General features: G+C 41.0%; 3 protein-coding genes and 2 long non-coding RNA genes across 20 annotated transcripts; 3 read left to right on the plus strand and 2 right to left on the minus strand.

The window, feature by feature from the left end:
- Positions 1-21,832: 21,832 nt before the first annotated feature.
- Positions 21,833-64,723, plus strand: LOC111090864. Of its 2 annotated transcripts, none has more exons than XR_005373051.1 (3): positions 21,833-22,007; positions 63,247-63,410; positions 64,609-64,723. It is a non-coding gene; the product is annotated as an uncharacterized LOC111090864 (long non-coding RNA). The 2 variants fall into 2 exon arrangements; XR_005373050.1 differs by lacking the exon at positions 21,833-22,007 and adding an exon at positions 22,179-22,280.
- Positions 40,029-118,469, minus strand: BLVRA (biliverdin reductase A). Of its 7 annotated transcripts, none has more exons than XM_038562634.1 (9): positions 115,886-116,299; positions 93,095-93,224; positions 85,503-85,535; positions 63,269-63,390; positions 61,570-61,689; positions 59,988-60,085; positions 47,203-47,310; positions 44,905-45,076; positions 40,029-40,383 (listed from the first exon to the last, which is right to left on the minus strand). In XM_038562634.1, the coding sequence occupies exons 3-9, from the start codon at positions 85,512-85,514 to the stop codon at positions 40,125-40,127; spliced, it is 891 nt and encodes a 296-aa protein (XP_038418562.1). In that variant the 5' UTR covers positions 85,515-85,535; positions 93,095-93,224; positions 115,886-116,299; the 3' UTR covers positions 40,029-40,124. The 7 variants fall into 7 exon arrangements, with proteins under 7 accessions (XP_038418562.1, XP_038418558.1, XP_038418559.1 ...); XM_038562630.1 differs by lacking the exons at positions 93,095-93,224; positions 115,886-116,299 and adding exons at positions 82,384-82,435; positions 92,185-92,219; XM_038562631.1 differs by lacking the exons at positions 93,095-93,224; positions 115,886-116,299 and adding an exon at positions 118,443-118,469.
- COA1 (cytochrome c oxidase assembly factor 1 homolog) lies at positions 116,045-189,719 on the plus strand. 8 transcript variants are annotated; one of them, XM_038562638.1, is made up of 9 exons: positions 116,490-116,564; positions 122,617-122,670; positions 162,428-162,477; positions 162,587-162,741; positions 179,434-179,485; positions 181,569-181,668; positions 184,210-184,358; positions 188,359-188,435; positions 189,337-189,719. In XM_038562638.1, exons 6-9 carry the CDS (start codon positions 181,584-181,586, stop codon positions 189,434-189,436), a joined length of 411 nt encoding a protein of 136 aa, XP_038418566.1. In that variant the 5' UTR covers positions 116,490-116,564; positions 122,617-122,670; positions 162,428-162,477; positions 162,587-162,741; positions 179,434-179,485; positions 181,569-181,583; the 3' UTR covers positions 189,437-189,719. The 8 variants fall into 8 exon arrangements, 7 of the variants coding, with proteins under 7 accessions (XP_038418565.1, XP_038418564.1, XP_038418566.1 ...); XM_038562639.1 differs by lacking the exons at positions 162,428-162,477; positions 162,587-162,741 and adding exons at positions 148,784-148,892; positions 150,022-150,163 and having other exon boundaries at positions 116,491-116,564; XR_005373049.1 differs by lacking the exons at positions 162,428-162,477; positions 162,587-162,741 and adding an exon at positions 188,135-188,208 and having other exon boundaries at positions 116,480-116,564.
- Positions 189,720-201,553: 11,834 nt separating this feature from the next.
- STK17A (serine/threonine kinase 17a) lies at positions 201,554-238,902 on the minus strand. Its single transcript, XM_038562643.1, has 7 exons — positions 238,691-238,902; positions 228,378-228,590; positions 217,360-217,504; positions 206,893-207,019; positions 204,031-204,079; positions 203,763-203,942; positions 201,554-203,188 (listed from the first exon to the last, which is right to left on the minus strand). Exons 1-7 carry the CDS (start codon positions 238,900-238,902, stop codon positions 202,864-202,866), a joined length of 1,251 nt encoding a protein of 416 aa, XP_038418571.1. The 3' UTR covers positions 201,554-202,863.
- LOC119877228 lies at positions 209,135-216,660 on the plus strand. 2 transcript variants are annotated; one of them, XR_005373053.1, is made up of 3 exons: positions 209,135-210,028; positions 212,999-214,601; positions 215,517-216,660. It is a non-coding gene; the product is annotated as an uncharacterized LOC119877228 (long non-coding RNA). The 2 variants fall into 2 exon arrangements; XR_005373052.1 differs by lacking the exon at positions 209,135-210,028 and having other exon boundaries at positions 212,674-214,601.
- Positions 238,903-242,018: the final 3,116 nt, after the last annotated feature.

Below are 242,018 nucleotides of genomic sequence, written 5' to 3' on the forward strand. Positions count from 1 at the left end.
CAGCATCCCCGGCCTCCGTGCGTCGCTCTCCCGCCGATTCCCACCAACCGCGGGCGCCCCGGGGACGGCCTGGGGCGAGGGCGACAGGCCGTGACTAAAGGGCTCCTTGCACCGCGCCCCCGGTGTAGATGCCGGTGCTTCGAGCTCTGCGTCCTCCTCCCGGCCCGGCCTACACCCCGCCACAGGTGGCCCCACGGTGGCCGGGTCTGGGATGTCCTCGGGCTCTGCTGCAGCCCCTCCCCACCTCCACTACCTCCCACCCACCACCCACCGTATTGTTTTCACCGCGTGAGTCAGATCCCAAGTCCTCGGGGCAGTCATTCAACAAGCATTCGTGTGAACCTGTGAGATGGACAGACCCCGAGCTGGAGGGCCAGGTACGGAGGTGGGCAAGAAAACTTAATTCATGACGTTTAAAGGGATCGTCGCTTGCAGGGCGCTGAGCGGCGGGACCCAGGCTCAAGGGTGACCGAGGAGCAGAAAGGACGGGAGCCTCCCCGTGACTGGACGTAGAGGAGGGAGTCATGGAAACACACAGCACCTAAGACTAGTCCCTGACGCTTTCTGGTCTTCGTCACGTGTACTCATCTGATGACTTTAACATATGCAGCACTGGACTGTCCCTGTTAGAACCAAAACTTGCAAGACGAGCAGGAAAGATGACTGTGGGCTTTATCGTCACGGTAAGGGCACCCATCAGACAGGCCCACCAAGAGTCTTTGGACTCTCCTCACTATGACCTACTGTTTACAATTAGGGCATTTTACTGCTCTTTTAAGTGCAGAAGTCAGCTTGCAGAAAATGAAGCCGCAAGCCTGGTTATATAACGAAGATGCAAAAAATTGTTTTCTCCAATGACAATGTAAATGATCTCATCCTATAAAAATACCAACGACCTCTGATGGGGTCAGAACCTTAGTCAGTGTTCTAATTTATCAATCTCATCCCAAGAGTCGTCCCCCACGTCCCCCTGCTTCATTGGCTATATCCACACCAGTTGCCTTCATTGTGCTCAGCAGCTGGGTATCCAAGCAGTCCCTCATTAATAGACGCCTGATGTGTGTATACCATGTAATGGCTTGTATTGCTCTGTATGTGAATTACATTTTCGTTCCGTTTTGAACATTATGCTAATACCTCCCTCCTGGATCTCTAACTCCACTGAGAAGATTGTTTTGCTGAGTTTCACTTCCTGTAACTCATATCAATTTATTTCAAAATGCAAAGATTTTTACAAAGCCTGTGCTTTCAAAATACAAAATACAAACTTTGTGATGCTTTCTTCCCAATCTAATATCTCTCCTATTTGCCCTCTTCGTGGTCCCAGATGGTGGGTGGCCGCTTGGCATGAGTGGGTAATGGGGTGAGGGCTGGCCGGCCAGGCTATTTCCCTGAATACAAATCATATAAGAGCCCACAAAGGCTCTGAAGAAGTATCAAGATGAAGAAAACTCTACTACAACAACTCTCAGGTAGGATGTGATTTGGGGTTGGGAGAAATTCTCTGATCTGTTGCTTGGGACAGGACTAGACCTGCCACAGGCCTGCTTACCTGCTCCTGATGAGGGAAGACCCCAGGACCTGGGCTTTTGTGTGTCAAAGGAAGCAAATGCAGGAGCCACTGGGCTTGAGCTGTAGTCCCCTTGCAGAGTTCAACTCTCCTCACATGGAGTGTGCAAGAATGATGGGCATGTATTTCATTTATTCCATCAATTGTTCATCCACACCTTCTTTCAGCCAGGCCCTCTTGTGGGCATTGGGGATAATAGCAGTAAACAAAATAGACCTAGTAGCTGTCCTCTAGATTGAAGTGTGGAGGCGAGGGATAATGGATAATTAGAAAAGAATGAATCAATCAATCAATCAATCAATGTATGTCAGATTATAAGTGCCAGGAAGAAAAATTAACTATGTGAAACATTTAAGAGGTATGGCAGATATCACTGAAAATAGGAGTGTCAGGCCAGGCCTCTACAGCAAATTGCCAGGAGCAGAGACCTACAGAGAGGAAGAGAACTGAATATGACTATTAATCAAAGGAACTAAGGCTGGAACAGCTGGGGCCTGGGGAACTTTCTGACAGGATCAGTGGGGTGAGGCCCTACGCTCCTCTAAAGGTGGTAGGTGGGACTCGAATTCAAAGACAAAATGGGGCTCAGATTGGTGGTCAATTGTAAGAATTTGGGGTTTAGTTCCGAGAGAAATGTGATGTTTGAGGATTTTGAGTTGGAAAGTAACATGATCTGGCCTGTGCTTTAAAAGGATAACCCCCTTTCCGTGTAGAAAACAGACCACTCCAGGGTGGAGAAAGGCTAAGGGAAAGGCAAAGACTGGAAGAACAGTGAGGAAACTGACACAATAGTCCAGGCAAGAGATGGGATGACTTATAATGGGAGTGGAGGTGGAGAGAAGTGCTTGGATTCTGGCTGTAGCTTGACCCTGATGATGGGTATAGCTGTTCTAATTAAAAAAAAAAAAAAAGATGACAAAAACCCCATCACCTATTTCACCCATCCTCCTACCCACCTCTCCTCTGGTAATCAATTTGTTCTCTATAGTTGAGAGCCCGTTTCATGGTTTGTTTTCTTTTTTTTCCTTTGCTCATTTGTTTTGTTTCCTAAATTTCACTTATGAGTAAGATCATATGGTATTTGTCTTTCTATGACTTATTTTGCTCAGCATTATATTCTAAGCTTCATCTATGTTGTTGCAAATAGTAAGATTTCATTTTTTATGGCTGAGTAATATTCCATATATGTGTATGGAATATTCCATATAATATTCCATATATATACATATATATACATATATATATGTTAGAGAGGTTACAGGAAGAAAAGTGGTTAGGAGTATCAAATATGTATTATAAATGTGAGTTTTAAGTCCTGCTAAATCCCCTCCTGGAGTTATCTCTTTGCTAAATTTTGCAATCTTAGCGAAATGTCTGCATTATTATTCTGAATCAAAGTTTAAAGTTTGGGAAGGTTTTATCTGTCAAACCTTTGAAACAATTTAGCAAATAAAATCCACCTCAATAATCCATTAAAAGTTGTGCTAAGCATAACCTAAATTTAAGATTGACCATAGCCTTGCTTATTCCATCGTCCTCTAGAAATCTCCTTGACCACTTTTCAAAGCCCAGATCTACACAAAGGGTTGCTGGATAAGCTGTGCCAAGTGATCTTTGGCTGCTTGCCTTGATTTGATCGTTCCTGTTTATATCTGCTCTGTCCTGTCAGTTCCTTAAAGCTATTTTCCACCTTTCTGTCTCCCCAAAATAATTGAAAAGTTACCATGTTTCCTTTTTTGCTTAAGCAAACTCTCCTGATTAAGATCATATAAGTTCAGGATGCCTGGGTGGCTCAGCAGTTGGGCATCTGCCTTTGGCTCAGGGTGTGATCCTGAAGTCCCAGGATCGAGTCCCACATCAGGCTTCCTGCATGGGACCTGCTTCACCCTCTGCCTATGTCGTCTCTCTCTGTCTCTCTCTGTGTGTCTCTCATGAATAAATAAATAAAATCTTTTTTAAAAAAAGACCATATAGGGCAGCCCCGGTGGCGCAGCGGTTTAGCGCCGCCTACAGCCCAGGGAGTGATCCTGGAGACCCCGGAACCCCTCCCACGTCGGGCTCCCTGCATGGAGCCTGCTTATCCCTCTGCCTATGTCTCTCTCTCTCTCTGTCTCTATGAATAAATAAATAAAATCTTAAAAAAAAAAAAAAAGACCATGTAAATTCAGGACAGTGTCTATCTCTTATGGCATAGAGAAGAGACAAATGGTAGACAATAGCTCTGGGATGATTCAGACAGTCCTTAACCTTGTATATTTTGTTCTCATGTTATATAGTGCCCACTAGGAAGAGCTAATGCAAATACCTTCATGCTTGAGGCATGAGTCAGTGTCTAAGCAGAAAGCAGCTCAGTACAAAGCAATAGGGAGAGTGAGGGACTATGGCCAAATTAAAAAGTATGTGTCTAGCTAAAGGTTCATTCAAATATTTTTAGAATATTGAGCCAGCTAAATAGACCATATTTACAATTGCCATGATCTATGTTCAGTTTGTGAACTGTATGTTCAGTCTGTAATGTAAAGCTCACCTAAATGAAGTCTAACTATAAAGGAAAAGTTGGAATGTCTTCTTATCAAATTCCCACCATACATCCCAATTCTTGACTCCTTTAAGGCACAGTTCAAGTCTTACCTTTATCCAATTTGCTTTACACCTAACCTCTCTGGCACAGTTTGCGCTCAACCATTACTAATTAAACAATTGAAAGAATTCCAAGTTCTTATTCTTGGGTTACTAAAGCACTTAACCAAGTAAGTACAAAATAATATAGTCCCTAACCACAGATATTACTCTACTTCAATGTTTCTCAACCTTAAGTATTACATGAACCTTGTTTAAAAGAAAAAGTTCTCAGGATGCCTGGGTGGCTCAGCAGTTGAGCTTCTGCCTTCAGCTTAGGGTGTGATCCTGGGGTCAGGGGATCAAGTCCCACATCAGGCTCCTTGTGGGGAGCCTGCTTCTCCCTCTGCCTGTGTCTGTGCCTCTCTCTGTGTGTCTCTCGTGAATAAATAAAATATTTTAAAAAGAAAAAGGAAAAATTCTCAGCATCCAGAATCTCTGCAGGGGTTATGATACAGTCCAAGAGATAATCCCACCAAATCAGTTCTCCTCTGCTGCCATAAAAATAAATCTCACTTTTTAGAATAATGAAGATTATATTTTTTAGTCCCTTGCACTAGGTATTTGCAGGTAACCCACTGTACGATTTTTTTTCAGGTTGCTATAAAAAAATACCACAGACTAGGTGGCTTTAACAATAGAAATACATTTCCTCATAGTTTTAAGGACTAGAAATTCAAGATCAAGGTGTCAGCAGAGTTGGTTTTCTCTGAGGCTTCTCTCCTAAGTTTTCAGATAGCTACCTTCTTATTGCCTCTTCAAATGATCAACTTTTGTGCATGTGGTCCTGGTGTCCCTCTCTGTGTAAAAATTTCCTCTTAGGAGATCACTAGCCAGTTTGAATTCTAATGGCTCACACTAGTGGCCACATTTAAATTTAATCAAATCTTTAAATGCCCTATTTCCAAATACAATCACACTCTAAGGCATAGGTGGTAAGAACTTCAACATATGAATCAGGAGGATCCCAACTCAGCTCATTATATTCCACCCATTGGCCTCCCCAAATTCATATCCCTCTCACATGCAAAATGCATTCATTTCCATCCCAACACCCGCCCAAATCTTAACCCATTCCTGGATAAACACTAAGACCCAAATCTCATCTAAACAGCATCTAACTCAGGTGTAGGTAAGAGTGAAGGCGTGATTCATCATCAGGCAAAATTTCTCTCTAGCTGTGGGCTTGGGAAACCAGACACCTTATCTCTTTCCAAAATACAGTGGTGGGACAGGCTTAGGGAAGATATTCCCATTCTAAAAGGGAGAAATCGAGGAAATGGGTGATAGGTTCCAAGCAAGTTCAAATCCTACCAGGGAAAATTCTTTGCATTTTAAGGCCTGAGAGTAATTCTCAATAATCAGCCATCTCAGCAGTAGCTGGGGATAGAAATGGGGTTATACCAGCAAAAACATTGCCATATTGAATGAAAGGGACAGAAATGGGATAAAATAAAGGAAGGATATTGGACTTCTGGAATTCTTCAAGATGGAACAATAGAGCTATCTGGCTATGAGCATGTAACTATACATACAAGTTTGTCATTTATGACTTCTCCTTTCCACAGAACACTAGAACACAATTCAGCCAAGTTCTTTGCCACACTTTATGACAAGGATCACCTTTCCTCCAGTGTCTAATAACATGTTCTTCCTTTCACTAAAGGGATCTTAAATGTCCATATTTATACCAATAATCTTTTCAAGGCAATCTAGGGCTTATCTAATGTAAAAATCCTTCCAGCCTTTATCCATTATTCAGTTCCAAAGCCAGTTCCACATTTTTAGGTATGTATTACAATAGCAGCAGTATTTGCATAATACTAGGGCTGCTATAACAAAGTATCACAGACTATGTGGTTTAAAGAACAGAAATTTATTTTCTAACAATTCTGGAGACTAGAAGTCAGTCTAAGATCAACGCGCTGGCAGGGTTGGTTTTATCAAGGCCTCTTTCTTTGGCTTACATATGGTCACCATGTTGCTGCCTTTCCACATAGTTATCTCTCTGTGCGTATTTAGACCTGATGTCTCTATGTGTGTCCAAATTCTCTCTTCTTTGGAGACACCAGTCAGATTGGATTCTAATGGCCTCATTTTAATTTAGCCATGTCTTTAAGGGCTTTATTTCCAAATACAGTTTTACTCTGAGGTACTGAAAGTTAGGGCTTCAACATATGAATTTCCACATAGGTAAACACAAAGCCATAATACACACCAGTGGAATGTAAGCAGGTATCTTTTTTAAAACATAGTATCTTCCAGGAATCTTCCTTAAGAGGCAACTGGCAGCAGCTAATAAATGTATAAGGAATGATAGAATTAAAAATTTTGCTTTAGGGACACTTGGGTGGCTCAGCAGTTGAGCATCTGCCTTTGACTCAGCGTGATCCCAGCCTAGGATCGAGTCCCGCAAAGGCTTCCTGCATGGAGCCTGCTTGTTTCTGCCTATGTCTCTGCCTCTCTCTCTCTCTCTCTCTCTCATGAGTAAATAAATAAAATCTTTAGAAAAAATAAAAATAAACTTCCAACAGAGTACAAGGATTCCAGGCTCATTTCTTCCCATGGGTACACCTAGAAAACACCCACATCAGTGTAAATATCCCAGAAAATAACCTGAAGACTGGCATAACAGACTCTTCATAGCTAAATATAGAGAAGAGGCTACATTGAAGAGGGTAGGAAAGGTGGAGACATTGTCAGGAACTAGGATGACATATGAAACTGTCTGTGGGAGGGAGGGACCCCATAGATTCAAAGAAGGGAGAAGAGCAGATCCCCACACCAACACTTGAGACACAGGGGACACACAAATGAATCCCCATAACATTTGTCTATGAAAACCAGGGCCCTTAACTTCAAGAGTTGCTTACAATCAGTGAGGCCTAACACCTGAAACTTTAAAAATCAATGAACTCAGCTCTGGGAGAACTGAAGGGTGACAGGAAAGCATCTTTGTATAACAAACACCACTAAGATACAGCATAGAAGCAGCAGTTTGTTTTTTATTTATTTATTTATTTATTTATTTATTTATTTATTTATTTGTTTGTTTGTTTATTTATTTATTTATTTATGTCACAGGCAGAGAGAGAAGCAGGCTCCATGCACCGGGAGCCCGATGTGGGATTCGATCCCGGGTCTCCAGGATTGCACCCTGGGCCAAAGGCAGGCGCCAAACCGCTGCGCCACCCAGGGATCCCAGAAGCAGCAGTTTGAAAAATGCCTGGAGTATATGGGAAAGAGATTTATTTAGTAATCTCAGAACAATGCTGGAGGGCCAGAAAATGTTAGGAGACTTATCTAAGAATGGAAGAGCTGAAGAGCTGGTGGATGCCATTTCCTTCTTCTTGTCGACCCCATATCTCCAGCTAAATACATGGACAGCTGTGGGAACCAGTGACACTCAAAACATTCTCGACCTAGCTTGCTAAAAGAGTGCCCCACAACAGCGTTCCCTGTGGACCCACCCCTGATAGTTCTTCAAAGCAGCTAGAGATCCCCTCCCACAGCAGATTTGTGAAAACTGTGCTAACAACACACAGCAAACCCTGTATTCTCCAGCAGGCTTGCCCCATCCAACACACCCTCAGCAGGAGTCCACCCAATGTGGTGCCACAAGCATGACAATGTGCAAGAAGCCTGGACAAAGTCCAGCACAACTCCAAAATGACTCATGCCTGGGGGAAAGGGGATGATAACCATACACTTTGGAATTCACCGTGACTGTGGAATTCACAGTCTAGCAAATGCTAGCTTGTGTCTGACTCGACACAAGCTCAACAGCACAGGATTCAAACTCTGTCCATAATAGGCAAAGAGATCCATTGCAGATGATTGGACTGAAGGCAAACACAGCTCAGCCTCAACAGTAGGGTGCATGCAACACACATAGGAGACACGCCTGAAGCACCACGTTCTGATGAAGAGGGAACATTGCACTGCAGAGCACCACAGGACTTCCTCTTCACAAGGCCACTACTTTCAAGAGCAGGAGATGTAGCTGACTTTCCTAATACACAGAAATAGACACAGAGAGTTAGACAAGATGAAGAGACAGAGGGATATGTCTGAAATGAAAGACCAAAGCAAAATCACAGCAAGAAGCTAAATCAAATGGAGATAAATAATAAGCCTGATAGAGTCATAAGTATACTCACAGGACCTGAGAAAAAAGTGGAGGATCTCAGTGAGAGACTCGACAAAGAGATAGAAAACATAAAAAGAACCAATCAGAAATGAAGAACTCAGTAACTGAAATTAAAAATATATGAGATGGAACAAAGAATAAAGGAAGCAGAAAAAAATTAGCAAGCTGGAGGATAGAGTAATGGAAAGCAAACTAGGAGAAAAGAGAATAATTAAAAATTAAAATAAATTAATAGAACTCATGTAATAACATTTGCATTATAGGGCTCCCAGAAGGAAAAGAGAGAGAAAGGGGAGCAGATAATTTATTTAAAGATATAATAGCTGCAAACTTCCCAAATTTGGGGAAGGAAACAGAAATCCAGGTCTAAGACAAGAAGAGGCTCCAACACCAAGAAACATAGTAACTAAAATGGCAAAAAGTAGTGATAAAGAGAGAACTTTAAAAGCAACAAAAGAAAACAGTTACATACAAGGAAAACCCATAAATTATCAGCTGATTTTTCAGCAGAAACTTTGCAGGTGAAAAGAGTGGCATAATATATTCAATGTGCTGAAAGGAGAAACCAAGAATACTCTATCCAGCAAGGCTATCATTCAGAATAGAAGGAGACATAAAGAGTTTCCCAGATTAAAAAATAAATAAATAAAAAGCTAAAGGAGTTTATCACCATTAAGCCAGTCTGGAATAAATGTTAAAGGGGATTCTCTGAGTGGAAAGGAAAAACCATAAGCAAGAGTAAGGAAAGTAGAAAGCACAAAGGCAGTAAAATTAAGTATATCTAAGAAAGAAATTAAGGGATTCACAAAATAAAAGGATATAAAGTGTGACACCATATACCTAAAATGTGGGAAGGGGGAGGAGTAAAGAATGGGTTCAAATTTAGCGACTATCGGGATCCCTGGGTGGCGCAGCGGTTTGGTGCCTGCCTTTGGCCTAGGGCGCGATCCTGGAGACCTGGGATCGAATCCCACATCGGGCTCCCGGTGCATATAGCCTGCTTCTCCCTCTGCCTGTGTCTCTGCCTCTCTCTCTCTCTCTCTCTCTCTCTCTGTGACTATCATAAATCATAATGAAATCATAAATAAAAATTAAAAAAAATTAAAAAAAAATTTAGCGACTATCAACATGATATAGACTGCTATATGCAGAAGATGTTACATACAAACCTAATGGTAACTGCAAATCAAAAAGTGGTAACAGATATGCAAAAATTAAAGTGAAAGGAATCCAAATATATCACTAAAGAAAGCCAGCAAATCATGAGAGGTAAGAGCAAGAGAAGAAAGGAACAGAGAAGAACTACAAAAACAAATATATGGCAGTAAGTACATACATATCAATAATTATTTTGAATGTAATTGGACTAACCCAATCAAAGGAAATCAGGTGATGGAATGGATTAAAAAAACACACACACAAAAGAAAACAAAAACAAAAACAAAAACAAGGCAGCCTGGTTGGCTCAGCGGTTTAGCGCCGCCTTCAGCCCAGGGCGTGATCCTGGAGACCGGGGATTGAGTCCCATGTTGGGCTCCCTGCATGGAGCCTGCTTCTCCCTCTGCCTGTCTCTGCTTCTGTTTCTCGGTGTTTCTCATGAATAAAAAAACAAAACAAAACAAAACAAAACAAAAACAAAACAACAACAACAAAAAAACAGGACCCATCTATATGCTGACTACAAAAGACTCGTTTCAGATCTAGAGACACACACAGACCAAAACTGAAGGGAAGGAAAAGCATTTATCATGCAAATGTAAGTGATAGGAACCCAAAGTAACAATACTTACATTGCTCAAAGTAGACTTTAAAACAACGACTGCGGGATCCCTGGGTGGCGCAGCGGTTTGGCGCCTGCCTTTGGCCCAGGGCGCGGTCCTGGAGACCTGGGATCGAATCCCACGTCGGGCTCCCGGTGCATGGAGCCTGCTTCTCCCTCTGCCTGTGTCTCTGCCTCTCTCTCTCTCACTGTGTGCCTATCATAAATAAATAAAAGTTTAAAAAAATTAAAAAAAAAAAAAAAAAAAAAAAAAAAAATAAAACAACGACTGCAACAAGAGACAAAGGACACTATATAATCATAAAGGGAACAATCCAACAAGAAGATGTAATTGTAGCTATTTGTACACCCAACATGGGAGCATTCAAATACATAACGCAGCTATTAAAAGCATAAAGGAGGGAATCCCTGGGTGGCTCAGCAGTTTAGCGCCTGCCTTCCTCACAGGGCATGATCCTGGAGACCCGGGATCGAGTCCCACATCAGGCTCCCTGCATGGAGCCTGCTTCTCCCTCTGCCTGTGTCTCTGCCTCTCTCTCTCTCTCTGTCTCTCATGAATAAATAAAACCTTAAAATAAAATAAAATAAAATAAAAGCATAAAGGAAATAATTGATACTAATACAATAATAGTAGGGGGCTGTAACACCCCACTTACATCAACGGACAGAACATCCAAATAGAAAATCAATTAGAAAACAATGGCTTTGAATAATACATTGGATCAGATGTACCTAACGGATATATTCAGAATATTCCATGCTAAAAAAAGCAAAACACACATTCTTTTCAAGCATACATGGAACATTCCCATGTTAAGTCACAAAAGAAGTCTCAACAAATTCAAGAAGGTTGAAGTTATACTATATATCCTTTCTGACCACAACACTATACTAGAAATCAGCCACAAGAAAAAATCTGGAAAGACCAAAAATATATGGAGGCTAAATAACATGCTGCTAGAGAATGAGTAGGTCAGCCAAGAAATAGAAGAGGAAATAAAAAAATACGTGGAGACAAAATGAAAACACAATGGTCCAAAATCTTTGGGATGCAATAAAAGCTATTCTCAGATGGGAGTTTATAGCAAAACAGGCCTACATCAAAAAAGCAAGAAAAACTCTCAAACAACCTTACCTTTACACCTAAAAGAACTAGGAAAAGATGAGCAAGCAAAAACCAAAACCAGTAGCAAGAAGGAAATAATAAAGATTAGAACAGAAATAAACAAAATACGAACAAAATAAATGATAGAACAGATCAATGAACCGGGAGCTAAAATTGTAGTAGTGCTGACGTGAGTAGGGCTAAGAGTGAAAGGTCAAGAAAAAAAAAAACTCTTGAGCCATTTTCAGTGCAAAAAGGTGCTTTTTCTCAGTTTTCCTGTCCAGTTCCCCAGGACTACAGTAGTAGTACAAAGACAGGACCCATGGGCAAGAAGAGTTTGTAAGAAGTGATTGATTAAATACTTCCTAGTTAGTAGGGGCTAAGGAAAATTCGAGTCTCTAAGGAATTTGCAAGTAAAGCTTTCAGGACCATGAGGGAGGGGCTAACTGCTGCTAAGATAAGGTTATTTACTACCGCCTAGTAAGACATTAGTCTGGAGGCCCTTCAGATGTATATCAGAAGGCCATATACTCAGGAGGTAATTGCTAACATGTATCTTGGGAAGTATTTAGAGGCTATCAGGGAAAGTAACACTAATGAGAGCAAAGCAAGAGTGGTAAAGAAAGTCCTGGAGAGAACTGCAGGACTGTTACCATCTTTATGCCTCCAGAATTCTCCCTGGAGACCAGGAGCTGCAGCAAAGTCTGGCCTTTGTTTCCGTTTTTTCCCCCCTTCTGTCACTTTCACCTTGTAAGTAGGGGGAGCACCTGTAAAAAGTAATTTTCTGGACTCAGGGTCAAACAGGACCTTTTTGGGGCTGGAAATGACAAGAGGATCATTTGGGTCACTGTAGTCATGGAAATGCTACACACATTTGATTCTGCCAAGTTTGCAAAACAAGACTTGGGCCTTACCTTACAGGTTTTCATTCACTGTGAGGACATAGCGCCAAGCAATAGATATTCAAGTAAGGAGAAGGGCCCTGTACAGATTGCTGGTTGTAGAGGTCTTTGCCTCTTCTTTACCCTCTTTCTCCTCCCTAGGGGACTCAATACCGGTCAGTGGACAGATTTTGACAGATAAGAATAAAAATTCAGAGTTCCTTTAAGCAAATAAGAGAACCCACAATACTAGATTCCCTCTCTCCTTTCTACATAAAATATTTAAGAAAGGCTTAGATTTCAGTTAAGGTACAGTTTTTTTGTTTTAAATCTGTTTCTACTTCTTGATTTTTTTGTTCCTATTATCTTAATCTAATGTGTATTGTTACCGAAAAAATGTCAGTGATGTCACTGTGAGCCCTTTTCATAGGTGGCTACTTTCTTTTCCAGGTTGTCCCAAAAGACTTCTTCATAACTTGGGTCTGCCTCTACCAGAATGATAAGGCTGGGAAAAGCCCTTAGGTTCCAGAAGTGTAATGCTAGAGTCTTGGTACCTTGTTATGCATGGCATCAAATAATGCCCAGGAAGAGTCCGGCGCCTGCCTTTGGCCCAGGGCACGATCCTGGAGACCCGGGATCGAATCCAGCGTCGGGGTCCCGGTGCATGGAGCCTGCTTCTCCCTCTGCCTGTGTCTCTGCCTCTCTCTCTCTCTCTCTCTCTCTCTGTGTGTGACTATCATAAATAAATAAAAATTTAAAAAAAAAAGAGTCCGTGGGGTTTTGTATTCATCAAAGTGCTAGTGTACCTTCTCAAGGCTCCTAGGAGGTACTAACCCCAAAAGTTAAGGACATTTGTATTGGTCCGTTAATATTTTAGCAACATGATGCCAGGAATTGGACCCATAATATCAGGTCCAATTCAGGTCAGGGAAGATAGTGACAGTTGTGAGTGAAGTGGTGACACACACTGCAGGCCTCTGTTGTGGTTTTCATTTTGTGTTACCATTGGTTTCTGGGTACTTCACTCTTCTAGGTTAAGACATATAAACAAGGCATGGACCGCTAACTCGTTGGTTGCAAGCAGAGGTCTCCTACCCTGCTCACCTATAGGAATCTTTTCCTCATGCCTTTAGCCTAGAGCCTCTCTTAGGGAAATGACAATAACTTCACAGTCCAATCTGATCCAGTCCACCCTCCTCAGCTTTGAGTCATAGAGGACCCTTTCACATATTAATAGTCAAGTAAGACTTTCATAATTAGTGGTCTAAACATCTTGTTAGGGATCCCTGGGTGGCGCAGAGGTTTGGTGCCTGCCTTTGGCCCAGGGCGTGATCCTGGAGACCCAGGATCGAATCCCACATCGGGCTCCCGGTGCATGGAGCCTGCTTCTCTCTCTGTCTGTGTCTCTGCCTGCCTCTCTCTCTCTCTCTGTGACTATCATAAATAAATAAAAAATTTTTTAAAAATTAAAAAAAAATAAACATCTTGTTAGACCATATGGCCTGGATCATGCTTCTCTGGGGAGATCATTGGATTATTATGGCAGCTTTTGAGTTGGACACCAGAGGCAAAACATGACATAGGCAATATGGAAAGCACATAGTAGCAAGAGAAATTTCCAGCAAGTGGTGCTTCTTTCCCAGATGGTGTTACCCACCTAACTCAGATGGTTAATAGGCAAGTTGCAGGTAAATGATATTGCTCTTGGTTAATTGCAAGGGCAATCATGCAATCCTGCTGATTACACAAATTGTTTTGCATGCATCTTAACTTACAAATAACCAATGAACTCAGCCTTTGTTGTTCTTATGATTTTAAGACACCGTTTCACTGCAACCATCAGGAAACTAAAAAAAAAAAAATAGTTTTATTACTTAAAAGACATGGAAATTACGCAGAATACTTGATGTTACACAGCAAGATTACAGATGGAGAGAGAGAGAAAAAAAAACAGACAATGCACATGGTCTGCTAGTACTTCTTTTATTAGGGTAAATAATGGTGGTTTAGAGTTCCAGGGGACTACTCCTTACTGGTAAATTTAAAACATAAGAGCGGGGAAAAGCAGAGAGAAGAAAAAAGACAAGTGTCCCAAATGGCCAGTTATTGAAATCAACCAAGATTTATAAATTGATGGAGCTTCAATGAGGGGAACGTGACCTGTTTGGCTACCCTTGTGGCAGCAATGTGTTTGAGATAGCCATCTTTGAAATAGATGTTGCTTCTTCGAGGTGGAAGTCCTGGCAATCAAAGCTTAAGTCAGGTGCTTGCATTACCAAACAAAGAAAAAGGAAACCACAACTGTCCCAGCTTACCTACACTAACAAAAATGCAATCACTTCTGTGGAACATAGTTCTTCATCTGTAGAGGTTTTAAACTCTACTTTTGTGTAATGAAAATGTGCCTCCTTTTTACTTCCACATGACAGCATTTATTCATTTATTTTTAAATTTAAGTTCAATTAGCAAGCATTAGTTTCAGATGTAGTGTTCAATAATTTATCAGTTGTGTGTAACACCCTCTGCTCATCACATCATGTGCCCTCCTTAATGGCCATCACCCAGTTACATCCACCCACCCATGTCCCCTCCGGAAACCATCAGGTTGTTTCCTAGAACTGTCTTTCATTGCTCTTCTCCCTCTTTGATGACTTTCCTTTTAGTGTTCCCTCCCTTCCCCTATGATTCTCTGTGCTGTTTCTTATATTCGCATGTGAGTAAAACCATGTAATTCTTTCTCTGATTGACTTACTTTGCTTAGCATAATATCCTCCAGTTCCATGTCGATGTAAATAGTAAGTACTCATTCTTCCTGATAGCTGAGTACATTCCATTAGATGATAGATAGATAGATAGATAGATAGATAGATAGATAGATAGATAGATGATAGATATCCATGGACCTGTCAATGGATATCTCAGCTCTTTCCACACAGTCTGGCTATTGTAGACCATACTGCTATGAACAACGAGGTGAAGGTGCCCCTTCTGATCACTACTTTTTTATTGTTGGGGTAAATATCTACTTGTGCAATTGCTGGGTCCTAGGGTAGTTATATTTTTAACTTCTTGAGGAACCTCCATGCTGTTTTCAAGAGTAGCTGTACCAGTTTGCATTCCCACCAACAGTGTAACAGTGTTCCCCTTTCTCTGCATCCTTGCCAATATTTGTTTCCTCTCTTGTTCACTTTATCCATTCTGACTGCTATGAGGTGGTAACTTGTTGTGGTTTTGATGTGTTTTTCCCTGACGACAAGTGATGTGGAGCATTTCTTCTTTTGCCTCTTGGCCACTTGTATGTCTTCTTTGGAGAAATGTCTGTTCATGTCTTCTGCCCATTTCTTGACTTGATTATATGTTTGTGGGATATTGAGTTTCATAAGTTCTTTACAGATCTTGGATACCAGCTCTTTATCTAATATGCCATTTGTATAGATCTTCTCCCATTCCGTAGGTTGCCTTTTAGTTTTGTGCACTATTTCCTCTGCTGTGCAGAAGCTTTTTATCTTGGTGAAGTCCCAGCAGTTCATTTTGCTGGTATTTCTCTTCCCTTTGGAAATGTATCTAGCAAGAAGTTGCTGTGGCTGAGGTCGAAGAGGTTGTCGCCTGTGTTCTCTCTAGGATATTGAGGAGTTCCTGTCTCACATTTATGTCTTTCATCCATTTTGAGTTTATCTTTGTGTATGGTGTAAGAAAATGGTCCAATTTCATTCTTCTACATGTGACTGTCCAATTTTCCCAACATGATTTATTGAAGAGACTGTCTTTTTTCCATTGGATATTCTTGCCTGCCTTGTCAAAGATTAGTTGACCATAGACTTGAGGGTCCATGTCTGGGTTCTCTATTCTGTTCCATTGATCTGTGTGTCTGTTTTTGTGCTAGGACCACACTGTCTCGATGATCACAGCTTTGCAATATAGCTTGAAGTCTGGTATTATGATGTCCTCAGCTTTGGTTTTCATTTTCAACATTCCTCTGGCTATCTGGGGCATTTACTGGATCCATACAAATTTTAGGATTATTTGTTCCAGCTCTGTGAAAAAAGTCCATGCTATTTTGATAGGGGTTGCATTGAATGTGTGGATTGCTCTTGGTAGCATAGACCTTTTCATAATGTTTATCCTTCCCAACCAGAAGCATGGAATATTTTTCCATTTCTATGTATTTCCTCAATTTCTTTCATAAGTATTCTATAGTTTTTAGAGTATAGATCCTTTACCTCTTTGGTTAGGTTTATTCCTAGGTATCTTACGATTTTGGGTACAACTGTAATAGGGATCGATTCCTTAATTTCTCTTTCTTCTGTCTGTTAGTGTATAGAAATGCAACTGATTTCTGTGCATTGATTTTATATCCTACCACATTGCTGAATTGCTGTATGAGTTCTAGCAATTTTGGAGTGGAGTCTTTTGGGTTTTCCACATACAGTATCATGTTATCTGTGAAGAGTGAGAGTTTGACTTCTTCTTTGCCAACTGAATGCCTATTGTTTCTTTTTGTTGTCTGATTTTTTTTTTTTCTTGGCTAGAACTTCTAGTACTATGCTGAACAACAGCAGTGAGAGTGGGCATCTTGTCTTATTCCTGAACTTAAGGGAAAAGCTCTCAGTGTTTCTCCATTTCCCCACTCCAATGCTTGGGAATGCTATCAGCTCAGGCAACCCTGACGTTTCTGTGCCTCAGGAAATATTAAGAGCCCACTGCCCCACCTGCGATTCTGCCCTCTTCACCACTGAGCACCTTTCAGACAGGGAAGTCTCCCAGGAGCAGATTTCTAAAGATCCTAATTCTGAGCTCCAGGGCTAAATCACTTTCCCAGGGCCAGCTTACAAAGTCTCCCTCCTCCCTGTTTCTCTTCTCCGCATTCCTACCCTGCAAAAAGGGGTCACTTTTCTATTTGTAGAGCTCCAGCTGTTCTTTCCTTACATCTCAGGTTGAATTCATAGATGGTCAGGATGGTTTGATCATTATCTAGCTAAATAAGGGAACCAGATGAAATAGGACACCCTACATTTCTACCATCTTGCCTCCTACCTCTGCATCCCAATGGGAATGAAATAAATCTGGGACGATGTTTGTTTCCTTTTACTGCAGAAATGTGGCCAGTTCCCTCTTAAAACCTCTGCCCCAGCCTACACAAAAACATCCTATGCTAGCATATTAAAATACCCTATGCCTCCAATGTCCATATATTTCTTTTTTTTTTAATTTTTATTTATTTATGATAGTTACAGAGAGAGAGAGAGAGAGGCAGAGACACAGGCAGAGGGAGAAGCAGGCTCCATGCACCGGGAGCCCGATGTGGGATTCGATCCCGGGTCTCCAGGATCGCGCCTTGGGCCAAAGGCAGGCGCCAAACTGCTGCACCACCCAGGGATCCCAATGTCCATATATTTCTGAGACCAAATTGCAAGTGATCCTGTGGCCCAACCTATTGCACAGGCCTAAGGACTCAGCCAGAATCCCAGGTTTAAAGGACAGAATATTGCTCTGAGACACAGGATCTGAATGGCCTCAAAGATGAACCTAATTTGGAAAAAGAACCAATGGACGGACATGGATACAGAGGGCCAGAGTTCTTTAATAGAGACGAGAATCAGATAATTTGAAAATCAAGTGACTAGGACAACTTTCTAGTGAGCTAGCCATATAAGAAATAAACACCTAAGAGCTTGGCCAAAGGGAACCTCCATTGGCTACACCTGGGAGCCCTGTCAGCAAGAGGCCTGAATTCTTCCTGCAGAAAGAGAGAAAACTTCTGGCCTGGGATATTTCTCCTGCCCTTCCCATCAGTGAATACAGGTAGCACTGGCTCAAGAGTATCAGGGGTACTTGGGGAGGGGAGATGATCTCAAGTGTTTCTAATCTGGGCCTCAGTGCAGTATTCCATGAAGGCGCTCTTTTTGTGCTGGCCATGTCAGGAAGTGTTCTGGGCATGGGTGAACTATCATCTCCTCATAATGAAGGCACATCAATCAGATAGAGGAGGGAGATAAGCTGGCTACCTATCACCATTTGCTTACACCAGCCAATCAACAACTAAGTAGGTGTTGTATGTGTATCTCTTGTCTGTGTTCATTATATGTGTAGTGTGTGGTGTGGTGTATATGTATGTGTGTAGCCGGTGTTCTTTGAGTGTGATGTAAGTCTGACAGGTGTCTCTTCCTTGGGTGGTTTATGTGTGGTATGTGTGTGTTGAATATGTGGGTGTGAATGTGTGGTAGGGGTTTGGTGTGTTTCATGTTTTGTATGTGTGTGATGGAGATGTATTTTGTATGGTGTATGTTTGGTATTTGTGTGGGGGTATGTGTGGTGTCTATGTATGATATGTGAGCAGTGTGTTTGTGGTGTGTGTGTTGTATGTTATTTGTGTGCTATGTGCATGGTACCTATGTGGTATATTTTTTGTGTGGTATATGTGTTTCATATTTGTAGCATATGTACGGTGTGTGTGGTGTACTGTGCTACGTGTATGGTGAGTATGTTGTGTATGTTTTTCTACGGTATAAGTGCTGTGACTTTCTGGTATAAGTGGCGTGTGTTCTATGTGATCTGTGCATATGTAATATACGCATGTGATTTATTTTGCATATGTGGTGTGTATGTTGTGTAAAATATTTTTGTGCATGTTGGTTTTTGTGTGGTGTATGTGTTTGGCATATGTGGTGTATGCGATAAATATGTTGTATTACTGTGGTAAATGTGGGTTTATGTGAGTGTGTATGGGTAGTATAGGTGTGGTGTGTGGATGGTGTATGTAGGGTGTGCAGGTTTTCTATGTGTGGTGATTTTTGTTACAAGTGTGGTGGTGTGTGTGAGGTATTGGTGTTGGGTCTGCAGTGTATGTGTTGGGTGTGGGGTGTATGTGTAGTTTATGCTGTTTGCGTGTGAGGAAGTATCTCAGTGTCTCCTGTTTCTGTGGCGTATGTGTGCTGAGCATCTGCATGTGGCGGAGGCAGTGTGAGGGCGGCAGGTGTGTGTGGCTAGTCATCGTCCTTCTTACGACAGTTCCCCAGGCAGCAAGTGTTCAGGGACCCAAGGGCCTTCGTTCTGGGACATTACACATCATTTATGCTTGCTTAGCACAGAAACAAAGTGAGAACTCGTCCCAATCTTTGGGTGCTGGCTGGCAGTGTGGGTGGGAGCCCGTCACCCCTGAATATGAGCAAACACCCAGTTAGAAGCACTGAAGGATTCCGGAAACACCTACTAAGAGGATCAACGTTGTACATTTCAAAGGTGAACTAGAAAAATCCTGAGAAGAAGAGAACTAATTGTGTTGCCCCTTGCCCCAGGAATGAGGCCATCTCCCCCTCCCAAAACCTACAGTTTAGCCTACACAGAAACATTCTCTGCCGAGTGCCATCCAACACCTGAAGATTCCCAATGTCCAAATTGTTCTGAAAATTTTGTCTCCAAATTTTGAGGGGCCTTGCAGCACAATATATCGTACAGTCCTCAGAGCTCTGCCTGAGTCCCCACTTTAAAGCAGAGGTTACTGCTCTGAGACACTGGCTCGGGATGGCCCCTCAGGCTAATCTAGCTTCAGATAAAAGGGTAGGGGCATCGGGCTGGCGCAGAGGGCTACGCAGCCAGCTCTTGGTTGGAGTAGAGGTCATGATCCCATGGCCATAGGATGGATCGAGCCCCCCCCCCCCCCCCAAATCAGGCCTCATGTTCAGCAGGTATTCCCAGGGTGACCCAAGCAGGAGTCCCCAAGTACTGCTCTTTAGGCATCCCAGACATCGAGGCCCAGGATTTCCACCCCAGCCAAGCTCCTGTGAGGTTTCCACTGAACTCTCTGAGGATCTGGTCACAGATCTGGTAGGATTTGGCCCACATCTCAGGAGATTTGGCCCCATCCAAGGTGGGGCCTTAAATCTTGGGAGCTTTGTCTGCATTCCTCTAGAGGTTTGGTTGGAGGATTTCTGAGACCTGCCCCAAGAGGACATGAGATCAGACGGAAGGAGGTGGCACCACATTCTCTCCTGAGGGTCCCACCACCGACACAGGCAGCCTTAACAGGATGAAAGCCTGAGCGAGGTCCTGGGAGTCTACATGGGTGCATCCGTCCTGCTCCAGGCCACAGCACGTCAGTGATCTTCTCCTGCCCTCCAGAGTCGATCACCAGCAGTGTCATGTGAACGAATCCACAAGGCCCATTCTTCCTGAATACAGGGCTACCCCGTTACCCCTACTCCCCCCGGGAGTCTGACACAGGGCATTCCTTATGAGACACCTTGTGTCCTGCTGCAGGTTGAGTTCGGGAGCATTTCTGAAAGTGGACGTGCTGGATGGTGTGCCAAAGGTGGCATGTGCCACCCCTACCTAATGCGGAGCACAAATGAGGCTCCCCTAGGGAGTGCCAGCTAAATCCGAGGGCCCGGAAATGGTAGCCACTGACGACGGGTATTTTAGGCCATTGGCCTTGGTGACTGGGACTGAGTTCTCACCAGCCTGGGAGAAGATACCCCAAGAGTTGGGCAGAGGTAACAGGAGGCTTCGAGAAGATCTCACCAGATTTGGAACGAGATTGCTCGAGACTTGGAGGAAAGCTCATGAGATTTGGACAGAGACCAGGGGAGTCTTCAGGAAATCTCCGAGGGGGATCCCTGGGTGGCTCAGGGGTTCGGCACCTGCCTTTGGCCCAGGGCGTGGTCCTGTAGTCTCGGGATCGAGTCCCACCTCGGGCTCCCTGCATGGAGCCTGCCTCTCTCTCTCTCTCTGTGTCTATCATGAATAAATAAAATCTTAAAAAAAAAAAACAAAACTCAGAAGATTTGGACTGAGATCTTGAGAAGATCTCCGGGGATCTGGACTGAGATTGCGATCCTGGGTGGCCCGCCTCTTAGGTACTGGCAGGAAGGGATCCAGGGGGGCCTTCCTCCCCAGTTCACTGCAACCAATGGATCCCAACGAAAGAATGGCGTCTGCGGCATCAGCAGCAAGCCAGGGGTTGCCGGCTTCCCGCACGGGATGCTGGAGTGCTAGGGAGGTCCCAGCTCTGCTGAGGTCCCTGGATGCTTCTCCCCAGCTCTCCTGGGAGGCCAGTCTCCAGCGGGTGCGATGTGGCCTCACTTCTCAGGGGACTTGGGCCCAGTTCCCGCGAGGCGGCCCTGGGGTGGCCTGTGGCTGTCGGCTGGCTCTGGGGCACCAGGCCTCCCCCTGCCCCGCCCGCCCTCCGCAGCTCTCCCCTGATGCTTGCTGGGGAGCAGGGCCTCGGGGCGCTTCGGGCCTGCACTCAGCGCTCCCTGGTGACGCCCCCTTCCCGGGGGAGGGCAGGGGGGGCTGAGACTGCAGGGCGGCCTGGGCCATCAGCCCCTCCCCCCACGTCCCTCCCCCCCCCCCGCAGCCCTCCCCTGATGCTTCCCCGGGCGGGCGGGGGGGGGGGGGGGTTGAGACCGCAGGGCGTTCGGGGCGGACACCTTGTGTCTTTCCGGAGCTCACGTCGCGGAGCCCTTCCGAAAGCAGAAGTGCCCCCAGTCATGCGCCATCGCCAATCGCCGCACGTGCCAGCCCCACCTTCCAGAAGCTCTCAGGGGCTCGGGGCTGCGGGCCGGCGAGCCTGGAAGGAAAGCCTTGAGGGAGGTCTCACGAGACTAGGACTGAAATCTCCCGAGATTTGATCCAAGATCACGCAAGCGTCCCCTGAAACCACGCAAGATTTGGAGCGAGGCCTTGCGAGAGGCGGCGGGGCCGTGCTGGGATCCGTACCGCGGAGGTTCGCTGCAACATGGCGGGAGACCCGGCAGAGGCGGGAGGCGTGCTTGTCCGGTGGCCTCGCCCCGTGCACTGCTGGCAAATGTTACCCGCCAGGGAAAGCCCCCCGGGGCCTGCAGTGGTCCTGCGCCAGCTCGGTCTCGCGCCTGCTCCGCGTCCCTAGTTCCCTCGTGTCCCCTCAGGTAAGCGGGGTCGGAACTGGAGGCCTTGGCGGCGGCAGGCGCTCGGGTCGCGGCACGTCAGCGCGGCGTCTGGGTCTCTTCCAGGGCTCCCCCCGCCAGGTTTGCCGCGCGCGGGCTCGGTAGGATGCCCTCGCCCCCCCCCCCCCCCGCGGTGTCACGTGGCCCGGAGCGCCCGCGCCCGCCGTGCTTCCTGTCTGCGCTGCTGCCTGTCAGCCCGCTCCCGCCGGGGTCCCGAAGCCTCAGGCGCCTCCGGGTCACACCTCGTGTCTTCTGGTAGGTAATGTCTGGGAGCCTTCCTGAAGGTGGGCCTCTTAGGAAGTTGGGTCCGATCCTGGATCCTGGTACGTGCGGACGCCACCTGCTGAGGGACAACAGGGCGGGGGGGGGGGGGGGTGTGCTCAGCGGTTTAGCGCCGCCTTCTGCCAGGGCGTGACCCTGGAGTCCTGGGATGGAGTCCCGCGTTGGGCTCCCTGCGTGGAGCCTGCTTCTCCCTCTGCCTGTGTCTCTGCCTCTCTCTCTCTCTCTCTCTTTGTGTCTCTCAGGAATAAACAAAATCTTTAAATAAATAAAGGAGAACAAAGTAGGTCCAGCCAGGGCGAGCCAGTTCCTCCCGGGGACCCGGAGCTTTGTCCGGAGGTCTCACCAGGTTGGACCTCCCCTCCCCCCCAGATCTTGCTGGCAGGACCTGACGTCTTGGAGATTTGGATGAGATCTCACAAGATTAGGACTGAGATTGTGGAGGCCGAGAAAATTAAGGCCGTTCCACTTTAAGGTCAGTGTTAGCACAAGTACAGCCATCCCAGGCCTCTGTGAATAAGAGCTGGAATTTACATTACTTCAGTTACAGGGAAAAAAAACAGCTTACAGCTTAACACCCTAGAAAGCCCCCATATTAGAATAAGAACAGGGCTCAATGCCCTTGAAAGCCCCATATCAGAATGTAAACAGAACTTGAGAAATTTCTCCAGCCCTTCTGGAGGTCCCCTAGACCAGCCCATAAAACTAAGCTGAAACCCACCTGGGGGTCCAAGTCCCTGCTCCGCTGTGTGGCTGTGTCGAGTATACTTGGACCCAAGCTTGAGATTGTAAATAAACCCTCGTGTGTTTGCATCGGTGTGGGCTTTCTCAGATATGTAATCTTGGGGACAACAAGAACACGGGAGATTTGCCTCAAGATGACTTGATACTTGTCTATGCAGGAGGTGGCCCGTACCTACAAGTGGTGACTGCCACCAGCTGTCCTGAAATATCACAAGCTCCAGAAAGCCCCCAGGGAGCCTGCCAGTGAGGTATCTTCCAGTGAGCCAGCTCCCAGGCTCCTGGGTTTTCCCTGTCCCTAATGCACTCCCGTGTCTCTAGCCTTCCACGTAACCGTGGTCAGGGGACTGGAGGTCCATTCCTCTGCATTTCAGGGCTCCATTTCTATCCTAGCATCAGAATGGTGTCTGTGGGCTTGGGGAGATGCCCACAAGGTGTTCTCAGGGTTCCCCGATGGGCAATGGCCAAACGCTGCCTATCCTGCCGCCGGGGCAACCGGGCTCTGGACTTCCCGCCCCTGCTGAGTCCCTTTGAGATTTCATCCCAGGGCTTGGCCAGATTTAGTCATGGACCTGGCAGGATTTGGCCCGACTTCTCAGATTTGCCCCCTCCCCCACCCTCACCCCCCACTGTCCAAGGATGGACTTTGATCTTGTGAGATTTGTCTTGAGTTCCTGCAAGATTTGGTTGAAGGATTCCTGAGAGGTAGTCAGATAATTGGGAGATTTGCCCCAAGTTTACATGAGATCTAGCTAAGAAATTAGGTACCTTATCTTTTTCTTCTGAGGGGTTTGTGAGCAAACACAGATAACCTTAATGTGTTGCAAGCCTGGGGAAGCCCCAGGTATCCTGCCTGGGTTCTCAAGTAATCTGCTCTGGGGCCCAGGGCTTCGTCGTCCTCTTCCTTACCTCCAGTTTCTGTCATCGCTGGTTTATTGGGAATAAGAGCCCACAGGGCCCATTCTTCCTGAATTCAGGACTTCTTTGTTACCCCCCTTCACCCAGGACAGTGAAACACCTTGACTTCGGTGTGAGGCATTTTGTGGCTTCCTGTAGGTCATGTGGCTAGGAGCATTTCCGAAACCAGGTATGTTGGAAGTTGTGCCCAAGCCTGGCATGAGCATTCCTTAGGGGCACAAATTAGGTTCTGTTAGGGACTACCGGTTCCTTCCAAGGCCCCAGGACCTTTGGCCAGAGTTCTCATGAGTTTTTTTTGTTGTTGTGTGTGTGTGTGTGTTTTTTTTTTTCCTCATGAATTTTTACACTAGGTCTTGCCTGCTGGGCATGAGAACGTATAAGATTTGGATGACATTTCAGGAGATTTGACTGAGACCATGTGAGATCAGTTAAGGTGGGAGGTGGGCTTGTTCCTGCAGGTGAGACAGACTGTCCTGAAATATCAAATGCCTGGGAAAGCCCTCCAGGGAGTCAGCTCGAAGGTTCGTTTCCTGTTCCTGTACCTAATGCCCTTCTCTGTCTGTTGCCTCTCACGTAAAGTAAGTAAGTGTCCCAGAGACCCATTCCTCCCTATTTCAGTGCTCTGTTTTGACCCCAACATCAGAATGTGAGCTTTGTGGAATGCCAGTTGTTCCCAGGGTTCCCCAAACAGGAATATCCAAGCACCAGCTATTACCTAGCACAAACCTCAAGGCTAGGGAGCTACCACCCCTGCAGAGTTCCCATGAGATGTCTCCCCAGGTTTTGCTAATTTGACCATAGATCCTGGCAGATTAGGTCCAATCTCTCAGAAAATTTTGGCCAAGTTTCAGGCAGTGACCTTTGATTTCCTGAGATTTCTCAAGCGATTTTGTGACATTTGGTCCCAGTCAGAGAATTTGAGAGATTTCTATCAATATTACTTGACATCTGACTAAGGGAAGAGTAGGCTTATCTTTTTTTGAGTGGGAGTGGAGCTGCACACAACTGCCTTAACCGTTGAAAAACTGGGAAAGCCCTCAAGGGATCCTGCTGTGTGCTCTGATGTCCGGCTCCAGGGCACATTGCTGCTTTTCTCAATTTTTTGAAGCAGCATCAGAAGAATAGGTATTCTTTTTTATTTTATTTTATTTTTTTTTAATTTTTATTTATTTATGATAGTCACACAGAGAGAAAGAGAGAGAGGCAGAGACACAGGCAGAGGGAGAAGCAGGCTCCATGCACCAGGAGCCCGATGTGGGATTCGATCCCGGGTCTCCAGGATCGCGCCCTGGGCCAAAGGCAGGCGCCAAACCGCTGCGCCACCCAGGGATCCCCCAGGTATTCTTTTTTAAATGTTTGCTAAAGTTCCCCTAGTAAGCCACCAGCTCTGAACTCCTCTGTTTTTGTTGGAAGATTTTTTTGATGACTGCTTCAATTTCCTTGCTGGCATGGGTCTGTTCAGGCTTTTTATTTCTTTCTGTTTCAATTTTGGTAGTTTACCTGTTTGTAGGAATGCATCCATTTCTTCCAGATTGCCTAATTTGTTGGCATACAGTTGCTCATAATTTGTTCTTATAATTGTTTGTGTTTCCTTGGAGCTGGTTATGATCTCCCCTCTTTCATTCAAAATTTTATTAATTTGGTTCATTTCTGTTTACTTTTTGATAAGTTTGGCTAGGAGTGTCTCTTTTTAACTCTTTCAGAGAACTGGCTCCTGGCTTCATTCATCTGTTCTACTCCTCTTTTAGTTTCTATTTGTTTGAATTCTGCTGTGATCTTTATTAATTCTCAACTCTTTGGTTTAGGCTTTATTTGCTGTTCTTTGTCCTGCTCTATTAGGTGTAAGTTTAGCTTGTGTATATGAGACATTTCTTGTTTCTTGAGAAAGGCTTGTATTGCTATTAACTTCCCTCTTAAGACCGTGTTTGCTGTATCCCAAAGGTACTTAAATGTTGTTTTTTCATTTTCATTTATTTCCAGGAATTTTTAAAATTCTTCCTTAATTTCCTGATTGACCCATTCATTCTTTAGTAGGATACTCTTTAACCTCCAAGTGTTTGAGTTCCTTCCAAATTGAAAATTCCTTTCAAAGCATTGTGGTCTGAAGATATGCAGCAGATAATCCCAATCTCTTGGTATCAGTTGAGATCTGATTTGTGACCCAGTATGTGATCTATTCTGGAGAATGTTCCATGTGCATTCAAGAAGAATGTGTATTCTGTTGCTTTAGAATGGAATGCTCTGAATATATCTGTGAAGTCCATCTGGTCCAGTGTGTTATTCAAAGCCCTTGTTTTCTTGTTGATCTTCTGCTTAGATGACCTGTCCGTTGCTGTGAGTGGGGTGATAAAGTTCTCTACTATTATTGTATTATTAATAATGTGTTTCTTTAACTTGGTTATTTTATATAATTGACTGCTCCTAAATTAGAAGCATAAATATTTATAATTGTTAGATCTTATTGTTGGATAGACCCTTTAAGTATGATATAGTATCCCTCCTCATTTCCTATTACAGTTTTTGGTTTGATATATAATTTGTCTGATATGAGGATTGATACTTCAGCTTTTTTTTGATATCTATTAGCATGATAAATGTTTTTCCACCCCCTCAGTTTCAATCTGGAGGTGTCTTTGGTCTAAAATGAGTCTCTTGGTAGACAGCATATTGATGAGTCTTGCTTTTTTATCCAGTCTGTTACCTTGTGTCTTTTGATTGAAGCATTTAGCCCATTTACATTCAGAGTAACTATTGAAAGGTATGAATTTAGTGCTGTTGTATTACCTGTAAAGTCACTGGTTCTGTATATTTTCTTTGTTCCTTTCTGGTCTTGTTACTTTTGGGCTCTCTCTTCACTTAAAGGATCCCCTTAATATTTTCTTCCAGGACTGGTTTAATGATCACAATTTTTTTCAGTCTCTGGAAGCTCTTTATCTATTCTATTCTAAATGACAGCCTTGCCAGTTGAATTATTCTTGGCTGCATATTTTTCTTGTTTAGTACCCTGACTATATCATGCTAGTCCTTTCTGGCCTGCCAGGTCTCTGTGGATAGGTTGCTGCCACTCTTATGTTCCTGTCTCTGTAGGCTATGGACCTCTTGTCCTGAGCTGCTTTCAGGATTTCCTCTTTGTCTCTGAAATTTGCAAGCTTTGCTATTATGTGTCAGGGTGTTGACCTATTTTTATTGATTTTTTGGGGTGGGGGTTCTTTGTGCCTCCTTAACTCAAATGCCTATTTCCTTCCCCAGATTTGGGAAGTTCTCAGCTATAATTTGCTCAAATACGAGGTTAGAGGCAAGATGGTGGAAGAGTAGGGAATCCCCATTTTACCTGGTCCCCTTAATTTAGCTAGATAACTGTAAAACCATCCTGAACACATACGAATTCAACTTGAAATGTAAGGAAAGAATGGCTGGAACTGTACAAGTAGAAAAGGTACCACTTTTTTTTGCAAGGTAGGAGGGCAGAGAAGAGAAATGGAGGGGAATATATCAGAAGACAAACAGTGCGGGAAGGGAGACTTCGTAAGTCTGCTACCAGAAAGTGACATAGCCCTGGAGCTCAAAATTGGGACCTTTGGAAGTCTGTTCCTGTTTCAGACTTTCCTGCCTGAAAGGTGCTCAGTGGTGAAGTGGGGCAGAATTACATGTGGGACAATGGGGTCTCAAAATTCCCAGAGACACAGAAATAACAGGGATGCCTTAGCCAGCAGAGTTCCCAAGCACTGGAGCAGGGAAACAGGTATAGGTCAGCAAGCCTGGGAGGAGGCTCTCAGCTTATTCTGCCATAAATCATGAACTGAGGCTGGATTGGTTCATTTATATATATATAACATTATATACATATATGTATATGTATATAATGTTATATATATAAAACACTACAAGTTATATATATATAAGTTATATATGTGTATATATATAAAACTTTTGGCTTTCTTATAATTTTGGAATTTAGTATCTTCTAACACACAGACCAAAATACACTCAGGACCAAGTGGATCACCCTGTATGGTTCACTCTGTGAGATTATATTCTCTCTTCCCTCTCTATTCCCCTGCTTTTTTTCCTTCTCTTTTTAGTTCTGTTTTGCTTGTTTTTACTTGTTTTTGTTGTTGTTGTTGTTGTCTTTTTTCTTTTCTTTTCTGGTTCCTGATCTCTTCGGACATGCTAGTATGTATTTTGCTTGGGTCATGGTTAATATTTTTGATTCTGTTCACTCACATAGCCATTCTTCAAAATGACTAGGAGGAGTTCACAACAAAAGGAAGAACCAGACGGTACTCTGCCACAGATCTTATGGATACAGATTTAAGTAAAATGTCAGATACGGAATTCAGGAAAACAATTGTAAAGTTACGAGTTGAGCTTGAAAAAGCATAAAAGACTCTAGAGAATCTCTTAGTGCAGAAATGAGATCTAATCAGGCTGAAATTTAAAATATTCTATTGAGATGCAGCCTAAACTGCATCTTTCTCTGACAAGCCAAGGTAAATTAAGCAGAAGAGAGAATAACTGACATAGAAGACCAGTTGGTGGAAAGGAAGGAAGCTGAGAAGAGAGAAAAACATCCCATAAGGAGAGGCTCTGAGAGAACTGATAGTATGGAAAAAAAAAAAAATCAAATTATTGGAATTCCTGAGGGCACAAGACAGAGAGGGCCAGAGGGTATATTTGAGGAAATCATAGTTGAAAACTTCCAGAATATGGGAAAGGAAACATGCATTCATATCCAAGAGGTAGAGAGGACCCCTCCCCAAATCAATAAAAAATAGATCATTTCCCTGACATATAATAGTGAAGCTTGCAAATTTCAGAGATAAAGACAAAATCCTGAAAGCAGGTTAAGACAACAGATTCCTGACATACAGATGGAGAAATATTAGATTAACAGCAGACCTATCCACAGAGTCCTGGCAGGCCAGAAAGGGCTGGCATGATAGAATCAGGATACTAAATGAGAAAAGCATAGAGCCAAGAATACTTTACCCAGCAAGACTATCATTCAGAATGGAAAGAGTGAGTTTGCAGGACAGACAGAAACTGAAAGAATATGTGACCACCAAGCGAGCCCTACAAGATATATTAAGGGTGATCCTGCTAGTGAAGAGGGAGCCCAATGATACACAGTCTGCAGAAACAGGGACTTCACAGGTGATATGATGGCATAAATTCATATTTTTCAATTGTTAACTCTGAATGTAAATGGGGCAAATGCTCCAGTCAAAAGACACAGGGTATCAGATTGGTTAAAAAACTAAGACCTATCTGTATGCTGTCTACAAGAGACTCACTTTAGAAGTAAAGACACCTTCAGACTGAAAATGAGGGGGTGGAAAACAGCTTACCATGCAAATGGACCCCAAAAGAAAGCTGGGGTAGCAGTCCTTGTATCTGATAGATTAGATTTTAAACCAAAAACTGAAGTAGGAAATAAAGAGGGATACTATATCCTACTTAAAAAGTCTATCCAACAAGAAGATTTAACAATTATAAATATTTATGCTCCTAATTTGGGAGCAGCCAATTATACAAAACAATAACAAAGGTAAAGAAACATGTAGATAATCCTTAATAGTAGACGACTTCAATACCCCCCTCACAGCAGTGGACAGATCATCTAAGCAGAAGATGAACAAGAAAATGAGGGCTTTGAATGACACACCGGACCACATGGACTTCACAGATATATTCAGAGCATTCCATTCTAAAGCAACAGAATACACATTCTTCTTGATTGCACCTGGAATTTTCTCCAGAATAGATCATACTGAGTCACAAATTGCGTCTCAAACAATACCAAATGATTGGGATTATCTGCTGCATATTTTCAGACCACATTGCTTTGAAACTTAAACTCAATCACAGAAGAAATTTGGAAGGAACTCAAACACTTGGAGGTTAAATATCCTACTAAAGAATAAATAGGACAACCAGGAAATTAAAGAAAATTAAAAAGATTTATGCAAACTAATGAAAATGAAAGCACAACTGTTCAAAATCTTTGGGATACAGCAAAGGTGGTTATAAGAGGGAAGTACGTTTCAAGACAAGTTTGTCTCAAAAAATTAGGAAAGTCTCACATACACAAGCTAACTTTACACTGAAAGAAGCTGGAGAAAGAACAGTAAATAAAGCCTAAACCAAGCAGCAGAAGAGAAATGGTAAAGACTATGCTAGAAACCAATGAAATAAAAACCAGAACAGCAGAACAGATAAAAAAAAACTGGTGAAACTGGTGGCTGGTTCTTTGAAAGAATTAATAAGATAGATAAACCCCTAACTTATTACAAAGAAAAAGACCCAAATTAGTAAAATTATGAATAAAAGAAGAGAGATCATGACCAACTCCCAAGGAAATACAAATGATTTTAAGGATATATTATGAGCAAATGTATGCCAACAAATTATGCAATCTGAAAGAAATGGATGCATTCTTACAAACAGGTAAACTATCAAAATTGAAACAAGAAGAAACAGAAAACCCGAACAGATGGATAACCAGCAAGGAAATTGAAGCAGCCATCAAAAACTTCTCAAAAAACAAGAGTACAGGGCCAGATGGCTTCCGAGGGGAATTCTACCAAACATTTAAAGAAGAAATAATACCTATGCCACTGAAGTTGCTTCAAAAAATAGAAATGGAAGGGAAATGTCCAAACTTAGTCTGAGGCCAGCATTACCTTGATCCCAAAAACAGATAATGACCCCACTAAGAAGGAGAATTACAGACCAATTTCCCTGATGAACATGGATGTCAAAATACTCGCCAAGGTACTAGCCAACAGGATCCAACAGTACACTAAAACAATTATTCACCACGACCAAGTCGGATTTATTCCTAGGATGCAAGGGTGGTTCAACATTCACAAATCAATTAACATGATAGATCACACTAATGAAAGAAAAAGACAAGAACCATATGATCCTCTCAATTAATGCAGAAAAGCATTTGACAAAATACAGTATCCTTTCTTGATTAAAACTCTTCAAAGTATAGAGCTAGAGGGGACACACACCAAAATATCATAAAAGCCATCCATGAAAAGCCCACAGCTAATATCATCTCAATGGAGAAACACTGAGAGCTTTCCCCCTAAGGTCAGGAACATGTCGGGATGCCCGCTCTCACCACTGTTGTTCAGAATAGTACTAGAAGTCCAAGCATCAATCTGACAACAAAAATAATAGGCATTCAAATTGGCAAAGAAGTCAAACTCTCCCTTTTTGCAGCTAACATGATACTGTATGTGGAAAGACTCCACTCCAAAATTGCTAGAACTCATACAGCAATTCAACAATGTGGCAGGATATAAAATCAATGCACAGAAATCAGTTGCATTTCTATACACTAACAATGAGACTGAAGAAAGAGAAACTAAGGAGTCAATCCCATTTACAATTGCACCAAAAACCTAAGATACCTAGGAATAAACCTAACCAAAGAGGTAAAGGACATGTACTCTGAAAACTACAGAACAATTATGAAAGAAATTGAGGAAGATGCAAAGACATGGAAACACATTCCATGTTCATGGATTGGAAGAATAAATATTGTGTCTGTGCTACCCAGAGAAATCTACATATTCAGTGCAGTCCCTATCAAAATACCATGGGCTTCTTTCAGAGTTGGAATAAATAATCCTAAAATTTGTATGGAGCCAGAAAAGACCCCAAATAGCCAAAGGAGCATTATGTGCCTGACTTCAAGTGAGGCTACAAATTTGTGATCATCAAGACAGCATGTACTGGCACAAAAGCAGGCACATAGATCAATGGAACAGAATACAGAACCCAGAAGTGGACCCTCAACTCTATGGTCAACTCATCTTCGACAAAGCAAGAAAATTCTTTAGAATAAAATTCCAATGGAAGAAAGAAAGTCTCTTCAACAAATGATGTTGGGGAAAATCGGACAGCCACATGTAGAAGAATGAAACTGGACTACTTTCTTACACAGTTTACATAAAAGTAAAATGAATAAAAAGTCTAAATATGAGACAGGAATCCATCAAAATCCTAGAGGAGAACACAGGCAGCAACCTCTTCAAACTCGGCTGCAGCCACTTCTTGCTAGACTTCATCTCCAAAGGCAAGGGGGACAAAAGCAAATATGAACTATTGGGACTTCATCAAGATAAGAAGCTTTTTTAAAAAAAAAAGATTTTATTTATTTATTCATGACTGACACAGAGAGAGACAGAGAGGCAGAGACATAGGCAGAGGGAGAAGCAGGCTCCATGCAGGGAGCCTGATGTGGGACTCCATCCCCGGTCTCCAGGATCACACCCCGGGCTGAAGGCAGCGCTAACCGCTGGGCCACTGGGGCTGCCCCAAGATAAGCTTTTGCACAGTGAAGGAAACAGTCGGCAAAACTAAAAGGCAGCCTGCGGGATGGAAGATAATATTTGCAAATGACAGATGGAGGGCTGGTATGCAAAATATATAAAGAACTCATCAAACTCCCACAACCCAAAAAACAAACAATCCAGTCAAGAAATGGTCAGAAGACATGAATATTTCTCCAAAGAAGACCTACACATGGCCAACACACACATGAAAAAATGCTCCACAGACCTTGGAATCAGGGAAATACAAATGAAATTCTACCACAATGAAATTCTACCTCACATTTGTCAGAATGGCTAAAATCAACAACTCAGGAAACAACAGATGTTGGGAAGGGTATGGAGGAAGGGGAACCCTCTTACACTGTTGGTGGGAATGCAAGCTGGTGCATTTCCACTCTGGAAAACAGTGTGGAGATTCCTCAAAAAAGTTAAAAATAGAGCTATCCTATGACCCAGCAATTGCACTACTAGGAATCTGTCCAAAGGATACAAGCATAGTGATTCAAAGGTGTACCTGCACCCCAATGTTCATAGCAATGTCCACAATAAGCCAAAATATGGAAAGAATCCAGATGTCCCTTGAGAGATGAATGGATAAAAAAGGTGTGTATATATACAATGGAATACTACTCAGCCATCAAAAAGAACAAAATCTTGTCATTTGCAGTGACGTGGCTGGAACTAGAGGGTATTATGCTGAGTGAAATAAGTCCATCAGAGAAAGACAAATGCTGTATGATTTCACTCATGTGGAATTTAAGAAACAAAACAGAAGAACATAGGGGAAGGGAAGGAAAAATAAGATGAAAACAGCAAGAGACAAATCATAAGAGACTCTCACCTCAGGAAACAAACTGAGTGTTGCTGGAGGGGAGATAGGTAGGTGGATGAATAACTAGATGATGGGCATTAAGGAGGGCACTTGATGTAAGAGCACTGAGTGTTTTAAGCAACTGATAAATCATAAAATTCTACCTCTGAAGCTAAGGTTACACTATACATTAATTACATCTAATTTCAAATTTCAAATTAATGAAAAAGAAAGTGCTAGCCAGGCATGTTGCAAACTGAAGGGGGCGGGGTGGCTCAGCCTTGATTTAGGTCTCTTGGGTAAATTTCTGGCACTCTCAGCCAGAAAGAATGAGGAGTAGAAGGACCATCTCACAAAGAAAGTATAAGAGGATTCTTGACTCAATCTCTTTTGTCTATGGCTACAGTTGTCATAAAGAATACAGCTGGGCATGGCCATGCGAGCATTTTCATCCAAGTAAGAAATCTGTCCTGGGTTAGAAAGGTGAGGTGGCTGTCAGCTCCCTGGTTTTCTCTGACTTTGCTACCAGGCTTAGGCAGTGAACAGGCTTCTTTTTCTGTGGCTGCATCCTCATTTGTAGTGACTCTGCATTCTTGCATAATGTTCTTCCCTCCTATCTCCCTCCTAGTGAGCTTTCTGGATCCCAAGTTGAAAAGAAAAAACTTTACTTCCTGGGCCCAAGCAGCAGCCTCTTTACATCTGATCAACTCTATTTCACATTAAAACTACATGAACTGTCGTTCTTTCAGAGGCCCTGGTTTTCTCCCCATAGAAATTCCCAAGTCACATTTCTAATATGGTTATTTCTCTTGATCAAGATTCATCTGGAAAGATTTACATGAATTCTCCTCCATAGAAAAGAGGAAACCCCGTTTTATGGTTCTGTGCATTGGCCCTGCGTCTCTACAATAACCCAGCTGTTGTTAAATGAAGTTTCTTTCTCTCCAAGGCAGTAGCTCTGCTTTTAGCCCCGTGTCTGGGGAGAAAAACATGGGCCGTAACCCCCTTCTCTCCAGGGTCTGTTGTCCTGAGATACAACACCACTCATGATAGCCTCTTGCTCAAAATCCTCCTGGAAGAACTCTGAAGATACCAGGTTCCACTCCTTTTAAGATGAGGGGAAAAAAAACCCAGAAACATCAGATGATTTTATCAAGGATGTAAACCACTTCAGCAGTGTATCTGGGGCTGCAGAGCAGCCTTCTGGTCACCTTCTGAGAGTCAATCCTCTGTACCTGGAGTCTTCCAGGTACAGGCCCTTCCCCCTTCCTACCTCCCAGTCATCTCCTAGCATTCCTCCGTGTTGTCAAATTACACCACTAACTTTTGTTCTGAACAGATTCTGTGTTTTCCTACATCTTGTTTGGCTCCACCCAAATGCCACTTCCTCCCAGACATCTCATAAGGAAGTGTTCCTCTCTGGTATGTAGGTTCAAGCTATGCCTCTCCTAGGACACACACTCCAGTTGGTGTTAGCCATTCCTCTGTAAGCTGTCAGCATCCTGAGGCAGAGCCGAGTCTTACTCACTTCAGTACCCCCACAGCCCAGCATAAACAGCATATATACATCATAGGTCGTTACTGCTGGTTGAATACAAACTAATGAATGAACGATGCATACTAAAACCAGAAACAGTTAACAATGAAATTTGGAAAGTGTATCCTATGTGCTTATGGCAGTTTCTACACTTTGTGGTTTGATATTTATGTCACGGCAGTGCCTATACCTTTAATCCTGACATGAGTGGCAGCATGGGGACTGAAAGGAAATCCGCAGCCAGAGAGGCCTGAGGTCACCTCTGGGCTTCCACCAAAACAGGGGTTGGCAAAAGTTTTCTGTCAAGGGCCAGATGGTAAATACTTTAGGCTTTGTGGGCCATATGGTCTCTATCAGAATTATGCACCTCTGCAACTATAGCATGAAAGCAATAATACACAATACATCAATAAATGAGCACGATTGTGTTCCCATAAACCATTATATAAACAGGGAATCAGCAGCTGGAGTTGGCCTTTGCCAACTCCTAACTTAGGTTAAGGGAACTTGGCCATGCCACGTAAATTGAGTCTCAGTTTCATTATGTGTTTAAAAAGATGAATGAGGGCAGCCCCGGCAGCGCAGCGGTTTAGCGCCGCCTGCAGCCCAGGGCGTGATCCTGGAGACCCTGGATCGAGTCCCACGTTGGGCTCTCTGCATGGAGCCTGCTTCTCCCTCTGCCTGTGTCTCTGCCTCTCTCTCTCTCTCTGTCTCTATGAATAAATAAGTAAAATCTTTGAAAAAAAAAAAAAAGATGATGGAAACCTGGGTGGCGCAGCGGTTTAGCGCCTGCCTTTGGCCCAGGGCGCGATCCTGGAGACCTGGGATCGAATCCCACATCGGGCTCCCAGTGCATGGAGCCTGCTTCTCCCTCTGCCTGTGTCTCTGCCTCTCTCTCTCTCTCTCTCTCTCTCTGTGACTATCATAAAAAAAAAAAAAAAAAAAGATGAATGAAAAGTGCTTGCTGCATACGGCCTTCTATGAGAATTATAAAGAGTAAATGGAATAATGTATATAAAACTCTTAGCATCAGGCCTGGAGCATATTGCTTGCTTAATAAATAGTAATTAATACAATTTTTTAGCAAGCAAAAGAGAGTTTGCAATGCTAGTAGCCCGTTCTCATTCCACAACTTAAAAAAGAAGAAAAGAAAGCTAGGTTTGGAAAAGCCAACTAGAATTAACAAAGGGGAATTTAAGTTGTCAATACCCAATACATCAGGGAGTACTGCTGACCTTAGGCATAGCTGGACACGGGTCCAGATTAGCACATGCTAATCTTTCTACCTAGAATGTTCTTCACATCCTTTGCCTGCTCTCTGCAAAAGTCTTTCTCAATCTTCAGGTTTCAGTGCATTCTTTAGGGAAGGCTTTCCTAACTTCTTGCCTAGAAAAACTCTTCCCTGGCACAAGATTTTTAAATCCTCTTTTTAGTATTCTTTGTAGTTGTGCTAATATTTGAGTAACATTTGAGTTTCTTCCTTACTAGTCCAAAAGCTCCAAGAGACTAATTTGGGCAAGCCTATTCAAAAGGAGATTCTGGGTCAATAGGTCTGAGATAGGCCTGAGAATTTGCATTTCTAACAAGTTTCCAGGCTAAGCCAAAGCCAAGGCTGCTGGTCAGCATACCACATTTTGAGTATCAAAGACTTAGTTGTCTTGAGCCTCTTATCCCCCATCTTTTGCACTAAATCCCTGTTAATTACTTTTGGAGAGAGGCATGTCTATCTTTTTCCTTTCAACCCATCAACCTAGGTCTGCAAGGCTTCTGCTTCTATTACAGTCCCCCCTCCCATCCCCCTCCATCTCCAACATCAACAATACTAATGCACTGGCTTCGCAGGGACTTTCCCAAAAAGAAGTCTCCTCTTGAGGAACTCCAGTGTCAAATTTTTTTTCCCCTTGATTCCTTCCAGCAGTGGACCATGAGAGAATTTATTGTTAGGCTTTAAGAGACCAGCAAAGAATATTTCTTTTTCTCCTTTCCAAATCTGGGGACCAATTCAGCTATAAATGCAGGAGAAAGATGGAGTTTTTTAAAAAAAGAATGTTTTGTTATGATCAAGCTGATTGGGGAATGTAGCTAGGTTCTATAGCCAAATAGGTTTGCTACTCTCCCCTTTGAATAACTTAACTTTCTAAGCTTCAGATCATCCCACTGCAGAGGAAGAGCCTTCCCCTGCTACCTACCACACGGACAAACAGAACTCAGATGCATCTGGAGGATGACTGGGCTTTGCTGCTTAGTCTCTTTCTTGAAGCTTTACCACTAAGGCAGGTTGCTCCTACCACAGAAGTGGGTGAGGAGAAGAGGGATCAAGGGCACTACTTTCCTCCTGGAGGATCCCCTAACACTTAAAAGCATAGTGGGATAAAGTACAAGTACAGTACAAGACCCACAGCACTTACAAGTACAGTAGGATAAAAGGCTTTTTTCTAGTTGGACAGAAAGCCAAATTTCTGAAATCTCAGACCTCAAATCCCCCCTTCTCCCACTAAGCCTTCCAGGGAAGTCAAGATAGCCTTAAGGCAGGGGAGAAGAGCAAAGCTCACCATCTTTTGGGTACTTTATACAAATGGCAACGGATACTTGTGGCTTCGTTGCTTCAGTGAAACCCTGGAAGAGAAGTACGATTGGGTGGCCTTCAGAGGAAGGAGTACTAATGTAGGGTATTATTAGGGTAGAGCCAGAATGGCTTCAGTAGCCCCAGAGGACGTGGAGGGCAGTTGTAAACAGAGTAAGGACTGCTGCTCCACCATACGGATGGAACTAGAGGGTATTATGCTCAGTGAAATAGAGAAAGCCCTTATGATTTCCCTCATATGTGGAATGTAAGAAACAAAACAGGTGAATACAGGGGAAGGGAAGAAAAAATAAAATAAGGTAAAAATAGACAAATCATAAGACACTTAAATATAGGGAACAAACAGGTTGGGTGGGGATGGGGTGACTACGATGGGCATTCAGGAAGGCACTTTATGTAATGAGCACTTGATGTAAATGAGTGTTATATGTGACTGATGAATCACTAAATTCTACCCATGGAAGTAATACACATGTATTTTTAAAAAAATTATTTTTACTTTTTTTTTTACCTTTTTAAAAAATTTATTTTTTTTACACATGTATTAAATTGAATTTAAATAAATAATTTTTTAAATAAAGGACTGCTGCTCCATTTCCCCAGGTTCTGTTTTCTCATCTCCCCTTCCTTCTCCTTCTGCAGTTCTTGCCAATTAGTAAAACTAATGGATGTTTTCATTTTTAGTCTCTTGACTACACATGAAACAAGCTTGAGATGAGTAGTCATCAGTTAGTAATCATACATCCCATAATAGATTTTGATCAAACTTTAGTCAGCTTGCTCTGAACCCTTTTCTCAACTAGACCTTGATCTTTGCATTTCCAAATCTGTCTTCGCATTGCCCAATTTAGCAAAAATCCTACTAAGTTCTGTAAGCATTCCTACCCTATCTGATCAAATCCCTCATCTCCCAGCCCTAGTATCTCGTGCTTGGCCTACCTTCAGGAAGAACCTTGTCAAGTTGGTTTAGACAGAATGCCCCCACCCTTGATGTTTCCTCTTAGTCATTTTGCATCCACTGATCCCCACCCTGCCCGTTGGCTATAAGCCCCCCACTTGGCCATGCTGTATTTGGAATTGAGCCTGGTTCTATACTGAAGTCTATTTTCCTCTATTGTAAATGTCTTGAATAAAATTGGCTTATACTACTTTACTGTACAACTCTGGTTTTGATATTCATGCCCACCTCTTAATATCAAATATGGCTAATGTTTTTGAAATAGAGTTACTAGCCCCAAATGGGAGAGGCTATTGCACTACATTTTAATCATATTTGATATTTGCCTCATGCTAGATCCTATACAGCATACAAAAATAGATATATGTCTTGGCCTCCAGGGATATTTGATGTGAATAACAAAACAAGAGAACCAACTGACTGAGATTTATTAGTTTGTTTTACATAGCAAATAAAGGAATAACCTTAAGGATTTTTGGGTTTTAGATTTAAATAAATATATCTGCCTGTTTTACCTTGAGGTATATGGTGACAGAACAATGGAAACCGAGGTAGAAAACAGATCAATGACTTCCTAGCTCCTGAACTGGTTAAACCTAACAATGGGGTGGTGGTTGGCAAAAAGCAAGAGGGAGACACAAAGGCAAGAAATCTAACACAAGCTTTGAAAAAAAGGCTATAGGACCACCAATGGAATGAAAGAGCAGATTCCTGGGAATCTGCCTCAGGGTCAGCAGTCTCTCAACAGGAGCAATGAAGTCTAGATAAACCAAGAGCTGCAAGTATGAACACGTTTGTTGGGTCTCAATTGGATGCCTCCTTCTTGGTCTCCGGTCTCATTTCCTCCTGGCAGCCCTCCGAGTACCTAAATTGGAAACCTGACCACATCACTCCCCTGTTAAATAACACCCTTCAGTGCCTCTGTACTGCCTAACATATAAGACCCCAGCTCCTTCATCTAGCTTATCGGGATCCCACAATCAGATTCACGTCTCTGGGACTCCCTCCTCCAAAGACAATGCTCCAGCCACACTGTTCCAGGCTGTTTCTTGCTTCCTTCTCTTTGCTCATGTCAGTCCTCTGCCAGGAAAGTCCTCCTCTGATCTTTACACAGCTAACCTAGTTCTCAAGATCTGGTTTGTGGATTTTCCCTGAACCTTCCTCCAGATAACCAGGGGCATCTCTCTTTTACTGGCACTATTCCATTACAATGACTGGTTTGTGTGACTGGTTCCCTTTCAACACTGTGAGTTATTGAGGGCAGTGGCTATGTCTTACTCATTTTTAGAATCCCTGGCACCTACCATAGTCACCCAATGAAAGTTTGTTGAGGGAAATAAATTCCTTAAAGCGGGGAGGGGGGACCTCTGGGTGGCGTAGTGGTTAAGCATCTGCCTTCAGCTCAGGGCATGATCCTGGAGTCCCGGGATCGAGTCCCACATCGGGCTCCCTGCATGGATCCTGTTTCTCCCTCTGCCTATGTCTCTGCCTCTCTCTCTCTCTCATGAATAAATAAAATCTTAAAAAAAAAATAGGCTTCTATGTACTATTTTGCAGTGGCTCAGTACATGAGCAGAGTTTAAAGGCTGGTTTGGTTTTTAATATCTAGGTGACTTCAAACAAGGTTTTCTAACGTACTAATGAAAACAAACCTGGTAAAATAAACTAACCCCATCTGATAGGGCTATTGGGAAGAGTGAAGGAAATCAGGAATATGAAGCATTTAGCTCAATTCACCCAAGGTCAGTTCTTTCCTCGTGCCTATGCCATATGCCCCCAAATCCCAAATATCACTCCCAACACAGTTCGGGACAGTAAACAAAGTCTGTTTACCCAAGATATGTTTAATTGTAAGAATAAAGGTCAACTCTTCATAAAAAGGAAACTATGGTCCCATCTTAGAAGTGCTGCAGGCATCCTTCACTTCTTTGAGTAGCAGTATTTCTGGATTTCTTCTGCAAGCCATAGGCAGTGCAGGATGCGCTTCTTTTCGGCAGCCAGCTCCTTTTCAGAAAACTGACCCAAAAGTTTCTGGACAAATATATTTTGATCTTTCAAGAAAATATTCTTATTGACTCCTACATTTGGCATGTTCTCCAGGGAACCAGATTTAAAATGGAAGCTTAAATGTCGGTTTCGTTTTAGACCAGGCCCTTTCTCTTCAATCCATGTGAGTGGACTGCAAAGACAAAAGAATCGCAAATGTTAGAAATTACAAGGGAGAGCAAGTGGATGTTTGCTGGTACCTGAGAACCTAGTAACAGGTCTTCATTTTGTACCCATCTTCCCTGAAGCTGCTGCTCAATGTAGTGTCTCAGGTGGCATCTTGACCTCCACCAGCCACCCAGAGGCCTTGGGTGATTGTTCCCAACTTTACTGCCAAACAGTCCTTCATTTAATTTTGCCATTAAACAATAGAATTCATTCAATGATTTTTGTGTGACCATCAGTTGCTTGTTTTTTTCCTTTTGTGACTGCCTTATCCATAACTCTTTAAAAAGTTTTAAACTCCAGTTAGTTTACATAGTGTTAAATTAGTTTCAGGTGTGCAATATAGTGATTCAACAATTCCCTACATCACCCATTCTCACCACAACACGTGCCCTCCTTAATCCCCATCACCTATTTGCCCCATCCGAGCCCCCTCCCTCTTGTCTCTCCCTCCTTCCCCCTACCTTCTCTCATTTGTTTTTACCCTGAGTATCACAGATCTAAGGGATCCAGATAAGGGCTACAGGCAATCCATGCAAAACTGTTTTTTCCATGTGTATGTGCATTTTAATGGAATGAGTTTTTAGAGTGCTTTCAATACATTCTCAAAAAGTCTATGAACCTCTTTGACTAACCTAGCTTACCAAGACCCACACTAGAACGCAAAGGTGAATGTTTAAGAGAAGATCTGAAGTACATAAAGGGAAAGCCATGCCAATACCCAAACATGCAGGGAGACACCAGGAAGATGTTGACAGAATAAGTCCCTTATTTTGTAGGGCCTATCAGCTAAAAACTTGAAAAGTTCTGGTTTCCTAATCTCCTAATCATGTATTTAAGTGAGGATATTGACTGCTGGCACTTGACTGCCAACTGAATGGAGTAGGGTTAGGATGGGACGTGGTCCACTAAAGTTTTGGGCTTGGACAACACTTAGCTCCAGACATTCCCAACCCAAAACACAAGCTTTGAACTCACAGCTACCTCCACTCTTCCTCTTCATGAAACCTTCATCTGCAAATATTTGCATTTGTCTCCTTGAGCATGGACTGCCTATAAAAAATGCTCCTTGCTTCTCACCTTCTACAGGGAGGTGTTCAACTACATCTACATCCCTAGTACTAGCATTTGCCTGCAAGCCTGGTGGAGGTGGTGATTTCTAACAGTGCTCTCTCCAGGCCCTGAAGGGAGAGCAGTCAACACCAAGCATGCCTTCAACCCCACTCCTACCAGCTGGCTTCAACAAGAGAGCTCAAACTTACAACTCTTCTATATACTGACTATCCACATAATATTTGTATTTAAAAAAGTATTCTGTTTATTTTTACAAAGTGTGAAAACTGGTATGATGGAAAGAACATGGGTGAGAATCAGTTGCACTGGGGTTTCCTGGATGACCTTGGGATCTAAGACAGCGATACCTGCCTCACTGGTGGGTGAGGACTGCTGTAGGGAAAGACAGGGCGTGGTGTGTTTTCTAGGATAGTCCTTTCTTGTGCCCTTCCCATGCACTTTGGGGAGAAGACATGACCTTCTGGAGTCAGGAGACAGGCTAAGTGTGAGTCTCACACAATCACTTAGTTCTGGGCCCTTAGCAAGTTTCTAAACTGCTTCGAGCCTCAGTTTCCTAGGTGATAGTAATAATGGCCACTTCAAAGAGTTGGTATAAAGATTATATGAGAAAATCCTTGTTAAAGGGCTATGTCCTCGCACATAGAAGCATTCAATAAGCATTCACTAACACTAGCATTGGCACAATGGGGATTCAGGTAAGGATCTTGGTCTTGCAAATCCTTTTATGATGACCCTTCAAGATCATGCCTACTCTCCTCCCTGTCCACAGCTATTCTGCTGTATTCTACGGTGTCGTTTGAAGGCAGCTATAACTTAACAAATTGTGTTGGAAACAACTGACAGAGGCTCCTAATGTGTAATAATAACAAGAAAGACCTCTTCTTGTAGCTGTAAGAAATCTGGTCTGCAGACTGGGACAAGCTTTGGGGGAGAGAGAAAAGAAGCCCACAGGTCCCAAGCATTCCTCCCAGGCACTGTTGGGAGCCAAGAATGCATTTGCAGGATAAGATGGCTTTTCTTTGTCACAGGGCACACTACACCAAGGGCCATGTAAACTGAGCAGGGATGCATTTGCTCTGAAGAGCCACAGTTCAGCAAGTTTTCTATTCTAGAAGTCATTAAAATGACCTATATATGAATCAATGATAGCCCATAAATCAAAAATTCATATTCAGGTCAGACAAAGAATCTAAGAGACGATAGTTAAATCAGTAAACTAGTAATATTAAGGTGTCCAATCATCTAGAAATTTTGCATTGACTCAGATTTTTAAAAATAAATGATTTTTTACAAGCTCTCATCAAAAAGTACATCTTACTCCTAAAATATTAAATTCCATGGCTACTTTTTTTGTTTGAATTGAGAGATAAGAGACTATACTAGTTTCAGCCCACAGCTAGTTTTTTTTTTTTTTTTTAATATTTCTATTTATTTGAGACAGAGAGAGCAAGCGAGAGCGTGAGCAGAGAGAGGGCCGGTGGGAGAGGGAGAAACAGACTCCCCACTGAGCAGGGAGCCAGACTCAGGGCTTGATCCCAGGACCCCAGGATCATGATCTGAGCCGAAGGTGGATACTTAATGGACTGAGCCACACAAGTGCTCAGCCCACAGCTAGTTTTAAAAGCACATGATGAGAGTATTCTGTTGAGTGAAATAAGTCAATCAGAGAAAGACAATTATCAGATGGTTTCACTCATACGTGGAATATAAGAAATAGCAAAAAAGGACTATAAGGTAAAGGAGGGAAATTGAGTGAGGAAAAATTAGGAAGACAAACCATGAAAGAGTCCTGACTCTAGGAAACAAGCAAAGGGTTGCAGAGGGGAGGTGGGTGGGTTATGGGGTAACTGGGTGACGGGCACTTGATGGGATGAGCACTGGGTGTTCTACTATATGTCGGCAAATTTAATTTAAATAAAATATATTTTTTAAAGTACATTGTACAGGCTTTAAAACATTCCACAATTCAATGACAAAAATGAACATTAATGCCGTTTATTCACTGCTTTAACACTGGATACAAAGAAGTTTGAGATACTCCAAACATTCTGCCACCCAAGAAAATTTCTCATGTCCTTCCATATAACAGGGAGTCAAACTTTAAATTTAAGGAAATGCAAAACTTCAGGATGTTTCCTCCACTTTAATTTCCTCATTGTGAATATGAATAAGAAGTATACAGCTTTACCTATGCAGTTGTGGTTGTGTGAGATTAAAAGTACAGTCTGTGAAGTAGAAAGCATTGTTTGAAATTAAGAATTAATTATAATATGGATTTGCCATCTGTCCCAACCCCTCACCTGATGCTTGCCCCCCTTTGCAAGAGTCCGTCTCTACTTCGCTCACATCTTGTTTCCTGTCTAACTCCTACTCAAATTTCAAGATTGAGCAAAGCATCTTTTCCTCTGAGAAGCATGACCTTACCTCTCCAGGTTCCCCTTTCCTGTGCTCCTGTAGCACACTGAGCTACCTTTAGCTCTGGCTACAGGAGACCGCACCTGTCTGCGGGGATGGACAGACCATAGCTGCAATTCTAACACAATGTCGGAGTCAGAGCCAGGGTCGACCAGCACGATTACTCCAAACACAGCACTTCCAAGCTCCGCATGCTTTATCTACATCTATGACCTCTGCCTTTCCCTAGCAAAGAGGGAACTCCTCAAATGGACATAGATCAGGCTACATTTAGGAATTCAAATACTTTTCTCTTTTTGTAAATACCCACCTGCTGCTTTTGTTACCAAGAGACTCACTTTCCTGGAAACACATCTACAAACACTATAAAACACTTGCTGTTTTAGATATTTTGCAGGGCCTAAATGCTTTTCAAGGAAAACTATGAATATGCTTTTGTTTTAAAAAACTGGGTATGCAAAATAAAGAATCAAAATTTGGGGAACAGTATGACAGGATATACGATAAACCTGAGAAATAGAACTTAAAGTTTTGGTCACACTGAGGGATAAATATTTGGATGTGTGATAATAAGCCAGCAGGTAAAATGTCAATGGCAAGATCTAGGTAGTAGTTTTGGGTATTGGACCTCCAACTTTACCATATGTCTGAAACTTTCATAATAAGAAAAAATTCAGGTCACAGAGGTAACTGGATTTTTGCTACTACTTCTCGTACTGCTTACTTGTGTGGCAGAGGCAACCTGCCCAAATTCTATAAGCCTCTATTCACTTCCTGGCAGAGGGGCTCAAATTTGTTTTATTTACCTTTCAAGGCTCCTGTGAGGCTGAAATGAGGCAGTATAAGTGAGATCCCAGCATGTATTTTGTCTATAAAAACAGACAGCCCTTCTGGAGTTGGGGGTGGGGTCTAGGCCCTCTGGGCTCTGTCTAAATTCACCTTTGTGAACACACGACAATGCCCTCAAGTTTCCTTCTCTGCACGGCTCCTCACCACCTACCGTTTATTCTCTGTCTCCAAGCACACAGTCATTTTCATATATTGATCTTCCTTTTGTTCTTCCAATGTGGCGGATACAAGAGAAAGCTCCCCAAAGAGGGAGACCAGCCAGGTCAGGCGAGAAATGCCACTAAACGCAGGGAAGCCAAACCGCTCTTCTTCCAATGGGCCAGCTGTGGGGAATCACAAACACCATGGGAACTGGGAAGTAACCGACAGCTGGAGAGCAGAAGAAGCTTGTGGGCAGGGGGCCTTGGCTAAGTGATTGGGACCAAGTGACCCTGCTTCACAGCATGCTGTGCAAGATGACTACTCATATTTGGTGCCTGAATGAAAACTTTCATAAAAGCATCTCTCCATTTTCTTGTTTATTTAATTCAATTTTGTTAGGAAAATAAGACATTTTATTAGAAACAGTAAGCCATCTAGCCCACAGGATAATAAAAAAATATTTCAGGCTTTTAATATTAGATATGGGTATGGATGTATAGTTTACATACAGTATACATATATACACTTACATATACATACATCTATACCTTGTTCAGTGAGTCATTTAAAGAAGTCTTGTAAAAGAAGAAGAATCAAGGTATTTCAGTCCCCCAAGTCTATATTCCTATAAATACTATATAACTGTCTGTAAATGCCACAGCTATGATAACTAGGAAGAAAACAGCAATATCTACAAACTATGTCAATATTAAGAAGATTGATACAGCATTAAGTGTTTTCTTAGTCTTCATAATCTCCTATGCAAAAGCACACTCAAAAGAATATTTGTGTGAGAAATAGGTGTGGCCAAGATCTTGCTCCCAACTGTCTCCACCCCAAATTATAAAGATAACCTAATTTTTAAAAAAGATTTTATTTATTCATGAGAGACACAGGGAGAGAGAGAGAGGCAGAGACATAGGCAGAGGGAGAAGCAGGCTCCATGCAGGGAGCCTGACGTGGGACTCGATCCGGAGTTTCTGGGATCACGCCCTGGACTGAAGGCAACGCTAAACCGCCGAGCCACCCCGGCTGCCTGATAACCTAAATTTAAAAGACTACATACCTGTTACAATTCTTTATAAACCAATGATTTTTCATAAATTTGATATTGACTTGAAAGAAATTTGTAATTATGGCTATACTTTGAAAAAGAAAACGAATTATAAATAAAAGCCAAAAAACTTGTTTCATAGACAACATGGTTTGAAATCACTAGGACCTAAGCATCAAACTTATAAAAGAAAGGTTTGTCCTCCTCAGCTGGTTACTGTCTGCTCTTGTGCTTTAGAGAGGACAGAGCAGCAATCAAATGTTTGAGCGTGAAGTCAGAGGCTTGAGCTCGGATCTGACTCTGCCACATAGCTTTTTTTTTTCCATATAGCTATTTTTGTCAGCTTTGTGAAGCTACCCACATCTCTGATCTTCCTTTCTTTCCTGTATAATGGGGGCATAAATACCTACTTTATAGGATTATCATACGGATTAACATGAACTAATGCATGTCATAAATTTAGCACAGTTCTTTGCACAGATTATGGTTATTTGTTAAAACTCTATCGTTATTTTAAAAGATGAAAGTGGATTTCAAAATGAGGTCCCAGTGTTATTTTCTGGAAACTCATGAGGAGATGAATGGTTTTACCACTTAACAATGCAATGTCAGGGTTTTGCTTCTGTAAGGAGAGCCCTCAGGAAAGGTAGCCCAGATACCCTGGGGTGTAGCCAGATGAGTCCATCCAAAGGTAAACCCAAGAGCAGGAGACTCTAGGATGCTCATTTCCTATTGCTAATGGAGCTACTCAAATAATGACCAACATAAAGTAAATAATCAAATAAGCAGTAGATCAAATATTCTGGTTGCAACCAATGTCCTTGTAACTTACTGGAGGAAGAAGGGGGCTATGCATATTCTATTTGCTCTGCAAAGAATAAAAATGTTCTCCTTCCCAAGAACCTGTCTCTGCCCATTTGCCTCCTATGGAAAAACAATCTCCAATTTATTAAGATTTAATGAGGAAAATTCTACACATAATAGGTTGGGACAGAAGCATTAGTAAACTTTAGATTTCAAACATACTTTTTATGTAAGCCCCATCAAGCACTTAAATCTCAATTGAAGAAAGAATAAAAATAGGTATTTTTATTGTTTTTGGAAGCATGGGAAGATTACATTAAATTGGCTTTCAGTTAGAGAGTCTTTAGCAAAAATAAATCCAAACTAACATCCTGAAGAACTAGGAAAGAACCCAGTTAGCCCTCCAGCCTCGTGAGTTACACATGACCTGTGATCCCACCTCAAACTGACCTGTGAAGAGAAGAGATCCTTTCAGCAGATCTTTCCCCACCACTTCTTTTTTCAGGAATGCAAACTCTTCCATCAAGAGTTCAACATGCTCCTCATGCAAGACCTTCCCTGTCATGACAAAAATGGGAGGCAAAAAAGGCAGTCATTATCAGTTGTGTACAGATGTGCATCCCACAGTCTAGGTCTATCTTCCTCCAGCACAGGACACAGAGACCGCAAAACCACCTCGGTACCACTGCGCCATTACATACCCCAGCTGAAGGTGGTGCCAATTATCAGCTTACCACAGAAATCAAAATCTAAGAAAGCAAGATGGTATCTACCTGCCCCAAAGGCAAGATGAAATCAGGGGAGTGTCTGAGTCAAGTGTTAACTTCTAGCCAGAAGGAGACAGTGTAGCATAAAAATCTAAGAAACATGGAGAAGACTAGAAATAGATTCTATTTCAAAGAACTGGAAGAACCAAGTGACTTTTTCAAATTACCCACATTGGAGGGAGGATAAAAAATATATTCATAACTAAAATTTTCGATTATTAAAAAAAGCCATTAAAACTTTATGCTCTGGTGGCTTTTTCTTATCTAGGCTAGAAGTTTCATAAAATACCAGAAGTATTTCCCGCTCTTCGATAGCTCTTTATTTTCAACTAGTCTCACACGCCTATTTCATATATATTCCTCCCATATTACTAACCTCTCTAGGTCCACAAAACAAAAACAAAAAAACTTAAAAACTTAAAACACAATTAAAGCTCTTCGAGTATATTTTGCTTAGTATTTCCATTCTATTTTTATTTTTTTATATCTCTATCGTTTATTTACTCTTTACAAGTTTGTACCCTTAAATGTTATAAATCTTACCCCCCCCCAACGTACCCCTATCCCTTGGAAACCACCATTTCATTGGGTCTTTTTACAGGCTTGACTATCTAGATTCCACATACTAATGGTATATGGTACTTGTCTTTCTGACTTATCTTACTTAGCATATTGTGCTCAAGGTCTATCCGTGCTGTGGCAAAATGGCAAGACATCCTCCTTTCCCATAGCTGAATAATATTCCACTTCGTATATGCACCACACCTTTCTAAAATACTCATCTGTTGATAGGCATTTGGGTTGTTTCTGTATCTTGGCTATTGTGAACAATGCTGCATATATCTTGTCAAAATCCCATTTTCATTTTCGTCGTATAAACATCCAGAAGTGGAATTGCTGGATTGTTTGGTAGACCTATTTTTAATTTTTTGAGGAATCTTCATATTGTCTGCCACTGACAATGTATATGACTATCCTTTTCACCTTTTGCCAGCACTCTTCAGCACTCAGTCTCTCTTCTTCTAGATGATAACCCATTCGAATGAGGTGAGATATTTCATTGTAGTTTTGATTTGCGTTTCCCTGATGATTACTGATATCAAGCATCTTTTCACGTGCCTGTTGGCCACCTTGATATCCTCTCTGAAAAAATATCTATTTAAGAACTATACTGTGATTAAGTATAAAGTGTGGTTAAGAGCTATACTTTGACAGAAACACAGAGGGAAATCTGGGCCACTGGGAGATGCTCCTGGGACATCAGCCATTGCTTATCTCAGCTTCACAGAAAACTGCAGAATGTGATGGGCTTGTTCTTGCATCTTGAGTAGGCAGGCATGTGTCCTGAGTCTCTAGAGAGTTAGTTGTGTGGGAGAGTGAGATTCCTTCTATCCACTCCCTAGCCAATGAATATGGCAAAGAAAGCTTCTTACAATAAGTAGAAGCTTCTCTCCTATGGTGATTTTATCCATATTTATATGCCTATGAGGGGAGTTGGGCATCTGGCAAGTTGGACCATATTTTGGTGCATGTTATATTTTCTCTAGAACTATTTCTAGATTTCCATTTCTGTATTTTCATTAAAGAATCTTTTAAAGAAATTTTTTGGAGTGCCTGGGTGGCTCAGTCAGTTGAATGTCTAACACTTGATTTTGGTTCAGGTCATGATCTATGTTGTGGGATCAAGTCCTGCATCAGGCTCCATGCTCAGTGCAGAACCTGCTTGAGATTCTCTCTCCCCTTGCCCTCTGCCTCTCTCCTGCTCATACTGTCTAAATAAATAAATGAATAAATCAGAGAAGGAGACAAACCATGAGAGACTCCTAACTCTGGGAAACGAACAAAGGGTTGCGGAAGGGGAGGTCGGTGGGAGGTTGGGGTAACTGGGTGATGGGCACTGAGGATGAGCACTGGGTGTTATACTATATGTTGGCAAATGGAACTTCAATAAAAACAAATGAAAAAAACTTAAAAGATTTTATCTTTTAACTGAATCTTTGCTTATTTTTTCTATCATTCATCCAAAGCTCATGATAAACACACATGGTACCACAGCATACACACATACACACACAAATTCATAATCACATTCTCCTAGATCTCTATTGATCACACCTAGAGTACAAATCTTGATATCAAAATAGAATTTTGTGCACTAATGCTGGGGATATAAACTGGTGCAGCTACCATAGAAAGCAGTATGGAGGTTCCTCCAAAAATTAAAAATAGAACTACCATATGATCCATCAATTCCACTTCTGGGCATTTATCCAAAGGAAATAAAAATACTAATTCAAAAAGATATATGCATCCTCATGTACTATTTACTAAGACACAGAAACAACCTAAGTCAGACTGATGGATGAATAGATAAAGAAAATTTGACGTAAATATACAACGGATATTATTCAGTCATAAAAAAGAAGGTAATCTTGCCATTTGCAACAAAATGGGTGGACCTTGAGGGCATTATGCTAAGTGAAATAAGTCAGGGAAATTATCTCACTTATATGTGGAATCTAAAAAACAAAACCAAAAAGCAGCACACTCACAGATATAGAAAACAGATCAGTGGCTATAAGAGGTAGGGGAAGGGGGTGGGAAAAATAGGTGAAGGTAGTCAAAAGGTCCAAACTTCCAATTATAACTGGAATGATAATGTCATAGAAATATAATGTACAGCAGAGTAACAATAGTTAGTACTGTACTACATATGGGCAAGTAGCTAAAAGAGCAGATCTTAAAAGTTCTCATAACAAGAAAAAAAATTTAACTGTGTGGTGATAGATGTTAACTTACTGTGATGATCGTTTTACTATATATATAAAAATGGGGTCATTTCATTGCATACCTGAAACTAACATAAAGTCAATTACATTTCAATTTAAAAATTAAAAAAAAGAAAACATTTCACTACTAAATGAACTAGGGCTTCTTGGAGAAATGGCTAAGTGCACAGCTGAGGCAGAGAGAGCACACAATGAACACAAACCAGTTTATACCAGAAAGCAAGAAACTGCTCAAAGAATAATGGAAATATGATAAAATGATACAAGAGCTAGCATGAAAAGGTCCCCACTAACAAAATAGGAAACAATCTTAAATTTATTTATTTATTTATTTATTTATTTATTTATTTATTTATTTATGATAGTCACACAGAGAGAGAGAGAGAGGCAGAGACACAGGCAGAGGGAGAAGCAGGCTCCATGCACCGGGAGCCCGACGTGGGACTCGATCCCGGGTCTCCAGGATCGCACCCTGGGTTAAAGGCAGGTGCCAAACCGCTGCGCCACCCAGGGATCCCCAGGAAACAATTTTAATATCAAAATAAATAATGAAAGTGGATTACATTACACTGAATTTAAAAGGAAGCTATGAATCCTTATTGATATAAATCCGTAAATGAATAATCAGTGTGATAAATAATGGATATTTATCAAGTTTAAAACTATCTACTCACAAAATAATCATTAATATAAAGGGGTAAAAAGTAACTTTCCATGTAGAAACTTGGCAGACACCACTTTAATCCAATGATATAATTATTAATGGACTATTTGAATCAAATGCCACTTCTTTCACTTAGAAGAACACAGCATTAGTTCTGTGATATTCCTATGAAAGATGTATACCCTGAATCTAATCCTGAAGACACATCAGACAAACCCAAATTTAGAACATCCTACAAAATTAACTGGCCTGTAATCCTCCTAAATACCAAGGAGACTGAGGAAATGTCCAGAGCAGAGACAATGTGATGTGTCAACCCAAAACAGTATGTAGTTCTACACTAAATCATTTTGCTATAAAAAAGTGTTATTAGGAAAACTGGGAAAATTGGAATGGAGTCTGAGGATTAGATTTTAGTATGTACCAATATTCATTTCCTCATTTTTTTTCATTTTCATAAATGGAGGAGTAACTGTCACATAGAATTATATATGTTTAAAGTGTACAACCTGTTGATTTGATAAGCATGCATATTGTGGAATGATTACCAAGAAAAAGTTACTTAACACATCCATCACCTTGCATAGTCAACTTTCCATATGGGTGGTGAGAATGTTTAAGGTCTACTTTCAGCAACTTTCAAGCATATTAACTATAGTTAACATGTTGTACATTGTACATTCTCAGAATTTAATCTTTTTATAACTGAAAATGTGTACCCTTTGAGCTACATTCCCCTATTTCTCTCTCCCCCTAGGGGACTACCACGCAACTACCATTCTAATCCCCGTTTTTAGGAAATTTGCTTTTTTCCCCATTTAAAAAGATCCTAAATATAAGTGAAACCATACAGTATTTTTTTCTCTAAGTTGTTTCACTTAGCATAAAGTGTTCTAGGTTCATCATGCTGTTGCATGTTGGGATTTTTTTGATTATATATCCAATCTCCTTCCTCATTATTGGCCTGTTCAGTTTTTCTATTACTTCATGATTAAATCTTGATAAGTTATGTGTTTCTATGAGTCTATCCATTTCTCCTAAGTTATCTAATTTGTTGGCATGTAATTTTTCATAGTAGTCTCTTATGATCCTTTGTATTTCTGTGGTATCAGTTATACTGTCTCCTCTCTCATTTATTATTTTATTAATTTGTCATCTTTTTTTTTCTTGGTAACTTTTCTAGCTAAAAGATTGTCAATTTTGTTTATCTTAAAAAAAAAAAACTCAATTTCATTGATCTCCATCATCTTTCTAGTATCTTTTTCATTTATTTCTGCTCTAATCATGATTATTTTCTTCTGCTAAGTTTGTTCTTCCTTTTCTATTTCCTTGAAATGTAAAGGTAGGTTGTTTATTTGAAATCTTTCTTTTTTCTTAATGGAAGTGTTTATCACTATAAAATTCCCTCTTAGAAATGTTTTTGCTGGATGCAATAATTTTTGGTATATTCCCATTTTCATTTATCTCAAGATATTTTTGTTTCCCCTTTGATTTCGTCTTTGACCTGCTTTTTTCCCCCCAGAGTATGTTGCTTACATATTTGTGAATTTTTCAGCTTTCCTTATATTATTGATTTTTATATCATATTGTGTGGTCAGAAAAGGTAATATTTGATATGATTTCAATCTTATTAAATTTGTTAAGACTTGTTTGTGACCTAACATATGATTTATCCTAGAGAATGTTCCACGTTCCATTCTTCTTGAGAAGACTGTATATTCTGTTGATGTAGTAATGTTCTATATATGTCTGAATTGGTCTGAAGTGTAGTTCAAATCCATTATTTCCATATTATATTCTATCTGGATGATTTCTCCATTGTTGAAAGCAAGGTATGAAGTCCCCTACTATTATTGCATTGCTATCTATTTTTGCCTTCAGACTGGGATGCCTGGGTGGCTCTGTGGTTGAGCATCTGCCTTTGGCTCAGTGTGTGATCCCAGAGTCCTGGGATTCAGTCTCACATCAGGCTCCCCACAGAGAGCCTGCTTCTCCCTCTGACTATGTCTCTGCCTCATCTGTGTCTCTGAGTAAATAAATAAAATCTGGGGAAAAAAATAAAATATTTTTGTCTTCAAATCTATAAATTGTCTAATGTATCTAGGTGCTCCAATACTGGGTACATAAAAATTTACAATTGTTACAACCTCTTAATGAATTGGTCCCTTTATTATATTATGAGAAACTATCATATTTTTATATCATATATGTTTTTATATATGATATAAGATCATATAGGATTTTATATCATATATATCATATATATTATGATTATTGATCCCTTCTTTATCTCTTGTTGCAGTTTCTTGGTCTATTCTGTGTGATATAAGTATAGCTACTCCAGCTTTGGGTTCCATTTGCAAGTATTATTTTTCTATCCTTTCACTTTTGGCCTATGAATGTTCCTGTAGGCAGCATATAGTTGGATTTGTTTTTGTTTTTGCTTTAATTCACTGAGCGACCCTATGTCTTTTAGTGGAGAATTTAAGTCATTTACATTTAGAGTAATCACTGATAGGTAACATTTTTGTCTTTCAACCTATATGCTAGAATTCAAAGTGTTAGAGTTCACTATCTGAGTATTCAAGTACTTTGAATTTAACTATATATTTACTTTTGCCAGTAAATTTTATACTTGTATATTCATGCCACTAATTAGCATCCTTTCATCTCAGCTTGAAGAACTCCCTTTAGTGTTTCTTGTAAGGCAGGTCTAATGATGATAAATTATCCCAGCTTTTATTTGCCTGGGAAAGTCTTTATCCCTCCTTCACTTCTAATATTTGTGGTTGGCAGTTTTGAAATATTCTTGGTTGACTGTGTTCTTCACTGAGCACCTGGGAAAGCCTGCTGAGTTTCTTTTTTTTTTTTTTTTTTTTTTCCTGCTGAGTTTCTGCTAAGAAATCTGCTGACAGCCTTATCAGGATTCCCTTGTATGTGGTGAGTCTTTTTTCTCTTGCTGCTTTTAAAATTCTTCGGTTTTTTAAATTATTTTTTTGAGAGCTTGATTGCAATGTGTCTAGGTAAAGATCTCTTTGATTTAAATCATTTTGGGGATAGTTGAGCTTCATTGTTCCTGAATGACCATATCTCTCCCCAGATTTAGGAAGATTTTAGACATTATTTCTTGAAATGTATTTCTTGAAAGTATACTTGTTCATAGTAGTCTCTTGTAATACATTTCTTTCTGTGGCACATCATAATGTCTCCTTTCACTTCTGATTTTATTTGAATCTTCTCTCTTTTCTTCCTAATCTAGATAAGAGTTTGTCAATTTTGATAATCTTTCAAAACCAATTGTTAGTTTTAGTTTCTTTAATTTTCTTTCTATTGTTTTTCTGTTATTTATTTCTAGTCTAATCTTTATTTTCCTTTCTTCTGCCAGCTTTTGATTTAGTTCAGTCCTCTAGTTCCCTGAGGTGTAAAATTGGGTCATTGACTTGCAATCTTCCTTGTTGTTTAGTGTGTTTAACACCATAAATGTCCTTCTTAGAACTGCTTTTACTACATCCCATAAATTTTGGTATGTTCTATTTTCATTTTCTCAAGTTAATTACCCTTGTGATTTTTTTCCTTCATCCACTTGCTGATTAAGAGTATGCTATTTTAATTTTCATGTATTTGTGAGTTTTCCAGTTTCTCTTCTGCTGTTGATTTCTAGTTTCATCACACTGTGTTCTGAAAAGATATTAAGCATGATTTCAATCTTTTTAAATTTGTTAAGACTTATTGTGGCTTATATATGGCCTATCCCGGAGAATGTGTATTTGAGAAGAATGTGTGTTCAGCAGCGCCTGGGTGGCTCAGCCAGTTAGGTGTCCAACTCTTGATTTCAACTCAGGTCATGACCTCAGGGTTGTGAGATGGATTCCCACTTTGGGCTCTGCACTCAGCAGGAAATCTGCTTGATAGTCGCTCCTTCTGCCCCTCCGCCTCCTCACATCTGTGCGCTCTCTTTCTCCAATAAGTAAATAAATCTTTTTAAAAAGAGAGGAATGTGTGTTCTATGGATGTAGACATTCAATTGGTCCATAGTGCTGTTTAAGTCCTCAGTTTCATATATTTATCTTCTATTCAGTTTTTGTATCCATTACTCAAAAGTGGAGTACTGAAGTCTCCTACTATTATAATGCACCTTTAACAATGTTTGCTTCATATATTTGGGAGCTCTAATGTTAGGTGAACTGACCACTTCATCAGTAATATCCTTCTTCATATCCTATGACACTTTTTTGACTTAAAGCCTGTTTTGTTTGCTATAAGTAAGACCTTTTGCTCTTTTCATTACCATTTACATGGAGTATCTTTTTCCATCTTTTCACTTTTAATCCACATGTGTCTTTGGATCTGAAGTCTCTCATAGATAGTATATAGCTGGACCTTGTTTTTGTTTTTTGTTTTGTTTTCATGCATTGAGCCAATCTAAGTCTTTTGATTAGGGAGTTTAGCAGTTTACATTTGAAATAATCACTGACAGGAAAAAACCTACTATTGCCATTTTCTTTTTTTTTTTGTAAATTTTTATTTATTTATGATAGTCACACAGAGAGAGGGAGAGAGGCAGAGACATAGGCAGAGGGAGAAGCAGGCTCCATGCACCGGGAGCCTGACGTGGGATTCGATCCCGGGTCTCCAGGATCGCGCCCTGGGCCAAAGGCAGGCGCTAAACCGCTGCACCACCCAGGGATCCCTATTTTCTTAACTGTTGTCTTGTAGTATTTAGTCCTTCTTTTCCTCTCCTACTGCCTTCTTCTGAGTTTTATTGGTTTTTTTTTGTGTGTGTGGTGATGTGGTTTCATTCCTTTATCATTTTCTTTTGTTTATCTTCTATAAATATTTTCATGTAGTTACTATGGGGATTATATAAAGCATCTAATTATAATAATCTATTTCTATATTTCTATTTATGTTATTTTTCCATTAACATAGATTTATAGCTTTTTAAAATTCTGTCACTTCAATTTTATACCAGAATTAAAAATGATTATGAAGCATCAAAAAACTACAGTATTCTATATTTGTCTTCATATTTACCTTTATCAGAGAGCTTATTTTTGTATGCTTTTATGCTGCTGTTTAACATCCTTTTGCTTCAGTTTAAAGGACTCCCTTTAGCATTTCTTGTGGAGTAGGTCTAATGGTGATGGACTCTGTCAGCTATTATTGCCTGGGAAAGTCTTAATTTCACCTTCATTTCTGAAGGACAATTTTGGTGAATATAGTATTAGTTGGCAGTTGTTTTTCTTTTAAGAAATTGAATACATCATCCCACTACCTCTGGCCTACAAGGTTTCTGCTGGGAATTCTACTGATAATCTTATAGGGGCTCCTTAATAGATGACAAGTTATTTTTTTCTTGCCTTTTTCAAGATTCTGCCTTTATCTGTGATCTTGACAGTTCAATTATAATGTGCCTAGTATGGATCTTTGTAATTATTCTAGTTGGAGTTCATGGTCTTGAATTTGTATTCCATTTCCTTCTTCAAATTTGGGATGTTTTCAGTCATTATTTTTTCCAAATAAGTTCACTACATCTTCCTGTGACTTCTCCTCCTGAGACTTACATATTGCATATATTGATCTATTTCATGGTGTACCATAATTCCCTAAGCCTATTTCACTTCTATTTTTTTTTTCTTTTTGTTCCTTTGACTCAAACTTCAAATTACCTATCTTCAAGTTTACCAATTCTTTCTTCCACTTGATCAAGTTTACTGTTGAACCTATGCACATTTTTTAATTCCATCATTTTATTCTTTATCTCTAGAATTTCTTTTTTATTCTTTTTTTAAATTCTTTTTATACTTTACATCTCTTTGTTGATATATTTTAATTTTGTTTTTACACTGTTTTCCTGATTTTATTTACTTGTCTGTGTTCTTTTTTTTTTACTTGTCTGTGTTCTTTTAGCTGATGTGAGCATCTTTTAGAGTATTTTGAATTCTTTGTCCAGTAATTCATAGATCTCTATTTCTTTAGGATCAGTTTCTAGAGATTAATTTTTTCCTTTGAAAGGCCAATGTTTCCCTGTTTCTTTTTATGCCTTGTGATCATTCGTTGAGATCTGAATATTTGGGAAAAGAGCCACTTCTTCCAGTCTTTACAGACTGACTTGGTAGAAGGAAAGACTTCCACCAATCAGCCAGGCTAGCAATTCAGGGGGCCTCTCAAATCTTTTCTGGGGATGTGTCTTCTCTGGGATTATGTGTGCAATTTCCAAGTGAAAGAGATTTGCCCCTGTTCTCAAAAACCTGTAATCTCTTGCTCCTCCTGGTGTCTTTATGCAATACTTCAGTTTCTCTGAGGCTGTAACAAGCCACAGTGTTTGCCTTGGTTTTTAGCAGCCCCAACTTTGCATCTAAAGTACACTATTTCTTTCAGCATTCTAACTCAGGAGAGTTAGAAACCAGTCCCTCAAGCAGCCTGTGAAAAACCAGAACACTGGACACATGTTCCACTCTCTCTTTTTACCCAAGGGAGAAGCTAAGAGTTGGGAGTTTTGTCCTAATCACACCATGCTGTGCCAGGAAGGGGAAAGGGCTATAGGGAGTAAATACAATGAACTTTCTTGTCCACTTCAATTCCGGTTTTAGCTTTGTGTATGCCTGGAGAATTGTAACTATTTAAATGGTTTCTGGAATTCTCACAAAGGCAATATGATCTATATGTGGCTCTTAAATCAGTGTCTCTGTGGTGGAATGAGGTCCTAGGGCTTCCTATTGCACAATCTTGCTGATATTAGTCCTAAATTATCCATAACTTTTGCCATCCAAAATGATATTTGCACTTAGGTAGGCAAAGTTGAATAAAATTATTACTTCCTGGGCTACAATGTAAATGTTATAGTTACATTTTCAACTCACTTTCAACAGACAAATTAATACTACTAGTTGTAAACATTTGGCAATGTGGGCTCCTGAAGGGCAAGAATCATCTTTTGGTTATTCTTATCGTCAAGCACAATCTCTCATGCATAATAACTATCATGTTCTAATATGAGTTATAAATACTTCCCTAGAGAATAGGTCAGTTTCATTGCTAAGAATTTTTTTTCTTTTCTATGATCTCTACATATCCACTCAGATTCTGCTTGCTTATGGAGATAATACCAAGACTCTAATATAACACTGATTCTTAGTATTTTTTTCTCATTTTTAAAAAAATAACTGAAATCCATATTTTATTCAGATTTCCTTAGTTTCTACCTCATGTGCTTTTTCTGTTTCAGGATACCACATTACATTTAGTCATCATGTCTCCTGAGCTTCCTCTTGAGTTAGAAAGTTTCTTAAACTTTGTTTTTTAGTGACCTTGACAGTTCTGAAGAGTGTTGGTCAGGCATTTTGTAGAATGCCCCTCAACTGGGATTTTTCTGATGTTATTTTCATGATTGCACTGAGGTTATGTTTTGGGGAGAAAAATTCAGAAGTAATGGGCCATTCTCATCATAGTATGTTGAAGGTACATCTTATTATCATGACTTACCACTGTGGATGTTAATTTTGATCAACTAGCTGAGGCATTGTTTGGTTTCTCCATTGTAGAGTGTACTCTTTTCCCCTTCTTTCTGTATTTATTCTTTGGAAGAAAGTCACTACATGCAGGACATTATCTTTCTGAAGAAACTTAGTCTGTTATTTTGTCGAGTGTTCCACATTCTAGTTTGCTTCATTTTTTACAGTGTCATTTAATATGTTTCTTTATCCCTGCATTACCTGTAAATCTCTGTTATATGATTGATGCTGTATATATCACATCAGATGGTTTGTGACATCAGAATGACCCATATTAACAATCTTTTGGTTTTAGGATGACAACAACAGAGCTCTTCATTGTAAAAGTACATTTTTTTTTCTTTGCAATTAGCAAGAAATCTATGGCGTATTCTTTAGTATCTTGTTCTTGGTCCATGGACATCTGTGCCATGAGAAAACAATATACAAAGGGATAGCTTCAAAGCTCCTCTCACTCACATCAGTAATCATCTATCTGCTCATTCAACAAACACCTCCTGAAGGCCTACTCAGTTCTAGGAAGTGTTTAGCTGCTGGGGCTTACAAGAGAGGACAGATGGGCTCTGCTCTTTAGCAGTACATCCCAGTGCTACAGAGCACTACAGGAGCTCCAATAAAGTTTGATCAGTCTACACTGGTCATAAGTGCAAGGTACTTTCTTTGGTGATTTTCATGTAAGTGTTTACCATACTTTGCTCATATATTAAAGATTTTCAATAGCAAATTTTGAAACAAAGAGTTTGTAATTTACACTTTAACTAAATCCTGTAATCCCTAAACATTCTAGTTAATTCTCATTGCCTCCATAAAGGGACTTGTGGAAGTATATAAGGACAAAAGTCTCTGGAGGGCAGTAGAGCTTAGATGAACAAATGTAGACTTCAGAGCTGGAAAGGAATAAATTCAAATCTCCATCTCCCAATTAGTAATCATGTTACTAGCTTTGTGATCTGGCTCAAATTACTTCTCTGAAGCATGGATTCTTTTACATAAGTTAGAGAAAATACCTATCTCTAAGAGTTTCTAGGAGAATTAAATAAAAGAACATATAAAGTACTTAGTACAGTTCCCAAACTCCTGGCATATAGTAAGTATTTGATAAATGGTACTCTTCTTGAGAAACAGCACAAAATATGCAGATACGATCAATTACCCTGACTTGGATATTTTTCCATTAGCAATGTAAATATCATATGAATAATAGCAAAATAATATCATGACAATAGCATAAGTCAAAGCCAATTCATAGTTTTCATTAGAGTCAAAGAAGTTTATAAGTCTCTGACAAAAATTTGCAAATTCCCACTCATTTCTCCACCCTGTTGGTATTCCAACACACCCATTACGTGTGCCTACAGTACGGGGGACAGCTAGGAGGTTGGGAGCCCACAGGACATATCTAACACAGGATTAAGCTTTAAAGCATAAAGATGGTACCAAAGACATCTTGCAGGCAGAAACCCTAAAAGAGGGTCTGTGTTCGACAGACAATATACGTCACCTTTCTGCTCAGCCAGCGTCCACAGGTCCTGAGCTTCTGCCCAAGAGAGTGTCATGGGATATTCCACAAGGACATGCTTGCCAGCATTAAGGAACTGCCTTGGGAAAAAAGAGAGAGAGAGAGAAAATACACTTCAAGTAATCTTCACATTTTAAAATGCCTTGCATGACAGAGAATGGACTGTTACAAATACACATAAGTCTCTGAGTCACGAAGGAAGGCAGATGAGAATCAGGGCCAGAGGATGAAATGTACTTCCTGCTACTTTCTGCTATGCTAGAAGAGAATGATTTTCTACTTATGTGTTAATTTGAACATTCATCCATTCACCTATTCATATATTCAACTAAGTACTATTTGCCAGCTACTCTGGAGGAGAAATAAAAGATATTAACATGTAAATTGCCTATTATCTCACATGATAGCAACGAATAAAGACTACCAAACCCATGACAGCCAGCTCTGCCTGAAATATGAGTAGGCATTTCCCAGGTACAACATGCAGGATGAGGGTATTTCACTTTGCGCAGCATATGCAGAGGTTTGGGTGTTTTATGGAGATTTGTCCATTTGGATAATAGTACGAATTTCAGCATGGCAGGGGAGTAGACTACAGGGAGTAGAGGGAAACAAAGTCATACAAGTAGCTGAGAGCCTGACTGTGAAGAATGTAGAATGCTATGTTCAGAAGTTTGGATTTTATTCTCCAGATACTCCCTAAGGTACAAACATTTATAAGATGAGAATAACAAAATCACCTTTTTAAGGAAATATACTCTGGTGCCAAAGAAGGGTGAAGGAAACCAAGGAAAGGTGTTTCTTTCCACACTAGAGTTGAAGTGACAAGGAGGGAGCAGCTTACTTCCAGGGAACAGCATGCTGGCACCTGCAATTTAATGCAAGGACCTAGAAGGGAAGTGAGATTCAGGGAAGTGGCTGGAACTGCCTGGTTAGCTGCTGGTCCCATGTGGGGCTCCTCCTTCCAGGCTCAGTCCCACCAAATGCTTGAAGGGCTCTAAGGCTTTGCATTTGAAAGTGGGGAGGAAGGACATATCACTTCTCTTGCTCTATAATGTCATCTCCCCTCTTCGATGCCACCACTACTTTCTTTCCTCACTTATTCTCATGGCAAAAACACTTCATGTTAAGGGAACTCTCAGAGATATTTAACAATATTAAAAGCACAAGGGATAAAATGTTGGAAGCTGATTCAAACTTAGAAAGGATTGTGACAATTTGCCAAAGCACGTCAAAGATGTTGGCTACATATCCTATTACGACAAAAGACAAGCACTATTCAAATTACTGTCAATAAAATTTTTATAAAGAAAACAACTTTAATTCTTTGTATTGTTTTAAGTTACAGTGTACAAGTAAATATTAGTTTTACATGGTTTTCATTTCCTTATACATTTAAAATGAATGGTAAGAATTTTTAGCATTTTGACAATTTTTAAAGGTAATGGCCTCCTGCAACTTTTTCCTTCAGCTATTAAGATTCCTTTGAGAGATTTCAGCTTGCCCCCATTTTTATATTCCTGCCCAGTGTGCAAGGTAAGGACTACCAACACTGAAAACCTACCTGATATAGTCCGCATGGCTGGAACTTTCACTGCAGATATAAGCAACCTCAACCTCCTGGCTGGAAAGAGCATCTTCCAAAGAAATCTGCTGGACTTCATCAGTGTTCCCAAGTTCTCGTCTATTTGAGAGTAATAGAAATGCAATTCAAAAGTACATAGAATACCAAATAAATGAGCACCATCCGTCTCCTCTCTTCCCAACAATGTCCTGATAACTAGCTTTTGGAAATGAAGAAATTTATTCCCTTCCTCCCACTTCCAGGGCATTTTCCACCACAGAGTGAGAAAAACAGCCTCAGGGTTTAAGTTAAGAGACCTGGCATCGAGTGCCAACACTACTGTTAACAGGCCGGATGATATGACAGTCTGAATTAGTCCACCTCTAAAATAAAAACAACTGATCTCTTTTGGTCTCATGAGAAGTGGTCTCTAGGATCACAGCCAGATCCAAGCATTTGGCCAAACACTACGACTACCAGACTTCACTCACAGTCTCAGAGAAGAAGGAAGATACATGCATATTTATAGTAACAATACAAGACTAACCTGAGAAATGTGCTTGAGGGTATAAGTGGGTAATTCAATGAAGGCAAGGTTCATCTAATTTAGGATTTCAGGTTAGGCTTCTTGGGGAGACGGTAGGTCTTAGCATGTAGGTCACGAGGAACAGGGTATTATGAGACAGCTTCAAGTATGGGTGCAATGGGAGTTACAGTGCTGGCTAGTAATTTTGCTCTCTCATTTATGTGCAACCCCCCTAAAATCTTACTGAGGGGATAAGATTGACCAAGGGCAGATTCCTACCACTTTTGGGTCTCTCTAGTGCCCCAGATGGTCTGCATGGACCATCACAATAGTTATTTATACTTGGATTTCTCTAAAGCACTAAAAAAGCAGAGAGGTGCCTAAGCTGCTCCTCACCCCCCCTCCTCACCAACACAGTGCCCACATCTTGTTCACAATTAATACTCATACATGACATTATATAGTATTAGTTTAGTGGGCGGTGCATGTAAGAAATGGTGGAGGAAGATGCCGAGTAAGTGGATCAGGGAAGAAGAAACACAATAGGAAATGTGGTTTTGTTTGAGTTATAGGAAATAAATGAAGTTAGAGGACGTAAAAGTAAGGCTCAAAATTATCAAGGGGAAAAGAATACATGCTGCTTAGATAATGGGCTTTGGAATCAAATAAACCTGTGTTCATGCGCAGGTCTTAAGCTCTGTGCAAATTACTTAACCTCTCTGTGGCTCAGTTTCTTTATGTGTAAAGTGGGGTTGATAACAGTATATATGTCAAATAGCTGATAAGGCTCCTAAAGCCCGGGGCTTTAGGCTATTATGATAACTGATAAAACAATTAAGCGGCACACACCGAAAGCCTTCCTTCAGGCCAACCCACCAAGTGTTCACTGTGCCCCTTCTGTAACCATCAGGCCCTGCTCTCATCTTCCCTGCCTTTGTCTTCGTAGTCCTCTTGAGACTGACTTGCTGTACATCGCAGCTGCAGGTCCAGCACTCCACCTCCCAGACCCATCTAAACTTGAGATCTTCCGGGGCTGTCCCTGAGTACAGTTCTCTGGAATGACCCCAGAGCTGGCGCTCTCTCTTTGGGGTCTGGAGAATCTCTGTGTCCCAACCCCTAATTCATCTCACTGGTCTTGCCATGAACTACAGGCACAAGGCAAATGCCAGCCACCTGGACACGAAGCCAATCAGGTTCAGGAATGCTGAGGAAGCATGTGGATTCCGCAAGTCCCTGATCCGCACAGATCCAGCTCTGCCAACGCCAACCACCACCACTCCGAACTTCCTCTCAGGCTGAAACACAAGGGACCAAGGTAGGATTTAAAAATAGTAAATGCAAAAATAAATAAATAAAAAATAAAATAAAATAAATAAAATAAAATAAAATAAATAAAATAAAATAAAATAAAAATAAAATAAAATAAATAAAAATAGTAAATTCATCGAGCAGAGAACAGCAAAACAAAGTCATGTCAGCAGGACCAGTCAGGGTCCAGATGAGGAAAGAAGCCAACCCAGAACCCACAAGAAGCTGTAGCATATGAGTCTGGGGTAAGACAGTCCCTTATATGAGAGCTCAGGGAGAAGTCAGCTCCACCCAAAACATACTTCCACAGGAGCTCTGACTGTGTCATCCATAGAAAAGGCTCCTCACATTTGGCTCCCCATTTCCATGCCACCTCTCCAAAGATGAGAGATTTTTCCTCATTAAGCTGTACCTGGTACTCCTTGAATCCTTCCTCCAGTGGACATGCAATCTGATACAGCTAGGGGTCATTGAGAGGCCACAGCTGCTTCATGAGATGCTGGCACACAGGACACAAGGCAAACCATGGGCTGTCCCCTTATTCAGACTCCCCACTACAGCTTTCTGAGTTCCAACCAACTTCACTCCCACTCTCCTGTGGTAGCTGACCATATTACTCAGATACGCTGCTGGGGGCTGTGTGCAAGTACCGAGTGAAAAATCAAGTTGATTCTCAAAGTCAAAGCCACTCAATTCATTCAAACTGATAAAATTACTTCTACGCATCCCGCAAACCCAGTTTTGCTTGGATGTCTCTGAGCAGGAATGGGAGTATCACCTCGGATTCACCCTTTCCCGCCACCTGTGAGATCTGCGTCACCATGTCCCACTGATTCTACTCCTTCCTGTGTTCACTGCTCTAGTGTTGGCCCAGGATTTCTTTGCCTCATTCACCCACTGGTCTCACTCCTAATTTTAAACCTTTCCATCATCCACAGGTCTGCCAGAGCAGTTGCTTAAGATAAAAACTAAATCCCTCCCCTTACTCCCTCCCCTTAAATGAAAAGCCCTTCATTTTCTCAACTGTTATTGACTGTCTCCTTCCAAAATTCGTGTCATGAAACCCTAGCCCCCAATTACGATGGTATTAGGAGATGGGACCTTAAAGAGGTAATTTAGATTAGATGTGGTCATGAGGTAGGAGCCGTCATGAATGGGATTAGTGTCCTTGTACGAGCCTCTCCCACCCCCTGCTCTCTGCCCAGGTCTCAGCAAGTCTGCAACCTGGAAGAGAGCCCTCACCAGAACCTGACCAAGCAGCCTGATCTCAGACTTGTACCCTCCAGAACTGTAAGAAATAAATTTCTATTCTTTTATAAGGCATCTGGTTTGTGGTACTTTATATGCTGTATCATAGTAGCCCAACTAAGACACCAACAAAAGAGAGAAAAATACTGAAGTTGAAGTTCTTTAAAAAAAAAAAAAATTATGTTGTACACCTGAAAATTAATATATTATTTTATGTCAGTCATAACTCAATTAAAAAATACTTTAAGATGGAAAAAAAAAAAAAAGGCCTCTCTGCCCCTTGGTGCTCATGGAACAAAAACAAAAAAAAATTTTCATTCTCTACCCCAGCCCCTCATCCAAGTTATATTTCCCTCAACTTTCCCATCTCTAAATGCCACCACCACCGACTCAGTTGCTCAGGTCCTTAAACTTGGGAGTTATCTTTGCCTTTTTTTCTCCGTCCAATATTTGATACTCAATTCATCAACATTCATAAGCCTTCAATCTACTGCTGTCCATCTTCACTGCTGCCCCCCAATCCAACTCACAATCTCATCACTTGGACTGTTCCAGTGGCCTTTGTAACTGGTTTCCCTGCTTTACTTTTTGTCCTGTTCTATTCCTCATAGAGCAGCAAGAATTATCGTTAGAATAAACATAACCAGGTATTATTATCTGCCCCTCCCCATCCACCTCCCAATTTACAACTCTCTGGAGGCTACCTATTATACTCAGAATAAAAACCAAACCACTTGTGGTCTACAAGGGCCTTTGTAATCTGGCCCCTGCCAATCTCCTTTAGTTCATCGCCTACCCCTCTCCCTCTCATCATACTGGCTGCCTTCCTACTCTTTTAGCAGGTCATGGTCATTTGCACTTTAGGGCCTTTGTATATATGACTTACTCCAAAAAGTGTCAGGATCCAAGGACGTATTGTGGACAGACCCTGCTCTTACAGAGATTTTAAAGAAGGAAGAGATTAAACAACTCAACACATGAATAAATATCAAGAGATAGTGAGCTTTACCAGGATACGTGGAGTAGGGTAAAGGTCATAGAGGGAGATTATGGGAGGAGGTGCCTTGCCTTTCAAAGGGTGGTGAGGGAAGGCCTCTCTGAGGAGGCAGCTTTGAACAAAGACCAGAATAAAATGAGAAGATGAGACACATAGTTATCTGGGGGCAAATGGGACAGAAGGCATTCTTTCAAAGTCTTCAAGGGGGGCAGATACCTGCAGGGCTTAGAAATAGTGGACATGATCATAAAACATGCAACAATATAAGTCTTCTAATTAAATATGAAAGTCTTTACCAAAGACTTCTTTACCAAACTTTGAGGCCTTCCAATGTTGGCTCCAGTCTACTTTTTCTGGTCACCTCTCCCACTGTGTATCTTTAGACTTTGGACTTTCCAAAGTACTGGAAAGTTTGTAAAACTCTGTATGTTTTCTATCTTTAAGTCTTTGCAAATCTTGTGTCCCTTGAGCTCCTCCCTACTGCCCACCTGGACACCTTCAAAGCTTTCAAGACTTGGACATCTTCATAAGATGCCCTTCCTTATCCTATTGGTTATTTTTTACATTTAATAAAATCCACCCATTTGTACATTTCTGTGAGTTTTGATCAACACACAGTCATATTACTACCACAAATCAAGATACAAAACAGTCCCATCACCCTTCTCCAAAATTATCTATGCTCCTTTGTAGCTAATCCCTACTCCCACTCCAGGCAATCACTATTTGCTTACTGTCTCAATAGTTTTGCCTTTTCCAGAAAGTCATAGAAATGAAGTCATATGATATGTAGTCTTTTGAGTCTAGCTTGACTTTAGCACAACAAATTTTTTTAATCTATGTTGTTACATGTATCAATACTTTTTTTTATTCATAAACCACTGAGCCACCCAGGCCACCACTTACTTTCTTTTTATTACTGAGTAGTAGGAGTCCATTATATGCATATACTGGTTTGTTTATCCATTTGGCAAATGAAGAACATTTCTGGTGCTGCTATAGTCAGTCATGGACTAGTTTTTGTGTAAACACAGTTCTTACTTAACTACAGTTTCCAGTCTGCAGCATGTCTTTTCATTTTCTTAAGAATGTCCTTTGAGGGGCAGCCCGGGAGGCTCAGCAGTTTAGCGCCACCTTCAGCCTGGGGCCTGATCCTGGAGACCCAGGAGAGAGTCCCCATATCAGGCTCCCTGCATGGAGCCTGCTTCTCCCTCTGCCTCTGTCTCTACCCCCCCCCCCCCCCGTGTGTCTCTCATGAATAAATAAATAAATAAATAAAATCTCTAAAAAAAAAAAAAAGAATGTCTTTTGAATGAATATCTTAATTTTGATGAAGTACAACTTATCAAAAAAAGTTAATGTATCATTCTTCTGGCTAACACAAGGGCACAAAGATTTTTTTCCTTATACTTTAAGTTTTATAGTCTAAGATGTATAGTTTTAGTTACTTTATGTTCTGATTTAATTTTTATACATGATGTAAGGTAGGAATCAAGAGTTCTTATAAAAAATTTTTTTAGGTAGAGAGGCAGCCTTTCAATTTCCACAGGCTGTATCAACTGCCTACAATGAGACAGACGTATGCCAGGCTTGTATGTAAATACTATTTAGACTTACACCAGCTCATGTGCCGTCTGCTCTGGAAGCAATGAACGGGTTTCTTCCCCCTCTTTGAATATGATATTCAATTGTTCCAACAAAAATTTATTGAGAAAAACTATCCTTTTTCCACTGAAATGCCTTTGTACCTTTTTGGTAGATATTGTCTCAATTGTTACAGTTTTATAGCAAGTTTAAAATCAGTAACTGTCAACTTTCCAACTTTTTTCTTTTCCAAAACTCTAGTTCTCCTGCCTTGATAGAAAAATTTTAGAATCACCTTTTCAATTTCTACCAAAGAGAAAAAATCTGCCAGGATTCTGAATGGGATTACATTGAATCTATAGATTCGTTTGGGAAAAAACATCCTGGAAGTGAATCCATATTCATGAACATGGTATATATCCCATTTAGGTCTTCCTTGATTTCTTTCATTCTATCACTTTCAGTGTATGAATCTTGAACATATTTTGTTAAATTTATATCTAAGTACCTTATGATTTCAGTGCTATTGTAAATAGTAATTTTTTTTAGTTTCTACTTCTAATTATTTGTTGCAAATAGATAATTGATTTTTGCATATTGATCTGGACCTCATAAACTTGCTGAACTCATTACTTCTAGCAGTTGGCTTTTGTTTTTGAGATTCTCTCATATTTTCTACATAGACCATAAGTCAGACCTAAATAGAGATGGTTTCACTTCTTCTCAATCTGCAGTTCATTCACCTTTCTTGCCTTATTGCACTGGGTAGGTCTTCCACTATCATTTTGACTTGGATTAGTGACAGCAGACATTCTTGCCTACTTTCTTTTTTTTTTCTTAAAGATTTTATTTATTTATAGAGATGTAGAGAGAGAGAGAGAGAGAGAGGCAGAGACACAGGCAGAGGGAGAAGCAGGCTCCACGCAGAGAGCCTGACATGAGACTCAATCCAGGGTCTCCAGGATCACACCCTTGGCTGCAGGCGGTGCTAAACCGCTGCGCCACCAAGGCTGCCCTCTTGCCTACTTTCTAATCTTAGGGAGAAGACATTGGGTCTTTAACATGAAAAATGGTGTTAACTGTAGGTTTTTTTCTAGATACCCTTTATCAAGATGTGAATATTTATATTTTGCTGAGATTCTTTTAACCATAAGTGTCTAATTTTATCAAATGCCTTTTCTGATTCTATTGATATAATCATAGAATTTTTTCTTCTAAAAATCTATCAATTTGGTGATAACTTATTCCTAGGATAAACCTCACTTGGTCATAATATATTATCCTTTTTATTTATTGATGATTCCATTTGCTAAAATCTCATTAAGAACGTTTGCATTTATGCTCATGAGAGTTACTGGTCCATAATTTTCTTATAATGTGTAATGATTTCTAGGATGACTGATTTTATAAAAGCATTGCTTTTTATAATGCCTGTATAAAATATATCACTGTTAATTCCACTAAAGAACTGTCTTTTTTTTTTTATGGTACTAACTCCAATAGATGGAACACATGCCTTAAAATAGGTGTCCTTTATCCAAAAAAATTAAGATCACTGCTAAGTTCCTTGGCTTATGGCTAGATAAGAAGCTACTAGCACATTTAAGTAAATGACATTCTTCATGAAAAACTATGAGATCATCCATTTAAAACTCTCAGAATAATTCATAGAAAGTATATTAAATTACACATTGAATGGATGAGCTACTAACTATAGACATTTACATGTGAAGCAGCTCTTTTAAGAAATAAGACCCATAAATATGTCTTTCTTGGTATAATATACATAATTGGATAAAATGTGGAAGATCAATGTTGTTACACTATGTTCTCTTAAAATCTTTAAAAATCATACAATCATTAATCCATTTGTGCTTACAATATTCATATGTACAAACTTAAATTTTAAAACAATGTCTGTACATAATAAAAGGGTTACATATATGTTTATATATGTTAATATATGTGTTAACATATATAACTGCACTATTGTTTAAAACACTTTCCTAAAGTCAAACCCTCCTCTTCAGGTGCAATAACTTTTCATGCCTAACTGCTGACATGTGGAAGTCCCTCTGGATATTAGTGAAGTACAGAAGGCAGTGATAAAAAAAACCCACCTAAAGCCATTATTCCAGGTTTTTGAACAGCTTCACCTGCACCTTCCCCACCTTCACCATCAAGCTCATCATCCATAAAATGATCCATTTCTTTGCATTAAACTTGTTTCCCATCATTGTTAACTCTATGTTATACGGAGCCAGCTGCTGACCTCTTTCTTGCCTAACAGGAAATCATCCAACTTGCTGTACATAAACTAGTAACATGGCTTCCATTACCATGATAAACTGACAAAAGGAAGAAAAGAAATATACAGTGCTAAAGAGAACTAGCCAGTCTCCCGTGACATCCTCTTCATTTAGCACTGGCCCTCACCACACATTCATTTGAACATTCGCATCCATGGGTCAATTTTCCTTAACCACCAAGTTTGGAGCTCGTAAGGATTACTCCTCGGGAGCATGTGCCAAATTTAAAGACTGTGAAGGAGTAGGCCGAGCTGGGCTGGCATCTGATGTGGCCTGAGCTAAAACCACGGCTTGCTATTGCACATAATAGCACGTGATACTAAGGAGCATAGATGTTTGCCACCATAGCATTCCGCAATGGGCTAAAAGCAGAACAGACTGGGAATCTAGGTTGCAATAGCTCGCCCAAGACACTAGGTGTCTTCATTTCTTTGAGTTACAGGTGGTAACTGGGATCCATTTGTGCTTATAGAAACATAACACTGTCTGAATCCTTCCAAGGAAGTACTGGCAGCTCTAAACAAGGTTTATTTATTTTACACACTCCCACAAAAAGCACATACTATATTATTCCATTTATATAAAAGTCTGGACAGTGCAAAATAATCTATAATAAAAAAGGTGGATTTCTTTCTTTAAGATTTTATTTATTCATGAGAGACACAGAGAGAGAGAGAGGCAGAGACACAGGTAGAGGGAGGAGCAGGCTCCACATGAGGAGCCCGATGCGGGACTCTATCCCGGGACCCCGGGATCATGCCCTGAGCTGAAGGCAGATGCTCAATCCCTGAGCCACCCAGGCGTCCCAACAGAAGGCAGATTTGAGGTCTCTTGCCTAGTTGACAGGAGGTGAGAGAGATGAAAGGAAAGAGTACAAAGGAAAATGAAGAAGCTTCTGCAGGTGACGGATAACCTCATTATTTTGGTTGTTAGGCTGGATTCACAGGTGCATACATACATCAAAACTTATCAAACTGCATTTTGAATATATGCAGTGTATTATATATCAAGTATACCTTAATAAAGGTTGTTTTTTTTAAAGGAGTACCTGATATCTTAAGACATGCTTCTTAAAGTTTCCCACTGAAGTTTTATTCTTTACAATAAAAGAATTAAAACTCTCATGGGTCTGGGACTATAAGCCACAGCAGCCAACTACAAAAACTACATTTAAATCTCACAGTATATCTTTAAAATTTGTACACATTACTTCCTAGTCCATAAATGTCTGTGTTTGTTTTAATATAAACATATCGTTTGATGTTAATTACCAGTTAAACTGTATAACATTTTCCCCCACAAATTTTCAGGTTAAATAGATACCATAAGAAGATATACTCTGTTTTCTTTGTTGGTATCACTTGCAACTAAGAGGAGTATACAAAATTTTTAGCAGCACAATTGAAAAGTCTGGATGCTTTTATGGTCTTTCTGTACTGTTTCTGTCCCTGCACTCTTCTTTTTACCCGCTTATAATTACTACAAAACTGAGAAAAAATATATATACATATTTGCCCATATTAGATGCTACTTTCCTCTTTTAAGGAAGTAACACCTAAGAATTCCAACTATTTGTCATTTAATCGATTTGAAAAAAAAAAAAAATACACTAGACTCTTCATTTACCCAGGAAGGGAGCACTTTTGGTTCTGAACAACTGAATCTTCTAGATATTCAAGAAGATCTTTTTTGTTGTTGTGGTTTACTTTTCACTGGATTAGACAATGCCTATGGGTTACAATTATGAACTTCAATTTTTATTATATAGTCCCATGGCTGTTGAGAAAGGTGGAGATAATCTGCATGGCAGTGGCCCCAACCAAGTCTCCCAGGCCTGTAGGCTCATGTTTGCTACAGCCTCTTGAGTGTTTGCAAAACTTGTAAGCAGAACATTTGACAAATGAATCTGATTATTTGAGCTTGCATTTTCATGATCAACTATTTGTAATTTTATGATGCTTTTTAGGTAAGTGTTTTTTGTTGTTGTTACTGTTTTTAAAAGACTATTAATTTAGAAAGCAAGTGAGCAAGAGAGTAGGCAGTGGCCTTTAGCTCCCAGAAGACTCCTTCAGTTCCCTGACAAATGTCCCTCTCCAAAGGCAGTTCACATCATAGCCACCTGCTTCTTCAATCCAGCAGAATTTCTCTCAGTAGAAAGGTTTTAAGTTAAAAACAGATGTAATTTATATAAAAGGCATAGTAGGGATATATAAACATGCAAGTTGCCTATCCTTTTTTAAATTAAGACACTTGATACACTGACTTTATTATGAATATTCATTTTGGAAAATATGCTCAATATAGGCCACTTATTAGACTTTCTCCAGCTGAAAATAAGTGTTTGAAAGGTGAAAATTAAGTGAAAGCAGTTATATTAGTGATATTTATCATGATTTTTCAATTAAATACTCTGTAAGACCTTCATCTAAAACCCAAGGTGATTTCCTAAAATACTTATTTATTTACATTCTGGGGCTCTGGGTTCATGACCTGAGCTGAAGGCAAGATGCTCAACACACTAAGCCACCCAGGTGCCCCTAAAACCCAAGATAAGTTTAAGATGTAGGCAGCTCAGTCACCCTTTTTTGTTAGGTGAGCTGGTGATAGAGAGGAACCTTATGGCACTGCCTTGGGTGATGGAAATCCATAATCACGTGAGCAACTTGGGCAGTGTTCTGAAGGAAACTGAGCTTGTTTAAGCCGGCCTGGTACCCACACTGCTCTCTTGCATGCTGCACAGTTCTATTCAAGCCTAGAGCCAGCCTGCTCAGCACTGTGTCATAGGGCCCCACATGGAAGAGGATGAACGAGGATGGGAAGGAGACCGGAGACATAGTGTCATCAGGTGGCTTGGCTGTGGGCTAGATCCCATCAGTGTGGGCTTCAGAAGCCTCTCTCCAGCATCTCCTTCAACTGCCCATCCCTGGGCCTGGGGAGGTTCCTCGTAGCAGTCTGAGCACCTGGGTTAACCTGTTTATTCACATGCTCTCTTCCTCCTCAGCTGCCTGGACCTCCTCTACCCATGTGCCTGCTATCAAGTTCCGTTTCTTCTAAAAGAGCTTAAATTGACTCAAGTAATAAGCCTTTACCATCTAAACTGTTGAACTCCTAGCCATAAGGGTATTCGTAAGGTTCTCTTATATCCTTTTAATATTTATGGAATCTGTAGCAGTGTTCTCTCTTTCATTTCTGATGAAAGAGATTTGTTTGGTAACCGAGGGTTTTTCTTTTTCCAGAGCTAGGTTAGAGGTTTATCAATTCTAATGACTTCAAAAAACAGTTTTTGCTTTTCCTGATTTTCCCAAATGTTTTTTTGTTTCCTATTACACTGATTTCTGTTCTTCTCCTTTATTATTTCAGATTTTCTGCTTATTTTGGATTTAATATGCTTTCTTCTTTTCACTTGGATAGTAGGAGTTTAGGTCCTGATTTGAAACTCTTTTTTTCAAAAATAAGTATTTAGTACTATAAATTTCCCTGTGATGACAATCCTGCATCCCATAAGTTGTGAAGTGTTACACTTTCATTTTCATTCAGTCTAATCTTCCTTTTGATTAGTTCTTTGGTCAATGGATTATTTGTAAATGTGTTACTTGTATTACAAATGTTGAGGAGTTTTCCAGGTATTTTTCCTTTATGGGTCTCTCACTCAGTTCCACTACAGTCAGAAAACATTCTTTAAATGAAAAAACAAAAAAGAAAAAGAAAAAAAAAAAAAACCCTTTAAATTATTTGAATAAAATAAATAAAATGATTTGAATCATCAAAAAATTTTTGAAACATGCTTTATGATCCTATTCTAATAAATGTTTTAGGCACACTTGAATGTCTGTTTTACTGATTTTGGGTGGACCATTCCCCAAGTCTTTAAGGTGAATTTGGCTGATAATGTTCAAGTCTTCTATATCCTTACCAATTTTCAACTTATTCTACCAATTACTGAGAAGTACCGAATATAACTGTCGATTTGGATATTTTTCTTTTCAGTTCTATCAATTTTTGACTCATATTTTAAAGTTCCATTATTAGGTACACAAATGTTTAAATTGGTTGTCTTCTTGATTAATTGATCCCTCCATCACTCTGAAAGGACAATTTTATTCCTGGTAATATTCTTTGCCCTGAAATTTATTTTACCTGATTCTAACAATCCACTCCTCGTTTCTGCTGATTAGGGTAAGCATAGTACATTTTTCCCAACCTTTTATGTTTACCCTTTGTGTGTTTTTATATCTAAAGTGAGCTTCTTGTAAGCAGGATGTAGTCAGGTGTTAATCTAACATGTTTTGCTTTTCAGTGAGGCATTTACATAATTTACATTAAAATTATTGGTATGGTTGGGTTTCAATCCAACATCTTGTTTGTCTTTGTCTTCTATTTGTCCAATCTGTTCTCTCCCTTTTTTTCTGCTTTCTTTTAGGTTAATAGGGTACTTCTTATGATTCCATTTTACCTCATTTGTTGGCTAAAGCTGTAATTTCTCTTTAGGAGTTATTTTAAGGCTTTTATGTTATACATATTTTATCTATCACAGCTACTTTAAAGTAATACACTATTTCATCACATGTAAGACTTTATATTACTGTTGTTAACACCATTTACTTCAATTTTTAAAATATTTATTCATTTACTTATTTAGAGAGTATAGGCATGAGCTGGGGAAAGGGCAGAAGGAGAGGGAGCATCTCAAAGAGACTCCATGCGGAACCACAAGGGACTGGATCCCAGGACCCCAAGATCATGACCTGAGCTGAAATCAAGAGTCGGACACTCAACTGACTGAGCCACCCAGGTGACCCACTTCCATTTTTTTTTTTTTTTTTTTTTTTTAAACTTTTATTTATTTATGATAGGCACACAGTGAGAGAGAGAGAGAGAGAGAGGCAGAGACACAGGCAGAGGGAGAAGCAGGCTCCATGCACCGGGAGCCCGACGTGGGATTCGATCCCGGGTCTCCAGGACCGCGCCCTGGGCCAAAGGCAGGCGCCAAACCGCTGCGCCACCCAGGGATCCCCCACTTCCATTTTTTAAAAATCCCACACAGTACCAGTGAAGAATAAGTCATTAAAAAAAAAGAAACCATTCCAGGATGCCCAGGTGGCACAGCCAAGTGAAGGCTCCGACTCCTGATTTTGGCTCAGGTCATGATCTCAGGGTCCTGAGATCCAGCCCTATGTCAGGGTCTGCACTCAGAGTGGAATCTGCTTAAGACTCTCTCCCTCTCTCCCTCTGTCCCTCCCCGTCATGCTCCCTCCCTCTCTCTAAAATAAATAAATAAATCTTAAAAAAAACAACAACAACATTGTAAGCGTTCTAAGCATAGAATTTTAATACAGGAAATTTAGAGGCTTATATAACCATTGCAACCACTGGGGAGCTAAAGCCAGAGAAGCCATCACTGACCATCTCCCTGATGTACTGGAGCAAGTGATTCTCAGAGCTTGCCTGGAAGCCAAGATGTCTGGAAAGTGTCTGTAGTCTACTTCAGCCTGCAGTTCAGGAGAAACTGAGTCAGAGAAGCTTGACTGGCTGCTATTGCTAAACCACACACCAATCTGGGCTCACTTCACCCCTGACTAACACATTTGACTACAGTTGGGCCCTGTGGAAAATAGTCTTTCTTCTGCCTTCCAAGTTTCCTGAGAGTGCCTGTAACTAGCCAACTTCACATATAGAGGGGAACTTTGGGAAATGTCGTTTGGAAATACTACTTTTCAGAAAACAAGCAGGAACTTAAGCTTCCCATGAGCTTCCAAAGAGCCATGGGGTTAAGAAACCTCCATCATCTGGAATAAAGCCAAATTGCTTTCTTCATTTCAAAATTTAATGATACACACAAACTTGTATATATGACCTGGCTTGCACAGTGTCAGAGTGAATGATCAAGCACTTTAGAGTTTGATTTAGACAACACTGCCTTGCAAACCTGTCACAGAGGGCCCAAATACTCATATCTTAACAGCTGAGTTCCTCTTTAAAAAAGGACTTTATTTTTTGAGGAAAATAACTCAACCATTATACCTGAGCCTCTTCATATTACATGACGCCTGTTTAAGGCGTGTTCTGGAAGGAAACTGCAAATCAAAGACATAAGGACTTCTGGTTTCCCATTTGACATGTAAGGAGCTGGAAAGTTGCCATGCTATTCTAACAACAATGAAAAAGCTAAACAGACTGAAAAATCAACACTTCTTTGAGGATCCTTAAAATATAGGTCAAACCACTATCCCCAAGATGGGAAAAACAGGCAAATGCAGAGAATAACAACTGACTAAGAGCACAGACCCATGAGTGGAAACCACCACAGGAACCAGTGCCACGGTAAGGAGGGCATCAACTGTAATGATGAATTGCTGGAGGCTGAGTACAGACAATTCTGAGAGTTAAAAAGTCCAGGATGACCCAGTCATAGGGGGACCACCTCAGTTTTGTGGAATTTTAATCAAGTTCACGCAATATATATTGGAAACATTTCCCCTTGTGCATCCAGGAAGAGGAGAGAAAGAGAACCATTTTTGAAACATGCCAGAGCACTCTGTTCTTAACAGGGCCTGTCCTCAGGGAAAAGCACCCAGAGCCTAACTTGCTGGATTACTGTCGGAGCCTGACTGACTTCAGGGAAGGGAAATACCCACCTCTAGCCCACTCAAGCTATCTTCTCCCACCTAAAAAACAAAAACAACAAAAAAAAAAACAAAACAAAAAAACAAAACTGAGCAATATCTGTAGAGTTCACAGTTCAGAGGCACAGACTCACTAACAGATCTATTCATCAGACTGTAGCATGCTCCCCCCCCAACCCTCCCTCACCACATCACTAAAGGCCTGCTTTATAGCAGTTCTTCTTACACAGTCCCTCCTGTGTGGATATCAAGAAAAATTTGAGAAGACATACCAAAAGGCAAATAAAGAAAGAAAAGGAAGAGAAGACTAGAAGAAAGAAAGAACGAACCACAGTCTGAAGAGAAAGAGCAAGCATCAGAACCAGGCATGGTAGAGGTGTTGGAATCACCAGGATGATAATTTAAAACAAGTACGATGAGTATGCTAAGGACTGTACCAGATAAAGCAGACAGTATGCAGCAACAGATGGGCAGGAGACACAGAAGTCCTAAGAAAGAACCAAAAAAAAAAAAAAAAAAAAAAAAAAAAAAAAAAAAAAGCTAGAAATCAGAGACGTTTAACAGAAATGAAGAAGGGCTTTCCCGGGCTTCTGAGTAGACTGGACTGAGCTGAGGAAAGCATCCCCAAGTTCAGGAATATCTCAATAGTAACCTTCAAAACTGAAAAGCAAAGAGAACAGAGACTGAAGAAATCACAACAGACTGTGGAAGGGCTGTCAGGCAGCTGCAGGAGGCGAGACACCAGCAGGACAAGAAGCCAGAAGAGATAACACTTTGCCTACAGAGAAGCAAACAAACTCCACGCTGCTTCCCCTCAGAAACCATGCAAGCACAGAGAGGAGAGTGAACTATTTAAGGTGTTGAGAGGCAAACTTACAAACCTCGATTTCTGTTCCCTGTTGAGTGATCCTTCAAAAGTGAAGAGGAAATAGAGTTCTTGGGCAAAAAAAAAGAAAAAAAAATCAAGGGGATTTGTTGCCATTACACTGTCTTGTAAGAAGTGTTGAAAGAAGTTCTTTAGAGACAAAGAAAATAATAAAGGCAGACATCCAGGTCTACATAAAGAAAGGAAGAGCACCAACAAGGATTAAGTGAAGGTAAAATTATAACCTTTTCTTATTAATTCATCTAACTGATAACAATTTGTTCAAAATAGTAACAGCAACAATATTTAATTATGCATGTTTATACATATGTATCTTATGAATTTATATGCTTATGTATGCTTACATAAAAGTGAAATAAATGACCCAAAGCACGAGAAGAAATAGGAGTATTTTGTTAAAATACTCACACCTTGTGAAGTGGTATAGTTGTTATTTGAAAGTGGACTTTGATTAGCTGTAAATATATATTACAAACTCTAGGGCAACCACAACAAAAGGTTAAAAAGAAGTATAACCAATATGCTAAGAGAGGAGAGTAAATGGAATCATAAAATGCTCAAATTAAAACCAGGAAAAGGGGATCCCTGGGTGGCTCAGAGGTTTGGTGCTTGCCTTTGGCCCAGGGCGTGATCCTGGAGCCCCGGGATCGAGTTCCGCATCGGGGTCCTGGCATGGAGCCTGCTTCTCCTTCCGCCTGTGTCTCTGCCCCCCCCTCTCTCTCTTTCTATGTCTATCATGAATAAATAAATAAAATATTAAAAAAAAAAAACAGGAAAAGAGTGGAAGACAAAAATGGGAGCAAAGAACAAGGGCAACGAATAGAAAATAGCAAGAAATATGAATCTAACTGTATCACTTTGAACGTTTATGGTCAAAATGCATCAATTAAAAAGACAGAGAACATCTCAGTGGATCAAAAACAACACCCAATGATATACAGTTTACAAAAAATCCACTAAAATATAAAGACACATACAGATTAAAAGTAAATTGCTGGAGACAAATATACCAAGTTAATATTAATCTAAAGTACAAAAGTGACTACAGTAATTTCAAGAAGGGCATTACATAATATTGGGATCCAATAATATTAACTCTTCACATATATGTGCCTAATGAGAGCATCAAACTACGTGAGGCAAGACCCAGTAGATGTGCAAGGAGAAAAAGATGAATCCAGTATCATAGTTGGAAATTTCAACACCCCTCTGTCAAAAGTAGACAGATCCAGCAGGCTAAGAGCAGTAAGAACACAGCTGAACTCGACAACATGAGTCCACTGGGTAACACTGGCATGAGTCCACTGGGTAACACTGGCATCTATGGACTATTTTCACAACAGTAGAATACACATTCTTCTCAAGCTCACATGGAACATTCAGCAAGACAGACCACGTTCTAGACCACGAAACACACTTCAAAAATTTAAAAGAACAAAAGTGATGCAATGTCTGTTCTGAGACCAAAATGGAATTACACTAGAAATCAACAATAGAAAGATAACTGGAAAATCCACAGATCCTAGTGGCTAAAACTCTGGGGGTCAGAATCAGCAGAAGGCTGAAGAAAGGGCAAGAAAGAGGAGCAGAAAGGGGAACGGTACACACGGGTTATGAAAAGGCTGAAGAATACAGAGAAAGGAGCCAAGAAGGGGAGGGCCATAAGTTTCTAGAAGCCAGGATGTCTAAAACTCCATATTTAGTTATTTGCTTTGCTCTGCTATCTCAAACCTTTGGAAAAATACTACGGAAGTACAGGAACAGGAGCACTTTTAAGACAGCAGTAAAAGGACACACACACATAAGGGACGGCAAAGTGACTCAAAAACTAATTCAGGGTCAAATCATTGTTACCAGGTGAGCTTGCTCCCCCTTTTGGACTCAAAGAAGCTGGTGTCTGGAACTCCAGATCTGATCACAGAATTCGGAGGAAGTTAGGATTAAGAGAACACATTCTGTCAACTTAGAAAAAAACTGTTTTGAGATGAAAAGGGTAAAAGAAAACATAAGGGGGTGGCTCAGTCAGTTAAGCATCTAACCCTTGATTTAGGCTCAGGTCGATCTCAGGGTCATGGGGTCGAGCCCCATGTCAGGCTCTGTGCTGAGTGTGGAGTCTGCTTAAGATTCTCTCTCTCTCTCCCCTTCTCTCTCTACACGGCCCCCTCTCTCCCTCTGTAAAAATAAAATAAAATCATTTTGGAGGAATCTCATGAGGGCAAGTACTGGACCACCACTCTGGGAGGGGGAAAGGAGATTCCAAATAATCAGTAAACATCCACTGTTTACAGGATCAAGAAGTTTGACAACACTCTGGTGAGTGTGGAAAAACAGGTATAGTCATACATCGCAAGAGGGAGAGAAAAATGGGCAACTCTTGTGGTGAGCAACTCAGAAATACTTCTGCAAATACTCTGTGCTTCAGGAAATCCATTTCTAAGAATATATCCTATAGAGATACACAATAAGATGACTTGGGTTTATTGCTACCTTACTCATAATAGCAAAAAATTGAAAATAACATATACACTGTTACTAGCGGGTTGATTATCTGTTATGGTAGGCCCTTAAAATAGAATATTATACCACCATCGAAAAGAAGAAGTTCTTTATGTATTTAAAGGTATTGATCTGGGCAGCCTGGGTGGCTCAGTGCCACCTTCAGCCCAGGGTGTGATCCTGGGGTCCCGGGTTCTAGTCTCATGTCGGGCTCCCTGCATGGAGCCTGCTTCTCCCTCTGCCTGTGTCTTTGCCTCTCTCTCTCTCTCTCTCTCTCTCTCTCTCTCTCTCTCATGAATAAATAAAATCTTAAAAAAAAAAAAGGGGGGGGGATTGATCTCCAAGACAGATTGTTGGGTAAGAAAAACAAGATACAAATCAGTGTAAGTTGTGCATTAGTTTGCACAAAAAATGGAGGGGACAGCTGGTGAGAAAAAAAATGTTGTATATGTTTAGAATCTCTGAAAGGATAGCCTACAAACCAGTAACACTGTTTGCCTAGGAGCAAGAGACACAGAGCAGCTGGGAGGGAAGGGGACTTTTTAGGGTAATTTTTTTTTCTAAATTCTTTAAAGTTTTGAATCATGTGGATATATAATATATATAACAACAATGATATATATATCATTGTTATCCAAAATAAAAACACTTAAAATAGATACAAACGTCCAAAGGATGCTCCAAGCAGATTAGAACTCTACAGCTGGTGGACTCTTTGGTGCACTCCCATTTCCCTTCCAGGAGGTCCCTCTACGGTGCCCAGAATCTTCTGCTCCCCATCTTGGGGACCTTCTGCCCCTCGCTGCCTGGTCAACTGGCCCCCATCATCTAACTCCTCACACCTCCAGGCTACAAGTGCTGCTTTCACTCACACTTTCTGGCCTCGCTATCACCTGGTTCCACTACCATGACACTGTCCATCACAGACCACCTTTTCGTCGCTAAATCCAAGGGCTTTTTCTCAGCTGCACTCTCCTGGCCCTCAGCCATATTTAAAACTTGTCAGACCTTCCCTCCTTTCTTGGCTTCTCCCACCTCTTACTGAATTTTTCTTTTCACACTTCACTGCTTTCCTTCTTTATCCTGCCCTCTGGATGTAGTTCCCAGTGGTCAATCCTTGTCCCTCTGTTTTTTTCTCTTCCCTGTATTTGGGGTGGGGGATCCCTTCATTCATTCATTCATTCATTCATTTATTTATTTATTTATTTATGATAGTCACACACACACAGACAGAGAGAGAGAGAGAGAGAGAGAGAGGCAGAGACACAGGCAGAGGGAGAAGTAGGCTCCATGCACTGGGAGCCCGACGTGGGATTCAATCCCGGGTCTCCAGGATCGCGCCCTGGGCCAAAGGCAGGCGCTAAACCGCTGTACCACCCAGGGGGGATCCCTTCATTCCTAAGGTTTCTATGACCACCTGTATGCTGAGAACTCTAACACCTTGAGCTGTGAGCTACCCTTTCCTCCAAGCTCCAGTCCTAAGAAGAAATGCCAACTAGGCATTTCCAATTTTCGCCATCTCATTCTGACATTATGCTTTGTACTAGGTGCCAACCATCCACCCCGCCTGACAGGCTGTGCTCTGACCTCTGGGCAAAGGCCACTGGCTCCACAAATTCTATCAGTGACTCAGCTTGAAATCCTGGGAGTCATTCCAGTGTTCAACAAACTTCCTCTGAGATGGAAGGGCTAGCTGAGGCTGACGGTCCTTCACCCTTCTACTCCAGCCAGCTGCTGAGTCACAGCAAGTTTTCCCTGAAATTTTCTGTCGTATGATTTCCTTCCACTACATTTTCACTAGCCCATCCACTGGGTTGCATTACAAGATTCTGGATTGCATTATAAGATTACTCAACAGTTTCTGAACCATCTGATTGCCTCACTAAATAATAACTGCCATTTGGTGAGGACAAAGTATGGAGGAGGCATCACTATAGCCATACTAATATAAATAAGACAGACAGCTATATTTGATGTCAGAGAATGGAAGGTAACAAAAAACAAGATAAAGGGCAACGGGAATTACCGAGAGATATCACTTCTGAAGAGAAAGCTCAAGAAACTTTTCATGTAACTGAAATGACATATGAACGCATGGATAAGATTAGCTGGATATCCAAAAGAAGAAAGGCATTCAGAGAGTCAAGAGATACTAGGGCTTGCAGGACCATTCTGCCCCAATACCCCGTGACTTGAGCAAGTTACTTAACCCTCATTTTCCTCATCTACAAAACAGAGGCAACAATAGTATCTTGTTCATAGGTGTGTTGTTAGCATTAAATAAATGCACATCATGGGATACGGTGCAGCAGATTAACTCTGTTTATGTCTTGAAAACGTAGAGCTGAGTGGAAAAAATAAGAGAACAAGATATAAACTGTAACATGATATAATTACTGAAATTAAAAGTATACTACACAGTGGTTGCCAGGGGTTCAGGGTGAGGGAGGCTGTGACAACAAAGGAGCAACAACAGAAAGGAATATTTTGGAGTGAGGGTGTAAATCCCGACTGTGGTAATGGTTATACAAATCAATGCATGTGTTTTAATTCACAGAACTTGTGCACCAAAAAAAAAAAAAAAATATATATATATATATATATATATATATTAATTATTTTACCAAATGTAAAGGGTATTTGTAAAATAAAACAATAACATATATTTTCATAAGTACATGAAAACAAAAAGGTAATCATTTAATCCATTAGAATAACTGTCTTTGGAAGGGTGAGAATGAGGATGAAGATCAAAACGAATGAGAAAATAAATACAAGAGAGGAGCCCGGCACACACCAACAGAGACCACATGTCACAAACAGGGGCTGAGGAGTACCTTCTCTGCTTGAGGCCTCCTCCTCTGCCCCCCAAGAGGGAGAGACAATGACCTAGAGGAGGGTAAGGAAAGGAGAGTAAGTACAGGAAGTGAGGAAGTGATGAGGAAGTAAAGTCAAGCAAGAAAAAGACAGACTTGGAAGATATTATGGTCCCGCTTCTCAGCCAATTCCATGAGTATGGGAGTATGTTATTTTTTTTTTACCATTAAAGCCATAAAGCCAAATCTAGAGTCTGGGACAGTGTACTGTTCCATTTATGCTTTAGTGACTAAATCAAGAAAACAGAATTTCAGCATGGAGTGTGGGAAAGGAGTGGGGAGGATGTCAGGCTCCCAGGCCATGTATACAGACGGCAATAGCGCTAATCCTGAGCAACCTATTGGGGCAGGTGAAAAGCAGCAGGTCCAGCGTGGGTTATGATGAGCAGGGGTGCTAGATGGAACCTCTTGGTAGAGAGCAGTGCGGCAGGCTTCCGGATGTGCAGACCTGGGGCCGGAGCAGGATCTGGTTGGACAAATCCATCTGAGACATTCCTAAGCAAACGACTGATGAAGACTGTGGGCTCAGGTGAGCAGCCCGAGACAACGGGTAGGGCGAGAGGTATCCCGGGAAACACAAAGTTTCGAGAAGTAGGCGGAAGAGAAGCTTAAGAAAGAGGCTGAGAAGAAGTGAGCAGAGAGATAGGCAGAAACCCTGGGATGTCATAGCAACACTGCGAGAACCTGGCCAATAGTGTCAAATGCTTCAAAAGGGAGGTTTCCACCAAATTTGGCAACGTGGATGTTCCTGGTGCCTTTCAATGGCGAGGTTTTGGTGGAACAGTGAGAGCTGAGTCAGACTCCAGTGAGGCTGACATAAAAAGGGAAGTGAGAACGTGGTCACAGATGCTGAACAATGGGTGTTTGAGGCAGAAGAGAAGGGAAGATAGTTAAAGGAAAACCCAGGGTCTCATGTTTTCAACGGTCGAGAGGAAAAAGTCATCAAAGAAGGAAGCGTCGAAAGACCATGAGAATCTGAGTGAGTCACAGGGGCCTTCACATTAAGGGGCCAGAGGCACCAGCAAGTGCTCAAAAGTAGGTCAGCCCTGAAATGGGGAAGGCTAAGGGATTGGGCAGCAGGGAGACCTACTTGCAACTTTTGTCATTTTAGGGCTTTTGAGTTTTATCCTACGTATATGTACTGACATGATTACAAAAATATATTTTTTTAAATTATTATTTAAGATGAATTTCAGTAAGAAAGAGGCCTGGCTGCAGTAGGTTGAGAATGACTTGGAGAGAGGAAGAAAAATGGGAGAAATGACCTGTGGACATCTCTTTCAAGAAGCCTCCCTTTGAAAGACACAAGAAAAAATAGGACTACGGTAGTTTGACAAAATATCATGTGTTATTCTGTCCTAGAGAAAGTAAGAACTAAAGCATTTTGTGCCTGGGTGGCTCAGCTGGTTGAGCATCCGACACTTGGTTTCGGCTCAGATCCTGATCTCAGGGTCCTGGGATCAAGCCCTGCATTGGGGGCTCTGTGCTCAGTGGGGAGTCTGCTTCAAGATTCTCCCTCTCCCTCTGCCTCACCCCTCTCACTCATGCTCTCTCTTTCTCTAAAATAAATAAATAAATCCTTAAAAAAATAAAATAAAGCATTTGGAAATATTCATGGGAAAGTCATGAGAAATGCGGTTAACAATGCAGCTGGTAAAGGAAATCATTAGGGAGGCAGCGTGAGGTCTGAGGACACAACAGACTTTGTAACTCAGAGTATGCACAGGAATTTCTAGGGACAACGGATGGGATAGGTCCACTCCCCTTTCTTCTTCCTATCTCCAGCCCAGGTGTGTGTGTGGGGGTGCTGCTTCAGGGTGGGCCTGATTAGTCTAAGCCAATTGGAAAAATCTTGGCCCCTCTTACCCAGGGGTGGGCATGTGACATAATTTTTGCCAATAAGACCTAAGGAGGCATCTGGTGAGGCTTTAAAAAAAAAAAAAAAGAGGTTCCTACTTTCCAGAGAGAGCTGCAGGAAGCCTAGCTCCTTCTTCTACTCAGAGTGAATGAGGAAGCATGTAACCCCAAGTGCTGCTGGCAGCCATCCTATAACCACAAGGGGAACTATCTCTAGGAGAAAGCCAACATTTGAATGAAGAGCAGAGAGACAAAATGATCCTGGATCCTCAAGACTGCCGAGCTACTGGATCAACCAGCCCTGAAGTCTGACTCCATTTGGACTTCTAAGATTAAAAAAACACATTAAGTTGGGTTTTCCTATACTGACGGCCTAGAGCTCTCTCACTGATAAACATCCCTTTCACAGTAAGGCGAATGGGAAGGCAGGACTTGAGACAGATGATGTCTGACGGTTCTAAGTTTTCTCTGTTAGGTAAAAAGTGGTCCAGATACTAAGAGTGAGGAGGGAGCAGGCAGGAAGAAGACTGGACCTGGCCGTCCAGGGCAGAGGGAAAGAGGACTCAGCCGTGCTGAGCACCACATGAGGGTCTGGAGACAACCACTAGCTGCAAACAGCATGAAGCTGTGCCACTCACCCGACACCATTGTCCTGGGTTTGGCATTGTGGATCAACAGGACAAGGAGATGAGCAGCTGGGGACATCAGCCCAAGAGTGGTTGAAGAGATGGACACCAAGGGTTGGCTGGACTTGGAAAGGAGGAAAGGCAGGCAGGCGCTGCTCGTCAGGAAAGAACAAAAGCGCAAAGTGACTAGAAATCTCAGCAGATCAAGGAACAAGGAGAGTAGATCTGAGAGCCTAGGAGACAATGCAGAGAAATGGCCCGGAAGCAGAGGTTAAGTGTCCCCAGGGTAACACAAAGCAGGGCTGAGGCCCAGCACCCCCACTGCCTGCTGCCGCTCCCGCCCAAGCCCTGCAGTGTTGTTTCAGGATTAACTGTAATAGATAAACTCTAATCTAACTGAAGCTGGGCAGACACAGGGTCTAATTCTTCTCATATCACCCAGAGCCATGTGCTTATCAGGCTGGAGGGGAAATGTTTTCAAGTTTGTGCTGATGCGTTTGAAAAAAGTTCCGTAGGGACAGAAGACACTGTGTGAAGGAGACATGAGGAACACTGCAAGAAACGCATGCCTTAAACCAGTCCTTGTAAAGAACTCACCTCTGCATTCATCTTGATCTCTTCCTTCAGTGGCTGTGAAGACAAAAGCAGAGGTCAGAACTCCAGACTCCACGCAGACACTCCCCTTGGCCACCCCACTTTATCCCACACTATTTTTTTTTTAAGATTTTATTTATTTATTTTAGAGAAAAAAAGAGTGTCTGAGTTGGGAAAGGGGCAGAGAGAAGAGACAGAAAATCTCAAGCTTACTGCTGGGTACGGAGCTCGATCCCACAACCCTGAGATCATAACTTGAGCCAAAGCCAAGAATCAGATGCTTAACCAAGTGAGCCCCTCAGGCACCCCTCTCCCAAATGACTTATTATCCCACTTCCCTAACTTCCCCCAAATGCCTCCACCACCTCATTTACCCCTCCAGTAATGGTACCCAGGCCAATGTCTGACTTTGAGGCTGGTGGTCACCGACCGGGATGTCAAAGAAGAACATTTCCAAACTTGAGAGACCATCTCCTATACTGGAAAGGTGACTGTAAATGCAATGCCTATCTGTACTTAAAAGAATGATGTTCGTCCCAAAGTTGATGCTTGGAGAGGACAGCTTTGGATATGCCTTTCTTTTTTTACATGAGGCTCGAATTTATGACCCCGAGATCAAGAGTCGGCTGCTTACCTGACTGAGCCACCCAGGTGCCCCTTTTATGGAGACAAGCAAGGTACTAGGAAACACATACTTCTTTTTTTCTCCTAGCTGACTTTCCAGAGGACTTAAATTTATTATGTTAGAAGAACAGCTTAGCAGGCTGTTCTGAAATGACAGCATTAAGGCGGAGGAAGGACCAAGCAGGTGAGCCGGAGTCAGAAGAAATGAGGAAAGAAAAAGGGAAAGGAAGGAGACACGGGAGAGAGAAGGAAAATAAGAAACTAGCAGAGAGTAACAGTGGCTCCAAACTTTAATGTATTCCAAGGAATGTGTATTCTGGGTTCTACCCACAGAGATTCCGAATCAGGAATTCTAGAGGGGAGAGGAGGCTGAGAATCTGCATTTCAACAGTCGTCCAAGAGACACGTACACATGGTCAGACAGCCACACTTGGAGAAACACTAGAACTGAGAGTAGAACAGAGAGGCCCATAAAAATTAACTGTCTCCTTCATTTTCCAGAGCTGTTAGAATCGCCACTTTAATTCAGCTAAGGCTTGGGCAGGCAATGGCAGGGTGACCGGGTGACTAGAAGTGAGAGGAAGCACTAAAGCCTCTCCAGCCCTTCCACCGAGTGGGATGTCCAGGAAGCCAATGCAGATGATGCTCCGAGCTGGAGGAGAGGAAGGAGGAGGGCCCTCCAAGTCCTCCGGGAAGGGAAGGCTAGGGTGGCCTCTGTCCTTGGACCCATCCCTGCATTTGATCCTATTCTTCTTCACTATTTAGCAATGGTCGGGCGTAGGGATGAAAACCATGAATAAGAACGATGAAATAATAACACTCATCGTTAGAAACAACAAACACAAGAAAATGACTCTTGACAATCCTCTGAACACCTGGGATGGTCCCCTGGGACTGTGTGTCGAAAATAACCCATTTTCAGTAATTCCCCTCTATCCTCTCTTCTCATTCCTCCGGTCTGCTTTGAGATTGCGTCTCATGACCCAACCTATCCAGCACACATGCCGTCCTTCCTTTAATAATCCAGAGCCTTGGGATCCCTGGGTGGCGCAGCGGTTTGGCGCCAGCCTTTGGCCCAGGGCGCGATCCCGGAGACCCGGGATCGAATCCCACGTCGGGCTCCCGGTGCATGGAGCCTGCTTCTTCCTCTGCCTGTGTCTCTGCCTCTCTCTCTCTCTCTGTGACTATCATAAATAAATAAAAAAAAATAATAATCCAGAGCCTTTTCATCTTTCTTGAGAAACATGCAAGAGGGTACTTGTAGAAGACAAACCCTGCTTGCAAAAACCCTGTCGCAAAGTGGGTAAGTTTTCTTCTCAGATCTCAGGGAGTCAGGAAGGGCGTGATGGCTTCTTCCGCATCAACTATCTCGGGAGGATAAGCAAGATGCTGATAGCAAAGCTGGGGGAAGGCAGGAACTAAGGCGGCAAGGACGGGTGCTCAGCAGCAGCCTGGACCACAGGGGCTCCCCAGAGAACACTCCCTGGTTGCTCCCCCCTGCTCAGGTGCCCTGCCCAAACTCATGGATTTCCTTTAAGCCCCCTTAGAGCTTACATGTGGGGGGCAAAGTCAGATAACAAAACGCACAAAGGTGAGGACGATAATAACAGGTGTGAGCGCCCTTGTCTCAACTACTTTATATTAACACGAATTCCTAAAGCCCCGGCAAGAGCTACGGCTAATGCTGGCTTAGGGATGAGGGCCCCGAGGTCAGTGTGGGTAAAAGCCTTTGGCCTCACGGTCTGGGCGCTGCCCCGGAATTCTCGGACTTTGTGGTTCCAGAGCCGAGCCCCAGAGGCCTCCAGACCTCTGCAGACTGTGCCGCCCTCACCCAGGCCGCTAGGACACACGGCAGAACTGGGTCGGCCCCGCTTCCGTCCTGGGCTAGGCGAGGGGCTCGGCTCAGGCTCCGCGGGCTGAACGACGGGCCTTCGTCTCTCAGGCCTGTCCAGCTCTAGAATGCTCTCTGGTTTCCACAGAAGGAAATTCCGGTGACTCTTGAAACAGGTGGAACAGTGCTCGGCCTCAGTCATGACCACAGAACGCAACTCAGGATTTCAGAGCCGCCGTCCATCCGTCCATCCTCCATCCACCTGCCGGAGACCACAGTGCTTGCCGCGCTGCCTGCCGGGGCGAAGGTGGAGAAGAATACCTCCTCTGCCATTAGGGGGCCGCGGGGGGCATTAGGCCACGGGGGCAGCCTGCACCGTGCGTCACGCTTCCACACGCACACGGCCTCTGACCCGGCGGTTCCACGGCTTCCAATGTATCTCCAGGGCCCAAATCGCACTCGAGAGAAACCATTCAATTGCCCTGTGTTCTTTGTCCTCCCAGGAACACGGCTACTACTTGCCTTCCCTTTCAAGGGACGTCCAGGAAAGCTTCCCGATTAAAAAATGTCTACAAGACAACATGGTTTATGAACTTTACTGCTTTCCCACAGGATCTGGGAAAGCAAAAGAAAACACAGAACAAGGACTAGGAGAAATCCCATTGCATCAGGCATCAGCAGTCCACAACCAAGGATGAACTGCACTCTTGTGTATGATCGAGAGTTATCAACTGGGGTATCCTGGCTGGATCCTCCAACTGGGGTACCCTCCAGGGCTCCCTCCCCTCCAGCGCTCAGCAACCCTTATAATAACCTGGCAGCGGCAGGAGGCCCACCCCGGCCAGATGGGATCTGACTCTGCCTCCCTACACTCTCCCCACTCAGCATGCATCCTCTTCCTTCCCACTGTCCTGCAAGACTAACTGAAGCTGGAAAAGAACCCAGGGGGAATTTTATTCTATATTTGAACATACTCTTAGAGATCTAAGACCTGATCCTATAACAAGATTTCAGTTTGTTTGCTTATTTATTTCAAGGGTTTAATATTTAAATAGACATCAAAAGCCTTTGATAGTGCTTCCAGTACTATTTAGAAATACTTATAGAGGGGCAGCCCGGTGGCCCAGCGGTTTAACGCCGCCTTAGGCCCAGGGAGTGATCCTGGAGACCCGGGATCGAGTCCCACGTCGGGCTCCCTGCATGGAGCCTGCTTCTCCCTCTACCTGCGTCTCTGCCTCTCTCTCTCTGTCTCTTATAAATAAATAAATACAATCTTAAGAAAACATAGAAACACTTATAGAAACATTTTTATTTCCTTTTCGGTTTTTAACTTTTTTATTTTGTCACATTTTAATCCAGTTGTTTTTTTGCTATATGGCCTGAGATAAGACTCAACCTGTACCTTTCCCTCAAATAGCTGAGTTGCTCCCAAATCATTAATTGAATATTTCATCATTTCCCCCAGTGACTCATACATAAGTTCTTATGAATATGCTTATTCTTTTTTTCACTTTTTCTGCTGTGTCACTGACCTTTATTCCCAGGCCTTTATTGTTCACATGATGTGAACATAACAACATGTTATGTTGTTAACAACATGTTCTGTTACCTGACAGTTCAAGTTCTCTCATTAACTTGTGCAGTATCCCTACCTATTCTTGTTTGCTCAGACTTCCCAATTACTTTTAGAACATTCTTGTAAAAAGAAAAAAAATTCCACTGGGACTGTGTCCAGTGCATCAAACTTATAGATTAAATTAATGCACATTAATAGGTTTTCCCATCCAGAAATATATGATAGGTCTGCCTAAGAGCAAGCAGTTGGGGAAAAAAAAAAAGTACAAAACAGAAGAATCTTGAGTGAGTTCCTGAATTACCACATAATGACAAAGACAGTTCAGGCTGCAGTGGTTCTCTAGACAGCTAAAAAAAAAACTTGCATAAAAAATCTGCTTAAAGCAATTTAGAGGATCCCTGGGTGGCTCAGCGGTTTAGTGCCTGCCTTTGACCCAGGGCGTGATCCTGGAGTCCTGGGATCGAGTCCCATGTCGGGCTCCCTGTGTGGAGACTGCTTCTCCCTCTGCCTGTGTCTCTGCCCCCCTCTCTCTCTCTCTGGGTCTCTCATGAGTAAATAAATAAAATCTTTTTTTTTTTTTTTATTTATTTATTTATTCATGATAGTCACAGAGAGAGAGAGAGAGGCAGAGAGACACAGGCAGAGGGAGAAGCAGGCTCCATGCACCGGGAGCCCGATGTGGGATTCGATCCCGGGTCTCCAGGATCGCGCCCTGGGCCAAAGGCAGGCGCCAAACCGCTGCGCCACCCAGGGATCCCAAATAAATAAAATCTTAAAAAAAAAAAGCAATTTAAAGTAGGCTTTTCCTTTCCACACATCTGCTGCAGCAGGTGGACTAAACAGTGCTGGACTTTGAGCTTTGACACCAAAATCTGATGCGCTGGGGTGCACGCAGACCAGACACCTCTTGGGGGCATAAGGGCCTGCCTGAGCCTGGGGAGCCCAGAATTCCACACCAGGCGTGGGCACCCACTACCAATCTGACCAAGGCCAAGGCACATGCTCTCTTCCTGCCTTGGTTTCGGCACTGCAGAAAAGGAGGGGGCGCATGAGCTTAGACAAACGTAGATGACCCTCGCTCTCTTCCGTGCTGACACGCTGGAATCCTGACCCACTTCTACTTTTTTGTTCTCCTTAGGCTTAGCTTCCTCAGTGTGTGCCTCGATTAACCGGAGGTCGTGAGCTGCTCTTCTGGTTCTGTCAGGGACCCGCACACAGGTAACTGGGGGAAGGCCCCAGCTACGGGGGCCAGGGCAGCAGCTGCCAGGAAGCTAAAACCCAAGCTGTCCGGGACACTCCCTCCAAACCTAAGCCACTCTCTCCCCCTCCCCACCCCCCTGGCCCCTCCCACCTGCACCAGAGCCTCCCGATTCCTCTTCAACACCATTTCCAAACCTTCTACCTTTTCCTGAAAGTGATCTTGATAGATGTAATGGGAAAGAAAGGAGATAACAGGAATCAAAATACTCTTATTAGGGAAAAAAAATCTAGAGTATGGAAATTTAGAAGAGTATGTCCCTCCTCCCCCCTTTTTTAAAGCAACTTAATTCAAGTAATTGCAAACAAGGTGCAACTCAGTTTCCAAACTGGGTTGAGATCAGGACATTCCGGGGCCCACTGGTATCGTTAGGCATTGATCCCCCAAAAAGATCTGGGGTGGGGCTTGGATCCCTATTACTGAAAGACTAGTTCTTGGTGATGCAGAGAGCTACAGAAAAGGGGGGGCTGCTGGACCCACAAGTGCGGGTGGGCCCCGCAGTACAACCCTCCACCCGGGCAGGACTCGGGAATCACTGGTGTTTCCGAAGCCCTAAGCACTCTTATGGGGCCGCCTGGGGGGCTCAGCGGTTGAGCTTCTGCCTTCGGCCCAGGGCGTGACCCCGGGGTCCTGGTCCCACATCGGGCTCCCCGCAGGGAGCCTGCTTCTCCCTCTGCCTGTGTCTCTGCCTCTCTGTGTCTCTCACGAATAAATATAAAAGCTCTTGTGAACAGAGAAGGAAATGGTGGCTGCCCGGTGGGGGCGAGGGCGCCTGCAAGCCGGGCGTGCGCGGGCCACGGTCCCGGGTGACCTGCCCCCGCTGGGACGCGCCGGCCTGCCGGGCGACCTGCCGGGCGACCTGCCGGGTGTCCTGCCGGGTGTCCTGCCGGGCGACCTGCGGCTGCGGCTGCGGCTGCGGGGAGGCGGCGGGTCCCGGCCGCGGAAGGTTTCGGCCCCGGCGCCCAGGCCGCTCCTCCCGGCGGGAGTCGGCAGCCGCTCCTCCCCGGGCCCGGGCCCGCCGCGCACCGCCTCCCGCCCCGAGCAGCTCAGGGCCTCGGGCCGCGCCAGGGCCGCAGCCGCAGCGCCGCTGCTCCGGGAGCTCGGCCCGATTTCGGGGCGCCCCTGACTCCTGCGGCCCCCACAAGCTCGGCGGATTCCCACCCGACGCGGGTGCCCCCGAGGGACGCGGCGGCCGGCGCCGGATTCGCACTCGGGGCGGGGGCGCGGGCGCGGGCGCGGGCGCAGCCGACGGGGCGAGACACGCGCGGCCTCGGGGAGGCCGTTGCCGGGAGGGCCGCCGCCGCCCCGGGGCCACCCGCCGGGCCGGGAGCGCGCCCACCTTCCAGGCTCCCGGCCCAGGGCCCGATCCCCGCGGCCCCCCCGCCCGGCGCCTTACCTGCCGCGGGGCACAAAGCTCCGGCCTCCGCGCCGCCGCCCGCCGCCGCCTGCTTGCCGGGCCTCGGTGGCGGGCGCCGGGCTGCGATTGGCGGAGGAGCGGGGGGGGGGGGTGGGGGGCGGGGGGAGCGGGGCCAGGGAGGGGAGAGTGGAGGGAGCAGGGGGGGCGGGGAGGGGAGGGGAGGGGTGGAGGGAGCAGGGAGCAGGGGGGCCCTGCCTCACGCCCCCGGGTGGGAGAGCCTGGCCGCAGTGGTCCACCTGGCGAAGGAGCAGAGGCCGCGGGGCGGGGAGGCCTGGGACCGGGTGGTAGCTCATTATAGTTTTAATTTGCATTTCCCTAATAAAGATGATGCTGAACACCTTTTCCTAAGCATGTTGGCCATTTGTACCTCTCCTCTGGAGAAATAGCTATTGAAGTTATTTTGAATCAGGTTGTTTGTGGTTGAGGTTTAGGAGTACACCATATATTCCGGATATTAATGCTTTATTAGATACATGATTTGCTAATATTTTCTGCTGTTCTGAGTTACCTTTCTACTCTGATGATAGCGTCTTCTGATATAAAATATCTTTAAATTTTCAGAGTCAATTTCTCTAATTTTCCTTTTGTTACTGTGCCTTTGATGTCATATCAGAAATCATTGCCAAGTTGGATATCCCAAAACTTTTGTCCTGTTTTCTAGAAATTTTGTTTCAGGTCTTAATTTGGTCCTTGATCCATTTTGAGTTAATGTGGATATCCAGTTTTCCCAACACCATTTGTTGAACAGACTATCCTTTCACACTGAACAGACTTGACGTCCCTCTCAAAAATCATTTGACCATATGTGTGAGAGTTTATTTCTGGGGTCTCTATTTTATCCCATTACTTGACATATCTGTCTTTATGCCAATACCACAGTTTTGATTACCTATGGCTTTGTAATAAATTTTGAAGTCAAGAAGTGAGTCCTCCTCCTCTCTTGTTCTTTTTCAAGATCATTTTGGCAATTCATGATCCCTCGAGATTCCATATGAATTTAGGAATGAGTTTTCCTATCTCTGCAAAAAAGAAGACATTGGAAATTTTGTTGGGACTGAATTGAATCTGTATATTACTTTGGGTAGTATTGACACTTTAATGATATTAAGTCTTCTAATACATGAACATGGGATACATTTCCATTTATATATGTCTTCTTCAGTTTCTTTCAGCAAGCTTTTATAGTTTTCATTGTACAAGTTTTTCATCTCCTTGGTTAATTTCTTTTTTTTTTTTTAATTTTTATTTATTTATGATAGAGAGAGAGAGAGAGAGAGGCAGAGACACAGGCAGAGGGAGAAGCAGGCTCCATGCACCGGGAGCCCGACGTGGGATTCGATCCCGGGTCTCCAGGATCGCGCCCTGGGCCAAAGGCAGGCGCCAAACCGCTGCGCTACCCAGGGATCCCTCCTTGGTTAATTTCTAAGTATTTTATTCTTTTAAATGCTGTTGTAAATTAACTTACTTTGGTCATTATTTTCAGGTTATTCATTGTTAGTGTATAGAAATGCAGGTGATTTTTGTGTCCTGCTACATTCCTGAATTCACTTATTACTTACAATAGTTTTCTCTAGGATTTTCAAATTTTCTACATATTAGATTAAATCATCCATGAACAGAGATAATTTTACTTATTCTTTTCCAATTTGGATGACTTTGGTTTCTTTTAACTGTCTAAATGCATTGGCTACTCCACTGGGCTCCGAGCTGGGCATAGACCCTGCTCAGGATTCCTCTCTCCCTCTGCTCTTCTCTCCCTCTAAAATAAATTTTTTTAAAAAATAGAAAAAAAAATATTAAAAATGCATTGGCTAGATCTCCATACTCCTCTAGCTCACCACTTAATATCACCTTTTTGATATCTAAAATATGTGTCAATCTTAACATGTCCCTAATCTGTGCCCCTAAATCCGCCCCCCCCCCCCCCCCCCCCCCCATTTATCCTTCCCATATTATCACCACATCATTGGCAACTTCAACCTTCCAGTTGTTCAGGCCAGAAACTCTGATGTTATTTTTGACTCACCTTTCTTTTCAAATTTTTTTTTTTTTAATTTTTATTTATTTATGATAGTCACACAGAGAGAGAGAGAGAGAGGCAGAGACACAGGCAGAGGGAGAAGCAGGCTCCATGCACCGAGAGCCCGATGTGGGATTCGATCCCGGGTCTCCAGGATCGCGCCCTGGGCCAAAGGCAGGCGCCAAACCGCTGCGCCACCCAGGGATCCCTCACCTTTCTTTTCTATCCCACATCCATGCATCAGGAAATTCTGTTGGCTAGATCTTCCTAGCATATCTAGAAACTGATTACTTTTTACTCATACCTCCATCAGAGTCACAGAAGTGTCTTCTCTGGCCTTCCTGCAGTTTATGCCCATGCAGGACAAGAATGATCTTTATTTATTATTATTTTTAAAGATTTCATTTATTTATTCACGAGAAACACAGGAAAGAGAGAGAGGCAGAGACAGAAGCAGGCTCCATGCAGGGAGCCCGACATGGGACTCAATCCTGAGTCTCCAGGATCAGAGCTGAAGGCGGCGCTAAACCGCTGAGCCACCTGGGCTGCCCAAGAATGACCTTTAAAAAAAAAAAGGAAAAGAACAAAAGATTGTGTCCTTTCTTTGCTCAAACCCTCCAATGGTTTTCTATACAATTTAGAGGAGAAGCCAAAACACCTGAAAGGCTCTACAAGGCCCTATATGGTTGGCTTCTCTGTTGCTCCTGCAACCTCATCTACTACTGTGACCCTCCTGTTGGATTACTCTGGTCCAGTCACTCTGGACCTCATCCTATTCCTTGAACAAGACAGGAAGGCTTCTGCAGTAAGGCCTTTGCCCTGGCTGACCCCTCTCTGGAATGCATGGCTGATTCCCACTCTTCCTGATTTTGCTCAAATTCCACCTCAGTGACAACTACTCTGACCACTCTATTCAAAAGTATCTCCTGCCCTGCTCCTGACTTCCTTAGTTGGCTATTATTTCTTCCTATAGCACTTACACCTTCTAATGTATTCAAATACTTAATTAGTTACTACATGTAATTACTGTTCATTATCCATCCCTTATATCCACCTTAGTATTTCCTCTTGTGTCATGATACACCTTTTCTTAAAGAAATAACTGCACAAAAAGGATCCTATACCTTTACTGGCATTTCAAAGCCTAGGTCATAAGCTAAACTCAAGGATCGCAAGATTAATAAACTATATGGAGGGAGGTCCCTGGGTGGCACAGCGGTTTAGCGCCTGCCTTTGGCCCAGGGCGCGATCCTGGAGACCCAGGATCGAGTCCCACATTGGGCTCCCTGCAGGAGCCTGCTTCTCCCTCTGCCTGTGTCTCTGCCTCTCTCTCTCTCTCTCTCTCTGTGACTATCATAAAAAAAAAAAAAAAAAAAAAAAACTATATGGAGAAGAGGTGGTTCCCCAAAATGGAATGCTGAACTCTGTTATTAGAAGGAGAGATACTGGCTAAGCAAAACCCACAGATGTTCACTTGCTGAGTCAGACTTAGCACACAGAGCAACTTTGAGGAAGCCTGTGAGAGGGGCCACACGTATCCTTGAATATAGAGTGTAAGGATGGCTGGGCAGCCCGGGTGGCTCAGCGGTTTAGTGCCCTTCAGGCCGGGACGTGATTCTGGAGACCCAGGACTCAGGATCAAGTCCCATGTCAGGTTCCCTGCATGGAGCCTGCTTCTCCCTCTGCCTGTGTCTCTGCCTCTCTCTATGTGTGTCTCTCATGAATGAATAAATAAAATCTTGAAGAAAAAAAAATGAAGTGTAAGGATGGAACTACAAACACTCTACCTTTCTGGTAATAATGTGTTTCAAATATGTTAGTTTATTATGTTACTATTTATTAACATAATAGTTTATTATGTTATGTTACTATGTTAGTTACATTGTACAAAGTAGTAACCCTCTCCAGCCTGAAGGACTCTGATAGGTTGTGGGGACAGTAACAGACTGCCCTAGTCTACAAGTAATGGAAAAACCCCACTCAAAAATCATTAAACAAGTAAGGAGCTATATTAGATCTCCAGTGCCATTTCTCTATCAATTTCTTTACATATTTTCCCCTTCTAGGAGTAATAGATTTTGTATAGATTTTGATTAAAATGACACGATACACTAGATGTAAAATTCTAGGATCAGATATCCAAGGATATAAGAAGGAATCAAAGTGGCAAGATTTGGTGAAATCTCTGATGAGTTATTGTGCTGTAGGTTCCTCTTCCCCCCATTTGAGGAAAGCTACAGTCAGCCTATTTCCCTCATATCACACCTATGGGCTACCCCACCAGCCTGGCTGGGGGACCAGAGTACCAGAGTCAATATACTTGGGGACTCTCTGGACTGTTCTCTATCTCCCACTGGGGAGAGATAGGCTTCAGACAGCTGGGGCGGATAGTCCAGCTGTGTGCTGCTGTGCTGGAGTTGGTCAGCATGCACATAGGGTCAGTAGTCCACAGGACACATTTGTGTTTCCCATGGGTCACACATTCCTGTGGGCAATGCAGGAGAGACAGTTGTCTTGGGTCTGGTCCAATAAAGCTGCCTGAAGGGACAAAGGGATCCCCTCAGCAAGAAGCTGGAGGTGAATGTCAAATTTGAGTTTCCCAGTACAGAGTTTCCTTTAGATTTAGCCCCACTTTTGATAACTTCATTTTAGAGCATATCAAAACACATGAACTCCAAGCTCCAGCTCCCTCCCTTCAAAGTCATCTGAATGAATTTTTAAGGCTCTGTAGCCCTGGTTAGCACTAGTCCCATGGTTGCATCTAACTGGAGGACAGACTGGAGAAGATAGGGGACCAAATGGAATGCTTAGTAGGTCGTACTTATTCTGCCGTCTAAGGCCATCGTGTAGTCCAGCATTCTACACGTATTTATTGGGCATATACTATGAGCACTGGTATAAGGTGCTGGAAAAATATATTATAGTTCTAAATGACAGAGCTTTGAGGGTGTTGTAATTTTGGAAGCATGTCAGACAAAGTCAGGAGAGTACAGTGTTCAGCATATTCTGGCCTGATTATGAATCCTTCTAAGATACCACCCAAGGAGGGGGGCCCTGCCTAAGGCCCTGCATATGTGGGGAGGAGTGATCAGCTTGAAAAGAATGGGGAATAGGGATCCCTGGGTGGCGCAGCGGTTTGGCGCCTGCCTTTGGCCCAGGGCGCGATCCTGGAGACCCGGGATCAAATCCCACGTCGGGCTCCCGGTGCATGGAGCCTGCTTCTCCCTCTGCCTATGTCTCTGCCTCTCTCTCTCACTGCGTGCCTATCATAAAAAGAAAAAAAAAAAGAATGGGGAATAAATGTAAATGTGACCTTATAGAAACAGGCAGGGGAAATTGGAGGACGTCAGAAACATATCTATAAATTCTTAAATTTTGACGGTGAGGAACACACAGCTGGGAAGGGATTACCACATTATCCATTTTAACAGAAAAACCCTCGTGCCTTTGATAGAGTTACTCATGGATCCTCTTTAAGATTTGGTGAGATTCTTCCTTTTCTGGAAATACTTCTTAGAATAAACAGCCTCCATTTTATGCTATTTAAATTGCCTACCCAGAGAAATGGCTCAACTTTGTTAACTCCTTATATTAGCGCACATTTTCTTTACTCTCTGTAAAAATGGACTGACCCAATCTACTATGGCTTCAATAAAAAATAGTATACAGGAGGAGGAGTTAAGATGGCAGAGGAGTAGGGGGGACCCTAAATTTGTCTCATCCCTCAAATAGGACTAGATAGTTATGAAATCATCCTGAACACCAGAGAAATCAGAGATCTGGAAAAAACAAAACAACAAAAAACAAAATCTGTGAAGTCAATGGTAGAAAAACAACCACTGTTTGGAAAAGGTAGGAGGTGCAAAGACTTCAATCCGGATTGAAGATGTAGTGGAGAGGAGGGAGCCTGCTTAAAGAGCTACTGCAAAGTATGAGAAGCAGCTGAGTGCAAAATTGGAACGTTTAGAAGTTGGTAGGGTGGGGCCCTGCCTGGCTCAAAGGTGCTGGGTGGTGAAGCAGGGTAGAATCCCAGGTGGGCCAACGTGGTTGGAGGACCCTTGGGTTGCAAGGAAAACGGGTGGGGAGCCTGGGTGAGGTGGAGTTTCCAGGCCTAGGAGCCAGGAGGCTGCTGAGAACAGCAAGTCAAGATGCCAGCTTGCTTCTCTCTGTTGCCATAAACTGAACCGCTGCACCGTCCCATGACTGCTTTCCTGGGAAGGGTCCAGCAAAAGGCAGAAGTATGACAAGAACCTCCCCCCTCTCGGAGGAATAGTGTGGGTCCCCACCGTGGGAGTTCCTACAATTTGGAATTTTGAAACTTAGTTGAGGGCCTGAGATAAAAACGTTTGGCCACAGGCCTGGTGAGCTCAGAGTTCGGATGGAAACCCGGGAAACAAGAGTGAGTGATTGCTTTTTGGTGAGGGCTCACAGAAGAGTGGGGGATGTACTTGCAGCTCTGGGGCTGGGGGGCAGGGAGGGGGTAATAGCCATAGTGACCCTGAAAACCTTCACCACCTACTGGAACTGGAGCCAGTACCTTGAAACTTGCCTCTTGTACCGGGGGGGCTTTTCTCCGCTGGGGCAAGTGCCCCCTGAGAATCCGCAGAAGGGCCCCTTCCCCAGAAGACCAGCACCACCAACTCACGCTTGTACAGCTCACTGATCACAAAGGGCTGCAAAGCTTCAGCTCTTGGAAAAAACACTGTACAGAAATCTTTGTATTTTTAATCTTTACTCTTTTAGGATTATTTTTTGTTATTTTCATTTTTTTGACTTTTAAAATTCTTTTCTAATTTTTATTTTAAAATATACATTATAGGGATCCCTGGGTGGCTCAGCGGTTTAGCATCTGCCTTCCGCCCAGGGCCTGATCCTGGAGACCCTGGATCGAGTCCCATGTTAGGCTCCCTGCATGGAGCCTGCTTCTCCCTCTGCCTGTGTCTCTGCCTCTCTCTCCCTCTCTCTGTGTATCTCATGCATAAATAAATAAAATCTTTAAAAAATATATATATACATAATATATGTGTTATTTTTTGTTTCCTTTCATTGTACTGTATTTCATTTTATTTACATATATGTTTTTCTTTCCTTCTTATTTTGGCATCTAGTTTCTTTTAAGAAGCAGACCGAAATACACTCAGGATCTAGGTTTTTGTTTTGTTTGGGTTTTTTCGTTTGTTTGGTTTGGTTTGGTTTTGCTTGTTTTGTTTTTCTCTATTATCATTGATGTTATTGGAGTTATTTCTCTTTCTTTCTTCTTTTCTTTTATAGGCAGAAATGCTGAGACAGAGAAATTCACACCAAAAGAAAGAACAGGATGTAGTACTCACTGCCAGGGATTTAATCAATATGGATAGAAGTAAGATTCTGAACTAGAATTTAAAACAATGATTGTGAAGATACTTAGCTGGGCTTGAAAAAAGCATAAAAGACGCTAGAGAATCCCTTACTGGAGACCTAAGAGAACTAAAATCTAGTTAGGGCAAAATTAAAAATGCTATTATCAAAGATGCAGTCCTAAGTGGAGGCTATAAAAACAAGGATGAATGAAGCAGAAGAAATTATATGGAAGATAAAAGGATAGAAAATAAGGAAGCTGAAAAGAAGGGAAAAAGAAAACTACTGAATCACAAAGGGAAACACAGAACTCAGCGATTCCATAAAGGAAAATAATATGTGGATAATAGGGGTCACAGAAGATGAGGAGCAGGAGAAAGGATCAGAAGGTTTATTTGAACAAATTATAACTGAGAATTTCCCTAATCTGGGGAAGGAAACACATTCAAATCTAGATTTGTACCAACACAAACCTACTGAATTTAATTCAACACTTCTTTACAGGTATTTTTTTTTTTTTAAGATGTACAATCAAATACAGTGCTTTACACTCATGATAGTTTTTCTCATAGTGGTTATACCACTAACTGTACAGAGTTAGGTTTATTTCCTTAATTTTTGCTTTAGACAGGTTTTCTCTTTAAAATTTTTAAAAAACTTGAGTGTTTATGTGAGATTTTGAGGCCAATCTACTAATACAAATACTGTTTTTTTTTTTTAAGATTTTATTTATTTATTCATGAGAGACACACAGAGGGAGAGAGAGGCAGAGACACGGGCAGAGGGAGAAACATGCTCCATGAAGGGAGCCTGATGCGGGACTCGATCCCAGGTCTCCAGGATCGCACCCTGGGCTGAAGGCAGCGCTAAACCACTGGGCTACCAGCGCTGCCCACAAATACTGTTAAAATAGGTATGTTTTGCATATTTAATTTCATATCTAAAATTTAAAAAATTTTAATTCCAGTGTAGTTAACGTACAGTGTTATATTAGTTTCAGGTGTACTATAAAATAATCCACCAATTCCATATATCACCCTGTGCACATCATAACAAGTATACTTCTTAATCACCATCGTCTATTTCCTCCCCCTCTCCTCCCACCTCCTTCTGGTTTGTTCTCTATATTTAAGAGTCTGTTTCTTGGTTTGCCTCTTTCTCTTTTTTTTCCTTTGTTCATTTGTTTTGTTTCTTAAATTCGACATATGAGTAAAATCATATGGTATTTGTCTTTCTCTGACTGGTATATTTCACTTAGCATTATATTCTATAGCATCATCCATGTCATTGCAAGTGGCAAGATTTCATTCTCTTTTTAAGGCTGAGTAATATTCCATTGAATATATGTATCACTCCTTCTTTATCCATTTATCTAATCGAAGGACACTTGAGTAACCTTCATAATTTGGCTATTGTAAATTATGGCCCTATAAACATAGGGAGTGCATGTATCCCTCTGAATTAGGGTTTTTGTTTTGGTAAACACTCAAACACTAGTTGCTGGATCATAGGGTTGTTCTATATTTAAAATTTCGAGGAATTTTCATACTATTTTCCACAGTAGCTGCACTTGTTTTCATTCCCTCCAACAGTGCAGGAGGGTTCCTTTTTCTCCACATACTCACCAACACCTGGTGTCTTTTGTGTTGTTGACAGGTATGAGATGGTATCTCATTTTTGATTTGCATTTCCCTGATGAGTGATACTGAGCATCTTCCCATATGTCCGTTGGCCATTTGTATGTGTCCTTTGAAGAAATGTCTGGTCACATTTTATGCCCATTTTTTTTTAAAGATTTTATTTATTTATTCATGATAGACACAGAGAGAGACAGGCAGAGACACAGGCAGAGAGAGAAGCAGGCTCCATGCTGGGAGCCCGACGTGGGACCTGATCCCGGGACTCCAGGATCGCTCCCTGGGCCAAAGGCAGGCACTAAACCGCTGAGCCACCCAGGGATCCCCTTATGCCCATGTTTTAATTGGATTATTTGTTTTGAAGTTTTATGTTATTTATCTATTTTAGTTGCTAATTTGTTATTGGATATATCATTTACAAATATCTTCTCCCATTCAGTAGATTGCCTTTTAGTTTTATTTTGGGTGTTTCCTTCACTGTGCAGGTTTTTATTTTGATCCAGTCCCAATAGCTTATTTTTGCCTTTATTTCCCTTATCTTAGGAGACACATCTAGAAAACTGTTACAGCCAATGTCAGAGACATTATACTTCCTGTGCTCTCTTCTAGGATTTTCAAGTCTCAGGTCTCACATTTGGATTCTTAGTCCATTTTGAATGTATTTTTGTGTATGGTGTAAGAAAATGGTTCAGTTTCATTCTCTTGCATATAGCTGATCAGTTTTTCTGATACCATTTGTTGAAGAGACTGTTTTTGCATTGGATATTCTTTCTTGCTTTCTTAAATATTAATTAACCATATAATTTTGGGTTCATTTCGGGATTTTCTATTCTGTTCTGTTGATCTGCATCTATTTTTGTGCCATGACCATACTCTTTTGATCACTACAGGTTTGTAATATAAGTTGAAGTCTGGGACTGTGATACCTGCTGATTTGAGTTTCTTTTTCAAAATTGCTTTGGCAATTCAGGGTCTTTTGTGGTTCCAAATAAATTTAAGATTTGTGTTCTAGTTCTGTGAAAAATCCTTTTGGTATTTTGATAGAGATCGCCTTAAACATGTAGATTGCTTTGGGCAGTATAGACATTTTAACAATATTCTTCCAACTGATGAGCAGGGGATGTATTTCTATTTCTTTGTGTCATCTTCAACTTATTTCATCAATGTTTTATAGTTTTCATAGTATAGTTTTCTTGGTTAGGTTTTTTCCTAGGTATATTATTATTTTGGGTGCAATTGTAACCGGGATTGTTTTCTTAATTTTTATTTCTGTCAGTGTATAGAAATCTGACCAATATCTGTACATGGATTTTCTATGTTGCAACTTTACTGAATTCATTTATATGTTGTAGTAAGTGTTTTTGGTGGAGTCTTTAGGGTTTTCTCTATATAATATCATGTCATCTGCAAAGAGAGGGAATTTGACTTCCTCCTTGCCAATTTGGATGTCTTTTCTTTTTTTCTTGTCTGATTTCCCTGGCTAGGACTTTCAATACTATGTTGAATGGAAGTGATGAGTGGGCATCCCTGTCTTGTTCCTGACCACGGAGGAAAAGCTCTCAGTTTTTCCCTATTGAGAATGATGTTAGCTTGGGTTTTTCATATATGGCCTTTATTAGGTTGAGGTATGTTCCCTCTAAACCTACTTTGTTGAGGGTATTTGTCATGAATTAATGTTTTCCCTTGTTAAATGCTTTTTCTGCATCTATTGAAATGATCATATGGTTTTTATCCTACTCTTGATGTGATGTATCATGTTGTTTGATTTGCAAATTTTTTTTTAAGATTTTATTTATTTATTCATGAGAGACACAGAGAGAGGCAGGCAGAGACAAAGGTGGAGGGAGAAGCAGGCTCTATGCAGGGAGCCTGATGTGGGACTTGATCCCAGGACCGCAAGATCAGGCCCTGAGCCAAAGGCAGGTGCCCAACCACTGAGCCACCCAGGTGTCCCTGATTTGCAAATATTGAACCACACTTACATACTGGGAATAAATCCCACTTTATCATAGTGAATGAGTTTTTAAATATACTGTTGGATTCAGTGTGGTAGTATTTTATTGAAGATTTTTGCATCTATGTTCATTAGAGATATTGGCCTGTAGTTCTCTTTTTTTGTGGGGCCTTTATCTGGTTTTGCTATTAAGGTAATGCTGGTTTCATAGAATGAATTTGGAAGTTTTCCTTCCTCTTTCATTGTCTGGAATAGTTTGAGAAGAATAGATATTAACTCTTCTTTAGAATATTGATAGAATTTGCATGTGAAGCTGTCGGTCCTGCACTTTTGTTTTCTGGGAGTTTTTTGATTACTGATTCAGTAATCAAAATTGATGGTGTTTCCTTTATATGTAATTATCTTCTTTTCACTTGATACTTTTTTTCTTTATTGCTACAATTTGCAATTTAATTACAATCTCTTGATGTGGACCAGCTTTTGTTAACTTTTGGGGAAGGTTCTCCATATGTTCTGGATCTAGATATTTGTTTCCTTCCCTAGATTAGGGAAGTTTTCAGTTATTTCTTCAAATACACTTTCTTCCCTTTTTTCTCTCCTTTTCCGAGATCTCTATAATACAGATGTTATTACATTTGATGACATCACTGATTTCCCTGTCTATTCTTGTTTTGCATAATTCTTTTTCTCTTCTTTGTTCAGTCTGATTACTTTCCATTACTCTGTCTTCTAGGTCATTAATTCATTCCTCTGCTTTTTCAAGCCTGCTATTCATTCCATCTAGCATATTTCTCATTTTGTTTATTGAACTCTTTATCTCTGCTACGTTACTCCTTATCTCTGTGTTAAGGTCTCACTGATGTCTTCCATTCTTTGCTGAGTATCTTTATGATCATTACTTTTTTAAAAGATTTTATTAATTCATGAGAGACAGAGAGAGAGAGAGGCAGAGACACAGGAAGAGGGAGAAGCAGGCTCCATGCAGGGAGCCCGATGTAGGACTCAATCCTGGGACTCCAGGATCTGCCCTGGGCCAAAGGCAGGCGCTAAACCGCTGTGCCCCCCGGGGCTGCCCTGATCATTACTTTAAATTCTCTATCAGGCATGTTATTAATACCTGTTTCTCTTAGATCACTGGCCATGGCCTTGTCCTGTTCTTTCATTTGGGACAAATTCCTCTGTCTCCCCATTTTGTTTAAATTTCTGTGCTGTTTCTCTGCTAGGAAATTTGGCTATGTCTCTTGTTTTTGAGGGTAATGACTTTAGGAAAAGAGGTCCAGAAGTGCCCTGCAGTATAATGTCCCCTATTTCCCAAGGCCTGGCACTTCTGGAGGTGTTTCCAGTATGTGCTGTGTGTACTCTGCTATTGTGTCCTGACTGCTTTATCCTTCAGGCCTGTGATCTGCAGAGGTTCCCTTTGCCTGTTTTGTGCAGTATTTGGCCCCTGGACTGAATGTGGTAAGTTTTAACTAGGTATGCTCTGGTCTGCTTGTGAGATGAGACTTGGGACACTACCCCAGGAACTGAGCATTTTCACAATTTTCTTATTCTTAATATTCCAAAAAATGCCACAGTTAACATTTATATGCATAGTTTTCTTATTTCTGTTTATAGATTTTGCAAACCATTTTATAATCATGATGAACACTGAAAATATTATGCTAAGTGTAGTCCAGTCACAGAGACCTCATACCATTCTGTTATGAAATGTCTAGAATAGTTTACATCTATAAAGATAGGAAGTAGATTACTGATTGGGGCTGGGAAAGTGAGTGAGGATTTGGGGGGATTTATAGTCAAAAGATGTAGAATTTTTCGGGGGGTGATTAAAATGCTCTAAAATTAATTGTTCATGGCTGCACAATTCTGTAAATATAGTACAAGCTACTGAATTGTACACTTTAAACGGGTAAATTACATGCACTTCAATAAAGGTGTTAAAACCAGATTTTGATTTATTAATCATGTCTGCTGCTTTTCTATTCTCCACCTCACTGATTTCTATTGTAATCCTCATCATTTCCTTCTTTTGATTTCACTTGGTTTGTAGGGGTTTTCCCTCTTTTATTTGTGAATTTAACTCAATTCTTTATTTTTGATTTGTAAGTGTTTAATGCTTTGAATTTTCTTTTGATCACTGCTTTACATGCATCCCATAGGTTTCAATGTGTAGTGATTTTATTATTTTTAGTCTATAAATTTATTTTGTATTTTCTTTTATCAAATGTGTTTAATAGTCTTAAAATATAAATCTAGATTCTAAGGTGACAGTTTCTTCCCTTTCATTACATTGAAGATGTTTCATTTTCTTCTTTTTCTGAAGTAAAATCAGCCATCCTTCTTATACTTCTGTCCTTGTTCTCCCTTCTCTCTACTCTTAACATATTCTCCTCTCTTGATTTTTAGTACTTCTATCATGATTTACTTAAGTGTGTTTTATGAAAGTCCTAGGGGATTGCTGAGCTTCCTGGCTCTGCCAGTGTTGTTGCTCTTGTTTTAAATCAGATTAAGAAAGTTTGTGCTAATGTTCCATTTTTTGGGGGCTGATTTGGGAATATATTATTATATTTTCACCTATTTGCGGACATTTCTTTTTAGTGTACCTTTATTGTCTATACGGATGTTATTCTGTTCCTTATTCCTTTTTTCTCACAGTAACCACTGGTTTGAAACCTCTCAGGAGCTTCCCGGGGAAAATCTGAAACCGGCTCCTATATAGGGGGCGGGAAAGAGACCAAAGAAAGGTCTCTGGTAGGCCATTCCAGGTTAGTAGGTGGCAGCAAAATGAACTTCTACACAAGATTTGTTTTTGGTGGCAGCAAGACAAGTCTCCATGCTGGCCTGCCAACTTTTGAGAGTGAATATAGAAGTCTTTTTTTTTTTTTTTTTAAGATTTTATTCATTTATTCATGAGAGAGAGAGAGAGAGAGAGAGGGGCAGAGACACAGGTAGAGGGTAAAGCAGGCTTCATGCAAGGAGCTCGACGCGGGACTCAATCAGGCGATCAGGCCCTGGGCTGAAGGCAGCGCTAATCCACTGAGCCACCCGGGCTGCCCAAATATAGGTCTTAACTAGGTTCAATCACATATACCATGCAGTTGTTCTCAACACATCACTATCTCAAGGTTGTGTCCTGAGAGCAGCCTCTGGGAGTGGGAAAGGCAAACAGAACCCACATTCCAAGGACAGAAAGGGGATGAGGAGCCTCCTAGTGCCTGAGTCCAGCTCACAGGTCAACTGGCAGTCCTGTCTTCTTGATGACCTTCTCCAACAAGAACTATAAGACATTTACTTTTGTGATCTATTTGATTGCTCATGCATAAGTGAGATGAGCATTTCTAACCCATGAAAGAAGTAACCTAAGGATAACCTTCCTAATGTATCAGTACTAGAGCTCCCTCTTTCTTATGTTGTTTCATAAAGTACTCCTCCCCTCATCATTGGATCTTGTTTTGCCTTCTCCATTCCTGACTGCTCAATTTGCTCTGCTTAGTCTTACTTCCAGCAGTTTCTTAATGTAAGCTTTGTCTTATCAGAGAACTTTCATCACTTAGAATTGAGAGTTCATAGGGCTCAGACTATTCTAGTCCTCCTTCTGTTACTTGGGACTGGGAGTCTGCAAACTTCATCCAGTTTTGGCTGTTGTTCTCAGATATGTCTTGTGAGCATTTCTGAGAACACCTATAGTAATTTGGGGGCTCTCTAGCTTCCAGGGCTATCAGAAGACCATCTCCTTTCTCTGCTCCCTTCTGTGTAGCTGCTGATAAATACTATGTGAGTGTGTTACTGTTGGAGGTTGAATCCTACACCTCAAATTTTAGTTTGTGGGAATACTTTATCACCTAATTTGTTATTGATATTATCTGTAGGTTTTTGGCTTCTCTACCTTATTGATCTGTTTCTTATGGAGGGCTTTTGGGAGATGAAAAACATATGGTACCACTTACCTTCCCAGAAGATATAAAGAGGAAAAACATATTATGGAAGTTTTTTTAAGTTGTCTTCATAGTTGAAATGTGGGTTAAAAAAAAAAAAAAGACATGTAGGTAAGAAAGTGGTTTAGAACATGAACTTTAGGGATCCCTGGGTGGCGTAGCGGTTTGGCGCCTGCCTTTGGCCCAGGGCGCGATCCTGGAGACCTGGGATTGAATCCCACGTCGGGCTCCCGGTGCATGGAGCCTGCTTCTCTCTCTGCCTCTCTCTCTCTCTATCATAAATAAATAAAAATTAAAAAAAAAAAAAAGAACATGAACTTTAGACTAGTTCAGCCTTGGACTGAAATCCCAGTTCTACTCTTTGGTATGTGATCTTTTGCTACTGATTTATTCTTAGTTTCTGATTTTTTATCTGTAGGAATGATGTTCAAAATCATTAATAGGGATCCCTGGGTGGCGCAGTGGTTTAGTGCCTGCCTTTGGCCCAGGGCACGATCCTGGAGACCCGGGATCGAATCCCACGTCGGGCTCCCGGTGTGTGGAGCCTGCTTCTCCCTCTGTCTATGTCTCTGCCTCTCTCTCTCTCTCTGTGTGACTATCATAAATAAATAAAAATTAAAAAAAAACCAAAATTATTAATAATTGGCATGGTCCAGGTGCTGACTAATCACAACACTGTGACTAATTAAAATGGATAGCTTTGAAAAACTGGTTCAGCTCTATCAGTATCAGCTGGTGAAGAATACTGCTCATCTATAAAATAGAATTGTAATTATATGTCTTGCAGTTTTGTGAGCAATAAATGCAGTAAATGTTTGTAAAAGGAATTTGGCGCAGAGCCTATGACATAGTAAGCACTGAAAAAATGGTATTTATTATTACTATTATTTATCACCAGTTGGGAAGCACTAATATACCCTGTAAACTTTTCTCGGATGTTCTCTTGACTCTCCTAATCTTACCTTCTGTTGTCAAAGAGTACTCCATTCTCTGAGTTTTCATAAAACTTTAAAAAATCACCAATACAGCATCGATCACATTTTTATTGTACTTAGTGGTAGAAGAGGGAGGAATATTCAAAACAGAACAGAAGCTGTCTATAATGCCAGACCTTTGGTTTCTGGCTAATAGGATATCTGATGGGTCTCAGAGATGGGACCTAGTTGTGCCTAAGTTTATCGTAGGGTCTTCTGGTATCAGCTATTTATTAACTTGTACAAAAGTATTTTTGGTATCTGGCAACGAATAGGATCACACTGGTGTGCCTAGCTGAATTTAAGCTGTTAGTATATAGTTTGCATCTCTCTTTGTGGCTGGGAACTTCATCTGACCCAGATACAAACAATATTTGTAACAGGGTTAAAAACATGCATATAGATTAAAAAAAGAACCACTTAAATTGGGATGCAAGGAATGGGGGGAGGTGGTCAGATAATGATCTCAGAGAAGGAGGGGATATTTTCAGAGAAAGTTTCCACAATAAATAACAGAGATTAGTAAGATTATCTGTGCCTTTGTAGTGGAAGAAAGGATCAAGGAAGATATACTGACAGTAAATTTTTAAAGCAAAATTTAAAGATTTTTTGTGGGACACCTGGACAGCTCAGGGCAGCTCAGAAGCAGCTCATGGAGCCTGCTTCTCCCTCTGCCTGTGTCTCTGTCTCTCTTTCTGGGTCCCTCATGAATAGGTAAATAGAATCTTTAAACAAAAAACAACAACCCACATCTGATGGTCATGATTCATTTGTAAAATATTTGACAACATCATCTTCTAGAAGTAAGAGGGAAGAATTAGAGAATACAAATTTAAAGACAGCTGGTTTGCAATAACCTTGGTAGAAATTATCTTGGAAAATTTGACTACTAATGAAAAGATTCATGAGAAGTTTCAAAGTCTAAGGTGAAGATGATGCTTTTCCACAAAATAACGATAGGCCGTGATTCAAGCTGTATTTTAACTGAACTAACTGCATGCTTGCCACAAAATTATAGAGATGGAGAACAGATTAGTGATCGCCACGGGTTACAAGGTGGCAGTGGAGGCAGGAAAGACAGGAATCGACTGGCTATGAAAGGGGTAGTACCAGGGATCCTTGATTGGGGTAGTGGTTACATGAATTTAAACATGTGATAATATTGCATAGAAATACACACGTGTACACATATACACAAATGAGTGCATAGATGACTGGTGAAATTTGAATAAACTCTTGGATTATGCTAATATCAATTTACTTGTTTTGATATTATAGTATAGTTAACAAAAAAGGTTACCACTGGAGAAAACTGGGTCCTGGTACACAGGACATTCCTTTAGATTCTTTTTACAAGCTTCCTGTGAATCTATAATTATTTCAAAATAAGAAAGTTTTATTTATTTAAATTTTTTTTGGGATCCCTGGGTGGCACAGTGGTTTGGCGCCTGCCTTTGGCCCAGGGCGCGATCCTGGAGACCCGGGATCGAATCCCACGTCGGGCTCCCAGTGCATGGAGCCTGCTTTTCTCTCTGCCTGTGTCTCTGCCTCTGTGTGTGTGTGTGTGACTATCATAAAAAAAAAAAAAAAATTAAAATTTTTTTAATTTAAATTCAATTTAGTTATCATGTTAACTGTGTAAAAACTCCCTATTCTCTTAAGTGGTGGTGCTCCTCCACCTGGGTCTTTTCCACTGAACCACTGGACTGTGAGGTCAACAACAGTGGCAGTAACAGGGCAGTTCATTCCAAATCCAGCACTGCAGTTTACCTTGCAAAAGGAGGCACTGCCACAGCTATGGTGCCTAAAGATATAGGAATGAACTATCTGTGAAACATTTTCAGCCTATGGAGTAAAATTATTTTTTGCAACATTTAAAGGTGCAAGACATTATAAAAAACCCTGCTTTATCTTCCTGTCAATACCCCCTCCCACCCCTGCAACAGGACTTGCTTTAGATTTCAGCTATGCAGAAAAATTTAGGTTATGCTTTCAAATTTTTAAATTTTGTTTAAGTTTTGCATTTTTGTTTAGTCTCATTAAAGTCCTATTTGTTTGTTTTGACCACAGAATTATATGTGTGTATATCAAAAGTGGTCTCAAAATATTTTAAGAAAAAAAGCAAAAACAATATATTGCTGATAATGTTTGGACCAGTTTCCATATTCTAAAAAATATATATTATTTTCAGGGGTAGACTTTAGTGATAAATCAGTTGCATACAGTTTTTGCACAGCAAAGGAAACAACCAACTAAACTAAAAGGCAACCTACAGAATGGGAGTAGATATTCTCAAATCATAAAGGGTTAATATACAAAGACTATAAAGAACTAATCAAACTCAACACCAAAACCCAAAAAATCCAGTCAAGAAATGGGCATAAGACATGAACAGACATTTCTCCAAAGATATACAAATGGCCAACAGACACATGAAAAAATGCTCACCATCATTCTGCATCAAGGAAATACAAATCAAAGCTACAATGAGATACCACCTCACACTGGTCAAAATGGCTAAAATTAACATTTTAGGAAACAAGATGTTGGCTCAGATGTGGAGAAAGGGGAACCCTCTTACACTGTTGGTGGGAATGCAAAACTTGTGCAGCTACTATGGAAAACAGTATGGAGGGTCCTCGAAAAGTTACAAATAGAGCTACCCTACGAAACCAGCAATTGCACTACTAGGTATTTATCCAAAGGATACAAAAATCATGGATTTGAAGGGGCACATGCACCTCAATGTTTATAGCAGCAAAATAAGTTTTAAAAAGTACTCCTATAGCATATTTGCAAGCTCACAATATGTATATATAATTTTAGAAATTAGTTCCTAATTTTCTTAACTGTATGCTTTGTGTCACAGTATTTCCACAGGTGGAAACGTTCTTCCTTTCCTTTGTCTAAATCCCCTATCATTTTAGGACATTTTCTAGGCAACTTTATCTAACTTACTTTTTTCCTTCTTCTTTTGTTGCTGTCTTAAATATAACCTGACTCTCCCTAGATTTGCTTCTCTTCCCCTCATAAGTCAATGGTAGTTGCTGGGATACACAACCTGTCTCCTAAGAGCTCCCTCAGTTGAAGAGCACTGTTTCACCCATGGTTATATTCCTTTCCTAGAATGGCCAATATCCTATGACTAACCTCTTGCTTCTCAGAGCATCTCAGAGTCCATCCCACCTTCAAGTTTTAATGTTTGTAGGATCTGTAGTGATAACTCCTCTTTCATTCCTGATAGTTAATTTTTGTTTTCTTAATTAGCCTAGCTAGTAATTTATGGATCTTGTTGATATGTCAAAGATCTAGTCTTTAGTTTTTTAAATATAATGTTATTAGTCTTCAATTGCACTGATTTATGCTTTTATCTTTAGTATTACTTCCTTCTATCTTTTTGGCCTTACTTGCTCTACCTTTCCCAGCTTCTTAAGGTAGAAACTTAGGTCATGAGTTATACATTTCTTCTTTTGAAAAACAAGTATTTAAAGCTATACATTATTCTCTAAGTATCTACAAATATTTAGGGGTCTTCCAGATATTTTTCCATTACTTATTTCTGATTTAATTCTATCTTTGATAGGAAACTTAATGCATGATTTTAATCTTTTATAATTTATTAGGACTTGTTTCATAGTCTGGCTTATGATGTATTTTGGTGAACAAAGTGTGTATATTTAAAAAGAATGTGTATTCTACAGTTGTTGAGTGCAGTGTCCTATAAAGTAACAATTAGATCAAGGTAGGTGGTTGATAATGCTATAGCCTTTACTAAACTTTTACTTAGATCTCATACTAACTACTGAGAGAAGACTGTTGAAAGTTCCAACTGTTAGAAAGAAAGCAAGAAGAGAAGCTCCAATTATAATTGTGGATTTGTCTATTTCTCTTCAGTTCTGTTAGTCTCAACTGTGGTGGGCAGCAGACGATGTCTCTTCAATTTTTGAGCTCTCAATAGCTCAAAAGTCAGCTCCACACATGTGTTTCAGGTGTCAGACAGAAATATAGCCATTTTATACACAGAATGTGGTCTTCTTCCTTTTTGACTTCTTTCTTTTGGGGATTTCCTTTCTTTGATGACCTCCTACTTTGCAGTTGTTCTAGTAGTCCCAAACTCTTTCGGGACTGAGAATAACAACTGGGGTTTGCCCTCAGGCAAAAAGCCATACAAATGGGAAATTCACTGTCTCATTTCTTTTTTTTACAAAAGCACTAATTCTCCTCCAGTGTAGGAGGAGAATTCCTGTGCTGTTCTTTTCAGGGAGTTATTTTTTCTACTTGGCCCAGAGTTTGCAGTTTTTACCTGTAGGAGGGTTGCTTCAATAGGAAGTACTTAGCTATTACTAGAAGAAGAATCCTATTTATTTATTCATTTCTAATGTCTATAGGATCTGTGATTTCTTTTCTCTCATTTCTGGTATTGGTAATTTGGTCTCCCAACCTCTTTTTTTGATTGATCAGATCTGTAGCTAGATGTTTACTAATTTAACGCTTTAAAAGAAACACATTTTCTATTCAATTAATTTCCAAAAGTATCTATTTCCGTTGCTCTTTTGTTTTCTTCCTCTTAATCCCTTAAGGTGGAAACTTACATAATTTAGGTTTTCCGTTTTTTCTAATATAAACATATAAAGCAATAATTTTTCCCTCTAAGCGTCACTTGCACTGTGTTCTACACTTTTGGATATGTTTTTATTTTTATTCAGTTCAAGATATTTATCCGCTTCCTTGTGATTTCTTCTTTGACTCATAGGCTATTTTAAAATATGTTAATTTCAAAATATTTGGAGCTTTCTCAGAAACCTTACTATTATTAATTTCCAATTAAATTATATATTAAATATATTATAAATATAAGTTAATTATGTCACATATAATTGCATTATAGTCAGACAACATATTGAGTGATTTTAGTCTATATTTAAATTTGAGATTTGTTTTATGAACCCCATAAAAGTGAATATTCTATGCACTTAAACAAGATATTTTGCTTTTTACAAAGTGTTCTATAAATGTCAATAGGTCAAGTTGGCTGATAATGTTTTTCAGTCTTCCATACACTTACAGTTTTGTCTAGTTCTATTAATTTCTGAGACATGAAGGTTAAAATCACCCATTGTAATTTTTTGTTTTTCTAATTCTCTTTTCACTTTTGGTTTCACATATATCAAACCTCCGCTATGCTGCATACAAGTTTAAGATTGTTATATCTCTTGATGACCTAATCTCTCTATCATCATAAAATGTTCCTATTTTCCACAACCAGCATATTTGGACAGACACAACTTTGATAACCAAACTATAGAAGATCCATGCAATTCCCCACAATGTATAGAACAAGCATAGACTTTGGATTAAAGGTGATATTCTATAAAAGATAAAAAAGAACTTTTCCAGGGTTAAAAATCAGGATATCACAGGGGGGTTTGTTTGTTTGTTTGTTTGTTTATTTATTTATTTATTTATTTATTTATTTATTTATTTATTTATTTATTTATTTATTTATTTATTTATTTTCAAATCTTTTTTTTTTTTTATTGGAGTTCAATTTGCCAACATACAGCATAACACCCAGTGCTCATCCCATCAAGTGCCCCCCTCAGTGCCCGTCACCCCCACCTCCCTTTCCACCACCCCTTATTCGTTTTCCAGAGTTAGGAGTCTCTCATGTTCTGTCTCCCTATTACCCACACATTTTCTCTCCTTTCCACAGGGAGATTTCTTATAAACAACCTAGTCAGTATTCAATTTCATGATGATAGTATTTAAGATTAAGAAAGAACACTGATTCCAACCTAGCTAATGTGAATTTCATTAGTGTCTCTGAGGCAAATATTATCTAGTTTATACCTACTTTTATGACAAGATGTAGGGGCATGCTCAATGCTTTGTGTCAAAATTTTTCCTATTCTCTTAGTAGCTGGGCACTTCCTTAATATGATAAAAGATAAAAGATTTACCTTAGTCTCCCAAGCCAGTAGCATACTTAATGGGAAAGTTCTAGAGATGTCCCGTTAAAGGTAGAATAAGACAAAGAAGCCTATACTATGTTCACTATTATTAAATATTTTTATTGGAAATAACTAGCCAATACAGTTAGATATGACAAATTAGTGGTATAAAATTTGGAAAGGATTTTGTCATCATCTCAATGACATGATTGTAATGATAGAAAATCTAAAAGACCCAACTCCAAACAATAAAATCACTTAGTTAGAATATTAATAAGCAGAAAATGATACTTTCGTGTATATGAACTACCATACGTAGAAACTCTAGTTTCATAGTTCTAGGCTGCTGCTGAGAGAGACACTAGACACGGTGGTTCCATCCTGTTGCTGTTAAGTGCATTTCTTAAAGCAACCATTTGACCACTTAATATCACCCCACAACTGACAGCACTCTAGTCAACCGTCTCTCATCTCTCCACCTCCTACCCCTGCCCTGGATCCTTAGAAGTTAACAGGTAGCAAAACAGATCCTTTCCTTATATATAGGAAAGACAGAAAGAGAGAGAGAGAGAGAGAGAGAGAGAGAGAGAGAATCCAGATAAGGATACTTGTGGCTCTAAGAAGTAGAATCCCTGTCTCAACAACAATAGCTAATAATTTTGGGCACTTACAACATTACTAGCGCTACCTAAACTCATTTTATCTTCACCTCTATCAGAAAATAAGGAAACGTATTAGATATCCCCATAAGAACTTCAGAAAGAGGGTGAGCTCCAGGTTTAAACGACATGAGATTACACTTGACTAGTCCGGTCATGTAACACATCAAATTTAGGGGACCCACCAATGCCGAGACCCTACTTTTTTGGAGGAAAGGTACCTGGACTTCAAACTTACGTGAAAAGAAAAAAAAGTCAATAATGATGGTAATAGTGGCGATAATCATGTGGGAAACAAAGGCAGAAGGAAAATTAATTCCCTCCCTACTTGCAGCCCATTGACGAGTCCTTGAAACGGGCGGAGTGACATTCTTCTACGGGCTCAGCGGCCCCCATGTTGGCTTTGCTAAGGGCAAAAGGGCAACCTTGGCCTGACCCGCCAGGACCCTGCAGGTCTTCTTTAACATATAAAAATTCCTTTGGAAACTTCCTTTATTTTTATTCTGGAGTCAAGATACATGTTAGCAACCATCTTCCAAGCACAGGACCTATGGATACGTATCTGGCGGGGGGGTGGGGGGGGTGGGGTGTCTTATGATCAATGTTTTCTTTTTTTATCTTTTTTTTTTAAGATTTTATTTGTTTATTCATGAGAGACACACACACACAACACGCAGAGACACAGGCAGAGGGAGAAGCAGGCTCTACGCAGGGAGCCTGATGCGGGACTCGATCCCACGACCCCGGGGTCACGACCTGGGCGGAAGGTGGCGCTAAACCGCAGAGCCACCCGGGCGCCCTAAGGGTTTATTAGACAATAATATATGACCTTTTCCCAACAATAACTAACGCCTTCAAGGTCCTGGCAACCTTGTTTCCAGAATTCCTTTGAAACTTACAGACTTAGAGACTATCGCCCCCCACCCCAAGTTGAAGGTGTATAATTACTACCCCTCACGACCCCATGCAGCTTTCTGTCCACAGGTCCTGTCAGTAGACGTTTAATGAAAACCACCTCTTGGGGATCCCCGGGGGGCTCAGCGGTTAAGCACCCGCCTTCGGCCCAGGTCGTGACCCCGGGGTCACGGGATCGAGTCCCGCGTCGGGCTCCTGCGTGGAGCCTGCTTCTCCCTCGGCCTGGGTCTCTCTCTCTCTCTGTGTCTATGAATAAATAAGTAAAATCTTAAAAAAAAAAAAAAAAACCCAAACCCACCTCTTTTGCACGGAAGTCCTCTCAAGAATTCTTCCTCAGCCGAGGGCTTCCCAGGCCGCCATCCTCCTACGCGGTGACGGCAGGACGACCAACAGGGCGGTGGGCACGGCTGCGGCGTACGACCGCGGAGGCCCAGACGCCACCTGAGCGCTTTACATCCTTGGAACAAACGCACCGGGTAAAAATGCTGTTACCGTTCCTCGCGCTACTTAACTCAAGTCGTCTACGTTTTTCTTTTTTTTTCTTCTTCTTCTTCTTGCCCTCGCATTCCCTGGAGCGCCGTAGGCATTTCGCAGCGATTGGATGGATAAGACTGTCGTGCTGCCGTGTGTCAGGCGAAGGCGGCGAGTGGGCTCCGCGGGGGCTGCCGCAGCGGCGCGGCGCGGGGCGGGACAGAAGGGCGGGCTCTGCGGGGCCCACCTCGCTCCCCGGGCGGGGCCGAGCGTCCGCGGCGGCCTCGGCCCGCGACTCCGACCTGGCCCGGCGTGCCCCGCCCCCGCCCCCGCCCCCGCCCCCGCCCCGGCGCGTCCGGACGCTCTAGCCCGCGGGGACGCCGCGCCGGAAGTCTCCGCTGCTCCTCGCGGGGCGGGCCGGCCTGGGGGCGCGCGTACCCGCACTTCCGCCCCCGGAAGGAAGGCAGGCGCGCGCTTCCTGCGGCGCGCGGTTGCGGCCCGGAAAGGTCAGCGCCCCCGCGGCTCCGAGCCTCGCGTTCCTTTCACCCTCGGAGACGTTTGTCGCCGCAGCCTGCACGGTTGCGTGTGTGTGTGTGTGTGTGTGTGTGTGTGTGTGCGCGACGGGGCTGCCGGCGGGGGTCTCCTCCCGGGGCTTGGTCGCGGGGGCAACCCGCCTGCTGCCTGCGTGGTGTCGGGGCCCCTGTGGGCGCAGCGCCCTAGGAGGCTGCAGGGGGCTGCCGGGTGCTGCAGGAGGCTGCCAGGGGCTGCAGGGTGCCCCCCTCGCCCGCCTGCCCCGGGGTTCGGGGGTTCGGGGCCGCCAGCAGGTGGCCCTGCCCCGCCCTAAGCTGCCCTACCCTGCCCTGCCCTACCCTGCCCTACCTAGCCCTGTCCTACCCTACCCTGCGCTGCCCTACCCTGCCCTACCCTGCCTGGCCCTACCCTACTCTACCCTACTCTACCCTGCCCGGCTGGCCCTGCCCTACACTGCGCCGCCCTACCCTACCCGGTCCTACCCTACCGTACCCTACCCTACTCTGCGTGGCCCTGCCCTACACTGCGCTGCCCTACCCTACCCGGTCCTACCCTACCCTACCCTACCCTACCCTGCGTGGCCCTGCCCTACACTGCGCTGCCCTACCCTACCCGGTCCTACCCTACCGTACCCTACCCTACTCTGCGTGGCCCTGCCCTACACTGCGCTGCCCTACCCTACCCGGTCCTACCCTACCCTACCCTACCCTACTCTGCGTGGCCCTGCCCTACACTGCGCCGCCCTACCCTACCCGGTCCTACCCTACCCTACCCTACCCTACCCTGCGTGGCCCTGCCCTACACTGCGCCGCCCTACCCTACCCGGTCCTACCCTACCCTACCCTACCCTACTCTGCGTGGCCCTGCCCTACACTGCGCTGCCCTACCCTACCCGGTCCTACCCTACCCTACCCTACCCTACCCTGCGTGGCCCTGCCCTACACTGCGCCGCCCTACCCTACCCGGTCCTACCCTACCCTACCCTACCCTACTCTGCGTGGCCCTGCCCTACACTGCGCCGCCCTACCCTACCCGGTCCTACCCTACCCTACCCTACCCTACCCTGCGTGGCCCTGCCCTACACTGCGCCGCCCTACCCTACCCGGTCCTACCCTACCCTACCCTACCCTACTCTGCGTGGCCCTGCCCTACACTGCGCTGCCCTACCCTACCCGGTCCTACCCTACCCTACCCTACCCTACCCTGCGTGGCCCTGCCCTACACTGCGCCGCCCTACCCTACCCGGTCCTACCCTACCCTACCCTACCCTACCCTGCGTGGCCCTGCCCTACACTGCGCCGCCCTACCCTACCCGGTCCTACCCTACCCTACCCTACCCTACTCTGCGTGGCCCTGCCCTACACTGCGCTGCCCTACCCTACCCGGTCCTACCCTACCCTACTCTATCTACCCTGCGTGGCCCTGCCCTACACTGCGCTGCTCTACCCTACCCGGTCCTACCCTACTCTGCGTGGTCCTGCCCTACACTGTGCTGCCCTACCCTACCCGGTCCTACCCTACCCTACTCTACCCTGCGTGGCCCTGCCCTACACTGCGCTGCTCTACCCTACCCGGTCCTACCCTACCCTACCCTACTCTGCGTGGCCCTGCCCTACACTGCGCTGCCCTACCCTACCCTGCCCTACTCTACCCTGCCAGGCCCAGTCGGCCCTGCCCTACCTTGCCCTACCCTGCCTGGCCCTCCCCTCCCCTGCCCTACCTGGCCCTACCTGGCCCTGCCCTACTCTACCCTACTCTACCCTGCCCGGCTTGGATGGCCCTGCCCTACCCTACCCTGTCCTACCCTACCCGGCCCTACCCTACCTTGCCCTACCCTGCCCGGCCCTGCGTACCTGAGAGCACATTTGTGAAGAGTGGGGCGTCCCCTCTGAGCGGTGGAATCGGGCACTTTGTTGATGGTCCTGAGTTACAACCCTGTGAGGAAGACCCTGCCTCGATGATCATAGAGAAGAATTTTCTGACAGTTGGTCATGGTGACTTTAGTCCCCATCACTCTTGAATTCCATGCAGGGTTCTGACAGTAGAAATGACTAGATTGTTGGAGACAAGGACATATGAGCATGTGTGAGCGTCAGTCGGTGTGTCGTGTATAATATTAAAAATCCGTAGATTCTTACACTTTGATACTTGTTCCTTGAATGTTCCTCATTCTTACTTGTGCTTTATTTCTAAGGCACTTTTTTCCCCCTCTATTTCATATTTGCATAGAAGTAACAAACCGGGCAGCCCAGGTGGCTCAGTGGTTGAGCATCTGCCTTTGGCCCAGGACGTGATCCCGGGGTCCCAGGATCCAGTGCTAGGTCGGGCTCCCTGCATGGAGCCTGCTTCTCCCTCTGCCTGTGTCTCTGCCTCTCCTCTCTGTGTATTCTTGTGAATAAATAAAATCTAAAAAAAAAAAAAAAAAGTTAACAAACCTCTGCTTAAACTCTGCACATAGAAAATCCATCTGATCGTGTTATTCCCATGCTCACAATCTTACCGGCCTTCCTGTTGATTCAGGGCAATGCGGATTCCTTAGCCCGGCTTCCAGACCTTTCAAGGTCTCCTTGCTGATGCTGAGTTTTTCAGTCTCCTTTGATGGAAAATACGCCAACACACACACCATATGCTCCAGCTACAGTATGTAGCAATTTCATTACTTTGGGTGTGACAAAGTTTTGCAATGGTTTACCTGCCTTTTGAAGTTTATTTTTCCATTTTGTCAGTTTATTGAATTCCTATAATTGCCAGGGACTGTCCTAAGAGCTAGGGATACGCTAGAAAGAAAATCCTTTTAAGAAGTAACAGCTTAATTGAGATAATAGTTCACATACCTGTAGCATTTACCTGTTTAAAATATACATTGAGTTTTAGTATATTTACAAAGTTGTGCAGTCTGTAATCAATTTTAAAGTATTTTCATCACCCCAGAAAGAAGCCTTGACCCATGAGGAATCTTCTGATTTTTTCCCCTACTCCCCCGAGCTCCTACCCCTATGCAGGTACTAATCTGCTGTCTATATATATGCCTATGCAGGCATGTTGTAACTTGTATCAGCGCTTCATTCCATTTTACTGCTAAATAGTATCTCATTGTATGGATATACTACCCTTTATCCATTGGTCCGTTGGTAGACCTTTGAGTATTGGCCATTATGAATACCGCTGCTAGGAACGTTCATGTCCAGGTTTTTGTGTAAACATCATCATGTTTTCATTTCTCTTGGGTATATACCTAAGATTAGAATTGCTCAGTCATATGGTAACTCTATGTTTCACATTTTGAGGAACTGCCAGACTTTTCCAAAGTGTCTATTCTGTTATATTCTGATTGGCGGTATATGAAGGTTCTAATCCTTTCATGTTGTCGCCAGCACTTGTCATTACCTGTTTTTTTTGTCTTTTAAAGATTTTATTTATTTATTCATGAGAGACAGAGAGAGGCAGAGACACAAGCAGAGGGAGAAGCAGGCTCCATGCAGGGAGCCTGACTTGGGACTCGATCCCAGGTCTTCAGGATCACGCCCTTGGCTGAAGGCCAGTGCTAAACCGCGGAGCCACCTGGGAGGGTAGCCCTAGATTACTTTTTAAGCAATTACTGCAACCAACGTGGGGTTCAGACTCACAACCCCGAGATCAAGAGTTGCATGCTCCACTGACTGAACCAGCTAGCTACTCCTGTAAGAGTTCTTTGTATATTCCAGGTCCTGTATCAGACATGTGACAAGTCTTGTAGATTGTGATATAATTCTTTTAAATAAAAATCACATGAGGTTAATTTTTACTCTTCTTGGAGACCAGGTTATAGGTCTGAAGGGGTGATGCAGAGAGTGAGTTGAACCATAACTGTTATGTGTAGAAAAGACCAGGCCCAGGAAAACATGCTGTCAAGAACCTGTGAGCAGCATTTTATTTTTATTTTTATTTTTTATTTTTATTTTTTTAAAGATTGTATTTATTTATTCATGAGAGACCAGAGAGAGAGAGAGAGAGGCAGAGACACAGGCAGAGGGAGAAGCAGGCTCCATGTAGGGAGCCTGACACAGGACTCAATCCCGTGACTCCAGGATCACGCCCTGGACTGAAGGCGGCGCTAAACCGCTGAGCCACCAGGGCTGCCCACAGCATTTTAATAGTTGAAAAATGGAGCAGGGGGGAACCAGTTTATGTAATTTGTCCATTCTCTATTGAGTTTTGTCTTTTCCTTATAGATTGGTAGAAGTTCTTTGTGTAGAGATATTAACCCATTGGCTGCTAGATATGTGGCAGATATTTTCAGTCTATTTGCCTGTTAACTTTGTTTTGTATTTCTTACTATACTAATGTTTTGCATTTTTGTGTTGTCAGGACTGCCCATCTTTTCCTATAAAAGGCTTCCGGGTGGCAGTTTGGGCTGCTGTTGTTAAATCATGGGGGTTATGGAAACTGACACTGCTTAGTGTGATGTCTGAGTCCCTGATACTATAGTTAGCTTTATAGTTTCATCGTTTCAGACACTGGTGTCTCTCCACCCTCTGCCTTGAAAAATATACTATAACCTGCTTTGTTGGTTCATTTAATTTTGTATTTCATTTAATTTTGTTTTTCAGATAGACTCCTAGAAGCTATTTGCATATTCTCTTACTCATTTTTAATACATTGCATTAGATTTGCGAGAGTCATATTGGACAAATAGTAGGTACTTAACTTATACCAGCAGAAGTTTATTTGAAGGTTTTTGTGTGCAGGGCTTGAATGTAAGTATGCTGGTTCTATATTGATTGGGGCATGCTGGAGATAGTAGTTTAATAAAATCCTGATAAAATTATTTTCATACTTTTCTCATTGGATTAAAGGTAGTGGTAATAAAAGTATTTTTAGGATCTCTGAACATTTTGAGAAACTGAGGAAAGCTATATAACACAGCTCCCTAGAAAAAGTTGCATCTCTATTTTACATACGATGCCCAAGGCCTCATTATCATCCTTTGGCCTGATTTGTTAGAACTCTGTGTGTTTTGACTTGGTGTTTGTTTGCTTCAGAGTTTTTGTTTTTGTTTTTTTAATTGTGGTAAAATGTACATTTCATGAAATCTAGCATTCTAAACATTTTTACTGTACAATTCAGTGACCTAGGTGCATTTATATTATTATGCAGCTATCACCACCATCCTCTCCAGAGCTCTTATCTTCCAAACTGAAACCTTGTTCTCATTAAATAATAACACCATAGTGCCCCTCTCTCCGGTTGTTGACAGCCACCATCCAATTTTTGTCTCCGAGTTTGACTATTCCAAGTAACTCATGTAAATGGAATCATACGGTATTTGTTCTTTTGTATCTGTTTATTTCATGTAGCATGATGTCTTTAAGGTTTATCCATGTTATGTTGCAGAATTTCCTTTTTAAGGCTAAATGATATTTCACTGTATGTGTATATCACATTTTATTTACCTATTAGTAGACATTTGAGTCATTTCCATCTTTTGGCTTTTGTGAATAGTGTTATGAGCATTGGTACACAGATACCAGTTTGTGTTCTTTTGGATGTGTACCCAGAAGTGGAATTACTGGATCATAGAGTAATTCTCTGTTTAACTTTTTGAGGAACTACACGTATGTTTCAGTGATTTTTGTCCTTTACACAAAATAGGGAATTTAACAGAACTGTGTGTTTTAAGCATATATTATCACGTTTACCTTTCTATAAATATAAATTCAAAGGGCTGTCTCCTAATTGAAGTGATATAGAAGTTTTTGTCTTAGGACGTGGGGCTCCTTGAGCTTATTAGAATGATTAGAATTCAGACTAAATGAAAGGTTTACCTCAATAGTTTCCCAAATCCTAAACTTCCTTATAATCTTTTTTTTTTTTTTTTTTTTTAACTTCCTTATAATCTATACTGTTTTTTTCCCCCTTAATTCTGTGTTTTTAATGTTAGAGGGTAAGTTACCCATCATGGCAGACTCTAAAATGGAGGTGATTTTGCATACTTGTATAGTTCCAAAGATTTGAATCTGTTAATCTGTTATTATTCTGCTGTTCTAGGTGGATACTTTGGCAGTTACTCTGGTATGCTGTGAATATTGCTGCTTTTGACAGGTAAGTTTTCCTCCCCCAGTGCAAAAATACCCATGATATTTATCAGTGAAGAATGAGAAGTTGCTGTTTATTGTGGGGTATGGGCTGTAACAATGATGAGGGACTATTAAACAGGAGTTTATGAAAGCTGTTGCAATTGGAAGGAGAGGGTGTTAGGGATGGTCTAGCAGGCAGCCAACAATTTATTTTTTCTAAGGTTTGGTTGAACTATACTGTTGTCTTTTTTTCTGCATTTCCCCATTGGTCACAGTTATTCAGAGGGATCTCAATTTCCCACAAAAATTTACAATTCCAACGTCAGGGGAATAGCTGAAAAAATAATGGTACAGTGATAAATAAAATTTCATTCTTTTGCATGTAGCTTTCCAATTTTCCCAGTACCAGTTTTCTCTACTGAAGAGACTGTTGTTTCCCCATTGTGTGTTTGTGCCTCTTTTGTTGCATACTGATTTACCATGTAAGTATGGTTTTATTTTTGTGCTCATTTCTGTTCCACTGACTGTTTTTGTGCAAGTACCATACTGTTTTGATTACTATAGCTATGTAATATAGTTTTAAATCTGAGACTGTGATACCTCTAGCTTTATTCTTTATCCAGATTGCTTTGGCTTTTCAGGGTCTTTTGTGGTTCCATACAAATTTTGGAATTATTTGTTCTAGTTCTGTGAAAAATATTATTGGTATATTGTTGGGGATTGCATTGAATCTGTAGATTGCTTTGGGTGGTATGGACATTTTAACAAGATTAATTCTTCCAATCCATGAGTGTGGAATTTTTTTTCATTTTTTTGTGTCCTCTTCAATTTCATTCACCTATTTCTTACAGTTTTCATAATATAGGTTTTTCACTTCCTTGGATAAATTTTTTCCTCAGCCTCGGTATTTTATTCTTTATGATGAATTGTAAATGGGATTTTTTTCTATAATTTCTCTTTCTGCTAGAAGTACAACAGATTTTTGTATATTAGCTTTGTGTTCTACAATTTTACTGAATTCATTATTTCAATAGTTTTGTTTGTGTCATCATAGGGATTTCTGTATGTAGTATGTCAGCTGCAAATAGTGACAGTTTTACTTCTTTACCAGTTTGGATGCTTTTTGTTTATTTTTCTTGCCTAATTGCTGTGGCTAGAACTTCTAATACTATGTTGCATAAACGTGGCAGGAGTGGGCCTCCCTGTCTTGCTCTTGATCTTAGAGAAAGAGCTTTCAGCTTTCACCATTGAGCATGGCGTTAGCTGTGTGCTTTTCAGAAATGGACTTCATTATGTGGAGGTATGTTTCCTCAATTCCCACTTTGTTGAGGGTTTTGATCATGAATGGCATATGCCTTTTCTGCTTCTATTGAAATGATTGTATGATTTTTGCCTTTCATTTTATGAATGTGATGCATCATTGTTGATTTATTTGTGGATATTGGAGCATCCTTACATCCCTGGAACAAATCCTACTTAATCATGACGAATAATCATTTTAATGTATTGTTGAATTCAATTTACTAATATTTTGTTGAGGATATTTGTATCAGCTCATCAAGGATGATGTTTGTAATTTTTTTCTTTTTTTCTTGCTGTCTTTCTTTTTTCTTTTTTTGCACTGTTTGTCTGGTTTTGGTATAAGGGTAATGCTGGCCTTAAAAAATGAATTTGGAACCATTTCCTCCTCTTTGAATTTTTTTTTTTTTTAAGATTTTATTTTTCATGAAAGACACAGAGAGAGGCAGAGACACAGGCAGAGGGAGAAGCAGGCTCCATGCAGGGAACCTGATGCGGGACTTGATCCCAGGACTCCAGGATCATGCCCTGGGCTGGAGCCAGGCACCAAACTGCTGAGCCACCCCGGGATCCCTCTCTTTGAATTTTTGGAAGAATTTGATATTTAAATGATTATAGAATTCACCAGTGAAACCATCTAGTCCTGGAATTGTTGGGAGGTTTTTGATTAATGATTCGGGTTCATTACCAGTAATCAGTCTGTTTGGATTATTTATTTCTTCCTGATTCCATTTTGGAAAACTGTGATTTTAGGTATTTATTAATTTCTTCTAGGTTGTCCAATTTGTCAGCATATATTTATAATAGCTTAATAATCCTTTATGTTTCTGTGGTGTGGGTTATGACTTCTATTTCATTTCTGATATTATTTTAGTCTTTTTTTTTAATTTTTTTTAATTTTTATTTATTTACTTATGATAGTCACAGAGAGAGAGAGAGAGAGAGGCAGAGACACAGGCAGAGGGAGAAGCAGGCTCCATGCACCGGGAGCCTGATACGGGATTCGATCCCGGGTCTCCAGGATCGCGCCCTGGGCCAAAGGCAGGCGCCAAACCGCTGCGCCACCCAGGGATCCCAGTCTTTTTTTTTTTTTTTTCTTGATGACTCTGGGTAAAGGTTATCAATTTTGTTTATCTTTTCAAAGAACCAGCTCTTGGTTTCATTGTTCTTTTCTATTTTTTTTTTAAGACTTTACTTCATTTATTTTCAAGCTAATCTTTATTATTTCCTTTCTTTTACTAACTTTGGGCTTTGTTCTTTTTCTATTTTCTATTTTTTTTTTCAGTTCAAAACGATTTTCTTTTTTTTTTTTACCTTATTAAAATTTACCCTCATTTTGCGAACATGTAGTATAACACTCAGTGCTCATCCCATCAAGTGCTTCTATTTTCTTTATGTGTACAGTTTTATTGTTTCTTTGAAATTTTTCTTGTTTTTTGAGATGGGCCAGGCCTATATTGCTATAAACTTCCCTCTTAGTACTGCTTTTGCTGCATTCCAAAGATTTTGAACCATTGTGTTTCCATTTTCATTTGCCTCAGGTATTTGATCCCTCTTTGTTTTCTTTGAGACCCATTGTTTGTTTAGTACCATGTTTAGCTTTCATGTGTTTGTGTTTTTTCCAGTTTTCTTCTTCTTATTTCCAGTTTCATACTCTTGGTCAAAAAAGATGCTTGAATTTCTCAGTCTTCTTAAATATTGAGATTTGTTTTGTGGTGTAATGTAGGATCTATCCTGGAATATGTTCCACATGCATTTTAAAAGAATGATGGGTCTTGTTTTTTATCTATTCAGTTACCCTTTGTCTCTTTTTTTTTCTTTTAATTTTTATTTATTTATGATCATCACACACAGAGAGAGGAGAGAGGCAGAGACATAGGCAGAGGGAGAAGCAGGCTCCATGCACGGGAGCCCGATGTGGGACTCGATCCCGGGTCTCCAGGATTGCGCTCTGGGCCAAAGGCAGGCGCCAAACTGCTGCGCCACCCAGGGATCCCTACCCTTTGTCTCTTAATGGAAAATTTAGAGTGTTTACATTTAAAGTGATAATTGATAGATATGTACTTATTGCTATTTTAATTTTTTTCTGGATATTTTCTAGTTCTTCCGTTCTTCTCTTGCTCTCTTCCTTTGTGGTTTGATGAGTTTTTTTTTTTTTTTCTTTTTGTGAGAACACTTTTTTTTTCTTTAATTTGTTTTATTTATTTATGATAGTCACAGAGAGAGAGAGAGAGAGAGGCAGAGACACAGGCGGAGGGAGAAGCAGGCTCCATGCACCGGGAGCCTGATGTGGGATTCGATCCCGGGTCTCCGGGATCGCGCCCTGGGCCAAATGCAGGCGCCAAACCGCTGTGCCACCCAGGGATCCCTGATAAGTTTTTTTTTAGTGGTATGCTTTAATTCATTTCTTATCATCTTCCGTGTATGTACTGTTTTTGCTTAGTGGTTTTCATGAAGCTTACATGTAAAAACATACTTATGACAGTCTATTTTAAGTTGATAACAAGTTTAAATGCATTCTAAAGGCCTACATTTTTACTCTTTCCCTTATGATTTGTGTTTTTGACTACACATTTTATGTCCCATTATTTTGTGTATTTTTTAAGTAATGTAATTACAGTTATTTACTACATAACTACTTTTCTCAGTGAGATTAATACTTTCATATGTTTTCTTTTTAAATTAGTGCCTTTTATTTTCAGCTTAAATCTTTTTAACATTTCTTGTAAGGCCAGCTTAGTGACAGTGAACTCTCTTAGCTTTTGCTTTTCTGGAAGACTTTTTATTCTTCCTTCAATTCTGAATAACTTTGCTGGGTAGAGTATTCTTAGTAGGAAATGTTTTTCTTTTAGCACTTCGAACATTATTTGGCACATCTTGCTGGCCTGTAAAATCTGCTGATAGTATCGTGGTTCCCTGTTGTATAACAAATTATTTTTCTTTTGCTCCTTTTAGATTTTCTTCTTGTCTTTAACCTTTGACACTCTAATATGTCTTGATGTGGATCTCTTTGGGTTTCTTTTATTCAAAACTCACTGTGCTTCATGGATCTGGGTGTTTCCTTAGGTTACAGAAGTTTTCAGCTATTATTTCTTCAAATAAATTTTTTGCCCCTCTCACTCTTTGTTTTCTTTCTGGGACCCTTACAATGCACATTCTAGTCTACTTGATGTTGTCCAGAAGTCCCTTAAGGTACCTTTACCTTTTTTCATTATTTTTTCTTTTTGCTGCTCTTAGTAGGTGAGTTCCTCTGCCCTGTCTGCAAGTTGACTAATCCTTTCTTCTGTTTTATCTAGTTTGATGTTAAACCTCTGTAGTATATGTTTCCGTTTAATTTAGTGTATTCTTTAATTCTGTGGCTTCTTTTTGGAATTTTTCTACGTTTTCTACCTCTTTGTTGAAATTCTCACTGTGTTCATCCATTCTTCTCCTGAGTTTGATGAGCATCTTTATGACTATTACTTTGAGCCCTTTATCAGATAAATTACTTATCTCTGTTTTTATTAAGTTTTATTTCTTGTAGTCTTATCTTGTTCTTTCATTTGGAGCATATTTTGTCTTCTGTTTGCTTAACTGCTTAACTCTGTGTTGGTTTCTATACATTAGATGAAACAGTTACTTCTCTCAATCTCGAAGTGTCAGCCTTGTGTAGGAGACGAACCTTATTGTTCAACCTTTGCCCTCGGTCATAGTTTTATCTCAAACCTTTGTGATTGCCCAAGTAGCTTATTTTATTCTTAGTAGCTCCGAGTAGTTGAAGGTATTTAATACCAGTGTGCCAAAGGGGAGGACCTCAGTCAACACCAAGATTCAGATGTTTGGAAGCCAGACCCTCAGGCAGCAGCTTTTAAAATATCCAAATATCCATAATCCTGTAAGACCATTACTGTAAGCCCTGTTGGCTACCAGAGCCATGCAGTCTGAAGGTGTCTACTTGCCAAGTCACAATAAGTGGGACTCAGATGAATGTGAACTTTCTGGGAAATACTAGTGAGCTGTAGAAAGGCATAGGGAGAGTGCAAAATTGATGTCCTCAGCCTGTTTCTTAAGAGTACTTGTGTGGCCTTCAGATGTGTGCCAAACTTGAAGCTCCAGGACTACCAAGTAGGCCTTTCATGAAAAGGTAAGGGGGTATGTTTCAGTTTGCTTTCTGGGTAGTGCCCTGGGGGTGGTAGCCTGTCAAGAAATGTTTCCAATTATTATGGTCCTGTGGAACCTACAAAATGCAAGTTCCCATTGCCACCATTTCTTTCAGAAATTCACAAATTTCCCCACACACTTGATTATGAATAAAAACATTTTGTTAGTGATGTCTTCCAACAGATGGCAGTGTGGTACTGTAATAGGACATATTAACAAAGATCGTACTGCTTCTTGTTAGCTGAAAAATAATTGCTTTAAGTTTTTACTTCAGAAAAACAATTAGGAATTTTTTAACTTAAGTTTTTAAAAAATTCCAGTTGGTTATATAGAGTGTTGTATTAGTTTAGGTGTACAATATATTAATTCAACAGCTCCATACATCACCCTGTGCTCATCTTGACAAGTGTACTCCTTAATCCTCATCATCTATTTAACCCATCCCCCACCGACCACTTCTCTGGTGGTCATCAGATTGTTCTCTATAATTGAGTTTGTTTCTTGCCTTGTCTCTCTTTCTCCCTCTTTTTTTCTTTCCTTTTTCCTTGTTTTGTTTTTTAAATTCCACATATGAGTGAAATCATGTATTTACCTTTCTCTGACTTATTTCACTCAGCGCTGTACTCTATATCCATGTTGTTACAAATGGTAAGATTTTATTCTTTTTTATGGCTGAATAGTTTTCCATTGTGTGTATATGTGTGTGTGTATGTATACATATGTATGCCACATTTATATATATATGTAAATTTTCGTTAGCTATTTATCAATTGTTGGACACTTAGGCTGCTTCCATATCATGGCTGTTGTAAATAATGCTGCTATAAATATTGGAGTATGTGTATCCCTTTGAATTAGTGTTCTTCTATTTTTTGGGTAAATACCCATTAATGTAATTGCTGGATTTTTAACTCTTTGAGGAACCTTCATATGGTTTTCCAGAATGGCTGCACCAGTGTGCATTCCCACTAACAGTGCAAGAGGGTTCCCTTTTCTTCACATAATTGCTGATTGCTGTGAGGTGATGTCTCATTATAGTTTTGGTTTGTATTTCCCTGATGGTGAGTGATGTTGAACACCTTTTCTTGTGTCTGTTGGCCATCTGGATATCTTCTTCAGAGAAATGTATGTTGATGTCTTCTGTACATTTAATTGGATTATTTGTTTTTTGGATGTTGTATTTTATGTAAGTTCTTTATAAGTTTTGGATACTAACGCTTTATTGGATATGTCATTTGCAAATATCTTCTCCCATCTGGAGGTCACCTTTTAGTTCTGTTGATTGTTTCCTTCACTGTGCAGAAGCTTTTTAATTTGATATAGTTTTGGGCAGCCTGGGTGGCTCAGTGGTTTAGCGCCGCCTTCAGCCCAGGGCCTAATCCTGGAGACCTGGGATTGAGTCCCACGTCAGGTTCCATGCAGGGGAGCATGGAGCATTTTTTTTACTTTAAAAAAAAAATTTGATATAGTTCCAAAAGTTTATTTTTGTTTGTTTCCCTTGCCTCAGGATACATATCTAGACTACAGGTGTTTTATCTCTTGGTTAGGTTTATTCTTAGGTATTTACTATTTTTGATGCAATTATAAATAAGGTTGTTTTCTTAGTTTCTCTTCTTGCTGCTTCTTTATTGGCCTACAGAAGTATAACAGGTTTCTGTACATTGTTTTAATATCCTGCAGCTTTACTGAGTTTATGTTCTAGCACATTTTTTAAAGGTTTCATTTATATATTTATGAGAGACACAGAGAGAAAGGCAGAGACACAGGCAGAGGGAGAAGCAGGCTCCCTGTGGGGAGCCTGATGTGGGACTCGATTCGGGGACCCCAGGATCAAGCGCTGAGCCAATCACCACTGAGCCACCCAGGCATCCCTATGTTCTAGCACTGTTTTGGTAGTCTTTAGGCTTTTCTCTGTATAGTGTCATGTCATCTACAAAGAGTGGAAATTTGACATACTGATTTGAAATGAAAGAAATTCCTTTCATTTCTTTTTGTGTTTTGATTGCTGTGGCAAGGACTTTCAATACCATGTTGAATAAAAGTGGTGAGATTAGATATCCTTATCTTGTTCCTGAACTTAGAGGAAAGCTCTTAGTTATTCTCTATTAAGAATGGTGTTTGCTGTAGGTTTTTCATATATGACTTTTATTATATTGAGGTATGTTCCCTCTAAACCTATTTTGTTGAGGGTTTTTATCATGAATGGATGCTGTTTTTTATCAAATGCCTTTTCTGGGTCTATTAGAAATGAACATATTATTATCTTTTCTCTTATTGATGTGTGATATATCACATTTATTAATTTCTGTATATTGAATCATTTTTACCATGCAGAAATAAATACCACTTGATTGTGGTGCACGAATGATACCTTTCAATGTAATTTTGAATTCATTTTGCTAGTATTTTATTTAGAATTTTTGCATCTAAGTTTATCAAGGATATTGGCCTGTAGTTTTCTTTTTTTTAGTGGATTCTTTATCTGCTTTTGGTATCAGGGTAATGCTGGCCTCATAGAATGAATTTGGAAGTAGGAAAACAATTAAACATTATTAGCATTTAACCCCCAAAATCTTTATTTTGGATCTATTCTAAAACAGTTTATTCTTGTAATATCCCCAGCAAAGTAATAGATAAGAGTATTCCTCAGTGCTTTTATATTTATTTTCAAATGGCATACAATGTTTGCAAAGTTGTAAGTTAACTTTTTCTTTAACATTAGACTTTTGTGGCAAAAATAACTGCAGTCTTATGAACGAATCTGTATTATAGGTTCTTATCCAATGGGACTTCAGATGTTTTGTATTCTAGTCTTCTCAATCACATGTAGGAACCCCATTCATAACATCCCTCATAGTTGGTGGTGTTAATTAATCAACAAATGGAGCAGATACAGAAGAAAATTAGAGATTTTTTGCCAGCATCCTGAGTTTGAAGCTTTAATGGAGATTCTCAGTTAGAAATGAAGAAGTGGAGCTTGTGAGACAGACATTCATGCTTAGATGACTCAATAGGTTTTCAAACCTTACCCACCCAAAAGGGGATTCCTTCTTTCCTTACTCTTCTGGCAACTTATATCTGGCAGTATATACTTCCCTGGAGACTGAGACCATCATTTATCCAAATGCTCACACAAGATATCTGGGATCATCTTTAAGACCTCTCAATATTCTTTTGATTCCTTTTAGGTAGAATTTCTCAAATGTAGTCCTATCTATTTCTATCATCCTACTCCAAACTACTATTGTCTCTTACCTGGATGCTACTTCCTTATTGGTTTACCAAAATATATTAGTAACTCCATTTAATTTTTCACACAGAAGAACTCTCAAGGTCCATTGAGAGTTTGGTATGTATATATGACATATACATATGTGATATATCATAAATACATAAAACATATATCGTTTTTCACACATATATACCATATGGAAATGGTATGTATGTAACATATATATTTTAGGAATACATATGTGTAATATACGTAACCACATATATTTCACATGTATAACCCAAACATGTCACATGTATGTGCCATATATATATGTATAAAAGGTGTGTGTATATATATACATATATACATATACACATATGTCAAAGTTTCCTTATCCATTCATTTATTGATAGACACATAGGTTGTTTCCATGTCTTGGCTATTGTGAATAATACTGTAATGAACATAAGAGTGTGGATATCTCTTTGACATAGTGATTTTATTTCCTTTGGATATATACCCAGAAGTAAGATTGCTGTATCATATGGTAATCCTATTTCTAAGTTTCTGAGGAATCTCCATATTTTTTTCCATAGTTCTGTACCAATTTATATTTCCACCAAAAGTAAACAAGGGTCCACTTTCTCCACATCAGTTGGTTGCTTTTTATTTTTGGTAATAGCTAATATAACAGATGTGAGCTTATATTTCATTGTGGTTTTGATTTCCATTTCTTTGATGATTAGTGATGTTGAGTATCTTTTCATGTACCAGTTAGCCATTTATATGTTTTCTTTGGAAAAATGTCTGTCCAGGTCCTCTGCCCAGGTTTTAATCAGATTACTTGCTTTTTGCTGTTGAGTTGTATGAATTTCTTATATATTTTGGATATTAATTTTTATCAGATATGTCATTGGCAAATATTTTCTCCCATTTTGTAGATTGCCTTTTCATTCTGTTTTGTGTTTGTTTGCTGTGCAGAAACTTTTTAGTTTGCTATAGCCCCATTTATTGATTTTTTTTCTTTGTTGCTTTTGGTGCCATATTTTCAAAATCATTGCTAAGAGTAATATTAAGGAACTTTTTCACTTATAACTTTTTCTAGGAGTTATATGGCTTACAGTCCTACATTTTTTACTCCATTTCTGAATTAATTTTTGTAAGATAATTTTCTGATTTCATTCTTTAGCATGTGAATATGATTTTCCAACAACATTTATTAAAGAGACTATTAGTTGGTCATATATGTGTCAATTTATTTCTGGGGTCTCTCTTTTGTTCTGCTGGTCTGTGTTTCTGTTTTTATGCCAGTACCATATTGTTTTGATTACTATAGCTTTGTAAAATACTTAGAAATCAGGAAATTTGATGCCTCCGGATTTGATTTTCTCTCACAGGGTTGGTTTGACTATTTGGGTCTTTAGTAGTTCCATATGAATTTTAGAATTTTTTTTGGAATTTTTAAAAAATATTTTATATGTTTGGGGGAGAGAGAGAGAGAGAGAGGTAATGAGAGAGAGTGTGAGCAGGGGCAGAGGGAGAGAGAGAAGCAGGCTCCCTGCTCAGAAGTGGGGCTTGATCTCAGGACCCTGGGATCATGACCTGAGCCAAAGGCAGACACTTAACCGACTGAGCCACCCAGACACCTTTGCCATTGGAATTTTATAGGGATTGCATTAAAACTATAGATGGCATTGGTTAGTATGGCTATTTTAACATTATTAAATCTTTCAATTCATGAAATCAGAGTATATTTCCATTTATTTGTGTCTTCTTTCATTTCCTTCATTAGTGTCTTATAGTTTTCAGAATACAGATCTTTTGCCATCTGGTTAAATGTAGTTCTAAGTATTCTGTTATTTTTGGTTGCTATTATAAAGGAGATTGTTTTCATTATTTCTTTTTTAGACATTTTATTGTGAGTTTATAGAAATGATATTGGTGTTTGTATGTTGATTTTATATCTTATAACTACTGAATTTGTTGGTTAGTTTTAACAGTTCTTTTGGTGCAGTCTTTAGGATTTTATATATATATATATACAAATTTATATATATATGTTATATATATATAAATATAAGATCATGTCATCTGCAGGGAGAGCAATTAGCTTCTTTTCTGGCTTGGATGCCTTTTATTTTTTTCTTGCCTAATTGCTCTGGCTAGGATTTCCAGTACTCTGTTGAATATAAATGATGAAATTTGTCTTGTTCTTGATCTTAGAGGAAAAACTTTCAGTATTTCCCTGTTGAGTATGTTATTAGCTGTTGGATAGTCTTTTTTTTTTTTTTTTTTTAAGATTTTATTTATTTATTCATGAGAGGCACAGAGAGAAAGGCAGAAAGACAGGCAGAGGGAGAAGCAGGCTCCCTGCACAGAGCCCGATGCGGGACTTGATCCAGGACCCTGGGATCATGACCTGAGCCAAAGGCAGATGCTCAACCACTGAGCCACCCAGGCATCCTGCATAGTCTTTTATAGCCTTTATTACATTGATGTACATTCCCTCCCCACTCTCTTTATTGAGTGTTTTTATCTTTAAAGGATGTGGAATTTTTGTCACATACTTTTTCTACATCTGTTATGATGATCATGTGATTTTACATGCTCATTCTGTTAAATCATATTGATTTGCAGATACTTAAGCCATCTCTGCATCTCGGGGTTAACTCCCACTTGATTGTGGTATATGACCTTTTAATGTACTATTGGATTTGGTTTACTAGTAATCATTTTGGGAATTTTTGCATCATATACATCCCATAATCTTTTTCTTATAGTGTCCTTATCTGGCTTTGGTATCAGGATAATGCTGGCCTCCTAAAATGAGTTTGTGAGTGTTCCCTTTCCTGTTGTTTGCAAGACTTTCAGAAGGATTGGTGTTCATTCTTTATCAAATGTTTGGCAGAATTCACTATTGAATCCAGCTGATCCTGGCTTGTTGTTAGGAGTTTTTGGTTAGTGAGTCAGTCTCTGAATTATTCATTTTTAGTCTGTTCAGATTTTCTCTTTGTTCATGATTTCAGGCTTGGTAGGTTGTATGTTTCTAGGAACTTTTCCATTTCATCTAGGGTATCCAATTTGTTGGCATATAATTTGTTGGTTGTATACTTTGTTGCTTTTATAGTAGTTTCTTTTGATCATTTATGTTTATGTCGCGTCAGATTTAATGTCCCCTGTTTAATTTCTGATTTTATTTATTTGAATCTTTTTTTCCCCTGAGTCTGCTAAAGGATTGTGGATTTTGTTTATTTTATGAAAAAAACAAAAAAAAACAAAAAAACAAAACCAACCCTCAGTTTTGTTGGCCTTTCTTTGTTTTTCTGGTCTCAGTTTTATTTATTTCTGCTCTCACCTTTATTATTTCTTTCAGCTGCCAACTTTAGGCTTAGTTTGTTCTCTTTCTAATTCCTTGAGGTGTAAGGTTGGGTTATTTTTGAGATCTTTATTTTTTGTTAAGGTAGGCCTTTATTGCTATAACCCTTCATCTTATAACTGCATTTATCAAATCTCATGAATTTGGTATGTTTCCTTTTTCATTTGTTTCAAAATACTTTTGATTTCCCTTTTGACTTCTTTTGTGACTCATTGGTTGTTTAGGAATGTGTTGTTTGTTTAATTCCCACACGTTGGTGAATTTTCCAGTTTTTCTCCTGTCATTGATTTCTAGTTTCATGCTATTTTGGTCAGGAAAGATATTTGGTGCGACTTCAATCTTGTTATCTTGTTAAATTTTTTTTTTTAATTTTTTTAAAAATTTATTTATGATAGTCACAGAGAGAGAGAGAGAGAGAGAGAGAGAGAGAGGCAGAGACATAGGCAGAGGGAGAAGCAGGCTCCATGCACCGGGAGCCCGACGTGGGATTCGATCCCGGGTCTCCAGGATCGCGCCCTGGGCCAAAGGCAGGCGCTAAACCGCTGTGCCACCCAGGGATCCCAAATTTTCTAAGACTTCTTTTTGACCAGTTATATGATCTGTCTTGGAGTATATTTTGTGTGTACTTGAAAAAAATGTGTATTCTCATGCCTTTGAATGGAATGTTCTGGAAATGTCTGGGAGGTTCATTTTGTCTAATGTATAATTCAAGTCCAAGGTTTCCTTACTGGTGTTTTGAGTAAGTTATCCATTATTGAAAGTGGGGTATTGAAGTCCTCTGCTGTTGTTGTATTTTTATTTATTTAGCTGTTCATATGTGTTAATATTTGCTTAGTATATGTAGATACTTCATTCGTGGGTACTTATGATTGATATATCTTCTGGTGAATTTTTTTTTCCCTCTGGTGAATTGATCCCTTTATTATTATGTAACCTTTGTCTCTTCAACTTTTGAATGACAGTCTCTCTTCTCTGAAATAAATGTAGTTACTCTTACTCTCTTGGTTTCTATTTGCAAAGAATATCTTTTTTATTCCTTCATTTTTTTAGCCTATGTAAGTACCTAAATCTGAAGTTTACCTTTTATATATATCAATCACACAGTTGGTTCTTGTTTTTACCTGCTCTGTCATGCTATGCCTTTTGGATGGAGAATTTAATCCAAGTACAGGCAAAGTAATTATTAATAAGTAAGGAATATTAATGTGATCTTACCATTTTCTTGCTGTTTTATAATGTTCTCATTCTTCTGTCTTCCTTTGGGAATTGATGATTTTCTCTAACTTTCATTTCCTTATCTTTATCTTTTGTCTATCTGCTACAAGGTTTTGCTTCTTGGTTACCATGCCATTTACATAAAACATCTTGTAGATACAATAGTCTATTTTATGCTGATAACTGTTTTTAAATATTTATTTATTTATTTATTTATTTATTCATTCATTCATTCATTCATGAGAGACACACACACAGAAAGAGAGAGAGACAGAGAGGCAGAGACACAGGCAGAGGGAAAAGCAGGCTCCATGCAGGAAGCCCAACGCGGGACTCGATCCCAGGTCTCCAGGATCACACCCTGGGCCGAAGGCGGTGCTAAACCACTGAGCCACCTGGGCTGCCCTGATAATAACTTTGAACACATACATAAACTACATTTTATCCCTTTATCTTTTCTTTTGATGTCACAATTTATAACTAATTTACAAATTATTGTAACTATAGTTATATTTTTGTCTTTTAACCTTTATTTTGGAGTTAGTTGGTTATTATATCCATATATTACAGTGTTAGAATATTCTAAGTTTGAGTTATACTTACTTTACCAGTACATGTGTTCATTTTACTAAATAGCATCCTTTCATTTCAGTTTAGAGAACTCCTTTCAACATTTTTTGTAAGGCAGGTGAGGTGGTGATAAACTCAGCTTTTGTTTGTCTGGAAATGTCTTTATTTCCTTCATTTATGAAGGACAGCTTTGTTGGGTAACATGTTCTTGATTGTAATTTTTTTTTCTTTTAGTATTTTGAATATATCATACTACTCTTTCTTGGCCTGTAAGATTTTTGCTGAGGAATTTGCTAATAGCCTTGTGAGGTTTCATTGTAATTGAGGGTTTTCCCAATTCTTTCCCTTTGAGACAGATTTATTTTAATATGTCTTGGAGAAGGTAATTTAGGATTGAACTTGGATGTCTAAATTTTTTCTCAGATTTGAGAAATTCTCAGTTGTTATACCTTTAAGTAAGCTTTCTGTCCTTTCCCCCCTCATTTCCTTTTGAGACTGCAATGGTATGTAGACAATTTCTCTTAATGGTATTCTGTAGTTCACATGGGCAGCCTTCACTCTCTTTTACTCTTTTATTTGTTCTACTCTTACTGATAATTTCAAAAGCCCTGCCTTCTATTTCACAGGTTTTTTCTTCTGTTTGATCCATTCTTCTGTTGATACTCTCTATTGTATTTTTTTTTCATTTCATTTATTGTATCCTTCAGCTCCAGAATTTGTGTGGTTCTTTTTTTATGATTTTTACCTTTCTATAGAGTTCTAATATTTTGGCCCATTTCTTAATTCCACTGAATTGTCTTTCTGTGTTTTCTTGTAGTTCACTGAACTTCCTTAAAACAACTATATTTGGGATCCGTGGGTGGCGCAGCGGTTTGGCGCCTGCCTTTGGCCCAGGGTGCAATCCTGGAGACCCGGGATCAAATCCCACGTCGGGCTCCCGGTGCATGGAGCCTGCTTCTCCCTCTGCCTGTGTCTCTGCCTCTCTCTCTCTCTCTCTGTGTGACTATCCTAAATAAACAAACAAACAAACAAAAAACTATATTTAATTTTTATTGGTTAAGTTGCTGATCTCAGTTTCTTTGGGTTCAGTTATTGGAAAATTATTGTATTTCTTTTGTGTTTTTATATTCCTTAATATTCACATTTTTTCTTTTTTTCTTTTATAAATTTAAATTCAATTTGCCAACACCCAGTGGTCATCATATCATGTGCACTCCTTAATGCGTATCACCAAGTTACCCCATTCTCCCACTCGCCTCCTCTTCCACAATCCTTTGTTTCCCAGAATTGAGAGTGTCTCCTGATTTGTCTTCCTCTCTAATTTTTCCCCACTTGGTTTCCCCTCCTTCTCTTATGGTCCCTTTCACTATTTCTTATATTCCATATATTCATATTTCTTCATGTCTTGCATTGCTGTCTTTACATTTGAAGAAGCTGGGGATCCCTGGGTGGCTCAGCGGTTTGGTTCCTGCCTTTGGCCCAGGGCGCAATCCTGGAGTCCTGGGATCTATCCGCATCGGGCTCCCGGCATGGAGCCTGCTTCTCTCTCTGCCTGTGTCTCTGCCTCTCTCTCTCTCTCTCTGTGTGTGTATGTCTATCATAAATAAATAAAAAAATCTTTTAAAAAAATGAAGAAGCTGTCACCTCTTCCAGTCTTTATTCCTGGTTTTAGGAGAGAAATATCTTTTTCAGTCCTGTATGGGATTTAGTCTTCTCAGACCTCTTCTATGAATACACTTGCTCCACACTTCGTCCTCCCTCTTGTGGCAGAATTCTTAAGTTTCTATGCCTTCTCTCAATCCTGCAAAGCTGGATTAGATGATACCAGCTTCCCTTTTGCTAGTGATGCTGAATGTTTAAGTTTGTGGTTTCTCCAAGACTGGCTTTCCAGGCATGCTCACCTGCAAAAACTTGTTTTAGCTGCCATAGGGAGAATGCAGGGTGCTTTGCACAGTGGTGTGCTTCTATGGGTGAGGTATGTGGAGCACTGGGGGTGCCCATTGATCAGCTGCAGGAACTGTAGGCAAGGCATCCCAAGCAGCTGAAGGGCATGCCTCTTTTTGTTAAATTGAAGAATAATTGATATACAATATCTTATTATTTTCAGGTGTACATAATAGTGATTTGATACTTCATGTGTTACAAAATAATCTCTAAAAATCTAGTTACCATCTGTCAGTATACAAAATCATTAGGATGTTATTGACTGTATACCTATGCTGTACTTTTAATCCTCATGGTTTATTTTTTTTTATAACTAGAAGTTTGTACTTTTTAATCCTCTTAATTTATTTTGTCCACGCCTCTTTGGTTGCCAACAGTATGTTTTCTGTATCTATTAGTCTGTTCTTTCATTTGTTGTGGGTTTTATGTGTGTGTGTGTAAACTCCTACAGTATTTGTCTTTGTATGACTTATTTACTGATTATCATACCTGCTAGGTCCATCCATGTTGTTTCAAATGTTACAATTTTGTCCCTTCTTATGGCTGAGGAATATTCCTCTCCCCCCCCCTCTCTCTCTCTCTCTCTCTCTCTCTCTCTATATATATATATATATATATATATATATATATATATATCCATCCCATCTTTTTATCCAGTTATCTGTTGATGAGCATTTACATTTCTTGCATACCTTGGCAATTACAAATAATGTTTATTGACCATAGGGATACTTATATATCTTTGGGTTGTGTTTTCTTTCTTTCTTTCTTTCTTTCTTTCTTTCTTTCTTTCTTTCTTTCTTTCTTTCTTTCTTTCTTTTTTTAAGAATTTATTTATTTATTCATGAGAGACACAGAGAGAGAGGCAGAGACACAGGCAGAGGGAGAAGCAGGCTCCTCTTGGGGAGCCTGATGTGGGACTTGATCCTGGGACTCTGAGACCACACCCTGAGCAGAAGGCAGATGCTCAACCACTGAGCCACCCAGACATCCCTGGGTTGTGTTTTCTTTGGACGAATACCCAGAAGTGGAATTGCTGGATTGTGTAATAGTTCTATTTTTAAGTTTTTGAGGAACCACCATACTGTTTTCTATAATGGCTGCATGAATTACATTCCCAACAGTGTATGAGGGTTCTTCTTTCTCCATATTTTCACTAGCACCTGTTATTTTTGTCTTTTAGAAAATTGCCAATCTGAAAGGGTAAGGTGATAATTTCACTGTGGTTTGATTTGCATTTCTTTGATTAGTAAGATTGAGCATCTATTCATGTACCTCTTGGCCATCTGTGTATCTTCTTTGGAAAAATGTCTGGTCATGTACCCAATCTTTTTTTAAATTGAATTATATGTTTTTTGGGTGTTTAGTTGTATAAGTTCTTTATGTACTTTGAATACTAATCCTTTTTCAGACATATGATTTGCAAATATCATTCGATTTTTTATTTTATTTTAATCTATCATTCGATAGATTATCTTTTAGTTCCGTTGACTGTTTCCTTTGCCGCTCAGAAGCTTTTTATTTTGATGTAGTCCCCAAAATTTATTTTTACTTTTGTTTCCCTTGTATCAGAAGACATACCTAGCAAAATGTTCTTATAGCTGATGTCAGAGAAATTAATCCCTGTGCTTTTTACTAAGACTTTTATGGTTTCAAGTCTCACGTTTCAAATTTATTTTTGTGTAGGGTGTAAGGAAGTGGTCCAGTTTCATTCTTTTGCATGTAGCTGTCCAGTTTTCCCAACATGATTTATCTTTTTCCGATTGTGTATTCTTGCCTCCTTTGTCAAAAATTAATTGAATGTATAATCGTGGGCTTATTTCTGGGTTTTCTGTTCTGTTTTTTTTATCTATGTGTCTGTTCCTGTGCCAATACTATACTGTTACTACAATTTCGTAATATAACTTCAAGTCTGGAATTGTGATACCTCCACTTTGTTTTTTCATGATTGTGTTGACTGTTCAATCTTTTACATTTCCATATAAATCTTAAGATTATTTACTTTCTGTGAAAATACCATTAGCATTTTGATAGGGATTGCGTTGAATTAGTAGATTGCTTTGGGAGTATGAACATTTTAACAATATTCTTTCAATCCAGAGCATGGAACAACTTTCCATTTATTTGTGTCATCTTCACTTTGTCTCATCAATCTCTTAGAGTTTTCTGTTTACAAGTTTATTCCCTGCATGGTTAAATACACTCCTAATTATTTTATTCTTATTTTTGGAATTGTAAATGGGATTGTTTTCTTATTTTCTTTTCCTAGTAGTTTCATATTAGTGTATAGATATGCAACAGATTTTTGTGTATGGATTTTGTATTCTGCAGCTTTACTGAATTTATTTGCTCTAGCAATTTTTTTGGTGAAGTCTTTAGAGTTTTCTTTATATCATGCCAAGTATCATGCCAATTAGTGACAATTTTAGTTCTTCCTTTCCAATTTGGATGCCTTTTATTTTTTTCTATTGCCTAATTGCTCTGGCTAGTGCTTCCAATACTGTGTGATTTTCTCTTTTGATTATCTATCCATTTGTGAAAGTGAGGTATTAAAGTTCCTACTATTACTGTATTGTCTATTTCTTCCTTAGGTCTGTTGATATTTTCTTTATATATTTGGGTTCTCCTATATTGTGTGTACATATGTTTAACAAATATCATTTCTTTTGTTAGATTAACCCCTTTGTCATTACATAATGGCCTTGTCTGTTATTATGGGCTTTGTCTTAACATCTGTTTTGTCTGATTTATTTTGGGGTATATTTACATGAAATTTCTTTTGGTTCCTATTTGCATGAAATATTTTTTTCCCAGCTCTTCTCTTTCAGTCTATGTATGTCCTTATATCTGAAATGAATTTATTATAGATAGCATATACATCGGCCTTGTTTTTCTTTTAATCTATTTAACCACTCTGTGTCTCTTAATGGAGGATTGAATCCATTTACATTTAAAGTAATTATTGATAGGTGTATACTTATCGCCAGTTTTAAAATTGGTTTCTAGCTATTTGTAGAAACTTTAAAAAAAGTAAAGTCTTAGGTCCTGCCTTCAACCCATTTGATTTATAATTTCCAGGAATTCGTGATAAAATTGTACTCATGGGTAAAAATCATTAGTCTGGTTCATCTGTTGTCCATCTTAAATGTATTGCCTTGTATTACTGATGTGGCCTAAAGAGTTCAGAATGAGGTTGATCTGTGTCTTTCCTGAATGTAGTTCCTGTGGTCTCATGTGTATAAGAAAATTGTTCTCTTCTGCTCAGTTACATCACTGTGGATCATAGTGACCCCTTAATCTTTATATGATCCTGTAATACTTAGTTTTAATTTGTCTATTTATGTTAAAAACCAAATTCCAGGGTTTCTGCTGTCACTGAAGTTGAATTGTAAAAAGCATAGAGTGAGATCTTACATGGTCTTCTTCATGTGTTAAAAATCTAAACATCTTTCATTTCTTAAATCTTAAGGTGCCAAAATTCAAGGGGAAAAAAAAGGCAAAAAAAAAAAAAAAACCCACCAAAAAAACAAAAACAAAAACAAAAAACAACCCGGAAGGAAAGAAAAAAAGAAAACCAAACAAACAAATCTAGTATTGTTTTCAAAGGTTACTTTGCTAGGGGCAGTAATGTCAAAAGTCTCCCGGCTGACCTGGTATATTTATTTACAGGGAAATCCTGATGGCTGCCTGGCTGTTGTTTTAGTATTACTTATGTATTCCCAAGTGGAAAATCTGGTTTTTCAGCTCAGTTGTGAAACAAATATCACATGGATATTAGCAGTTTGCAGTGATAGAAAAAGCTTAGCAGGTGAAGGTTTTAGTTAAGATCTGATATCTAATACTTTCTTTCCCATATTTAATTTGAGACATCAGTGATATCTATTAGAGTTGGAAAGATGAAATGAGACCATTGATGTCAAGTACGTACCACACTGCCTAGTTTCTAAAGAAATATTAGTTCATAGTATATAAGTTCTGTGAGTGTGCTTTGTTCAAGCCAGACTGTATCTAAGAATCATCCACAAATCTTTTCTTTCCTTTACCTGCCAGAGATCTATTTCATCTTAATAGGTCTTCGAATGGGAGTTAGACATAACCCACATTTTATAACAGTTGAACATTAGCAGGTAATAATTAAGTCCTTCAGGACACCATATTCTCTTACACCTTTATTAGTAGTAAACGTTACGGGTTTTCTAGAGCTCTAAAAGGATTGTAGTAATTTTCACTTCTACTGGCAAAATTGGTACTATTAGTACCAATCTTCATAAAATTGCCATCATTGACAGAAATCATTATCTTAACATTACCCATAATAAGTTGAATAGGTATTAAAATAATATTTTATTGTTATTTTTATTTGTATATATTTTTATTTTTAGGCTTAACATTTCTATGTGAGTTTATAGGCATATAGGATATTGTATTGTAAAGTGTACACTTTGCACAAAGACACTCCAGGGTTCACATTTTAGACTTTGCAGTTTTATGGCCTCAGACAAGTTATATAATTCTCCTAGGCTTGCTGTACCATATTTTTTAAGTAGGCTAATAAGACTTAGGTGTACACAGGGTTGTCACAATCATTGAAATAAATTTATATGAAAACGCAAAAGAGTAAAAAGAGTCAAGGCATTCTTCAAGAACAAAGTGGAATAGCTTATTTTATTAGATTTCAAGATTTTAATGAAGTTAGATTAATAAAGACAATATTCTTGGCTCAATAGATCAGCAGAACAAAATAAGGACTATAGAAACAAACGTGTATATATAGACATTTGATATATGGGAAAGCTGACATGCAGAACAGTGGGAACAGTGGTGTTTCAGTAAATGATACTAGAGCATCATGCATATTTATATGGAGCAAAGTGAATCAAGTATATCATATCACACCTAAAATAAATTCCCAGGGGATTGTGGATCTACTTGTGAAAGGCAAAACAATAAATATTATAGGAGACAATATAGGAAAGTATTTATGTGACCTAAGAATATAAAAAGTTTTTTTAAACAGGACACAAAAAGGATTTTAACCCTAAAGGAAAAAATAATAAATTGGATTTTATCAAACTGAAGAATTTCTGTTTATCCAAAATCACCTTAAGCAAGTAAAAGGCAAGCTACTTCTATAAAGTAGAAGATATTTGTAACTCTCTGACAAGGAGCTCAAAAATAGGATATAAGTAAGACGACAGATTGGTGAGAAAAAGACAGCCTAATAGAAAAATGAGTGAAAGACTTGAACAGGTACTTCACCAAAAGGATGTCCAAATGTCCAGTAAAAATAAGAAAAGTTGATTGAAATCACAAGTCATTAGAGGGATAAAAATTAAAACCATAATGGCATACAACTACTACACACTTACCAGAAGAGTAAAATTTAAAAGAATAATAATAGTTTGTGGGAGTATGGAGCATGAAATTCTTATACACTGTTGGTAAGATATCTATTGGTGTACCATTTTGGTAAACTGGCAGTGTAGAAGCTGAATATATACATACTCTGTGACCCTGCAATTCAGTCCCCTAGAGAAATACCGTACATGTGTATAACCAAGTGGTATATATATATATATGAATGTTTATGGCAGCATAATTTGGTCTAGCTACATGTTAGGGCATGGGATGTGCATCAATATTATAGTAGGTAGTAAGTCATTATATGTTCCTACCTTGGATAATCGTACTGTAGTAAAAATGAACAAACTCAGTTCATCCAACAAAATGTATTTATTTAGAAAACATAAGGTTGAGCAAAAACCCACATGCAAAAGAATGTGTACTGTATGATCTCAGTGTTTAGAGGTCATGGTAGTTACCCTTGGAGAGGAGGAAGGGTTTAATAATCAGGCAGAAATGAGAAATATCTGCTGGGGTACTGGCAGTGCTTTATTTCTAGCTTTTCATGGTGGCTACATAGATTCTTGCTTTGTTATAACTTATTAAGCTGAATATTTATGTTTTGTGTTCTTTTCTTTGAGTGTTAAACTTCAATAGAAAAATAAGGAAAGAACTACCCAGCTTTACAATACCCAGCAGATATTCAGTGTGAGATTTTCCTTCTGACCTCTCAATCTAATTTGTGAATGCTTGCCTGTGTCCTTTGGTTACTGATTGCTTTTGGGCTTGATATTATACTTAAAAATTTAAACTCTTTAAAGATTAGATACGAACAGTGTTAGCCATTGCGCATACACAAAGTGACTTTGCCCTTGAAAATTCAGATGCTCCAACTTTGTGTGATCCACGAACAGTATAATTTTTTTAAGTTTGATGGAAGTGTAATGAAACACTTTTATGCCACATTTGTTGTTTCTTTTAATTTTCATCAAAGAAAAGTCTTAATTGTAAATAAAGCTGTCACTTTTTTGAGGGTATATTTTTCTATTGTTTTAAGCCTTATTTTAACTCAGGAGGTTTGTGGTTTTATGAAAGTTACATATATTCTGTGTTAAATTAAAAAAATTTTAATATATATATATTCTAATTGCAATTGGAATATTGTTTTTGAAGTTTATATTATCTAATTGTTCTTACTTGTAAGAACATTGTTGATTTTTATGGTTATCATTTATATCACACTTGATTCAGTAATATTCCTGGTTGTGATGAAAAGGTGATTGAAGTCATCCTTATTGAGTCCTACCTCCACACATGTGCGCGCGCGCGCACACACATACACTTTTTAAAATAAGTAAAATTTCTCTGTATTTTCTTCACTAAATACAAGTGACATTCTTTCTTGGCCATGCATAAACCTCTGAATAATTAAGAAGGCTCATAGGGTAAATGAAAGGCCAAGACCAGAATTTAAACAGATTCAAGGCATAGACCAGAAAGGAAAATCGCTGAAGATTCTAATATTAGTGCATACATTTTTAGCTTTTGAATTGACATACTCTACACATTTATACAAAAGATTTTCTTTCAAGTAAAAGATAAAAAAGCTGAATTTTTTCTCAACTTTTATTTGTTACTAAAAGAGCTTTTATACTCTATTCTTTAAAAGTAAGTTAGTGGTAAAGAAGTGTTTTTTTAAATGAAAAAGATACTTCAAAGTAATATAATTGATTTAAGTCTAGTAAACTTTTTGGTTTTCTTTGTAGCTTTCTTTTGTAGGAATGAAAACAGATACGGTAGACAGTATATGTCACTGTAAACCCATTACTGCTGTTTATAAAATGACATATTTTAGTCCATATTATGATTTCTGTGAGGCAAGGGACCCTTTTAAGCCTCTGATGGCCTGAGAATACTTTACTTTTTTATAGAGCATCTAGTAGGAAGGTCTATTTTCTGGGTGCAGAGGCCAGTATTGCTACAGCTTCGTTTTTCTCAACTCACTACGTTTGTAAACTAAAGATTATTTCCATCTCATTTTTGAAAACTGAATTATTGTGATAAAATGCAGCAAGTCAATGTAAGTTTGAATATTAAAGTATAAACTTAAGTTTAAGATATATATGTTTAAGTTGATATATATGTGTATATATACGTATATGTATACGTGTGTGTATGTATATATGTGTGTGTGTGTGTGTGTGTGTATGTATAAGGATGTTCCTACATTTTTAGAAAGCTGATCAGTGCTTCTGTGCCCGCTGTGATATTACCAGAATTGAGACCAAAATTTGATAGAATGTGGGTCTAAAGAATTTTTCTCAGCTCTGGTTACTTCCAGAGGTTTGCTTTTTTTCATTCTTTATTTGGGAAATTTCATACTTACACAAAATTGGAGAGCATAGGATAACAGATACCCATGTGTTTATGACCCAAATTCAACAATTATCAAAAGCTTTAATTTGTAGTGATGTTGGAATATTATTACTGATTTGATGTTTTACATTACTTCTTTGTGATCCATACTTTATTCTCCAATTTAAAGAATAAATTTGCCACCAAATGATGCTAAATATTTAGATCCTGCTTTGAATAAGGTTCATCAAAATCACAGGACATCCTGGATTTGCGGGCACAGTCTTGATTTTTATTTCATGAGGGACACTAAAGAAACAGAAATTAAGTCTTTCCTTGTCCTTTACATGCTTACAAAGAGATATTAAATATGTATATATACATATATAGATATTTAAATATACTTATATACTTAACATAGATCTCCCAGGTGAAGAATCAAAAGAATAGACTGAAAATGTACTCCAAATAGTCCCAGGCCCTGAAAGTTGTATATTGATAAGTTAGGCTGACTCTGATCCCATGAATTCCCCTCTTCTTGCCTAATTTTTCCTTCAACATATTCCTCAAATGCCTCTGGCTATACCTTCCAAGATAGCTCTCATTCTGAAATGATAATGTCTATGATATGCTAATTACGTGTTGGGATGTTAAGAACATTATAAATATATGTGGTATTATTTGTAAGATATTAAATAAGCTTCTAGGGCATATTGAATCAGTTAAAACATTTCCTAACAGAATTGTTTAACATTTCCTTTTTGTGGCTATGTGATAGTGGTACTGCCTGTGGTAAAAAGAGTCGAGTGGAAGTCTAGGCAGTCTTTCAAGGTTGGAAACTGTATTAGAGCAAACATAAAACACACCCATGCTGATTAGTACTTAGAAAAAACTCTTCACTTTTTTTTTTTTTTAACAAATAATAGGTTGATTCTGCAAATCCATGGCTCATTTTAAACAGATATAATTAACTCTGTAATTAATAAAGTGAATAAGAACTTTTAATTAAATCATAATAACTGCCTTGGTTACAGCTAAAAGCATGTATTTCTCTTCTTACAAACATATGAAATAAGCACTCCTCTTGTTGTGCTTCCTATAAAATTTACCAAGTGATGGGTATATCGCTTTTTTCCACATTTGATCCTATTTTATCAGAATACTGGATTCAACTTTAAGGGTGTGTTCTTTCACAAGCGTCTCGATTAGAATGTCTTTACCTCCCACTCCTATAATTTGATGAAGGCAGTCAAGATATAATTATAGCTTCCCTAACCCACCCCATTCTGACTTTTCCCAAGCCCTGGATGCCTATGCAGTGCTAAAATAAAGCCCTGGGGAATTTGAAACTTTCTGGTTGACAATTGCAAAGCTGTTTATGCTAATATGAAGTGGTGGTGGTGAGGGCTGTGGCTTTCAAATATGCAGATGCTTTTTCAGGATGGATATATCAGCCCTTTTGTAGATGGATTATGTGTGTGATAGAAGCTTTATGCTTGGTGTGCCTTCCTAGCCATATCTAATAGTAAAGTTTAATCAGTAACAACTAGTAATGGGCCTTTAAAGTATGTTGAAGCTTCGATTAATGTCCTTGGAAACTAGGTACCCAAGATCATGTGCAAGTATGACACACTACTGCTGATTCATACCTCACAATAACTAACACAATTCATACAAATAATTAGCATAATGGAATTATTCTCCTGCCATTTAGCTATCATCATTTTTGGCTCATGGCTATCTCCTGCATCAACTTGTTTAACCGTCACTGTGGTTATATAGCAGGTTTTGCATTGCTTTTTTCCTGATATACTCTGTTTCTGTATAAATATTAGTGAGTGACAGGTATTCAGTATCTTTACACTGTATCAGAGTAAGGAAACCACAGCATTAAGAGGTTTGTCATTTATACCAGTCAGCTGGGTTTATGCCTCTGCATTTGTGGATTGTGTCTCAGGTTTCATGTTTGAGATTTTTAAAAACAATCTTGCTTATGCGCAAGTGGGTTGTTTTGAGTCACTGAAAGTAATCTAGCCTGTGATTTATCTGCAGGCTAAACATTCCTTTATCATATTGTATGTGACTCTCTAACTTTTTTTTGACCTTGCAAAAGCCAGTTTTTCTAAGATAATGCTTCATTTTCCACATTTTCAATAATATATATTCATAAGATCATACTGAAGTATTTATCTTTCTGCAACTTGCTTTTCATTAGGTTACCATTGTGATTTTTAACTACGAGCATGTTGATTGTAGGTTGGTCATTCATTTTAGCTGTTAATTAGTATTCCATTATGTATCTATTATAATTTACACATTTCCCATTGGTAGATATTTAGATTTCTGATTGTTTTACTTTTCCCATTGGTAGATATTTAGATTTCTGATTGTTTTACTTTTACAAACAATGTGGCAGTGGGTATTCTTGTAGGGGTTCTCCATGTGTATTTGTAAGAGAATTGTTCTAGGCCCTAGAACATATATCCTAGACTATACACACACACACACACACACACACAGATGTGCAGTTGCTGAATTGAAGGGTATATGCATCTTCAGCTTTACTAGATACCGCCAAATTGTTCTGTAAATTACTCCCATTAATTTATATTCCCACCATTGGCATATAAAAGTTTTTGTTCCATATTCTTATCATTTTCTCATCATTCTTGGTTTTATCAGACTTAAATTCCAGGCAGAAGGAAAAACATGAGAAGACCTTGATGCGTAGCATGTCACAAACTGCAAGGAAGCCAGGGCAGCTGGAAGTAAGGGGGTAAAAGGAGATGAGGTAAGAGAATTAATAGGGAGCTTCATAGGCTATTGTAAAGACTTGGTCTTTTACCTTGAGTGTGATTACTACCTGAAATGTGAAGGTTTTTAACAGAGGAGTGATATAATCTTATTTAGGTTTTAAAAGGATTGCTGTAGTTGCTGTGTTAAGAGGACAGTGTAAGAGAGGCTAAAGGAGGAAACAGAAGACTAATTAGGAGGCTGTTATAATTTAGGCAAAAGATGATGTGTTGTGCCCAAGATTGCGAATCCGAGAAACCACCGAAGAGCTGACACCGATGCAAGTGCACAAGGGTTTATTTACAAGCTCGAGCTTGGGTCCAAGTGTACCCGACGCAGCGGAGCAGGAACTTGGACCCCGAAGTGGGTTACGGGTGGGTTTTTTATAGGCTGGTCTAGGGGGTTTTCAGAAGGGATGGAAGAATTTCTGAAGTTCTGTTTACATTTTGATATGGGGCTTTCAAGGGCATCGAGCTCTGTTCTCATTCTAATATGGGACTTTCTACCACAGGTGTGGGCTCTGTTGTCTTCCTGATATGGGATTCTCTGCCGAGGGCAATTCCGAGCTCTGTTGTCTTTCTGATATGGGATTACCTGCTGAGGACATTGAGGACATTCTGCAGTTTTTCCTATTAAGTTCAGCTCTTAATCACAGGGGCCTAAGATAGTTGTACTTGTGCTAATGCTAAACTTGAGGTGGAATGGCCATGATTTTTCTCGGCCTCTACATTTCCTGCTCCTCTGTGTCGGGTATACTTGGACGCAACCTTGAGCTTGCAAATAAACCCTCATGCGCTTGCATCGGTGTCGGCTCCTCGGTGGTTTCTTGGATTCGCAATCTTGGGCACAACAGATGGTGACTTAGTCCAGGGTGAAGATGAAGGTGGTGAAGAGTGTTCACGGTCTAGATATATTTTGAAAGTAGACTTAACAAGGCACGCTGATGTGTTAGATATGGAATGTGAGAGAAAAAGTACAAAGATTTTGGCCTGGACTACTGGAAGACTGGAGTTACCGTTCATTGAAAGGGATCTGTGGGAGCAGGGAGGAGAGAAAAATCAGGAATTTGATTTTGATCAAGTTATAGATGTTTCCGTAGCATTCAGGCTAAGATGTTCCATATGCAGGTAGATCCAAGAGTCTGGAATATAAAGAAGTCTGAATGTCAGCATAGAGGAGTGGTTTAAAGCCATGAGATTGGATGAAGAAATGAGAGCAGAGATAACAAAGAAGTCCACGAAGATCCCTGGGCCAGTCCAGCATTTACAGGTGAGAGGATAAGGTTTACCAGTAAGAGAGAAGAGGATAAGGTTTACCAGTAAGAGAGACTTAAAAAGAGTGCTCAGCAAGGAGGAGGAGAACCACGAGTGAATAGTGTACTGGAAGCCTAGTGTAGAAACTGTTTCAAAGGAGGATTGGTCGGCAGTATTGAATATGCTCAGATCAAGTAAGATGAGTGCTGAGAATTGACTTTTAGTTGAAACAATATGGAAGTCTTGAATGACTTTCATAGGCGCCGTCCCTGTGGAGTAGTGAGGAGATAAAGGCTAGGATGGAGTGCTCTCTAGAGTGAATGGGAGGATAGGAATGGAAGATAACAAAAACAGATATCTCTTTTGAGGAATTTCTTCCCTAAAGGGAATAGGAAAATGAGACCACTGCTGGAAGAAGATACAGGATTAAGAGAATTTTTTCAAAGATAGGAGCTATTATAGTGTGTTTGATGCTGATATGAATAGTATAGTAAAGTTGGGGAAATTGATGATGCATGAGGGAAAAGGTGAATTGCTGGAATGAGGTTGAGTAGATGAAAGGAGATGGAGGGATACAATGGAGGGATTGGTCTTAATAGGAACACAGACCATCCATAATAGCAAAGGGAAGGCAAGAGTACTTTGGCACAAATGTAGATAAACAGATTCTGATTACTTTTCTTTTCTCAGTCAATTGGGAAGCAAGATCATCTGCTAAGCCCAAGGAGAGGGAAGGAGATACAGAAGTAAAATATAGGAAAATATATGACCTAATCATTTAGGAGACTAGAGAACTGGTCTGTGATGACAAGGCCATACCATCTGTGCTGATAATGTGGAGACTAAGACGTATCTAGGATTGGGATTTGCCTGATGATCATGATAGAGGAAGAGGGGCAAGATAGTTGAGGGTGTATTCAAAGGTGGGAGATTATTGTAATGGATCATAGACTCTAAGTTGGATGAAGAACACTGCAAAGGTTATAGGATCAATAGATTATAGACCTGAGATTTAAAAATACTGAAGATTCTTGAAGAGGTGAGTTGAAGAGTTAGAGGCTGGCTGGGTTGTAGGAAGCTAGAAATTGAGATTATCCAGGGGGTCAAGTTATTGGTGAGAAGTTCTAGAGTAAGACTGAGAACAAGTAGCTGAAATCAAGTGAAGGACTGGACCTTGAGAGAAGAGGAGGATGTTAAAGATCATTCATGTATGTGGATTTTTAAATCATCATGCATTTTATTTCTAGGAATTAATCCATTTCTTCTAGATTGTCCAATTTGTTGGCATATAATTGTGCATAGCAGTCACTTATGGTTCTTTGTTATTTTTGTGGCATCAGTTGTAATGTCTTTTTCATTTCTCATTTATGTGAGTCCTCTCATTTTTATTCTTGGTGAGTCTAGCTAAAGGTTTGTCAACTTCGTTGATCTTTTCAAAGAATCACGTCTTAGTTCCTTGGTCTTTTCCATATTCTTTTTAATCTCGATTTCATTTATTTCTGCTTGGATCTTTGTCATTTCCTTCTTCCTACTAACTCTGAGTTTCATTTGTTCTTCTTTTCCTAGTTCTTTGAGGTGTAATCTTTTCTTGTTTATTTGGAATTTTTCTTTTTTCTTGAGGTAAATATTTATTGCTATGAATAAGCCTCTTAGAACAGCTTTTACTGCTTCCCATACATTTTATTTTATTTTATAAGATTTACTTATTTTAGAGAGCATGAGCAGAGGGTAGGACAGAAAGAGAGGGAGACCAGCAGATTCCCCGCTGAACAGAGAGTCCAACATGGGACTCCATCCTAGGATCTTGAGATCATGACTTGAGCTGAAACCAGGAATCAGACACTTAATGGACTGAGCCATCCAGGCACCCTTCATCCCATAAATTTTAATATGCTGTTTTTCTATTTTCATTTATGTCTAGGTATTTTTTTGACTTCATAGATCATCATGCATTTTGATAAGAACAGTGTTAGAGAGAGTCATGGCCAGGAACTAAAATATTTAAGGAATGATGTTAGGGGTGTCATGTGGATAAGCATTAGGGATAGTAGTGATAATTTGGTCTGATAACTCGGGATTGAAAGTTAGAATTTTAGGGAGGCAGATGAGACAGTAGTTTGGAAGTAGCAACAAGAAAAAAGAACATCCATCCTGTCTCTAGGCCTAATGGAAAGAGGAGTATCAGAATGAAGATAGGACTGAAGAAGGTTGTAGGGAGAGCCAGGTTTCAGTTGGCAGTGGCTTTCAATCCTGGCTCTGCATTAAAATCACCAGGGAGGGCTTGTAAACATACCATTTCCTTGGTCCCAGCCTCCAGAGATTCTGACTCAGACAGTTTGGGGTGGAGCTCAGGCTTAAGTAAATTTTTTTAACTCCCAGGCGACTGTATGTACAGCCAGGGTTGTGTCCCAAGCAAGAATGTTCTGAGAAAAGGATGAGTAATTGAGGATGACAGATGTGTTTCTGAGAGCATAGGGAAAGGGTTCGGGAGTTCAAGAGGGGTGGGGCATCTTTAAAAGTTTTGGCCCTTTGAATTTCTGTGGATTACCTATTCATACCCATGAATCGTTTATTCTGTTGGTGAATGTTTGATTTCTGTTTTGGTTTGAGCTTTTTATTGAAGTATTACGTGAATACTGAAGAGTATGCACCTGCACATATTGTGTCATGAGCACCCAAATCAAGAAACAGAACATTACTAGCATACAGAATGCAGTCCAATGCAATACTCCTGTTATATTAACTATCTCTTCACTGGGGGAGATTTATTAAAAGGGATCTTATGTTGCCTATGTTGAGTAGCAAAATAGATTTCATATCAAAGTGTACTGGCCTTAGGTTATAGCATAAACCAGAATAGTCCCAGCCATGAGTTTTTCTCTTTTCTTCTTAAAGTAGATGGCATACATGAAGAGGGCTTGCAAAATCCAAGGTGGTAACATTTTTTTCCATCTGAAAACTGGCCTCCTGGCAATGCATTGTAGTTGGAGTTACCATGATCTTTTCTGCTGTTTCTTCATCAGCTCTTTTCCTCTCTGACTGCAAATGAATTGTTTTGGCAAGTGGAAACATGCTCTAAGTGATAGGGCCTCACCCATTTGGCCCAGGCAGTTTAGGTCTTCCATACCTGCCTGATTACACTGAGTCTAGGGTTTAGGGTTTACAAAAGAGTTTTAAGTCAGGTTTGAGTCACAGAAACACCCTGAGGAATGGTCACTATGGTTTTTCTTAGCTGTAAAATATATTGAATAAATGAAATGGCCAAATTCTGCTTTTAGCATTTGTAACTATTCATTTCCAGTATTTTGACCCCTGCTGGAAAAAAAAAAAAAGAGAAAACAAGGAAAACTGGATATTTGATCTGTAGAATGTACAGCACAATGAACTTAAATTTTCATTTCTTGGGGATCCCTGGGTGGCTCAGCAGTTTAGTGCCTGCCTTGGGCCCAGGGCATGATCCTGGAGTCCCGGGATCGAGTCCCACGTCAGGCTCCCTGCATGGAGCCTGCTTCTCCCTCTGCCTGTGTCTCTGCCTCTCTCATTCTCTCTCTCTCTCTCTCTCTCTCTCTGTGTCTCTCATGAACAAATAAATAAAATCTTTTAAAAAAATTTCATTTCTGGGATCCCTGGGTGGCGCAGTGGTTTGGCGCCTGCCTTTGGAGACCCGGGATCGAATCCCATGTCGGGTTCCCGGTGCATGGAGCCTGCTTCTCCCTCTGCCTATGTCTCTGCCTCTCTCTCTCTCTCTCTCTCTCTCTCTGTGACTATCATAAATAAATAAAAATTTAAAAAAATTTCATTTCTTAAACAAAGCTGGGAAACAAAAAACTCGTAGGATATTATGATAAAGACTTTTTATTACTGTCAGGAGCAGGTAATACCAGTTTTTTAAATTTTAGTTATTCCTTTAGCATCTCTTGAAGAATAAAGTTAATTGAAAGTAACATTGTAAGTATTAAGGACCACTGGAAAAAGTGGTCAAGGCAAAAATGCTCCTTGCTTGGGGTGCTTGACTGGCTCAGTCAGTAGAGAATGTGACTCTTGATCTCAGGGTTGTGAGTTTGAGTCCAATGTTGGGTGTAGATATTACTTCAAAATAGTCTTTTTTTTTTTAATTTTTTTTTTTTTTTAATTTATGATAGTCACATAGAGAGAGAGAGAGAGAGAGAGAGAGAGGCAGAGACATAGGCAAAGGGAGAAGCAGGCTCTATGCACCAGGAGCCCGACGTGGGATTCAATCCCGGGTCTCCAGGATCGCGCCCTGGGCCAAAGGCAGGCGCTAAACCGCTGCGCCACCCAGGGATCCCTACTTCAAAGTAGTCTTAAAAAAATATTGCTTGCTTGCTTTTACATTACACCACATTCTCTATAATTCTTTGAAGTTTAGATGAGTACAATATCAGAATATTGTTAAAAATACATCTATAGGGCAACCCCGGTGGCTTAGTGGTTGAGCGCCGCCTTCAGCCCAGGGCATGATCCTGGAGACACAGGATCGAGTCCCGCGTCGGGCTCCCTGCATGGAGCCTGCTTCTCCCTCTGCCTGTGTCTCTGCCTCTCTCTCTCTCTCTGTCTCTAATAAATAAATAAAAAATCTTGAAAAAAATACATCTATAATGGGGGACCTGGGTGCCTCTCTGGTTGAGCGTCTGCCTTTGGCTCAGGTCATGACCCTGGGGTCTTGGGATTGAGTCCGGCATCAGGCTCCCTACAGGGAGCCTGCTTCTCCCTCTGCCTATGTCTCTGCCTCTCTCTCTCTAATGAATAAATAAATAAAATCTTAAAAAAAAACCACATCAATAACTTACTGTTTTGTGTATGAAATATCTTACTCTTGTCAGTCTCCTTACCTTGTACTGCTTGTATAATAGTGACATAGCTCTGGTGCTCTGTGATGTTGTATGACAGTGAGTGCAGACGGCCTAGGACATGGAGTGGTTCTATAACAAGTCTTTCCAACTCTAGGCTACATTGTCCTAGGCGAGCGTTTGGCCTTAAAAAAAAATCATTTGAATAAGAAAGATCAGTGGTTACCAGGGTTAGTAAGATGTAGGCATGAAAAAAAAAAAGATGTAGGCATGAATAGGCAAAGCTCGGAGGACTTTTATGGTAATGAAAGTATTCTGTATGGTACTGTAATTAATGGTGGATACATGTTGTCAAAATCCATAGAACATATAACATCAAGAGTGAACCCTCATTTAACTGTGGACTTTGGATGATAATGATGTATCACTGTAGGTTTATTGATTATAATAAATGGCCCACTCTGGCACAGGATGTTGCTAGTAGGGGAGGCTGGATGTGGAGGGTGCTATGCAGAGGACACATGGGATATCTCTGTACTTTCTGCTCAGTTTTTCTGTAAAACTAAAACTTCTCTAAAGATAAAGTTTACTATTAAACAAGTAATTTGTAGGATTTTTATGATGGTAAGTTGCAAAATTTAACAATACTTTTTAACGTAAAACTATTCCCTTATTCATTATAAGGCTTTCATATAATGGTATATGCCTGTTTCTTAGTATTTTCCATCAATGAATATGAAAAATAACTGGCTGTTATTCTCTCAAATGTTAGAATCTTTTAGGTAAGTCTAGGTAAGCGAACCTAGACTTTTGAAGATTGTGGGGACTTAGGGCTCCAGTTTCCAAACATTTGATTCATTGTCACCAGAACCACAACTTTTATTCCATGATTGCTCTATAAATACTCTATTCCTAAGTCCAGCTATGTCCTTAAAGTGCTGGCTCCCTATAGTTTTCTTTCACACATTCACAATTTAGAACTATAATCATTTATAAAAAATTATAGCTCTCTTTATAATGTGTAAGTTACTCAGATAAACTTATTTCTAAATTCTCAAAGCTATCTTACTAATATTTAAGTGTTAATTGAGGCCAAAGAGTAGACATTTAGATTACTTAGAGGGGATTTCCCTTTGTAATTTTTTATACTTTTCAGTATTCCTCTGGTAAATTTATCTAAGATGGTTACTAATTATACTCAATTCATTCTAAGAAAAAAAAGTCTACATACTGTGTGTAGGGATTTAGTTATGTTAAATGTGTGAAATTCCTACAATCCATAAATATTCACATATCATGGATAATATTCTTGTCATAAGGATTAACTACATAATATATTTCAGTACTTTATCATTTTAAAATTAGTATTCTGAGATCATGTAGAATGACCGGCCATTCATTTGGTTAATTTTTTTGTTCATTATTAGGGTTGTGTTATGAGGTGTTTATTAATCAGTTGGTTACTATTTCATAACTCATAAATTATTCTTCCTGAATGATACTTTTTACTTCCTACAAACTAGTTCCTCCACTTTTCTCATTTCTTCCTGCCCAACACTAAAGAATGGCTAACCTTCTGAAATTTTCTTTCCTTTCTTAATGGCATAGGATTATCATTTTATGTATTTTGATGATTCTGATCAGAATCATTAGAATCATCAAAATATGTCATCTGTTGGCTCTTTTTACTTAAATGGATTGAGTTGAAAAGTTAAGTGATGAAAATGCTGGTCAGATATTCCCTCATACTTACTGTTTTCAAGGTATCATTTGTTTGGCCTCAAAATTTAAAAGTCTACTTTTCTACTCTCCATTCCTAATGGAATATGAAGTACTAAGCCCTGGTTTCAAATTTAAGGAAAGTAAACTTCAGGTCTTTTTCTCTGTTCTCCCCTATTTCATTGCATCATAGCATTTTGACTTGGAAGAGACTTTAGAGGATAATTTATTTTTTAATTTTAGAGGATAATTTAGATAATTTAGATCACCGTTTTCATTTTATAGATGAGGAAAGTAAAACACGGAAGTCAAGTGACTTGTGTAAGTAAGATGTTGCAGCTAGTGCCAAATCTTGAACTCCGGTATCAAACCGTGACCCTCACTCACTCTGCTTTCCCCCTTTTGCTTTTGCCTGTTTGTGCTTCTGATTGTTGGCACTAATGTTTCCCAGCCACTATTCTGGGCCAATCCAATGTGCAGTAATGTTGATGCTTCCTTGGATCTTTGTTCATACTTTAAGACCTATAAAAGTGTGGACTTGGAACCACAATGGTTACCCATATTTCCCCCAATCTGTATAGTTTTTCCCTTTTAACCAACATTGCAAACTAGTGGAGAAAAGGAAGCTGCCTGGGGCACTGTGTTATGCAGAATAATGAATGCCTCTTCCCCTAGAGATGTCCATGTCCTAATCCTTGGAACATCTGAATGTTTGGATACATGGCAAGGGGGAATTATGGTTGCTAGTCTGCTGACCTTAAAATATGAAGATTATCTTGGATTAACTTGGTGAATCCAATGTAATCACAGGAGTCTTTGTGGGAGAGGGAATTGGAAGAGAGAACAGCATGAGGAGTAGGCCCCCAGAAGAGAATGCATCCTACCGATACCTTGATCTTAACTCAGTGAGATCTATGTTAGACTTCTGAGTAACAGAACTATAAGATAATAAATTTGTGTTGTTTTAAGCTACTAAATTTGTGTTGATTTATTTCAATAGCCATAGATAAGTAATACAAGTACTTATACTGCTCCTTAGAAAAAGTCACTTGCTTTGACTCTTGCTCTTCCTGCATCATCTGATGATTTCATTAGCTACCTTGATTTCCCTCTACATGGCTCCATGTTTCTCATCTAGATCCTTGGATAAAACAACCCACTATAAGACTGTTTACTCTGAGTCAACAATGAATGTCCTTAGGATACACCTTCTCAGTATTTGGATATAGTTTTACAAAACACAACTAATGTTAAGAGGCTACTTAAAACTGTGAAACTCGGGGATCCTTGGGTGGCTCAGCGGTTTAGCGCCTGCCTTTGGCCAAGGGCGTGATCCTGGAGTCCTGGGATCGAGTCCCCCATGGGGCTCCCTGCGTGGAATCTGCTTCTCCCTCTGCCTGTGTCTCTGCCTCTCTCTCTCTCTCTCTCTCTCTCTCTCTCTCTGTATCTCTCATGAATAAATAAAATCTTAAAAAAAACAAAACTGTGAAACTGTTTTGCTATAGGGTGCTGCTTTTTAGGAATTCAAGGTCAGATACTGATCCAGTACTCCTAACTGCACTGACCTAACTCTTAAGAAATTATTTTTGTCACCTCACAATATTTATCAGAGAAATTATCTTTATAGGTATAAATGAAGCTGCTTATAACTTTATTCTGTATGATGGAGCCTGAGTGAGATGTACATCTTTTTTCTTACTTGACGGAGGAGGAAAATGCTGGGCCATATAGCCTGATTACCTATTTCATTGAGCTGACTTGCTCATAGATTTAGGTGTACATTTGACAGCCTAACTTTCCAAGATGTGGCCAATACATGTAACTCCTGCAAAATCCTTGACTTGATGCAGCACCAGGTTTTTTTCTCCTTGCCCAATGGCTGTTGTAGCATTAACTGGTGTTGGGGGCTCAATTTTGCAAAAGCCTCAGTAGGTCATTGTGATATGAGTTAGTTTGGACAACTGAATCCGCCAGCCCTTTCAAATTAATGTAATTCTTTATGTGGCTGGGAGGCTTGAATTCACTGAAACTTTCTGTCTTTTCAGGAAATCTGATTCTATGCTAGGAGTACTAGAAAGAATTCATAATTCTGACTTTCTGCATTTCTTCACTCCATAGCAGGGAAATTTTTTATTGGTAAAAAACTTCTTGACCCATTGTGAAATAAGAACCTTACTGAGCCCTCCTTTCTGTACTAAGTCATTTCTCAGATGAAAGAAGAGGATCTTTACATCTTCTTTGTTTTCCACATTTCATATTCCCTATTTCATGAAAAATAAAAAAAAACATTTTATGTTTTTTTGCTTTCATTTGGATTAACAAAGTATTTTTTGTGATTCCATTTGTCTGCATTATTGGCATATTAGCTATCCTTTTCTTTTTTAGCATTACTCTAAGGTTTACAATATATATCTAACTTTATCAATGTATTTTTAAATAATGTTTCATGCATAAGCCTTACAACAATATACTTCTGTCCATATTTTCTGATTCCTTTCAATGTATTTTAGTTTTGTATATATATGTTTTTCTGTCTTATTTTGATATCTAGTTTACTGATTTTTAGTTTTTCCAATTTAAATTCAATTAGCCAACATATAGTTCATCATTAGTTTCAGATGTAGTTTTCAATAATTCATCAGTTGCAATAACACCCAAGTGCTCATCACATCACGTGTGATCATTAATACCCGTAACCCAGTCACCCCACCCCCCACCCTCTCCCCTTTAGCAACCCTCAGTCTGTTTACCAGAGTTAAGAGGTGGTTAACTCATAAGAGACTCATGGTTTGTCTCCCTCTTGGATTTTTTCCCATTGAGTTTCCTCTGTCTTCCAATTATGGTCCTCTGCACTATTTCTTATGTTCCACATGTGAATGAAACCATATGATAATTGTCCTTCTCTGACTTATTTCAGTCAGCATAATACCCTCTAGTTCCATTCATATCCGTGTAAATGGTAGATATTTGTTCTTTCTGATGGCTGAATCTTCTGTCACCAACTCCCTTTTTTGCTTCATTTACCCTCCCCGTTAGACATCCATTTTAAACTGCATCTCAGCTACAGCAGTTTTAGTTTCAACCTGATCGGATTTTATTTCTGCACTAAGAGATTCTCTCGTGTTTTTTTTTGCTCTTTTCAAGCCCAGGTAGTAACTTTATAATCATTATCCTGAATTCTAGCTCTGACATTTTACTTAGTATCCATATTGATTAGATCTTGGGAGAGAGTATTACCTCTGGTTCTTTCCTTTGTTATGAAGTCCTCCTTTTAGTACTTTTGCCTAGAGAAGAATGGTTGAACATAAATAAAAAATATCAACCATGACCCAAGTGAAATACACAGTGCACAAATCCAAAGAGGTCAGAAACCAAAAAAGAAAAGGAAAAAAACAATTGAAAGGAAAGGGAAAGAAAAAAGAAAAAATTGGGGGAGGAGAGAGAATATAATTTCACAGGATGGACAAAACAGGGTGATCCACTTGGTCCTGAGTGTGTGTATTTTGGCCTGTGTGTTAGAAGACACTACACCCCACAATTGTAAAGAAAGTAAAAACTTATACAAAAATAAAATTGAATACAGTGAAACAAAGCTAATGAGGGAGAAGATATCTATAAAAAGTAAATGGAAAAATGAAAGTTAAAAAAAAAGACTTAAAAACAGTTGAACAAATAAACTAGTTGATAAGGAGGAAAAAAGGTAAATTTTAAACTGAAAGAGTTTTTTCATGAGAAAAAAACCCCTCAAATCTTATATAATATTTTCCTGTAGCACTGCAGTTTTGCAGTTCTGTGGACTTGGTAAACTTGGTATTCACCTAATTTTCAGCTTCTCTTCTGGGGTAGGGGCCTGCTGTGCAGATCTTCAGGTTCGCCTGGGCACAGTTGAGATGCCCCTTGCAGGGGGGCCGGCCCCTGTAAGCTGCATGGGGTTGTTCTGTATGGCTTTTGTTGCCTGAAGGCTTTCTGTGCTGCTTTAGGGGATGAAAATAAAAATGGCCAAGCCCCCACCTCCAGCCCTGAGCTGAATGATGGCAGCCCCCCACCCCCCAAACCCTCAGGGAAAAGCAGTCTTCACCTTTGTTTAGCCAAACTCTGCAGATTCCTGACGTCCATGCCCCCCATCGATTCTCCTGGGGAAGAGGGAAGTTCCCTGCGTTTCTGCCCTTTGCAGGGCCCCTGCCTAGAAAGTGGTTGTCCTGTCAGGCTGCAGTGTGTGGTTTTATGGGAAACTGAGCTGAGACCTCCCTCCCGGCATCTGACTGTAAGCAGTTTCCCCACCCCAGTGCTTGGGAATGCGCAGCACCCCCTTTCTTTCTGTGAACCCAGGGATCCTGAGACCACACTGTTCCACTTAGGATCCTGCCTCCTTCTCCAGCTGAGCACCTTTCAGGGAGGCCCATCTCTCACTGGAGTAGACCTCTAAAAGTTCCAATTTTGTGCTCTGGGACGAAATCACTTTCTGGTAGCTGGCTTATGGAGGCTTTCTCCCTCGGCCGTTTATCTTCCAGTATATCCCCACAGATCTACATCTCTGTACCTCCTACCTTGCAAACACTGGTCACTTTTCTATTTGTAAAATTCCCACAGTTCTTAGGTGTTCAGAATGATTTGATAGTCACCTAGCTAAGTTCAAGAGACCAGATGAAACGAGGTGCCCTACTCTTTGGCCATCTTGCCTCAGAAACCCAAAAAATCTTCTTGACTCCTGCTTCCCCTCTTTCCTACTGGCTATTATGTACAGGTGATAGCAGGAGCTCAAGCAGCCATCTTGATGTCGTGGACCCCAAAGTGGACCCCAGTGTCTCACTGGTTGAGAATAGCACATCATCATGTGGGAAAGAGTCCCAACACCCTGAACTACTGTACACTGAACTTACTATATCAGGGCTTTGTATGAGAGAGACAGAGAGAGAGAATACAATCAGTTTCTATCTTATGTAAGCCTGGGTTTTGTCTGTATATGTTTTTGTTCTTGTTGTAGATGGCCATATGCAGCTGGATCTAATCCTGACTAATGAAAGCAGGGTGCTAGAAGGGGCCCAAGTTTTTGTCCTGGATGACTGAACAAGTAGTCATGCATTGGATCGAGAACAAATAATTTAGGAACTTATGGGAGTAGATAATCCTATAAAACAGTTATACACTGATGTGGATAAGTCTCTGGAATTCAAAAAATTTTTTTTAAATCATGAAAACATTCAACCTGTATTTGAATCTTTTTTTGTTCTGTTTTGTTTTCTTAGGCATAAACATTGATCTCATGCTTTAATGACTTTAGGAATTTGATGACTAGTCCTACATCATAGTGGAGTTCTGAAATATCAAGGCTCACTCTGCTTTATTTTCTTGATAATGGAGGTATAAGTCTTAATCATAGTTTTGAGTTACAAAGAAATTTTTAAGTTTGGGGATCCTCACAAGTTAAATTGAAATAAACCCATGGAGGAATACATCATATGTTGGAACTATTTATGAAGGGCAGTTTTTACTTTGTATTAGGTCTTTTCCCTCAATCACTAACTCTTAACCTTTATCATGTTTTGAACTTTCATGTCAAAATTATTGTTGGGTACAGTGAGGGAAAATTAAATTCAATTTGCATTTTTGGCATTATTTATTATCAGAACCTTTAAATGACAGTAATTTTGGAGTGTAGATTTCACTTTGCTTTTTTATTCTTCAGGCTAGTCAAGGAAATTTTAGGACACACATTTTTAATCTGTTTTCTCTCTCTGATCTTTCTCCTTTAGGACAAATATGATGGATTTGTGGTGACAGTTGTAAGCTTACAGCCATCAAGGTAGCATTTAAAATGTCTTTAGGCAAGCTTGTTTTCCCTATCTTCTTATCCGGTCATGATAAAAGCTAAGTGTCTCTTTTTATACCGTTTAAAAATATGTCTTCTTTAGTTGCTGGCAAACAAGTTGGAATTTGAATTACCTGTGAAATCTTTCATGGAGATGACTGTATATGGGAAAAGGAAATTCTAGGACAGACTTTGAGCTAGAGCTGATGTAATGCATCCCAGGGAAGCAGTGCTTGGAACTCAGGTAGCTGTAAGCAGGTAAGTTAATAGCAGAGTAAACTTGCCAGAAACAAGCATGTATAAAAGAATAAAAGAAATGGAAACAGTAAGACCATTGATAACAAAATACAGGGAGCGGGATTCAGGGCCTCTTGTGGAAATCCTTAGAGGCTAAAGGCTCTAAAAGCTGAAACTGCTTCATTTTTCTTTTGATATAACAGTCGTTAAAAATAATAATAAGGCTCAAGCTAGGACCAAAATGGAAACTCACTTATATCAGTGTTGTTTTTTTTTTAAATATTTATATTATAGCACAGGGCAGTATCATATACACAAGGCCTTTTCTTGCACAAACTGTATATTTCATTGAAAACAAAGACAGGCTTGCTTGGAACTGAATTGACAGCTTTGTGGCTGTAAAGATAAATATAGCACTTTTCAGGTAGTGAATTCATGAATAATCAATGAACCAGCAAAGGACAAAAAGTGACATATGGCAGCCTGGTGTGGATTAAGTATGATTGTCACATCCCCTTTCACACCTTTTTCCCTTCTCTAATTTATTGAAAGAAACAAAGCCAGCCTCATGTAGCCAGAACACAGTATCTCTGAAAAAGTCTACTCAGGCAAAGTGTTAACAGGTTAGTTTATTCATTAAATGTCTCCTTACTATTTGGTTGCTTTAATAGTGTAGCCAAGTTGTTTGCGTTAATTGAAATTTTATTCAGAATGAAAATTTGACTTGAATTCTTGAAATAAGCTGGTAGTTTCTGTTTTTTAAAATTAGTATTAAACCGTTACTAATAAGTAACACTTAACCATGCTAATTTGCCAGAATGTTTCTCTAAATAAACCACAAATACATAATAGCTGTGTTTTCATGTTTTTCAGGACTCAGTGTATAAAACAAAATAGAAGGCATTCTTAATTTCTTTTCATATCAACCAACACTTCATTGAAGATATTGATTCTATTATTTTTAACAACAAAAAGGAAACAACCAATTTCAATGGAAATTCTTTGATAGAACTGAAGTTTCTAGAATAGTGTTCAAAGGAACTGTTAAGGAGGAGGTATTTGTTCACAACCCAAGTAATAACTCTACCACTTAAAAACATCAGTCTTCCTTGGTGGCTAAAGAAGGGTGAGGTGTCCAGTCCCATGAGTCTGTTTGCACCTTGTTCTTTGTCTGCTTTGTGTCAAGGATCTGATTGAACTCTGAACATTGGAGGGTCTCTAGATAACCTGATTCTCTAGTTCCCTCAGTTCCACTCTAGTCTTTCCAGACCCTTTGAAATTGGCAGGGGAATTAGCAGTAAGTTGTGATAAAGTATATGTCATAGAAAGAATTATCTGTTTTGAATGGCTCCTGTCAACTTCCACAAAAAACAGTTTCTGAAACCTTATTCTTAGAATTGCAGGTTCCCATATGAATATCAAATATTAATGGGTAGTAGTTTTTGCAAAGGCTTTTACTATTAAAGGAATCAGCAGAGTAGCACATTAATTATTTTATTCCAGTGGTACAAATGAGCTACTGATTAACATCTGGCTTTTTTTCAAATTCATTGTAAGGTTCCTTAAAAAGACTTTTCATGTAAATACTCTTGAACTGTATACCAGTAGCACCCCCCCCCCCCATATGTGTAATTAACTTTCTCTGTGTCACAATATCCCTTTATAATTCAGAGAAGTGAATGGTCATGAGATATTTAGCAGGTAGTTTGTTAAATCTAGGAGTTGGATTAAGCTTGTAATTAATTTACTTTTACAGTACAAATTGGGGTAGACTTACACTTAATTTTCTAATAGTTTTCAATTTGTTTCCTCGAGTGTGGGAGGAGATGGTGTTACTGTGAATGTACTTACTTATTCTACAGCCTGCCATGTATTTGTGCATTTAAATGTCATGTGGCTTGTGTTTTGGGGAAGAAAAAAACCTGAAGGGCTACTTTTGTATAGACAGTGTCTAAGAAAACCAAGGTGTAATATCTGTTGAAAAGTAAACTTGGCTAATAACCTTTAACCTTTAAAATTACCTTCAACCAAGCAACTCTATCAATTTATCAGCAGTTTTGAAAATGCCTAATGCTTATGCCATGGCATAAGCTATGCCAGCTATGGAAACCACAGACTGGGTTGGAATGAGAGTGGTCATGGGAAGCCTGCCCTTAAAAATCCTGAAGATAAGTCCTGTTACTGAATTGTGTATATTTACTCCCTCTGTGAATAACTCAGTAAAGCCTATTCATCAAGGAAATCTTGTCCTTGAATCAGGTCCATTTGTCACAAATCATACACTTCAACTTCAGGATTACGTCAGGCTGAAATTATGAACAAAGCATGTTGCTATGTTCATTCTTTTATAACACAAAGAGTGGCTTATCATCAATTTGCCTATGGTAGTATCACCAGCAGTTTTATGTATTTAGGGTAATTTCTCCCAACTCTTCCTGAAGGCTATTGAGCTTTTATTTTTGGAACAAGAAAGAAAGAATCCCTGTTGTGTACTAAATACTTACCATTTGCCGAACACTGTGTTATGTTGAACCCAAGACAAGTTAATAGTTTGTACTTGTGAGTATAAACACAGAGTATTGTTAGGAAGATATAACACACATAAGACAGAAGGAAAGCTTACCCAGAGCTGGATTTTAAGAATAGTTTTGATTTTTATCACAGACCATCATAGTCATTGGAGGTTTATAATCTATAAAACAGAAGTGTTAGAACTACTATTGGGTGGGGGAGGAGGAAGACACATTTAAAAATTCTATTTAAGAAGTCATTATTGAACTTCTTTGTTTCAGGAACTCTTTGATAGTCACTGGGGTTACAAACCTGATTATGCTTCCCAAGTACTCAAAAGTATAGGACAGTATGAATGACTCTCAATTGCCTTGCCCTTTACAGATTACAAATTGCTTTTAATGATATTATCTCCATTATTCTTTATAGCAGTACTGTTGGGGCTTTATAGTGCAAAGGCCTAGATAGATTAAATGAAGAATGGAGTAGGTATTTGGCCCCACTGCTATGTTTTTGCAGTATCTTTGGGATATTTCTAACTAACCAAGTGAGGAGTTAGTTAAGCTATTAATAAGCCATGCAGAGGAGCACAAGGGATCTTTAGAATGTATACTGTATTGGTCTTTGAGTGACTTTGCTAGGATAAAATGGTGCATGCAAAGTTACTTAGTAGTTTGATAATATTTAAAAAACAAGACATTTACTTTTTTATTCTTATGACAGATATTTAAAGACATAATTTGCATGAGACATTGTATCAACTGTTCTATTTGATTCTGTTGTCACTCTTGGTAGTTCAAGAATGCTTAATGCAGAAGATTTGAAAGTTTGAAAGTACGGGTAAATATGAAGATCCAGAAAAAAATTAACTCTGCCTCTCATCACCTAGAAGTTGTGAACATTTTGATCTATTTCTTCAAGTTCCTTTTTATCCTTAAAAAATAGGTCCCATTTTTATAGAGACCATCCAGTGTATACGTGATTGAATTCTACTATTATGGATGTAGGAGCTTTCCCCTCCCATTGAAAATAGTATTTCTTGGACATTTACTATATGTTTGGCACAGAGCTAATATTTTATATTTTAAAAATGTTTCTATATAAAAATATATGACAAAGAACCTGTGTATCACATATATAAGGTATGGATTTCTATGAATGGATCCCCTAATGTAAGAACAATGTGAGAACCTGGAATATATTTAAGAGTGGCAACATATTCCACCTTAGCTAAAGGCACTTGAAAAACAGCAGGTATGAAGAAGGGCGCTCAGACCTCCCACGTGCGGGATGCCCTCCCTGTCCAGGGAGGAAACATTCGTATCACCAAAGTCAGGGGTCGAGACTGAGTATTCGGTACAGACAGACCTTGTTAAAATAATTACTATTTTCTTTTAGATTTGCCGTATATTTTAGTTATTATTTTCACAATCATCTGTCCTTGCTCACATAGAAGCACCTGGGTTTTGCCAGTTCCTTAAGTCTTCATTTCCTTATGGAAGGCTTCCATGTACACGCAAAAATATGCTTTTGCCCTGTTAATCTGTGCTAATTCTCAGGCTCAGCTGGAGGTTCTAAGATGGTAGAAGTAAAATTCTACCTCCCCAACACTCTCTGTCCACATGTATCTTTCTTCCCATCCTACCTTTGATCCTCCCCATCAGAAATACTGTCCTCAATTTGATCATTTTTTTGCCTTTTGAATTTTTTTATTTTACCTTATTTTTTAAATTTAATTTGATTTTTTTAGGATTTATTTTTGTACTGGGAAATAATTGACATGCAATATTAAACTAGTAACAGTGATTTAGGATTTTTTTTTCAGAATTTATATATGTTACAAAATCATCACTGCGAAGTCCAGTTACCATCTGTCACTATACAAAGTTCTTACAATATTAACTATATTCCCTATACTGTACATTACATCCTGTGTTTTATTTTATAACTAGAATATTGTACCTCTTAATCTTCTTCACCTATTTGGTCTGTCACCACCACCTCCCTCCACCCTGGCAAACCATCATTTTCTCTGTATCTATGAGTGTGTTTCTCTCTTGTTTGTTCATTGGTTTCATTCATTAGATTCTACATGTAAGTAAAATCATACAACATTTGTCTTTCTCTCTCTGACTTACTTCACTTAGTATAACCCCCCCAGGTCAATTCATATTGTTGTGAATGGCAAGATTTCATTCCTTTTTATGGCTGAGTACTGTTCCATTGTGTATATTTATCACATCTTCTTCACCCATTTATCCATCAGTGGGCACCTAGGTTGCTTCCATACATTGCCTATTTTAAATAAAGCTACAGTGAACATAGGGGTGTGTATGTCTTGTTGCATTAGTGTTTTCATTTTCTTTTGATAAATAACCAAAAGAGGAATTACTGGGTTGTATGGTATTTTCTACTTTTAATTTTTTGAGGAACCACCATACTGTTTTCCATAGTGGCTGCACCAATTTACATCTCACCAACAGTGCATGTGTGTCTCTTTTCTCCACATTCTTACCAATAGTTACTTCTTTTTTGATGATAGCCATCCTGACAGGTGTGAGGTGTTATCTCATTGAGGTTTTGATTTGCATTTCCCTGGTGATTAGTGATGTTGAGTATTGTTTTATGTGTCTGTAGGCCATCTGTATGTCTTCTTTGGAAAAATGTCTATTCAGATCTACTGCCTATTTTTTAATTGGATTGTTTTTTTAAAATATTGGGGTGTATGAGGTTTTTTAAAATCTATTTTGGATGTTAATCCCTTATCAGATATGTCATTTGCAAATAGATTACCTTTTTATTGTGTTGATGGTTTCCTATGCTCTGTAAAAAACTTACAAGTTTAATATCCCTTTTGTTGTTCTTGCATGAGGAGACATATCTGAAAAATTGTTGCCAAGATGAATGTCAGAAAGCTAACTACCTATATTTTCTTCTAAGAGTGCCGGGTCTTTAATCCATTTGGTATTTATTTATGTATATGGTGTAAGAAACTGGTTCAGTTTCATTCTTTTGCAGTCCAGTTTTCCCAACATTTATTGAAGAGACTTCTTCATTGTATATTCTTGCTTCTTTTTTTTTTTTTTAAAGATTTTATTTATTTATTCATGAGAGACACTGAAAGAGAGAGGCAGAGACACAGGCAGAAAGAGAAGCAGGCTCCATACAGACAGCCCGATGTGGGACTTGATCCCGCGTCTCCAGGATCACACCCTAGGCCAAAGGCAGGCACTAAACCACCGAGCCACCCAGGGATCCCTATTCTTGCTTCTTTAGTATAACTTGATGATATATGTGTAGGTTTATTCCAGAGTTATCTGTTCACTTCGTTTGATCCATTTGTCTGTTTTGTACTTGTAACATACTCTTTGGATTACTTGAAATCTCTAAGGAGTATGATACCTCGAGCTGTGTTCTTTCCCAAGATTATTTTGGCTATTTGGGATCTTTTATGGTTCCATAGCAATTTTAGGGTGGTTTTTTTCTATGTCTGTGAAAAATGCCATTGGTATTTTGATAGGGATTACATTGAATCTGTAGATTACTTTGGGTAGTATAGACATTTAACAATATTAATTATTCCCTTTTTTTTAAGATTTTATTTATTTATGAGAGACACAGAAAGAGAGACAGAGACACAGGCAGAGGGAAGAGAAGCAGGCTCCATGCAAGGAGCCTGATGTGGGACTTGATCCCCGGAATCTGGGATCACGCCCTGAGCCAAAGGCAGACGCTCAACCGCTGAGCCACCCAGACATCCCAATATTAATTATTCCAATCCATGAGCATGATATATCTTTCCATTTGTTTGTGTCATCTTCATTTTTATCACTGGTGTCTTACAGTTTTCAGAGTGCAGGTCTTTCACTTTGTTGATTAAATTTACTCCTAGGTATTTTATTCGTTTTGATGCTATTGTAAATAAGATTATTTTCTTAATTTCTCTGTTATTAGTTTATAGAAATACAACAGATTGATTTTGTATCCTGCAGCTTCACTGAATTTATTTATTAATTTTAACAATTTTTTGGTAGGGGTTTTAAGGTTTTCTATATGTAGTATCATGTCATCTGCACATAGTGAAAGTTCTACTTCTTTCCAGGGAGGATGCTCGCTCGCTCTTTCCCTCCCTCCCTCCCTCCCTCCCTCCCTCCCTCCCTCCCTCCCTCCCTCCCTCCCTCCCTCCCTCCCTTCCTTCCTTCCTTCCTTCCTTCCTTCCTTCCTTCCTTCCTTCCTTCCTTCCTTCTTTCCTTCCTTCCTTCTTCTTCCTTCCTTCTTCTTCCTTTTTTTTTGCCTAATTGCTGTTGAATAAAAGTGGTGAGAGGGGGCATCCTTGTCTTGTACCTTATCTTATAGGAAGAGCTTTCAGTTTTTCACCGAGGAGTATGATATTAGCTGTGTGTTTATCATGTTTTTGCCTTTATTATATTGAGGTCTGTTTCCTCTATATCCACTTTGTTGAGAGTTCTTATCATAAATGGCTGTTGGATTTTGTCAAGTGCTATTTTGTCTGCATCAGTTGAGATGAACATATGGTTTTTGTCTTTCGTTTTTGTTAATTCAGTGAATCACATTGATTTGTGGGTATTGAACTATCCTTGTGTCCTTGGAATCAATCCATCTTGATCATAGCCTATAATCCTTTTGATGTATTTTTATTTTTTTATTTTTATTTTTATTTTTTTTGATGTATTTTTAAATTCATTTTGCTTATGTTTTGTTGAGGATTTTTGCATCTATGTTCACATCAGGGATATTGGTCTGTAATTTTTTTTTTTTTGTAGTGTCTTTGGGTTGGGTATCAGAGTAATGCTAGCCTCATAGAATTTAGAAGCATTCATTCTTCTTGAATTTTTTGGAATACTTGGAGAAGGTTAGTTATAACTTTTATGTAAGTTTGGTAGAATTTACCTTTGAAGCTGTCTGGCCCTGGACTTTTGTTTGCTGAGAAGTGTTTTGTTTTGTTTTGTTTTAAATTACTGATTCAGTGTAATCACCAGTAATAAGTCCATTCAGATTTTCTAATTCCTAATGATGCAGTCATAGAAGTTGTATGTTTCTAGGTATTTATCCATTTCTTCCAGGTTTTCCAATGTGTTGGCATATAATTCATACAGTGGCCCTTGATCCTTTGTATTTCTGTGGTATCAATTATCTTTCTTTTTTGATGTTATTTATTTGAAACCACTCATTTGTTTTCTTGATGAATTGGCTAAAGGGTTATCAGTTTTATCTTTTCAAAGAATTAGCTCTTAGTTTCATCAATCGTTTCTATTGTTTTTTAGTCTCTATTTCATTTACACTCTAATCTTTATTATTTCCTTCCCTCTACTAACTCTGTGCTTTGTTTTTTCTTCTTTTTTTATTTCTTTAGATGTTGATTGCTTTTTGGAGGTTTTGTTTCTTTATGTGAATGAGGCCTGCATCATTATAAATTTCCCTGTTAGAACTGCTTCTTTTTGTGTTTCATAGGTATTGAAATGTTGTTTCCATTTTCATTTGCCTCAACATATTTTTTTTAATTTCCTCTTTGATTTCATTGAAGTACAGTGGCTCCTCATTGGCTGAGTGGTGGTTGTCTCCCACTGGCTGGGCTGTTGTGGGCAGAGCCAGTTGGTGGTGTGGTCAGGAAAAGGGAAAACCTTTCTTCTTGCTGTTGGGATGGAAAAGTAGTTTCCACCTGCAAGGTCCCTCTCTTCCTGTTGGATTTGCATTTGGGGATAAGTGATAGGCAGAAGAGCTTCCCCTGCCCAACCTCCAGACTCCGTTTTAGTGGTTTCTCTTTACTGATTTTCACACATGACACATACATTTCTTCATCTATTTGTTTAGGTAGGTATGTAGGTTAGTTTTGTAAGCCACTGGGATGTAACCTTTTGCAGTCCCACCATCAGTGGTTGCTCCACATCCAACGTTTGATGGTGTTTTAATGTTTTGGATTTTTGTGGTTCTAATAGGTACCTAATGGTATCTCATTCTTTTAATTTATAGCTTCCTGATGACAGATGACATTGAGTATCTTTGCATATGCTTATATGCACATCTGTACATCTTTGGTGAGATAGTTCAGATTTTTCCCCAATTTTTAATTAGTTTTATTTTCCTATTGTTGACTTTGAGTTCTTTGTATACTTTGGGCAACAGTCCTTTTATCAAATATGTCTTTTGCAAAAATGTTTTCTTCCAGTCTGTGGCTTGTCTCTTCATTATCTTGACACTTTTTTCCCCACTGTATTTATCACTAATTAATCTTATTGTTTATTGCCTTCCACTACAATGTAATAAGGTCCACAAACCACCTGTCTCTGCCGTATTTCCAGTGCATGGCGTGGTACCTGGTATTTTGAGTGCAGTTGGCAAATATATGTTCATTGAATGAATGGACAGCAACTTAGGATTTTCAGTTTGTTTTATTCTTTTTTTTTTCTTTTTAAGATTTTATTAATTTATTTGAGAGAGAGCAAGCAGGGAGGAGGAGCAGAGGGAGAGGAAGAAGCAGACTACCTGCTGAGCAGGGAGCCTGATGTGGCACTTAATCCTGGGACCCCAGGATCATGACCTGAATCCAAAACAGATGCTTAACTATTCTACACAGGTGCCCCCAATTTGTTTTATTCCTTTTTTTTTTTTTTTAAGATTTTATTTATTCATTCATGAGAGACACAGAGAGAGAGGCAGAGGCACAGGCAGAGGGAGGAGAAGCAGGCTCAAGGCAGGGAGCCTGATGCGGGAATCGATCCCGGGATTCCAGGATCACGCCCTGGGCTAAAGGCAGGTGCTAAAAGGCTGAGCCACCCAGGGATCCCAATTTGTTTTATTCTTATTGAAAATGGCATTCAGGGATCCCTGGGTGGCGCAGCGGTTTAGCGCCTGCCTTTGGCCCAGGGCGCGATCCTGGAGACCCGGGATCGAATCCCACGTCGGGCTCCCTGCGTGGAGCCTGCTTCTCCCTCTGCCTATGTCTCTGTCTCTCTCTCTCTCTCTGTGTGACTATCATGAATAAATAAATAAAATCTTTAAAAAAAAAAAAAAAAAAAAAAGAAAATGGCATTCAGCTGATTTTATTTATTTATTTATTTATTTATTTATTTAGAGATTTTATTTTTTATTTATTGAGGGGGGTGGGGCAGAGTCACAGGCAGAGGGAGAAGCAGGCTCCATGCAGGGAGCCTGACGTGGGACTTGATCCCTGGTCTCCAGGATCACACCCGGGCTGCAGGCGGCGCTAAACCGCTGCGCCACCGGGGCTGCCCTCAGCTGATTTTAAATTCTTCCATCTTCTTATTTGAGACTCAATTTTAAATTTTGCCATCTTATCCTCAAAATTAAGGATAATAGCCACTTGCAGTAATGTAAAGTGAATTTCCACTGTGATTCATATGAATTAGTTTAAGACACATAATCCTGGTCTATACTTGCTTTGTCCTTTCAAGAATTGTACAGATATATTCTCCAGAAGGTAGTCACAGGACTGGACAGTGGAAACAGGAAAACATTTATGTCAGTCTCCTGAAGCCTTTTGAAATGAATGCTACCTACCAGACACTGCGGAATCTCAGTATGTTCAAATATGTATTCACAGATATGTGCGTACACACACATACAAACTCATACACACTGATCTTGCAAGGTAAAAAAAATTATTCAGATTCTTGGTTCTTTTTTTCTTTTTCCTTTTTTTTTTTAAATTTATGATAGTCACAGAGAGAGAGAGAGAGAGAGGCAGAGACATAGGCAGAGGGAGAAGCAGGCTCCATGCACCGGGACCCCGACGTGGGACTCGATCCCGGGTCTCCCGGATCCCGCCCTGGGCCAAAGGCAGGCGCTAAACCGCTGCGCCACCCAGGGATCCCAGCCAGATTCTTGGTTCTTTTTTTTTTTTTTTTTTATTTATGATAGTAACAGAGAGAGAGAGAGAGAGGCAGAGACACAGGCAGAGGGAGAAGCAGGCTCCATGCACCGGAAGCCCGACGTGGGATTCGATCCCGGGTCTCCAGGATCACGCCCTGGGCCAAAGGCGGGCGCCAAACCGCTGCGCCACCCAGGGATCCCAGATTCTTGGTTCTTGATTGTGTTTCTGTTCATTGAATTTGTTAAAGATAGAAAATGACATTTTGGTTTCATAGTGTACTTTTTAAGGTCTTTCTTTTTTTTCTTCTTTTTTTTTTTTTTTAGCAGTTTTGGCCTTATTTATTTCAGTGTTACATTATTTACTACTACTCTTCATAGCTGTCATATTTTTGTCTATCTTTGATTCAGTTAAAAAGGGCTTTTGCCTTAGAATTCTACTCTTTGGATATTTCCACTCTGTTTTTATTTGAATATGCCAAGTCTTCTATTTTTAAGCCTTTCATTGCCTTTTAAATTGTTCTTAAAAATGTGTATTTTACAGAGTTTTGAAAATTCTTTCAGAAAAGCTTTTAAAGGATGGTTTGGTTTTCTATTGCTTCATAACAAGCCATCTCAAAAGTGGTGACTTCAAACTAGAACCATTTATTATCTGTTGTGATTCATGGATGATCGTTCTCCATGGATATTCTACTGGCACTGCAGTCATTTGGTGGCTCCTCTAGACTGGAATGTCCATGGTTGCTCATCCACATGGCTAGTGTGTTGATAGGGACAGCTGGGTTCAAAGGGGATGTTGGGACAGTCGGGTGTCTCTGTCTGTCTATCTCCATCTAGTCTCAGACCTCTTCTTCTCCAAGTGGTCACTTCAACATGGTCTTTTTATGAAGTCTCTCCAGCAGGGTAACCATACTTCTTAGGTGGCAGGTTAGGACTCCCAAGAGTGCTGAACTGGAAGCTGCCAGGCCTCCTTAAAACTGGGGCATGGAACTGCCTCATTCTGTTGGCTGAAGTGAGTCGTAGGGCCAGCCTGGATTCAAGTGACAAGCCTATGGGGATGAGGAGGTGTGGTTTACTGAGGGTCATCTTTGGAGCCTGCCTACCACAGTATAAGAGTCTAAATCCTTCACATTTATTACTTTAGTTGATACGATGTTCCTATGACAAAGGCTTGCTTGCTTTTACTTCCTTTAGTGAATTTGATTCATGGTTTTAATTCTATTAACTTCTCTATCAACATCAAGACAAACAGTATTTTTACCTTAATTGTGATGAATGAGCCCTTCTGCTTAGTTTTACAGACATTTTATATTTTGTTTTCTGGAATTTTAGGCCATATAAATTTAAATATTTTATATTTAATTCGGGAGTCAAAATCTAGGTTAAAAATCTGGCAGTAACATTTTTGTGCTTGATTTTTTAAACATTTAACTTCTTAGTCTTTTAAGTTGTGGAGGTGGGTGCTTGAACAACAGTTTTTTTTTGTTTGTTTTTTAACAACAGTTTTTTTTGTTGTTATTTTTTTTTCACACGGTTCTGGAGGCTATATGTGTAAGGTCAAGGTGTTAGCAGGTTTGGTTTCTGAGGTTTCTTTCCTTGGCTTATAGATGACCTTCCTGCTGCCTCTTCACATGGTTTTTTCTGTGCTTGCATCCCTGGTCTCTTCCTCTTTTTGTAAGGACACCAATCGTATTGGATTCGAGCTCCACTCTAGTGCCCTCGCATCAATATCATCGCCTCTTGTTGTTGTTGTTGGGGTATAATTGACAAATAAAATTGTGAGATACTTAAAGTGTACATTGTGATGATTTTATATGCTTATACACCATGAAAGGATTCCCCCATCTAGTTAATTAATGAATGCATCACCTCATGTATTTCTCTCTCTTTTGGTGAGAACATTTAAGTTCTTTTAGTTTTTTCTTATCTCCTATATTTACTCCCATGCTTTTATCTTTTTGTTCTTTGGTATTAGCCTTTTTGTCTTTATCTCAAGTATAATACATTCCTTTTTTAAAAGTTACCTTCTTTTATTTCTTTATTTTACTATTCATGGTTTTGTTTTCTTAAAATCTCCTTTTTCCTGTATTTTTGTCTTTTTGGTTTATTCTCTCATTCTAGTTTAAATTCCTATTAATTTTTTCATCTCTCTTTTCTTAGGCATTCTGCCCCTTTTCTTCCTCTTCCTGTCATGGTTTGGTTTTATGAAGGTTGGAAGGATATGTAATCCTCAGGGGGTAGTAGCAGTGGGGACAGTGTCATTCAACAAACAGGGAAGATTTGTCTCTCCTCCTCCTGGTAGTCTCTAAGTAGATTTTATGTTTTTGCTTTGTCTTGATCTGTAAAATTATAGCCTGGAGATATATTGATTAAACTATTTCCCAGGATAGTGATGATTTGCTTGCTTCCTGCAGATGGCACATGTGAACTTTTAGAGTGACTTTTGGACAGCACATACCACCTACGTGGGAAGCTGATTGTTCTGAAACCCGTGGTCTGTAACATAGGTTTTGTTACTTGGTGGAAAAAAACGTGGCCTCTGGGATCAGACACACACATGTGATAGCTCTGCTGTATAGTAGCTATGTGACCGTGAGCAAGTTTCAGAACCTTTCCTGAGGCTTTTTTCCTAGCTCAAAAAAGGCAAAAATATCTACCATTCATAGATAGTATAAGAAATAGTAGTAGTGCACATAAAATATCCTGCATTGTGCCTGGCCTATGGTAGTCACTCAGATGAGGGATAAGTCACACCAGCCATATGTCATCCAGAGGAAAATAAGTGGGTCTCCCCCAGCGAAGCCCAGAGTTAGAGAGCAATAGTCTTGCTGCGAAGGTCACATGGCTCTGGGTTCACATATAAGCTCTGGCCTTGATCCTACTTCAGCTGCCTATAATGCCCACTCTTGATGTATTAAGGTCAATCATGGTTTTAACAATTTTGGGATGGTGGTATAGAGAAAAGAATCACTTTACTAAGAAATTCCACTTGTAAGATATAGCGTGATTCAAAAATATACAATGTGAGAAAAATGCCTGTTAAAAATCAAGGATTTTTACCTGTAGATTGGTCTTGGTCCATCTTCCTCAGCTGGATTTTGGGATGATTGTCTTGCTGTGAGGGCTTTCTGAGCTCAACTGTTATTAAACTCAGGGGTTTTATCTCATAGACTGGCACATCTCTGAGGTTCCTACCATCTGACCTGGCTGATGGTGTGTGGTGTCTGCCTCTTGGCCAGTGCCAGGGAAGAGGGCTCCGTTCCATTTATTGCCACAGGCTCTATACCTCTCAAGATGTGGTGGGGGTAGATGGTGTGTGTGACATGGGATCGACTAGCTGTTTCTAGTCTCTAACTTCCCAGGATTCCCTACAGGATCACCTGACCAGCCTTTGAATCTCAGGCCATGTGCTGACTTTCTGTGCTTTGCTCCTGTTGACCACTGGTTCCTAAGCTTGGCTGCATATTAGGATCACTCGAGGAGGTTAAAAGACCCCTGTGCCTGGATCCCACCCCCATGGATTCTGTTTTAATTGATCTGAGGAGTGGTTTGGACAGCTCTCTCTCTTTTTTTTTAAGCTCTTCAGATGATTCTGACAGGCAGCCCGGCTTGAGACTGCACCACCAGACTGCTTCCATGCTTCCCTGGTCAGTTCCTGCCTGTGGCTTGAACCCTCTGGCTGCTTGTGTTTATCCCCCTAATGATACTTCCTGCAGACCTTCTTCATCTGGTTGGGGGCTCAAAGGGAAGCAGACAGGAGGCTCCTCCAACCCTGTGCTGGCCTGAGCAGCTCTGCCGGCATCTGTTTCACAGATTGCCCTTTGATTCTAGAAAGGTGTTCTAGAGTGTTTGTAAGCCATTGGCCTTTGTAGGCCTAAGTCACTCTGTGTGTGTCAGAGCAGAGCTAGTTAGAACTTTCTGAGGAGAGCTTGCCTGTATTCTGTTCCACCTTCTTGTGGCTAACCAAAATGTGTCACAGCTCTTGCCTCTTAGTTAACTGTAAAGCCACAAATCTGCCGTAATTGTGTGTTAGGCTAACTGACTTTTGAGTTTCTTGCAGCTTTTCACATCAAATTAAAAATTTTTCAGTTATCAAAAGTTTAGTTCTAAGATGTAACGATCTTAGAGGTAGCCTACAATCTCTCTCTGATCCTAGGCCAGGCCTTTTTGAATTTTTGTGTGTGTGAGATTGGAGGCTGCTCAACACTTTCTTCAGGACAGCTGATGAGGCAGGTAGACTGAAGCTGATTGAAGAGGGGCTGAGGCTGAGTCCCCATTCTTACCAGCCAGCCCCACTCCCAGACCCCTCACCCCACCGTCACACCTAAAGCACCCGCCTGGAGACCAGTCGTCATGACTCCTCATTTCTCCTTTGGGTCAGGGTAGCCCATTATAGCTTCCCACCTGGGCCTCACTATCTTGGCCACTTATAAATTGGCTGTGTTTTTTCTTGGTCTGTGATTGTGGCTTTTATTATGGGATCTTATAAAAAATAGTTCTTTGGAAGTTGTGAACTTTTCAAAAAAATCCTAGGGATGTTGTTTGCAGTATGAGGCACTTCAGAGACTCCATTGCCGAGCCTGTGTGGGAGAACCTTTCTCAGGCTCCGGGTACGAGGAATTGCGGTTCCTCCTGGGCTGCTGGTTCCCGTTACCCCATGGACACTCTGGTCCTTGTAGCTGCTTAGATATCCCTTTCTGCTGAGCAGATAGGAAGCTCTGTGTCCGATCTATGGCTACCTCGAAGACACATCTAGTGCGTGAGAGTGTAATTTTGTGCACTCTTTACCTTATCTGCATTAAAGTTACTTTCTCTTTGGCTTCATCGCCTCATTCAGTTTTCTTCTTCTCTTCTAAAATGTGCATCCTTGTTAGACCCATCATCCTTTTTAGAATGAATTCACGTACCAGTTAGCAAATAAATAGTTTAAGAAACTGTCCTTTTGATAGACTCTTCCTGCCTCAGTGTTCGCTCTTGGCTTTGCGCTCCGTCACAGGTCATCTGGCTGGTCCTGCTGCATGGCTGCTCCTCCTGTGTGCAGCCCCTCACCTGCGGATGAATGGTCTTTCTTAGCAGGAACTGCCTCCATTTTCAGACCAATGTCCTGTGACCCTCCCACTCCTCTGTAGTCTGCTGCTGGGCCTTTGCTCTTCACGTCTGCTGATCTGAAACCTGGTTCTCTGATGTCTCTCTAGTCAGTTTCCTCTGTGAAACCTTTGCTGGTCCCTTCCCAGCATAGCCAACCACTTCCTGGATGTCACTTCCTCTCCTGGAGCACATGTGTGGGCGGACTAGGGGCCCTTGTGCAAATTAGAAGGAGGCACCCACCCCTTCCGCAAGTTACTTTTTAGAACTTCCAACTGTTGGAAGACTATCTCAATAAATAGGAGTCTAAGATGATGTCTAACCTGAAGTGGCACCCTGCTAGGATTGTGCTGTGCTGAACTGCACAGGTGGACGCGGTGGCCCTTTTGTGAGTCATCTGTACTCCCCTCAGCACTCTTTATCTGACCAGAGCTGGCCCTCAGCAACCATTGGCTAAACAAAAGAGTGAAAGTATAAGTATATGCTACATTCTTATTACAAAAAAATAGCAGGAAAGCCATTTATGATGAGGCCTTTTTGTACTGAACATTATGAGTATATTGAATTTAGAGACATTTATTTTTTTACATTTCACATTTCTGAAATCAGAGATCTTCAAGTCAGTGTATCATGGCAATTAACACAGATTCTGGGCTAGACTGCTGGGGTCTGAATCCCAGTTCCACCACTTAAGACACAGGTCTGTAAATTTGGGCACTCTACTTCACTGTGCCTCAGGTTTATCTGTAAAATAGGGATGATAACAGTAGTTCCTACTTCATGAGGTGATTGGGAGAATTAAGTGAATTATTTATTGTATGTATAGTGCTTAGAATATAGGTGCCAAGTGCCTCATAGTAAGAGATATGTGTTACCTATTATCATTATTATTAAAGTCTATACAGACACTATTGTTTCTTTTTAACCCCGAGAAACTGTCTTTAATTCATGGTGTACAGCTTCTGTTGATAGCACCTCATTTCGGTGGGCGGCTGCGGACCCAAGGGCGCCTGCCCCTCCCACAGCAGTTTTCTGATTGCTGCAAGAGGTCACCATACACACACAGGAATCCAGCAGGCTTCGTCGTGTCTTCTTAATATGGCAAAAGAGAAAGTAGGGCAAACCAGGGCCCTTTATAGACAAGGCTTGTTTTGAAATTTAAACCTAACTTCATGTTGCAAAGCTTGGATTGGTAATAAATCTTGGCTGTCTAAACCTGGAAATCAGAGCTGGGTTTGATTCTAATGTAACACCTTTATCTAATTGCAGAGTAACTGTCCTCTGATGATTTTCAAGAAAGCTGTGCGGTGAAGTGGCAAAGGTAATGCATGTTCTGGGGGCTGTGTTCCCTATTAGAGCTTGCCAGAGTATTCTCAAGTTAGACAGTAGATGTAAGTTGCTCCCTCAATAATTGTGCGGTTTTCCTGGTCTCTGTGTCCACCCTTGACTGTAACTTCACATGAGAGATGGGCAGCTAGTCTCTGCATTGCTTCAGAACACTTTTCTCCTCACACCTCCTGCTGGCCTTAGAAACTACAACCTTGTGTGGAATTCTGTGTGATTCACACTCACTGCTCCACCCTCCTGAACTGTCCTTCACATTAAGCAAGATCTGACTCATGCATTTTTTGGAGCTGCTCTGACCATTTTCATTATGAGACTAAGTGACTTTTCCCAGATCACATTGCTGTAATTAACTTTACATTCCACTTTCATAAGTATCCTTACAAACTACCCAGAACCAGCCAAAACTGTCCCAGAAATCCCAGTACATGTATCTTGGGTTTCTCTTAATTGGATAACACTGGATAGAAGTAAATAATACAGGGATGATCTACAGCTTCATGCTCCCTGATTTGATACGTTGATGAAATTCCTTTCTATACATAGACCTCAATTTAATGTACTTTTTATGTAGAACTGGTCAACCTGAACCTTATCTGAGGGTGTGTTCAGTTCTCAGTTCCCAGAAAGAATATCCACATGAGGAACTTTCTCCAGTAGACCTTCTTATGGATTCATGTACCTTATCAGAAGTGATAAGCAGACCGTGTTGTTACACTCTGTATTCTAGAAGTTAGAGGAGGAAATGGTGAGAATATGGATGCCTTGACTCACAGGTTCAGCTGGCACAGGAGCTAGCATTATGCCCACGTCTCTTGGCACAGCAATGTCTGAGACCCCTTTACGTCACATCAAAGACTTTGTCCTAAATAAACACATAAAATCTAAGATACAGTCTTCAAATGGGGACATAAACACTTTCATCTTTCTCTTCCTATAACCTGGGATTTCCGTCTCTGCCCAAAATCTCATTTCTTTTTTGGAAAAATATCAACCAAGACAGAGGAATTTACCTAAATCTTGCCGGAGGGTGAGGATGCCCCGATGCGGCTTGGGTGGTCAAAGCAAACTGGAAGCCTGAGGAAAGAATCTGACTCATAGGCATTGTGTTGGTTTTTTTTTTTTTTTTTAATTAGTTGTCAACATTTAGAATTAGACAGTTTCACATAAAAGACCTCTTGAAATACTGGAAGATCCATCTAGACTTGGCTCACAAAGCCATTATGAGCTGGAGGCGGGCTGAAGCTGTCCCTTGGCTGGGCCACGCACTCCTCACTTTTCAGTGTCTTCTCTCATTTATATGACTTGGGTGGTCTTGTGGGCATTTGAATGGTCACCCTGATTTAAGCCAGTGTCCTCCTCTGCTTTATGGCTGGGTATCTTACAGCTTAACAGGGTGGCCCAGGCCAGGTGTGAGCAGTGGTTAAGTGGCCACTAGGAAGGTAGATAATTGGCGCCTTTGAGGCCTAAGTGCGGCCTCAAGCCCCACCCAGGGCTCAGGGCTTCTTAGACTGGCGTTGAGGCCAGGGTGGGTGTGGTGTGCTGAATTTGCTGAGCTGGCTCCTCTCCCTCTGTTCATTCATCTTGAAAGTCATGATCATGGTTTCCTCATCCAGGGGGTGGGACATTTTTCAAAATATGAAAGAAAGCAACCAGTGACCACGCCAGCCCATTCGTAGCCTCATAAGACCAACTATTGCCACAAAAGGATAAGCTTCCTGTTTACCAGCCGGCCTGAGACAAAGTGGTTGTGCTTCCTGGCCGTGCAGGACTTGGCACACAGGCCGGGTTCTGTCCGAAAAGACAGCAGGGCTGAATGCTTGCTCTGTGCTCAGCCATCGCCCCCACGGCCTGGGTCCTGGATGTGGGCCACCCTCGGGAGGGCATTTTGCTTTGGCTCCAGAGCCGGCCCGGCTTTCTGAAAGGAAGCAAATAGAGAAGGTGGCCTCGCCTCCATGCTGGCTTCCTCTTTAGCTTTCTTTCCCTGTGTGGCCGACACAGGCAAAGGCCCTTGGCCTAAACCTGAATTTAACAATAAATCCATGCCTTTTGTTTTCAAGTCTCCAGGAAGCAAAATGCCATTGCCTCTGGGGAGACTGCTCTTTTTTTCCAGTGTGGTGACCAGCGGGAGCTGTACCCTTATATATTACCTTATACAAAGTAAGTATCTAGCAAACCAAGCCACTTGAGGCATGGCTTCCTCCTAGCTGTCTCACCCCTGCTCCTCCATCAAAGGAAATACTTCAGATGCTTTCAGCAGATTAGAGAAAGGAGGAGAGGGCTATTTTTAGAAGCCCGTACACTATTCCCATTGGCTATAGCTTCTTGCTTATCCTATAATCCTAGTTTTTCCTGGAGCTATGAGTGCAAATAAAAGGACCAGGATTCATTTGCATCAGGGGCCTTTCAAAAAGCAAGATGAGCTTTTACTCTAGTGCACACACAAGAGATCCCTTAAGATTTCTGAGATTATATAAAGAAGAGAGGGAAGGGGAATACCAGATGGTTCACAGGTGGGGAAAACTGGCTGATTCTCAAGTGTCGTCAGCCTGTTTGCCCTGCCATTCTCTGCTATTGATTTAGTGGAGGAGGGGACCTTGAGCAAGAGACTTTGGTGAGAGCAGAAAATAAAAGCAGGGTCCAGAATGCAAAATCCTGACAGATGCCACGTCCAGCCCCACTGCAACCAAATTTGAATTTGTAAAGACAGGCCACAATTACTGTGGACAGCCAAGGCATTTAAGGTCATTTTAATGCTGCTGGTTGCAAAGCAGCAGCAGTTTTTTTTTTTTTTTTTTCCAAGACTGACTTTCTTTGAAGATCCTTTATGCCTGTCGAGCTTGGCTTCTCACTCTGACTCTGTGCCATTTTCACTTCCTGCCAGGATGTGAGTATTACCAGCAGACAGGCAATGAGAGCTCAGTGTCCTCTGCATACATTGTTCCCCATCTTCCTTCAGAGTTGGCCCACAGGTCTCAGAGTCTTGAGGTGACCTGAGATGAGCACCGCCAGGGATAATTCAGACTGGAATAGCTCAGTCTCCTCTCCCCTTTTGCCACGGGGATGGGGGCAGGACACAACACGAATGGGTGCATTTTAGGGGTTGGGAGACTGCCTGCCTTTCCTTCTTAGAAGGCTGGAGTCATCCAGTAGAGACACCCCAGCTGGTACCTGTAGCCACCCTCCTGAGTTGAATCCCAGCTCCAGCTCTGCACTGTGTGGCCCTGTGGGAGGATCTCTCACCTCAGTTATCTGTGCAATGAGAGATAATATTAGTGCCTGTGCATGAAATTGTTGTAAAATAAAATCTCACAACCTGTGATCTATTGAGCCCTGTGAGACACACGAAATATTGAGAACAGTGTCTAGCCATGAAAATCTGGAGCCAGCCTTCACTGCTCCTCTTCTTGTCTTGGCTGGCACCTGTTCATACCTGCAGCATCCCCTACAAGCCCACTCCTGGGATGCAGCCTGCGAGGGGTATTCTCCTTGGCCCCTCCAGGCTCAACGTGTCTTTCTGTCCCAAAATTGAGGTCAGGCCTATAGGAAGGAAGCTCTTTCTTGTTGCCAAACTGAAAACCCTACTTGGGAAGCCTACTCTTGCTCTTTCCCAGGGACAGCTTGTCTATCTTACACCTTCAGGGAGGTGCTTCTACTAGTAGCCTTTGGACCAAGAAGTGTACCTACGACTGAGGACAATTTAAAGGCTTTACCTACATGAAATGTTACCTTAAATCTATAAACATGATTTAAAAAAAAAATCTATAAACATGATGGGCAGCCCGGGTGGCTCAGCGGTTTAGCACCGCCTTCAGCCCCAAGCGTGATCCTGGAGACTGGGATTGAGTCCCAAGTCAAGCTCCCTGCATGGAGCCTGCTTCTCCTTCTGCCTGTGTTTCTCTCTCTCTCTCTCTCTCTCTGTGTCTCTCATGAATAAATAAATAAAATATTTAAAAAAAAAATCTATAAACATGACAAATTAGCATTTTCAGTTTCTGTTTCTTGGCCCAAGGGTTTTGTGTGGTCCTTTTTTTTGCCAGTTTATCAGGACCTTCATCTTAGTGGAGGGAGCAGTGTTTAAAAGTTCAGAGTCATAGACTGTGGCCACAGCTCTGCCTTGGGCTGTGTCACTTTGAGCCAGTCATGGAATCATATGACTTTAGAACTAAAAGGAAAACTGGAGAAGCTCCAAGCCAATCCCTTGATGAAGAAATGAGGCAATGCGTGAGGCAGGAAACAGGAGATGGAGAGATTGAGGCATAGGACTATCAAATACCTTGCTCACGTTCATCTACCATATTCCTGCAGATACTGACTTTTTCTAAAATGGACAGCTTAACAGTGGATGGTCCCTAATTATTTTTCTTTTTTTCTTTTTTCTTTTTCTTTTTATTTATTTATGATAGTCACAGAGAGAGAGAGAGAGAGGCAGAGACACAGGCAGAGGGAGAAGCAGGCTCCATGCACCGGGAGCCCGACGTGGGATTTGATCCTGGGTCTCCAGTATCGCGCCCTGGGCCAAAGGCAGGCGCTAAACCTCTGTGCCACCCAGGGATCCCCCTAATTATTTTTCCATCCAGAAATTTCACATTTGTTTCTGTTTCCATGCTGTACGTGAATTGTGTCCTCTGACTTTCTGCAGAGAGTCTACCAAGTTGAAAAAAGAAAAATAAATATATAACAACTGTCTTTCCCCTTTAGAAGCTTTCTCCAAGGCTTCCTATTACCAGCTGGCATTGGAGCAGCTGCACAGCCGCCCTGAGGCCCTGGAAGCCCTGGGCCCTCCTCTCCACATCCACTATCTCCACCTCACTGACAAGTACAACTTTGTGGACATTGCTGATGCCCAGGTAATGTGCTTCCCGTGCAGACTCAGGCTGAGTGCCTATCAAAGTCGAGGAGAGGGCTCCCACCATCTGGGGGGAGTCTAGGAGGAATCTGGAATAAGATTTTATGAGAAAATTCACTGAGCAAAACTGCCCCTAGGTTTTACTGAGCACTTCTGAAGGCTGTATGGGTTAATTTATTCTCCTATATTTTTCTTCCTTTCTGAGGAATTAATGGTGCAGGGAAGGAGGTGTTCTGGCTCAGGTCACCATCTTGACCTGAAGGTTGTAGGGAAGTGAGTGTGGTGGTGGAGCCACAGCTTCAGCTTTGAACTTGAAGTACATCCACAGCCAGTCAGTGCTCATTCAAATATGAGCAACTCTGGAAACTGTAGTTTTGCTGCCCATTTATTTGCATTGCTTCTATGGGAAGCCAGTCCCATTTTCTCAGTTGCATCTGATGTTCTTTTATAGTTCAGCCAGGAAAATCAACCTGACAACTATGTTTTGAGTTCATGTCAAATTAAAGGAATGATTCTATGCTGCGTGGGGAATATAGAGATGCAGGCTTTCAAGGACTATAGCTTAAAACTTCCAAGTAAGGCAGAGTGAGGCAAGTGCTGTCGTAGTGGCTCCGGAGGGAGCAGGTATTGACCTGGAATATTGTCGTAGAAGAAAGGAATGCCAGGCCCAGGCGCAGCATGCACGTGAAGGCATGCCGCCGTGTTTCCTGCCAGGGTGAACTCAGTGGAGGTACAGGCTGTGGAGGGAGATGTGGGTAGCTGGGCTGGGCTGGGCTGGGCTGCAGGGCCGTGACATCATCATGTGAAGTGTGCACACTTGATTCTGGGGCCAGCAGAAGCTGGAAGGATTTTAATGATAAGAGCAAGATGACCTAATCTAGTTTTTTGGGGGGTTATTGTTTTTATGAATTTTTTAATGGGAATTGTTTCATTGGGATATTTTTCTTACAAAAGCTATTCAAGCTCAAGTATTTTGATAAAGTATTTGATCTGGCTTTAAAAGAAAGCAAATTCAAGCTGATTGATGATATCCAGGGAACAGGTATGGGGAACTGCCTTTAGGAAAGCAGCATCGCCATGCAGATGTGCAGTGGTGAGAGCATGGGCCAGAGCTGTGGCTTGGTTCTGTCAGGAGAGGGTGGGTCAGAAGTGATGCTTTCATGTCCAACCTGGGTGAATGGAAGGGTGGCAGTACCACTAGGCAAGAGGAGGAGCCCAGGAGGAGAAAAGGGAAGGGGCGGACAGGTGCAGAGTGCCAGATGGCCTTCTGTGCACTGTCGTCAAGCCTGTCACAACATGTGGGATGGCTCTTCTGGCTGTTCACTGTGTCTGCAGCACAGAACACTGGGTCTGCTTTTGATGCTTGGGCTCGGGAAGGCTGCAGGCGCCTTTGCTGAGGGCAGGTTGACACAGCATCAGTTCTCTGCTCTGGTGCCCTGATGAGTGGTTGACACCATTGTGCTTGTGGTAGGGAAGCTTCTCTGGTCAGGTCCACCTTTTGCTTTGGTCCAGAATCATGGCACACTGCGAGAGGTGCCGAGAGGGCTTCACCCCCGGCTTCCTGCAGCCCGGGTTCCCGCGACACATGGCAGTGTTGGCTCTGGTGCTGGCTTTGGGATTCTACTACGTGGCAGCACCATAGTTCAACAGGGACGAGAGTTCAAGGTCAGCTCTTGCTCTTCAGTTTACGGAGCACGTATGACATTTTCTCAGTGTTCTTTACTCACCTCCTCTACAGTCAGCTGTGTGTAACGACGCATGTATACGACACATGCTGTCTAATCCCAAAGCCCCCTATTTGTAGTTTATTTTCCCCAGAGGTGAGAATGTCCGTTGTTCATGGGGTAGTTGTCATACTGAAGAATTTTTCTTCCCCAGATGTATGTGTGAAATAGCCACCAACTACCAACATTGTGGTTTAGCAAACATTGGCTTTACTCTCTGGCAAGGTCTGGCCGGTGGAGAAAGCAGCCTGTACCAACCTCACCCACCTGTGGAGGCGCAGCTGCCGGAAGGCAGTGTCTGCTGCTGGTCACCGTCCTACTTGCTTCTGTCTACACACACCCCCACACACATACACACAACTTTCTTGTGTTTTCTTGTAGAATGCAGAGATGCTCAGTCTGGGCTCTGCTGCTTCATTTTATAATCCCAAGAAAAGGGGGGCTCTGTCCCAAAAGTGGAACCTGCAGAACTGTCTTAGCGTGACAGGGGACTACTTCTCCACTCAGGCAAGGGAACCATCATCCCAAAGCCCGTGTCTTTCTTCTGTAAAGTGTGTTCAAATAAATGAAAGAGGGAGAATAAACACAGATGTTGGGTGTATATATCAAGCACTTCTTTGTCTCGGTGGCAGTTTGGAGTGGCTGAGATAAGGCTCTCTTAGCTCCTGAAAGTACCTTTGTCCATCACCTGCAGCCCAGGAAGTGTGTCCCATCACCTGGGGCCCTGCAGGTGCCTGATAACAGGCTTCCCTACCACCACGTTGTGTCCCTTTCCAAAGGCTCAAACCATCTTTAGTTTTCACTGAGAAATCGAACATTCTACGTTCAATGTGTTTCTAAGTAGGAGTGTTAAGTGGTATGTCCCGGCTCGCTCTGAGGCTCCCAGGCTGATCCCTCGGCTCAGGGCACAGCAGCATCTGGGCAGCATCTGGGCAGCATCCCCCATGTGGTGTGGGCCCAGCCCGCAGTCACTAGGGCCCAAGAACTGGCCAAGAACTCCTTGCCATCTTTCCCAAAGGAGCCTCCACATACTTTCCTCAAAGCCTGTTCTTTATGGTCCAGATCAGAGTATGTGCCCCCTCAAAATTGCTGGTAATAGCTCCTCCATTTAAACAGTGGACTTTTTTTCTCTTTTATTATGAAAGGTTTTAAACATACAGAAAAGATAAAAGAATTTATACTGTGGCACCCACATAGCTGCTACCTGGATTCGATTAGAGTTGATCCTTGAATGACACAGGTTTGAACTGGATGGGCCCACTTAATACACAGATTTTTCAGGACATAAAATACTGTAAATGTATTTGCTTTTCCTTATGATTTTAACTTTTTTTCCTCTAGCTTGCTTTATTGTAGGAATACAATGTAAAATACATATGACAACCAAGAAATGTGTTAATCAACTGTTTACGTTGTCAGTAAGGCTTCTGATCAACAGTAGGCTAGTAGTAGTTAAGTTTTGAGGGAGTCGAAAGTTAGTTGCGATTTTTGACATGTTGTTCAAGGGTCAGCTATAATATTTTGATCCGCTTTATCCCATTATCTGTTGTCCTAGCCATATCTCTGTCCATGAACACATTATTTTCAAACATCCATACACTTCATTTAAACACATAAGCAACATATCATTAGCCAGAGTTTAATATTTGTTTATTGTTCTTTTCTTTTTTTGAGGTAAAATTTGCATTTAGGGAAAGGTACAAGCCTGTCTTTTTGATGAATTTTAATAGACGCATACACCTGTGCAACTCATGCCCCCATCTAGATGGAGGCTGTTCACATCACCTCAGAGTCCCTCATGCTCTCCCCTCCTGGTCCTCTCACATCCCTCAGCCCTGTTGGAGACCATCACTTTTCTGATATTTTTTAACCTGTTCTGGAACATGAAATCATGCATTATGTATTTTTGGGTAGAGTCTTTCACTTGGTCTATCTCTGATATCCGTGTTGTTGCAAGTATCTGTAGTTTGTTCTTTTCTAGCAGTGGCGTTTTGAGTATCATTGTCAGTACTCAGAGCATTGAGTTTGCACATAAGGTCCCTTTGCCTAATAGGAGGACTGCGATTGACCTCACCAAACCACCCAAAGAGGGGCAGGACATTTGGAGGGAGCCAGATGGAAAATCAGGTCAGTTCTGCAGCGAGGCTCAGTTAGAAAACAACCGATTATGTGAATGACTTTTGGACTTCTTAGGGTTTGCTCTGAAAATAGCATTTTTTTCTTCTCCTTAGAGGACAACAATGTATCCAATTGTATCTCACATTTTTTAACCCCCAGTTGAAGATTCCTGTCTCTGGATCCAAGTCAGAGGGCCATCTCTATGTCAGCTCATCCAGAGATGCCCCCTTTCAGAGGTATTGTGGAGGGTGGCTGGGAATGGGGGAGCAGGAAGAGAACTTTCTGATCGCAACAAGCCTGATTGCCGTTTTCATTTGTAGTGAAATGATTGCAGGAATAACAGTTCATTTTTCAAAGCTCGAAAAGTTCCATGGCCTGGATGCCAAGCCAGTGTGTTTGGCTCTTAGCTCATCCAGACATTTTATCCAGTACAATGGCGTGAATTGTGCTGTCCTTATGTTGCTGACTGTGAAGAACTTTACAGTTACAGTGGTCTAGATCTACGGTAATTGATGCTGTGTTGCAGCTTCTAACACTACTGCCTCGGTCATTACAAATGAAGAAAGGCATGGGTTCCTGTTCCAGAATTATTCATCACATTCTTTCTATAAGATCTCCACCCCGTTAATTGGCTTTTCTTGTCTGGTTGCCAGTAGCTACATTCACTCACTTCCCCCTTGGGAAGTCTCTCTCAGAGATGCTTGCTGTTTAGCCAAGATGTGTTTTAATTCCCCAGGACAAAAGGAGCAAGCAGCCCTTAGGCAACCTCCACCTGGCTCCCCCTGGGCTCATTGACCCCTGTGCCTGGGATTAATGAAGGAGCTGGCTGAGTTCCAGCCAGGAATGGAAGGTTGATGTGAATTAGGAAATGGGGAATAAGCCTCTCCTCTCCCCTGGGGCCCCTTCCATTCACCTGTCATTCATTCCTTGTTAAACTTGCCTTAACAGTGATGCTGGTTAGACAATGAGTCCATAATACAAAGTTAAAATATTATGCTAACATAGCTCCAGTGTACAATAGTGTTTAAAATTTTAAGACATTATTCAAAAAATAACTGCCCCCCACCCCCCCTCCCACCATGGATTTGCCTTGCTGTATGTGATTAGAGAGGAGACTACTCTTTTGGTTTCTCTCAGGTGGCACCTTCAGGAGGTCTTCTTAAAGCTCAAGGATGGTCAGCAGATTCCTGTGTTCAAGCACAGTGGGAACAGTGGTCATGAAGTCAAAGAGGAGTAAAGATGATCAGAAAGACTGTTTGCTCCCAGCAGGGCCCTTCCTCCTCACCGCGTGCCCTCCGTGGCTGGGAGCCAGCTTCCCAGTCGCCAGGGGTGATTGTATGTACTGTCATATGGTAATTTTGGTGTAATTTCTAATTTGACCACAACTATTGTGTGGTGGTTTTTGTTTGTTTCTTTTAATCAGAAGTGAAAAATTTACTGCAAGTTTATAAGAATTTATTTGAAAATTCACTGTCTAAAAGCAAAGTACAGAATAAAAGCGATCCATATTAACAAAGGTGTTTATTGATTTTTGCTAGTTGTCATCTTATTTTTTCCTCCTCCCCCCGCCGTATTTTTCAGTTCCATCCATGAGAAGACTGAGACTGACTATCCCTGAAGAGATCCTTAAGTGTTAACAGTAAGGATGCCCTACCCTGAATTCATGTTGCCTAGTAGCTTGTGAACATTCTCAGTCCCTTCGGAGTATTTTCTTTTGCTTCACTGATGTTTTATCTTATTTCTGTTTTAATCACCTACTGCCTGCCTGATTGAAGATTTGCAAAATAACTGCTTTAATCCAAACATTTCAGAAGCTTAAAGTATTTCTATGTGTCCATAGCACATGCAAAACTAATTTAGGAATGATAATTTAAAGCTAGCAGGTCCTTATCCTTCTGCTTTGCCAACAACCCCATATTAGAGATGCACACCTTTAGGTTTAACCTGTTTTATGAGGGAAGAGTATTATGAAGCCAAAGATCTTCCTTCCTTCTGAGCACGGGAGCTGATGAAAACCAGAAATCTGATACCTTTGCTTTGAAAAGGCCAGTGTGATTAGGCTTGATATGGTTATAATTGCCCACAATAAAGGACATTCATGAGCTCTTTTCCTACATTCTTAATATTCACTTATTGAGCTTAAACATGCTGGTAGAGCATGAGGCCTTCAACCGGTGGACGTTACTTCTATTCTGGAGCTTGTTTCTTTAAAAACATAAACGTTCTTTGAATAGATTAGAGAGGGAAAAGTGAGTCTTTCTCTGAGAGCACTTTTGCCCAATGCTTATTGATAAATATTACAACCTGTATTACTATATGTAAATGGTAACACTGTATGCAGTTTTGTGCTGCTTTTTGATAAATATTACAACCTGTATTACTATATGTAAATGGTAACACTGTATGCAGTTTTGTGCTGCTTTATTTTTGAACAATTACATACTGTTTATTGTATATGTGTCAGTTTATCTATTGCTTCATATCTAATTTTCCTCCAACTTTTACTTCCTTTCAATGTTTGTTTGTTTTTCATGCTGTTGCCAAATCATAGAAAACCAGGGTCCGGGTGGGCCGTCTGTTCTTAAAGTAAAAGCAAGTGGCAGTTTTTCTGTAGAGTTTGAACTAATTAAGAGGCTGTCTAATCCAACTGACAGGAGATAGTATTATATCATGAAAGAGAGCCTTGATTTCTATTTGGAAGTCACCATCCAGGGTACTTTTTCCAGTTTACTTCCATGGATGTACTTACTACTTTTTTGGATGATTGTGAACAGGCCGGAACTTAGGTCATTAGAGTAGACAGACCTTGTTTTTCCTTGCTTTGAGTGTGACAATGATGTGTGTTTGCAGCCCACTACTTCCTGTATATTCAGTAATCGCTGTGACTCAGCCATTGACTCCAGTTAACTACCTTGAGGGCATCTTGTAATGCATTGTCATCAGAGGAAAAGCAACTCTTTCCCCATAAGCAGTCTGAGCAAGTGCCCTACCCCCCCCACCCCCCACCCCCGCCCCACATACCCCATAATAGGACAGGGGCTGGAGAAGGGGCTTCACCAGAATTATAATTCTAAAAACTGTGGAAGAGAGAGCACAGCCAACAAATCAGAAATCACAGCCAACAAATGGAAGTATGACTCCCATGTGCCTTTCCTCACAAGACGTGGCTTGCTCTCTCCCCTGTTAAGTTGCTTACCAGCTGGCATGCTGAGTGGGTGGGGAGAGACCCGAGAGTCACAGAGTATCATGATACTACGCCAAAAGAGTTTCAAGCAGTGGTGCTAAAATGATGTAGAAGAGTGAGATACTGACTAGCAGTAATCTAGGAGTGGTGATCTGATGGGCCTTAAGGTCTAAGATTTCAGGCATGACAGAGTGGGTTGCAGGTGGGAAGAGCAACACAAGAAAAGGCCTCAACAGGAGAAATGTGAGCTATGCCCCAGAAATATGATAGGCAATTCAGTCGGGGTATAGGTTAGTTGAAGACGTGGTAAAAGAAAGCCCTGGAAAGGTAAGCTGGCCATAGCATGTGCCAGCGTTAGCATTTTGCACGTGTTGCATGTGCCATACGCAACAGATGTTTTGGAGTAAGCATATGTATGATTCTATAGTTAATGAAGGTTTAAGAGACCATGATGAATGTGTCATGACAGGGCCAGTAGGACTTTCTACCATCATTTATTGCATTTTTTTAAAAATTTATTTATTTATGATAGTCACAGAGAGAGAGAGAGGCAGAGACATAGGCAGAGGGAGAAGCAGGCTCCATGCACCGGGAGCCCGATGTGGGATTCGATCCCGGGTCTCCAGGATCGCGCCCTGGGCCAAAGGCAGGCGCTAAACCGCTGCGCCACCCAGGGATCCCCATTTATTGCATTTTTCTAGAATTGGCTTCCTCCTACCTCTCTTCCCTTCAACTATTCTCCAGTCCAGGGACTTTAATACCTGATAAGACAAGGTTTATTACTCCTGGTTTTGGTAAAGTTGGCTACAACAAAGATGAAAGTGAAATAAATTACATGTATGTGAAGAAGCCAGAACTTGACAAATTCTGGCCTCTGGTCTCTGGTATAGTGGAAAGGTTAAGGTAATTCAATAGGCAGCAGCTGCAGGTTTTTAAGAAGGCAACTAGCCTTGGGCCACTTGACTGGTGTTTTCAGTTTGTCTGTCTGAAAAAATATGACTAAATACTTACCAAACACTTGCCTTACAAGTGAGGCAGTGTTTATAATGCTTGTTGGGATGCTTGGGCCAAAGCTGCTGGTCCACACAGGAGGCCTGATGACTACAGGGGTCAAGGAGGCGGCGGGAGGATGTTGGGAAAACCTCCAGTCCTCACCCACAGGATTCTCGCCTCCTTAGAAACCTGCTCACAGCCCAGGCTTGTCTTTTGGCCGACTTCAGCAGAGTAGTTCATTTGAGAGTACTGTCAGGATTGTGTTCGGAAAAACTGGGGCATTTTACAATCCAGAGTAGAAAAGTGGGAGTAAAAATATTAAAAACAGGCCTCTCAGACATAGGTATGTATCACAGATCACATATGGTATAATATTTTGTTTGCTTTTGTAATTATTTTTTATTTTTTTAATTTTTATTTTTTTACATGTGGTATGGTAAATGCCTTTTGCCACCAAATAATAAGCCTTTGAAGCAGAAATTATTTTCCCTCCACCTCATAATACTTAGCTTTTAAATTTAGCTGCTATGTTAGTGTCAATCACCTTGCAGACTGAATAAGAAAGTAATTTTGTACTTCCAAGTTCATTTTATAAGGTGAGAAACTGTAGACAAATCTCTCATGAATGTTCTTGGAAAATTCTGAATTTTAGCAAACCAAACCCAGTGACATATAGTAAGTGATATATTGTATTATTTTTCACAAAATACTGTGGTGCCTTGCCTATGGGAAGATTATACATCCCTGCCTTGAATTTAGGGATTATCCTGTGGCTTTTTTGGCCAATGAATTTGTGAATGGGAGGAATATGTAAGACTTCTGACTAGAAGGTTTAAGTGTCAGCCCTTGGTTCACCATGTCTTCTTTTCTCTCTTCCTTAAAATCAGTATTGCTCAAACTACTCCGGGGACTTAGGTTCTGGAATGAAGATGATATGTAACCAGAGCTTACAGCTGACATACAGTGGGACATGTGGCATGAGCAAGAAATAACCATGGTAAGCCTCTGATAAAATCAGGGGCTGTTTTTACATCAGCTTAATCTAGCATATTCTGTTAACAGTGACTCAGAGAGATTTATTTCAGGAATCCAAAGTGGTTTGGTATCTAGAAATCCATTGATATAGTTCATCATATTGATAGAGCTAAGGAGGAAAATGATGATACTTTGATACAGAAAGGCATTGACATAATAAAAACAAATGAGAATTGACATTTCCTTGCCCAAGACGGGAGTGGGTAGGCAAACACATACTCCCTAAAGCCAGCATCTTACTCCAGTGGAAAGCTACCAGAGGTTTTTCCATTCAAGTCAGAAGTAAGGATGCACTGTATCTACTATTTTTTTTTAAAATTTTATTTATTCATGAGAGACACAGAGAGAGAGAGAGAGAGAGAGAGAGGCAGGGACACAGGCAGAGGGAGAAGCAGGCTCCATGCAGGGAGCCCGACGTGGGGACTCAATTCCGGGTCTCCAGGATCAGGCCCTGTACTGAAGGCGGCGCTAAACCGCTGAGCCACCTGGGCTGCCCCACACTGTATCCACTCTTATTTAACATTGTGTTATATCCAGTGTATTAGGCAAAAAATAAAGGAAAAAAGCAAGGGTACTAAGAATTAGAGTAAAACAGTTGCTGTTTATATAGATATGATTATGTATCTGCAAAACCCAAAGGAATCTGGAAAACTACAAAGTATTTAGTGGAGGATATAAGATTAATATGTAGAAAGAATCTTCACATATACAAATAGTAACCAGTTGGAAGAAATAATGGGGAGCAGTCCCTATTTATAGCAATAAAAACCAAATTATTTAGGAAAACACTTAGCAAGCAACCTGCAAAACTTCTATGAGAAGTGCTAAAACAGTACTAACAGATACAGAAGTAGAACTGTACAAATGGAAAGACGGACCACATTTGTGGGCAGCACGGGTCTTCATCAGAAAGATGCCAGTTCTCCCAGAGCTAAATTTAATGGGATACCCAAAAAAGTGTCACTAGGGATTTTTCTAAATTGCGTAAGCTAATTAGTTATAAACTTATTTGGAAGAATAAGCAAAGGTAGCCAGGAAATCCCTGCAAACAAGAGCAAGGAGGGAGGGCTAGTATTGCCAAACATGAAAGCATACTTATTAATGAAATAATGTGGTCCCAACATGAAGAGCCACTGCCGAGTCATAGGACAGAGGATCCAGAAGTGTGACCAGGTGCTCATGGAAACCTGGTTGTGATAAAGGCGGCATCTACGTCAGGCGAGGGAGCAGAAGGCATCAGAAAAATGATGTTGGAAATCAGGAAAAGGATATATATATATATGTATATATATATGTATATATATGTATGTATGTATATATATATGTATGTATGTAAAAGGATAAAATCCCATCCATTGCTCACCATACAAATTCCAAATAGATGGAAGATCTAAATGTAAAAATGAAACTATCAAAAAAAAAAAAAAAAAAATGAAACTATCTAGATACTAGCAAAAACATAGGTGATTCTTAGAACCTGGAAGTACAGAAACTTCCAATGGTGAGTCATCATCTACAAGTGATAAGGGGAATTAATCCACTTGACTCTATAAAAGCCAATTTCTACATGTCTAGAAATAACAAAAAGCAAATAATACACTGGGGGAAATATTTACAATTTTTAAAAAGAAGAGCAGGGGTTGGGGAGGGGCAGAGGGAGACAGAGAGAGGATCTTGAGCAGACTCCCCTGCAAGCAAGGAATCCAGAGTGGGGTTCCATCTCACAATCCACGTGACCTGAGCAGAAACCAAGGGTCGGACACTCACCTGACAGGCTCCCACATGCCCCAGCATTTATAATTTAAATCGCAGAAGTTGATATCCTTAATTTGTAAAGAGCAAAAGTAGAGAAAAACGGTAACCCAGTAGCAAAAGATACTAATGAATTCATAGAAAAAAAATGCAGTTGAATTTTAAACATATGTATATAAAAAGGCTCAACCTCATTCTTAAAAAGAATGCAAATTAAAACTAAAGATACCATTTTTCTTCAAGCAAATTGGCAATAATCCCTAAATTTGAGAACCTACATTCTTGTAAGTCTGTGAGGAAACAGGCTCTCTTAAAATGCTTTTGGGAACACCCTGTACAACTTCTACAGAGGGGAATTCGACAATATCTAGAAAAAGGTTGGGGTGTCTGAGTAGCTCAGTGGGTTAAGCATCTGCCTTGGGCTCAGGTCATGACCCCAGGGTCATGATGGAGCCCCGAGTTGGCTCTCAGCTCGGTGGGAAGCCTGCTTCTCCCTCTCTGCCTGCCACCCTGACTGCTCTCTCTGTCAAGTAAATAAATCTTTAAAAAAAAAATCTAGAAAAATAGGTACCTTTACCACTTGACCCCCCCAATCCTATGTCTGAGACTGTAGGCTAAAAAGCAGCTGTCAAAAATACAAAATGCCATTAACATACTGTTATTTACTGAATACTATTTATAACAGCAAAAAACTGGAGATGACTCAAATATAACCAAAATATCCATCAACAGACTTTGAGACTTTTGATATTCACATAACTGAGTATATATATATGAATGCATATTGCAAATGCGTGTGTTTATGTGCATACTAGCTTCTGCTTTCAAAAAGGAACAATGGAATAATAACCACCTTGGAGAAAGCAAACAAATGGCAAGGGGATATAGGTAGGGACAAGGATGGACACTATACACTATACTTACCTATATTTACCTGAATGTACTTTTTTTTTAAGATTTTATTTATTTATTCATGAGAGACACAAAGAGACACAGGCAGAGGGAGAAGCAGGCTCCATGCAGGGAGCCCGACGTGGGACTTGAATGGGTCTCCAGGATCACACCCTGGGCTGAAGGCAACGCTAAGCTGCTGAGCCACCCGAGCTGCCCAATGTACCTTTTTTTGTGTGTCGTTTTGACTTTGAAACCATGCTGTTTTGTTTTTACATAATTTAAAAGTGAAATTAAGTCACAAGGGAAAAAAAATCTTTAAAATATATTTTTAAATATTGAAACAAATGAACCTATAGTGAAGAAATACTTCAAGTGACTTGAAGACAATTCTGACTCAGCATCCTTGATGGGATGTATCCTAATGGCAAAAAAGAAACCCCAAGAAATCTTAACATTACATTCAGTGGGTTAGTGTAGCACATATGCATACATCAATTTATTCACACACACACACACACACACACACACACACACACAATTTCCTCCTACACATCTGTAACTTCCATCTCCTACAGAGACTGGGCTCTCATTATCATAAAAGTTGACATTTTCAAAAATTCACAAAAATAGAGAAAATGGTAAAATAAACCCCCATGTGCTCATCAACCAATAACATTCAACAATTACAATTTTGTCATCTAGATTCATTGATGAGTATTTGAAAGCAAATCTCAAGCATCAAAAATAAAATTTATGTGAAAAAAACAATTTGTGGATTTCTCTGGGGTCAGAGCAGGAGCAGGAAATGGACTAGAGGGGAGCCCAAGGGAATCTTCCTGGGTGATGGAAATGATCATTTCATAGAATATGGATGACAGGAGTCCAAGCATTTGTAAAAATACAGGGAGTTGTACACTTTAAGATTTGTGTATCTGTGTGTAAAATTTACCTTTACAAATACGAAAAAAAAAAAAAAGAAACCTAGTTAGGATTTTTTTCCCTTTTTCTTTTTATTTATTTATTTTTTCAATCCCTTTTCTTTTTAAAGTTAGCAATTCTGGATGCCTGGGTGGCTCAGTTGGTTAAGCATCTACCTTCAGCTCAGGTCATGATCCTGGGGTCCTGGAATCAAGCCCCACGTCTGGGCCCCCTGCTCAGCGGGGAGTCGGCTTTGCCCTTTCCCTCTGCCTCTCCATTTGCTTGTGTGCTCTTTTTCACATTAATAAAAATCTTTAAAAAAAAAGGGGGGGGGATGCCTGGGTGGCTCGGTGGTAAGCATCCACCTTTGGCTCAGGGCGTGACCCCAGGTCCTGGGATGGAGTCCTGCATGGAACCTGCTTCTCCCTCTGCCTGTGTCTCTGCCTCTCTCCGTGTCTTTCATGAATAAATAAATCTTAAAAAATAACAAATTTAAATAAATAGCAATTCTGGAATTCCCTTTTCTATGTTCTAGACTTTACCAAATTAGTAAATATACCTAGGATAATGAGAGCAGACAACAAAAGCCAAGAAAAGCCAGCTCTCTCAAGCCAAAGGACCAGAAAAGGCAACTTATAAAGGCAAAGAACTTTTAGACTGTAGTTGCCCAATTCAAGCCCAACCCCCTGGAAAAACCATGGTCCTCGGTGCCACCCCGTCAGTAGAGGCCGAGTGGAGAGCTTAGATTTCCTCCCTTGCTTGGCTGTAATGCGGTCTCCCCAAACCAGTCCCTTATTGGGGTGACGGCACAGAAGATGTAGTGGGGAGCTGTGGCTTTCACCCCAGCCTGATGGTGTGCCACCCCCCAACCCCTGCCCCGTGGTGTCAGCGGAGGCCATATGGGGAGCCTACATCTGCCTCCCTCCAGCAGGTTATCAGCCCTTCCACCCCCATGGTATCAGTGGAGCCCATGTTCTCCAGGAGGATGCAGTGATGAGGTAGGTACCCTGCCCCCTCCCCCCACCACCTGTGTCAAAGGAGGCTGAGTCCTGAGCCTGAACCTCCACGTCCACCTGGTGATACGCCTACCCCCACTTGGCCCAGCTGTGTGTGCCACAGAAGGCCTGCTAAAACACAAGATTAAATAAGATCCAGAATCTCCTCCAAATGTCCATATACAAAAAGTCACACTTCTGTACCACGAACCAGGAAAATCTCAACCTGAATGAGAAAAGGCTATCAACAAATAGCAACATGGAGAGGACACAGATGTTGGAATTACCTGCAAGGATATTAAAGCAGCCATCAAAAATATTTTTAAAATCTTCCAAGAAAAATTATCAATATGCTTGAAACATTAAAAAAAAAAAAGTCTCCGCAAAGAATTAGAAGAAATGGAAACTCGAGAACCAAAAAATAAAAAAAATCTCACTGGATGGGCTGAACAGCAGTGTGGAGAGGAAAAGGAAAGAATTAGGGACTCAAAAATAAAATGGAAATGGCCCCATATGAATAGAAACAACAGCAGACTCTCCACAGGGAGCCAGATGCGGAACTCGATCCCAGGACCCCAAGATCACGCCCGGAGCCAAAGGCACACGCTCAACCACTGAGCCATCCAGGTGTCCCTCCCCACTGAATTATTTTGCTATTCTTATCTAAAGTCATTTTCCCTCTGCCTGTGTCCCTGCCTCTGTGTCTTATGAATAAATAAAATCTTAAAAAATAGTAATTCAGTGGTGCTAGAACTGAATATTCGTATGGAAAGCAAAGATGCTTGACCCCCCACCTCACACTTCCCTGCTCCACGCACACACGCAAACTGTGACTCAAGTGGATCGTGGACCTGAACGTAAAAGGTAAAACTTAAGATTAAAAAAAAGAAAAGGTAACATCTTCATGACTTGGGGTAGGTAAGGACTTTTTAAAGAAGATCAAGTATTAGCCATAAAGCAAAAGCTGATAAATCGGACTTCATCAAAACCAAAACCACCTTCTCCTCAAAAGGTACTTTGGAAACAATGGATAAGCCAAGTGGGAAAACAGTTATCTGACACAGGACTTTTACCAGGAACATGTAAAGGACGATCACAAACCGCTGTGCGGTGAGAAAGGAGAAGGCAGGACAAAAGCATGACTCAACCAGCACAGGAAGCAGCGTCCTCCTCAGAGGGCAGGGAGATGGCAGCGCGCCTCGATGGCTCGGGGATCACAGCCCGAGCACTGCCGGCCGGATGGGACTCGGTGGGCACTTAGCCAGAGCACTGGGTGGTTCTCACAGCCTCCACGCGCACCTCGCCTGTGACCCAGCATTCTACTCCCCGAGTCCGACAGGAGGACGGTGTGTCCACAAAAATTCTTGGGCGACAGCATCTCAAACAGCTTTACCCCTAATACTCCAAATCTCAGTGCAGGGGCTACAGCAGGACACACACACACACACACGCGCGCGCACGCGGCGTGCACGCGAACTGTGCTAAGTGCGGGGTACGGCACCGCAACCCAAAGGTGCCAACTACCCACGGGGCCCCAAGGCTGAGGAGCCTTGGAAACCTCACGCTGAGGGGAAGCCAGATGCCACAGGGCTCCCTCCTCGGGAAGGTGCGGGCAGGGCCAGGCCGCAGCAGACGGCAGCACTAAGGCCCACCCGTGTAGGTTTAGGTCGCCTCAGTTCCCCCTTTGCAAATCATATCCCCGCCTCCCATGACAAAGCAAGAGTTGGAGATGAGGGCTCCTAAGGTCAAGATGAAGGTTCTTAATCTAGCTTTTAAATTCTGCAACTAATTGAAGTTCCTGGGTGGTAAATGACCTTGAACGATTTTGACGATTTTGTTTCATCAATGCAACTTAAATTCCTACAAGTGTGTGTGAGCTTAAAATATATTTCAGGTTAGTTTCTTAATATCTTTCCCCCTTCATCATCGATGAGGGGGATCCATCTTGCTTTAGGACTCATGGACTGAGCTATACCCCCCCGTGGCTTTACTAGGGCCCTAATCCACCTCCTGCCCAGTATTCTCTAAGCAACCTTCATGACTTTTACTCTATTAAATTTTCTTCCAAACTGAGGCCAGCTGTAAAAGTTTAGTAGGAGTTTGTGGTATCTCTTACTTAGCATCTGACCTTCTTCTCTAAACCACAAGAGTGTGGCGTTCTCTCCTACTTTTCATGTGAAAACAAAACATTAAAACATAATTTCCCAAATGACTGAAACCACTTACACATTTTGCATATTTCATAAACTTCTCATCAAGCTAAAATATGACAATGTTGAATTTTGTTACTATCAAAACTGGACTCATAAAGTCTATGAGCAAATTCAATAATACTGTTTAGTTCTTTGTAAACTTTTTAAAAGAAAAAATTAACATAAAAAATGAAAAAAAATGAGGTAAGGATAGAGCTCATTGGTAAGTCATTAATGGAAAGATTTTATTTGGTTCAATTTTGTGAAGGCTTTTCATGCTCTATTTATATCACATAAGCCAAAACGTGTCAGTCCACTTTTACACTTTTACAAGTGCTCCTAAGAAAGCACCGTAGGACTCTAAATTCAAGGTATAAAAGCAACTAAAGATAAGCAGTGTGCTGCAAACAGCAAAGTGGCCAGCTAGAAGAAAACAGGTCTTGTCTTTTTTTTCTTAATAAATAGAGCAACTATCTTAAATGTATATATTTTGAATGTAACATAAAAAGACTTGGAAAAAATCTAAATGTCATCTAAATGATTCTTTTTTTTTAATTTTTTTAAATTTTTATTTATTTATGATAGTCACATGCAGAGAGAGAGAGAGAGAGAGAGAGAGAGAGGCAGAGACACAGGCAGAGGGAGAAGCAGGCTCCATGCACCGGGAGCCCGACGTGGGATTCGATCCCAGGTCTCCAGGATCGCGCCCCGGGCCAAAGGCAGGTGCCAAACCACTGCGCCACCCAGGGATCCCTTTTTTTTTTTTTTAATTTTTTTTAAATTTTTATTTATTTATGATAGTCACACGCAGAGAGAGAGAGAGAGAGAGAGAGAGAGAGAGAGAGCGCATCTAAATGATTCTGATTTTTAAACTAGACAAATCTATCCAGTGTAAAAAAGTCTCACTCAGCAGTGGGTTTCTCACCTCCTTCCTATTTCTGTCAGAGAGATCTTTACAAAACTGTGCCAACACTTCCATTTTACCTCTTCTGAGCCTTCTGAGACTTAACATGTAGTAGTCACGGGTTTTCACAGAAAACCCTGCCACTGGGCCAGAATTTCCTCTTCCTCCTTGTCTAGAAATGCTAGTTTCCAAGAAACTGTAAAACTGCAGGCAATTTAGTGAGAAAAGAGTGCGACGTGTGGCGTCTGAACACCTGCAGGGCAGGGCTGGTGCCATTACAGGTCGACGCCCAGCACAGCCTTTGGAACGGTCAAGACTGGCCCTGGAGAACTCAGGCCAGGGAAAGAGCGTCGTGTGACACCTGAAGAGCAGACTGTGAAGGGCCGGGCCTGAGCTGCTGAGGACGCAGCATGGCACACTGCACACACAGGGCCGACCCACTGCTTCACGAGAGCCTAATGAAAGGTAAATAAGACCACTACTCAGATTTTTTTGTGTGAGAACGATATTTAGTTGCTTTAAGTTACACAGCATACACTTTTTCATTTTTTTCACAGGAATTTACTGTTCACTGTGGGGCCTACGTACAATTGAAATGTTCAATCTTCATTAAACTAAATTCTGTTGAGCATATTCTTGTAAGTCTTCTGGGAACCGATGACAACGTATCCAATGTCAAATTTCTTAACAAAATAGAAGTCTATAAATATTTTGGCATTTTATAACAGTTACTAGTATAGCCGGAGGACTCATAAACTCCAAAGTAGTAGAGGCTCCATGGCTTAGGCTGAATATGTCTCATCTCTTACCCCTCTCTCTGGGGGATTTTACTAACAAAAACAATAGAATAGCGTCTTTTCACTGACCAAAGCAACCACTGTGTTGATCAGATCACACTGACACTTGCAAGTGACCAAAATTAGGTGACAAGCATGTGAGGAGGTGGCAGGGGCACAGCCTCCTCAGAGAGAGCAGCCAAGGATGGCGTGGCGAGGGAAAGGGCTGAGTAGTCAGCACGGGTTTCATGTTATGGGATTACTTAACCTGGACCTTAAAACCAGAAAAATCGGAGGTGAAAAATCAACACCACTCTTATTAGTGAAAATGAATTAAAAAAAAAAAAAAAAAAAAAAGCCAGGGCTCTTCGCTGATAGGGTTACAAGCATTAGGCAAAAAATAGACAACAACAACAACAACAAAAAATAGACAACAGAAGTCAAATCAAGTCAATATGGAGCAGTAATAAAATGTAAAAATAAGACATCATCAAACTACAGTGGATGTTATTCTGGGACTCAAAATTTGGAAGATACCTAATTAAAAGCCTACTCCGCCCCCCCCCCCCAAAAAAAATCCAAAGTGAAAAAGTATCAATTTTAGTAAAGATACCAACATACATATAGACAGATATATATACACATGAATAATGCAACATAGATTTACAGAGATGTTAATTTGGCACTTCTCCTTGGATTTTTAAAGAAAGTAAATACAGATATCTTTGCATAACAAATTTTCATTCTGGAGAAACAAGATTTAGAAATAAAAGGTTCAAACATCTCCCTTCTTAAAGATAACATTGACACAGATTAACTTTACCCGTTAAAACTCCCGGTTGGCAACTTTATAAATCTGTCTTGAGATCCCTAACTCCACAAGTATGACAAAGTTATTTCAGTTTCTATCAGTGATACCTGGTTTATCCACTTTTAGTACATGTACCATTTGGCCAGAAGTCCATAAATAATAATAATGTTTTCAATGTAGAAATCTGAAAGGTCTAAAGGGAAGTACTGCTCAGTAGATAAATTCTCCTGGAATTTCTTGTAGCAAAGGTTCTTCAAATTTAAATCGTTTGGAAATGGCCTTTTGCTCCATTTTCTCTTTTTCAGACTGTCTGCATTGTCCTAAAGTATATGAAGTAAATACAATTAACTCCTCTGTTACAACTGATTCCTCGGTTTCTGGTTTCTGAGTATCTGAATTAATTTCAGGCACAGAATCACCTTCTTGGAGTGCATTGGCTTCTGCTAATGCCCCTTTCACCTTGAACGAAGGATCCTGAATACTGCTCTCTGTCAACCACGGGTGTTTTAGACATTCTTCAGCTGTGGCTCGATCTCTGTGATTAAGAGACACATTTCACACTTAGGACAAGATAGTTTAAAACTTCAATTATAAATTAAAGCATACTGGGGGCGCCTGCCTGGCTCAGTGGGTGGAGCGTGTGACCTCAGGGTTGGGAGTCTGAGTTCTACGCTGGGTGGAGAGATTACTTACAATCTTAAAACTAAATAAATTAGAGCATAAGGTATATTTATTGTATTATATTTGGGGAGGTACAAAGAGTTGACAAGACTCTCCTTGTGATTCCTGAATCAGACTGGAAGTTCTGGCATTTGTGTGCAAATGCCATTCCTACAATTTTGAAAAAACATTTTAAGATAATCTCTGAAGAGCCCTTTTGGGAGACCAAGCAGATAGACAATATCTGTTATGCTGAGAGGCAGCTCACATTTCCTAGAAATATTTTCATTTTTTACATTTTCTTTCAACAGATATAATAATAAGCTCAAGGTTTCATCTAGTGTAATGTCGGTATTTTCCTGCCTTCGTTTTGGTGTTTCAGTTCAACCTGCTTTTGTCCAGAGCAGATCACTCAAAAATGGACAAGGATCAATATTAACTATACTTACTCAGGTTTCTTAACTAAAAGTGTCTTGATGAAGTCAATAGCTGAATCGGACACAACATCAAATTCTTCCTCAGAATAACTTAAACTCATCTGAGAGATGTTTAGGAAGGTTTCTTGTTTATTATCACCTAAAAAAGGTGATATTCCTGTGAGCATGACATATGTTAACACTCCAATGCTCCTAAATCAGAATGAAAATGGAGGAAAAATTAGTATCATATTCATTTCTTGAAACTAATTTAACCAATTTTTTTATGAATAACTCTTACCACATGTCCGTCGCCATGCTGATAGGATCATAACTAAGAATTTCAGGAGCTAGTATCAGAAACAGAAGAACACATTTAGCCATGTGAAAAAAAATCCCTAATTTGCTCTTTAAAATAAAATTTGTTTAAATACTTGTCAGAAACTCTAAGACACCATCAAGATTTGGGCTAACATGAAATAAATTAACATTATATAAAGTAACATGAATTACTGTAAAGTCCAACTAGATGTAATTAATTTGTGTATTTTTCACACCAGCACCCTCCATGATTGGGTCTTAATATTTTTAAAATATCTAAATGCCTAAGTACTATAATAGGAACTGACAAGTCTGACACCTTCCTCTTCCCGTACCCTCTTAGGACCAAGCTCATACCTAACAGATTCTTGCTTTTAAATCGTTCTTAATGCCATCCGTGACCCTTCGTCCCTACCTCCCGCACCCAAGGCCCTGGCACTTTCCCCTCCACTCATTCCACCTCCCTGATCCGTTCTCCGTGCTGCAGCCAGAGGGGGCTCTCAAAATGCCCACCACTGACAAAAAGTCAGTCAACAAGGTTAAAGAAAAAAAATGAGCATTCTCAGAGGATATGCACCATACAGAAGGACAACAACGTTGCCTCTGAGAGTCCTGAAACAGTAGGCTTTGATGACATTGTGTGACATTTATGTGCTGTCACACATAAAGCAATACAGACACTCTCAAACGTGCAAGGACTCAGGAGAAATTCATGAAAATCCGCCTTGAAAGAAGAACGTACTCATTAATACAATCCACTCAACCAAAAGATGATTTTTTTTTTTCAAAAGGACGTGACTAGGAAGACAGGGAATCAAGTACTGAATCCATTTAAAAACAGATCAAAGACTAAACAACTGAGATAATTACAATTAAAACAAAAAGAATGAAGATGTTCTAATCCTAGGAAAAAACGAAACCCTCAAGTCACATACTGCTGGCTGGGGACAAGGCCCGTCCCCCAGTATGAGGGAGGAACAGGCTGGGAGAAAATGTTAGGTAGGCTAATTTCTGATACTGCGTCGTGAAACAGAGGTCATGAATCTTATCTTAAAGTTTTTAAAGAAACTACTAGGAAATTTAAAATGCAGTGCACAGCATCCAAACTACTGGAGGGGAAAAGTGAAATACGAAAGGGTAGAAGATAGTGGGAGGTGGGGGCAGGAAGCAACAGCAGCTCCCTTTCCTGCGTTTGTTATACGCAGACCACACGTAGGAGAGCTTGACCGAGCGCCGCGCAGGCAGGACTGTTACAGCCCCGCTTTAGGGACAGAGGACGGGAGGGTAAGGACCGGCACGGAGGCAGGTGGCCCGGGCAGGTGACCTGTGAAGGCAAGCGCTGGGCCCCGACAGTGCGGCCACAGACACGAGAGGCTCCGGTTTTCTCTCTCATGTACTTCGGAGTTATCTTTAGCTTTCTTGGAGCGGGTATTACTTTTATCATAAAGATAATTCTGGTTTTTTTTTTTTTTTTTGGGGGGGGGGGGGTCGCTCTTGGGAGAAAACGTAGAATTGGCCCAAAGGACAGAAAGCAGGAAACAAAGCCTGACACCATCCTTGGGCTCAGCAGGTACCACAGGGCCCTCCGCCTCGGAGGACCGGGGTGCTTTCCGGGGAGCCCCCCCTCAGTCCTTACCTAGTGGTGCCGACACCCCCCGGAGAACGCGCCCACATTGGGAAGCTGGTTTTCCCGCCCGTGCTGGCTCCTGTCACCTCACTGGGGACCCGTTTCGAATCCGAGGACTTGCCGCAGAGCTCTGAGTTACTTTTCGGGGCTCTTACTGCCAAACGGCTTTGTTTCCCTCAGGCTCGTGGGCCCTCCCGGCGTCGGGTCGTCTGGGATGGGCTTTGCCTTGTAAGCCACGGCCCACCACCCCCTGCGCCTCAAGGACCTGCGCCCACGCGGCTCTACAAGGCGGCCTGTCTGTGCACCGACGCCCGGAGCCTCAGGAAAACGCCCTTCCCTTCGGGCCCAGGCCACGGCCTCCTCTGTCCCGTGGCTGCCGCCACCTGCCACCGAAGCCGTCCTCCTCCCCGCCCCCCGGGACGGCCGCCCCGCCGGTTCTGTGGCCCACGCGGCCTGTGGCCCAGAGGAGCTGCCCTCCCGCGGCTCCACCTCGGGCCTCAGCATCACGAGGAGCTGCTCCGTCTCTGAAGTCTTAGAATGTCCATATTGTAAACGGTGGTCCCGACCTTTAAATCCCCTCCTGCCTTGCTCCGCTACAGATACCGTTTCTTTTAACCTCATTCGCACCACGAATCCTTCTGCACCCTATTTTACCTCCCGGTCTATCAAAAAAGTCACAGTTTACTTATTCCTGCACCTGCACCTACAAGCCACGACTCCCCACTTTAGCTGCTCTGCTGCGAGCACCTTCCAGGCTTAACTCCTTTTTCTGCCAGAAGCCCTCAACCTGCGTCTGTCCGAAAGCAGGTCCTCCCCTCCGTGTCACACACCTACGGGATCACGGGCTTGCCACTACCTTAACACTGCTTGCTATGAACTTCAAGTTCCTTAGCGGCCCTTACCTGTTAAATATCCCCCTACCTCTGGACAACTTGATATCTTACACTTCTTTATGAAGAAAATCCTCTTCTATTCCTTTTAGTGGCAATCCCTTCAAATTCTCTTAGCCTTTCAGGAAGGGGATCACCAATTTGGTACCTTCCTCTTTAGGGTTTACCATTTTAAAATTTTTAAACAAAGGAAGGAGTCTCCAATGGTGGGATTTCAGCATGGCAGGTGACTGACCCCACTATGAATCACGCCGCACAGAGTCCCCTAACGAAGATGACGTCTGACCCCAAACACAGAACATAAGCCCCTCTTAGGAGTACCTACCTACATATTCCGGAGTACCCATAATTTCTCGGAGCTCTTCACTGTTCTTCATTATTCGTGAAAGACCAAAATCGACTATCTTTATGTCACCCAGTGGAGATTCACTGGTCAGCAGAATGTTCTGAGGCTAAAAAAAATAACAGGGAAAGAACAAGTGTCCATAAAACACGCACACTTCACCTGTGACACAGAGACTGACAAACTGAACAGTAAGCAGTCATTGACTAAACAGTATTTTTACAGGGACGCCTGGGTGGCCCAGTAGTTGAGCGTCTGCCTTCGGCTCAGGGTGTGACCCCGGGGTCCTGGGATCAAGTCCCACATCGGGCTCCCTGCATGGAGCCTGCTTCTCCCTCTGCCTGTGTCTCTGCCTCTCTCTCTGTGTCTCTCGTGAATAAAATAAATGAAATCTTTTAAAAAAATAAAAAAATAAAACAAAACCAGATCTTTTCATTGGGCTGAAATAGGCCACACCTTCAACTCCCACCCCCGAGCAAGGCCATTGATTGGGTAAATGGCTCAGGCAAGGGCTCTCCCTTCAGCCCCACCAAACCCATGCCTCTCCTCCTACTCCGGGTCCCGAGGCCCAGGCCAGGCACTGGGGGGAGCCATCCCAAGGTACCCTGTCTCCTTCATTTCCAGTCACGCCTCATGCCGAGTGAAGTCGCCGGCCTGCCAATGCCAAGTCCTAAATCTCTGAACCCCCGCTGCTTCAAGTCTGGGCTCTCGTGAGCTCTCACCTGGCCCACGTCCCCCTGCCTCTAGCTCCCCGCACCCTCCACCCATCCTTCACTGCACAATGACCTTGCCGTGCTGTCTGATTAGGACACAGGTTGCTAGTCCTCACCGACCTCTCTCAAATGGGACTCCTCTGATGGGCAGGCGAGAGCCACCCGACGACACAGAATCAGTAACATTTGTGGTCCTAGAGTCACGTTTGTTACCCAAATAAAAATAACCTAGGACATCTTTAAGTATAAAGTCAATCCTACATTATGCACAGGATATAAAATTCATTTCAATTCTTAAAATGAAACGAAACATGAAAGGTTTATGTTGCTCAGGGAACCCCTTGCTACAGCACCCCAGTGTTCTCTGATCCGTCTGGGCTCCTCCGTAGGGCCGGCAGGCAACCTATGGGCCAGATCCCACAGCGGCCGTCCCTCCACCAGAGGCGCACGGCCCACCTCAGGCCCTTGGCTGCCGGACGCCTGCCCAGGAAGCCTGCTCCCCTTCGCCGCCTCACAGGCCCACCCCCTCCCTCCGTGCTGGCAGGTCTGGAGGAAGCACGGGTTCCCAAGAGAGCCTCCTGTGACCTTCCCGGGAGGGTGACGCCTGCCCGGGCCTACCTCACATCCTGTGCGGGGCCGACACATCCGACAGGTTGTTGCTCGCACTCTCCTGTCCCCTGTCACACTGTGGTTCCCCAGAGGTTTCAGCGCGAATGTGGACAGTTCCTTGCCTTCCACACACATTCAACCCCTCCTTCTGACCCTTGTCTCACTCGCACCCAAGGGCACACGTGCAGGCCTCGGGGGCCACCTCAGCGGCGCCGGACACGGGCCTCTCCTTCCTCGCTCTCTTGGCTCCCACAGCAGAGCGCGCCCTGGCCTTCCTCGGGACGCTCCGGCTGCTCCCCTCCTTTGTGGGTCCACCTTCCTTCAGGCCCAATACCTGGTGGGTCTCATGCTCACCCCAGATGTGGGTCTGCAGCCAGGCTTCGCTGTCACCTGCATGTTATGAGTCAGGATCTTTACCTCTGGCTCAGGCATCTTCGGCCAACCGCTTACCTCATCCCTCCCCTCTGATGTCGCGTGGCTACCCTCACTCCGCAGGCTCCCACCAGCGAAGGTCCCTCCCACAGAGGCCCCGCATGCCACCGACTGTCACCTCGAGGATGCCACTCCTGCCCAGCAACGTAGAAGGAAACACGCGTGGCCACTGGGTCATTCCTCTCTCCCCACTTTCTCCTCACTTAGCTCACATTTCATTACATCCTACTGAGTTTAAATCCTACATTTAGCCATTTCTAGACTTTATTTTTCTCCCACTACAGACCACTCGTTCAAGGTACCATCGGGTTCTGCTCCACTGCGGCGACAGGCTGCAAATGGTGTGCTAGGATCCGCGTTGCCCACACTGCAGACCGAGGCCTCTCCCGCACTACGGAAGTTGGCCCGTCACCCCGGCCTGAGCCCTTCGGTGGCTGCCCGTTACCCTGCGCTGCCAAACTACCCACGTGGCACCCGAAGCCCTGCCAGCTGGGGCACTCCTGGCTCTGCACGCCCATAACCTGCTCCCCGTGGCTCAGCCACAGGGGAGGCTGTCTCGGGGGCCACCCTTCAGGCTCTCCCACTCGCCCGCTTGTTCGCCCACAACAGCATCTTTTGCACTTTTCCCCGTTGGTCTTTGCCTAGTGTCAGCTCGCTGAGAAGACCTGGGGGGACACTGAAGCAGATCCTAACGATGTTCAACAGTGAAGAGCTGCAGCGGCAAACAGCAAGTTGAGGTCTGTGTGGATCCCCTCTTCTGAAAGGGCTACAGTCACCCCCTCCATCCACCCTGCCCTTTCTCCTTAAGGACAGGCTTGTGGATCTAGCCAAGTCTGGCTTCAGGAACAGAGAAGGGAAGAAGCCACAGCCCATGGGCCCGAGTCCCAGGCACTCTGGCAGCGCCAGCAGCAGTGCCGGCACCCAGGAGGCACACACTGTTTGCTGTTTGAGTAAAGGAAGGAACAGAACTAACTATAAAGAACAATCTGTTAATTTATTTACTTTTAAAGATTTTATTTATTTATTCATGAGAGGCACACAGAGAGAGGCGGAGACACAGGCAGAGGGAGGAGCAGGCTCCCTGCGGGGAGTCCGACGCAGGACTCGATCCTGGGACCCCAGGGTTATGACCTGAGCCACTCAGGTGCTCCTATACAAAAGAATTTCAAAGGAAGGTAGGCGCTGTAAACAAGAGTAACAGCAAGTGCCTGGTGACGGCGCGTTCACCATCAGAAGAGAAAACCGAGGGAAGTACCTCGCAGGCTCCACTAAACTCGGTGCATTTCAGGTGCACTTGGAGACAAAGCGCCCAGGCAATAAATGAACAGGAGGGACGAGATCAGCCTTGCAGGATCACACAGGAGGTAAGTGAGCCGACTTTGGAGGAGAAAAGGGACTTTGTGGCCTATTGAAAAAAAATGTTATTGATTGCTTCCTGGGAAAACAAGAGAAAATGAAACCTAAGTCCCCTGTTCTTCGGGAGCCTTACCTTCTGATGGGAACAAACGAGTATGAAAAAAAGAATGATACCTCAGGTAATTTTAGGCCTCATGGAGACCCCAAAATCAGGGAAGGGGCACAAGCGCGCCTGCTGGGTGTGCATCTGTGTGCACACGTAGGTCATGTTCAGGGTGGTCAGGGAGCAGCCCGGGGCGAGGAAGGACCTTGCCAGAAGCAAGGACAAGCTCCTCGTGGAGAAGCTGCAAATGGAGAAGGGCGCAGAGGTGGAAGGGGACAAGGGGTGGCAGGCACCAGACTGCTAAGGAAATGCGGGCCGGGAACCCGAGGGCTCTGTGAGCCATTCTGGAAGAACTGGCACAGGGCACGTTCCAGGGACAGAAAAGGTCACCTGCCAGAGAATACACGGGTGAGCCGATATAGCGTGAGGCGAGCAAGGGATTATCAAACATAAGAGTATGTCCTTGTAGAATGTGCCTCTACCCTGTTTTTAAAGCCTTCAAAAAGAGAGAGAGAGAGAGAGAAAGAGAGAGAGAGAGAGTGTGAGGGAGGGAGATATGATGAAGCATGGAATAATTTAAAAAGAAAAAAAAAAAAAAACCCAGAGGCAACTTTGCAGGTTACAGTGGCAAGATCCACAGCCCACTGTGACCAATGCCGTGCAGGAGCAGAAACAATACGGTGTTTCGGTCATTCACCGGCTACTACAGTCAGGTCGGCAAGACAGGAGGACACTGGTTCCATTTTGATTCTCAGCCCCAGGAAGGGAGGCACCTGCAGCACCACCCAGGACAGCTGCAAGTGCCATCTGGAGAGAATTCAGGGCCGAGGGTGCTGCCTTGGAGGGCGAGGCCACAGGGGAGACTGAGCCCACCGACGAGAACCCGGCAAGAATAGAAGTGGCCGAGATGGGTTCGGGCTGCTAAGTCCATCTACGGGAGCAAGGACGGGGACGGCAGTCTGAGGAGTGAGGCTAAGAACCCAGGCATCATGTTGAGGAAGGAGAGTCAGGAAGAAGAGGGTCACACCAGACCCGGGGAGGGATGACGACCAAGAAAAGGCCACTGAGTACAGCAAATAAACAAGCTCTGAAGGGCTTCCGAGGAAGTAGTTTTTAGTAAAACTGTGGGAGAAAATCCTTGGTTGAAAAATAAGTTGAGAGGCTAAACGGTGCATTGCAGGCCCTTCTGGCTTCATTAGCCGTGGATATCCTCTACACCAGGGCCGTCCTACGGGAAGGTCATGCAAGTCCCAGAATGAAACCTCAAATTTCCTAGTAGCCACCTTATCAAAAGTAAAATGAAACTGATGAAATTAATTTTAATATTTCTTTAATTCAGCAAGTCTAAAATATTATCCCTTCAACAGTATGTAATATGTATGGGTATTAAGCGATTTTATTCTTTTTTTCGCCCATACTCAGTCCTGGAAACCTGGTGCGGAGAGCACATTTTGCACCTCTCTCTGCTCTCAAGAGCTCAACAGCCACAAATGGCCAGTGCTACTGGACTGAACAGTGCAGCTGTGAACTCCTTTAATTAAAAAAAAAAAAAATTCCAAATGATACCCCAATAAATGTTCAGGGAATTCTTACCATCTCTTGCATACCATCCTAATTTATTACCACTGTGCAATTATGGAATGGTAGTTCATCTTGAGAACACATTCATAAAAACTAAGACTCTCTGTCTATAGTGAAAACAACCATCTTGCGGCTCAGTGTAATCTGTAATTTTGTACAAAAAACTGTTTTCTTAATCATAGAAGACTTTGGCTACAGTAAAAACTTAAAACTGAACAGAAAGACAAGAACAACATATTGCTGTCACTAGAGAAGTGTGGACTGCAGAGGCACGCTAAAGTGTTAGAAATTACCCAAACCAGATAAAAGCACCTGCTCCTGCCACAACTGCCAAAGGACTGAAAATGCACAACTGATCAGTGTTAGAAGCAATTTCTCTTTTTGATGATAAAACGAGAGGTTTTGGTAATGTGTATAAATAAGCTCCATTATAAAGCTATACTCTCTTTGTTAATTAGATCTATTTCTTTAGGAAAAAAAGAAACTACGGTTATGAATCTTGAGACTTTTCAAGGCAATTTTAGTGTTATTACATAAATGAAATACTACGGTAAAGTAAAATGTCACTATTCAGACAAATTAGATGAGAGATGTTTGCCTCTGTTATACATATTCATCACTGAACATGTTTTTCCCTTCCCAGTACATAAAAAAAATGCCAAGAGAAATATTGCTAAGTGGAAATCTTCACCATATTGTAAGGTCCGCCTGTGATTACTAAAACATGCACAGTCTGTGAATGTTCTTAAATACCATTTCTTCCCTTAAAATAGCTTGCGTTTTTCCCCCTTACTTTTTGTTTACGCTTTACATTTCCTAGGAAATGCCTTCTTGAGCAATCGTGTAAAAACTAGTTATCATGAAAAAAACACCACTAGGTGTGGTGGTGATGCAGTAAATGCTAAATTAATGTGATCAAATTCTTAAAATGTTATTGTATTTGAAATCTAGGCCCAATCACATGCATCCATCATCCGCCAAAGTGAGAGACCCCAGCTGTCAGACAGCTGACAGAGGGATGGGTAGGAAAAACACATCTGACCATCAGAGCTCTTTCACGGAATTTCACAGTTAATGCTTATTACGTAGTTTCTACCAACTGTGCCCTGCTTTGACCACAGGCACATTTTAAAAAATAGACCTTACTCCCCTAAATAAAACAGAAGTACAATTACAGGACCATAACCTGTCAGTCTTTGACGGCGACTTAGACCCACTTCCAGTAAGTGAAATGCATGTGCTGGAAACACGGAGAAGTACGTGAGCATTACAGCTAGTCACGCCTCCTTTCTAGGGAGTCCGGGTCACGATGAAGAAGTTGGGCTTACGAGGCCTATTTAAGATGCATGGATCCTCGGTGGTGAGAGAGAAAACAAACGGGTCGCTGAGAGGCACAAGGACAGTGGAAGAAACAGGAAACACAGTGTCTACAAACAGGCAGTAGGGAGATCTCCGTAAAATCTTCTTTCTCTTGGGGGAATCCTTTCATTTATCGTGGGATCTTCATCTCTGTACATAACCCGTTCAACAGTTACTGCACACTCACCCTGGGGTAGGACCACTGGCCGGTTGAGGCTAACTTGCTTACTTAGCCTGAGGGTACCATGGACAAAATTTTAAGGAACATTTTATTCAAGTGGACTTTTTGTTTATTAAAACCCAGGTCGTAGTACAGACACAGGTGAACACGACTGTCTAGATCAGTTTGGGAGACTGTTTAGAAATGTCACCCCTCTTTCAAGTAATTTGTTGATGTTCCAACTGTCAGGGACCAACTGAAATCTCAAAAGGGAAAGTTCCAGCTTCAGGTTCTGCTGCTCTGCGTCTCCCCAGACACATCGGACAGGCTGGACAAGCTAACGATGGACTACATCGTGGAGGACTGCTCGAGGATCGACCGACAAAAGACCAAACACAGGGGGTGCCGGCTTTTAAGACTGGCTTTCTTTGTGTTCTTTCTGGTCAAGTCCACCCCCTGACCGAAGTAAAAGCAGCCCACTATGCCATTGACTAATTCACCAACTGAGATTATTTTCAGGCTTGTAGCTTTGTCCTGACTCTGGTAGAGTTGCTGTTTCTCACATTTGTCAATCGTGCCATGATTTACATGAAATGAATGGGCTTTCCCTTAATCACAGTTTAGGGTCCTTTCTATTTCTGTAGTCCTATAAACAGTCCACGATCTGCATCTGCTACCCCTCAAAGCATTTGCCATGTTCAATTGAAGATATCTGGCTGAGAGTCATCAGTGAATCAGTGTTTTGGCAAACTGCCCATCTGGGGTCTGACCTGAAGCCAAACAGCATATTTCCCATTGTGACAATTATCTCTTTTATAGGAGCAACTACAGTAGTCTAACCTACCTACTTCTTGTCTCTGGGACAAGAATTTTCCATTTTAACCATAATGGAGAAATAATCTACTAAATCCGAGTTACCCTAGAGATGGGGATTATTAATTTTCACAGAATTACAACTTAAGTTAAAAAAAAAAAAAAAAGATTTAGCTTTGTAGCTTTCAAGCTCTTACGGAGACTGAGAGTCAACATTACAAGCATAAATTGTCACCGGGCAGATGGCTGTTAAAAGGTGTGGGACAGTAGACTCTTGTCCAGACTCACAGAGGTCACAGTCAACTGGAGATGACCTTTTGGTAGAAATCATATCCATATGCACGGCTGCCACACCAACCCCATCTCCAACCTTCCCCCTTCAGCGGTTCACTTAGGGACACATCTGACTGCACCTGTGACTGGAAGGCAGAGGGATGGCTGAGAACCCACCAGACCACCTCGTCTTCTTGTTCCTCTGGGCCTAGGAAACATCAAGAGTCCAGTTTCCAACATCAAAGGCCCATCATCAAAGCCTCTATTAAACCCAGAAAGAACTCTACACCAGGTATACCGGGGAGAAAGTAATATGATTTATACTGAGTGTACTGGGGAGAAAGGGATATAATTTCCTTGAGTAAATACATAGTTAAACCTGGTATTCAGGAACTTAATTTTCACCTTCGGCTGCTTTCAAGTAACATCAAAGACCCATGACATATAATGTTAGCAACCTGTCTGACTTGCTACTTAATTAGTTCCTGAATAATAGTTATAGGTTAAGCTGTCATAAATCGAAAGCGTATTTCCTACAGGTACAAGGGAAAGCGTACTTCCTACAGGTACAAGGTTATTTAAATTGGGGCTCATTCCTAGAAGTCCTTTTTACTTACATCATAAAACTAGCAAAACATTATAAAAAAATGAATATATGACTTTCCATAGTGTATAAAGCCAAACATGAAAAAAAAAAAAAAAAAGCCTAGTACAAATGTTACTTGTGGGAATTCTTCAGCACGGCTGACACTAACTGAGGCTTCTTAAAGTCCGAGTGCACTGAAGTCTGGACTGCAGAGACCATCCTCCTGGCTAAGTGCTCCCGAGGGAGGCTTGGGTGGGTATTTCTTGCAGCAAGGATCTCTGAATTTCCAAGCATATGACACACTAAAGGTAAAATACCAGGCCCCGGTTCCCTCACCCATGCTATGAGGGTTTTACCTACGTGATCTCTAAGGCCACTTTAGCTTTAACATCCTGGGACTACCTACAGGTACACACATGTCCACACCTGCCTTCAAAAAGTGCCACTGTAACTACCATAGTCTACAGTGCTGTACCCATGCATTCTAGCCACTGTACTAAAAAAAAAAAAATAGTATCTTTGAGAAAAAAAAATGTTTATGGAATGAATTTCAATTGGCATTTTTCAGAAAAGCACGAGAAAGTCTCTAAATTGTTTTCTTTCCCTTGTATTTTTCTGTAGGAAACTAGTATCTGAAGGAGTACCTATTACCCTTCCACCTTATTTCAGATGGAATTCTATCAAGCTTCCTTTAGAAGTCAACCTCCAGAGGACACACTGTACACTCTTCCTTGAGTGCTCCCTCCAGCAGGGAAGATGAACCCTGCTGTTTACCCGGCACCCCTGTCTACCGGTGTCCCATCCTGCCAGACAGCGCTTCCCAAAATGGTGCCTGGACCCGCATCATGTGGCCCTACCCTGAACCAGAAACTCTGGAATGGGGCCTAGCAATGCGCTTCAACAAGCCCTTCCTGGTGATTCTGATCCCTTCCAAGTCGGAGGACCACTGCCACAAGCATCTGCCTTCTGCTAGAAGGCAAACTACAGCAGAGGTCGGGACAGAGCAGCAGACGACGAGGAGTAAGATAAGGCTGCAGAAGTCCAGGTCAGGAGAGCCTTTCTTGGGTCCAGGGGCTCAGCCCCACTCAGGTTCCCTGCCTTTCTTCCCCCTATCTCCTCTGGCTGATAAGGAACTGGAGTCACTGGTGTGTTCCTGGAGGAATGTTTCCTCCCCCGCAGCCACACCTGGGCTCGATATGGAAGCAGCCAATCAACAAGGACCTTGGGCTTTCCGACCCCAGATGCCTGAAGGGATACCCGTGGTGGACGCTCACCTGGACGCTCACTGTCTGTCTCCCGAGTACCCACCCACTTTCTGTTCTTTTACAAACAGAGCTGGTCTGAGAAGCCATCCTTTCCGCGCTCTCTCCAAATAAAAATTGGGATGGGAGGAGGACTTTACCCCTCCAAGGTTGGAACAAATGACACTAGCAATGCTGGCTGGGCCAGTCGAAACCCTGCACCGGCCTCCCCCACCCAACCCCGTACATCTATTAGTTGATTTGGTCACAGTCAATCTCAGGACTTCTGAGAGAGCTAACAAAGCAGAGCCTGGCTCTCTCCAGCTGAATCTCTGGATAAGTATAAGACTAAAATGGCAGCATCTAACTTACTACCATCTTACCGCCACTCTGAGAAAGCAGAGCTGACGACTGAAGAAAAACCAACTACGTGTAATATTTGAATTAACGAACAATGTCATACCTTAGGACAGAATTATACCTGGGCTTTTTAGCCAATAAAATTTCCTCTGTTGCTTCCCCTACTTTTGGCTGAAATTCCGATTACTCAAAAGCATCATAACTGATATACTGCCCTTTGTGTATTCTTTCTTCCCACCTCCCCTTCCTTCTTTGATAATTTTAAGTTAGATATTTATCTGCCTCTAATTTCTCTAGTTCTCTATTTTATTTACTGCCAACTGCCTAATTTTCTAACACTGTTTTTCAGATATTCCTGCTAAAAAAGTCATCTATCTCTTCATGACATTTGAAACCACTGGAATGTGGCTTTTCCTCAATTGTCAACATCTCCTACTTCATTTCTCAATTCTAGGGACACGATTCCATTTATATTTGACCAACAATTTTTCCTAACTCTTATGAGTTAATTTTATCTCTATTTTCTACAATTTTCTTATATTTTCTTTATCTATCTAAATCCCTTTTTTCTCTTTTTAAGGTCTAGCTCAAACCCTATCTCTCATCAGAAGAATTCACCTACTCCCAATATCCTCCAAGCTCCGTTTTTTGGGGAAAAGTATTATTATTTATCTTTCTATGTACACACACGTACACTACCTCCTTGATAAAACCAACTGGCTAGAAGTTAAGAGACTTGATGTTTATTTCCTTATTACCTAAAACACACAGACTTGATAGATGTTTGAGTAAATCATTGTTAAATACTTTACACCTGGAGTATCATTCTCTAGCAAGCTCAAAATTGTAAATTTAGATCTTACCTTCAAATCAAGATGAACTACATCATGAGCATGTAAAAAGCGGACACCTTCTAATATCTGCCTCATGAGTCTTTGAACATCTTTTTCTTTAAAGGCTTCTTCTCTGTCTGCAACACACTGGTCAAAGATCTCACCTCCAGCAGCACTAGAGGAGGGGAGAAGCATACTTTAATTATAAAGGCAAGGGCTCATTAAAAACATTGTCTCTTTTGTCCTTAACATTTTACACATTAAGTATCTTGAGATAAACTACCATTTGAGTGTGTGTAAACTATTGTCTACTTGCCTAATTCCATTTTTTTTTGATAAAAACGTGACACCTCTAATATGAGCTAAGATTAGCATTTCCAAAGCTAAATAAAACCATCAGTTTAAGAGTTTCAAGAACTTAAATTTTAATAGTAAAAGACATACATTTTCAAGAGAAAATTTCTCCAGAATTTTTAATTATAGAATACACAGAAATATTATTTTTATAAAACATACTAATGAAAATAAAGCAGATGCCCTCCAATTAAAGACCCCTTCCCCGATCCCAGCTGGAGCCACATCTAGAAGGTAAGTGCTATTCTCTCCTTGGTGTACTATATCCTTCCAGATAAAAATGAAATGTATATATGAAAATATGTATCAGATGTATACAAAAATATTAGGTGCATGGATTTAAAAAAATGGTAAACAGGACACATTCTACTGATACTGTTCAACCTTTTCTTACTTAAACATGTCTTAAGAATCTTTCCATGATGCTTTTAAAATTATCTCATAATTTTGAACTCCTATCCCTGTGGATAAACCAGAAGCCTTTGATGGACATTTTAGTTATTCACAATTATAAACAATGTTGTGATGAGAAGGCACATTACAGTTTCTCACATGTTTGCTTACGTGCCAGGAGCTCCTCAAGCATAGATACCCAGAACAAAACAGCTGGAGTGAAGGGTACATGCATTTAAAATTTTAATAGGAAAAGCCTATCCTCACCAAAAGAGCGATACTGATTTAAACTTTCTTCCAACATCTGGACAAATCATCTCTGTTTGTTTTCCTCCAAAGAATTTTGCCAATAAGAGAAAAAAAAAAAAATCAACATTTAAAAATTTGTATTCTTCTTTGGCAAAAAGCCCATACTTAAACATCCGTTCGTATCATAAATGACAGCTATGTCATATCTCAAAATTTCCTTTATGTGTCAAGAAAAAAAGACTAAGTTGCTTTCATAAAGTTGGTATAAAGTTGACATGAAATCTATAACTCCAAACAGCCATATTGCTGTCAGACCAGAGCTACTTATTAATTTCCGTTTAGTATGATAGTTTAGTTCTCTTTTTTTCTTTCCTTTTCTGTTAAAGCAACCTATTTCCAAATTCTGCCCATATATGGAAACATGACTTGTCACCAAAGTAGATAAGAACATATTTAAGTTTAGCTGAACAGTTGCAGGTGACGAAAGTGAAAGCAAATATTTCCTTGGCTGATAAGGTTTTCATTTTGGCTAAAACATATACAACTGATTTTTTTATTATATTTTGACCACAGTACTTTAAAAACCACCTATGAGAGCATTAAAACCATTTCTATGTATTTAGTTGTAAAATGCTCATCACATATTCCAGCACAGTAAAAGTAACGCACAAGTCATAAGGAAAGAAAAGGTGAACGTTCACAACGAAATTGCAGAGTAAATTCATTACGGCCTGGCAGTCCTGTATACTGTTGGTATGGATTTGAAGACCTAAAGCAAAAGTCAGTATGGGCTGGGTCAGCTAAGTTCCAAGCAGCTAGAGATGCACCCTGATGTAAATACGGCTCTCTGCACACGCACGCGCACGCACACACACACCACAGTTTGCCAGTTACACCCAGAACTCCCTGTGTTCCTCAACTAAAACAGAGAACTGTACTTCGGTTGTAAAAGTTTCCCAATCACAATTTATTGTCCTCTGGGGAACTCAGCTCACTACCATTCACAATAAAATTCAATACAGGTTAATTTACACTAAGTGCAAAGATTGATCTAAAATTAAGAGCAATTTATTATTATTTCTTTCTACTCTATGGTTTACCCATTCTTTTTTTTTTTAGGTTTACCCATTCTTCCTTTAATGTAAGGGTTTCCTCTGTTTTCCCAACAATTTCAGTAGTTTACATAAGCACAAAACTGCAGTTCTCTGAAAATTTTTGAGGATTTTTTTTTTTTTTTAAGATTTTATCTATTCATGAGAGACACACAAAGAGAGGCAGAGGCACAGGCAGAGGGAGAAGCAGGCTCCCTGCAGGGAGCCCGATGCAGGACTCGATCCCAGGACCCCAGGATCGCGCCCTGAGCGGAAGGCAGACGCTCAACCACTGAGCCACCCAGGCGTCCCAAGGATGTATTTCAAATGCAGACTATTAAAGAAGCTGTGTAGGCCAACCTTCAGTGACGAGAAATACTTACACACCCTCCGGTACAATGTGCAAATCATCCCATCCTACGTCTGCTTAAGTCTAAGCCAGACTTCATTAACTGTCATATTAACTAATGGAACCAAACAAAATTTTAAAAACCATTTGTGACATTAAAAGCATTTGTTAAGTACGGTTAACAGGAAATACAACAGTACCAACTACTTGACACAAGGTATCTTCCTTTACACAGGAAGGAAGTGAAACACTTCAAGTTTTGTTGGGCCCTACCTTTTAGCTACAGCAACATTTCCAGTTAGATTATGGTGTATTTACTTCAGTAGTGTGTATTTTCCACTACTATAAAATCATCTAGAAACTGAGTAATTATTACGAGTTACATATACTTTATCAAAAATTTGTTTAAAAACATTAATTCAAGAGCTTTTCACAAAATTTTTTACACAGATTTATTTTTAATTTAAATTCAATTAATTAACACATAGTGTATTAGTCTGAGGTAGAGGTCAGTGATGTATCCTCTTAATGCCTATCACCCAGTTACCCCATACCCACTCCCACGTTCCTTCCAGTGACTCCCAGTTTGTTTCCTATGATTAAGAGTCTCTTATGGTTTGTCTACCTCTCTGATTATGTCTTCATTTTCCCCTCCCTGCCTCTATGCTCCTCTGTTTTGCCTCTTAAATACCACACATGAGTGAAACAATATAACTGTCTTTCCCTGATTGACCTATAATACCCTCTACTTCCATCCCCATCATTGCAAATGGCAAGATTTCATTTTTTTGATGGCTGAGTAATATTCCATTGTATATACATATTCCACACCTTCTTTATCCATTCATGTCAATGGACACGTGGGCTCTTTCCACAGTTTGGCTGTTGTGGACATTGCTGCTGTGAACATTGGGGTGTAGGTGCCCCTTTGGATCACTACATTTGTATGTTTCAGGTATATACCTAGCAGTGCAATTGCTGGCTCATAGGGCAGCTCTATTTTCAACTTTTTGAGGAACCTCCACACTGTTTTCCAGAGTAGCTATACCAGCTTGCATTCCCACCAGCAGTGTAGCAGGGTCCCCCTTTCTCCACGTCCTCGCCAGCATTTGTTTTCTTGTTAATTTTAGCCATTCTGACTGGTGTGAGGTGGTATCTCATTGATTCGTATTTCCCTGAAGCCCAGGGATGTTGAGTATTTTTTCTTATATAAAAACTATTTTTATAAAAAGTATTAAGAACTTTTAATTTCAACTTTCTAGTGGCCCTTAGAAACTTAGGGGATAAGTATGTTATGATCAACATTATGCAGAGCCATGTACATGATGCTTGCAGGCTAAGAGCAATTGTGTTTCCTTGTTGCCTATACCTTGACTAGATCTTAGCTCCCAACCTCTGACACCAAACATTCCTTTTTCTATCAAAACTAGCATTTCCATTTCTACCTGCTTCAGGGCTTAGTTCAGATCCTCATTCTCTCACTCTTCTAAATCAAATATGTTAGGCCCTGTGCAATGTGCTATAGACAGAAAGATAAATTATAAATAAGTATTGTTTATAATTTCAAGTACTAGTGAAAAAGAAAAATGAAACACATTTTAAAGAATACGTATGTGTAAATATCTATGGGTGTGACGTTATGTATCAAGTGACAATTCAGCAACTAAGCAATTCACTGGAAAGGAGAAAAAAATATGAGAAAAATGACATTTATTGCAAAACTTGTAGAAGGAATAGGAATCCACTAAATAAAATGGTAAAAGCACATCCAAGGCATAGTGAACACAAGCAAAAGGGCATGATGGTGTCAGAAATACATGATATGACTCACGAAAGGTTAAGTACCTACTTCCTCTTTTAGCCAAATGGCACGGAACTTACCCTCTAGTCATAAACAACAAGAAATTGAGCAAAGTCAATGGGCCAACTATTTTCAGACCTGAGAACACAGGCAGTTAGGACCATGATCCCTAGGAAGAGGGACACAAACAACTTGAGCCCTACTATTTGTTTTCCTACTTGGAAGTAACTTATGGATTGTGGTACACGGTGGAGGAGAAACCCAAGCAGAAAACGGAAGCCTTGCTAAACTGAAGACATAAACCAGGTGTTTGGCAAAGTTAATGAGGTTGGATTTCCAGAGTGAGCCACACAGAGAAAGATCTCCAGACATCTGCTTAGCTGTATCCTGAAGTATTAGCATAAGGATAAACTCTGTAAAGTCAAACAAAGAACTGCTGGGAAATTAGAAGCTGAACAATTCCTAGCATTCACAAAGAACAGAATAAGATATTTGAATTTTGTCCAGCTGAAGTATAAAAATCATGCCAACCATTTAAGCAGTCAGCAAGCTCCCCATCCCAGAAGGGCCATACCTTAGTAGTAAGGTTAAGTAGTCTATGACCTGCCCCAACAAAACTGATTCACGAGTTATTTAATTGCCTGCCAAAATGAACGTCATCATTCTTTAATGGAAGATCATAAAATCTGCTCAACACTGTGACACTGTAAATGCATGGCATCCTTCCAAAAATTACTAGACATCTAAAAATGCCACAAATTATAATCCACAACTAATGAGAAAATAGTAAAAACAGACCTAGGAATAACAGAGATAGTGGAATCGGCAGATAAGATATTATAAATATATTCAACAATTTAAAATAAAATAGGAACATAACAAGGAGATGAGGGGTATGAAAGAGGACCAAATGGAACTTCTAAGATTAAAAAAGAAGGTATCTAAAATGAAAATTTCACTGGATGGGCTTTATAGCATTGCAGAAGAATCAGTGAATTTTAAGAACCTAGCAGTAGAATTTTAAGACCTAGAAATTCTATCTTAAGAATCGAGCGAGGGTGGGGGGAAGATATTAGGACCAGGGACCTGAGTGACAATATCAAGCAGTTTAACAAATTGTAATTGAAGGAATAAGAGAAGAGAGGTGGGGGCAGAAGACAGGAGGGCTGTCATCAGGGACAAGTGTTGGCAGGAGATGTGGAGAAAAGGACACTGCTGGTGGGAAGGTAAACTGGTGCAGCCACTGTGGAAAATAGCATGGAGGTTCTTCAAAAAATTAAGAACAGACCTTCCACAGGACCCAGCAACCCCACTTCTGGGTGTGCATGCAGAAGAGATGAAAACAGAATCTTGAGAAGATGTACACTCCCATGTTGACTGAAGCATTAATCACAACAGCCAAGATACGAAGACACGTAAGCACCCATGAATGGACGAATGGACAAAGATGATGTGTTCTATATGTAACAGAACATTATTCAGCCATATAAATATATCCCACTCATACGTGGAATCTAAAAAAGCAAAACTTCTAGAAACAGAGACTAGAATGGTGGTTACCAGTGGGTGGGGAGGTGGAGAAAAGAGAGATACTGGTCAAAGGGTACAAACTTCCAGTTATAAGATGAAGAAGTTCTGGAGATTTTATGTGCAGCACAGTGGTGATAGTTACTACTACTACATTATATACTTGAAAGATGTTAAGAGTAAATCTTAAATGTTTTTAACACACGAATAAGGTAATTATGTGGTGCAGGTGTTAGCTAATGCTATGGTGGTCATCATTACACAATACAGAAGTGTATCAAATCCACACCTTCTATACCTCAAACTTACAAAATGTTTTATATCAACTATACCTCAATAAAGCTGGAAAAAAAATTTAAAAATAAAACAATGTATACAAAGCATGTAAATAATTTATTTCAAGCTGGTCGAAAGACTTATTTAGCACAGTGCCTGGCACCTAGTAAATTCTTAAGCACAATGATTATACTCTGAGTTCCCATAGCAACTAGCAAGCATTTCTAATAAAATACCAATATTGCTGCAAAGCATTTACACTTCCTTCACTAAACCTGTGGCACCTGGAGGGAAGGGACTAGGCCGTTTTCACTTTTATGCCACCAGCACCTATTACCACCTATGGCAGGTACCTAAACGTAAGTGAAATGGATTATTGACGCAGAGATCATAAACCTGCCTGTTTCCCTAACAACAATCTATTGATGTGGCCAAGAATTTTGTTATCTCAATATCTAAAAATCTATTTCTAAGACTTTCCCTTCAAACAAAAAGTAGAACACAAACATTTTTAGTCAAATCATACTGATGGGTGGTTTGGAAACCACGATCACTGATGCAAGAGAAGCCACCACAGATTTCTAAGGGGACAATATCACCACATCCATGTCTTAGTTACCTAACAGCAGCCTGAGGAACGTCCTAGAATCGAAGCCAGGGTGATCAGCTAAGAAGGTGCTGAGAGAGAATATGGGAGAGACAATGAGGACCCAACATAGACACCAAGTGAAAGGGACGAGCAGAGGAGAGGACTAAATGGAAGACTTGGTAATTTATTATAATATATGAGTTTCTAAGGGAGATGAGGGAAACAAAGAGACAGTCAAGGTTTCTAGCCTAAGCTATGAAATAAATGGGGATAACACTGGAAATGGGGAACAAAAGAAAAGCAGGCATTATCAGGGCAATGCAGGCGGGCACACATATTGGTCCTGGATTGATAACGAGATGTGGCTGGAGACAGAGATACGCAGGTGGAACTCAGAAGGTCCAAGTTTGGAGACCACGATTCGGAAATAATCACACGTTAAGAGTAGCTGAAGCCACAAACGTGGAATGTTATCATTCACAGTAAACGTACAGAAAATAAGCGTATGACAAGAACAACTCTCATGCACTCTGGAGAGGCGTGCAGTCCTACAGGGGAAGCGGGGAGAGGCTGCGAGGGAAGATTAAAAAAAAAAAAACAGGACCATGGAAGCCACAGCAGAAGATCATTTAAAGAAGGAAGGTGTGTAAGGAGTTTGTAAGGAGTGAGGAGTGGAAGTGCACTACAGGGCGCAGGCTGATCTTGGCGAACAGGGTCTGAGAAGAGCAGGTGCAGCCGACGGAAGAGCCGTGGCGCCCGGCACAGAACCGACTAGAAGCTGAGCAGTGCTTTAAGTTCAGTCTGCTCCTGCAAGGAGCACAGCAGTGGAGGACGGACAAGCCCAGGGCCGCGGCTCACAGGCCATCAAAGCTGAGGAAAAGCAAGTTTAGGACAGGAGGGAGGGCGACACTGGAGGACGAGGGGAAAGAACCACCTGGAAGGATGCTGGAAGGCTGAGGGAGGTCAGTGAACGGACTCAAACCAAACCAAGGGCCCTGGAAGAGGAAGGGAGAGAATGAAGGAGCAGAGGGGAAGGCGGCAGCCCCAGAGTGAAGGGGGGAAACTCCAGACAGAAGGGGGAGGTGAGGGGGGGCGGTGAGGGGATCCCTGGGTGACTCAGGGGTCAAGCATCTGCCTTCAGCCCAGGGCATGACCCTGGGGTCCTGGGATCGAGTCCCGCATCGGGCTCCCTGCACAGAGCCTGCTTCTCCCTCTGCCTGTGTCTCTGCCTCTCTCTGTGTCTCATGAATCAATAAAATAAATAAAATTAAATTAAAAAAGGGGGGGGAGGTGAGGGCTGTGGAGGCAGAGGGACGCGGAGCGAGGGCGCGAGGGCACCTGCCAGCCTGCCTCAGCTCCACAGGGCAGGAAGGCCGGTATCTGAGAACCATGGCCAGGAGGGGACGATGGCCAGGAGGCGACGGGCCAGTGTGCTAAAGGTGTGGGTTAGCTCCTGGCGGGAGGCGGGCCTCAGGAGAATGAGCCAGGAGGCCAAGAACAACCCGAGGCCAGCGAAAGCCCAGGTGAGGACTCCTCAGGCCTGTGCTCAGCAGGCGGGAGGCCCCACCGGCCTCGCGGGGTGTGCAGGAGGCCAGGAGGCTGCAGGCAGGAGCTGCGGGGGAGGCCAAGAGGGAGCAGGCCAGGGTGAGGTGCGGCCAGAGAGTGCACAGCTACCGAAGGGCAGGGAGTCGCTGGACCACGAAGCCCTGAGAAGAATCCACCAGCAAAGGCTGAAGAGCAGGTTTGGTGAGAACAGGACAGGAACCAGGTCTGGTCACAGAATGACATTTCGTAAAATTTTTTCTAGATCAACTTCCAATCCGGCCTTGATCCGCTCCAAGACAACCCGGAAACTGAAAACCTAGGCAGGCAGGGCTTATATGAGAGATTCCTACTCCGAGCTTTTTTTAGGTTAGAAAACAACTCTATTCAGAGGAGATTCACATATACTACACATTTGCTTACCCACCCAATCATTTTTAATATTTTTACTATTAGAATTAAAAATACTCTGTGCGGGGGCACCTGGGGGCTCAGCGACTGAGCCTCTGCCTTCGGCTCAGGTTGTGATCCTGGGTCACGAGATTGAGTCCCAAATCAGGCTCCCTGTATGGAGCCTGCTTCTCCCTCTGCCTGTGTCTCTGCCTCTCTCTCTCTGCCTCTCTCATGAATAAATAAATAAAAAAAAAAAAAAAAGAAAAAAAAACTTTGAAACACTTTTGTGCTTCTCACTGTTCACATTTTATAATTTCTTCAGAAGGGATTCCTAAAAGTGAAATTACTGATTAAAATTTTGGACACAATGCTCTTGAATTCCATTATCAAGAGGAAGACACTATTTTAGCCACCCAGAATCTTCTTTCAACAGACTTAAATTTTTCAAAAACACTACTACACACGCTATTTTCACTTCTTTTATCTTTTTAACAATATTTTTTTAAAAATCTATGTTGAAACATTTATATCCACCTTATCTTTCTAAATGACTACACAGCAATTCACTTTGCGACATTATCACTTATTTAACCAACCAATCCCTCTCTATTAAACAATTAGGTTTCTTTTTTGTTACATTAAAAAAACTTCATTGAATATTTTCTGACACATCTTTGTACAACTGCCCGTTTATTATACCCTTGTGAAAAAATATATAAGTGAAGTTGCTGGATTAAAGAGGTTTTTTTTGGTTTTGTTTTAAGTTTTTGCTATATAACTCTAGCCTGTCCTCCCCCCAGAAAAGTTGCACCAATTAACACTGCCACCTGCAGTATAAATCAGATGGCTTGAACCTTGAATATCACTTTTTATTTATGATTGTTGCCACTCTTACAGGGGGAAAATGAAAATTTTTTTTTCAATTTTTATTTATTTATTCATAAGAGACACAGAGAGAGAGAGAGGTACAGACACAGGCAGAAGGAGAAGCGGGCTCCCCACAGGGTACCCGATGCGGGACTTGATCCCAGGATCCCAGGACCACACCCTGAGTAGAAGGCAGACGCTCAACCACTGAGCCACCCAGGCATCCCTAAAAATTTATTTTTAAATTTACAGTATAAAAGTTCTAAGAATCAGTATTTTTCGTGTTATATATAGGCCACTTATATATGTACATCTATGTGGAATTTCTCTTACCTGTAAAAGAAAAGCACGGGCCCAAAATGGTATCATTTAGACCAAACCAACAAACTGGAGCTAATACCGAACCTAATTGCAGTTTCTCCCTCCCCCAGAAACAGAAGTCTTAACCAATCTGTCAGAAAATTTCTGATCAGCATCAGTGAGAAATCTCCCCTGGGTCCTATCCATCCCCCAACAGAAGATGAGGTAACCCACCTAATAAGGCCCCCTGCCCTTCCCATAAGGGAAGGTGATCCTGCCTCAAACTAGCCTTTTCTTTCTTTCGCTAATAACTTCTTGCCAAACCCTTCTTTTTTTTTTTTTTTTTAATTTTTTTAAGGATTTTTATTTATTTATTCATGAGAGTCACACAGAGAGAGAGAGGCAGAGACACAGGCAGAGGGAGAAGCAGGCTCCATGCAGGAAGCCCGATGTGGGACTCGATCCCGGGACTCCAGGATCATGCCCTGGGCCGAGGGCAGGTGCTAAACCGCTGAGCCACCCAGGGATCCCGCCAAACCCTTCTTACTAGAAAAACTGTCCATTTTGTACAACGCCTTGGAGCTGCCCCCCACTTGCTAGAAGCACTCACTTCATAAAGCTGATCAGATCTTTGATTTTACTTGATTGAAATTTTGTTTAACATATCCTTTGCCCACTGTTTTTAAACTGGGAAGTTCATGTTGTGAATCGGTAGTACCTCGTTACACAGCAAAGAAATGTTAAGCACTTTGGGTGAACAGACAGGAGAACGATTTTCCCTGAGCCTGTCTTTTCATTTTGTCTTTATTGATGCAAAGTTAGGCTTTTCATGTGGTCAAATCTATCAATCATTTCCTTTGGTAGGAGAAACAAAGAGGAAAACAGGATTTCTTTAAGAAAAAACTGTTCATTTTCCAAAGCTGTTTCCCACACTGTCCCTACATAAATGAAAACATGGTATGAAGCAAACAATTATTTCTGAAAGAAAGAGATTACCAACTCAGCCTACATGAACAGTAAGGGATTGTAAGATGTCTCTTATTTTATTATTACCTTGGTATCACTTACTTTCTGAAGAATGCCACTAGTAAATAAGAGAACTTTACTATCAGAAGAATTTCGTTAAAGAATGAAAACCTAATATGCATGGATTGTTAGTTTGAAAAATATCAAATTAGTGTAAGAAACACATGAAAAGTTCTAAAAACTCTTCAGATTTCCAGAGTACCAGGCTGCGACACGTACCCCAGATGACCAGCATCCTATAAAGAAGTGTGGACTATCAAACAAACTCCATTTAAGGAAAACAATACTTACTATTCCAGAACTAAGATCATTTCTGATGGAGTTTCATAGACTTCATGTAAATTAATGACCCAAGGATTGTCCTGTGCTAGTTCAAGAACAGCAATCTCATGAATTATTTCCATCCGACAATCTTGGCCTTTTCTTCTTTTTCTCATGAACTTTGCTGCAAATTCCTTTCCAGAGTCTTTCTTTATACATTTCCTCACCACTGCAAATTTCCCCCTAGAATCAAACAAAAACATTCACAGTTAGATTTGACAACTTTCTAGGGATGGTAAATTTTAATAAAATTTCCAAATACTCATTAGTGGATATTCAAATATAGATCATATTCAATCACAAAAGCAGCACCATCACATAAGAGTTGAATAGGTACTTTCATAATCAAATAAAATGTGGCTGGTAAACCTGAAAAATCCCTTCTAAATAAAGAATAACCAAATATTAAAATCAGTATCTTTTCAGTTATATGTTTTTTTTTTTAAACACATTTATACTGAAGAATGATTTAAATCTTGAGAAAAGCCATTTGGCTTGTTGAGAGAAACTGGTTGTCAAAATTCCTAAAAGAACTGAGTTGACTCTAATACTCTATCACCTTCCAAAACTATACAAGTTAAGATCTCATTTATATATTTCAGCTACAGCATCAGCTGGAAATGTCTAGTTTTTCCTATAAAAACAGATACAACAAACATTATTTTGATATGCAACACTATCATTTGTTACTAAACTAATAAGCAAGTCACAGGGGAGTCAGTATAACTAAGCAAATTAAGAGTATGAATTCTGGAATTAGATGGGGGTTTGAATCCCGCAAATAGCTCTGCAGCTCACATAACCTTGGGCACATAACCTTGGGCAATTTTTTTAACCTTTTAATTAAATTAATTAATTAATTTTTTTGATTTAACATTTTTAAATCTCATTTTCCTCATCTGTCAAAGACGTACCAGAATCTATTTCACACGGTTGTGTGAGAATTCAAGTATGTAATACATATCAATTGCTTGGCATGGAGCTTGCCATATAGTAAGCGCTAAATAAATTATTAATCAAACCAAATCATTATTTTGTGATAGTCATCACCCATAAACAGCCAATTTCTAAGTTGGAAGGCAGCTTAGAAATCACAGATTTTTTGTTTTTTTTGTGTGTGTATGTGTGTTTTCTTTCTTTTTCACCTACTGCCAAATACCAATGCCAACGTCTTCTTTCAAACTGTGAGGCAGTCTCTTCCACTTCTGAGTGCTTATTATTTTAATAAGATTTTTCATTACAAGCCTAAAGTGAAGGCCTGATAGGCCTGGGCCTTTTGCTGAGTAGCACAGAAAGACCCTTGTCTGCCAAATACCAATCCATCAGGTACTCAACGCAGCCAACAGGATCTGTTAACTACCAATTCATTTTCCAATTTTTTTTTTTTAAGATTTTATTTATTTGAGAGAGAGAGAGAGAGGAGAGAAAAGAGTACAAGTGGGGCGGGAGAAGGAACAGAGGGAGAGGAAGCAGCAGACTCCCCCATGGAGCCCAGCAGGACCCTGGGATCCTGACCTGAGCCAAAGGCAGATGCTCCACCAACTGAGCCACCCATGTGCCCCTCCCTTTTCCAATTTTCAATCATTTCTCATCCTATAACCGTTTTTAAGACTTTCTTGCTATTATGGCTCATCAGAACTGCTGATAAAATGTGCTAACCAAATCTGAAGCAATTCCTTCCAGTAGAATCAGATCAAAGGGTTACATCATTATTCTTTTGTTGACCTTGGTACAATACAACCTAATATTTGCTTTCTTTAAAAAAAAACTTGACAGGTTTTTCATATTTCATTTGAGCTGGTAAATAAACCACCTAGATGCTTTTCCTTTTGAAGTTTCTCAAGCCAGTATCCTCATACTATATTTTTAAAATACGGTTTTTGTTTGTTTTCTAAAGATTTATTTATTTGAGAGAAAGAGAGCAGGAAAGACGCAGAGGGAGAGGTGATCCCAAGCTGACTCTACACTGAGTGTGGAGTGTGACACTGTACCCACCGCCTGAGCCGAAACCAAGAGTAGGACGCTTAACCAATTAAGCCACCCAGGCACCCCAATTTTTAAAATGTTTTTAAAAAATTAAAGGCAAGGCTTTCATTTCATGTTCTGTTAAATTCTTCTTCTTCTTTTTTTTTTTTAAAGATTTATTTATGATAGAGAGAGATGCAGAGACACAGGAGGAGGGAGAAGCAGGCTCCATGCAGGGAGCCGACGCGGTACTCGATCCCAGGACTCCAGGATCACGCCCTGGGCCAAAGGCAGACGCTTAACCGCTGAGCCACCCAGGGATCCCCCTGTTCTGTTAAATTCTAACTTCTAAGTTCGGACCCAGCAGTCCAGACTACTGATGTAATTTAGAGTACTAATTCTTCCTTCCTAGCTATGTTAACCACAAATATATTTTTCATGTGCTCTATGCTTTTGTAGCCACCACTAAAAAAAACGGTAAATGAAAAAAAAAAAAACCGTTAAATGATACACCCTTAGGCATATCTGTATCATAGCTGCCCACAGAAGGGACAATCTACCTAACAGCACCCTTGTTCAGATCAAAGTTCTTTGCATTCACAAAAATGTAAAAGACTCCTAGAGATGCTTTGAGGGATTAAATCATAAACCTATTCATCACAGACTAATGCCTTTTATTTTACCCCATAAAATCATTAGACTAATATCTCCATCAAGTTTTAAAAGGTTCTTAATGACCTTTGGGTTCTTTTGAGAAAAAAAATCATTACTACTTTGATTCTTTTAATATTTATACGTCAGAAGTTTCAAAAGAGGAGAAAAAGAGAAAGTTTCATGTATAAAACACTGATCAATAAATATAATTGACAACAAGCGTGTTCCTGGTAAATTAGAAATGACTCAGCTAAACTGCCTTCAAAATATTCCCCCGTCAAACACACAAATGTTTACTGTTCACACACCTAACATTCCAGGCAATACGTACGCTGCACTAAAGTAAGACTACTTACTGTCTGGCCCGAATGTGTATTTTTGAATAGAAGGGAAGACAAAGGACTCAATAGAGAAAGGGATTCACACATATTGCAAACCTACAAACTCTGGGAACCCTTGCTACAGAAGAGCTATTGCTAAATTCAGGAACTAGAGACAAAAATAGGGAAGAAAACCATCCTTGACATCTGGGGCCATGCAACCACTTCTTAGGGTCAGCAACACAGCTCCCATGGCTCTCCTCCCACACCAGTAACTACTCTTAACACCACCTTTGTTTTTGTGGAGGCACTCCTCATTTTAGGTTTATTCTTTTCTTTCCACCGTGTCATGCACTATATTGGGAGCCAGCACACTTTTCTGTAAAGGGGCAGATGGCAAATATTTTTGGGTCTTGCACCATCTCTGTTGCCACTATACAAGTCTATCATAAAATGAAAGCACAGACAAAATGTAAATGAATGGGTGGGGCTGGGTTTAAAACAAACAAAAACAAAAACAAAAAAATACTTTACAAGCACTAAAAGTGTGAATTTCACAAAACTTCCATCTCATTAAATATTACTCTTCGGATTTTTTTCAACCATTTGAAAATGTAAAAATCATTCTATATCTTGTGGCAGCAGCAGTCCGCCAACCCCCAGTCATCCCACACTGAAAAACTCGCCCATCACTGTCATACTGAAACCGGCAGTAAGAACAGCAGATCAGGACAGTTTAGAGGAAACTTGTATTGCCCTCATCTCTACATGACTGGTGCAGTGGGAGGGGAACTCTTCAAATTGCTCAAGGAGGAGTCCAAAGGAGATAAAAAGAGTTTTCTGGATCTGTTCCTTCTGTAGAGCAACACAGTACCCAGAAATGTGAGATTCAGTATTCGAGGTACAGAGTCCTAGCGAACACACTAAGGATTACATCATCCCGGGGTCTAAATTCCACACCCCACAAGGATGCCAATATGTGTGTTTTACCACAGCTTCATGGTAAAAACCGTGACTGTACCTAAACCCTGAGTTTTAGGTTACTCAGGCTTTTGTCTAAGCATAAAATAAATATTTCTCTGACACTAGTGGCCACAGTTAATATACAGACGAGGCTGATGAGGTTCAAACGGTATGTTTGTTTCACATCTACTTTCTTTATGGATTTAGCCAAAATGCTTCCTGACTACATACATAGTCATTACAATTTCTTGAGCTCTTCAAGCATTTCACAAACATCTATGGTTCACTATTACACACTAAACTGACAACTCAGGTTGATATTGAACAGTTTTGGCGGGGGTTGGGGGGTGGGATATTAAAAAATCCATGTATTTTAGAACTACTCAATACATTGCATAGTGGTAAAGTAAAGATATGTCAACAATAAACAAAAGGAAGTGACATCTGAGTTAGATCCACCAGTTAGATGGTTTTAGTCATCTCTGCACTGCCAAGGCCTACCTGGTAAAGCTCAGGAAGGTGTGGGGAGTATCTTTAGGTAAGTATGACAAGCTAAGGGAATTTGGGCTTTCTCAGGGTAAAGATGGGTACTTGTTAGAATTTTTAGAATAATGGTTTTTAAAAGCTAAATCTGATAGTGTGGAGAAGAGTATATTGCAAAATGTTAACTAGAAACTAGGGAAACCAATACAATAATTCAGGGTAGTGGGCTGAACTAAAACAGCAGCAGCAGAGGCTAGGAAAAGACACTGCATTTAAAAGGGGGTCAACAAAAAAATAAAATAAAATAAAAGGGGGTCAAAGTTCATTAGCACTCCGTGGCAGATGGACTTGCAGGAGAGATGAGGGGGAAAAGGGAAAAGTGGAAGCTGAGGAGGACTTGTAGATTTTTACCTGCGTACTGGATAAATATGGCACCATCAACTGACAGGCTGATTATAAGAATGGTAACAGGTTTGGAGTGGGGGGTGGGGAGGGGAGGGAAGGTAATGTGTTAGCTTTTGGATGGGAGAAGTTTGAGATGCCCTTCTCTGTAAAGATGATTCTATTTCTTCCAAGTGTAAGCACCAGTGTTGGGCTACCAACAAAATATATAAGGTTTCTCAAAGATCAAAAACTGTAGATGCTAATTTGAGTGGTAGAGAGAGGAAGCAAAACAAAAGGGATCATCGTGGTTCTAGGTCTGGCCCCAGACTATAATAAAATGCTTTGTTTACATCTGTGTTATATTATTCACATTGGTCTGAAATCATGTAACGTGTTGTACTATGCCTGTCTCCCCAGCTAGGCGAGGAGTTCCCCAGCCAGCCCTCACTTATCATTCATCTTTTTATCTCCCCAGTGCCCTGCACATGGCAGGTGCTCAAACAGGATATCACACAAGCATCCTGAATACATACAGCTGTTCTTGTTATTTTATAAAATAAAAGTTCTGTGGCAACTTAACCTCATGAAGTTTAATATTTGAATCACATTGGACTACTTGCTCGTCCCTCTTTCACTGAATTTTTCTGCCACTGTGCTTACTTGTTTTATTGCCAATGGCTGGAGGAGTATCTTTCATCACTAGTACTGAAATTCCATCCATTCCTTAAGGCTCAGCTCAAATGTTATTTTCCCCATAAAATCTTCCCATGTGATATGTCACCTTGCTGATAAAGGGAGTAGTGACCGATTTATTACATTTGCGGATAATTGCTAGCTCCTAGCAAAGTGCCTTCTGTGCTTAATATATAACATTTACTTAAGAACACTGGGGTGCTATTAAGTGTAAGAAGTTTCATTTAAGAAACATCTAGAATAAAAATAAAAATAAAAGAAACATCTAGAATAGATCCTACCTCTCTTCCCTACCTCTGAAAGAAAAACAGCAAAAACCAAAATATCTGTCAAGCCTAAGTGTAAAAATCAGTGAGTCTATCAGATCAGATATCAGCATGAGTGACAAGAACAGGCAGGGCTTTAAAAGACAGACTGTTTTAAATTGTGGCTAGTAATTGTGTAATCTTAGGCAATTTACTCGGCCTTTCTGAGCCTGAATTCCTCCATCTGTAAGATTAGGTTGACGGCACTTACTGCCTTGCAAGGTAGTAAAGACTAAACAAAACTACATCTCTACAGCGTATAGCATTCAACAGATGATCAGTAATTGGTAGCTATTTTTATCATTTGGGGCTCTAACTTCAGATCTATGATGATAGTAATTTATTAAAAAGAATCCTAGAAGAGTTTTGAAGGTGGTCTAACTTTGACTTTCTACTTGGTGCAAAAATTCCCTCAATAAATGTAGTTCCTTCTTCTTTACCCGAATAGGTGAATCAATGACTGTACCTACTCAGCTTTCTAATGCATTTGGTTCAATAATCCGATTTTATACAATTTTACTACTTACAGCTTTGTAAAGAGGTTGAAATTCATTAAATCCTTTAAGTTTATGTATTTTAAATTAAGCTCTTATTTTTAGTCCCAATTTTTCAAAATTAAAACAGTTGATTTAATGAAGTTATCTGCCTTAGAAGCCATACTAAGTATCTCCTGTTGCCGAACCACATAGTCAATTTTCCTTTAATCCATCCAAAAATATCAGATTACACACAACTGTTGGTAAATACTCTTCACACTAATGACTAGTGTACAAGAAATCTTAAATAAAATACATTCTAAAACAAGCCAATTTCTACATGGACAATATTACTTAACAAGGGTCTTAAATTTTTTTAAAAACATTTATTTGAGAGAGAGCACACGAGCAAGCTGTGGAGGGGCAAACAGAATCCTTAAGCAAACTCCCCACTGAGCGTGGAGCCCTACTTGGGCCTGGACCCTAGGACCTCGAGATCATGACCTGAGCAGAAATCAATAATCAGTAGCTCAAATGACTGAGCCAGCCTTGCACCCCTGCTGCAGGGTCTTAATTTCTAAAGAAATTATGAATTATAACATATGACACATGCTTACATAGTTGTAAGGTACAAAAACCTGAAGCCATGAATCCAAGTAAAGGACATGCAGTTCCTGAAATACATTTGCTCTCCTTCAGCTTGAACATTCTCTTATTTTGTGATAAAAAAATCCTTCCTTATTCCTGTTACTCCCAACTGCTCTGGAGAGAAAGAGATACAACATCCCCTACCTAAAGGCCCAACGGAGGAGGGAACCATATGACAGGGAAGCTTCACAGAGTTTGTCCCAACATGGAACTCATGTCCTCTTATAAAAACTAGGAGAAATTGTTTTAGCTACAAGACAGACTGCAGATTATCCTTTGAGAAACATCTGTGGCTGATATAATAGAGGGATTTCAAAGAGTTCCAACGCAGCAGTCTTTCTTGGACTCAATCTCTGCCTTGGGTTTTCTCATTGAAAATGGGACTTCCCAGGGGCACCTGGGTGGCTCAGTCAGTTAAGCATCTGCCTTGGGCTCAGGTCATGATCCCAGGGTCCTGCGATTGAGCCTTATGTTGGGCTCTTCTCCCTTTTCCTCTGCCACTCCCCTTGCTTGAGCTCTCTCTCTCAAATACATAAATAAAACCTTAAAAAAAAGGGGGGGGGGACTTCTCAAACATGCATGTGAGGAGAATTAAATAATACATATGAAAGCACTTGTATACTATAAAACTATACATTTATAAATAAGTTATTAATTCAGAGAATTAATATTCTCTGAATATTCAGAGAATTCATTGATCTTTCTTCCCATAGGTAAATTCAACTATTTGTATGTATTAATGTAGTAACAAAAGACATTCTTTTGGCTTAAAAAATCTTTTTTTTCTTAAGATAAAATTTATAAATGCATCAAAAAATGTTAAAGTTGAGGGCTAGATAATGAAAACACATGTAAGGCAATCATTCAATGTGAAGTTAGTATTGAATTTCTAGAAACACATATTTGTTCCTGTACTTTCAAACTCAAGAGAAATCAACATTATAAAAAAATCCTCAAAACCCAAGGTCATGTCTCCTGCACCTATAATCATCAATGTGGTTTACACTGGCACATACCCTCACTAAAAGAAAGGTAACAAACTTTATGAATAACAAGTCAAGCCTCAAGTAACAAAAGAAAACTTTACATCATATATTTATCCACATTTAGGTTGCTATGGACCCTGGAGACTTTTAAAGAATGTGACATGACATTTCTTAAAATAATCAACATCATATTCTGTTATTACTCTAGAACCAATATTGACCATTTCAAAAATTCTCCTCATTTCACTGAAAGCTTTCTGTGTAAGAGAAAATAATACAGACTCCCAAAAGAACTGTTTCTTCATCTGAACAGTTAGCTCTTCACACCTCTTCAACATTTTTGACTAAATGGGAGGCCACAGTAAATTCTAACAAACAGATCTTCTGTTTCTCCTCCACATGGTTAAGATGTTAACATAGGTAATTTTGTAAGTTCTGTATCAGAATGAGATCATTAGTCACATCAGAAATGCAGCCACAGTTCATAGCTGGAAAAAGAGACAACTTTCTTACTACAGAAAAGATTACGAATAAGCAATTATGCCATATTACAGGCAAAATTTATAAACCTTAAAGGCTGCTAATCACACAAAACAGAACTTTTGCTTCCTGAGAGTTCTAAACACTTCCTGTGTCTTTTGCAAGGAGATCTCATTCCTTCTGCCACAGATAGAAGCACAAAGTTGTGGAGGTTTTCTTATTTTTGCTTTCTGATTACATGTCAAAGAACATTTATTGTTACACAATGAATTAGGTTTATTGAGGGCTCCCTCTCAGGAAGGCACAGCCTTAGTGCTGTAGATGTGTTCTATTTAGTTCTCTCCACAACTGTGAGGCAATAAATAGTAAGTTACTCAAGTACACATAACAAGGAAATAAGATTCAACCACAGACTCCAAAAGCCCATGCTCTTCACCATTGCATTCAACTTCTCCATAACAAGGGTTAAAAAAAAAAAAGGAACAAAAGAAACCAATACGTTAATTTTGTTTTTCAGTTTTAGGTTCTTATATCAAGCAGCTATTGTTCTGCTGCTTTAGAAGTTATTACTTTGGTAAAAAGAGTTTATATAAGAACACACATATATGTAATATATATGTAAAATATATGTAAAAGATAAACTATTCACTAGAGGCAAGTGAATTTTATAATACAGATAAAAACAAGCGTTGAAAGAAAGGAACATTCCTAGAGGAATTAGTATCAACACCTGGTAGGGTGCAAATCAGTTTTCTCAGATTAAATCATTTATTACAAACCCTACAAGACAGTGCTTGCCACCTGAAGATATTTCAGCTGTGTAACACCAAGTTTTCCTTTTGTGGAATGAAGCCAGACGACCAAATAATAGGAAGTCTTAGTCTTCCTTTTTCAACAGATCAGGGCTACTTCAGAATGCCTGGAATTTCGATGAATTAGAATACCTAGCTGTGTCGGTAGCTCTCTAGGTCTTCCTTGCCATATTTAAAGCGCGGACAGATCCGGTTAATCAGTGCCTACCATAGTGAAGTAGATCTTGTTCTGAGCGGTGTTTTTCCTTTTTAACATTTGGAATAAGTAGGACATGGTTAAGGTCGGTTCCCCCCGAACAACCAACCAACCAACCAAAGCTATTTCTAAAAGCTACCTTAAATAGTGAAAGTAAATACCACTTTTTAAAAAATATTGTTTGCAACCAATGCCACGAGAAGACTGTCCCTCTCCCAGATCCCAGGTGAGGGCGGTCCTAGGAGTCGGGCCCTTTCCGCACCGCGACAGGTGCTCTTCTGCTACCGTAACCGGGTCTGCAGCCGGGGCTGACGTCGGTGCACGCCCGGGGCCTGGCCCGCACGGCGCCCCGGGCTAGGTGCTGTCCGCGCACTGACCTGCTCCGGGTCACCCGCTCGGAGGCGCACCTCGCAAGCAGCCGGCGACGGGGGTTCGGACCCGACCCCAGGAGCGGGGCTTTGCACGACTCCTGCAAACTGCTCGGCAGGGAAAAGGGGAGCCGGCCCCCAAGGGAGGGGGCCCCGGCCGCGGGCGGGGCGGAGCGCAGCGCGGGGCGAGCGCAGGGGCCTGCGCGCAGGGCTCCACACCGGGGGGTTTAGAGCTAAAGCGGCCCAGAACCCAGAACCCAGAACCGAAAATGAGGGGGCAGAAGGCGGGGTTCATCGGCACCCGCCGCGGGAGCTGTCACGGCGCCGCGGGCCCCTCCCGCAGCCACAGGACGACACGGGGCGCACGGGGCTGCGGGGCCGGCACCCCCGGGACCCCCCCCCCCGGGACCCCCCCCCCGGGGAAGCGCCCCCCACGCCGGCCGGTGCCGGGAACCCGCCGCCGAGCGAGGCCACAAGCCCGCCGAGCGCCCCGCCCGCCCCCAACCCCGTGCCGGGTCACGCCCCCCGCCCCCCCGCCCCGCGGCCTCACCTGCCCAGCTCCCGGCCCGGGCTCAGGCTGTAGCCGTCCTGGAAGGGCTCGCTGCGGACCGCCGTGCGGATCTCCGTGAGCAGCCCGCCAGCCCGGCCGGGGGGCGCCCTCCGCGCCGCGCGCACGCCCCGGCCCGCCCCCGCCCCCGCCCCCGCCCCCGCCGCGCCGGCCGAGGGGGAGGCGCGGCCGCCCGGCTTCTCCAGCGGGATCATGCTGCCGGGCTCGTCTCCCTGCGGCCGCCGCGGGCAACCGCCCCAGCCGCGGCTCCTCGCGCCGCTCGCCGGCCTCCGGGAAGCCGCCCGCCCCCTCCGCGCGCTTAAACTGCGGCCCGACACTCCCGGCGCCCCGCCCCGCCCCGCCCAGGCCCCGCCCCCGGCCCCGCCCCGCCTTCCGGTCCTACCCGCCCCGCCCCCTGCGTCTACCTAGCCCCGCCCCACCCTCTTCGGCCCCGCCCCCTGGTCCTGCCCCGCCCCCCGTCCTACTCCGCCCCGCCCCGCCCCGCCGCTGGCCCCGCCCCCTGGCTCTCCGGCTCGGTGTGCAGGGCGCCGGGTACCTCGCGCGCTCCCTCTGCAGCCGAGAGGGACGAGCTGCGACGCGGGGGCCGCCCTGGCCTCGGGGGGAGGGGGAGGGAGCCCCACCTTCCCGACCGCGCTCCGGGCCTCCCGCCTCAGCCAGCGGCGCACCTGCCGAGCCCGCGGCGCGCCCCGACCTGAGCTGGCGCGTGCGGGCACGGGCGGGGGACTCGGGCGCCGGGGCTGTGCAGCGCCTGGGAGCCTGGGAGCCGCGGGCACCTGGCTCCTTCCCACGCTGGCGGGGAAGCGGGACTTGGATAAAGACTATCAAGGCCTCACGCCGCGCTGTGCAGTAGCCGCTGCTGCACCGTCTGTAGCCTTTTCTGTGTTCTCGTCTGGCCTTTAAAAAAAATATTAGGTTGCCGCTTTTTAAGTAGACTTTTTTATTTTAGAGAAATTTTAAGTTCATAGCAAAACCAAGGGGAGGGTAGAGGTGTCCCGCATACCTTCTCCCTCCACCTGCTCATCTGATCTCTTTAAAACTGAAATTAAAATTGACTTATACTATTGTATTAGTTGCAGGTGCTCAAGACAGTACCTATATTTTTGTAAATTATGAAATGATCACCAACATAGATCTACTTGCCCTCTATCACTGTACAAAGTTATTAAAATATTATTCACTGTATTGCCTAGGTTGTGCATTACATCCTCATAGCTCATTTTATAACTAGAGCTCAGTACCTCTTAATCCCCTACACCTATTTTGCCTACCTGCCTCCCCTCCAGCAACCACTTATTTGTTTTCCGTATTTTTAAGTCTGTTTCTGTTTTGTTTTGTGTTTTTTTTAAGATTCCAAGTATAAGTGAAATTATATGGTATTTGTCTTTCTCTGACCTATTTCACTTAACATAATACCCTCTAGGACCATCCATGTTATTGAAAATGGCAAATTTCTTTTTTTTAGGGCTGAGTTATATGTATATAATATACATTATATATGTATAATATATTATAATTATATATTATATTATACATTATATTATAATATATCCAATTATATATATTATATATAAGATTATATATATCTTATATATATAAGATTACATATATAATCTTTATCCATATATATCCTATATCCTGTATCCAATATATATCCTATATCCTATATGCAATATATCCATGGATATATTATCCAATATATATTATATATATATACATACACACACACATATATATATAATCTGTATCCATGCATCTCTCAGCGCACACTTAGGTTGCTTCCATACCTTGGGTATTGTAAATAATGCCACAACAAACATAGTGGTACATATATCTTTTTGAATTAGTGTTTTTTCTCTTCAGATAAGTACCCAGAAGTAGAATTTCTAGAGCAGATGGTAGGTCTGTCTTTAATTGAGGAACTCATATACTGTGTTCCACAGTGGCTACCTGATTTTACATTCCCACCAACAGTGCACACCTTCACCAACATTTGTTATTTCTTGTCTTTTTGATAGCAGACATTCTTACAGGTGTGAGGTGAGTATCTCATTATTGTTTTGACTTGCTTTTCACTGATGATTAGAGATGTTGATCATCTTTTCATGTGTCTGTTGGCCACTTGTGTGTTTTCTTTGGGAAAATGTCTGTTCGTGTCCTCTGCCCATTTTTTTTACTGGGTTGTTTGCTTTTTGTTATTGAGTTGTATGAGTCCTTTATGTATTTTGGATATCAATCCCCTATCAGATATATAATTTGCAAATATCTTCTCCCAGTGCGTAGATTATTTTTTGTTTTATTGATGGTTTCCTTCGCTGTGCAAAACCCTTTTTAGTTTGAGGTAGTCCCATTTGTTTATTTTTGGCTTTTTTCTGCCCTTGCCTGAAGGGACATAGCCAAAAAATATTGAGACTGATAAAGAGCTTACTGTCTGGGTTTTCTTCTAGGAGTTTTATGGTTTTAGTTTACATTTAAGTTTTCAATCCACTTTGAGTTGATTTTCGAATATGGTGTAAAATACGTGGTCCAGTTTCATTCTTTTGCATGTACCTGCCCAGTTTTCTCAGGCTGCTTTTTAAAGATACTGTCTTGTCCACATTGTCTGTTCTTTTCTCCTTTGTTATAGATTGACCATATAAGCATGGGTTTGTTTCTAGGCTCCCCATTGTGTTCTACTGATCTGTGTATCTGTTTTGTGTTTTGATTATCACAGATTTGTAGTATAGTTTGATCTGGAAGCATGATACCTCCAACTTTGCTCTCTCTCAAGATTGCTTTGCTCTTCTGGGTCTTTTGCAGTTCCACACAAATTTTAGGATTATTTGTTCTAGTTCGATGGAAAATACTATTGGTATTTTGATGGGGGTTGTATTGTATCTGTAGATTGCTTTGAGTAGTGTGGACATTTAAACAATATTAATTCTTCCAATCTATGAGTATGGTGTATCTTTCCATTTATTTGTGTCATCTTCAATTTCTTTTATCAGTGACTCAGAATTTTCCAGAGTATGGATCTTTTACCTCATTGGTTAAATTTATTCCTAGGTTGGGGCACCTGGGTGGCCCATTTGGTTGAGCATCTGACTCTTGGTTTCAGCTCAGGTCATGATCTCAGGGTCATAAGTTTGAGCCCCCAAAACCAAATCCACGTCTGGCTCCATGCTCATCATGGAGTCTGCTTGTCCCTCTCCTTCTGCTCCTCCCCCTGCTCATGCTCTCTTTCTCTCTCTTTTCTCTCAAATGAATGAATGAATGAATAAATACATAAATAAATAAATAAATAAATAAATAAATAAATAAATAAATAAAATCT

This window comes from Canis lupus, chromosome 18 (assembly GCF_011100685.1).
Source record: "Canis lupus familiaris isolate Mischka breed German Shepherd chromosome 18, alternate assembly UU_Cfam_GSD_1.0, whole genome shotgun sequence".
NCBI lineage: Eukaryota > Metazoa > Chordata > Mammalia > Carnivora > Canidae > Canis > Canis lupus.

Coding starts and splice junctions, on each gene's coding strand:
- BLVRA (XM_038562629.1), bottom strand. CDS start 86,283: ATGCTGTCATTTCAGAACAGCCTGCTAAGCTGTTCTTCTAACATAATA. Junction 63,391..85,502: donor AGATCAAGATGAATGCAGAG/GTGAGTTCTTTA, acceptor CTTGTGTTTCAG/CCTGAGAGGAAGTTCGGAGT. Junction 61,690..63,268: donor CTGATTGGCTTCGTGTCCAG/GTGGCTGGCATT, acceptor ACTCTCAAATAG/ACGAGAACTTGGGAACACTG.
- COA1 (XM_038562637.1), top strand. CDS start 181,584: ATGCCATTGCCTCTGGGGAGACTGCTCTTTTTTTCCAGTGTGGTGACC. Junction 181,669..184,209: donor TATATATTACCTTATACAAA/GTAAGTATCTAG, acceptor TTTCCCCTTTAG/AAGCTTTCTCCAAGGCTTCC. Junction 184,359..188,358: donor TGGACATTGCTGATGCCCAG/GTAATGTGCTTC, acceptor TTTAACCCCCAG/TTGAAGATTCCTGTCTCTGG.
- STK17A (XM_038562643.1), bottom strand. CDS start 238,902: ATGATCCCGCTGGAGAAGCCGGGCGGCCGCGCCTCCCCCTCGGCCGGC. Junction 204,080..206,892: donor GGGTACTCCGGAATATGTAG/GTAGGTACTCCT, acceptor TTCTGATACTAG/CTCCTGAAATTCTTAGTTAT. Junction 203,943..204,030: donor AGCATGGCGACGGACATGTG/GTAAGAGTTATT, acceptor ATTCTGATTTAG/GAGCATTGGAGTGTTAACAT.